Source organism: Crotalus tigris, unplaced genomic scaffold, assembly GCF_016545835.1.
Source record: "Crotalus tigris isolate CLP2741 ecotype Arizona unplaced genomic scaffold, ASM1654583v1 scf7180000021159.508159, whole genome shotgun sequence".
Lineage (NCBI taxonomy): Eukaryota > Metazoa > Chordata > Lepidosauria > Squamata > Viperidae > Crotalus > Crotalus tigris.
The window spans coordinates 196,375-484,732 of record NW_024098372.1 but is presented as its reverse complement, the minus strand read 5'-3'; the positions used below and the strand labels follow the sequence as shown (position 1 = coordinate 484,732).

The window sequence follows — 288,358 nt, the reverse complement described above, 5'->3', positions numbered from 1 at the left end:
TTTCTTTGTTGATTTTGCATACCAGGTATTCAGTTATAACTGCAACTGTGCTGTACATTAGTTGGTTTGTTTCTTGCAGTGAATTGGTGCTTATGGTTGATATTGCAGTATTTGCATCTTTTAATGCTTATGCTAGCTATTTCTTTGAAACAAGCTTCAATGCAGGCAGCCTTATTCTGTTGTTTTTGTGCTGTTCTAGATGCTCAGTTATTCTTTGTTTCAATTCTTTTATTTCTTTAGTTAGAGGTTTTGTTCTTCCTGAGGAAGAGGTGCCTGGTTTCCAAATGAAAACAGTTGTATATCTCTGCTGGATTCCTTCACTGCCAACTCCCCTGATTTGCCTCTACATTCTGAATTACTTCTGGAAAGGCTTTGATTTCTTTGCCCTGGGTAAACCTTTGCAGTTCATTCAATTCTGTTTCTGTGAATACTTTATTTCGTATTATAAATCTGCGTTGATCTGCTAATCTCTGTTCTGTTATTTCTGATTCTGGATGTTGTTCTTTCCAGAACTGGTGCATTCGTTTTAGATATCCTCTTCTTTTTGGACTTGATCTGTAGTAACAGATCATTATTTCTTTGTGGAATAATAATCTGGGGGATTATTATGGATCATCGCACAGTCAGCCAGATGTTCAGACTGGATTTGGCATTAGATATCGTCTTTTTGTTGGACTTGATTTGTAGTAACAGATCATTATTTCTTTGTTTTCAATCACTGTGTATCTGCAATGGGTAAACACCTTTTCTTCCAGTAGTTCTGCAGCTGCTGGCCCTGGTTGCTCAGCCAACAGTCCTGAGTCCTGTAACCCATTTTTCACCAGATATCCAGGAACTCCAATATCTAGCACGGACCTTGTTAACCCGGGCGACATCCGAGCCGGTATGGCATTCTGAAATTTACGTCTCACCATATTTTTTATGGGGGAGACACTCTTTGTCCGACTCCTCTGATGAGACCTGTCCAGTATGGTTGAACCTCTGGCATAGCTCTCATCTTCCTCAGAGTACACAAGCCCTATTATTATTATTATCAATCATCGCACAGTCAGCCAGATGTTCATTATTATTATTATTATTATTATTATTATTATTATTATTATTATTATTATGAATCATCGCACAGTCAGCCAGATGTTCAGACTGGATTTGGCATTTTGTCTACCTATCGAGTCCTTACCCAGGACCTGGGATAGGCAGATGTGGATGTTTGATGGTATTACAGATATCGTCGCAGGATGGAAGCAATTCCTAATAAGGCCGCCTTTTGCAATTGACTAATAGCGAATTTGTCAATGCCAATGGTGTTCAAGTGGTGCTCCAGTTGTTTTGGGATTGCACCCAAGGAGCCTATGACTATTGGTACTACCCTTGCTTGCTTTTGCCACAGTCTTTCTATTTCTATTTGTAGGTCTTTGTATTTTGTTATCTTCTCCAGTTCTTTCTCTTCTATTCTGCTATCTCCAGGCACTGCCACGTCCACTATCCAGACTTTTTTGTCTTTCTTATCGACAATTGTTAAGTCTGGGGTGTTATGTTGCAGGTGCTTGTCTGTTTGAATTCTGAAGTCCCAGAGCAGTTTAATTTTATCATTTTCTATGACTTTCTCTATTTTATGATCCCACCAGTTTTTGCTTACAGGCAAATGATATTTTTTGCAGATCTTCCAATGCACCATTGTTGCTACTTTGTCATGCCGCTGCTTGTAATCAGTCTGTGCAATCTTCTTGCAACAGCTTACCAGGTGGTCCACTGTTTCTTCAGCTTCTTTGCATAGGCGGCACTTACTGTCTGTTGCTGTCTTCTCAATTTTGACTTTATATGCATTTGTCCTTAAGGCTTGGTCTTGTGCAGCCAGAATTAGTCCCTCGGTCTCTTTCTTCAATTTTCCTGCTCTTAGCCATTGCCAGGTTTTATTATTATCTGCTTTCCCAGCTATTTTTTTCATGTATTGGCCATGTAATGCTTTGTCTTCCCATGCCTCTATTCTGTTCTTCATTTGGTCTTTCTTGTAGGCCAGTTTGGTCTCTCCAGTAGTTAGTAAGCCTTCCTGATATACTAATTTCAGTGCATCTTCATCATTGTTCTTCAGATATTCTTCCAAAGCCATTTTTTCTTCTTCAACCATCTGATGTACTTGTAGCATTCCACGCCCACCTATTTGCCTTGGTAGATAAAGTCTATCAATGTCACTGCGTGGATGAAGGACATGATTCATTGTCATTATTTTTCTGGTCTGCCTATCCATTGCTTTTAGTTCTGCTTGAGTCCAGTCCACTATTCCAGCTGTGTACCTAATGACTGGGATTGCCCAGGTGTTGATTGCCTTTATGGTATTTCCTCCATTGAGTTTGGACTTTAAGATCTTCTTCACTCTCTTGATGTATTCACCTCTAATCTTTTTCTTGACTTCAGTGTGCTTGATGTTGTCAGCTTGAAGGATACCCAAGTATTTGTAGTACTCTTCCTCATCCAGACTCTTAATGTTATTTTCGTGGGGCATCTTGATTCCTTCAGTTTTCACTATTTTTCCTTGTCTGATAGTAAGTGTGGCACATTTGTCCAAGCCAAACTCCATTACAATATCTTGGCTATATATACGGACAGTGTTGAGCAGCGATTCTATTTCAGATGATGTTTTTCCATACAGCTTCAGATCATCCATGTAGAGGAGGTGGGATAGTCTAGCAGATGTTTTTGATGTTTGATAGCCATGTCCTGAGTTATTCAGTATTGTTGACAGAGGAAACAGTGCAATAACAAATAGTAATGGTGATAATGAATCTCCTTGAAATATTCCTCTCTTGATATTAACCTCTCCCAGCTTCTCACCATTGATCTGCAACTGTGTCTTCCATTGTGCCATCGATCTTTGCACAAATTTTCTGATGTTTCTACTGACTCCTGTTATTTCTAGGCACTTGATTATCCAATCATGTGGCAGAGAGTCAAATGCCTTTTTGTAGTCAATCCATGCCACATTCAGGTTGGTCTTCCTTCTCTTGCAGTTTTCCAAGATCATTTTGTCTATTAGGAGTTGATCTTTTGTTCCTCTGCTATTGGGGCGGTTTCCTTTCTGCTCAGGTGGAAAGAGATTGTTTTCGACTAGATGTTGTTGTACTGCATCAGCTACCACACCAGTTAGTAATTTGAAAGTTGTTGGTAAGCAGGTAATTGGCCTGTACTTACCTGGTGTTGCCCCTTTTGCTGGATTTTTCATTATTAGGTAGGTTTTCCCAGTTGTTAGCCACTTTTCAATTTCTCCTCCTTGTAGTATATTGTTGAACTGTTTGGCAATGAGTGGGTGTATAACAGTTAGATGTTTCAACCAAAACCCATGCAGTTCATCTTCACCTGGTGCTGACCAATTTTTGATTTTCTTTGCTCTTTTTTCTACCATTTTTGTTTATTATCAGAAAATTTGTGCAAAGATCGATGGCACAATGGAAGACACAGTTGCAGATCAATGGTGAGAAGCTGGGAGAGGTTAATATCAAGAGAGGGATTCATTTCAACTTCTGTTTTATTTGCATCCACCTCTTTTAACCAAGCCGCATCCTTGTTGTATTTCTTTGGGTTATCCCATATCTGCTTCCAGAACTGCACTGTTTCTTCCTTGTCAGGTACTGACTGATTCCTTGCAGTTTCTCCATTGATGGATTGGTAGAAACGTTTCTGATTGGATTGAAATTGGAGGTTCTGCCTATAGTTTGCAATTCGAGCTTCATATCTACTGATTTTCCTGGCTATAGCTGTTATTTGTTGCTTTATTATTTCCAGTGCTTCCTTGATCTTCCTTGTTTCTAAGTGGTATTTCTTGATTAGGTATTCTTTGGTCTTCTTGTTCTTCAGCTTCTTTTCTTTCATCTGTTCTAGCTTGCTTGCATGTGATCTTAACTTGCTGATCTTATTTTCTAGTCTAACCTTCCATTTTTCTGGTGCACTGTTTGTTTGTTTTTCTTCTTTGTTGATTTTGCATCCCAGGTATTCTGTTATAACTGCAGCTGTGCTGTACATTAGTTGGTTTGTTTCTTGCAGTGAATTGGTGCTTATACTTGCTATTGCAGTATTTGCATCTTTTAATGCTTGTGCTAGCTGTTTCTTTGGAACAAGCTTCAATGCAGGCAGCCTTATTCTGTTGTTTTTGTGCTGTTCTAGATGCTCAGTTATTCTTTGTTTCAATTCTTTTATTTCTTTAGTTAGAGGGTTTTGTTCTTCCTGAGGAAGAGGTGCCTGGTTTCCAAATGAGAACAGTTGTATATCTCTGCTGGATTCCTTCACTGCCAACTCCCCCTGGTTTGCCTCTACATTCTGAATTACTTCTGGTAAGGCTTTGATTTCTTTGCCCTGGGTAAACCTTTGCAGTTCGTCCAATTCTGTTTCTGTGAATACTTTATTTCGTGTTATAAATCGGCGTTGATCTGCTAGTCTCTGTTCTGTTATTTCTGATTCTGGATGTTGTTCTTTCCAGAACTGGTGCATTCGTTTTAGATATCCTCTTCTTGTTGGACTTGATCTGTAGTAACAGATCATTATTTCTTTGTTTTCCATCACTGTGTATCTGCGACGGGTAAACACCTTTTCTTCCAGTAGTTCTGCAGCTGCTGGCCCTGGTTGCTCAGCCAACAGTCCTGAGTCCTGTAACCCATTTTTCACCAGATATCCAGGAACTCCAATATCTAGCGCGGACCTTGTTAACCCGGGCGACATCCGAGCCGGTATGGCATTCTGAAATTTACGTCTCACCATATTTTGTATGGGAGAGACACTCTTTGTCTGACTCCTCTGATGAGACCTGTCCAGTATGGTTGAACCTCTGGCATAGCTCTCATCTTCCTCAGAGTACACAAGCCCCACAACCACGTCAAGGTAGTGCCTCACTGGGGGTTATTATTATTATTATTATTGATCATCGCACAGTCAGCCAGATGTTCAGACTGGATTTGGCATTTTGTCTACCTATCGAGTCCTTACCCAGGACCTGGGATAGGCAGATGTGGATATTTGATGGTATTACAGATATCGTCGCAGGATGGAAGCAGTTCCTAATAAGGCCGCCTTTTGCAATTGACTAATAGTGAATTTGTCAATGCCAATGGTGTTCAAGTGGTGCTCCAGTTGTTTTGGGATTGCACCAAGGAGCCTTACTATTGGTACTACCCTTGCTTGCTTTTGCCACAGTCTTTCTATTTCTATTTGTAGGTCTTTGTATTTTGTTATCTTCTCCAGTTCTTTCTCTTCTATTCTGCTATCTCCAGGCACTGCCACGTCCACTATCCAGACTTTTTTGTCTTTCTTATCGACAATTGTTAAGTCTGGGGTGTTATGTTGCAGGTGCTTGTCTGTTTGAATTCTGAAGTCCCAGAGCAGTTTAATTTTATCATTTTCTATGACTTTCTCTATTTTATGATCCCACCAGTTTTTGCTTACAGGCAAATGATATTTTTTGCAGATCTTCCAATGCACCATTGTTGCTACTTTGTCATGCCGCTGCTTGTAGTCAGTCTGTGCAATCTTCTTGCAACAGCTTACCAAGTGGTCCACTGTTTCTTCAGCTTCTTTGCATAGGCGGCACTTACTGTGTGTTGCTGTCTTCTCAATTTTGACTTTGTATGCATTTGTCCTTAAGGCTTGGTCTTGTGCAGCCAGAATTAGTCCCTCGGTCTCTTTCTTCAATTTTCCTGCTCTTAGCCATTGCCAGGTCTTATTATTATCTGCTTTCCCAGCTATTTTTTTCATGTATTGGCCATGTAGTGCTTTATCTTCCCATGCCTCTATTCTGTTCTTCATTTGGTCTTTCTTGTAGGCCAGTTTGGTCTCTCCAGTAGTCAGTAAGCCTTCCTGATATACTAATTTCAGTGCATCTTCATCATTGTTCTTCAGATATTCTTCCAAAGCCATTTTTTCTTCTTCAACCATCTGATGTACTTGTAGCATTCCACGCCCACCTATTTGTCTTGGTAGATAAAGTCTATCAATGTCACTGCGTGGATGAAGGGTATGATTCATTGTCATTATTTTTCTGATCTGTCTATCCATTGTTTTTAGTTCTGCTTGAGTCCAGTCCACTATTCCAGCTGTGTACCTAATGACTGGGATTGCCCAGGTGTTGATTGCCTTTATGGTATTTCCTCCATTGAGTTTGGACTTTAATATCTTCTTCACTCTCTTGATGTATTCACCTCTAATCTTTTTCTTGACTTCAGTGTGCTTGATGTTGTCAGCTTGAAGGATACCCAAGTATTTGTAGTTATTATTATGGATCATCGCACAGTCAGCCAGATGTTCAGACTGGATTTGGCATTTTGTCTACCTATCGAGTCCTTACCCAGGACCTGGGATAGGCAGATGTGGATGTTTGATGGTATTACAGATATCGTCGCAGGATGGAAGCAGTTCCTAGTAAGGCCGCCTTTTGCAATTGACTAATAGCGAATTTGTCAATGCCAATGGTGTTCAAGTGGTGCTCCAGTTGTTTTGGGATTGCACCCAAGGAGCCTATTACTATTGGTACTACCCTTGCTTGCTTTTGCCACAGTCTTTCTATTTCTATTTGTAGGTCTTTGTATTTTGTTATCTTCTCCAGTTCTTTCTCTTCTATTCTGCTATCTCCAGGCACTGCCACGTCCACTATCCAGACTTTTTTGTCTTTCTTATCGACAATTGTTAAGTCTGGGGTGTTATGTTGCAGGTGCTTGTCTGTTTGAATTCTGAAGTCCCAGAGCAGTTTAATTTTATCATTTTCTATGACTTTCTCTATTTTATGATCCCACCAGTTTTTGCTTACAGGCAAATGATATTTTTTGCAGATCTTCCAATGCACCATTGTTGCTACTTTGTCATGCCGCTGCTTGTAATCAGTCTGTGCAATCTTCTTGCAACAGCTTACCAAGTGGTCCACTGTTTCTTCAGCTTCTTTCCATAGGCGGCACTTACTGTCTGTTGCTGTCTTCTCAATTTTGACTTTGTATGCATTTGTCCTTAAGGCTTGGTCTTCCACGCCCACCTATTTGCCTTGGTAGATAAAGTCTATCAATGTCACTGCGTGGATGAAGGGCATGATTCATTGTCATTTAGTTATTATTATGGATCATCGCACAGTCAGCCAGATTTTCAGACTGGATTTGGCATTTTGTCTACCTATCAAGTCCTTACCAAGGACCTTGGATAAGCAGATGTGGATGTTGTTGTTGTTGTTTTTATTATACAGGAATCTCCTCATATTGCTTACATTCCTTTGAGAACAGATAGATAAGGTTCCATGAAGCTGGGGAATGAGGAGGAATCAGTTCTGAATCTTTTATGACTGTGCAATGATTCAAGGCTAATTGCTCATTTGATTCCTCTTCCTTGCCAGGCAGGGCAATTCCAACAATCACTTATTCCCAATTGCTGTTGTAACCCGAGGACAACCTGTGTACTTTATTTTGATCTATATGCAACTAAAACTCTCATGTCATGATCTTTAACTGAACAAAATGCTACATCATAGCCATTTTTAAACAAAGATATCTTAAACAGGTTGACTTTCAAAATCTGTCCAAAATCCAGGATGCATGAGTCCTGAAGGAATAAAATCTGTGGAAGTTGCGGCTGCTTTAATACTACTGGCTGCTGCTGTGCTACTGCTATGTCATGTGAGCTTCATTTTCAAGATTCCATGACAATTTCCCAGCCAATCTTGCAGTCCTTTGTTCCTCCCTTCACCCAGCATTAACCACTTACATGCCAGCTGGAAACCCACACCAATCTTGTGTGCCTTCCCTGCCCCACTTGGCCTCTTGCATACCCCCATGCACTCTTCCTGACCCATGCCATCCACCCACACAGAGACCCACACAATGTATCTGACCTGCACAGCATCACTCACATACTCTCAAGCACTGGCCAGGCATCATATAACCCCAGGTAACCTCACTGACCAACACAGCACCTCTCACACAGCCTGAAGCCTCCTGAAGTTACTTCTTGACCCATGCCACCCATGCTATCCATCTATTCTTCACACCCTGTCTTCCCTACAGGGTATCTCTTGCACACAACCAAGCACTCTTCCCAACCTGCATAGCATTGCTTGTGCATCCCCCTGTGCATCTTCTGATGCACACCCCAATGTTAGGGCAAGCAAGGAAAGGAAAGCCAAGAGGGTTTCTCTTTCCTTTCCCCAGTATTAGCATTTAAGGGTATGGTTGCTAATGGTGGGGGAAGGAAGGCTAGCATTTACACAGGGAAGGAAAACTATGAGGATTTCTCCTTGCTAGTGGTAGCCTTTCCTCCCCAGTGTTAGCTGTGATATGCTGCTAATGCTGGGGGAGGGAAGGTTAGTAACTAGTAAAGAAAGGAAAACCAAAAGCTTCATCAGCATCTCAGAAAAAGATGGCCACTCGTAGAATTCTGCCACCTGACCCACAAATGAAGCAGCCTGTACTCCTTCTATATCATAACCTTCTGGGCTCTGGAGATCTTCAAAAGGTAAATGAGGGATTGGTGATGGGGAGTGGGAGATGGGGAGAGGCCTAAGAGGCTGTAGGGACCCCCCAAGTGGTAGGAAACAGAGTGTGGGGTATTTCAGAGAGTGGAGCAGAGACCTTGGAAGGCTGGAGGCAGGTGGGCTTGTGCCTGCACTAGGGTCTGCCCCACCCTGAAGCACCCTATATTATACTTAACTATATGTGCATTCATTTAACAGTGCATTGGGGAGAGCAGGGATGGGGGCTTATTAAGTGAGGTGGTTCACAAAATGTTTTCCTGACTTTTGGTTATAATGGCAGGCTCCATTATGGTCATAACTCGAGAATTACCTGTACTCTAATGAATCAGGCAGTCACTTACAAATGCCCCCTTGTTTGACAGGATTTTCAAAAACATGGAGCCTCTTTTGTTTAGGTAACAGTTTTTCCATCTCTGTGTCAAGGTCACTTTCATAGTCTCTTCACTGCTAGTAGGCCCATGTTATGATTTTAAAATGTTTTGTTATACCCAGTCCTGTTCTCTGTCAGTACCCACTTCAACTAATCACCCAAGAAAGCAGAACACTTGAAACAGGCATGGTTTCAAAAGGAAACTTTTATTAGGGACTAGTGATAGCAGGGAATTCAAGGCAAGATCTGAAGAAAAGCCCATGTGAATAATATAATTAAGCAAGCAATATGCCCCCTCCCACCAAAGTCATAATGTTCATTTGAAATCCAGCCAATCCACAGGTGGCTTGGTATGTGGTTAACTGGCATGGTAGGTGTGCATCTCAAGGTCTTCTCCAGCTTTCGTTTCCTTATAACTGTCTCCCAGATAAGGAGATACATTCCATTCTCAAAAGGAGGAGGCCAGACAAAGAAGGAGAAAGTGAAAGCTAATACTATGAATCCCCCATGCACCCCCTCTCCCAACAATAATATCAGACCCCCAAAAAGATAGAAGAAAGGGGAGCACAGATGAGGAGTTTTGGGGTCTGAAACCCTATGTTGAAAGAAAAATCTTCATCAGGGTCCAGTCCAAGCCGGGAATAAACAACATGGAGACTGCTTTAGAAAGAAGGTTGTAGTTTATTGAAGAGGAGAGCCAGACAGAAAGATGGCTCTGAGTCTGAGTGTGCCTTTGTGGTATTCTGATGGTGGGTTAATCCTATTATATTACAAAGATCATATCATGCTTCTCCGGGGGTGTGGCTGATGAGTGTTGGATTTTTTTTTTTTTTGATGTGAGGGATTGATGATTCTAGGGATCTTTATCTTTCTAATCCTAGTTTCCTGACTCCAATCTTTCTGCCAAGAGTATCACATCTGCATTTCTGCGGACCTGATTTCTATTTGGGGCAGAGAGACTGGGGGGAAGAGTCTACCTTTAAGATCATTTGGGGAAATATAATATTCTGCCTTTTAATATTCCCCAAAATATTTCTTTCTCTGAGGGGAGGCAGACTTCCCACAATCCCCCCTTTGTGCTATAATAGTGTGGATGACACACTTTTACTGGCACAAGATTAAAAATTGGTCTAGTCAAGTAGACTTGATAAACAAGCCTTTAAACTGTTAAACCCCCCACAAAAAAGAGGGAAGATGCTAATAGAGGCAGCAGAAAAAGATCCTTGTAGTGGCTTCCAAAAGGGGAGCCTTTCAACTATGAAGTTCTAAAAAGTTAGGGCAAAAGTTTTGTTAGGTGGGAAAGAAATTTATAGTGTCCAATATTCTGTGCCAATTATTTTCAAATGTTGAATGTCACTGAGCTTATAGCCACACTGTACACTCCCAAAATTCTTCACAGCCATGCTTTTCCTTAGTATATAACCACTGGCTGCCCATTTCCAAGAGTTAACTCTTAGTTCAGTGCATCCAGGTTTGTAATGTCCAATTAAGGTTAGCCAATGTGCAAGCCAGCTTCATAAATTGCACACAGTGAGCCCTAGGACTCCCACTCTGAGTCTACCAGTGCAACATATTCAGGGCTTGGGTTTTGGAGATCTCTTTTCTGCTACTTCCTCAATGAAAACATATGAATTGCAAATCACCTGAAGGGACCTGGTTCCCTCCCCCTTGGAATTTGCAGGAAGTTGTGCAAACAAAGCTTTAATGCCACAGGGCAAGAATCAGGCTGGAGCTTTACTGAAGGTAGGTGAAGGGATGGACTCAGTATGATTCTGAATGGTATGTGTGCATGTAGCTACTCATACAAAACAGGCAATACAAGCATCCTGGACAAATTTTCCCTTCCATCAGATAGAAATCCAAGGTGTTCAGTACTTGCTACGCCAACCATTCCCAAATGCCATCCTTCCATGAATCTATTCAACTGCTTAATTACAATACAAATGAGGCAAGAAAGAAAACCTTACAATGAGTTTCCACCCTTCCCCATAGTCTTTCTCTGTTGTCTTCTGAGGCTTCACATGGGGGTCAATGATGCAAGACTTCTTTCTTCCTCTGCAGCTTTCACAGGCATCTGGGTGACGTAGCACTGGGAAGATCTGTTCCACTTTGGCTGCATAGTGACTTTCTAGCTGATGATTGGATTCAAACCCAATTTGGAGGCAATGTCTGGGTTAGTGTGCTCTGTTTCCAAAGGTCGTGGGGGGTCATCTGTGCATGGCTGAAAAATATGTGAACAAAGTCCCTTCTGCCATTTCTGGGTGGACTCTTCCAGGAGAGGCATTGCTGATCAGACTTAGGCATGGAGAACAGAGGATAAGAAATGAAGAAGTGGAATGGGCGGTGGGGGGGTAGCTTGCAGGCAGAGTTTGAAAAGATATTACTGCAGTTGTTAAAGAAACAGATAAGCAGATAAAATGGGAACACCACAGAGGAGGACAAAAGAGAGGTTGGATTCTGGTAAGAGAACAAAAAATGAAAGGTCTCACTTCTGAAATTGAACATTTGCAACATGTTAAAGAGGACTTAAGGACTTACAACTTGAAAATGCTGGGCAGCTTGAGAATGCTGAAAGCTCCAAATAATTTTGAAAGCCTAATATTTTAAGATGTGCAATTTACCAGGAGCAAGAGAGTCTATCTTTTATATCTGTTTTCAAAATAGTTAAACATCATGACAGAATTTTGCCCAGCATTACCAATGCACAATTTAGATAAAAATACCATATTAGAGATTGAAAATAAATGCTTATATGTTCCAGGATTAGTTCCATAGTAGTTTCACTGATTAATGATAGGATAAGACAAGAAACTTAATAAGAAGGTTATTTCCCTACACAAGCAAACTTGAGCTCATGAGGCACATCTCATGTTTCAGGAAAAGGATAGACAGATAAAACACATTTACAACACATACAGAAAAGGAAGAACAAAACTTTTCCTGTAGATGAAGTTAAAACATTCTCTCCTGACAACTTTGGGCTGTTCTTAAAAGGAGAGAGAGAGAGAGAGAGAGAGAGAGAGAGAGAGAGAGAGAGAGAGAGAGAGAGAGAGAGAGAGAGAGAGAGAGAGAGAGAGAGAGAGAGAGAAGAACATATTTCTCTTCACCCTGTTTGCTGGCCAAACAAACAGAATGAGGGTATTATCCTTTAGGTGGCTTATTTTAAGCAGAATTTTAAAATTCTTGTTTCTAGGGATTAGAGACCATGAACACTTACATTTACCTCACACACAAAGACTTTGACACACAGCAGAAAAAGAGAACAGGAAAGGAAACAGAACTCTTAGTTATACACATCCTGGTCATTCCCACCATAAATCTCAGTTAACTCAAATTAGGGAAGGCATAAATCTTAAACACAACACGTATGTCGTGGTTCCGATAGATGAAACCATTAAAAGAACTTAGAGGCAAGAATTCTTCCTTAAAGAACATTTTATTAGGAAACAAAGTATCGGCACTTACATAGTTGAACCCAAAACTGAGATTCCCTCCCCCCAGATACAAAGTAACAGGTTGCAATTCCTACCCCACAAACATTGTCATAAATCACATTCCCCAATTAACACAAGATGAAGGCTTTTTTCACTGGCTCCTCAGCCCGTCAAAAACTTATCAGACCATGTCTTGACTTCCCACACTACTACATTGTTATGGCTAGCTAAACCCTCAAGCATTTGCCCCATCTAAAAGAATAGAAAAGGCATGTTAGAAGCAAAAGTAAAAATGGCTGCTGATTCTCAGTTGTCAGAGCGACGACATCTATTTACACAGCGTTGATAACGTGGTTGCATAGAAAGAGAGAGAGGGAGGGAGAGGGAGAGGGAGAGAATCACTGTTCCTATATTTTATTTTTCTTTTCCTTTTAAGTACCTTTATTTAGCCAAATTGGTTTCCCAACAAAGCCCTGAGCAAAGACCACTCTTTACATAATTTATGTGCACACTTCTTTTTCATTCCCATCTGGATGGGTAACTTCTTTTGATTCCAGACTTTTAACAGTCTCCCTAAAGGAGACATCGGCAGGACCTTGGAATCAGAGCTTCCCATATTTTCAGGCATGACTCTGACCCTTGTTCCTGTTATATGCAGTGAGATTCCCTCCTTGACTCTCCTACCTTTGCAGAGTGATTTTTTCTTGGAGTTCTCTGTCCTTGGTAAGGCAAATCTTATGGCCCTTGCCCCTGGTAAGGCATTCTTTCAGCCTTTGCACCTGTACCCCAGTTTTAGGCCACAAAGGGATCTGGGAGGACTCTGTCTTTCTTTTCAGAGAATGAGGGTCCCTCCTAGAAGAGTGGAACTTTGCCCAGTGGTTTCAGCCAGTTGCCAGGTTCAACTCTCTCATTCACTCATTCTATTCCATTTTCACACAGCCTCTCCCTTTTCCCTAACAAAAGGTCCTGTGCTCTGACCAACCTCCCATGCTTTCCAGGGTCTGCCACTTGAACAGATCCTTTCTGCAGTTAGGAAAGGCCAGAGGGAGCAAAATCCAACTGTGATTGGGAAAAGGGTCTTCTCACTCTCACACACAAACATAAACATATTTCCTTCACTCCCCTGGGCTTTAAAGTTAAAATTTAGAGGTACTCACCTTCTTTCCAAAACAGCCCTTGAGCTCAAACACAAAACTCCCTTTACTATCCTTGCTCCACATGGGAAGATCCTAGGAAACCCAAACAAAGACATAAGGAGTCTGCTGCCGGCAAGATGGGGCTTACCAGCAGTGCCTTTTTTCTTAAAAAAAAAAAAAAGGTGCCGGAACTCACACATGTCATACAACCTGCCTTGCCTACCCAACAAGGTTCCATCCAAAAAAGGTGCTGGAACTCCGTTCTGGGTGTTCTATGAGAAAAAAAGCCCTGCTTACCAGTCTCAGTCCATTGGACAAGTTAGGTTGGAGCCCCATCCTGGGTGCCAAATTGTTGAAAGAACAATCTTCATCAGGGTCCAGTCTAAGCTGGGAATAATCAACATGGAGACTGCTTTAGAAAGAAGATTGCAGTTTAGTGTAGAGGAGAGCCAGACAGAAAGATGGCTCTGGAAAAAACTGATCACATGTAGTAGGGAGTGGTGGGTTTTTATACCTTCTTGAGCTTCTTGAGCTGTTTGGAGTTATTCCTGTGGCATGAACTTTGACCTGAGTCTGAGTGTGCCTTTCTGGTATTCTGATGGTGGTGGGTTAATTCTATTATGTCCCAAAGCTCATATCCTGCTTCCCTGGGGTTGTGGCTGATGAGTGTTGGATTTCTTCTTGGTATGAGGGATTGTTAATTCTAGGGATCTTTATCTTTCTAATCCTAGCTTCCTGACTCCAATCTTTCTGACAAGATTATCACATCTGCATTTCTGCGGACCTGATTTCTATTTGGGGCAGATAGACTTGGGGGGGGGGAGGGTTCTACCTTTAAGATCCTTTGGGAAGTGGTGGGATTCAAATATGTGAACAATCAGTTCTCTGTGTGGATGCTGCTTCTGGAAGTCCATTCTAGGCCTGGGCAACAAAAAATTAGCTACCAGTTCTGCTGAAGTGGTGCAAACCAGCTGAATCCCACCACTGCCTTTGGGGAAATATAATATCCTGCCTTTTGATATTTCCCAAAATATTTCTTTCTTGGGTGCGGGGCTGACTTCCCACACCTGAATGTAGCAAATTGCACACCAGAAGAATCACAATCAGTTGGTTAGTTAATTAAAAACATCCATAAACTGCTCCCCCTGCTGGTTTACTAGGGCCAGCATTCAAAACTAGGTCCTAGCCTTGTATCCCCATTAAGAATTATGTTTCCATGTGGAAAACATGTAGGCTGGTGACCTTTCACTCTTACTCTCCTTTTTTTTTTAGAAAGGAACTCCTCCTGCCCCAGTGAATAAAGTTATTCAGCAAGACATTTGTTTTGGTGGGTCATCATCTAGCTGGGGTAACTCCAGAATTCTGCTGAACATAGAGAAGGAGCACAGCACAACCCCTCTTTGTTTGTAATTTGTTTGTAATTTAATTTTTAACTTGCATCAATGTTTATTCTTGGCTGTCTTTTATAATGAACCAATATGTGCTTTTCTTCTTCAACAATCTGTTTGACTTAAATTAAACCATTTCTGTAGGGCAAGTGTAATCTATCAGTATAACTACAGGGATGTAATGCCTAGTGAATAGTCCCTAGCTTTCTTTCTTTTTCTTTTGGTCCAAAATGTCCAGTTCAGCTTGTGTCCAGGTAATAATTCCAGCAGTAAACCATATCACAGGTATGACAAAGATATTAATGTCTTTGGTGCTGTTTCCACTGTTGGATCTTGTCTTCAGCACTTTTCTTATTCGTTGATTATATTCTTTACTAATTACATGTTTAACTTGTCTATGCTTGATGTTATCTAACTATAAATGTCCATATACTGTACCTGTAAGCTTGTAGGCTTCATCTTGATGGCTCCTAATGATTTGGCCTTTCAGTGTTTATGAATACTGTTTGAATGTTATGACTGTTTCTTATTTTATCCTGATTTACTGTTACTGTAGCACATTTCCCTAGGTCAAATCCCATTTGCTATATCTGTGCTAAAAATTCTGAAAATATTTGTCAATGCCTGGATTTGGATTTCTGATTTCCCATTAAACTTCAGATCATCCATATAATGTGAAATTTTATTAGAATTTTTGCTGTTTGGCAATCAAGATTTATTTTCTTCAGAATCACTATAATTAGCATTATAGCAATGACAAATAATAAGGGTGATAATGAATTATGCAGGAAAATATCTCTGCTAATGTTGACAAGCCATTTTTTTTTTCATTTGCAGCAACCCATTCTGTCTTCCACTGCTTATTTCAAGTATATCTCTAGTTATAGGAAAGAAGTGAGAGATTCCTTTGGTCTGGTTTGGAGGCATATTTGTTTGAAGAAATCCACTATTATGTCCAGAAATGGAGAGCCTTTTTTTTCTCAAAACATATTTTCTCAGAAGTAATCTGTTATGAGACCAAGATTATTTTAAATGTATGCAAAGTTTGTTTGTTAACCATCATAGAGCTTTGTGAAACTCAGAAATATTCAAACATTCTGAATCATATTGGGACATTATGGAAGTACTCATTGCTACCTCTACCATTTCAAATGTTACTAATCCATTGGAAAAGCTAATTATAGAAAAATGATTATGTCATCAGTAAAGTGTGAATCATGTATTTTAAGTGTGAATGGAATCCTTTTACAAGACAGTTTTATAAGTTCATTTAACAATGTAGTGTTAACGAATGATTATATGTTTTTGAACGCAATACATTCCTACGTTTGCTCCCAGGTACTTTTTCTTGAATAGAATTTTAGATTGAAATCATTATCATCCTCCCTCCTCTTCCTCTTCCTCTTCCTCCTTCCCACTAGCTTTTTCTCATAGATGTAGCATCTGCTTTTTGGATCAACAAACACAATTTCATACAATCAAATGCAGCAACTGGATGATTTTCATGCATCCTTCAGTTGGGACCTGTCATCTTTGCTTTGGTGTTAGCTTCAGATATTTGCCATTGATGTTAAACTGTTAAGTGATGCAGGCAATGATGGGAGATGCTGCTCATAGAATGTGTCCATATCACACAATGATATGGCAATGTTACTTCAGGAAACAAAGAAAATGACAACAGCAGCAGACAGACACTTGTTTAAAATGAACAAGGAGCAAATTGAATTAGTTCAAGAATTTCTCTTACTCGGATCCAAAATTGTTCACCATGGCAGTTCTACACCTGAAATCAACTGTGGGATATCCTTAAGCTGCACTGCAATAGTTGACATGAATAAATCTTGAAAAGCAGAGATATTGATATAAATATAAAAAACAAACTAGTTAGAGCAATAGCTTCACTATAATAATGTATGAGTGTGAGAGTTTGTTAGAGAATTTTAATTTCTCTGTTGGTGAAAATAAATCAGAAGCTCTCACAGTTGACTGCATTTAGCTGATTCAAATAAATTTCTTTATATTCATATTAAAATATTTACAATACCATACATTCTTCTTTACAGCAACATAGCTCAATGAAGACTTCTTATAGAGAGATACAGAGACAAACCTGAGACTGAAAATTCAGCTTCTAACTCAATACCTTTTGCACAGACTCAATAACACTTTCTTCACATTGGCTGACTGAGTTACCACATGACTCTTCCTGCTCATGAATATTCCAACACTCCTCCCTTCATGACAGGAAGAGACATCAGACCTATTGACTTAATACATTCTCCATAGTGAACACCACCCAATGGTTTAGTCATCATGTCTGCCAAATTATCCTCAGAAGAACAATAATGCAAACTAATCAATTTTCCTTTTACAGCTTCCCTGACATTACAATACTTAATGTCTACATGTTTACTTCTGTTCTTCACCCTGTCACCAGTTGCCATTTTTATACAGGCAGCATTGTCTTCAAATACCTTTATAGATTCTTTTACATTAATATTTAAATCTTGCAACAACTGTACATACAATGTTACTTCAGAACACAATTCAGATAAAGCAATAAACTCTGATTCTGCTGTTGAAATAGCAACAGTTGTTTGTTTTCTGTACTTCCATTCAATCAGAGTCCCTCCAAACAATATTATAATCCCAGAATTTGATTTCCTTGTGTTTATGTCATTTGCATAGTCATTATCAACATAACACTTTAATTTCAATTCCTCAGTAATCTGCATTTGAAGACCCAAATTTATAGTTCCCTTTATAGATCTGAGAACCCTTTTTACACCCATCCAATGTAACTTTGTAGGTGCAGCAGTAAAATGACTCAAAATGCTTACTGCACAAGCTATGTCTGGTCTGGACCACTGTGATAGATATAACAAACTCCCTATTGCTGAGTGATATATCTCTTGATCACAGATTTCACCTTTGTCCGCCACTTAAACTATTATAAAAATCCATACTCATGGGTGTGGGAGCAGTATTGCAATCTTTCATATTATATTTCTCCAATAACTGCTCAATTTTTCTCCTTTGACTGAGAATATAACCACCTTTTTCATTTTTCTGTATCTCTATACCGAGATAAATTTTTATTTCTCCCAAATTCTTTAATTCGAATTTCTTTCCTAATTTATCAGCAAATTCCTTGACTTGTGATGCATCCTTTGTGATGAAGCAAAGATCATCCACAAATGATAACAGTAGACAATTTCCTCCTTGTAACTGTCCAGTATATATACAATTATCAGCTTTGCAACTTTTAAATCCAAGACCCTTTAAAGCAGTATGTAAACAGATATTCCAGTTTCTGCTGACTGCTTCAGCCCATAAATAGCCTTGTTTAATTTATACTCCATGTTAGGTTTTGCAATTTCATATCCTGGTACTTGAATCATATAAATTTCTTTCTCTAACTCAGCATTGAGTTGTGATATCAAAGTGCCAGATTTTATGTTTATATGCCGCTGCCAACGCCAGTGCTAATCTTATACTCTCACTTTTCACAGTTGGCGAAAATACTTCATTGTAGTGCACATTCTTTAATTGTGAAAAACCTTGTGCCACTAACCTGGCCTTATACTGTATATCATTATTTGGCAATGCCTTTTTCTTATATACCCACTTACAACCCACAGCTTTGGTTCCCTGTGGCAAAGTCACTGATTTAAATACTTCATGGTCTCCCATGGATTTCATCTCTTTATCCATGGTCTCCTTCCATCTTTCTTGTTCAGCTTTTGCTAATGCCAACACCTCTTTATAACTTCTTGGCTCATACCACACAAACCTTTACCTTGTTGGCAGAATACCTGTCAGGCGGAATTCCTTTGTTATATCACTCTGACCTACGTGGTATTAACTGCTCCTGTGTCTCAAGTCTATCTGGCTTCATGTCTTGTTCAGCCTCTCCTCCCTGAACATTGACATCTTCAATAATCATTTTTCCATCATTAGATGAGTTATTGTCATTAAATAGATCACTGTCATTAAGTGAGACATACCCAGAATTTGCATTAATTCTGTCCCAATTTTGTTTTGCAAAATTAGCAGACCTTGAAATTACAATTCTTTTACTTCCATCGCTAAAGCGATATCCTTTTGACCCTGGCTCATAGCCCACAAACCTGAGCTTTCTTGCCTTTTGCTGTCCCTTTCTTCTGGTTGCTTTTGGAATATGTACCTATGCAGAACTTCCAAAAATTCTCAAATGTGCCAGTGATGGCTTTCTCCCATATAGAATGGCATATGGAGTATTATTAATGGAGGAACTCTACAGCCTGTTAACTATGTAATTGGCAGCCAATATGGCTTCTCCCCAATATGACCTGCTCATACCAGAATCCTCTAATAATGAATCTTTCATTGTTTGCAAAACACCATTCCTTCTTTCAGCTACACTGTTCTCTGCTGCTGTGTAAGGATTTGTACATCTGTGTCTTATCCCCAACTGCCCCAACCATTGTTGGAATTTAGTTGACATAAATTCAGTACCTCTGTCAGTTTGCAACTGACACACTTGTTGTCTGTACCTTCTCTCTACAAAACTTACCCACTGTTTGAATTGTTGTAGCACCTCTGTCTTACTTCTAAGCAAGTAGCAAAATGAATACCTGCTATAATCATCAACAATTACCAGTGCATATTTTGCTCCTCCCAAACTGGCTTGCATAGGTCCCACCAGATCTGCATGGACCAGCTCTAGAGCTCTTTTTGTTTGTCTTGTGCTATATTTACTAACTGGGAATGCCTTTGACTTTGATGCTTTGCATACTGCACAGTCCAAATATGTTTTGCATCCCTTCAAATTTAGCCCTTCTGCAAACTCTTGCATTTGCTGCAAAACTTTAAAGCTTGCATGGCCAAGTCTTCTATGTAGAAGGTGAACACATTAATCATGCTCTCAACATTCTTAAATATATGGGAACATTGAACCTTTTGTCCCTGCAATACATATAGATTATCTTCCTTTATGCCTTCTGCACAAATATTCCCATTCCTTTTGATGAGACACTTCCCATTTACAAAAATGATCTCAAAACCTTGTTTGTCTAAATTAGACAGACTTAACAAATTATGTTCCATCTCAGGTACACAAAGCACATTGGTAAACTTTGATTCCAAATATGGAATTTTTACATCGCCTCTTCCGATGACTTTTGCTTTCTGGCCATTTGCCAAAGACGCAGCTTCTTGTGCTACTGGAACAAACCTGCAAAATAATTCAGAGACATTAACAATTGTTTGACTTGTCCCACTATCTATTAGCCACTTGTATCTGTTGTTGCTATAACAAACTTTTGCAACAGCAAAATGTTCCTTTTGCAAATCAGTCCTTTTTGCTTGCACAAATGTCCTTTGCTGCAAATTGTTCCTCTGCAAACAGTTCCTTTTCAGATGCGTGTTTGCTCCACAAATATAGCAATTATTTTCTTGCTGAGCTCTCTGCTTGCAAAATCTCTCTTTTGATACAACTTGGTCCCATCTGCTCCTTGTTTCTTCTCCGGAGACTTGCAGTCTGGACCCCCTCCTCAGGAATTTCACCTCCTTGTGGCTGTTCCTAAAATGGCACTTTTCTTCTTCATTAAGCAAACATGCCTTTAAAGCAGTGGTTCTCAACCTGTGGGTCGGGACATTAAGAATGGTTTATCAAAGAAAAATTGATGCCTCTGAATTTGATACTGGTGTAAATTGTTGTATATATTATGGACAGCCAGGGCAGTCAATAGAGAAGTGCTGAATTAAATAAAACCAGACACACCATTAGAAGCCAGAATCACAAGACTATACCTAATTTTACTTTAGCCATGGCATGGATACAAATTTAATGGAGAAGTCAGTGGTGCTAGGAATAGTTAGTGGATCAGGAAGAAAGGGCAACAACAACAACAAAAAAGAACTCCCTGAACCGATACCATCAGAGTTGATTCAAAGATAAATATCCCACAAATGAAAGAAGCTGTGCTTGACAGGGAAGCCCGGAGAGCACTTTGCCTATGAAGTTGCTATTCAAAATTTTTCATTTTATGTGACAGGAGATGGGTTGGTGAGAGTTTGAGGCTGAGATCCTTTACACAATTTCCTAGGACTGAATATCACAGACATTAACAAACTTTACATCTGAGTAAACATGCACAGAATAACTCTGACTCTTTAAATCAGTGGTTCTCAACCTGTGGGTCGGGACCCCATTTGGGGTCGAACGACCATTTCACGGGGGTCGCCAAACAATGCAGTCCGCCATTTTTCCCCCTTTTCCTTAGCTGTGCTACTCCCTTTTATTCTATTGGCTTTTGAAAGCCAATAGAATAGACTCTCTTGAATAGAGTCTAATTCTATTGGCTTTCAAAAGCCAATAGGAATTGTCCAGGCTGTCTCTGCCCTGCTGAGCCCGCCAAAAGTCCCATTCTGCAAACGGTGCTGCACCAGTTGAGTAGTCCTTGACTTACGACCAGTTGACTAGTCCTCGACTTACAACCGGTTGTGGGTCACGGCATTAAAAAGGTTTAAATCAAGCTTTAAATCAAGGTTCTTTAAGCAAAAGGTGGATCAGACTGCCAGCTCTTAAGCAGACAATCAGAACTATAAACTTCCCTAAGATTCAAAAGGAAAAAAAGGAATTATAGAAAGAAAAAAAAGAAATTGTAGCTGCCAACATAGAAGAAGATATTCCACTGAAGTTTATATTCTAGGCTCTATACAATTTTAACAGTGATCCACTGGATCTTTAACAGTGACACACTCTTCTAGTGGAATCTGAAAACTACAGAATCATAAATGACTTTGGGATGGCCATATAAAATTATACATTAGTTAGGCAAAAAAAATTAAGAATTCTATAACATCTTCCTTATCTCTGGATATCTTTAGAGGAAAATATGCTTGGGAAGATCCACAATGAGTTTCCTAGATGCAGAAACTTTTACATATTGAACTGGACTTTTCTGTTTAAAGTTTTGAAAGATAAGAATTTTGGAGATAATTTATTAAATGAGTAAGATTGATTTATACTTCACATAAAGCACAAATAATTGTCAATGGAGATATCAAGAAACTCTGTGATATATAAAAGAAACAAGAAAGAAATGTCCATTGTCTTCTCTTCTGTTTATTTTAAATCTTGAAATTAAATTTAATAAAAATATAAAATTAAACGTAACAAATGTAGATTAACTGAATTACTGGAAGAAAAAGTAAAGGGACTAGAAGCAACTTTACCCACTCTGAGATTCAACTTACAAAACAAGAAACTCCAACCTAAGCAAGAAACCAATATTGAAATCAAACACAATAATGAACAAACAAACAAACCAAACCCAATAATGAACAAACCACTACTAGGAGAAATGAAGCTGTACATGAACTTTTAGAGATAGATCGATGGAAACATATCACTCAAAGAAGAAAACAAAAAGCATGAGCAATGCCCCTGCTATCTAGTTCAACCCATTTTCCTGTAGGGCTAAGTAATCAATTTCATAGTCTGTCCCTTGGAAGAAAGCATGCAAACACCTGGAAAAGGAACATCATCAAGGAAGAAAAGTAGCCCAGATTTCCCCAGGAAAATAGGTGAGTGTTGGTGACAGGAGAGTCAATTCTCAGAGGAACAGAATCAGCCATCTATAGATAGGACATTCAATCTAGGGATGTATGTTGCCTCTATGGAGCTAAAGTCAAAGATGTAACTGAGAACCTTACTAAAATAATCAAGCCCACAGATTACTATTCATTTCTTTTCCTTCATGCAGGGACAAACAATACAACAATGAACCTGAAAACAATATCAAAAGATTATGAGCAGCTCAGCATCACCACCAGATAGATTTGTTGATTGGCAAACTGTACTCAATGTGTAGTCCTTAATGGAACTACCGTATGTCTACATGGAGGTAAGTAAGCAGTGGGGTACCCCAAGGTTCTGTTTTGGGCCCAGCACTCTTCAATATCTTTATCAATGATTTGGATGAGAGGATAGATGGGGAACTCACTAATTTTGCAGACACTAAACTGGCAGGAATAGCCAGCACACCAGAAGATAGGCTCAAGATCCAGATGGATCTTGACAGACTTGGTACTGGGCCCTATCTAAATAAAATGAAAACAAAAGTAAGGTTTTACAAGTGTTCAGGTACAGATTAGGTGAAACTTGGCTCAAAAGCTGTAATTGTGAGAGAATTCTTGGAGTCCCAGTAAGACAATCACTTAAACATGAGCCAGCAGTGTGCAGCAGCAACCAAAAAAGCAAATGCAATCCTAGGTTGCATTAACAGAGAGATAGAATTAAGATCAAGTGAAGTATTAGTACCACTTTATAAAGCCTTAGTAAGACCATATTTAGAATATTGCATCCAGTTTTGGTCACCGTGTTATAAAAAAGATGTTGGGACTCTGGAACGAGTGCAGAAAAGAGCAACAATGATGATCAGGGGACTGGAGGCTAAAACATACGAGGAATGGTTGCAGCAATTGGGTAGGTCTAGTCTAGTGAAAAAAAGGACTAGGAGATTTATTTATTTAGCATATGGCATTTCATACATGGAATAGCAATATAAATTATCATTTCAACTAGATTAGTAGAACCCAATAAAATATAAATGTCAAAAAGATCTATGTTCAAATACCAATGTCTAGGCATTGCTGGCTGTGGAATTCTGGGAGTTGAAGTCCACATGCCTTAAAATTGTCAAGGTTGAGAAACACTGGTCTAGGCCATCTAACCATTGAAGTGCAGCATCACTTATATTTAAAAAAATCAGAATTGTCCATTGCTGACCTGATAGTTCAAAAGCCTGGCACATTTTTTGTCATTCAAATATCTTCCTATGTCTGTGCATTCATTGAACCATTTGGCTTTCCATTGGGAATCTATATTAAAGTGGTTGGGCAGATACTGTGCAAGTGCCGGGGGGGGGGGGGCTTCCTGGATTTGAGGTCTTCTAGCTGATAAATGAGGAAGACTGGCATGCACTGGTAGGAGTGAGTTGTTCATAATTTTTCTGTATTCTCTCACTAGTGCATCTTGCCTTCCTAAAGCTATATTGCTCAGAACAGGAAGCCAGCAAGTTGGAGTGGTTTTAGTTCATCCACTTATCATCCTCATGGTGTGGTTGAGTCTGGCATCTTAACTTCCTAGTATGGCAGCTGTTAGGCCATACAGGGGCACAGAATTCTGCTGCAGAGTAGACTCTAGCGCTGATAACCTGAGGGTGGCAGCTAAAACTCCTTGTTTAGTTCCACATAATTTCTGCAGTATGTTTTGCCTAATTTTTGATTTTTGCCACCATATTATCTAGGAATTTTTTGTAGGAGAGAGTCTGATCCAATGTTACTCCAAAGTACTTTATATGGGGATCATAAGGGAGTAAGTTGTTTAAGTAGGCCTTCGGGGCTTCATATGCTAGTTCGTTATTAAGGTGGAAGCACATAGCTGGTGCTAGGAGTGAGCCTCCAGTCAGTGAAGAATTTTTCCAAAATTTTAAGATTGTTGCATTTTTCTTGTATTGTTATTGCCAAATCACTGTATCCAAATTTGCATCCTCTTGTTGCCAGCATATCTGATATGTATAAGTTGAATAGTGTAGGTGACATTACAGAGCCTTGTGGGAGGCCATTGTTTAACCTTACCTTGCTTATGTTGCTCCCCATTATTATCTGAAAGGACCTACCACTCAGCATGTTATTAACTACTTGACAGAGCTTTTTGCAGGGGATGATATGGCACATTTTGTATAGCAACATGTCCTTCCAAACTGTGTCGTATGAGCAGTTAGGTCTATGAACACAGCCATGGTTTTGTGGCCTTGTTGGCATTCTGCTTCAATATAGCCTGGTAGGATTAGCACCTGGTCTACACAGCTCTGGTCTTGCCAAAAGTCAGTTTGTTCCACTGGCAGAGGTTTATCTATTATGGGACCTATCCTGTTTATAATTAATCTTTCCAAGAGTTTGTAGCAGGAGCTGAAAAGGAAGATTGAGTGATGGCTTTCAATTCTGTCTTGTGGTTTGTCAGGTTTTAGGAGTGATATTATTTTAGCTTTTTTGAATTCCGGTGGGAGGCAGCCTTTGGAAACTAAGTCTGAGAGGAATTTATCAATCCAATTCCATATGTGCCTCCCAGAGTTTATCAGGAATTCTGGGTGAATGCTACTAGAGTCTGGTGCTTTACCACATTTTAGACTACCAATAACAATGTCAATTTCCTTTATAGAAAAGGGATAAGAGTGTCAGAAAATATTCAGTCTGATGGCCAAAACATTGAAAGTGCTTTCTTGATGAGAGTAAAGTGTCCTTTCACCCTTGGAGCTTTGGAGAGAGACACAACTCAAGAAGCTATTTGGTCAGGAGTTACTTTGGGTGTTTGTCATGCAAGTTGTCTAGCTTCACCCAGTTTCCTTAATAGGATCCAAGCTTTCCTGCTGGACTTGCTGAAATTCTCTGTATTGTTCCTGATTCTTATGTTGATCTGGATCCATGCTGTGTAAGAGATCATTGGCAATCTATGCTCTGTAGGAAGGTTTGGTAGAGTCCTTTAGTCTCTTCATTCCAACATGAGACGTACTGTCTTCTAAATCCTTGAAATCTATGTCTTTTCATTGAGGTGATTATTGCCTTCACGAATCTATGATAATGCTGACTACTTGGTGGAATTCACTACATAGATTTATCAAGATTTTCAGCAAATTTAGGCCAGCTGGCTTTTTGAAAGTTCCATCTTGGTCTAGAGGTAGAGCAGATTAGGGAAATTTAGATTCCAACTTCCAGCAAAATAGGACAGTATTGGTTGTGTGGGAATATATTCCTTCCTTCCTGTTCATGGGGACTGGCTGTGAGTTTGGGCCTTCTGTAACCGTATATTCCGGCTATGTTATTTCCGACGTATAAGACGATCAACGCCGAGTCGCATGCCTAGAAAGTCGTCTTATATGCCAGAAACTACCTTATTTCCGGCGTATAAGACGACTCGGCATATAAGATGACCCCCGGGTTCGGAGGCTGTTTTGACGCTCTCAAAAGTCGTCTTATACACCGGAATATACGGTAAGTCTGCACTGGTTCCGCAGTTCCATGCCACCACTTTGAACATGCTCTTATCTTTAGCATTGAAAATCAGTTGGACTTTGTTTGCTGTGGCCCAGTTGTACAATTGTTCGCTGTTGTCATCATTGGAATAGTATTTCCAATTAAGGTGATGGCTATTGAAGTCACCTGCATAGATTATTGGGTGCAACTTGATGTTCAGGAAATCTGTGGCCATGTTGTCAGAGGTGATTTATAGATGTTCACTATTGTTAGATCACCTAGTTTGGAAACTACTTTGTGTATATTGTTGTTTGTAGAGGCTGACAATGAGGCATTTTCTATATTCCTTCTAACATATGTACCACGCCATAGCTGTGGTGATAGGTGGCTCCCAACAGGTCATAGTCATGAATCTTGCCTCTTCTGAGTTTCTGTTCTTCTGTTCTTCATTTTCTATGTGCGTTTCTTGGAGGGTAACCATGTCTATGTTACTGTCCAATAAAAGTTTGGAAACATATTGGCTCTTGGATCTGCAGAGCCTTTAGACATTGATTTGGCAAATTTGAATGATATTCCCAATCTCTCTTGTCATTTGGATCTGAAAAAATCCATTTTTGGTTTTCATTTTTGTTGCCATGTATTTTGAAAACCAGGAAAGTCTACAGAATAATCTGGCTGCCAGCAGGTTGCTAGTTCATTTACCGTAGTTCACGTTTTTGCACTATCCAGGGAGCACAAGGAAGTGAAGTAGCTTCACATCCCTAGGTGTTCCAATATTTGAAGGGCTGCACAAAGAAGAGAGGTCAGTCTATTTTCCAAAGCACCAGGAGGCAAGACTAGAAACAATAGATGGAAATTAATCAAGGAGAGAAGCAACCTAGAACTAAGGAGAAATTTCCTAACAGTGAGAACAATAATCAGTGGAAGGGCTTGCCTTTAGTAGTTATGGGTGCTTCGTCACTGGAGGCTTTTGAGAAGAGACTGGACAGCCACTAGTCTGGAATAGCATAAGATTTCCTCATTGAGCAGGGGATTGGACTAGAAGACCTCCAACGATCCTGCCAACTATGTTATTCTGTTATTCTGAAATATCTGAAAGTAATTTGCTTCAGTGTGCTTTGTGCAATTCCTTTTGCTGAACACTAGAGGCCAGACTTGTGCAACATGGTCCCTTTTTACCTTAAATTCTTTTTACTTTAAATTTACCTTAAAAATTTACCTTAAATTTCTTTTTATCTTTTCCACTACTGGGAAACTTACCTTGGAATATTAGCACACAGATCACAGCTGGAAAAAGTAAAGCCAGCACAAATGTTTTTTGTAGATCTCCAATATAAACAACATGTATTGTATCTTTTTTCTGGCTTGGTGCAGGTCACAAATAAAGTTAGTTTTTAGTTTTCACAGAAATCTTCAGCCAAAAGGTTCAATATAAACCACAGAAATAAACACAGTGAAAGAACCAACATGCTATTTTGTAGCAGGCAGAACAGAATCTCTATTTGCAAAATGTTAGAGTTGTAATATGGAAATCACAAGTCTTTAATACAGTTGAAATTTCTTTAACACTTTAGCACAAATGAAATGAAAAGGTGTCATGCAAACTTAATTGGATTAGATCTTGTTTTTTTGATATGTCTAATAAAGAAATAAAAACATCAACTTTGATTAACACCTCTCAGTTTCATATCAAGACTATTAAAAGCATCCTGTCATAATCCAGCTGTCCACTTTTTCCACCATTTGTTGCCCTCTTTTTCACTCTTAAGAACAGATCTGTTTTGCTCACAAGGCTTTGTGATATTTTTATTGGCCTCTGCTGCTATGGCCGCTTTTAGATGTAGCTTTAAGTTTGAATTCAGAATAACAGAATATGTAATTGTTATGTATGACAGGGCTATCAATATACACAATAATGCAATAATAATAAGCTGAATGACTTTCTGCCAAACATTGTTTTTCAGACCACTGACCTCACAGGGTTGTTGCTATGGGGAAAATAGAAGGAAAAAGGAGTACTGTGTGTGTTCACCACTTTATCACTTATAAAGTAATAAAGGCAGGAGATAAAACCAGCAAACAGTAGTGAAACCTTTATTCCAAGAAATTTTTAGATTCTTTCTATAGTCAAGGGTGCTGCTGCTCTTGTTTAGCACTGTGCTCCTGTGTTTCCACAGTATTGTGGGGTTTGGAATTCTTTCCAATTTGAAAAATTAATTTTTGGATCCAAAAGAAGGCACTGCTAAAGACAGTTTATGCACCATCTCTGTCAGACCTACCCCAGTCTGATCTCCTAGGAAAGTCCTCTCTACTCCATTTGGTTGAAGTGAAAAGGCACTTTTGCTAAGAGATGCTGATTGCAGTAAAGTCAAGTGGAATCTAAAATTTCTGTGCACTAATACAGAACTAAATCCCTGGTTTTCCATAGCCCTCCCTCAGTGGTCCGTCTATGTATAGCCATTCCAGCACCGCTGAGATGTTATGGGAAATGCTGAGGTGTTTGGGCTAGTGAAATTCCATTCTCAGATTCCAAACCTCTCTGTTCTTCAACTGTCATTTCCCAATTTCCCATCATAAAGATATACATCTTTATTGCCCAATTATCCTCCCTCCTTTCCCTGATTGATGGCAGAATGCTGGTAAGGTGCCAAGCCAAAGCTGTGGATCTGACATGCTGCCCCATTGACGTGTCCTGCAAAACAAATGGAAGGATACAACAAAGAGAGAGAAACAAGGTAGATATATGGTCAGAATAGGCTATTTTGGTTTATCAGGATATTGGTTATGAAAATTTTTGAGAAGTTTGGACACTTTAGTGTGCTTAAGGTCTACCCATTCAGTCTCTGAAAGAGGAAAGTCTTTCCAAGCCACTAGATACTGGAGTTTTCCTTGGCATTTACAGAATGCCAAGTCTAATCTAAAATGTCCTTAATTTTGAAATATTGTTCCTCTTCAATCATTAGTGGCTCGAGTGGTGGCGGTGACATTGGGTTAGAGGGGACTGAGTTTCTGGTTTCAGTAGATTACAATGGAAAATTGGGTCACTGCGCCTAAGCTCAACTGTGACCAGGTTGATGATTCTCTTGATGGGGAAAGAGTTGATATACTTTGGTGCCAGTTTTTTTGAAGGCTGTCTGGATTACAGGTATTTAGTGGAGAGGTAGACCGATATCCTATTTTAAAGTCTTTGGGTTTGGTCCATTTTTTGTCTGTGTATTTTTTATAAGTTTTTTTTTGCTTCCCCCAATGATTTTCTTACAACCGGCCAGGAGTTCTGTAGCTGGGCAACCCCATCTTTTAAAGATGAAACAGAGTGGGAAATATACCACCAAGCATCGAGCCTAACTTGGCTAAAAGAATGGATGGAATTGAAAAATATCAGTTTTAACAATAGAAGGACATGACTTGCAAGCGGGGTGGCATGCATTCCTATGGGGCGAAAAATATAAAATACATAGATACTTTCAAAGACACATAGTTAGGAATGCATTGCTACAGACTTTGGAAAAAATAAAACAAAAACATTATATAAGAATTCCAATGTGGTTATCCCCAACAGAAGCTTTGAAACACCCAAACCTACTGGATATAAATAAGATAATTAGATACAAGGAATTAATAAACGAACAGGGAAATCTGAAAACAAAACAAGAATTGGAACAAGATATAGGCAGAGAGATAGACTGGTGGACATTTACACAATTCAATCTAAATATACAGAGGACAAAAAATTATATGAAATACAAAAAGAGCAGCAAGAATTGGATAAAATTATACATGGAACAGAAATAAAATTAATTAGCAGTTTATACAAACACCTATTGAGATATAAAATGGAAGACGAGGTTGTCAAAGACACAATGATTAAATGGGCAAAAAAATTCAGATATAATATAAAATTGGAGAAATAGGAAAAATATGGGAAATAAACATAAAATTGACTATGTCAGCGGCATTCAAGGAAAACCAGTTGAAGATGTTTTACAGATGGCATCTTCTACCAGCAAAGCTTGCCAAGATGTTCCAAAACAATTCGCCAACATGTTGGAAATGTAAAAGAGTACATGGAACATATTATCATTTATGGTGGACATGCCCAGTTGCGAAAAAATACTGGATTAAGATAAGAAGATGGATGGAAGAAATAATAGACCAACCCATAGACTGGAAACCAGAGATCTTTTTGCTGGGTATTTTAAACAGAAAATATAGTAAAGAAACATGGTTTTGAATTCTACATATAATAACAGTAGCAAGAATAGTATATGCACAGTTCTGGAAAAATGAGAATATACCATTAGAGGAAGAAGTGATAAGAAAAATTCTGGACTGGGCTGAGATGGACAAATTAACAAAAGAGATAAAAGAAAAGGAAAACACAGAGTACTATCAAATATGGAACAAGTGGTATGACTGGTTGGAGACTAGAAATAATAAAGGAGAATAAATGTGGAAAGATCAAAAGTGGAAAATGTGTGTATAATAATGTATAATAATAATATGTATTATTTTTAATATGAAGTATAGTATGAAGGAAGAAAAATGTAAACAAGAAGCAACTGGGCAACAAGGACAAATATATCTAAAGAAGAATAAGGGGGGGAAATGTAAATAATAGAAGATTACCGTTACGAAATTGCTGTTTAAAAAAGGAGTAGTATACACTGTGTGTGTATGTGTGTTATGTTTTGTTGTTTAAAAAAATTTTTTTAAAAAAAAGATGAAACAGGATAGATAGCCAGGGGCAGCTCAGGCAATTCCTGTCCAGTAGCCACTTTGAAAGGGGTAAATCCAGTATTGCTATGCATAGGAGGTCTGGCCAATTGTCCTGTTGGTAATTTAATCTTAGGTATTGTTGTAGAACTCCATTCATATATTCACACACCCGATTCATTTCAGAATGATAACTGGAACTAAGCCCTTGGGACTCCCAAGAAGTTTTAGGAACTCCTGCCAGAATTTTGAAGTGAATTGCACTCTGCGGTTGGAAATTATTCATTGCAGAGCATCGGGATTCTATAGACTTGGTGGAGAACAACTTAGCCAAAGTACAGGTGGAATGGATCTTTTGGCAGAGCACAAATGCACTAGTTTAGAGAACAAATCAGTAATCATCCAGATTATGGTGTTTCCTGAGCTTCTGGTAGCTCTACTATGAAGTCCATAGAAATTTCCTTCCGGGGAACATTAGGCTCTACCACTGGTTGGAGGAGTCCTGCTGTTTTCCCCTGCCGACACTTGGTTGAAGTGGAAACTGGACAGCTAGCCATATAACTTTGAATGTTTTTTTTTTTTATGTGACAGCCATCAGAATTGGTGCTTAATCAGGTGCAATGTTTTTACAAAGCCAAAATGTCCTGCAGCCTTTGAATCATGCCTTTTCTCCAGGACTAGTAATCTTTGGGTTTCTGGAACATTAAACTTTGGCCCCAACCAGGCCAAGCCTCTTTGCATTGTGCATTCATTTTTGTGGGCTTGGAATCACTTGTCTCCCTCTATTGCTGCTTTTGGAGTGTCAGCTATGCCTTCCCCAATTTTCAGTTTTGCTGTCGCGGGCACTCAGGTGATGACTGGTGCTGCAACCTGGCAAGATGAAATAACCAGTTTGATTATTTCCTACTTGGAGCTGTTGTAATGGGGCATCCTAGATAGTGCATCAGCTAAAAATCACCCCCTTCCCCGGGAAGTACCAGAGAGTGAAGTTAAATTGACTAAAGTGCTGAGCCCACTAAACTTGCTTGGGTGATTGCCTCTGGGATGTTTTTAGGGCTTCTAGATTGTTATGTTCAGGAAGGAAGTGCCTTCACATTAAGAGGGTCCAGTGCACTGCATAATCCTCCTTCTCTCAAACAGTACCAGTTAGTTTCCAGAAAGTATAAGCACATGGCTGTAGGGCACCGTGGCTTTCCTTTGTAAGACAACTGCCCCCATTGCTACATCACTGGTGTCCATCTGAATAATAAATAGGGTGGTAGATCTGGGTGTTTTAGCACTGGTTCAGAAGCAAACAACTTTGAGTTTTTCGAATGTTGCCTGGCATTACATTGTCTATTTCAGTGGCTGGCTTGTTTGGGTTTCCCCTCCCCTTATATCTTTAGCAGGTTGGTGATGGGGAGGGTGGTCTGTGTGAATGAGGGGATAAATTGGCAGTAGATGTTCGCAACCCCCCAAAAGCTTTGCAGTTGCTGGACGGGGCCTATGCCAGCACTACCTAGCCTTCCCAGGGTCCATCTCTATCCCCTCATAAGAAATGCAATAGCCTAAGTAGTTGATTTTACTTTGATAAAACTCGCATTTTGAAAGTTTAGCCTGAAACCCCCACCCGCATGTCCCCGGGTGGCAGATTGGGGGGCCCTACCCATTATGGCTTTTATACTGTAATGGCAGGTTGGAGGGAATCAAATACCTCCCGTGGACCAAAGGCCTGGTGAGTGGCAGCTGGCTCTCCAGTATTGACTGAAGGCGGAGACCACATTAGTTGGAACAGATTCAGAAGAACAGCACACGGTATGGTGGCAGCCACTTGAACAGCATGTGCACAGCAGTGTAGAAAGCAAAGGGAAGATTACTACACTATATATTTCCCAGAAAAATCATGTTAATGGCAGCAAAACCTAACAATGGCCCCGAGTACGGGCGCCCCTTAAATGGGCAGGGATGCTAAGAATCTCCTAGTCTGCTAGAAGCATGATAAAACCCCAAACTACAAATTGGTACATGGAATCTGAGAAGCCTATACGAAGCTGGGAAAACACACAACACTATCCAAGAAATGTCCAAATACAATATCTCTATATTGGGAGTGAGTGAAATGTGCTGGCCTGAAAATGGAATGTGTAGAATAGGAAATTATACTGTCTACTACTCTGGTGAGAATAGTAAACACCATCGAAATGGAGTAGCTATAATTGTAAACAATCGTGTAAATAAATGCATCAAATCCTTTATTTCTGTATCCGATAGAGTGATAATGATCCAAATAAATAGTGCTCCAGTAAATATGAATGTTATACAAGTTTACGCTCCCACAGCTGACAGCGATGAGGAGGATTTAGAGAAGTTCTACGAAGATATAAGCAGTGTACTGAAAACCCTAAAAAGTAATGATATCACAATACTCATGGGGGACTTCAGTGCAAAAGGGGGAGAAGGAAGTGATGCTCTTGTAGTTGAAAACTTTGGCTTAGGAACCAGAAATGGTAGAGGTGACCGATTTGTAGACTTCTGCAAGGAACATAGGCAATGTGTGATGAATACTTTTTTCAAGTTGCCAAAAAGATGCCTCTATACTTGGAGATCACCAGCAGATACACGAAATAATGTAGTAAGGAACCAAATTGACTATTTTACAATAAAAAAAGATTTAGAAATCAGTAAAGACATACCCAGGTGCAGATGTACTATCCGATCATAATCTACTACTTGCTGAAGTCCAGCTGAAACTAAAAAGGATGAAAAACTCGAACCCTGCTAAACCAAGAATCGACAGAGACTTGATCATTAAACATGGAGGTAAGATTAAAGAAGAACTAGAAAATCATTTAAGGAAAACCAACAACCTGAATGATGATGATGTAGAAGCGAACTGGAATAAATTTTAAAATGCAATAGTAGAGGTAACAAATTCAAAACAGAGAGAGGGGTACCACAAGAAAGAACAGTGGATGACAGAGGAAATTCTTCATCTCATGGATGAAAGAAGATCTTATAAAAATAAAAACAAAGAAAAATACAATGAATTGTAGAAAACAATTAGAAGAAAAATTCGACTGGCAAAAGAAAAGTGGTTTGTAAAGAGATGCAAGGAAATAAAAGAGACAAAATGTATACATGATAATTTCAATTTACATAAAAAAGTGAAAGAAGCAGCAGGCCTCTACAAAAAGAAAACCAACAACTTAGTTGACAAAGAGGGGAAAATTATCTTAGATGAGGATGAAAAACTAAAAAGATGGAAGGAATATATTGAAGAACTTTTTGAGGACACTAGGGATGGTATAGATATGGGAAGTATAACAACTGGATCAAATATCACTATGGAAGAGGTTGAACATGCAATAAAAATAGCAAAAACAAGAAAACCCACAGGACCTGATGATATCCCAGTAGAAATTTTAAACTTGCTGGAAGACAATGGGAAGAATTTTTTACTGTAACTCTTCAATCAGATATATGAAACAGGAAAGTACCAAATGATTGGCTAAAATCAATCTTTGTGACAATCCCCAAAAAAATAAACGCAAAGAAGTGTACCGAATACAGAACAATACGCTTAATGAGTCATGCCCTGAAAATATTCCTGAGAAAAATTCACACAAGAATATACAACAAAATTGAAGAGCATCTAGGTAAACACAATTTGGTTTCAGAAACAATCTTGGTACACAAGATGTGCTGTTCAGCATTCAGGTTCTTGTACAGTGTTCTAGAGATGTCAATCACAGTGTTTACATGTGCTTCATTGAAAAAGCTTTTGATAAAATAAGACACAGCAAACTATTAGAAATCCTGAAACAAGGGGGACTAGATGACAAAGAGATCCAAATAATAAAGAATCTGTATTGGCATCAGGTAGCAAATGTGAGACTAGGCCCAAAATACTCAGCTGATGCAGAAATAAGAGGAGGGGGTCAGACGGGGATGTATTCTGTCTCCAGTATTGTTCAATATCTACTCTGATTCAATCTTCAACGAGGCACTGGAGAACATCGATGCTGGCATCAAAGTAAATGGTGTTTGGATCAACAACTTAAGATATGCTGACAATACTGTTCTGCTTGCCAGTAAGCATGAAGACCTTCAGCTCCTCATCAAAAGAGTCACAAAAATATCTGAAAAATATGGCTTGAAGTTTAACACCTCAAAAACCAAGATCATGGTCATCAGCAAACAACCCGTTAATTTACCACTAATAAATTCAGAAGGAATACCACTAGAAAAAGTTGAAAGGATCACACACCTCAGTTCCAATTTACATGAAAGCTGGGACATGACCATTGAAGTAAAGACAAGGATAGAAAAAGCTTGAACAGCATTCTTCAAAATGAAAAAGGTCTTCTGTAGTAACAAAATAAGCCTAAGACTGAAAATCAGGCTTTTCAGATGCTACATTTTTCCTATCCTGCTCTATGGAGTAGAGAGTTGGTCTCTGACAGAAGGCTACCTGAAGAGACTAGAAACATTTGAAATGTGGATTTACAGGCGGCTGTTACATATAAGCTGGGTTGACAAAATCAGAAATGAGGGATACGCTGCCTGGGAAAGCCAAGGCAAATGATCAAAACAATTTAAAAACAAAAATTAGAATATTTTGGACATGTGATGCGATACCCAGAAAAATACGGCATACTTCATTTAATTCTCCAGGGAAAGATTGAAGGCAAACGAGGTCCAGGCAGAAGAAGAACATCATAGCTTCAAAATTTAAGGGACTGGTTTGGACAAAACTCAACAGCACTTTTTCGTGCAGCTGCTAATAAAAACAGGATCACCAACATGATCGCCAACGTCTGATAACAGATATGGCACAAGAAGAAGAAGAAGCATATAACTGAGTGGTCCTAAGTTTTTTAAGCACTGCTCTAACCAGCTTCATATGCTCCATCATAGTCTTAGTATAAATCAGTATGTCAGCCAGGTAGACCAACACACCTTTGTACAGGTGCTCATGCAGCATCTCGTTTAGCAGTGAATGAAGACTGTGGGGCCCCCTTGTAATCAAAAGGGGAGGACCTTGAACTGAAAACACCCTAAGGTGCAGTTGAAAGCCATTTTCCATTCGTCTCCCTCTTTGATCTGAACTTGGTAATAGGCTTCTCGCAAGTCCAGCTTAGAAAAATTCTTCCCCTTGGCCAAATGGGCTACCATGTCTTTCATTAGTTGCAGTGGATAGACATTTTCCACACATACAGTGTATAGCCCTCTATAGTCCATGCATGGGCTCAGAGACCCATCTCTTTTTCTCCTAAAATAGTACTAGGTTGGCCACCCAGGTCGAGCCACAGCTAATTTCGCCCTGCCAGGGGGACCCTAGATGGGTCTGAAATTGCCCCGTAGGTGACCGCAAAGGAGGGGTGCCCTGTTGATCACAAAGCGACAGCAATCACTTCATTTGATCTGGGGAAAGCCCTCTGAACCTGACAGGAGAAAGGCTAGCCACATGCCAGCATCTAGCCTGCTACTGTAGCCGAAGTCCAAGAGCACTACCTAGAACAATGGTGTACAGCATGCTTGGAACTGGTGAGAGTATTTGATCTTCTCTCCCTTATTTTACAACTAGTCCCTTAGAAAGATCCCCAAAACAAACAACCTCTGAAAGTGAGGGGAGGGGACTACATTCCCATTCCCCCATAGATAGAAGCTGCGAATTAACCTTTAAGGAGGAAAGAATCTTATTGAAATTAAATTCAAAATACTACAATCTGATCAAATTTAGAAATTAAAACAAACTGCTAAGATTATATTCTAAAGGATTTTGATTGAATTACATTAAAAAAGAAAAATAATAAGAACTTTTTGTCTGAAAGAGGCTGGAAAATAAATATTTGCTGACATCTAGTGGACAATTAGAATATAGCACATTAAAGATAATGCCCAGAAACAAAGAAAAAAATCTGTTCCTATGAACTCTAATAACCTTTAAGAAGATAGTTGCTAAGGAACAGAGAAGAGATTGCATACTGGGCCAGCTATAAGATTGGAAAGTGTTTGAAGAAAAAGAAATACTTTGTATTTAAATTTATGAACTGTTTAAAAACTTTGTTCTATGACAAATTATTGAGAAGGGAAGTTACAGGAAGGATTTAAGCTGACTAAATATATTGAATTGACAATTGACTCCTGAAAGAAAGAATTCTTATAAAACATTGATTTTACTGAAACCTTGACAACTAAAAATTACAGTGTATTACAATATATATAAATAAAAACAAGAACTATACAAAATTGGGCTGTATGGATTTTGAGTTTTGATTAGCTTGTCAAAGCTAATTACAGAGACTATGGCATTTGTAATGGACTACTTGAAAGGGGGAGACAACATGGATATGACATACTCATCAAAAAATGATAGAAAACCACACTTAATATCTACTCCTGAAAGATCAAAGACATTTAGAAACACTTTAAGACAAGACAAATACTTTCCAAGACAATGCTATGACAGATACAAACTACAATAGATCTAAACCATAAGGAGATTAAACATACCTTTGATACTATAAGTGAATATACTTCTAACTTAAATCTACAATCAAAAAACATCCAAAGATGAAGAAAGGAGAGGAGAGAGAAAAGAGTAAAGGAGGGGAGAAGGAAGTAGGAAGGTTGGAGGAAGAGGAAAGGGGAGGAGAGTGGTGAAGGAGAAGAGAGGAAGAAGAGGGAAGTAGGGAAGAGAAGAAAGGGAGAAAGAAGGTAAAGAAGAAGGAGTGTGGATACGGTGAAAGGGGAAATGGGCGAGCAACACCAAAGTTATGTCTATGTATTTATTTCATTTTGTTAAAAGTATCTGTATGTGAGTGTGGAGGGAATGTATGTTAATATCTGATAAGTATTACGGTATATGTATGGGGGAGAGTTTGGAAAAATAAAAAATTATTTAAAAAAAAAACATCCAAAGAATGAGGGTAATGAATGAACAAAGAATCCAGACAACAGAATGTGAACTAGAAAAAAATGACTTAACCAGTGAAATTACAAATGAAGGGAATTATAACTTAATATAAACAAGAAAAAACTTATTTGGATACAACAATAAATATGGAAAAGATACCTTATGCATTAGAACATCAAAATAAACTTGACATACTGCTAGGAGAATTATTGTTTGGGAGACAAAAAGCACACATCCTATCTACTATGTATCCTCTACTCCTGTTGTAATTCCGTGCCAGCCTGTGATCTCGGCAGCTGAGTCCAGGGAATCAGAGGAGGAGGAGGAGGAGCCATCAGAGTTGGAGGAAGGCTCTATGAATTACAAGACTCACAATTGGATGATGTACCTGGCCCCTCCAATCGTGGTCAGGATGAGACACAACTGTGTGGGGGAGATGAGTCAGACTTTGAGGACTCACAGCTGGATGTCATTATAGACGCTTGTAAATGAAGGCAGTTATCTAGAGCAAATCAGAGGGAGTCAATACGACAACTCCAAGGGAGGAGGAGAAGGCATTGAGAAGCCACGCCTTGGGGCTGCTTTATAAAAAGGGAAGGTGTGGACAGTGCTGGTTGCTGAAGGCAATGGTTTGCAAAGAACTTCAAGGGATCATGGTCTGTTTGTTTTACCGGTGAATTTCTTGTTTAACTCCTGCTCTGTTTGCTTTTTTAATCAATTAACTGTTGGAAAAGTATTTTGTTGTTTTTGTTTTGAAGAAAACTTATCAGGACTGTTTATGAAAAAAAGGGTTCTTTTTACCAGCCTACTGATAAGAAAGGGGTTGTTTTTGTGACGCAACAAGGATGGATGTAGGCTGGGACAGAACAACTTCTAACAATAACTACAAAAATACAAGAACTGGACAAGTTGAAAATATTAATTTGGAAAACAATTTGGCAAAGGAAGAAGATTAGAGATGGACTGAAGAGACTGGATTTGCTTTACCAGATGGAATATTATATGAGTGAAAACTTGTTTGAATGTGGCTAAATAAACAAATAACTTTGGCCATAAAGGGACTTTAGAATAAGTGGGATAAGAGATATAAGTAATATAATATTTTTTTATAAGATACAAAATGTAAAAATATTAGGATGTTGTAAGTGAAGGAAAAGTTTGAATTTTAAAGACAAATTAAGTTTGAAAAGATTTAGGATTAAGGAATGATTGAAATATTGAGGGGAAATTAGGCTTAATAAGAACTCTGAAAAAAGGATATATAGTAATTTAACTATTTTTTTATAAATAGAAGTGAAATATAAACTGATTAGTAAGATGTTATGGATAGATGTTATGATAGATAAGAAGTATTGTATCTCTATAATATATAAATATGAAAATACTGGGATAATATATTTAAATGGAAAATTTGGATAGTTAGATGTTCAATACTGGGAAAAATATGATTGACAAGAATTGTTTGAATATTATGGAGAAATTGAGCCTAAACAAGATTTATTAAAATAAAATATATGGTGAATCAATAAGATAACTCTTACAAAAATAACATAAGCTGATAAGAAAAAATACTATATATGGGCGCTACTATTGTTGGTATAAATATAGAAGAAAATGTTTTTATTTAATCATTTAAATATGGAAAATATCAAATATTAGAAATTATATTTGTTTAATGTTGTAGAAAGAGAATACTACTGGGTGAAGAGAAAATCAAGGAAATATATTATTAACTGATATACTAATTATGTAAATAAAAAAATTAATTAGTATTGTTTATTAACTATTATTAATTGTATATTCTTTTCTAAAAAAATTATGAACCAAGACAACATGCTGTACACCAGGCACTAAGATTGTTATTGTAAAAAACCAATAAAACTTTTTTTTAAAGAACAAGATGGAGGAATACACACAAGAGCACAACTCTTACCTGGAGCACAACCCCATCTAATACAAGGGGGTGATCAGCCCCCAGGAATGTCAGCTCCCTGAGGGGTCCCGGCCACAGGCTAATTCTTCTTCTAGGAGCACCCCAACCATTTTGCCTAAGGACATGACAACCTGCACACTACCTACTTTAACCCCCAAAGCATGTCTGGTTGTGACCCTTCCCATGCTGCCAAAACAGGGGATGAACAACCAGGGGTCCCCAAAAGGGTGGGAACCCAGTTACCTCTGATCCAAAGCGGAGATGAGTGTACGGAGAAAGAAAGAGCTGAACTACTCATCTCTCCCCCCCCCTCACTGGAGTTCTAGCCCGACCATAGGAGCCTGTGCTGCTTCCCCCATTCCCCAGCCAGCTGTGATTTCAAGCCTTGTATACCAGCCAAGCCTGTTGCTGCGGCCTCGGAATGCCAGTCCCAGTTTCCAGCCAAGAGAAGTCCGGAGAGTGGTTTGGCCATGTCCCCAGGACCAGCAAGCCGCCCAAGCCCAGCAGCAGGTGCAGGCAGCTCCATCGAGGTTTGAGCCACTTCCCATTAAGCCCACCTCTGATGGGTACCCCAAGAAGCTACCTTCTTCCTAAACCAGGAGAGGGCTCATTTAGATCACTACGCTTATGCCTACTTGGATGGGACTATAATGGTGAATGCTGTGGCAGTAAATTTAGAGGGGGAAGCGGCCAACTGGGTGACCAACCTCCGTGATGAAGAGGCTCCTGAATTGCATGATATTAATCTATTCATGGACCAACTGAGGGGTCATTTTGAAGACGAATCCCAAGCCCTGCTGGCTGAGAAGGAGATCCACCCACCTGAAGCAAAGAGTTCACCTCACTAAGGAATACATTCATTAATTCAGGAGAGTTGCTAGTCACTAGGGCAGTGGCCAGAACAGTCACTGATCAACAACTTCAAGCAGGAGCTAGATAACAACTTGCTTCAAGCTTGCATCATTCAAGGTTTTCCTAACCTATTGGTGAGTGGTACCACATGGTGGTGGTGCTGGACCTCAAGTTGGACCGTCCCAGAAAGTCAAGCACCACCGAACCTAAACCATCACGTGTCCATGAGAAATGCCTTTATGGCCGACATTCTCAAGCCACTACAGCCACCAGCGTCTCCCAAGCACCAGCCAGAGCTCCAATCAAGTGCTATCGGTGTGATCAAATGGGTCACCATGCTATGGAGTAGCCAGCTCCTAACCCTCAATCCAGGAGCATGCCAGTCGCTGCCACAAAGCTGCAAAGAGCGAAGAGGACCCCATGGTGAGTCAGCCTATTCCCTCTTTTGCTATTCCTGCTAGGCTAGTAGTGCCCAAAATAGGGGCCCACATTAATTTGAACATTCTAATAGACTCAGGATGCACTTGGTGCTTAATTAACTTACCATACTCAAACTGGGTATCCGAGCCAAACTACTGCCCATGCCCATGAGGTTTGAGCAAGCCAACAGTTCCCTCATGAGAGGTACCCTGCCACGCACCTAACTGAACCTGTGCATTTGGAAATGGGTCGGCATTGGGAAATTATCTGTTTTGTGGTGGTTCCGAAGATGACTGAAGCAGTAATTTTGGGACTAGATCAGCTTGATAAATGGTGTCCCAACATCTGGTAGGGAATGCAGAAATTAAGATTGGGGAGAGGACCCCTCCCACTTGACGCTAACGATAAAATAAAAACACTGGCCATCAGCGAGATTCAAGGGGATCCTGTGAAATCTAAAGACTGTAGCCAAAAAGCTGCTGGGGATTCAACTTGTCCCTACAGAGTACCATGATTTGGCAGAAGCATTTAGTGAAAAGGAATGTGACATCCTTTCCCCACACTGAGCTATGGACTGTATTGAAATTCTGCCTAGTGCCAAGCTCCCAAAACCAAAGATATACTCTATGACACCTAGAGAGATGAAAGAACTGAGAAAGTACATTGATAAAAACTTAGCTCAGGGTTTCATTCAGCCAGCCAAATCATGCATGGCTGCTCCTGTGCTATTCAAGGAAAAGAAAAATGGATTTCTTATTATGCATGGATTTTAAAAGTCTGAATGCGATCAGTATAGAGCCGTGGTGGCGAACCTATGGCACGCGTGCCACAGGTGGCACGCAGAGCTCTCTCTGTGGGCATGCGCACTGTCACCCCAGTCCTAGGCTTTCAACTGGGTTTTATAAAACCTTTTCACTTTAGGCCTCCGCCACCATGTGCAAAAAAAAAAGCTTCAATCAATCAATTTCAACTTCTCGCGGCAAAAAAAGATCTCGCAAAATTGGAATTGATTGATTGAACTTTTTAGTCCCACCCAGTCTGCCATTACAAGTGCAGCCATGCCCACCCAATTGGCCACACCCACCCCAATGGCCACACCCACCTGGCACACGACGATACATAAGTGGGTTTTGGGTTGGAGTGTCACGTCGTCCGTCATCGTCCAGATGAAATAAATGCAGGAACGAGGTGCAAGTCAGGTCTTTAATCCCTAACAAACAAAGTCAGCACTGGGAGTGGTTTGCTCCCAATGCTTCATATAACAGTGCCACACCCAAAACCCCACCCTCCAACCACTAACCACCATCCACCCAACTGTCTTCAAAAGTCCGTTTGTCTGGCCCTGCCCCTCCCCCAGCTGAACCCCACCCCGCTGCCCTGCTTCCTGTTTGTTCAAGACGGAGCTTTCTGCCGACGCATCGCTACCAGGCTCCTCCGGGCCCTTGTGGTCTATTGCTGGCATTTCCCCTGGTGACAGTAAGTTCGTTTGTGCCTCGCAGTGTTCTGTGCTGCGCAGCCCCTGGTCCCGCTTCCCAGCTGTTTCATCCCCCCCTTCGTTCAGTTATTGCTCAGGGTGTCTGCGGTGGTGGAAGGGCCCCCTCATTGCCCGGTTTTGACTTTTTGCTGGCCTCCGCATGTCGGCTGGGCTTCGCAATGCCCCGCCGTCATCCAATGGTCAGCTGGGCAGCAGGGCAGCGAGGCTTGGAGTTTCCAGGTGCTGACCGGCCGGGTTCAGCGATGCCTCACCAGTTTCCGACACCCAGCTGGTTGACTTGGTTTTCTCTGGTGCCAGCTGAAGTGAGAGGCCGTGCAGCATCGCAGCTGTGTATGGCGGTGGTGGGCTGTTCTCCAGATTCCCCCCACCAGTGATTGGCAAGCCCCGTAGGGCTTGACATGCGGCCCCCTCTACCACATTTTCACCTGGAAGGTAAGGAGAGATGGGTGAGTCCATTTTTCCACAGCTGTTACTACTCAGCTTCCCTGGACATCGACGGTGGAATGCCCATAGGAGCCGAGGAGCATCCGCCACCCCAACCCAGGAAGCCTCGGAGAGGGGGTACCCCCTCCACCGAATAAGATATTGCAATTTACTGTGGTGGACCCATGAGTCAATAATTTCCTGTATCTCATATTGTGACCCATTTATTGGTCCTGGTGCCATACAGCCCACTGGGGCCCCGTGAACCAGCTTTAACAACTGCCATGAAAAACGGGATGTACTTTCCCAATAATGGAGGTAACCGTAATCGCAATGAGTTTGGGCACTTGGTCTCTAAAAGGTTTGCCATCACTGGTATAGAGAATATGTATCTCCTCCCTCTGATGAAGGAAATTTTAGCCCATCTGGCTAAAGGAAAAGTTTTTACCAAGCTGGATTTAAGAGAGGCTTATTACCAGATCCGGATTAAGGAGGGGGACAAGTGGAAAACCACCTTCAATTGCCCTTTGGGAAGCTTCCAATTTAAAGTGATGCCTTTTGGACTGCAGGGGCCCCTCGCTGTGTTTATGCAATTGATAAATCAAGTGTTCCATGATCATTTATACAAGGGAGTTTTGGTTTATCTTGATGATATCCTTATTTACACCAATGTAAATTGGTCCATGAGGTGTTAAAGAGACTGTTAAAAGTAGTTATACAATGGGCGACTTCCGGTGGATAGCGTCAATGATGGCGGCTACCTTGTAGCCATCCACCTGGGAGAGCGTGAGAACCGCGGAGCGCAACAGATATCAGCTGTCCCGCAGCTCGAAATCCCCCTCCCGGGCGAAGGGGGGGGAAGAGAATCACCCGAATAGAGGTAGAGCCTCTCAACCCCCCCAGGAATTTTTTTCTTGGGGGGGGGAAGAGAGCTCCCTCGGAGTTTGGGTTGCCTCCGCCTCCCAGCTGTCTTTGTTCCTTTGGGAACAAAGCAAAACGCTGCTATCACCTCCGTGCTTAAAGAAACTTGGTGAGTTATTTTTAAAACGGACAGAGCTGGGTAAAGGATTGAATTTATTGGTTTTTATTTGATTTTTAGTTTAGGTTGATTTTCTTTTTCTCTTTTTTTTTGTTTGGGTGGAGAGTGAAAGTAAAATGGTGATTTGAAAGTTTTTTTTTTTTCCCGGAAGAAAGTGAGTCAAACGGAACGTCATGGATTATATAGCTTTTTTTAAAAGTTTTTTCCTTTTTTAAGTTGGATTTGAGATTCTTTAAACTCTCCTTTGTTTTTTTATTCTTTTTGAGGATATTTTTTACTGCTTTTCTTTTTTTTTAAGAAGGAAGAAAGAAGAAACAAGATCTTTTGTTTTTTTTAAAAAAAAATGGCTTCAAAGAGACAAACAGCTTCTACAGTTCCAAAGGTGGCTTCTTCTCCTGCGATTCTACCGGCACAACAACCTAAAGCTACACCACCACCTTCTCCTCCTTTGCCAACAATAACGGTACAAGATATGAAAGATATAATGGGAAATGCTGTATCTCAAATTAGAGGGGAAATGAAGGAACTTTTAGAGCAGAATAAAATCCAAATCAGAGGGGAAATGAAGGAGCTTTTGGAGCAGAATAATACTATTCTGAGGCAAGACATAGTTATGGCATTAACAGGACTTGCTTCTGTGGTTGAGAAGCTAGACTCTAGAGTGGAAGAGGTTGCAGACAAGGTTGACATTCTGGATTCATGGTTTCAGTACAGACAAATTGTGGATAGATGGAAGGTAGATTGTAATGTGGGTTTGCTTAGAGAAGTTGAGAATTTTTTTAAACAAGTAAAAGATCAAAGACGAACTCACATTAAGAGAATTTATGGGGGGTTAGTAGAATTGGATTCAGAAGTAGAATTAGTTAAAGAATGTATGATTAAATGGGCACAAAATTTTGGTGAACCAGTTTTATTAGATACTTGGGAAACTATTTGGGTGAGAAATGTTAAATTTACACAAGCCCAGAATTTAAGAGAGAATTTTTATAAAATGTTTTATAGATGGCACCTTGACCCACAAAAAATGTCTCGTATGTATCCTGACTTACAGCCTAAATGTTGGAGATGTGGATGTTTGGATGCTACTTATCTGGTGGTCATGTAAAAATATAAAAGCTTTTTGGATTAAGATATGGTGGAATATTCAAAGAATTTTTAGAAGGAGGGTAAAATTTACCCCACAATTATTTTTGTTAGGTATCATTATTGATTGTGATACTAAGGAGACTACACTGATGTTAAATTTAATTACAGTTGCAAGGTTGTTAGTAGGGCAATGTTGGAAGAAGGAATCTTTGCCTACTTTGCAAGAGTGGTTTCTTAAAGTTTCTTATTTGGCGGAAATGGCAAAGATTTCGGCTTTCTTGAAGGATCAATTGCAAGAGAAGTATGTTGCGGTATGGAAAAAAATGGATAGATTTTATACAACATAAGTTAGATATAAAAATATTATTTAGTTTTTTAACAATTTATATTTAAAATGGAATATTTTGGTTTTCTTTCTTTCTTTCTTTGTTCTTCTTTTTTCCTTTTTTTCATTTTTCTCTTTTCTAAACATTTATTTTTTGTATTCATGTTTTCTTTATATATATACTATTGTTAATTATTTTATAATTTTTCTAATTAATGTATTTAGATTTTTAACTAATGTTAGATTTATTTATGGTTTATATCTTTTTTTAAGATTTTTTGATGAAATTTTAATTAAGCCTATATCCAGCTCTGGGAAGGTCGGGGGAGGGAATGGGAGGGTTGGGGAGGTTGGGGGGAAGATTGTTTTGTTTTTGTTTTTGTAAAATTTTAAAAATTTAATAAAAATTATCTTTAAAAAAAAAGTAGTTATACAATGCCAATTCCTGCACTGGACAGGCAAAGCAGAAAAAGACAGGCAATGGCTATAATCATTCTCCCAGGAAGTGGCAGAATATTTGTATTCATAAATAATGCTTTTATGAGTTGAGAGCAATTTTAAGAAGGTAGTGCAGAATAGTAGAATAGCATTCCCTGAAGAAAAATATTTAGCCATTAAGATTTTTCTATTATGCACAAATACTCTGTTAGGTGGCAGGACTGAGCCAACTTTAACTGATCACCAAAGATGAAGTCAGCTCAAAGTTGATTTGCATTTGTATGGGAGAGGCTCATGAAAGCCTTGGGAGGCCATCAAAGCTTCCTTTGAAAAGACATCAGGAAACCAGCTTCTACTGTTGTACAGAAATCTATATCATTGACCATGAAATCATCAGAGATCAGTTTTATTGAGAAACTTCACTGCTGTTGCGTAGAGTCAACCAACCTTTAACAGACAAAGAACATCATGTCTTTGGACTCCAAAGGTTCTACAAACATTTAGCAATGATTTCATCAATTCTCTATGTTAAGGATCCAATCTGGGTCAGTTACCGTAATTCTATGTAAAGCCCTTCTCAGGCTGTGTTCATTTGTGCCAAAATTAATATACCTTAGAGCCAAGAATAGGGACCAACATAATGTTTCAACTTTGTGTAAATGTAGTGAATACATATGTGAAGCTGTCAAAGTGTGAATTTCACTAGACACACCTTGATTATCTGGGGTATCAGATTTCAAATGAGAGATAGAGATGGACCCTGCCATGGTAAAAGTGGTGCTAAAATGGCAACCTCCATGCACTCACAAGCAGCTTCAAAGCTTTCTGGGTTTTGCCAACTTTTATCATCAATTTATTCCCTCTTTCGCAAAGATAGCCATGCCAATCACCGATTTACTCAAAATAAGAAAAGGAGGGGAAAACTCCAACCTTGTCAGCCATTGCAATGGTCATTAGAGTTCCAGGTTGCATTCAAAAAGTAAGAGACTCTTTGCAACTGAACCAGTCTTTAAGCACCCTGACCCCGAACAACAATTCATCATTCAAGCCAACGCGAGTGATGTGGCCGTGGGTGCCATTCTCTTACAAAAAAAAAAAAAAAACACAGAGGGAAGTTACAGTCTGTGCTTACACTTCCCAAAAATTAACTGACACTGAGAGGAGGTAGGCTGTTTGGAAGAAAGAGGCTTTTGCAGTTTGTTGGGTATTGCTGACATAGTGTCACTTCTTGGAAGGGGGAAAATACCTTTTGAGGTATGAACTGATCACAAAAATTTGGAGGCTCTGAAAACCCCCGTAAATTATCCCCAAAACAAGTTTGGTGGGCTCAATACTTCAACTGTTTTAATTTCACTTTAAAATATTGGGGGTAAGAACTTTTTGGCTGATACCTTATCTAGAATGCCCCAGTTCAAGAGCCACTGAGAGGAAGTAATTAATTCCATTATTCCTCTACCGCAATCCACTTCTCAAATAACAACCAGATCAGAAACACAGAGACCCCCTGCTGGTCCTGATGATCACTCAATAAAAGAATTGAAGGAGAAGTTAGAGACTGGTGTCTGGTTCAAAGACAAAAAATCTATTTTAACCTTAAGTGGGAGACTAGCTTCCCAGATGGCCTCAAACTCCAAGCATTGCAATGGAGTCATGATGCTAAGTAGGCAGGTCACTTTGGATTTTTGAAGACATTGCATCTCGTGCGGAGGCAATTTTGGTGGCCTGGAATGAAAAAGACATTGAGAGTTATATTAAGAGTTGTGCCACCTGTGCTACCATGAAAAACACCAAGGATTGTTGCAACAAGTTGCTGAATCTTCCCAGCCTTGGGAGGAGATACCCATGGATTTTATAGTGCCTGAGAGCAAGGGAAACAGCATTATATGGACTGTGATTGATCTATTTTCCAAACAGGTGCATTTCATCGCTTGCTCAGGACTTCCCTCTGCCCAGAAGCTAACCAAGCTGTTTTTGAAACACATACATCGACTCCATAGTGCCCTAAAGTGGATTATTTCTGACAGAGGGGTCCAGTTTACTACTAGGTTCTGGAGGGAGTTTCTTAAACTGATTGGGTCCACCCAGGGGCTTTCATCCAAATACTAATGGAGCTGCTGAGAAAGCTAATGCAATAGTGGAACAGTACCTCAGATGTAAATTACCAGCAGACTAATTGGGCTGATCTCCTGTCTTTCGCAGAGGTGGCCTAAACAATACTGTGCACAGTAGCACTGGACTCACCCCATTTAAAATAGTAATGGGTCGTGATTTTGTGCCCATGCCTGAGTACCCCCAGGAGCCTTCTACTTCCCAGACTTTGGATCAATGGTGACATCCTTCCAGGGGGGGTTGGGTGAATATGAAGAAGGCATTGACCAAGGCCACCAAGGTTTACAAAGTGCAAGCAAATAAATGACACTTTCCTCAGAAACCCTTTCATGTTGGGCAATTTGTTTATCTTTCAACAAAATATTTAAGGTTAAAGTTACCAGTAGAAAATTGGGTTCAAAATTCTTCAGCCCTTTTCCCATCACTAGATCATAAACCCTGTCACAGTGGAATTGAAACTTCCATGATTGCTGGGAAAAGTTCACCCTGTTTCATTGCTGCCTATTAAAACTTGTGTCAGAATCCTCTTTGAGACCTGTCCCAAAGAAGCTACTACTAGTAGTAGAGGGGGAGACACACTATGAAATAAAATGAATTCTTGACTCTAGGTTGTAAAAGGAAAAGTTACTGTACCTCATTCAGTGGAAAGGCTATCCCCTTTCAGAAGCTACATGGGTGAAATGTACTAATGTGAAAGCAGATAGATTAATAAAAAAGTTTTATGATAAATATCCTCATATGCCTCCAGGGAATACTTAACCAGCTTTTTGTTTCCCCTACAGGAAACTCTTTCTTTTTGAGAAGGTCTGATTGTCAACTTTACAAATGAGCATGGCTGCAGCCATTTTCTTTCTCATTTTTTGGTTGCCACATAGAACGCAGGGAGGAGGGTTGACCAGGTGCTTCATTAGTCAAAATAATCTTTTGTCCCGTGGGAACCAAAGTCATCAGCTATTCCTGGGACTAGAGACTGGGCATTTCATAAAAGGCCCACCAAATAATCATATTGGAGAATGTAGTTGCTTGCATAGCTTTTGTGGGTGGGACATTTAACTTTGTATTGGGGAATTAATGCTTGTGTATCCAGACTTGGCTTCACTTTTGACGTGCCAATACTTTGTAACTAATAAACATGTTCTTCGAGGAAATCTGCCTTATTCATCTCTGTCTGTCGGAACCATGACAGCAGGTTCTTCAGTGGAAGATTTTCATTATAGGATCCCTAACAGATGGCTATCCACGATTACTATTTCTGTGCAACTCATGGCATTAAGCCAGCATTGAAGCAATTCTGGTATGACTTATTATCACTCTTAAGGTAAAAACTGAGCATTGTTAAAGCTTGATTTTTCCATTTGGGTCTTAGAGGAACTACAAATTGCAAAGTGATAGCTACTCTGTACATGGAAGTGTGTAGGTTTCCAATCCTAAAGCTATCATAGTATATTTACATTTTTCCAGTAGGCTCAATAGAGTACTGTAAAGCATTTTTTAATTTCATTTATTATTTTTGTTTTTAATCAATATTTCTAGGAGCTCAAAGTTATGTCCAAACTTCCTATAGTACTGTAATTCCAACGACTATATAAAATAGCTTGTGACAATATTATTGGCCTAATAAATTTATGTCCAGGCCATCCTAATCTAAATCCAGAGTCCTGTCTATTACTTATCCTAATTCCATTCTTCAAATAGCAAGATCTTTGGTGAACGAAAGAAGGACTTCTCACAGTATCATAATACACAAGAAAGGCAGTTACATGTGACTGAATAACTCTCATATGGCTATTTTCTTTTATGTTGCTCAATGAGGAACAGGGTTGCATAAAATAGGATTACACCTGGTGATAATCCCCAAGCCTTTGATTTTCCCAAGAGCACAAGAAAAGTATGTGAGAGAAGCTCTACAGCTTCTTGTTTCCCTACCCAGGAGAAACTGGATCCAAACCCCTGTGGGTTTTCAAACATTTCAGACTTAACACTTGCCTAGCAGGGTAACTATTAATACTGAGAGGCCTGTTTATCCTGGGTCTTCATATTTTCGTATGTGTTAGGAAGGAACTGTCCACAGTTGCTGCAGAGGAAGATTTGGAGCAGAGGCAAACACAGTTTGTAACGAAACAATACATTGGTAGCTTCTACATAATTTACAATATTCTCCAAATTTCACTTTTGCAGTTGTAGGTTATTAACACTTTTTCATAGCCAAAAGATTCATAATTGTTCAGTTGCCTAATCTCCAAGGTCCTCTGCTATTACTAAGTAAACAATGATGTCATGGAAATTAGAACTTCCTGCCATTATCATGGCCTTTAAGCCACCACAAAATATTAATCCAGTTGATTATGGATATATCAGAAACCCTGCAGCTGGGAAAGATTTCAGCTTCATACATTCCTTTTACATCATTGTATTTTCCTTTATTCCCAAAGCACCTATTTATTGCAGAAAATCCTTCTGTGTATTAATGACCACAGATTTCATAACTAGAATATATGTGTGATTTTGGTAAACAGGATATCCAGGCTGTGTTTTACTTTTAATAATAAGACCCATTTTATTTCAAAACACATTTGAAACTAGGAGAACAGCTGCTGATATATTTTTTATTAGTTTTCTTCCACTAATGGCAAAAAAGGGTCATAGGGGGTTGCAAAAAACCTTGATGGCCATTAAGAAAAACTCTTTGCTGCCTCTAGTGGCTTCCTGGTTTTTTGCTGATATGGTAGAGTTCAGATCAAGCACATTTACTCAGGCTCTGTTCTTAAAGAATGTCAGCCCTAATCAAATTGGAAACTGCAAGCACATGATAGGGATAGATAAATTAAAAGTACTCCTCAAATTATGCCTGGTTGCTTATTCAAAGTTATGATGAACTCAAAATAAGATATTTGCAACCTGGATTCAAAGTTCTGAGGGCACCTCTCCCACCTCCATGGTCATGTGATCATATTTTGGGTGCAAGCAACTGACTTGCATTTATGGCCATTTGAGCATTTTGCAGTCGAATGTCCACAACTGATGACTTTTTTTTTATAGAAACTAGTGTTTAGTTAAGGTTTTCAGCAAAAATGCCCATTAGAATGTGTTCATTTAACAACTTCAGTGTTCGTTCTACACTGCTGCACTGCAAAAAGGTCATAAAATTGGTCATAGTGATATAATGACCTACTTAACAATCAGCATGATTTAATTCTATTTCTATTTAGTGGTCTTGCATTTTGTAATTTTCTTGAGTTCTTTTTTTCCTGTTTTGCTTTTGCCAGGTATTGCCACATCTACTATCCAGACTTTTTTGTCTTTCTTACCAACAATTATTAAGTCTTGCTATGTGGCAAGTGCCTGTCTGTTTGAATTTTAAAGTCACAAATAACTTTTTACTCTTTTATATTATTTTATACAGATAGTTCTCAACTTACAATCATAATTGAGCCCAATATTTCTGTTGCTAAGTGAGACATTTGTTAAATGAATTTTGCTCCATTTTATGATCTTTCTTACCACAGTTGTTAAGTGAATCATTACAGTTGTTAAGTTAGTAATGTGATTGTTAAGTGAATCTGGTTTCCCCATTGACTGTTTGTCAGAAGGTCACAAAAGGTGATCACATGACCCCAGGACACTGCAACCATTGTAAACATAAGTCAGTTGCCAAGGGTCTGAATTTTGATCACATGACCAGGGGGATACTGCTGCAATGGTTGTAATGGTGATACGTCACTTATTTCAGTGCTATTATAACTTTGAACAATAACTAAATGAACTGTTGTAAGACAAGGAATACCTATAATTTGTTGCAGTCAGCCAGATGTTCAGACTGGATTTGGCATTGTTGTCTACCCACCAAGTCCTTCCTGGGACAGACATATCTGGATGTTTGATGGTGTTACAGATAGCACTACATGTTAGATTTCCTGGACATCTGGTGAAAAAATATTATAAAGTCTCCTGCTTGAGCAAGGATTGGATTTGAGGGCCTCCAAGGTCCCTTTCCAACTCTGTTATTCTGCTCTGCTCTGCTCTGCTCTGCTCTGAATGGGCTATAGACTCAGGACTGTTGGGAACCAGGGTCAGCAGCTATAGAACTACTGTAAGAAAAGATGTTTATCCATCATAAATACACAGTTTGGAAAAAAATGATCTGTTATTATAGATCAAGTCCAACAAGAAGAGAATATTTGAAACAAATGCACCAGTTCTAGAAAAAAACAACATCCAGAATCAGAAATAACAGAACAGAGGTGTCAATTTATAATACAAAATAAAGTATTCAGAGAAGCAGAACTGAAAGAACTGCAAAGGTCTACCCAGGACAGAGAAATCAGAGCTTTGCCAGAAGTAACTCAGAGACAAACCAGGATGAGTTGGCAGTAGAGAAATCCAGCAGAAATATAGAATTGTTTTCATTTGAAAACCAGACATCCTCTTCTCTGACTCAGAAACAATAAAGTCCTCTAACTAAAGAAATAGAAGAATTAAAACAAAGAGTAACTGAGAATCTAGAACAGCACAAAAACATCTGAATAAGGATGCCTGCATTGAAGTTTCTTCTAAAGAAACAGCTAGCACAAGCATTAAAAGATGCCAACACTGCAATATCAAATTTAAGCATCAGCTCACTGCAAGAAACAAACCAACTAATGCAAGAAATAACAAACTAATTTGCTTGCAAACAGATCAGACGGGAAAATAAAATCAGCAAGCTGAGATAAGATGCAAATAAACTAGAACAGATGAAAGAAAAGCTAAAGAACAAAAAAAAAACACCCAAAGAATACCTAATCAAGAAATACACTTGAAAACAAGGAAGATCAAGAAAGCTCCAGAAATAATAAAGCAGCAAATAGCAGCAAAGATCAGCAGATACAAAACTTAAATTGCAAATAATAGACAGAATCTCCAATTTCAATCCAATCAGAAACATTTCTATTAACTCATCAATAGAGAGACTGCAGTGAATCAGCAGTATGTGACAAGGAAGAAATGTCTGCTGAGACTCTCTGTATAAATGAAGCATAGTATCCTCCCCTCAATGTGATTGTGGAGTCCCACGTTAAACTGTAGATCACATTGTGATTGGCTGTAAGCTGAGGGCACAGACTGGACCAGTATCTGATTTTTTTAAAATAAACTGCAGAAAGAATTTTAAGACAACGCCCCCCCCCCCATTCCATAATCCCAGGAAAATAAGAAGGAAAAAGAACCATTCGCAAAGGCTAAGAAAAGCCCTGTCTCCCAGCCAAGTGGAATACATTGTATCCATCCATTGACTGGAAACAAAACTGCAAGAATGTAACGCGAAGCAGCTTCCATGCTTAAGACTGAGGCAGGCTGAATTGATAGGATTAAACCAAATAGACACAAAAAAACATACTACATTTGCATTCTCCTCCTTTCCCCAAGGCTAGACTTGAACCTGTCTACCACCCAGAAAACCAGATAGGGGCAATCAGAATTCCAAAAGACACATTATTAAACTAATCAAATTCCCCACCACGGATCTCAATCACAAAAGTTCAGAAGAGTATAAAAATTATTCTACTCACCCTTTTGATCAGCCAGCTGGCCCGGAAGCCAACGCTTTTCTCACTGCAGTTTTCTGGCTTCTGAAATTAAAACCTCCTTTCCAGCAACTTGCTTCCTGGCTTCTCATTTTGTTCATCAGCGCCGATCATATCATCTCTGCTGGAAGGAATAAATTGGAGATTTTCTTTCTTTCTACAAAACAATGCTGCACTTCAATGGTTAGATGGCCTAGACTTTGATATTTGAACATAGATTTTTTTAACATTTATATTCTATTGTGTTCTACTAATCTAGATGAAATATTAGTATATATTGCTATTATATTATACATTGCTATATATTGTTAATATATAAATGCTAATATATTGGTTGATATGCCTTACAAGTCAGGAAAAGAAAGGATCAGAATAAACAAAAACTAGTAACAGAAGTCCAGGACAATAATAAAAAGTTTCTTTCAACATATTAATAACAAGAAAAAAGTCAAGGAAAAAGTAGGTCCACTAAAGATAAGAGAAGATGGCAATGACGTAACAGGCAGTAGGGAGAAAGCAGAGTTGCTACTTTTTTGCATCAGTCTTCACACAAAAAGAAATTAAAGCGCAAAGTACCAAAAAAACTACTGTAAAAGACAATCTGTAAATAAAAAATAAAATAAGCAAGAAAATGGTAAGAGAACACTTATCTGACTTGATAAATATAAATCACCGGGACAACCTAGCCAACGACTTTGTCATCAAAAAAGATAAATGAGGGAACTAGAAGTAAAGCTATACTGGACCTAATTCTTACTAATAGAGAAAAAGTGATAGAGGGAGTTGAAGTTGCTGGAACATTGGGTGAAAGTGACCACATCATACTAGAATTTAATATAATGAAAACACTAGCAATAGAAAACAACCCAACCAGTGTCTTAAACTTCAAAAGAGCTGACTCAGAAAGAACCTAGGAAAGATCCCATGGATGAAAATCCCAAAGGGGAAAACAACCCAAGAAGCATGGGAAACTCTGAAAAATGTGATCATAAAAGCCCAGATCTGAAAGACAAAAAAGACAAATAGAAAAAAATGGAAAAAGGGACACATAACTAAGGCCGATTATCAGCAGACAGCCAGAATATGCAAAGATGAAGTCAGGAAAGCAAAGGCTCAGAATGAACAAAGACTTGCAACAGAAATCAAGGATGATTAAAAAAAAGTTTCTTCCAACAAATTAACAACAAGAAAAAAGTCAAGGAGACTGTAGGCCCACTAAAAAGAGAAGATGGCAAGGAAATAACAGGCAACAGGGAGAAAGCAGAGCTGCTTAACTCATACTTTGCATCAGTCTTCACACAAAAAGAAACTATAGCTCAACATACCAAAAAAAAAAAAAAAACACTGCAAAAGACTAAGTAGAAACAAAAATTAAAATAAACAAGACAATGGTAAGAGAATAGTTATCCAACCTTGACAAACATAAATCACTGGGACTGACAGATTACATCCCAGAGTTCTGATGGAGCTGGCAGATGTTATCTCAGAACTATTGCATCACATCTTTCATAAATCCTGGAACACCTGGGAAGTACCTGAGGATTGGAAAAGGGCTGATGTGGTTCCCATCTTCAAGAAAGGGAAAAATACGGACCCAGGAAATTACAGATCAATCAGTTTAACATTAATATCTGGGAAGATCCTAGAAAAGATAATAAAAAAAAACAGATCTGCGAACAATTAGAAGCAAACAAAGTTATAACTAATAGCCAGCATGGGTTTGTTAAAAGCAGATCATGCCAAACCAATCTTATTTCATTCTTTGATAAAGTAACTAAATTAGTAGACAGCGAAATGCTATGGACATAAATTTCAGTAAGGCATGTGACAAAATAGACATAACTTACTTTTTGGTAAGCTAGAAAAATATGGAATAGACAACATTACCACCAGATGAATTTATAGCTGGCTGACAAACCATGCTCAATGAGCAGTTTCAATGGTACTACACCCACATGGAGAGAAGTAAGCAGTGGGGTACATGGAGAGACGTAAGCAGTGGGGTACATGGAGAGACGTAAGCAGTGGGGTACCACAAGGCTCTGTCTTAGACCCAGTACTCTACAATATTTTCATAAATGACTTAAATGAGGGGATTGAAGGGGAACTCATCAAATTTATAGATGAAACCAAACTGGCAGGAATAGCCAATACCCCAGAAGATAAGCTTAGGATCCAAAAAGATCTTGATAAACTTGAACAATAGACCCTATTCAACAAAATGAATTTTAATGGGAAAAAAGCAAAATTTTATATTTAGGCAGGAAAAATCAAAGATATAAGCATAGATTAGGTGAGACTGCCTCAAAAACAATAATTATGAGAGGGACCTTTGAATCTAGTGGACGATCACTTGAATATAAGCCAGCAGTGTGCAGGAACAGTCAAAAAACATAATACAATCCTGGGTTGTATAAACAGAGGCATAGAATCAAGATCACATGAAGTATTAGTACCACTTTATAAAACCCTAGTAAGACCACACCTGGAATTCTGCAACCAATTTTGGTCACTATACTACAAAAAATATGTTGACACTTTGGAAAAAGTTCAGAGAAGAGCATCTAAGATGATCAAAGGCCTGGAGACTAAAACATATGAAGAACGGCTGCAGGACTTGGGTTTGGCTAGTCTAAAGAAAAGAAGAAATAGGGGTGTCATGATAGCATTATTCTAGTATTTGAGGGGCTGCCACAAAGAAAAGAGGTTCAAATTATTCTCTAAAGCACCAGAGAGCAGGACAAGAAACAATGATTGGAAATTAATCAAAGAGAGAAGAATTTGGAATTAATGAGAAACTTCCTGACAGTGAGGACAATTAACCAGTGGAACAGCTTGCCTCCAGAAATTGTGGGCATTCCATCACTGGAAGTTTTGAAGAAGAGGCTAGACAGTTATTTATCTGAAATGGTATAGTTTCTCCTACTTGAGCAGGCGACTGGATTAGAAGGCCTCCAAGGTCCCTTCCAGGTCTATTCTATTCCAAATGGTAGAGAAAATAGCAAGGAAGATAAAAAACTGATCAGTTCCAGGTGAAGATAAATTACATGGTTTTGGTTGAAATATCTAACTGGTCTATAACAACTTGTTGCTAAGCATTTAACAACATACTACAAGGAGATAAAATTGAAGAATGACTAACATCTGGGGAAACCTGTCTGATAATAAAAGTTCCAGCAAAAGGGGCAGCATCAGACATCTACAGGCCAGTTTATCAATGACTTTCAAATTGCTAACTGGTGTGGTAGCTGTCAAAAAACAATTACTTTCCACCTGAGCAAAAAAGAAATTGCCTGAACAGCAGAGGAACAAAGGATCAACTCCTAACAGACAAGATGATTTTGGAAAACTGCAGGAGAAGGAAGGCTTCTTCTGTAGAGTAGATTAAGTACAAAAGGACATTCAACTCTCTGCCTCATTATTGGATAATCAAGGGCCTAGAGGTAACAGGTGTCAAAGGAAAAATCTTCAAGTCCAGTCCAAGCGGGGAGTAAACAAAATGGAGACTAAGATGCTGGAAATAAAATGGAGACTACTTGGGGAAGAAGGTTCTTGTTTATTTAATTGCCAGAAACTTCAGTGACACAACACGTTTCTGGAGTGGCTAACAAAATGGAGTTGGGAGTGAGTGGGTTTTACACCTGCTTTGGGCTTTTTATTTGAGGTTGTTCCTGTGCAACATACTTAGACCTGACCTTGAGTGTGCCCTTTTGGTATTAGGGTTAATCCTATTATGTCCTAAAGGTCATGTTCCTGTCCTTGGAGTTTTTCTTTTTCTAATTCCCTCAGTTCCAGCCTTCCTGCCCTAGTTCCCCTGCCTGGGTTAGAAAACCTGAATTTCTAAAAGGCTGGCCTCCCTGAGTTTCTGCTTGGGGGAAATTGGGTCCAGGTTTCTGCCTAAGATTTTTCTCAATTATTCCTTTGGGGAAATATAATATTTTGCCTTTTTTTAATATCCCCCAAAATATTTCCTTCCCTAGGAGGTGGGTGCTGACTTCCAATGCAGGCATCAGTAGAAACATCAAAAGCTTTGTGCAGAGACCTGTGGGAAGAAAATACCCCTGTGGTTCGCTTTTTCTAGTTGGAGAGCACGATCACATTAATGAAATGAAGAGCCAGGAGACGAGCATATTGGAAAGAAGATTGGTTTATTTCAGAAGCCAATGGATCAGCTGGCAAATTGGTTTATTGAGTTTTTATACAGTTTTTTACAGCGTTTTGAAGACCGGAGGCTTACTTTTGTTATTTACTATTTGATTTTGGCTAGCTTGTTTCGTAAAGGCTAGTAACGGGCGTAAACCTGGCTTACGCCGGTTAAACAGATGTAATTAATTTTTATCTTTTATCTCTAGCCCATCTAGAGCCTCTGGAAAGCTATTTCTGTAAATTAACAGGGTGCATTCATTGTTTTTGTTTCACAACAAACAGCTAGAGCTACGCAGACCTCTGATTGCAACATTGTTGCTTTTTCTTTAAGTTAAAGCCTGTGCCAGTCTGCAAAAGGCTATTTATCTGACAGCTTTGAGTAGAGGAAAAAAAATGGAGAAGGTGTTACTTTTTTACCTTTCGCGGTTTGTGCAATTTTCTTTGGCTTTTCTGTGTCTTAAAACAGAGGTCACTAACCTTTTTGTTTTGGCAGCCTGGAAAGGTACCATTATGCATGTGCATGCACACACAAATGGGCCACGCACGAGCGTACATGCACACACAAATGGGTCATGCCTTCACATGCGCAAATGGGCCATGCAAGCATGAGTGCCGCAAATGGGGTGGTGCTAGCGCCAGTGGGATGCTTTGGGAGGCACTAGCACTGGCAGGACACTCAGGGTGGTGTTAGTGCTAGTAGGACATTCAGGGCAGGGCGGCACTAGTGCCGGTGGGATGCTCGGGGGCAGGGCAGCACTAACGCCAGTGGGATGCTCAGAACAGCGCTAATGTCGGTAGGATGCTCAGGGGTGGGACAGCAGTAGCACTGGCAGGATGCTCGGAGCAGCGCTAGTGTGAGTGTGGGGAGTGCACACACACACACATGTACTGGCCATCCCTTCACATGGCCCATTGGCTAAGAGGCCACAGCCCAGTTGGGGACCTCTGTCTTAAAATACCTTTGTTATAAACTGGACCTTTTTTGGGAAGGGGCCGCATTTTCATCCTACAAATTCCCATTTTGTGCCAAAAATAGGGTGGGGTGGGTCACACATTTTTATTGGCACAAGATCAAGGAATGATATTAAATTTCTTGTCAATTTGGCACATCATAAGGGAAACCTTTCAGTTTTTCTTTTTTGAAGTCTGTGAGGGAATACAGTCAAAAATGGGGGTAGACATTGGCAAAAACAACAGAGGAGAGCTCCTATAAAGTTCATTGTATCTGCTCCCAGAAGGAGGGATTTTAACCAGTGAAAGTCTGGAAGCCATGAGAAGAGCCCTAAGAGATCAAAGGGAGATTTTTCATAGCCAATGTTTTTTGTTAGCTCCTAGAGATTTTTTATATTGCTCTCTATAAGTTCTTAATTTTAAATTGAAGCAACAGAGGCTGTGGAACTCTTCACAGTCATGGTTATGCCTCAGCAGGAGGTAATCAATAGCTGCCTGATTCTCTACTGTTGCTTCTCACACTTGGCTTAGTTCCCTATTGATAGCATCCAGAGTTTGAGAGGTTGAATTAAGACTTTTTGCCAATATGCAGGCTAGGCTGTTAATGTTTCTGGAATTCTGCACTGCAAGGCCTGGCTCACCCCCCAATGATACTGTCAGGGCTACATACACTGATGTGGTTAATAGAATTGTTTTAGAATCACAGTCTGGTGTTAAGAGTTGCAGCTCCCTTTTCTGTCGTCTTTGCAATGAGGGCATGAAGACTGTTAACTGCCCCAAAGTGCAGGTTGGTTCCTATAAATCCCTCCGTTACATGTTTCATAGGATAAATTAAACAAAACATCAAGACAATTTTCCATTCCCCCCTCCCATCATTTCCATTGCAAAATAGAGTCTTTACTGCCCACTTGTCATTTTCTGGATCTTTTTGTAGTCACAGGGGTGGGACCTTCTGGACTGAGTATTGTGATCAAAAATTGCTGGTTTGATGTGTGTGCACTGTATCCAGGCATTTTTTTCAGCTACCTTTATGGCTGTGTGAGTGATGAGAAGGATCTGGTACGGTCCAGTGGTGAGGTTCTGGTAAATGACTTTATCCACACCCAATCTCCTGGTTCGAACAAATGAAGGGCTTCTTCCAAAGGCAGTGTTTGGATCAGGCGCTTTGTCTCCACAGAGTCCAAAGTCTTTGGTGCAGGGATGTGAGATAAGAAGAGAGAACCATATCCCCCCTCTCTAAGCTTAGGGAGTGGGGATCCAGACCCTTTAGAGTGTCAGGAGGGTGGCCAAAGAGTAACTTGAAGGGAGATATGCCCATATCCTGATGGAGCCTTGTTCTAAGGTAGAATATGGCAATGAGTAGGACCTGGGGCCATGCTAGCCATGAATTTTCCCAGTAGGGTCTTGACCTCTTTGTTTGCCTTCTTAGTTCTGCCAGAAGAGGTTGGAGAATATGATACATGAAGGTTCTGTGAGATGCTAGGAAATTGGAGTACATAGGTGATCACCTGTGACACAAAGTGTCTCCCTCGGTCGATGTCTAGACACTGGGTACTCCAAACTTAGGCACAATATCTTTAAGGAGGTGTCTAGCTGTTTCTAATGCTATGGCATAGCGGCAAGGAAAGGCTTCCACCTGGTGTGTCAGCTGGTCTCTACATACCAGAGCATATTGCTACCCATTTGCTCTAGGCCAGGCTTTTCAACATTTCACCGATTGTACCAATTTTAGGATATGGCAATATTCAAGTACCACCTAGCAAGGTGTCAAAAACTTGACAAAAAAAATCTGTTCAAAGTTGCAATTGCACTGAAATGACTTATGACCATTTTTCACAATTATGACCATTGCAGCATGCCCAAGCTCATGTGATTTATATTTGGATGCTTGGCAACTGATTCATATTTATGATGGTCACAATATCCCAGGGTCATGTGATCCCCTTTTGCCACCTTTTGATAAGCAAAGTCAATGGCAGGGTGTTGGTGGCCAAATGCTAAGGTGGGACTTCCCTCCCTTCCTCCTTCCCTGCCTCCCTCTTTCTCATGCCCACCTCCTTCTGCAGGAAGAATTTGAACCCCCCCATATTTTCTCTCTTCCATATATTCATCAAACAAGGAAAAGCATCCAGAGACAGAAAAGACAAACTGCTGAGTGAACTAGCTTAAAAAGGCACATTCCCCTTTAAGAATTAGCTACTGGCAAGAAAGGAAAGTTAAGGAGCGCAGCCGGCACTTAAGGAAGAAAAAAATGTAGTAAGTGTAGTGGGGCTGTTGCTGTTGCAGTTCGTCAGGTGAAGGTAAAGGGACTGGAAGTTTTATTTGTTTTTCTTCGTAACGAGGATATTTTAAACAGAGGCTAGAGGGAGGGAGAGAGTGGAGTTTTATTGCTTCCTTCATAAGGAGGATATCTCAAATGGAGGCAAAAGAGAGAGTGTGTAGAAAGGAGTTGGCTAAGGCTCCTAGCCTCAGATTTTAACAATAAAGATAAAGGGGGGGGGAGGATATCATCATAGCATTGACTATCATGACTGGTTATTTTCGTTCTTAGAAGCCCCTCCTTGACGACAAGAGCCTGTTACCTACTAATTGTGCATGGGCTCCGGCTGGAAGAGACATCTTATCAACCCCTAGAGAACATTACTGCAGGGCTTGACAAAGGGAGACGGGGCTGGGAGGGCCTGGTTTTTGGTGGCCTCTGAGGAGGTAACACTACACGTGGGGTGCTTGTCAAGGATTTCCTGCCTGGCCCCTCCCCTTAGTAAGGAAGTATTAGTCTTGTGTAGGGATATGAGCTAGGAGAACAATATGGACTCTAATGTGGCCACCAGGTGGTGTGAGGAGTAGAATAGTGAAGTGAGGACAAGCGTAGTAATTAAGGTCCCTGGTGATGTTTGGTCAGAGGAGCAAATTTTAGAGACATTAAGGGGCATTGTTCCAGATCAGAGGGTATATGTGATAGATATGAGGGTGGATAAGGATTCCCCCCGTTTTTATGTACTGCTGAAATGGAAAAAAAGTGTCCCAGAGTGCTTTCGGGTTCAAAGTCTGCAACTGACAGAAGATGCCAGGGTGGGGGTGATTTTCCCTACTGTATGGGGCATACCTTTGACCAAACCACTAGGCCAGAAGAAAGAGAAGTGTGTTTCCCTATCTACAGAGGTAGCGGAAGTAGGAGCTGCCCAAGTGGGGGGAAATTTGGTTTTTGTCCAAAATCTGACTGGGGGTTACTGTATAGGGGGCGGATATAGGAAATTACGTACTTTTTCGGGGATGCAACCGATACCAGAAGGAGAAGAGGAATATGAAGCCTGGATGGAGCAGGCAATACAAGCAGTTGAGGAGTGGGATATACCAGACACCCAGAAAAGACAACGGGTTAGAGAGAGTTTAAAGAGCCTTGCTGCAGAGGCCATTAGAAGTTTAACATTGGGTCAGGGAACCCAGTGCATTCGGGAAACTGTCAAGGGCCCCAGTGAAGGAGCTAGCTGGGTGCCCAGTGATATCAGTCAGCCCCGACAAGAGAGGGTTCTCTTGGGAATCCTCAGCAGAAATGAGAGTAATAGGGATATCCTCTCCGATAAGAAACCCCCATCCCCTTGAATTGATAAAGGCTAAAGCCATGGTTCCTCAGCAGTTGATGGGCCCTTCCCCAGTGGTGTCGGTGCAGGTGGAAGGTATTTATACTAAGGCTCTTTTGGATTCAGGTGCGCAGGTGACGTTATTATATAGAGATTTTTATGATAAGTATTTAGTGTATATGCCCATACAGGAGTTGGGTGAAGATCTGTGGTATTGGTACTGAAAAATTCCCCTATGATGGATGTTTGCCTATACAGCTGATGTTTGGGCCCTCTGTTGCTGGGCATACGGAGACCTTGGATACCTTGGCTATCGTATGTGCTCACCCCCCCAGGAGTTAGCCAGGGTTCATTGATTGTGGGGACTAACACCAGTTTAGTTAGGTGGTTACTTACGTCAGTCATTCCATTAGGGAAGGACCCGATAGTGGGGAACGTTCATCCTGCGCTGCAGATAGTATGTCAGGGTTTGGTGCGGGAGCAGCAGGCCCCTGCAGAGGGAGTGGGGCAGTTATGGAAATTGGATAAGAGAAAGAGGGTAATACAACCTGGGGAAGTGATGTGCCTGAGGGCTTCTGTTAAGTTAGATTGAGAGCAGCCTGGGCCGTATCTCATTCTTGAGCCTGGCCTGAGGGGACAGAATGGTGGAGTGGAATTGATTCCAGAGGTAATCTCCATGCAGGTATTAAAGCAGGAAAAGGGGCGGATCTTGGGTGGAGTTCAGAATATCACAGGCCTCGCAGTGCGGCTGAAGGATCGGATGTTGTTGGGGCAGGTGAGCCCAGCTACTCCAATTGAGTCTCTGGATGGTAAGGGAGAGATGGAGGGAGAGGTCTCGATGGATCAGTTTTATCCTAGGAATACCCAACTTCCTCTTGAGTGGTGAAAGAGAGCGAGGGACCAGCTTTGGAGGTGGAGGCATTTATTCTCGAGAGACGATTTTGATGTAGGCTGTGCTAGGAGTGCCAAACATGAAATCTGACTGAGGGAGGATAAACCCTTTAGGGAAAGGTCCCGGCGGATCCCTTTCAGCGACTTAGATGATCTTCAGGAGCACCTGGCAGAGTTAAAAAGGACTGGGGTCATTAGGGAGTCTTGAAGTCCTTATGCTTCCCCTATAGTGGTGGTCCGAAAGAAGAACAGGACCCTAAGGATGTGTATAGATTATCATACCCTTAACCGGAGGACCATCCCTGACCAGTATACAACTCATTGGATAGAGGATGCTTTGCAGTGTTTGTCAGGGAAAAAGTGGTTCAGTGTGTTAGATTTAAGGAGTGGTTACCATCAGATCCCCATGCACCCAGAGGATAGGGAGAAAACTGCGTTCATCTGCCCATTGGGATTTTATGAATTCATTTGAATGCCACAAGGGTTGTCAGGGCCCCCAGCAACCTTTCAAAGGCTTATGGAATGGACAGTGAGGGACATGAACCTGATAGAGGTGTTGGTCTATTTAGATGACATCATTATCTTTGGGGAGACACTTGAGCAGCATGAGGAGCATTTAGAGAAAGTATTGACAAGGCTCCAGGAGGAGGGGCTGAAATTGTCGTTAGAAAAATGCCAATTTTATCAGCCATCTGTCACCTGTTTAGGGCATGTCGTCTCGGCCGAGGGAGTGGCAACGGACGCCACCAAGCTTGAGCCGTGGTTTCTCGGCCTAGACCCCAGAGTGTCACTGAACTGCGGTTGTTTCTGGGGTTTTGTTCATACTATTGGAGATTTGTGGAAGGGTTTGCTAAGATAGCTCGCCCACTTAATGAGTTGTTAAAAATGAGGAGGTAAAGAACATAGTGGGTCATTCGAATCCAATCCATAGCACTAGGGGGCCCAGGAAGTCATGAGAATCTATTCAGGCAGAATGGACTGAGCATTGTGAACAGGCTTTTGATCAGCTGAAGCGAAGGCTTACAAACACTCCAGTCTTAGCTTATGCCGACCCCAATCAGCCATATGAATTACATGTAGATGCCAGTCGGGATGGTCTTGGGGGGTGTTATATCAGGAGCATGATCAACGTTTAAAGCCCATTGCATATATCAGTAGGGGTTTAACCTCTGGGGAAAAGAATTATCCCACCTATAAGCTGGAATTTTTGGCACTCAAGTTGGCAGTTGTGGATAAATTGAGGGATTATTTGTATGGGGCAGAGTTTGAAGTTAAAACGGACAATAATCCACTTACATATTTGCTCACCACTGCTAAACTTGATGCCATGAGGCATCGGTGGCTAGCTGCCCTATCTGGGTTTAGGTTTGGTTTAAGATATCATCCAGGTGTGGGGAACATTGATGCAGACGCTTTGTCAAAGAGGCCCCAGGGTCCAGGGGCAGGCACTAGGAAGTGGATATAATTGCCCCCTGATGGTATCCAAGCACTGTATTGAGGGGTTGAGCATTGAGCTAGGGGAGCAATTGGGGCTGAATCAGTGGGTGTTACCATCGCAGGTGTCCCCAAATTATACTGCAATCCTATTCAGATCAGGGGGGAGAGTAGGTTTGCCCTGACTAAGAAAGATCTGTGGAGGGACTAGGTGGAAGATCCCCTCTGTGGTTTGGTTGGAAAAGCTCTAAGAAGTGGCCAGTGGGAGGTTCTACTCACTGATGCACCCAGAGGAGCACGAGTGTTGTACAAGAAGTGGGACCGCCTTATGTTTCTTGTATCCCAACTATCTTCCTGTAAAGCCTTCTGAAATTTCTTCCCCACTTTTAACATAGCGGCATCTGCCTATCTTGGGAAAATAAAGCTTTGAAAAGAAAAGAAAAGAAAAGAACAACTAATCTAAACAACTAAATAACTGGACTTGTACTTTTTGGATATTTGGGGTCCCAAAAAGTTCCTATTGTTACAGGGACCTATTACCTTATCTATTTGTTAAGTTGGGAAAAAAATTTTTAAATTGGATAAAAGCCTAACTTGTATCTGGAAAAAGATTTTATATGCTATCGGGACATCTTGTGGCGAAGCCTGGTACAGCAAATGAATTTCTTTGACTGTGAGGCCTGCTTATTCCCTAGATTTGTCCTTCGTACTATCTAAAAAAGATAAGAATTTGAAACAGCTGGGTGGTGAAAACAACTTTTAAGAATAGTGGAGTGGACATCTGCTGTTTTTATTAAACATAGCCTCCACTTATGGACTATCTCTAATCACCACAGAAATGGAGGAATTCTACCCACAACTTAACTATAAACTCATACTTGAAAAAATCCTTGAAGCCACTGAGCTAATGAATTCCAGAGTGAAAAACAAAGATGTCACCTTAAAATTACAAATTGAAGCCCAGATTTCAACTGATGAACTTACAATCCAACAAACAAAAGAAGAGGAACAAATTAATATCAAAGAGGGTTCTACACAACAAGTACAAGTAATAGAGAACTTTGACAGCCAAACCTTGATTTCAATTAAAGAATCTGCAACTCAAAAAGCGACAGAAACTGAAGAAAGCAAAACTAAGATAGAGGGTGCTAAAGAACAACAAATACAACATACTGAGAACCTAGATAACCTAGACAATCAAACAACAATCCGAAGCAGAACATCCAGATTCAGCCAGAGTTTCATTCCATACAGCATTAACCTTGCAAACTCTCAAGCTTCCTCCTTCCATTATATATTCAAGATCAGTGGTTCTCAACCTTTTTAATGCCGCGACCCCCAACCGGTCATAAGTTGAGGACTACTCAACCGGTTGTAAGTCAAGGACTACTCAACTGGTGCAGCACCGTTTGCAGAATGGGACTTTTGGCAGGCTCAGCAGGGCAGAGACAGCCTGGACAATTCCTATTAGCTTTTGAAAGCCAATAGAATTATACTCTATTCAAGAGAGTCTATTCTATTGGCTTTCAAAAGCCAATAGAATAAAAGGGAGTAGCACAGCTAAGGAAAAGGGGGGAAAATGGCAGACTGCATTGTTTGGTGACCCCCGTGAAATGGTCGTTCGACCCCAAATGGGGTCCCGACCCATAGGTTGAGAACCACTGTTCAAGATGGACAATATTTAATATTTATTGATACGTATTTGTAGGAATGTGGGTCTATACATATGTTGTTCATAGTATGTTTAGGTGTATGCCATGTATGTGTTTCACTTTGAGAGCGGGCAATTAAATTTCATTTTTTATGTGCGCCATTGTGCCCACAGTATAAAAATGACAATAAAGATTATCTTATCTTTTCTTATCTTATCTTATCTTATCTTATCTTATCTTAACAAGTACAACACTGGACATGTCCTCTTATTTTAGCCAGATGAAACTGGAAGAAGGACCAAGCTGATGATAAATATTTTAAACCAGACATGGAGATTTGAACTATTAGGGCAACAATCTAATGATCAAAAAGGGGCCAGTTCCTTTGAAAAATTGATAACTGGATGCTCTCCCTTGATTCAAATAGCATGTGTAGGAATGAAGGGAGAGCCATCTGAGGATTTAAAGACACTGGTATGGAAGCCTGCTTGGCACAAAAAGAAAGCTAGAGTTAGACTTAAAAAATGGGATTTTCTTTCTCTTCCTTTTTTTCTCCTTTTTGTTGACTGATAATGGGAGAGCAGTGTTTGCAGAGTGACTGTCTCTTCGAGTCCTCTGCCCTTGGTAAGGCAAATCTTATGGCCCTTGCCCCTGGTAAAGCAACTCTTTGGAATCGCCCTTGCCCCTTGCCTTGGTAAGGCAGTCTTTCAGCCTTTGCCCCTCTGCCCCAGTTTCAGACCACAAAGAGATCTAAGAGGACTCTATCTTCCTTTTTTGCGGAGTATGTGTGTCCCTCCTGGAAGAGTGGAATTTTGCTCAAAGATTTTGCTCAGTTGCCTGAATGTGAAACCCCTAACACACCTTGTCTCTCTTTCGCATGAATTGCCTTTCTCCTGGCAAAAAGTCCCACACTGTGGTCAAGCCCCCTTGCTTTCCAGAATTTTGCCAGTCTTAGTCTGGTGGGACTTGCAGCAAACCTGGATGCAACTTGGAAAAAGCACAGAGGAGGTGGGATCCAGCTGCAATGGATGAGGATCATCTCTTTCATGCTTACACACTTCTTACATTCACTCCCCTTAGGCTCCCTTAACAATTTTTAATTTATTGGTACTCACTTCCTTTCCGATCAGCTGTCAAGCGCACAACTTCAAGAATTCCCTTTACTAGCCTTTATGCCACCCAGCAGGGTCTGTGGAGGTTACCCACAGACAAAGTTTGTTGCCGGCTGGGTGACGATCCTCCGGACCCGGTCCAGTGACTGGGTTAGCTGGATTTTCCTGCCTAGCTAGCCAGAATTGTGGAAAGTAAATACCCCTGCAGTTCGCTTTTTCCAGCTGGGAAAGCACTATCAGGCCAATGAAATGAAGAGCCGGGAGACGAGTGTATTAAAGTGGTACCTGGAAAAATACTGATGGTCCGACAAAGGATGTGTATAAAAAGCAGATGGCCCAACAAAAATGTGGGTAAAAGAGAGGTTTGTTTTGCTTACAAGACAACTCTTAAATTTAGGATGGCCAGACATCCTGTTCCCAGCTCTGCACATGATATATTACTAACTGCCTGTCACATGGTATATCTAAATTGCTTAACACTTGATATATTGCTGATTGCTAAAAACATTCCAATGTAAACGAGGAGCTATCGATTATAGATCTGTCTAGTAGTTTTTCTATGTTAGAATAAGGACCTATAGAATGTAATGTGACCTGAAAATAACCCCCGCCAGAAAGGGTTATAAAAATGGTCATCAATGTACAATCTGAGTTCAGATTCCTTCAGCCAGGATGGCTCTCTGAACCTGCGCAATAAACTTCCCTTTCCTGAAAGAGCTGATTCAAGTTTTTTTTTAAAATTCTATAACATTTTCTGGTGCATTGGCCGGGAAAAGCTTGAGTGAGGCGATATTTCGCTGAGGACGGCTGGACCCTTCGGACCTGCTGGTAAGCCATCTCTGAACAATTCTCCAGGCGCCATGGGGGTGTGTTTCCTCCAGGAGACAGCTGTGGCTTCTCAGCAGAGCCGACAGTACTGAAGGCCAGTCCAAGAACCCTTTGGGAAAGGAAAGGAAGTCTGGCCAGGATGGCAGGCGAGTATGTGTTTAAAGTAATGGTACCTATCTCACTTGAAGATAGAAGAGGGGGCCTGATCACTCCCCTGGACTCGGGACGGAGATCCTAATGAAGTCCGTGTTAGGTTGTGTGGGTGGTTAAGCCAGTGCATTCCCTACTAATGACCGCCGGCGCTGTAGGTCATTGGCAGTGTGTTAGGATGGGGGGGTGTAGTATGGGTGTGGGGTGGCCCCCAGAGGGGACTTTTAAGAAAACTATCCTAACCAATTTTAGTATATAGATCAGTGGGGGGATGCAGTAGCAGGACGAGCTGATGAGTTATTGCAATGTCAAGCTGAAATGGTTCGTTTGTGTGTGGCTAGACCCAAAGGAAAAAAAAAGCTTGTTCGTTTGTGTGTGGCTAGACCCAAAGGAAAAAAAAAAGCTTCAAGTACAAACTAAAAGAGTGAAAGATGTGAAGATTTCAGAAACTAAGGTGTCAGATGCTAAGAAGGAGATAAGGATGGAGGTAGAGGAGTTGATTCTCAGACCTCCTCCCTATGTTCCACCTTTCTCCCCCTCCCCCCCCCAGTGCCGGCTGTGGCAGAGCCAGCAGCCGCTCTGACGGAGGAAGGGCTGATTGCCCCTGCTGTGTCCGAAGAAAGGCAGCCAGCTGTGAGACGAAAACAGAAAGGGGGAGGCTGTCAGCCCCCAAGAAGGAAGGGGATTTGGAAGGTCTCTCTGTAAATGTGAGGGGAGAAGTAAGTAAAGAGGAGCAATTGTTGAATATTTTGTTGACTCCCGAGGAAAGGGAGAAGTGGAAGGCTGCTGTTAGGCAGTGTTTGAAGATAGGTTGCCGTCTGTGTGGCATATACAGCCAGAGATGGAAGCCAGGGCACCAGAAAAGGACCCTGAATGGAATACACAAAATCCAGCACACATGACTTTGTTAAAGGAATATCAGAATTTAGTAGTAGAGGCTCTTTGCAAGGCTGGAAAGCCTTCAGTGAATGTGTTAAAGCCGTCTTTTGTGATGCAGGAGGCAGATGAAAGTCCGGAAAGTTTTTTTGCAAAGGCTGATTGAGGCTTATGAGCTTTATACACAGGTGGATCCAAGGAGTGCAGACAATGTGCGAATGTTGAATGAGAGGTTCATAGCACAGAGTTATGAAGATATAAGAAAGAAGTTGCAGAGGTTAGAAAGAGCATTAGGAAAGAACACTACAGAATTGTTGGAGGTGGCTAGGAAAGTGTTTGTTAATAGGGATAAGGTGGAAAAACAGGAAAGAGATGCTATAATGCATAAGAAAATTGAGTTGTTGGCGGTGGCATTGCAAGGAGGGATCATGCTGGGACCCAACCAGTGTGCTAATTGCAAGGAGGAAGGTCATTGGCAAAGAGAATGTCCAAGAAGGCAGATGCGAGGTAGAGGTTGGAGAGGAAGAGAAGGCAGAGGATGTGGAGGTGTTGGCAGTGGGCCCCCCATGCACTCCCCCTTCATGGGTAGAGGGCAGAGAGGGGCTCCAAGGAATGTGAGAGATGGTCCAGGGAATGTAAGAGATGGTCTGAGGAATGGGACATTGGAATAGAGACAGGGAGATTGAGGGAATTGGCTTGGCAGGAACTAACGGGTCAGATTGACGAGGACCTGGCTTGGAGGTAGCCCCCCCTGAGCCATTGGTTACTTTAAATATAGGGGGCAAACAGACAACGTTTTTGGTGGATACTGGAGCAAGAAGATCAGTTGTGGATTTGAAAGCAGAGTCTTTGTGTGTGAAGTAAATATGACTGTTACTAACCTCAAGAGAAAAGAAGATACAAAAAAAAAAAAATAACCTCACTCTGTTTGTCTGGCCAACAAACAAAGTGAAGAAAGATGTGTTTGTTTATTTATTTATTTTTTTCTCCCTCTTAAGAACAGCCCAAAGTTACCTGCTCAGGCAGGAAATCCTATACCATTTTCTTGCCTATTCTGCTCTCTCCCTTTGGCAAATGTTAGTGTGTTAATGCCTTTTCAAACTCTATCTGCAGACACAACCCCCTTTCCCCCCCTGCTTTTTTTTCTGGCTGTGTTGCTTTGAGAGAGATAGAGAGAGATAGAGAGGAGAAAAGGGGGGGGGGTTGATCTTTTTAACTTTTTCCCTGCTTAGAATTCAGGTTTGAGAAAGGTTGGGTGGCTGTGAAAATTTAATGCCCACTTTTGCAATTTTTTCTATTCAAAAGAGGAGTCAGTAATTGTTGGACAACTTTTTTTTGGAAATTTTTGAGTTTAAATTGTTTAATATCAACCAAAAGAGTTTGCTTAGATTTGTAAATGTTCTCCCTATTTAATGGAAATTTAATGGAAATCTGTTTCCATCTGAATGGAATTTGATTAAATTGGGATTTGACTAAATTTATATTAAAAGCAATACTAGAGTTTAGAAAAAAAAAACTTTCAGTAACTCAGAATATCTTATTAAACTTGTTTATTTTTTTGTGTGAAGTTAGAACGAAGTTGAGAAAAATTTTGGGATTATAAATAGCTATGCTGTTTTGAGTAAAGATTTGTATGCAAAACTGTTAGAAAAAGAGCTTGTGTTAATAAATGCAAACAGGGTTTGGTGAGCTCTCCTTTGTTGGTTCTTTGCTAGGTAATTTATTTATAAACAAGGACAAAGGTTGGAGGAGGTTTTGGCCCAGAAGTGTGTGCGTGGGGGGGGGGGAAAGGCAGCCAGTGGCATTTTTATCTAAAATTGACATTTGGGGACATCTTGGTGGTTAGCATTTCTTATCAAGTGTGGACAATTTTAATCAGGAAGCCTAAAGGAGGTATACACTTGTTCATAGCAAAGTGGTTTTCAGTTGTGGATTTGAAAGATGCTTTTTTCACGATTCCTATTCACAAGGCTAGCCAGCCGTTGTTTGCTTTTGAATGGGAGGGAGAACAAAAGAATGCCTTTAGGGAAAGAATGTTGCCTTGGGGGTGTTAACTCAACAATTAGGACAGTGGCAACGCCTGGTGGCTTACTTATCTAAGCAATTAGATGGGGTTGCCCAAGGCTGGCCACATTGCCTGAAGGTTCTTGCTGCTATAGCAGTCCTTTTACAGGACTGTAATAAATTGACCTTCTCATGTCCCATAAGTGTCCACACCCCTCATGCAGTTCATTCTATCTTGGATAATAAAGGGCATTTGTGGATCAGCAGTCAAAGGCTTTTTAAGTATCAGGCGATGATGATTGAAAATCCTCAAGTGAAATTAGTGGTGTCTAACCGGCTAAACCCTGCCACCCTATTGCCCACAGAAGTGGATTCAGAACACAACTGCTTGCTGCCCTGAATTGGTATACAGATAGCTCGAGTTACATGAAAGATGGGAGGAGGGTTTCTGGATATGCGATTGTGAATGATGAGGAAGTGGTGGAAAGTAGTCCGCTAGGAGCAAACTGCAGTGCTCAACTGGCAGAATTGTGGGCATTAATTAGAGCATTGGAAAGAGCTGAAGGGGAAACTTTAAATGTCTGGACAGATAGTAAATATGCTTTTCTAACTCTGCATGCTCATGGTGCTGTGTATAAGGAGAGGGGATTCAGGGATTCAGCTGGCAAACATGGGTTACATGGACACTTGATAAAGCATCTTCTCGATGCAGTACAAAAGCCAGCAAAGGTTTCAGTTATGCATTGTAAAGGGCCATCAGGGGGGAGTATGGGGGAACTGAATAAGCAAGTGGAAAAACTTAGGGACTATGTTGTTGAACAAACACCTTCTAAACTAATAACAAGATGTCATCCCTTTAAACCAGGGGATAAGGTGTGGGTAAAACATTGGAAACATGAACAACTGGAGGGGAGATGGGAAGGACCTTATGGAGTAATAATGGCCTCTCCTTTAGCAATAAAGATTGCAGAATCTAAATCTTGGATTCACTGGACCAGAGTTAAAGCAGCTGCAGAACCTCTGTGGACAGTGAACAGGGACCCCAAGGTTCCCACCAAACTCACTCTTAAACGTGTTTAGTATGTTTAATGAATATTTTATTGTTTGTAAACCAGATATTGTATTAGCACAAGTGTATCCTGCACATATATCTACGGCTGTCTGGCTGAAATTCAACCCCCTGCTAAGCCACACCCGGAAGCTGGCTTTCTACGCACGGGAGAAGAAAGGATGAAAGGTTTCCTTCTGCTTTTATATAGTACTATTGTTGCATGTAATAATGTTTGTCTTTCTAATTTAGGCCAATGGAGCAAGCCAGAAGAAGCTCCACGCCTTATCCAATCTTATGCTATAGGCACGGGCACTTGTAAAGGTCACCCCCTATTGGATTTTCCCCAGAATGCTGGAATGGTAGCTGGCCTCATCCTTGTCAATTTCCCCAAGCATTTGACAGAATAGTTAAAGAAGCCTGTATTACAAGACCACCTGTCAATCCCGAAGCCTGTCAGTATGTTGGGTATATTCTTAGGAAAGGCATATGTGTAAAGGCCCCATATAAGAAGCCTCCTCCTCCTGTTACTCTGGAGTGTGGGCCTCCCTTATTCTGGGGATGGGAGCGGGTCACCCTAGTCTCGCAGTTGAAGACGGGATGGAAGGGGACTTGCATCGTACATGTTATCCCGGTGGAATTTGGAGTAACTATCCAAAGACCCCCGAGGAAGCGCCCAGAGAGAAAGCGAAGTAGAAGGTCCCATCAGAATAAGGATATGCCCCATCCATTGGAGTCAAGGATGCAATACAATTTGTGGGTCCAATTGGCTAAACTAGCCAACACAACTGATTTTTGCCTTTCTGAAGCATATGACATGGAAAATTTGCTGTCCACATGTTTAATACCCGTATGTGTTCCTGTCACAGCAGCCAAGGAGTTCAGTCATCACGAGTTTAAAGAACATACAGGCTATGAAACAATGTACAGCTGGGGTCACATTTCCAAGTTTCTACCCACTGATGCTTTAGCTTTACATACTCCTAATGTAGCCATTCCAGAAGACTTACAATGTGCACATATCACGGGGTGTGAGCAGAATACACCTTCACCTCATTGCCTGAAAGTGAGCCAAGAAAGGCTAAATTGCACATCTTTCCAAACAGTGTCTTTTGGGTATGCAAACATATGGTTACCTAAAGGGTGGTTCTTCACATGTGGGAATTCCAGAGACAAGAGTATAACAACATACATACATCAGACCCAAGTGTTATGGAATGAAACTTATCTGCATAGATGAGATAAGTCTCATCAGGGGGGAATAAAGTGGTACCTGGAAAAATACTGATGGTCCGACAAAGGATGTGTATAAAAAGCAGATGGCCCAACAAAAATGTGGGTAAAAGAGAGGTTTGTTTTGCTTACAAGACAACTCTTAAATTTAGGATGGCCAGACATCCTGTTCCCAGCTCTGCACATGATATATTACTAACTGCCTGTCACATGGTATATCTAAATTGCTTAACACTTGATATATTGCTGATTGCTAAAAACATTCCAATGTAAACGAGGAGCTATCGATTATAGATCTGTCTAGTAGTTTTTCTATGTTAGAATAAGGACCTATAGAATGTAATGTGACCTGAAAATAACCCCCGCCAGAAAGGGTTATAAAAATGGTCATCAATGTACAATCTGAGTTCAGATTCCTTCAGCCAGGATGGCTCTCTGAACCTGCGCAATAAACTTCCCTTTCCTGAAAGAGCTGATTCAAGTTTTTTTTTTAAATTCTATAACAGTATCGGAAAGGAGGTTGGTTTATTTCAGAAGCCAATAACATTGGTAACAGCAGCAATGGATTCCGGGTCAGCTAGCAAACTGGTTTATTGAGCACATGAGTTTTTATACATTTTTTTACAGCGTTTTGAAGACTAGAGGCTTACTTTTGTTTGTGTATTTGCTATTTGATTTTGGCTAGCTTGTTTCGTAAGGGATAGTAAAGGATGTAAAGTGTCAACTTCCTTGGGTTAAGCTAGTTAAACAGATGTAATTAATTTTTATCCTTTATCTCTAGCCATCTAGAAGAGCCTCTGGAAAGCTATTTCTGTAAATTAACAGGCTGCATTCATTGGGTTTTTTTTTTGTTGTTGTTTTTTTGCAACAGCCAGAGCTACTCAGACCTCTGATTGCAACATTGTTGCTTTTTCTTTAAGTTAAAGCCTGTGCCAGTCTGTACAAGGCTATTTATCTGACAGCTTTGAGTGGAGGAAAAAAAATGGGAATGGTGTTACTTTTTTTTTACCTTTCACAGCTTGTGCAGTTTTCTTTGGTTTTTCTGTGTCTTAAAAGACTTTTGTTATAAATGGGGCCTTTTTCGTGTGTGTGTGTGTGTGTGTGTGTGTGTGTGTGTGTGTGTGTGTGTGTTTGTCCTTGGCTTAATGCAAGACACAGTTGCAGGTTGCTTATACTATCTGGGACTTCCCCAAGGTTAAGATTCAAAACATGATTCTATATAGTTGACCATAGTCAAAAATGAGCAGATTCTCTCTCCCTCCATTTAGTTAATTTGGAAAACCTCAAGGAATTGCTGTCTCCTGATCTGGAAACAGAACACTCAGCACCACTTATCCCACTACCACTAGACAATTTCAGACCATCTTATTTGCAGAGGTGATGCAATTCTATCATCAGATACAAACTGTAAGGTGAAACAGATGAGATCAATGTTTGTGTTCTGACCATCTTGTTTCAGGGGGAAAAAAACAGAAAAGGAAGTTAAAAAAAATCAATCAATAGGCTGATCAAGTAGCTGAGGTAATCTGCTAAACTGGTGAATCTAGGTTACAGTATATTCCCTGAGTGCCTTTTCTGTGATCCTCCAACAGCTGCTACCTATCCAGAATCAACATCACCTTTCCCAACACATTTGGGTTGACACAATTTTAATTTTGTGCCTGTAGTACCACTGCTCAAGAGCATGGGACAGAGAGCTCAAAAGACATATCTGTGTTGAACTACGTCTGACTGCTGAAAAGACAATATTTTCCTTTATTGTGTTCTCAAAACACTGCACCAGAATATGGAAACTCATTAGCTTTGCCAGCTTCTAAAGTTCTGTGGGAAAGAAGGAAAATTTTGGAAATGACTGAGCAGAAAAATAAAGTAAAGCTCAGCACCATACCATATCTGTTCCCTGTTTTTTTTTAATCCTCTTAATGTTTTCTGAAATCATTCAGTTCTGCTCTCTCAATCAGCCTTCCCAGCTCCACCTATTTTACACACAGAGATTAGGCAATGGGGACCTTTGGTTTCCTTGGCTGTGTTTCTCGAGGCCTCTGACTGGCTAAAACCCTCCACAGTTCCCTCCTAGTCTGTAGAACTGGAAAGGAAATCCCAGTGCCTTATTGAAGATTGTCAGTTTTGGCTACAAAATTAAAGGTAAGGCTTTATTTCTAATTCTCAGTGTAAGTAACATGGGCTTCCAAAAACTTTGGGCCTGTGTATTGCAATTCTTAGTCAAATCTTCAGGCTTCTTTCTTGATTTGAGACCAGAAAATAATAATTCTCCCCTCCCATCCCCCTTTCAGAAAACAAAGAGGAAAAATCAGCTGTCAGGGTTTATATCTTTAGTACATGAACTCTGTGGTACAATTTAATGTGGGCCTATTTGAAATTATTTTTGCTGCAATTTCTTTAGAGTAGCTTGTAGTGAATGGGGCTATCACCTTGGTCTGCTGCTCTGTAATGGAAGAGTGGGATTTGTGGCAATCCTCAGGCAACATGTTAAGGCAAACTCCAGCCAAAGTTAACATTTTATGGCTTGTCTGGTGCATGAATCTCATTATTGTGGTTTGTAAAACTGTATTTTTTGAATTAAATTTGGAATCCAGTCAGCTGTGAGGTGTTTAAAATAGAGGTTAGGGAATCCAGCCTCTAAAAGATATAGAGGAGAGTCTTCTTGGCATGAATGTGCAACTCTACTTCCTGATTTACTTAAGTAAATGATTTACTATTTATTTACTTAAATAGGTTTACACATTGTTTTGAATGTTTAAATTATGATTTATGGAATAAGACTCACCAATCTGAGTTAAAAACCAAAGAACATATAATGGTCTAATCTAGGTTGTCATATAAAACAAAGAATACTGAAGTACATGTTCAGCTTGATTTTATTTGTGGAAGAATAGTGGTCAACTTCAAAAAATTCTTCTTTTCAATAAAGTGTAATTTATTTTTATTTATTAAACAAATATATTCAGTCTGTAAAGTTTTCTGCTTCAAAGATCTTGCATGAATTGCTAATTTTGAGGTTACACTGCTGTTTTTGAAAACATGGCCATCAGAGTATGTTAAAAAGATGATGGAAAAATCATAGGCTAAACTATGATTGGCTGATTTGTGGTTCATGATAATGAGTGAGCAAAGCCAATGTAAATCCTTCCACTTGCACAGGACAATTTCCTGAAATTTCTTGACAAAGTTTTCAGAGGTTGCCAATGTCTGCTTCCTAGGGCTGAGAGACAGTGACTGGTTTAACATCACCCAGCTGGTTTCATGCCTAAGGCAGAACTAGTGTTCATGATGTTGAAAGAAAAATCTTCATCAGAATCTAGTCCAAGCTGGGAATAATCAAAATGGAGACTGCTTTAGAAAGAAAGTTGCAGTTTATTGAAAAGAAAAGCCAGACTGAAAGATGGCTCTGGGAAAAACTGACCACAGGTAGTAGGGAATGGTGGGTTTTTATACCTTCCTGGACTTTTGTTTGGAGTTGTTCCTGTGGCATGAACTTTTACCTGAGTCTGAATTTGCCTTTCTGGTATTCTGAATGGTGGTGGATTAATCCTATTATATCTCAAATGTCATATCCTGCTTCCTTGGGGCTGTGACTGATGACTCTTGGATTTTTGGTATGAGGGATTGTTGATTCTAGGGATCTTTAGCTTTTTAATCCAAGCTTCCTGGCTCCAATCTTTTTGACAAGATTATCACATCTGCATTTCTGAAGACCTTGTTTCTGTTTGGGGTAGAGAAACTTGGGGGGTGGTTGATTTCTGCCTAAGATCCTTTGGGGAAATATAATATTTTGCCTTTCTCTGGGGAGGCTGACTTTCCACAATGGTCTCCCACTTTCTAGCCTAATATCTTAATCATGATATCAAACTATAGATATCTCTAGTATTTAAATACACTTCCTTAAACCAGAATGTCAAAACATATTTTGATTATTATAATTATAGAGGATGACCCTGAAAGACAGAAGAAAGATCCATTATCAAAGCAACAATTAGATAAATGAGGCTTGAGCCCAGACTAAGAAAGTGTTTTAGGAAAACACCTCAGATAGCCCCATCCAATTCACATGAAGTGAAAAGAGGAAGGAAGGGAAGCACATTCAGACTTGCAAGATTCTTTTACTGTAGCTGTTCTAATAAAAGTATCTTTAGGTCTATATGGTACAACCTAGTATACAAATTTATCAGCCCAAATGGCACTGTTCCTATTCTTTCAGCTGTAAAATCTACAGAAGAGTTTTCATCTAATCTATTTCAATATTACATGAACTCATCTTTGTTAACTTGTCATGTTTCTATATAGTCATTTTATTAGAAAATCACATTTATTTTCATACACAATCTGTTCATAAAGTTTTTAATTCAATAAGGTAGTATTTGACTTGTATAAAACATTGGTCAAAGGAAGGAAATAATTAAGCTGACTCTCCTGCTTCTAAAGATGTTGGATCCAATGTATTATACATACACTGATTTGATAGCTCAGAATTCTAGGCAGCCAGTCACCTTTTTTATCACTTGTGACATTACAAGTTTATGTAATCGAGATTTAGGATTTTTTTGCTGGTTTCTGGCATTTTTCACCAATTCAAATACCATTTGAATGAATAGATTTGGTTAATATCACTGCATTGCTTGATGACCATGATGAAAAATGTCAGAAAAACACTTCCAGTTGTGTGGACACCTTGATTTAATGACCATAATGACTTATGACTAGGTCTCCAGTCCCAGATGCAACTGTCCAGCATTATATCTGACTTTATACACTTCAATATTTGCTTGTCACCCTTGCTCTTTAAGCAATGTGCAGGATCCTTCTCTAACTTCAATAAGTCAATTTTCCTCTATCTGGTTTTTTCAACTCTATATTGCTATGGGAAACATGCATTTAATTGCAAATGTCTTTGCTTTTCTGTCCTTAGTTCATGTTCATCAATGCTGTGCAGCCCAGTATGTTTAATACTTTATCTCTGGACTGCTTTTAGTGCTTTGATCAATCTGTGCTCCTACAAAAGTGAATTCTAGCACACATTTGATCTCTTCATTCTCAATTGTTATTTTAACATTTCTATTCCTCACAGTGGTCATGAGCTTGGTGTTTTTGATATTCAGAAAGATGCGAAATTCTCATTAAAGAATTCTCATTCTTTAATTCCTTTGATCATATATTTCAGGATTTTTTTGGTTTCTGAGAGGAAAATTATGTCATCAGCATACTGAAGACTGTTGATGTTCTTTCCTCCAATATTTACTTAATTTTTGATTCTTCAAGTTCCAGCTTCCTCACAATCATTTTGGCATTGTCTAAGAAAAGTGAAAGAATGCAACCTTTCTCTATCTTGAACAATCAGTGTCTCCCTATGGCATTTATACAGTGACTTCCTGAGATTCAGCATATGCATAACTTTATCACATGGTTTATACCTTCAGGTCCATTAGGATTCTTCACCCATACCTGGAACATAGTGCTAGAAGGATTTGTTCAAAAGAAACAGACCTAATAAAAGGGGAGATGGTGTGGCATTTTATGTAAGAAATAACTACACCTCTACAGAAAACCAAACCTCTTTGAATGCATTTGAATTAATATAAAATGAAAATAAATGACATTGCCATTGATATACACTACAGGCTTGCTCAAGCAAGCAAAGGAAATAGATGAACTTTTTTGCTAAATAATTAAAGGTGTGCAGGAACCACACCACAAAGTAATGGGGGACTTTAACTACCCTGGCATTAACTGGGAGACAAAATCTGCACTGAGTGGGAGATCAAACAGGTTTCTGATGAACCTAGCTGACAACTTTGTCATCCAAACAATAGAGGAAAGAACTAGAGGCCAGTATGCTGGATTTAACTCTTACTAATAGGGATGGAATGATAGAAGGGGGAGAGTGACTATGTCATACTAGAATTCAACATAATGCAGACATAAGCAATAGAAGAACTACTTTAAGAGAGCTGACTGCAACAAACCTAGATAGAACTTAGGAAGGATTCCATGGATAGAAATCCTAAAGAGAAAACAAATCAAGAGACTTGGGAAACTCTGAAAAATGAGATTATAAAGACCCAGTTTAACATAATACCAGAAAGAGAAAAAGTGACCTCCCAGATGAAACTAGAATTTCACAAAGAAAACTCTGATAAGCTGAGAAAAGATAAGTATAAAAAAATAGAAAGATGGATACATAACTAAAACGGAATACTAGCAAATAGTCCAAATCTGTAAGAACAAAATCAGGAAAGCTAATGCTCAGAATGAACTACTGTGCTGGACCTGATTGTAGCCAGCTAGAACTGTGTTAGAGTATTTAGCATTTACAGGGTTAATGTTGTAGTATTAAGATAACTGTATGTAAGAACATGTACCATTTAAAGGGTTAAACACCATTTCCTTAAGAGATGGCTTCTGTGTAATGTAGTTCAGTTTTTAGTTAATCCTATAGCTTATCTAGACAATGGGAGGAGTTAAAAAGTTATTGCAGGACATCCTGTTATGTGTCGGGGTTGTAAAATCCCTTTGTGAAACCAAGCATGTGCACGCATGGATGGCATCTGTAACTATGCTCAGCTGATATGGAGAATTACCGCTTTTTTACCTACGAAAATATGGACAAATATGCAAAAGACCGGACGCATCTACAGCATAGTAAGTCTCTGCCTAGAATTCCTGGACAATAAATATTTGTGTAAAACCATTTTTGTTGAGTTTACCTACAAGGCATCTTAGTTCAGGTTCAGAATAATTACAACAAATGCCAAAAATAACAAAAAAAATTCTTTCAGTCAAAGAAACAATCAGGAATATTGCATCCAATTCTGGACACCATGATACAAAAAAATACATTGAGGTGCTAGAAAAAGTGCAGAGAATAGCAACAAAGATGATAAAAGGTCTGGAGTCTAAAGCATTATGAACAGCTAAGGGAATTAGTTATTTTCTAGCCTACCCAAAAAGATTTTTAGGATTGACATGATAACTGTCATCAGATACTTGAGGGATTGTCAAGAGAAGAATGGGTTGACATATTCTCCAATGCATCTGAGGGCAAGAACAGAAGTAACGAATAGAAGAAGGTCATTAAAAAAAGATCCAACCTAGAACTCGGAGAAAATTCCTTAGAAACTTCATTGTCTTTCCTTACTGCTGGTTTTATCTGAGAATCGTGCACTTTTTCCTCTGGGTTCTGTATGACATGTCTTCAGGGGCTGTTTCAATGATGGTCAGTTGAATTTCTTGCTACAGTTCATCAGGCATCTTCTCAGCAGTGCCCAGCAGATCAGACCTATTTTTCATCTCAGTGGCATGGAACGGATTTTGGGGGCGTCAAGCTTCTTTGATGGTATTATTTTTTTGACATTGCATAACTGACTCTGATCTTAGCTGCCAACAATTCATCATTTGAACTTCAAATCATACCCAGATATTTTGACATCAAGGATTGAACTGGATCATAGATGGAAATATTGGACATAGTGGATTTGATTATGGTGCAGTTTATTTGGTGAAATTGTAGTTTATAAGAGGCACCTGTGCTCTTTGAACCAGGCATTCATGATTTAAAACAATTTTCATGTCAGAATTGAACCAAAAGATTGCCTGAATCATTCTTCTCCCTATGTCCAAAGTTACTAGTTTTTATTTGGCTATCAATGTTTATACTGAAATCACCTAGAATATATACAATATATTTTGGGGGCTCTTGCTTCAAAGTATTTTTGATGCTGGGATAGAAACTATTTCAATTTTCTATTTCTATTTTAAGCTCCGTTGCATAAATCGTTAGGGCAGAGACTTGAATAACTGTGATTTTGAGTGCGTGGCACAGATTTGAATGGTTAGAATGTGATCATTAACCATCATGAAACTTTCAACTGCTGGGACAAGTTTTTTTATAAATGTTACTCCAGTTGTTTTCTTGGTGTCATGTCCTGAATAATAAATAATGAATTTCTCAGATTGAAAATAGCTGTAGTCTATCTAGTGTAACTGGTAAGCACCAAAGAGGTTCATTTTCAATCTGGCCATCTCCTGTTCAATGGGTTACAATTTACTCTGACTTGTTCCTCATTGCTTTGTATTTATTAGTTTATCAAAATACAAAGTACAGAGATACAAAGAAAAATGAAAATAATGGAAAAAAGGGAGGAAAGGGGAAAGAGGAAAAAGGTTTAAACAGAATTAAAAAAAAGAAAAGCCTCAACTTCCAATTTTTGGGGGGCAATAGAATAAGGTAATACAGGTAGCCCTCAAGTTACGAATGGAATGGAGCCTGCCCATTCCATTCGTAACTCAAGGATTTGTAGGAGTGAATCGCATATCTTGAACACGATTCACTCCCAGTTTTCGCCCACGCATTTGCTAATTTAATGTGTGGGCGAATGCACAGCTCATTAAGTGAGCATGAGGTATCTCAGGGTGGGGAAGGCCAGGGAGGTCTAGTTATGGTAAAGGCCATCTTCAGACTACCCAAGGCCTCCCCTGACCTATTGAAATACTTTCTGCTCCCTCCCTTGGGGACCCATAATTGTTCCCCCCCATCCTGCCATGCCAGATCACTTACCTTTTGAAGATCTGTCTCCTCTCCAACTTCTGTTTCTTTCTCTGCTCCTGGCAAGAGCAGAGGGAGGTTTCTAAGGCCCAGAATGGATCTCCAGAAACATGTGGCCACAGCTCACAGCCTCTGTTTTGGGCCTCCAGAAGCCCTCTGAAATGTCCCCTGGCATCCTTTCTGGGATACAATACCATGGAAAAGGCCCCTGATGCATGGATCGGCCCTCCAGAGCCCTGCTGAAGACTCCCCCAGTATCATTTCCAGGTATCAGGGGCCTTTTCTGGGATGCTGCCACCTGGAAATGACACCAGGGGACACTTCAGTGGGGCTCCGAAGGCCTGATCTGGGCATCGAAGGCCTCTTCTGGGCTGCTACCACCCAGAAATGATGCTAGGGGATGCTTCAACAGGGCTCTGGAGGCACGATCTGGGTGTCAGAGGCCTTTTCCAGGCCGCTGTCACCCGGAAAGGACACCGGTGGATGCTTCAGTGGACCTCCGGAGGCCTGTTCTGGCTGTGGGAGGCTTTTGCCTACCTCCGGAGGTCTGTTCTCCCCCAGCCTCCATTCTGTTCTCTTTTGCAGAGAACAGAGGCCTAAACTACCATGAGATCACGTGAGATCAGAAGTGTGAGATCTCTTACCACTGATCTCGCGTGATATTGTGTTACTTTAAGCTTCCATTCTTTGTGAATGCACTGAAGGAAGCAGCAAAACAGCCATGAAAGCGAAGGTGAGTATCCACTGACCTAGTGCCTAGGGAGACTCGGGTGGGGGAGGGGGGAATAGCCAGGGTGAATGTTGCAGTGCCACTGCGGTTGATCGTAAGGGTGAACAACTGCCGTGGTGCAGCAACATTAGTAATTTTGGGACTTTTTCGTAAACACTGGGGGGTGCTTATTGCATAACTTTGAACGTTCATTAAGGGAATACTCGTAACTCAGGGATTACCTGTAACATACAACTTTTTTCTTTTACATAATAATACATACTAGCCATTTCTATAACAATCACCTATCTAATCAGCAAAACCCAATATCAAAGTTTCATTTTTTCCCACCTCAACCAAGTCATTTCACATCACTGTCTATTGGATCTATGCAGTGTAGATCCTTGCTTTCACTAATGGCTGCATTAGTGAGCTGGGATTTCTGCTGGATTTGTTCCTGGCACATCATTAATGACTAGACTGCTCATTGCAGGTTCCCATTTTTCTCTAGAAGGTTGTTGGATATCTTCTGGTGGACATACAGTAATTCAAATGTTAAAAGCATGTCATAGGTGGTCTCACAGAATGATACCTCATAAGCATTTGTTCCATGAGGGCAACCACCAAGCACAAACATTTATCAGAAGTCAAACTCATGAACCCACTCCAAGTGTAATTTATACTATCCCAACCATAATTTTTATTTTCTAAGAATGCCAGTAAGATTTATATGCCAAGCTTGATACTATTTAATTTTTCACTCAATTGTTTTTAAATTGAAAGAATCTTTAAATAAAGAAGTCAGACAGGATATTGCAAGAGAAAGTATCTTTGAATGTGTTGGCAACATCTCTTTTGGACATTAAAGAAATATATTCAGCATAATATAGTACAAGGTGTGCTTCTAATTATACAGTTACTGTCCAGAGCTAAACAATATTGCTGGTAATTTTTTAAACAAATGTGGAATAGAATAGAAAACATATTTTTAAAAGCCCTAAAATTAAATATTAGTAGGACGACACCCTTAAAATATCTAGTCAGAAAGGTAAAATATAAAATTAGTCCTTTATTTGGCATGATGGTGTAAGTTTAAATTGATTAAACTAGGCTTCCCAGCTTATTTAGCAAAATGTTTGATAAGGAATGGATATTCTTGCACATGTTCCATTTATTTTTTCTGATTATATTGCTTGACGTTATTCCAGAGATGGCTACCGAAGATTATCTTCGTCAGGACTGCCAGATGGTCCATGGTATTCCTATGGTCTATGCATTCTCCTTTGACTGGGATAGAATTGAAAATTTCCAGAGTAGGCCAGATGATATTGTGATAGCCACATATCCCAAATCTGGTGAGTTTTCAGTATTAGAAAAGGGGAACCTGGTGGCTTGTCACTTTTTCATGAAGCCTTCATTTTATGAAGGTTTTTTTCTTGGAATGCAGATTTCAATACAACTTCTGGCAAACTTAATGGGCTGTTTGTTTCTAGGCACAACGTGGCTAAGTGAAATTGTGGATATGATTCTGAATAATGGTGATCCTGATAAATGCAAAAGAGATGCTATTTTCAATAAAGTGCCTATGTTAGAATTTGTTGTCCCAGGGAAGATGCCAGCAGGTAAGCTTTGATCCCACTTATTAATATAGAGACACAGGGTAGAAAAGATCAAGAGGTGCATCTGGCAAGTCAAATTCTGCCTTCCTTTATTTTAATTTCTTGGAATGAATAAAAAGATTTATGTTGTGAGGAGTGGAAATATGTATTTTTGGAGGAGGGTCTACTTTGTCCATTTACAGACTGAACTAGGAGAAAAACAACATGGAAAAATTAGCCAGAAATTTGTCCATAGTCTGTTAATATAAGTAAGAGAAGGAGAAAGTTGCATCATATGGAATAAGTGTGACATAGCTATCCAAATAGATGTGTTGTGGAGCATCATATGGCATAAAAAAATCCAAAGAAAAATAAGAAAAGATCAAAAAGCCATTCAATAAATGGTGAACTCACTATGCTAATTAATTAATATGCTAACCCATATTAAAACAGAATACTATGTTCCTCATATTAATATCAAATTTTTAAAAACTAACTAAATAAAAAAATGAATCCAGTTTTCTAGCATTGCTATTGGACCCAGCTCTTTCAAGGGCTTATTTGATGCCTATGGGGAATCAATCCATAATAATAGCTGCATTGATCAGCATTTTAGTAAAGGATATTTTGTTAGTTAAATGTTATAGATCTCTTTTTTTCCTCTCCTCTGGTCTGAGCTGTGACTAAAAGCACATAGGAAAAATCACTATCAAGTGGTGTTATACACACACACATACACACACAAGTACACACACATTAGTACAAAAAAAAACCATTACAGTACACAAAACAAAATATAGTATTTCTGGAAGCCATTTTGCAAAAGACGTTTCTGAGTCCAGTGGATGGATAGTGGAAGTAAAAAAGAAATAAAAGGAAAACAAATACTCTGCAGACAAGTCTCAAAGTTCAGAGGAGGAGTAAGGGAGGACAAAGCAGTGGTGGGATTCAAATATGTGAACAATCAGTTGTCTGTGTGGAGGCCGCTTCCGGAAGTCCATTCTGGGCCTGGGCAACAAAAAATTAGCTACTAGTTCTGCCGAACTGGTGCAAATTGGCTGAATCCACGACTGGGACAAAGAATACATGAAATGTAAGCTTGTGCATGCATCATAATGTCACACAGACATGAAAGGGGCAGAAGTTCACTATAGTGGTGAGATGCTACTTTTGTTATTTTAACAAAAGCATTGGATAAGGCAAACATTTGGTTAACATTCTCTCTCTTTTTTTAACTATTTAGGCTACATCCAAATTTGTCATTTGCCCACGATCATTCCTAAAATGGGTTACCAATGGGCTGCTGGTTCCAGATTAGGCATGCTATGTGCAACATCAGAGAATTGAAAAACCTGATAATTTATTTTATTTATTTATCAAATTTCTACCCTGCCCATTGGTTTACAGATAACGTAGAGCAGCACTGCACACTTAGAGGAGAAAAGTCCACATTGATAAATTTAAAAACCTCACAGACCACTAAGAAATTCCTGGCACAAAGGTCAACTAAGCTGGCAGCAGTGGACCTGAAAGATGTTGAAGATGTTTGGCAGTGCATCTTTTGATACGGCAGCAGCAATGAATTTATTAATTTTTTCAGAAATGCTTGGGGAAAGTAACACAAGCTGCATGACAGGCCACATATTTGTGCCTGCCTGAAGTAGATACTCATTTTCTTTGACAAACACAAAAGAATGAATACTCTGCAAGTAGTTTGGCGTTTATATCCTCTACTGCTCACAAGACTTCTCCAGAACTTATTAACTTGTTTGGAGGGGAGTTTAGCAGTATATACCTATAGACAGGCCAAGTTTCTCACAAACTCTCCAATAGTTGGGAAACATCAGGCAACACTGAATACAATGTATTAGAAATATCTGTTGATCAATTTGGAGAAGGTTCCTAAAGCTGGGTAGGAACCAGTCTTAAATATTGCTTTTATCAAAGGCTATCCAACAGTAAACATGAAACCGATGTTCAAAGACGACTCCCTAGGTGGATTGTAGAGTTCAGTTATTAGTTTTGTAAAAATCAGTAACAGTGGATATCAAATGGGAAGATGCCAAAGTTGCTGCCGCAGATGTGGTTCATTGGAAGAAGCTTGCTGCCCTATGCACTTCATGTGAAAGGAATCACATGATGATGATGATGAAAAAATCAATAATCATTCACTTTTTAATTATCCTTTTAGTCACATTACATTTTTCAAAGTTTATCAGTGATTTTTTAGTCTCTTTTTTAAAATACTTAAATTAGTACTAAATAGTGTCAAGACTCAGCACTGACTTGAAGACCCCTACCAAACATAGTCAGTTTAACGGGTGCCCCCTGCATTTCCAATTATTTTCTATATCGGCAGTGTCTATATGATATTCCTTACCATCTCTCATTGTTTTACTTGCAAGGCACAGAACAGTTAACTCATATGTCTTCTCCTCGCGTGGTGAAGACCCACCTTCCAGTAAGCTTACTTCCCAAATCTTTCTGGGACAAAGGCTGCAAGGTAAATATATTTGTCAGCATGATACATTGTGAAAGGGTCTGGAGGGCATCTAATCCAAAACAATCCAAACCCTTTAGAAGTAATTTTTCCTCAAATACTGTCATCAGAGATGCTCCTTACTTATATTTTTTTCTGGGATGTGGTGGTGTAGCTCTCCAAGAATAAATGTTATTTGGGGGATGTCAAATGTCAATCCATACACTAGCACATTTGACTTATTTAACACCAGAACTCTTCATATCATTTTGTCCTTTAGGTGGGAAGTCTTGCTAAAATGACAGATTTCTCCACCTCTTCCTTACACCTCATTAGTCTACCAAACTTTATTATGGTCCAGACCAACAAATAATAGCATTAAAATAATAATAGTAAAATATAAAAATGAAAGACAGAATAAAATATTGCAATTGATGATGGATTAACAGTAGACAACTAAAGTTTGCCTAATTTTATACATACCATAGCAAAATTTGGCCATATTCAGAGAAATTGCTTCATAATGATCTGATAAAAGTAATTGTACATAAAAAAGATCAGTATTTCCTAGATATTTTATTAAGTAAGGTGTTATAAATTGAGTCTGTAAGTCTCAGAAAATGTTTGTAAGTCTTACAGAAAATGCAGTATACCAGATTTGAGCTATAGTTTTAATGGGGGCACAGTCTCATCTTTTTTGATTCACTCCTCCAAAACTGCTGTGGGAAGTGCGTTGCAGTGCACTGCACACTCCATATACCCCACCTACAAAGTTTTGCTAATTCTTTAGTAGTACTGCTATAAAACATATTGGGTTTGGTGGTACTGCCATATAGAACAGAAATGTTTTTTTAAAATTATTGGTCAGAATTCTAACAGAGTCTGCTTAGAAAACCTATCTAAAAAGATTGAACAGATTAAATCAGTGGTATTTTTTATGAATTGAAGTAGATAAAGGATAACATTTTTTAAAGCAAAAGTAATCAACTGATTAAGTACTAATCGCTTTGATTAGAATTTGAATCCTTTACCTGTTAATCCAGATTATACGTATGTGTGTGCGCATGCAATGGTCAATTACAAATCAGGAGAAAATGGTTTTACAATCTGAAATTTATTATTATACCTTCCTCAGAAGACTTGAGAAAAGAAAATTGTAAAGTGTTTTGCAGATATAATTATGATTACTGTGACAATCCAACCCTGATGGATAGGCATTTCAGAAATATTTCCTTAACTACCCAAGGAACAAGAATGACCAGGAGCAGGCAAAAAGCAGTGGGAGTGGGAGCAACTTAAAACTTACTGCCAGCTTCCCCATTAAGTTTCTTTGCTACAGACATAAGAGTTTTAGTAGCACAGTAATCCTCAAATTACACACAGCTGCTTTCCAAGTTAGTTTTCTATTTGAGCCCATTCTAGATGTAGAGATATAGAGACAAGATCACTATATTTTTTTTATTTGCAGTCTCATTTAAGTAATTACTAATTACACTAGAAATTGTGAAGAATCTGGTAACACTTTTTTTAGATTAACAAGTTTCTTAAAACATTTCTTTTTTTAAAAAAAATAAAGGTTTAGTGATTTTGGGCAACCCTAAGTACTCCATGCATCCAAATAGAATTTGGTGGGGTTACCTGGTTGAGCACCACTGTTTTATAAGATGCAATGATCACAGGTGGTTTTTCATTATTCTAGTCTCTTCAGTAGTGAAAACTATCAGTAGCTTATGCATTCTATGTGTTTTTTATTTGCTCCAATGAAGATGATCTATATGGCTCGTAATGCAAAGGATGTTGCTGTCTCCTTTTATCACTTTGACTTGATGAATAAGCTACATCCAGATCCTGGCTCTTGGGGTGACTACCTGGAGAAATTCATGACAGGAAGAAGTAAGTTTTCAGGAAACAAAGTGATGAGACTGAGTCTGTTTGCTGCTCACTCACTGAAGAAAAAACCCAAATCAGATTATGGACAGAATTTTTTTTAGTTAAAAAAAAGAAAATGTCTCCTTTTCAGGTAGGGATATGAGTTATGTTTGTATATCTTATAACATTATATGTCTAATAGTGGTTGAAAATACACAAGAATAGTAAAAAAGATTAAAGTACTCATTATATTCATTCATTATATCCTTTGTAATCAAAGCTGCATTCTGGAAAAAAAATATGTGATTTCATGCACATCTGTCTATGCTAATATCTGTCCTACTTGCCACATTGGAGTGGATAAAGTTTCCTCACCTATTCAGACAACAAAGACAAGTCTTAAGTAATATTGGGGCAGTCAATCATTACTCTGAACAGTTGTTAAGTGACTGATTAAAAATTGAGAAGTAGCTATATTATAATAAAATGTTGCTTGAATGTTTACCTGGGAAATTATTTGGGTGAGGAATGTCAAATTTACACAAGCCCAGAACTTAAGGGAGAATTTTTATAAAATGTTTTATAGATGGCACCTTGATCCACAAAAAATGTCTCGTATGTATCCTGACTTACAGCCTAAATGTTGGAGATGTGGTTGTTTGGATGCTACTTACTATCATATTTGGTGGTCGTGTAAAAATATAAAAGCCTTTTGGATTAAGATATGGTGGAATATTCAAAGAATTTTTAGAAGGAGGGTAAAATTTACCCCACAATTGTTTTTGTTAGGTATTGTTATTGATTGTGATATTAAAGAGACCACATTGATGTTAAATTTAATTACAGCCGCAAGGTTGTTAGTAGGGCAATGTTGGAAGAAGGAATCTTTGCCTACTTTGCAAGAGTGGTTTTTTAAAGTTTCTTATTTGGCGGAAATGGCAAAGATTTCAGCTTTTTTAAAGGATCAATCGCAAGAGAAGTATTTTGCGGTATGGAAAAAATGGATAGATTTTATACAATATAAGTTGGATATTAAAAAATATTATTTAGTTTATCAATAACTTATATTTAAAATTTAAAACATTTTATAGATTTTATTCTTTTTTTATTTTTATCTTTTATTTTTATTATACTTTCTTTTATCTTTTTCTTTTTTCCTTTTCTTTATTCCTTTTCCTTTCAAGTATTTTTTTTTGGTATTTATGTTTTTTTATATATATATTATTGTTAATTATTTTATAATTTGTTCAATTAATGTATTTAGATTTATTCATGGTTTATATCTTTTTAAAGATTTTTTGAAGAAATTTTAATTAAGCCTATGTTCAGCTCTGGGAAGGTCGGGGGAGGGAATGGGAGGGTTGGGGAGGTTTGGGGAAGGGTTGTTTTGTTTTTGTAAAATTTCAAAAAAATTCAATAAAAAAAATGTTGCTTGAATGTTGACATTGAATGGTAGCCTTTATTATGGAAAAGACAAGCCTGATATTTGAACCAATATTTAATTGTTCTTTGCACTTCTCTTTTTAACTGTACAGTTGGGAGAAAACAATGTTAGTGCCAAAATTTAAGAATTTATTCTGTCTACATGTCCAATTTGACCATAATCATATGCTGTTGTTTAAAAGAGTGGAAGTTGTGCTTACAAGTCAGTCTTGACTCCTAGGGTCAATTTTTGGGAAAGATTTAGCCTTGCTTTTCAGGGCTAAGAGAGAATGTCTAGCCAGCTAATTTCATGCTTAAGGCAAGACATAGTCTTCTGGTTTCTAGCCTGATGATTGTAATCGGCACACCAAACTGTCAGATATAGTAATTAGATTCAGCCTATTGTTATCTTTATAGATAAAGCTAAAAGGGGCGTTGATCATTGCACCACACTGGCCAAGATGGCCATGGTTTGCCGATCTCGTAAACCTCCTCAACCAGGAGTCCCTGTTACATCCAGACACACAGTGGCTCCAATTGACTGCCTGGCACTTAAGTGGAGTCTCCTAGAGAGAGACAACTTCTCACAAAGAGTCATTAGGACTCTCCAGGCCTCTAGAAGGCCTACAACTAACAGGATCTATGATTCCATTTGGAAAAATTATTGCGGTTGGTGCTACAGGCAACAACTAGACCTATGCAACATCTCTATCCCAGATATCTTAGACTACCTAGAGCAGTGGTAGTCAACCTGGTCCCTACCACCCACTAGTGGGCGTTCCAGCTTTTTTGGTGGGCGGTAGGGGTTCAATCGAGCCGTTTAAATTTTTGGATCCATTGAGCCCTCCAATCGGCTCACAGAGCTTTCCACCAGGCGCGGGGTGTTAGCCTCAGCTGTGTGACCCCCCACGGAGCTCTCGGAGGCCAGAGAGCCTCGCTAAAGTGCGGCATCATCGCGAGGCTCCCGTCAACTTTCTCGACGATCCGGATCACAGCAGAGGCTGCGCAACGAGATAAAACTGCAAGTGCCTCATTTTCGGCTTCAGGGGGTGGAAATTAAAGGCACAATGAACAACAAGCTTCCTCTTAGAGTCCCTCATGGCTGGGAAGGCCCAACCGAAATACAAGCGGCCACTAATTTTGGTGCGGCCACCATTTTGAGAGCCACACAGAGCCCTCAGTCATAGAGGTTTCAGGCATCTCTGACAAAAACCAGGCTCTCTCTTCATCTTGCTGTGACAGGCACGGATCGGGGGCAAACCAAACTCCACTGGGCATTCCCTCAATACAAAGGTAGAGGCCATAAAGGCTTTCTCTTCATTCCTGCTTGCCCAGGACAGAAAGTCGGTGGCGCGGCCACCATTTTGAGAGCCACACAGAGCCCTCAGTCATAGAGGTTTCAGGCATCTCTGACAAGAACCAGGCTCTCTCTTCATCCTGCTGTGACAGGCACGGATCGGGGGCAAACCAGACTCCACTGGGCATTCCCTCAAGACCAAGGTAGAGGCCATGTCTCAAAAAAAGAAATACGCTCGTGGCTATTTGCCAGAGTATCTGAAGATGGGTTTCATAGAATCTGTTGTAAATAAACAACACCCAATGTGTTTATTGTGTCATAAAACATTATCCAATGAGGCAATGAAGCCAAGTCGATTGCGAGAACATCTTTCTACAAAGCATCCAAATGATAAGGACAAGCCCATTGAATATTTTCAGGAAATATATAAAAAAATTTCAAAATCGTTCAACAATCGTTGCATCATTTAAGAAACAACATGCAGCGAACGAAGATGGATTAATTTGCGCTTATCGCATTTCACAATTAATTGCAAAAAGTGGTAAAAGCTATAATATTGGAGAAACAGTAATAATACCCTCTATAAAAGAATTTATTTCAACAGTAATGCATCAGGATATACCTGAAAATTTAAAAACGTTGCCCCTAAGCGATAGCACAGTAAAGCGACGAATTGATGAAATGGCAGTTAATGTTGAAAAAAAACTGATAAGTATTCTCCAAAACACTTCATTTTCTATGCAACTGGACGAGTCTACCACTGCAGATAATAATGCTTTATTGATGGCATATGTACGTTATTTTGATGAAAACAATACATTACAAGAAGAAATGCTATTCGCAATAAATCTCATTACAGATACAAGAGGATTATCTATATTTAATACTGTGAAATCATACTTTACAAAAAATAATATTCCTTTGAATAATATTGTTGCATGTGCTACTGATGGAGCACCATCAATGGTAGGTTGCTATCGTGGATTTGTTGCTTATTTGAAGGAAGAAGTGCCAAATGTTTTATGTATTCATTGTGTGGTGCACAGACAACATCTTGTAGGAAAACATCTAAGTACAACTCTCCATTCATCATTAAATATAATAATTCGAGCCATAAACAAGATCAAATCCAAACCAAAAAATGATAGAATGTTTCGACAGCTTTGCCAGGACAATAATGAAGATTTTATTACGTTACTTTTGCACACAGAAGTTCGGTGGCTGTCAAAGGGTACATCTTTGGCTCGTTTTGTAGCATTATATGATAGTGTCATATATTTTTTTGAAAGTAATAATGAGACCAATTTGTGTCAACAGTTAAAAACAGTAAAGAATGATGCCTTTTATTTGGCAGATATTTTCAAGAGATTTCATGATGTCAATTTGCAGCTTCAGGGAGCTAATAAGACTCTTATAGGTTGCCAAACTATTGTGTCATTATTTATTGACAAACTTGAACTACTTCGTTATAATCTATTGAAGAGAGAATTTCATCAGTTTCCTGAATTATCATCTATAAAAGATGATGTAACTCCAGAGGATATTGACAGATTTAGTAGCCACCTCAACGAACTTAAATTGGACATGGAAAAACGATTTGAAGATATTTTGAAATTGAAGGTGTATGACTGGATGAAAAATCCTTTTACCGCAAATATTGAAGAGGCTGATATAACTTGCCAAGAAGAACTGTTAGAAATTAGATATGATGAAGAAAGTAAACATAAATTTGAAAGTGGTGGATATGAAAACCTATGGCAAAGTAAAAAAATGCCTGCCTTATATCCAAATATGTGGAAAATGATATTCAGTTTATTGATACCTTTCCCTACCTCATATCTTGTGGAATCAGGCTTTAGTGCTGTTAATCATATTATGACCAAAGAAAGAAACCGCCTGAATATTTCCGAAAGAGGAGACCTTCGTTTGTTCCTTACAAAAATTGAGCCAGATATCCAGTATTTAGTTTCGCAGCATCAGCCTCAGGGATCTCATTAATAATTTAATTAATTAAATGTAATTTCATCAGACTTCCTGTTTCTACAGTGGGGCAAAAAAGTATTTAGTCAGCTACCAATTGTGCAAGTTCTCCCACTTAAAAAGATGAGAGAGGCCTGTAATTGTCATCATAGGTAGACCTCAACTATGAGAGACAAAACGAGAAAACAAATCCAGACAATCACATTGTCTGATTTGGAAAGAATTTATTTGCAAATTATGGTGGAAAATAAGTATGTGGTCACCTGCAAACAAGCAAGATTTCTGGTTCTCACAGACCTGTAACTTCTTTAAGAGGCTCCTCTGTCCTCCACTCATTACCTGTATTAATGGCACCTGTTTGAACTTGTTATCAGTATAAAAGACACCTGTCCACAACCTCAGTCACACTCCAAACTCCACTATGGTGAAGACCAAAGAGCTGTCAAAGGACACCAGAAACAAAATTGTAGACCTGCACCAGGCTGGGAAGACTGAATCTGCAATAGGCAAGCAGCTTGGTGTGAAGAAATCAACTGTGGGAGCAATAATTAGAAAATGGAAGACATACAAGACCACTGATAATCTCCCTCGATCTGAGGCTCCATGCAAGATCTCACCCCGTGGGGTCAACATGATCACAAGAACGGTGAGCAAAAATCCCAGAATCACACAGGGGACCTAGTGAATGACCTGCAGAGAGCTGGGACCAACGTAACAAAGGCAACCATCAGTAACACACTACGCTGCCAGGGACTCAGATCCTGCAGTGCCAGAAGTGTCCCCCTGCTTAAGCCAGTACACGTCCGGGCCCATCTGAAGTTTGCTAGAGAGCATTTGGATGATCCAGAAGAGGATTGGGAGAATGTCATATGGTCAGATGAAACCAAAGTAAAACTGTTTGGTAGAAACACAACTCGTCGTGTTTGGTAAGTAATTATTATTATATGCTTTAACTTGCTATAACTCTGCTTTATAAATTTTATAAAGTAAAGTTATTTCCCTACTTTATAAATCACCATTACTGTGGAACCGGTGGGCGGTTAGAAAATTTTACTACTAACAGAGATACAAAAGTGGGCGGTAGGTATAAAAAGGTTGACTACCCCTGACCTAGAGGAATCGGTAGAAAGAGATCAGTGCTAATATCGAGTGAAGGGTTTGCATTTTGAATTTTTGTACTCCAGGTGTCTGTTCAAACTCTTTAGGTCTAGTAGTGCTCTCCACCCCCCAAATTCTTTCAGACTATGAATAGGATGGAATAAAATCCTTGTCCCCACTGATCTCTTTCTACCGATTCTATAGCCTGAATGTCCAGGAGGTGTTGGATGGCCTCCTTGGTGAGGTTCTTCTTGATCAGATCTTTTGGAGATGGGCAAGGAATGAGCCGGTTCGGGGGTGTTGAGAGGAATTCTAGAGATAGACTGAATCTGATGGTATTTAGGACCCAGAGGTCCATGGTGGTGGCTTGCTATTTGTGAGCAAAAAGGGCTAGCCGGCCACCAATGGGGGAGCCCCCCGGGCCATCACTTGGATCTGCGGTAGGGACGCCCCCCAGCTCCTCGAAAGGGCCGCCTTGCTTGGGCCTGTTGTCTGAACCTGTCCCTGTTATTGTTTCTCTCACCTTGACTGTCCGATCTGGGCTGATAGGGATGGGAAAAGGCTCCCTGATCCATGCCTGCATCAGGTCGGAAGGACGGTCTGCAGGAATAGGAGGGAGCTCTCCTCTCCGTCCTCTTTGTCAAGTGGGCCAAAATCTTGCGTTTGTCCTTATTTTCAATTAGATAAGGGTCAAGCGCCTCGCCAAAGAGCCGGCCGCCCTTATAGGGTGCCGCCACTAAACGCCACTTAGGCTTCATGTCCGCTTTCCGATGTTTGAGCCACAGCAATCTGCATGCACCATTGTTGTACACTATTGCTCAGGCAGAAAAATTGGTTGTCTGTAAGGAGGAATCCGACATGAGCTCCGCTGCTGCCACTAACCTTCTTAAATTCTGGTGAGTTTTCTCCTCCACTGGAAGAATACTCAACTGGAGTTGGTGCAGCCAAAGAAGAGATGTCCTGGCGAAAAAGGACGTAGTGATGCCTGCCTTGATTGCCCACGCCAAGGCCTGGTATGCCCTGTGGAAGATGAGGTCCATCTTCTTGTCTTCTGATTTCAGGGCATCCGCTGCATCCCCAACTATCCATGATGGAGAAAAGAGGGTTGCAATGTGTTCATCTACTGTCGGCACTTCTATTATTTCTGATAGCGCCGGGTCCATGTTGAACATTTTCTTGTCTGCCCCCCCCATTGGGAGGAAGGAACCCGGTGCCCCCATATTGTTCTAAACAGAAACAAAAAAGAGAGGTGGGCAGGGGACAAAATGTTGGGTGTAAGTGGGCTGTGAGAACACCTCGTTGTTTGTGACCTAGCCGTTCGTTTTCTAGCGATTTCCCCCCCCCCCCTCAAATTAGTCAGAATATCAAGAAAATCAAGAGATACGATCTTATCTTCAGGAGTCAATGAAATTCAGTCTAATCGGGTTCAAGCATATAGTGAGCTTAAGTATAATTTTACTTTATTTTCACAATCAGACCCTTGGTAGCCAGAGTTTTTATTAAATTTTGATGTAGCCACAGACTGTTAGTCAACCACATATTAATAGAAAGCCTAACCTAGCCAAATTGTATTAGCCTCTTTCTCCTGAAAGCTGACATAATTCCAAGCATGCATAGAGGTGTGTGGCTACAATACTATTAGAAGTCAGTGTAAGCTATAATTGCAGGCTGAAATAACTGTGAGATTACTATAAAATTTACAATTTAGAAAATTTTAAAGTATTCATTATGCACATTCTTTCATATAGACTAGATTATTCTTGGCAAATTCCAGATGGAATTGAGGTTAAGAAGTATGAGAGTTGTCTAAATATTTCTAGTGCTAAGGGGTGATTTAAAACACTGATTTCATAGCTCCTACAAAGGTACTTAAATTTATAACTGCTTGTCTCTTTTTTTAAATAAGCAATGATCTTTGGCTCCTGGTATGATCATGTGAAAAACTGGTGGAATAAGAGAAATGATCACTCCATATTATACTTGTTTTATGAAGACATGAAAGAGGTAATAGAATAAGAATACCTTTCAAGTATTTTATCGATATTTATTTATTTATTTATATACAGAGTCACTATAGAGTGACTCTGGGGAGTTATGATAGAAATATTTATTTAATCAGTGTTCTAAGGCAGGGGTAAGCAACCTTGGCTCTTTTATGACTCGTGGACTTCAACTCCCAGAATTCCTGAGCCAGCCATGCTGAGGGGAAAGGGAGAGGTTTCCAAACTGAGCCATGCTGGCTCAGGGATTCTGGGAGTTGAAGTTCATGAGTCATAAAAGAGCCAAGGTTGCCTACCCCTGTTCTAAGGTATCCAACTAGTTAATAACTCTGGGCAGCTTACAGAGAATTAAACCAATTAGAAAACCTATTAAAGAGTAATTATGTGGGAGGAATCATATTACTGAGCCACTGCTATTGCTTACCAGAACCATACATAAAACCTAGAGCCAACTCCTAATGCTTCCTGAAGCCCAGTAGGATCAGGGCCATATGGATCTCACAGAGGATATTAGGGCAGAAATAGCATAGAAGAAACTTCCTTTTACAGATAAAAGTTTAAATTTTATGTGTAATATTTTAAGAATCTCTTTCTTGAATCAGATATTGGGACCACTTAGTTCCAAGAAGAGCGAGGAGTGGAAGCAAGGGACCCATTGGCTGTGGAGAATGGTTGGGGGAGAGCCAGCGGAGGTGGAAAGCTGGCTGTAAATGGATTGAGGTAGATGGCTGGAGATGAAAGTGGCGCAGCCAAAGGTCCATGCCTAAATGTCCCATTTTACCACCATAGTCATGTAATTGCAATCTGGGTGCTCATGGACCTGTTTGCATTTAAGACCGGTTGCCAAGTACACTGCAATTTCCAATATTTTCTGCTGATTCCTGCAACAAGTCACTGGGGAAGCTGGCCAGAAAAGTTGTCATCTGCTTCCAGCTTCCAGAAAGACTGCCTCTTGTCTTGAGGCTGGCTGAAAGAATTGCCTGCTGAAGGATCCTGCTTAGATTTTGGCAATCCAAGCAATCACATAGCTGAAATACTTCAATAGGAAGCTCTTTTGCTTTTGGAACTGATTGAAAGAGCTGCATGTTTAAGGATTTCAGTTTTGTGACTCCAAGCAAGCACAGAAGTGAAATCATTCAGCAGGCTCTCTTTTCTCCAGCCCCCAGAGATGAGAGGAAGCCAAGCACCTGAGTTAACAATAGATTTCTGTCCTGTTTATTTTATCCCCTCCTAAGAACTTTTACGTGTGCAGCAAAATTTTATGAAAGGAAATGTGCATCAACAAGTATATGATTTAAATATGATTTTCCATAGGATCCAAAGCATGAGATTAAGAAACTCATACATTTCTTGGGAAAGAATTTTGATGAATCAGTTGTAGATAAGATTGTTTATCATACATCTTTTGATATGATGAAGGACAATCCTATGACAAACTACAGGATGGCTCCAGCTGCTGTAATGGATCATAGTATCTCTCCATTCATGCGCAAGGGTAAGAGGCTATATGACCTTTCTGATCATAATTCTTCAATTTAGACAATTGTTATTCCTTTATCACTCATTTTCAGCTGATAGTGTTGGATTAGAGGCAATATTTCAGTATATATATACTTCATTCTCTATATGTGTTTGATTTGTATTATTGTGCATTTTAGGAATTGCTGGAGACTGGAAGAATCATTTTACAGTAGCTCAGAATGAGGCATTTGATGAGAACTATAAGAAGACAATGGCAGATACAACACTGCAATTCCGAACTGAGATCTGAGGCTCCCATGAGCTGTAACAAAGCTGCTGCTTTTATGCAGTTCCATATACTGTAGAATATGTCATTCAATATGTTTTAAATTCTTGCAAGTCCTTGGTTTTAAAGAAGAAGCAGATTCTAATTTGACAGGTTGCAGATAATATGCACGTAGATTTGGCAAACACTTCCAGACAAAAGGGGCGAGAGGTTTTTGTGACTTTCCTGGGTTTTGGTTCTTTTTCGCAGTAACTTAGGCCATAGTCCTGTTTTAATATATCTCCATAGACGAATATCATTCTTTTTGCTCTTTTAAAAAGAACATTAAAAAAATAATAATTTGGGTAAAAACTGCAGGGAGTCAAAGGATCCATTAGCCTCTACTGTTATATTTCCAAATTATAGTGCTGGTCTCATTGGCTGTTATTAATTGAAAGAAAGGACAAAAATACCCCTACAACTAAGCATGAGTTGTGGATTAAACATTAATACTTTTGAAATACAAACAAGTCATTCCATACAAAATTAGGCACAAGTATAATGTATAAAAGATATTCCTTCAGGAATTTTAAGGAAAAACAATCAAACTTAGACAATGTTCTTTGCATTTTAACCTTCAAATTATATTTGGTCTTACTTCCCCTCAAATAACATTTTATTAAGAATTTTGAACACAATAGTAACAACTTATCCAAACTAAACTTAGAGAAAAATAGAATAAAAAGAAAGAATAAAAAGTACAAGAAAAAAGAAAGCAAAGAACACAATAGAGAATAAATAAAAATATATAAATAAGTGATTTCCAATTTTCATCACAACAGATGTAAATAAATTTAATAACTCTTCACCCGTTTCAAGATATCTCTTCATTCACTATCCCATCCCTTTTCTATGAGATGGATGGATGGATGGATGGATGGATAGATAGATAGATAGATAGATAGATAGACAGACAGACAGACAGACAGACAGACAGACAGACAGACAGACAGACCTAGAAAACATCAATTTTTCAGTCTTGGTTGCAGCAAAAAAATCCATAAAGGGTTGCCAGAACATTGTGTCAGAATATTTTTTTTTGATCATAAATTTATATTCCTTATTGTTACTTCTAACACTGTTGATGGTGATGTGATCATCTACCACCCGAGCTACAAATATTTTCTATCATTTCTGCTTCTAATATTATTGAGCTTTAATTCAATGAAATATTGTTATAGGGCTGATTTCTCTTTAATTCTTCTTTATCCAATCACACAGATTTCTTCAAGGCTTTAACAAGCTTTGTTTGTAAATGAGTAAGAAAACATTTTTCCAGGTCATTCTGTTGGTTTATAATTTGTATTTCCCTTTTTAATATTTAAAATTTCACCCACGTTATTTTGTATATCTAGTAAAACTTTCTTTTCCAAACCACTTTCTTGTCTTATCATTTGTAGTTCCATATTCATCTTACCAGATAAAATTTGTTCCAGATCTGTTAATCTTTCATTAACATTTTTAGACATAATATATCGATAGAAGCAGAAATCATTACTAATAGTTTTGATCTTATAATTGCTAACTTCTGGCTCCATTCTTCAGAGTTCTCCTTTAATATTTCTGATGTTATAATGTATCATGTCATTCTGTAAATTCCATTATTAACTAACATCAGACTTGTATTTTTTCCTTCTGCTGAAAATCTTTAGTCCCCTCTAAATCTTCATTTATCTTTTGTTATGACTTACAGTTGCTAGGATAACCAAAAGAACTCTATTTCCCATGAAAATGTGTTAATCCCAAATTTTTATCATAAAAGTCAGTATTCCAATTTGCAATCCATTTATAACTTTCTCAGATCAAAATCTTATTTAGCTTTTTGTTATTTATTTCGAGTTTTTAAGCTTGCAATTAAATTTTCTTTAAACTCATCTGCTAAAGACTTCAAACCTGTCATCCTAAAGGTCTCTAATAGTTTTAGAATAATAGGGAATTTCTGAAAGTGATTAGAAAGTGAGGTTTGGAAACTTTGTGTCCTTTAAAAGTGTCCAACGCAGTTGCAACAAGATGGCTGATTCTGTCATTTCCTAGTACTCAAACCAAGAGAAAACCATTGTCCTGCAGTCTCCTTATGAAAAGCAGACATCTGATTTCCTGTCCTCTCCTTATTCAAAGACATTCAAGAGAGCTAGTCTATGTGTTCTTTGATCTTTGCCACAATTGCCAGCACCACTTTTGCAGAGCCATCTACAGTTTACAATATTCCACCCCCCCCCAGTCTTACCATTCTCCAAGAACACAAGAAATAAAAAATGAATTTATTTAGCTTCTCAGTTGTGTTGCCTCATCTTGCTCTTTTTGTTTTGTATTTAAACATAAATACTAATAAATCATTATTTGGTGTAGTAAGGTAAACAAAAGTGAGCTGATTTTTCAAAGAGGAAGATTCTTTCCAATCCATTTCACAGGCTTGTTGTTGTAGAGAAGACTAGAGGCAGGACTACTAAGCAGAGGTAATTCTTGTTTACTGACTGAAATTGGTTCCAGTGAAATGGTTGCTAAGTGAACCACTTGCAAGAGGCGGGGGAAACCATGGTTACTGCCTTCTCATGACACATCACCCTCCTCCTTTTCCGCCTTGCAGGGTGAAGAATTTATTTAAATAATCAATTTCTTCCAGAGTTGCCTTTTTCCTTAAGATAGAAAACATTTTTTCCTACCAAAATGCTTTTTTCCTATTTGTATATTCTCCATGTTACGTTGGCCAACTATATATATAGTTGGCCAAATATATATTTAAAAGGAAGTATAAAAAATAGTAATAATAATAATAATAACACAGTAGCAAAAATATCAGAGAAAGGATTTTATAATCCATTTTTTCAGGATTTTATCTAAGCAATTTTGATTGTTGTGATATTATGGGACAATTAAGTTGTATTTATTTCTATTTGTTTATGACAATTCAAATTAAATGTCAAATTAGCATTCAGTCTGGCCTTATGTTATATTACAGTGTGAACAATGTCACAATGAAATACTTAACCAAGACTAGTGTCTAAATAGAGAGGGCCAGTCCACAGACAAAAATATACGCATGGGCTTCCATTTAGCCTGAAGCTGGAAAATGGTAGCAGATGGCTCCAGAAGGCATCTTTAGCCTATAGGAAAAAAGTCTGTTCTTTCTTTTTAAAAACCTTTTTCATTCAATAATTTTAAACTATCTTGAGTGCACTGGCAAAAAAGTAAAATCATAATGTATGAAATATGTAATAAATTCTGTGATTGCCGCTCTCAGCTGTTACTATTCTGGTTCATCATGATTGGGTATAAGTGTTCCTGGGACAGATAACTGAATACCCTAGAAGTGTACACTCATAATTCCAGTAAGATCAGCTACGATCATCCAAGAAGTCTAGCTAAAGCAAGCAATGATACAAAAAGATATTGGAGGTGGCTGATCACTAGAGTGACAGTAGCAAAGGAATTATTTCATACTGTGTAGGAGAGGGCAATGGTAAGCCATTCCTACATTTACCAGGAAAACCACGTGATAATCAATAGTCATTGATGAAGTAGTGATTTATAATGGGTCTCTCAGGCTGAATGGCACTCAACACACTGCTGAGGATTTTTCAGCATACTAATGGTGTTTATGGGAAGGCTAGACTAAAACCTTTGGGACATCTTATTGCTGATGCTATGCAGGAAAAAGAACATCTGAAGCTTGAAAGACAATTACAGTGGAAACATGGATCATAAGCACAAACTTGGGAAAAGTTGACACAGCAGAAAATGAAATAAATGGGCTATGTATACATTGGCATCTTTGACATCAAAGAATAGAAAATAGGATAGGATAGGATAGAATAGAATAGGATAGAATAAGATAGAATAGGATACTGGAAGCTCTACTTTGGGGAGCCACAGCAATAGCCATCATAGGAGTGCTCCTCTGTTGCCCCACCAGTGTATCTCCCCTTGCCTCACTAACTTGCAAAATCACCTCCCATCTCAACAACATGTAAGGATGCCAGCCAAATATCCCTTAAAAGACAAAATGACAACAAATACCAAATCTATTCAGACAGGACCTAACATTGTGCAAAATATAAATATTTCAGAAAAATATTTAAATTAGCACAAAATAGGGAACTTTTAGGAAATCAGCACACTCTCCCCCCGAGAATGAAATATTTTGGGGAATATTAAAAGAGGCAGGATAGAATATTCCCCCTAAAGGAGAAATGGAAAAAAATCTTAACAAAGGCAGAAACAGCCCCAGTCTTCCTGCCTCAAGCAGAAACCTGATGAGGCCAATCTTTAAAAATGGAGATTTTGTAATCCATTCAGAAAGACTAGACCACACTATTTATAAGCAAAATGTTTTCAGCCACAGTTATTTTCTGTTTGATCGATAGAACAAGAATTGTGTTGGTCTGAATATGAGACAGTATATATTAAGGGGGAAAGAGAGGGAATTAGTGGTCGTAATACTTTGAGATTTGTATTGATGATATTTAAATGTAATGGAATTATTGTACTCGGCTGCCACATTGCTTTTCAAATATGCAAATGTAATATTAGAAAATTAATTTAAAAATTTAAAAAAATGTTTTCAGCCACAGCTGCCACAGAAGGCTGGATCTGATAGGATTAGAAAAACAAAGACTCCTAAAATCTACATTCCCCATCCAGCTCCAAGGACAGGACGTGACCTCCCCGCTACAATGGGAGTCAGGCAAACAATAATTATAATACCAAAAGGGCACACTCAAGCACAGGTCAAAGTACATTTCACAAGGAACAGGCATCTCAAACATAAAGTTCCAAAGATGTATAAAAACCCACCTACTCTCAACTCCATTTTGTCAGCTATTCCAGAACTGCATGCTGTTGTTGGTTCTGCTCATCAATAAACCTTCTTACTTAAACAACCTCCATTTTATTCTTGGCTTGGAACTGGATTTGATTTTTCTTCCAACAGAAGGAAATAACAAGGAATTTAAGATGGCTTTTAGAAGAGACAAGAAGCAGTATTGCACTGATATCTGTAAAGACATTGACAATGAAAATAGAAAAGAATGGGTATGCTTCAGATCCCACCTATTAAACTTAATCTTAACTTAATCCAAGGATGCGTGCCTTATTTGTAGTCATAGTTGTCTGGTATTAACAAATGGAAACGTTACGGGGATTGATGGAATGCTTACAGAAATATAGCAAGCAACAATAGAAGGAGGTTCTAGCCAAACTATGCTAGCAAATTCAGAGAACAATACATGTGCCTACACACTAATAGAAAGAAAAGAAAATAAACCATACAAAATATTGTGCAATATTCTTAATTTCATAGGCTAGCAAAAATAAAGCTCAGGATCATCCAATGAAGATCAGATGTGGAAAGGGATATTACATTGAATGGGAGAGATTAAATGGGAGAGGTTATTTTTAAAAAGCTGAGGTACAAGAGATATTACTGCTGATGCATGCTGGATACTAAGAAAAAAACCCCAACATATGCTTCATTGATTATAAAAAAGTTTTCATGTCAAACTTTAAAATGTTTTTAGAATAATGGAAATCCCAGATTATTGTTCTCACGTGGAATTTGAACATAGTTCAGGAAATCACAGCTGGATGGAACATGGTGACAAAGAGTGGCTTCATGTTGGTAATGGAGTAGGAAAACATACACTCTCTTTATTTATTTAACTTATATGCTGAATACATATTGATGGGGATGGGTTGGAAGATTAGCAGAGTTTTAAAACTAGAAGAAGAAATATCAACCTGCATTATGCTAATAGTGCCACTATTCTGACTGGTGAAAACGCAAATGATCTGGAAAACTAGTATTCAGAATAAAAAATATCTGTGAAAAAATGTAAATACAAAGGATAAGTTATTGAGAACAAATACAGCAAACAGTTTTAGAATCAACAATGACTATCAACAATGAAGAGGTGGCTGGCTTCCACCTTTATGAATCAGTTATCAACAGTAAGGGTACCAGTAGTCAAGAAAAATGCTAGACTTGGATTTTTTTGCATTTTTTTTTAAATCTATGGTTTTGATGATTAGATAGGATAGATTTTAAAAAGAAGTGAGTTACAATGTAATTTTAGAGAGAGGTAAATCTAAAATTGTATTTATAACTACTGCAAAGGAGATCAGACTCTATCTATGGAGCTTCTTAGTCATCCAGGTCATAGTTATCCCAAAGATGCTTTTTCACGAGGCAACTGGACTTTCTTGTTTTTCTTTGAAGACATTTCGCTTCTCATCCAAAAAGCTTCTTCAGCTGACTGGATGGTGGGGAATGGAAAGATTTATATTCCTTGCAGACAGCTGTTAATTTGCATTTTTTTAGTGAGTAATTATAGTACTGGGAAGCTTATCTGTGTCTTTAGGATCACCTGAGTAATGCAAATGGGTGTGGAGCCTTCTTGGAACTGTTGAAAGGACTGTGTTATAGACTGGAGATAGAGACTAAATTTTGCTAGCAATTGTAGATCTCTTCACAGTCACAGAGTCAGCCATCAGGAACAATAAACTGGCAGAACTAGAGGCAGAACAATTAAGAATGAAGGTATCTGCAGCCCTCGCCAGTGCCAAAACATCCCCTTCCAACCTCACAATTCAAGAAAGGAGAGCAGTGACACCCTTAGGAAGAGGACCAAACATCACCATCTTGCCAGCTGATAAAGGAAGATGCACAGTCATCCTGAGCACAGATGACTACATAGCCAAGGTAAGCAGTCTTCTGAAGGACACTGCCACATATGAGACTCTAAAGAGAGATCCCACCAGCAATTACAAGAAAAAGGTCATTGATTTCTTGCAATACTTAGTAAAGGACAATGCCATTGACAAGCCATAATACTACTGACTTTACTCTGGAGAAGCCACGCCATGCATATATGGACTCCCCAAAATCCACAAAGAAGAAATACCACTCAGACCTATAGTTAGCAACATCAACTTGATCACCTACAATATTACAAAATATCTAACTACCATACTGGCTCCTCCAGTTGGTAATACCACTCAACATATCAATAATTCACACAATTCACAATCTTGCCAGCAAGATTTGGAAAATAAAACTGGATGTGGATGAGACCATGGTTTCCTAAGATGTGACTTCACTCTTTACTTGCATCCCAATAACTGAAGTGGTCACGGTAGTGAAAAAACATCTGCTACAAGACAGAACATCTGCTAGGTGACAGAACCAACCTCAGCCCAGACCACATATATGCCCTGCTGGACCTCTGCCTGACCACTGCCTATTTTCAATACAGTGAAGGTTTCTACAGACCAAAACATGGCTGTACCTTGGGCTCACCTATGTCCCCCATTGTGGCCAATCTCTACATGGAAGAGATAGAAACCAAAGCCCTAAACATCTTCATAGGAATTCCACCCACTCACTGGTATAGGTATGTGGATGATACTTAGGTCAAGATCAAAACACAGGAATTGGAAGCATTCATCAAACATATCAACTCGGTGGACAGATACATCAAATTCACATGTGAAGCTGTTAAGGAAAATAGTCTAGCCTTCCTGGACTGTGCTGTATACATTAAGGAAGACAGAAGCCTTAATATTGAAATTTACAGAAAACTCACACGGATCAATATTTACATTTTGATTCATACCACCCACTGGTGCACAAAATGGGAGTTATCAGAAACCTCCACCACAGAGCTGAAGATTTGCCTACCAACAAAGAAGGAAAAGAAAAAGACATAAAACACATCAAGGAAGCCCTCAGAACATGTGGCTATCCCAAGTGGGCCTTCATCAAATCTCAAAAAAGACCTAGCAGGAGCTCCTCTGTAACAGATGAAGAAAACAATAAACAAAGCAATGTAGTCATTCCATACGTTACAGGAATATCGGAAAAACTCAGGAGGATTTTCAACCAACACAACATACGTGCACACTTTAAACCTAAGAATACATTAAAGCAGAAGTTTGTCCACCTCAAGGATAAAACACCCAGACACAAATTGAGCAACGTGATATATGCAGTACAATGCAGCGAGCCATGTGCAGATCTGTACATTGGGGAAATGAAACAACAACTTCATAAATGTATGGCACAACATAGGGGAACAAACCCATCAGGACAAGAGTTAGCAGTCCATCTGCATTTAAAAGACAAAGGCCACTCTTTTGAAGACAGCAAAGTCCACATTTTGGACAGAGAGGACCACTGGTTTGAAAGAGGGGTAAAAGAGGCCATCTATATCAAAATTGAACAGCCCTCTCTCAACAGAGGGGGAGGGATCCGACATCAACTATCTCCAGTCTACAACACAGTCTTTTTATTAGTTCTAAGAAACCCCATTTGCACTACTTAGGTGACCCTGAAGACACCGATAAGTCTTCAGGTAACTTTAAAGACTTGCTAAAAAAATGCAAATGAACAGCTATCTGCAAGAATATAAATCTTTCCATTCCCCAGCATCCACTCAGAGCTGAAGAAGCTTCTTGGATGAGAAGCAAAACATCTTCAAAGAAAAACAAAGTCCAATTGTCTTGTGAAAAAGCATCTTTGGGATAAGATCAGACTTTAAATATCACATGGGACAAATGCTACAACTAAGAGTTTGAAATCGGTTTTAAAGGGCTATGTTCTGACCCAAAGTTAAGTTGCTTTGTAAATCCAGGTCAGACAGATAAACTCAATAAAAATGATTCTAAAACAGATAATTTATTCAGAGATACTTGCATTTGTGGTTGCTTCTGGATATTTCATCTGTTCATTTTCATAGGTGAGAAAATAATACTTCCTCCATACCAGCTTGTAACTTGGAGTGGAGTCAAATGAGATGTCCAAATGGCTCCATGCTTCTCTCAGACAAAGAATATTCCAACCTGGCTCATGGCCAAGATATCCTCTGATGAACTTTAGAAACTCCTCCCATAGATCTGATAACATGAGATTGCAGACTAGCTAAACTATATTACCCACAAGCCATCTCTTAAGGAGACAGCACTTAACCCAATAAATGCCAAACATGATCCAGAACAAGCTATGAGCAACCAGGCAGAAAAGCAAAGGATTTGAATTCTTAGATTCTATTCTCGCCTGTACTCCCAATGCAAAGTCAACCCCCAATGAAGGAATGGAAGGTTTTAGTAGTTTTAGTAGTAACCATTGATTCAAGAGATGGTGCTATTGCAAGAACTTTGGATTTCTAGACCATGGTTTTACATTATCTTCAGGAAGGGGTTCAAGCAATGAAATAGCTTTCCTCCCAGAGTTATGGATGCATCATTGCTGGACATTTTCAATAAAGAATTGGACAACTATTTTTCTGGAGGGATCTCCTATCATGGGTGAGGATTAGATTGGAAGAACTCAAATGTCTCTTCCAGCCTATGATTCTAAGAATGTATTTGGAAAATAACTGTCTCAATTCATTCAAAGGGCTTTAAACTAAAATAGGGAGGGAAGGAGACCAAATTTTAGGACTAAACCCAAAGCATAGAGCCCAACACAACAAACTGGCCAATGAGAAAAGATATGGTGAGAGAGAAGGGCCATGCAAGTACAAATCAGAAGACATAGGAAGAAAATCCAGGGTCAACCATAAAGGACTCAGATGCCTATATACCAATATTCATAGTATGGGGAACAGAGATTTGAAATCCTAGTATATGAGGGCAAGTATGGTATTGTTGCTATCCCACTGAAACTTAGTGGGATGGAACCTATGATTGGAACACACAAAAGGATATAAATTCTTCAAAAGAAACAGGCCCAACAAAAGGGGGAGGTTGCATTTTATGTAAGGAATTATTACAACTCTACAGAAATGCACAACATTAAGGATAAAAACCTTCTTGAAAGTGTTTGGGTAAATATTAGGGGGGAAATGACTTTGCTATAGATGTGTATTATAAGCCATCCAACCAAGCAAAGGAAATAGAAGACATTTTTGCTAATCAGTTAGGTGAGATATGCAGGAAAAACACCACTGTAGTAATGGGGGACTTTATTCTCACATCAACTAAGAAACAAAGTCTGCAGGAAGTGGGAGATTGAATAGGTTCCAAATATGCCTAGCTGACAACTTTATCATACAAAAGGTAGAGAAGGGAACTAGAGGGACAATTGTAATGGGCTTAATTCTTACCAATGAAGGTAAGGGAGAAACAATAGGAACTTTGTGGGACAGCGACTATGTCATATATTCATCATAATGCAGATGAAGAGAGACAGAACAAAGTCAGACTAATGGTTTAGACTTAGAAAGAGGAAATTTTGAAAATTATAGTTCCATTCCAAATTAGAGACATTTTTACTGAACTTCACCAAACCACAAATTTTTTCAAAATATATTCAATTGGCGTTGTATAGAAAAGCTGCAAAAATATTATGTTTTTATTGGAAAAAAATCTCTGACCACCTATATGCAAGGTTAAATAGGCATATGCTTCAATGTCTAGAATAACTTCATATTTCAAAAATCTGATGTGCAATTTAATCTTATCTGGAAGCCATTTCTGAACTTTCATTCTAAACACTGAAATTGTGCTACATCATAAATGTGAATTTTAGAGTCTATATTTTAATCTAATATATAGTCTAGAATAGAATAGAGCTGGAAGGGACCTTCTAGTCCAGCCCCCTGCTCAAGCAGGAGAATCTATACCATCTCAGGCTAGTGACTGTTTCATCTCTCCTTAAAAATCTCCAGTGATGGAGCTCCCACAATTTCTGGGGGCAAGCTATTCCAGTGGTTAATTGTTCTACTGTCAGGAAGTTTCTCCTTAATTCCAGGTTGCTTCTCTCTTTGATCATTTTCCAGCCATTATTTCTTGTCCTGCCCTCTGGTGCTTTGGAGAATAACATGACCCCCTCTTCTTTGTGGCAGCCCCTCAAATACTGGAATACTGCTATCATCTCTTCCCTATTTCTTCTTTTCTTTAGATTAGCCAAACTAAGTCCTACATATTTTAGTCTCCAGGCCTTTGATCATTTTAGTTACTCTTCTCTGAATATTTTCCAAACTCTCAACATCTTTTTTGTGATATGGTGACCAAATTGGCTGCAGTTTTCCAGGCGTGGTCTTACTAGGGTTTTATAAACCGGTACTAATACTTTGTGTGATCTTGATTCTAGTACTCTGTTTATACAGCCCAGGATTGTATTAGCTTTTTTGGCTGCTGCTGCACATTGCTGGCTCATAGTCAAGTGATTGTCCATTAGGACAGGGCTTTTCAACCTTTTCACCGATTGTACCACTTTTAGAATACAGCAATATTCGAGTACCACCAGTTGCCTAGCAAGGTGTCAAAAACTTTATGACAAAAAAAAACAGAAAAAAGTGATAAAGTACAGTAGTCCTCTCTCACCCCCTTTAATATCTTCTCTTCCCTCACCCCCTTTAATATAATATCTTTCCCCACCCCCTTTAATATCATCTCTTCTGTCCCCTTCAGCAGGACCCAGGCAATGCCTCATGCAACTTCAGCGAATCTCTGCCTGAAAACTGCACGAAGCTGCCTGCCACCCCCAACCAGCTGCAGCTGGGTGCACTGATCCTGGGCTCTCAGCAGAACCCAGGCAATGCCTCTTGCAGCTCCAGCTGAATCTCCACCCAAAAACTGCATCAGGCTGCCTGCCACCCCCAAAGCTGCTGCCAATCAGCTGGAGTGCATGCTTTGATCCTGGGCTCTCAGTAGGACCCAGGCAATGTGCAGTTCCAGCTGACTTTCCCACAAGCCTGTGCGGTACTGCTGCCACTTCACCTCATCCACTTTTACACTTTTTTTACATTTCTTTTACAGTGCTGTTCAATCCGTTGTATGCGTACCATCTGCCAGGTGCCAATGTACCACTAGTGGTACGCGTACTACCGGTTGAAAAGCCCTGCACTAGGACTCCAAGGTCCCTCTCACAGTTACTGTTTTTAAGCCAAGTATTACCCAATCTGTACTTGTACCTTTGTTTTTTTCCTGCCTAAATGTAAAACTTTGCTTTTCTCCACATTGAAACTCATTTTGTTGGACAGGCCAATTGTTCAAGTTTGTCAAGATCTTTTTGGATCCTGAGTTTGTTTTCTGGGGTGTTGGCTACTCCTGTCAGTTTGCTGTCATCTGCAAATTTGATGAGTTCCTCTTCAATTCCCTCATCTAAGTCATTGATGAAGATATTGAAAAGTACTGGGCCTAAGACGGAGTCTTGTAGTACCCCATTGCTTACTTCTCTCCATGTGGATGTAATGCCCTTGAGGATTACTCATTGAGTATGGTTTGTTAGCCAGCTTCAGATTGATCTGGTGGCGATGTTGTCTATTGCACCTTTTTTCTAGCTTACTAAGGAGTAGGTTATGGTCTATTTTACTGAAGTATAAGTATACTATGCCCACAGTATTTCCCTGGTCTATTAGTTTAGTCACTTTGCCGAAGAATGAAATAAGATTGGTTTGGCATGATCTGTTTTCAACAAACCCGTGCTGGCTACTGGTTATAACTTTGTTTGCTTCTCGTTGTTTGCAGATCTGTTTTTTGTTTATCTTTTCTAGGATCTTTCCAGGTATTGATGTTAAACTGATTGGTTTGTAGTTTCCTGGGTCCATTTCCCCCCCCCCCTTTCTTAAAGATGGGAACCACATCAGTCCTTTTCCAATCCTCATGTACTTCCCCGGTGCTCCAAGATTTTTGAAAGATGTGGTGCAATGGTTCTGAGATAACATCTGCCAGCTCCTTCAGAATGCTGGGATGTAATCTGTCAGGCCCCAATGATTTATATTCATCAAGGTCAGATAGGTGTTCTCTTACAATTTTCTTGCTTATTTTAATTTTTGTTTCGAATTTGTCTTTTGCAGTGTTTTTTTGGTATGTTGGGCTATAGATTCTTTTTGTGTGGCGACTGATGCAAAGTATAAGTTAAGCAACTCTGCTTTCTCCCAGTTGCCTGTTATTTTCTTGCTATTGTCTCTCTTTAGTGGACCTACAGTTTCCTTGACTTTTTTCTTGTTGTTAATATGTTGGAAGAAACTTTTTTTATTAGCCATGATTTGTGTTGCAAGTTTTTGTTCGTTCTGAGCCTTTGCTTTTCTGACTTCATCTTTGCATGTTCTGGCTGTCTGCTGATAATCGGCCTTAGTTATGTGCCCCTCTTTCCATTTTTTGTATTTGTCCTTTTTGTCTTTCAGTTTGTCAGAGAGTTATTTATGTAGCCATGCTGATTTCTTCTTGAATTTCTTGTTTTTCTTTTTCAGTGATATTGTGCTTGTCTGGGCTTTTATGATCGCATTTTTCAGAGTTTCCCACACTACTTGGGTTGTTTTCCCCTTTAGTATTTTCATCCATGGAATCTTTCCTAAGTGCCCTCTGAGTTTGTTAGTCATCTCTTTTGAAGTTCAAGACACTGGTTGGATTGTTTTCTGTTGCTAGTGTTTGCATTATATTAAATTTCAGTATGATGTGGTCACTTTCGCCTAAGGTACCGGTAACTCCATCACTTCTTCTCTATTAGTTAGAATTAAGTCCAGTATGGCTTTATGTCTAGTTCCCTCCTCCACCTTTTGATGACAAAATTGTCAGCTAGGTTGGTCAGGAATCTATTTGATCTCCCCTCCCAGTTTATATCTGGAGAGTTGAAGTCTTCCATTACTGCTGTGATATGCTTCCTACATACATTTGTTAACTGGTTGGCAAAGAGTTCATCTATTCTGATTGGTTGGGTGGCCTGTAATATACACCTATGGTAATGTCACTTTTTTTCTCTTTTATATTGACCCATATACATTCTGGAGGAATTTTATCTTGGTTCATGTGCATTTCTGTAGATATGTAGTGTTCTCTTATATATAGTGCAACTCCCCCTCCTCTTTTTGTAGACCTGTTACTTTTGATTTATGATTGGTTTTGGGTTCTAGAGATTCTAAAGATTGGTCATCCTTCCCCCTCAATTTTAGTTTGAAGCCCTCCTGATGAGTTGGGCCAGTTTTTTTCTGAGTACATTTCCCCCCTGTTTTAGTGAGGGCACCCCATCCCTTGCCAAAAATCCTTCGCGTAGGAAATGCAGTCCATGATCCAGGAAACCAAAGTTTTCTTGGCAATACCAACCCTTTAGCTAATGGTTTATTTCTAGAATTCTTTTTTCCTTCAATGGGTGTTGGCCTTTCGTTGGGAGTACGGATGAGAACATTATTTGTCTACATGTGATTTACAGTTATTTTAAGTGTTGTTTATTATTTATAGTTTTTCTTATTCTTTTTGTCAATTCTAATTGTTAATCACATATTAGCCATATCATACTTAAAGTCTGTTAATTATTCAGAAGTTATTATTTATCCTTTAATCTTTTACTGCTTATACTATCTTTTCTTTTTTCCTTCCTTACAATATTTCTTATATTCTTTTAAAATTGAATTTGTGTTCAATATTTTTTTGTTCAATATTTTTCATATGAAATTATATTTCTTTTTACAAAAATAAGACCAAGAGTAAGTATGGTCTATTCATTTTGATGGGGAGCGGGTGGAGCCTGAGGTGATTCCCAGAAACAGGCATTCAACCAAGAGGACTGCTGACCTGCATTTGAAAATGAACCTAATCCTGTCCTCAAGATCAGAAGATCATTCCTTTAACACTCCCCGGAATCTGAGGGCCAAAGGTTCATCTGAGTCCTCCAGGGTATCCTACCTTCAGTATAATTTTTTTGCCCATCAATGTCTGTAGCCTTAGCATTCTTTTGTACATCACAAGTGTTGCTACCTTGAATGAAAAATATTGATCCATTGAACCGCTGCAAACGCATGAGGCGTTACTCTCAGCCTCCCACCCCTCAAAAAGTTTAAGGCTAAGTTACTGAAGACGTCCAAGAGCGCCGTCCCCTGCCTTCGAACAAGGCCTGGGTGTGGTGTGGTGTGGGTGTGCGTATGCGTGAGTATCTGGCTGAATGCTAGCGCGATGGCAGCTTCTGCCCTGCTTCGCGCCCAGTTAAGTCAACCCGCCTTCCGGCTTTTCCGTCCGCCCTGCCCAACAGCTAGTCCTCTAGAGGCGCTGGGAAGGAGTTTAACGAAGGGAAGTATGCTTCGGCGAAGTGCACATTCTCTCAGGAGTTATATGACATATGAGCAGACTTTGGAGGGGCTCGCCGAGAAGCTACGGTCGTCCGGATGTCCACCGGGAGGAGGACGGCGGCGGCTGTAAGGCCTTGGGAGAGAATCCCGGACTCGTGATGTAAAAAAGCCTCCCGTGACGTCGGAGCTGCTGTCGTGAAGCGCCGTGTCTTGGTGAGCCAGGCGCTATGCTTGGGACGCTCAGTGCCGGGCCCGGAGAAAGCCAGCAATCCGCACCTTTCTGCTGCTGCCGTGTTACCAACTACATGCGGGAATACAGCGAGTGTTGAAAGCATGGGGAAGAATAAAGGTGAGCGACGCACGTGGGAAGCCCGCTGGAAGAATTGGACTGCTAATGTGCGAGCAAGAGAGGTCCAAGTACCAGTTTATTACCACTGAAAGCGACATCTGTGTTTTAGAGAGGGATGCCCACGAAACTCAGAGGCGACTTGGTGTACTGGCGAAGTGTTCGAATATGAATCCGAAGACAACTTGAAAGCCAATTTCAGTCAACCCAGAAGTTCTCTGAGTCATTCATTAACCAGGTTCACATATTGCATACTAAAATAAGAGCAAACAAACTTCATTATGACTGAACCAAGATGAGCAAGCTTGTTTCCAGCTTCCAGGATAGTGATTGTGAAGATAAAAGGGGGGGGGGGAATGAGGAAAAGCTGGCATATTCTGACCCCTGATCTTCTTAAAATAGCCTTCCATAATTAACAAAAATGAAGCAGCTGCAGAAAAAGTGTAAAGTTCTCTGTGCTTTTGATCAGTCATGAGTCCACTTACATTAGAAGGCTATTGCCAGAGGTAAATAATAGTGCAGATAGTGCTTTTCTGAGATCTTGGAAGAAAGCTGTGATGTAAATTGAACAGATAAATATAAACAAAATCATTCTGAAGATAAAATAATTATGAGGCTAATGGAGACATCACAAATATAAACAAGTTTTGAGATCTCCAGATCTTTTTATTGGGAAAATGTTAGAAAAGGTTGATTGGTTGACATCCAGTACTTTGGAATGAGGGATAAAGACTGGCAATGCTGACACTATGAAATTAGCAGATGAACTGTGGGGAACAGTGTAAATATTTAAAAGAAAATCCTTTTGTGATATAAGCAACTTCTTTTTGGCCATAAATGTTCTTCATCTCATCTCTACACCATTTCTGAGACAGTCTTAAATAGTTATTTGCTGTTATGATTTTAAAATATAATAAAACTTTGATTTATTGGACTTTGATATAACAGATACAGGAGCTGGGCTCTCATTGTGTTCACATAATTTTATGTCATTTGCATAACAATGTCATTGTGAATGACATACCTTCTGATTTAATAGTCAGTTTCAGGCACAATGGGGATAACATTTTAAATGAGCCCATAGTCTTTCTTCCAACATAGCCAAATCTTTATAAATTTCATTTTAATGTATGCTGATTAGTGTACATTTAAAGTGACAATAATAATTTATATTCTGTTCTGTTTTACTCCACTCCACTCTGCTCTACTCTATTCAACATAGCCAAATCTGCTTCTTATAGTTTTTTGTCTGAAAGCTTTTCTTAGCATGGGTTTTAGAAATATTCTCTTATGATTCATTTGTAAGGAAATCAACATGCATCTGCAAGAAGTGATAGTACCACTCTATACTGCATTAGTAAGGCCACATTTAGAATACTGCATCCAATTCTAGTCTTCATGATACATGCTACATCATGATGAGATCCTAGAAAGGGTGCCAAAAAGAGTAACAAAGATGATAAGAAGCTAAACCTTATAATGAATGCTTAGGGGAACTAGGTATGTCTAGGCCATGGGTGTCAAACTCGCTGCATAACATGACGTGTTGCAATGTATCACAACTTTTTTTGCATTGCTGGAGCTGGGGTGGGTGCGGCCTCCGCATGATGCAACTGACCTGCGGGTCAGCAGTTTGACACCCCTGGTCTAGGCTATCAAAGACATGATAACTGTCTTCAGGTACTTGAGGGGCTGTCAAGAGAAGAGGGGGTTGGCATATGCTCCAAAGCACAAGGACAAGAAGCAATGGGTAGAAGTTAGGTAAAAAAGATCTTACCTGGAACTAAGAAGAAATTTCCTGACAGTGAAAGCAATTAACTAACGGAACAACTTGCCTCCCAGAGTTGTGGATGCTCCATTGCTGGAGGCTTTCAAGAAGCTTGCACATTCATTTGCCACGGATAATATAAGAATTCCTGCCCTGGGCAGGGGATTAGAGTAGAAGACTTCCAATATCCCTTCTAGGCTGTTGAAAGAAAAATCATCAGGTCCAATCCAAGCTGGGAATAAGAAAATGGAGACTGCTTTAGGAAAGAAGGTCCAGTTTATTGAGTTGCAGAACCACAACAGCATATAGTTCTGGGGCAACTGACCAACTGATTTGATGAGTACAAGGATTTTTATACAGTTTTACAGCATTTTATAACTTGGAGGCTTGCTTTGTGTACTTTTTTTAAAAATATATTTTATTGGTTTTTTAATTTTAACAAAGAGTACTTAAGACACACTGTGTTGTTTGGGTAAACAAACATCCCAAAATAAAAACATACATAAACAGCTCAACTTAGTACATTCACTGTCATCTCTCTATTTCCCTCAAATAACATAATAGATTAAATATATTCCATTTCTATTACTACTAAACTTGTTTTAAAACTTTATCAATTTACAATTACCATAACCAAATATTGTTTTAGATCAACAAATTATCACTTCACGTATCTCTTCCAAATATATTCAAACTCTTAATCTCTCTCATCCCTCTTTTATCACCAATCTCATTTATTTCTTCTTCCAATACTAACTTAGTTTAAAAAAACAATGTTACACCTTAATTCATTTCAATTCATTACACAAACTTCAAATTCCATCCAATTAATTATCATAGCTTATCAAATCATATTATTATACACAAAAATCTCCTAGTTAATTAAACACTTCAAAGTTCCAGTCTAAAAACTCAACCTTTTTTTCAATTTCAATACATAATTTTCCTGAAAATCAATCTATTATTCCAAAGAATACATTCTTAATCTCTTTAAACACACACACACACACACACACACACACATATATATATATATATATATATATATATATATACACACACACACATACATATATATATACATATACATACACACACACACACATATATATTATATATTTTTATCCTTAGTACAATCCATAAAACCAAGTTTCTTTTTTCACTCCAAATTTAACTTTCATATTTCTGTACCAAATAAATTTTCATAAAGCAAAAAAAAATCATCTAACTAAATTAAACACAGATATATATATATAATTGTATTTTTCTTACTTCTAAATCAAAATCATTATCCTTAAAACAATCCATAAAACCAGCATTGCCTTTTAATCCATTAAACAATTTTAAATTTCTTTTTCAGTCTAATTCTGGTTTTTTTTCTATGCCACGCAGGCTTACATAGCAACGCTTCCCTTTCAGCCAGTAGATCCATTTTTGTTGCTTGTAGTAGTCTTTGAGGAAATATAAATTCCTTCCTCTGCAATAGACATCTTTTTCTCTTCTTCTTGCAGCATTGTTGCTTTATGATTTCTGATCTTAGTCTTTGCTTCTTCTGATTCTCTAAGTTGCAGAAGAAATGGTTGTCAGGTGAAATAAGTTCCTCTTCTATTTCTATGGATTCCTCTCCTGGTATATTTTGATTTATACCGTAGTCTGCTGTAGCCTGGACATCAATTTGAACAGGTGTAGTAGAATCTCTGGATCTTAATTCTAAAGTATAGTTTTTAATTGTAGCACATATTTCTGCAGTGGCCTCAAAGATCTTTTCCAATATGAGTACACAGTTCAATTGTAGCTGTGGTTTCTCCATTTTAATACTAATGCTTAAAAGAAGATCTTGTTTTCTTTTTTGTGGAGGCTATATTTAATGCAAACAACATCCACCCCCACAGCTTCCACAGCTGCACAGCTTATCTAATCCTCAAAAGTATTTTGAAGTTCAGTGTTCCATCTTTAAGAAAATAAACTGAAATTGCAGTATTAAACTTTTGCCACTAGATGTCCTCAGTAGGTTAAGAAAGGTCTTTTGCAAAAATCAATTCCTTTTTTCTGTCTTTTGAAATATAATATGTAAGAAAAAAATAATACAGTTCTTGCAAAGAGAGAAGAAAGAAAACCTTTTCCGTCTTTTTTCCTTTTTTGTATCAAAAAAAAGAGATATATACAGAAGTAAAATATAGTCTTTTTCTATATTTACAATACGCCTTTCTTCCCAAAAATTGTAGAAGCTGCCTTTCCAAGCCAGGGAAACTCTTAAAGGTATCAAAGAAAAAAATAGAAAAGAGAGAATTGTAAAGAAAGTTCTCACCCGGGCTCACCACAGGGGCACTCACAGCTTAGATGTTCTCTGACTTACGGTCTGAAGCGGCAGGGCAATCGGCCATTTTACTGGCCGATCTTCTTCTCCGTCGGTCCTCGGAGATTTGTCTGGACAGCTGGAGGAGCTGCCGCTCCTCTCAGCCGGACAGTAGACTCCTCAATGGAAGTCGCACCCTTCAGGGGAAATTTGGACCCCTTATAAGGGTCCACCGACAGAAGGAAATCTAGCTGGCGAGGAGAGAAGCCTCCCAGCACGACTAGCGACGCTGCAAACCAGAACTGGAAGCCCTTTGTTTACTTTTGTTATTAGCTTGTTTTACAAAGGTTAGTAATGGGACTAAAATACTTACTTCCTTAATCCTAATCCTGTCAGATGTAATTAATTTTACTCCCTACCTCCATTAAGCTCTCTTTGTGAATCATCAGGCCTGATTCAATGTTTCTCTAAGGATTCACTTGTAAGGAAATCAAATCTGATTTCTGCACATTAATAGTGGTTATATTATGCTAGGGAATTCTGAGAGTTAAAACCCCAACACATTAGGAGGAGCAAAAAGGAAGACATAGATTTATGTTTTCTATGAAGTAACACTATAGGGCAGGGGTTTCAAACTGCCGGCCCGTGGGCCGGTTTCATCATACCGGAGCCGCGCCCATCCCATTGCCAGCAATGGGGAAAAAAGTCCAATATGTCACGTGACATCACGTGACGTCGCAGGTTTGACATGCCTGCTATAAGGATAGGAAGGCAACCTTTGAGGGAATTTATAGGCGATAGTATGTTAGCTTATTTTTTCTTTGGTTTCAGAAACTACAATAAGCTAATGATATAATGACAAACTGAACAAGTCAGTCTACATTCCAATACCAGAAAATTAATATTGTGAATACTATTATACCATATGCTTAATTTTTCATGCTAACAAAATACCCAAATTAGAGCCTTTTGTGGAAAAACAGATGCCAAATATTCAAGCTAACTTTAAAAAAGGCCGAGAAACAAAATACATTATTGCTGATGCATGCTAGATAATTGAGACAAAGTATATCAAAAAGAAATCATGATGAAATCATCGATTATAGAAAAGCTATCAATTATGTTGATCATGTCAAGGTGTAGAAAGTGCTCAGCAAAATAGGAATCTTAGAACATCTCATAGTGCTCATGAGAAACTTACTGTAGATATAGAACACGGAGAAACAGAATGGCTCCAGATTAGCAAAGGTGTTTGATAAACCTTGATTCTCTCTCCTTTTTATTCAATTTATATGATGAATATTCATTAAGGGAAGCTGGATTGAAAGACAAATATGGTTTTAAAACTGAAGGAAGAAACATGAATAACCTGAACTATGTTTTTTTATTGAAAAGTTTTATAAAAATTACAGTATACACCCCAAAGCCCACCCACCCTAAACCCCCCTCCCTTCCCCACTTCCCAGAGCTGAGTGCAGAGTTACAAATATAATAATCAAACTCTAACTAACATTAACCAACTATATAAATAACCAAATCCATAATGCGCTTTAACTCTCCTTTAATATAGGTATAAACAAATTAACAATAAATATAATAATATAAAAAGTCAATATTATTAAACAATACAATATCCAAATTGTTAACAATACTAATACTAAAAATAATAATAAAACTAATAAAAATTGTACTATAATAAACTATTATTAATAATAATACTCTAAAATTTACTCATAAACTGAATGGAACTTTTTAGTCCCATATTTATTCTGAATATAATCTATCCATCTTCTCCAGACCGAAATGTATCTTTCTTATGAATGATCCTTCAAGTAAGCAGAAATTTTCGCCCTTTCTGCTAAATTTGACACTTTAAGCGTCCATTCTTCTATAGTAGGCAAACAATCCTTCTTCCAATATTGCCCTACTAATAACCTTGCAGCTGTTATCAAATTCAACATCAAGTTAATTTCTTTAACATCATAATCTACAATAACACCCAATAAAAATAATTGTGGAGCAAATTTTATCTTTCTCCTAAAAATCTTTTGAATGTTCCACCAAATCTTAATCCAAAAAGCTTTTATATTTCTACAAGTCCACCAGATATGAAAATAAGTAGCATCCAAGCTACCACATCTCCAACATTTGGGCTGTAAATTAGGATATATACAAGACAACTTTTTAGGATCCAGATGCCATCTATAAAACATTTTGTAAAAATTTTCTCTTAAATTTTGGGCCTGGGTAAATTTTACATTTCTAACCCAAATTACCTCCCATATATCCAATGGAATCGGTTCTTGAATATTTTGGGCCCATTTTACCATACAATCTTTAACTAAATCCATTTCCGAATCCAATTCTATTAAAGCATTATAAATTCTCCTTATATGCGCTCGATTTTGATCTTTAATCTGTATTACCAAATTCTCATCCATTAAGGTGATACCAACCTTTTGATCTAACTTCTACCTAGCCAACAATTGATTATACTGAAACCAAGACTGTACAATATTTTCTTGCTTTAACTCAACTAACGATTTTAATTGTCAATCATTCCCTACCAATCTAAGTAGTTCCTTATAAGAAATCCTATCCAAATTCACATCCATAGATACCCCCTCTATCACGTGTCCAGGAATCCCCCCAGATTGGTATTTTATAATTTAACTTATAATAATACTTCTTCCAGACACGCAATAAAGCACTTCTTAAAATATGAGATTTAAAAGCTTGGTCAACTTTTTTGTTATAAATTAAGTATGCATGCCACCCATATAATAAATTCCATCCCTCAAGATGAAGTATACTTTTGGTTGTGACATTATCCCACCCAACAGATTCGGTCAGAGACTTGGTTGAAATTTTAGTGCAGTATGGACAGGTCTCTGGTTTTAAGGTGAATAAGAACAAAACTAAAATATTATTGAAAAATATGTCTATGAAGGGAAAAGATATTATAGCTGAAGCAACAGGTTATGAAGTAGTTAATAAGGTTAAGTATTTAGGAGTATATATCACAACATCTAATGGAAAATTGTATAAGAATAATTATGAACACTTATGGGTAAAAGTACAAAAAGATTTAAATGATTGGCAAAAATTACAATTATTGTTGCTGGGGAGAATCTCAGTAGTAAAGATGAATGTTCTACCAAAGTTTCTTTTTTTGTTTCAGATGATACCTATTTTAAAAAAGGATGCTAATTTGGATGAGTGGCAGAAGGGTATCAATAAATTTATCTGGGGGGGGAAGAAATCAAGGGTAAAGTTTAAGATTTTGCAAGATACTCGAGAAAGAGGTGGACTTAAAGCACCTAATTTGAAATTATATTATGATGCGGCCACTTTAACTTTAGTAAGTGATTGGCTTAATTTAACAAATAAAAATATTCTTGCTCTTGAAGGTTGGGATTTATTATATGGTTGGCATGCATATTTAATTTTTGACAAGAAAGTAGATCTGGTTTTTAAGTCACACATTTTAAGAAATGCTTTACTTCGAGTTTGGAAGAAGTATTATTATAAGTTAAATTATAAAATACCTATTTGGGGGATTCCTGGACAAGCAATTCAGGCGGTTTCTAAGGGGGTGAATTTTGATACTATTTCGTATAAAGAATTACTTATTTGGTCGGGTACTGATTGACAACTAAAGTCTTCAGATGTGTTAAGGCAAGAAAATATTTTACAATCATGGTTTCAATATTTGCAAATAGTGGAGAGGTGGACCTTAGATAAGAAAGTGGGAATTACCTTAGGAGATGAAAATTTGGTAATTCAGATTAAAGATCAGAAATATGCTCCTATTAAAAGAATTTACAATGAGTTAATAAAATTGGATTCGGAAACAGAGTTAGTAAAAGATTGTATGATTAAATGGGCTCAGAATATTCAGGAACCGATTTTATTGGATTTATGGGAGTTAATTTGGATTAGAAATGTTAAATTTACACAGGCCCAAAATTTGAGGGAAAATTTTTATAAAATGTTTTATAGATGGCATCTGGATCCTAAAAAGTTGTCTTGTATGTAAGCCGAACCTGCAACCTAAATGTTGGAGATGTGGTAGCTTGGATGCAACTTATTTTCATGTTTGGTGGACCTGTAAAAATATTAAAGCCTTTTGGATTATGATTTGGTGGAACATTCAAAAGGTTTTTAAAAGGAAGATTAAGTTTACTCCCCAATTATTTCTTTTGGGTATTTTTGTGGATTTTGATGCTAAAGAAACTATTCTAATGTTGAATTTAATAACAGCAGCAAGATTATTGGTGGGTCAATACTGGAAGAAAGACTCTCTGCCTTCTTTAGAAGAATGGGTATTTAAGGTTTCTAATTTAGCAGAAATGGCTAAAATTTCTGCTTATTTAAAGGATCATTCACAAGAGAGATATGTTATTGTATGGAGAAGAGGGATAGAATATGTTCAGAAGAAATATGGAACTACAAAATTTCATTTATTTTATGAGTAATGGATTTGTTTATAAAATTATGATGTTAAAGTTTGAAGAGAGTTAAGGGTTAGTATGATTTTGGTTATTGTATAATTAGTAAACTTAAGTAGATTATGTTTAATATGTTTGTATAACCCTGTACTTGGCTCTGGGAAGTTGGGGGGGAGGGGGGAGGGGGAAGGGGAATGGGGGGAGGATGGGTTGGAGGTTAAATAGGTCAGATAAGTAGAAATAGTTTTTTTGTATGTAATATTGATGTTTTAATTTGGAGAGAGGAATTGCTCCGGCATTTCCCCTGGACTGCATCCGGAGTGAGAAGATAGAAGGAAGGGGAGAAGTAAGTAGAAAGGTTGAGGAGAAGGAGGAGAGGGGGAGAGTGAGGAAGAAGAGGGAAAGAGGGAAGTGAGAGAAGAGGTTAGAGGATGGATGCGATTTGGGGGGAAATGGGTGAGCAATACCGAAAGTTGTGTATATAAATTTACTTTATTCTTTATCTGAAGTACTCTTTATGAATGTATTGAAAAATTGAAAATAAAAAATCTTTTACAAAAAAAGATGTATACTTTTATTTGTTAAATTAAGCCAATCACTAACCAATGTTAAAACCACCACATCATAGTATAATTTCAAATTAGGCGCCTTAAGTCCTCCTCCTTCCCGTGCGTCTTGTAAGATCTTAAATTTAATTCTTGGTTTTTTCCCCGCCCAAATGAATTTATTAATGCCCTTCTGTCATTCATCCAAATTGGCATCTTTTTTCAAAATAGGTATCATTTGAAACAAGAAAAGAAACTTTGGTAGACCATTCATTTTAACAGCTGCAATTTTCCCCAACAAAGATAATTGTAATTTTTTCCAATTGTTTAAGTCCTTTTGTACCTTTGACCATAATATCTCATAATTATTTTTATACAATTTTACATTAGAGGCTGTAATATATACTCCCAGATATTTAACCTTTTCACTATTTCAAAATCTGTCAATTTAACTGACATTTCCTTTTCCTTCATAATCATATTTTTAGATAATATTTTAGTCTTATTATTATTTACTTTAAAACCAGAAACTTTCCCATACTGAGTTATAATTTCCATCAAATCTTATAACCGATTGAATCGGTTGAGATGATGCCACAACCAAGTCATCCACAAAGGCTCTCAACCTATAATCATTCTTTTTTTTTAATTCCCTTTATTATAGTTGATTCACGAATTTTAATCAGTAAAATCTCCATTGTTAAAACAAACAACAATGGTGACAATGGACATCCCTGTCTTGTACCTTTTCAATTTTAAATGCCTCTGTTAATCCCCCATTAATTATGATTTGTGCCAATTGTTGTTGGTATATAGCCCTAAGAGAATATAAAAATTTATCCCCAAAATTCATTTTATCAACAACTTTCAATAAAACTTGCCAATTCAACTGATCAAAAGCTTTTTCAGCATCCAAAAATATCAATGCTGCAGGGACTTGATTGTTCTTATCCAAATACTCAATTAAATTAACAATTTGAACTATGTTGATAGCACTACCCTGATAACTGAAATGCAAAGTGCCTGCAAGCCCTAGTGCTGAAAAATCAAAGAACGTAGTGAAAAAATGGGACCAAAACTGAACATTAAATAGATGAAACTAATGATAGCAAGTAGAACAATCAGCCTTAGAACTGACAATAAAGCTATTAATTAGTAGATAGCTTTTTAGGATCAACCTCAGCAGTAAAGGAACCAGGAGTCAAGAAATATGCTGTGTAGACAAGCTCTTGTAGATACAATCTTGGAAGCTATTTAAATGCCATACTGTGTCTATACAGAATTATACAAGCCATAGTATTCCCTGTGATCTGCTATGGGAGTGAAAGTTTAAAAAAAACAGAATAGGAAGACTATTGATGACTTGGAACTTTGGTATTAGAGAAGATTCCTGAGAATAATTATTTGCAATACAACAAAATTAAGTAAATTAATAAAAATCATTTTATTAGACATGCCACAGAATTGGGAATAAATTTGTAAAATTGTCTCCTAAAATCCCTTTATGCGAGGTCACAGTTAAACCTCCAAGTAGCCTCAACGACTCTCAGAAAGAATGCTAATGACTAGATGACTGCAAAGAATATAAATTTTTCCATTTTTCACTATTCAGTGAGAACTGAAGAAGCTTCCTGGATGAGAAGCGAAACGTCTTCCAGTAAAACAAGAAAAATACATTGGGTGATTTTTCTTCAGTCCTCAATGAAAGGAAGTTTCATGTCAATTTAAAAACTTAAAGAAAAACCTTTGCATGGAAATAAAGAGCAAAAAGATGAATAGAGCATTGATTTTGGAAAGTTTTTAAATGGATTAAGGAGCTAAATTGACTGGAAATAAGATTATGCAATAATTATAAAAATTATAATTCCTGTTGTTTGTTTAAAACCCTATTAAAATATATAAAGATTTTGAATTTAAGTGTAAGAAATCTTTCCCTAGGAAAACATAGTGGATTAGAGAAAAACATGATAAGAAGGATGGTTACTAAAGACAACCAGAAAAGAACCAAAGTTTGTAATTAAAGGAGAATACTCTCTAGTACAGAAGGGAGAAAGATATTCGGCAGAATTCAAGAATATTTAGCAACGATGTACTGAGAACTTTCTTTTATTCTATTCTATTATTATAAAACAGGTTCAAAAGAGGAGATAGAAGAGGATACAACTGTGAATCAGGCTGTTTTTGAATATGGATGTATAACTAACAGGGTACAAGAATGATAGTTGCAAAGATGTTACACAAGATTCATAAATGAAACTGGTTGATATTTTAATAGCGATAAAGGACACACAAATAATAATTCATAAGAGTGATTTGGATGTTTGGGCTTCAGTTCAGAAGAAAGACTTGGACATTTTTAAAAAAATTTTGGACTTGAAAAGGGAGTTCTTGACGAAACCTAGAAAATTAAAAGGAATAAACATCAAATCTTTTAAATGTGCAAAGTAAAAAAGTTGACTTATTTAACCATGGTTGAAATGTATATATTTTTCTTCTAGTAGTTTTTAATTGTTTTTTCTTGACTAGGAGTGGATGATGAGGCTTTAAAATTTCTTTATTGATATTATGGGGAGGAAATTCTTTTGTATTTTTAGAGAAAGTGGTAAATTATGATATTATTCTGAGAGGAGATAAATAGAAAATGAGAAGAAATTAATTTGTGAGATTCAATTTCAACATTTTGTTATTTTTGGTACATTTTAAAGATTTTTTTGAAACTTTGAAAAATGAGGCTTTAAAGATTTGTTTACAGCTATAAGAGATACAGAAAGAGGTTTTTGGGATTTTTATAAAAAAATCTAAGTTATTGGATGAAGTAAATAAAAAGAATATGAAACTGTTATTATTTAAAGTGTGTGTGTTTGTGTATTGTTGTTTTTGAAGCTTGTAATAGTCTTTTGCTAATTAAGATTAAATGATGATTGGTATTATTTACCAATAGATAAAAGAAAAACTATGTGATCAACATTTTATAAAAGGTGATATGATTGAAATTGTACTTGTCTTTATGAAGGTGGGAGTATAATACACACAGACACACAAACATAATCTTTTTTCTTTTAGTATTTTCCTTGTTTCTCACCTTTTCGTCTTTGTGTATTTGTCTTAGTTTGTGTTAGTTTCTTACATTATTATTAGTTATTTTTATTTTTAAATTTCAGTAAAAATTATTTCTAAACGAACCTGACTTAATGGCACAATAAGTAGTTTGTACGATATATGAATGATTTTTTTAAAAATCACATGATTTCACTGTCCTTCATTTTTCAACTCTACAAGTAGCATATTGCTTCTTCTCATGATTATTTGACTACGTCTTATTAAAAATTTCATTCACAAATAAACAACTGTAAAACTATTTACAGTTTTTTTGTGTTAGACCTGTCACCAGTTGGGATACTTCTTATGATGTGTGCCATGAAATTTGGCATTTTATTACTGTTTTTTAAAAAAATGCCTTTGGGACCAGGTGAATGCTCTTGGAATCTTCATGTTAAAGGCATTCTCATGCAATTTTTCCTTTTTACAGCCTGGGATGCTTTCTTAATGAAATGCAGATCAAAAAATGTTTTTCTAACATTGTTTTCCATCTGATTTATAGGCAGTTGGAGAAAATTTTTCTGTTGTGCTGTTCCACCAGAAACTCAGTCCTCAACATGGTATGATCCATCCCTCTTTAATAGTCAATGGCACCTTTAGAGGCTTGCCTTAAACATTAATATCGTTTCAATATAATACTGCACTACATAATAGCCCAGTAGATAAATTCACTGGATGTATAGATATACTTTCCCTTTGTTTGTGTACCTGTCAAAAATTGCTTGGGAGATAAATTTAATGTGAGAAATGTTAAAACAAAAAAGTAAAATTGATGAGTGCACACTGTATTATTATAGTGATTTGATAGAGAAACAATCTCTTAAATATAAATAGACTTTGCAGATGGTGTTATACGGTACTCCTCAAGTTAAGATAGTTCACTTAGCAATGGTTCAAAGTTACAACCCCCCCCCCCAAAAGTACTTATGATACAGTCCAGAAGTTATGAATGTTGCAGCACCATGGGCAGATGTTCACCCTTACAACCGACCTCAGAGACACTACAACATTCCTCCTGCCGATTTACCCCCTCTCCCTGGGATCTAACAGGAACTGGCCCTGCTGTACTAGCCCACTGGCTCTTCCCTATCCTGTTACCCTGAAAGGCTCACTTAACCTTTTGAAGATCCAGAATTCCAGAATAGGCTGACTGCTCCTCCTCTGTCCTCAAGCAAGTTGTTTCCTCTCCAGCCTCTCTGCTGAGGGAGTTGTGAGGCAACCCAGTTTCTTTGCCTGCTCATAGCGCTTCAAAAGCAGAGCAGTGAGAGCAGAGGCAGAGCAGGATGAGTGCCCTGCTCAGCTTGGCTGACTCAGCTAAGCTGCCTGCACAGGACCTCTGGTCCGCTTTCGGAGCACCGGTCAGCCTCCGTGAGTCTGAAGGAGTGCGAGATCAGGCTCCTTCAGACTTCTGTTCTCCACACCACAAGCTTTTGCAAAGGGATGGAAGGCTTTGGAGGAGCGATCTTGTGCTGCTTGAAGCCTTCTGTCCCTTTTTAAAAGCTTTTGGCATGGAGAAAAGAGGCCTGATGAAGTGCAAGATTGCACCCCCAAAGGCTTCTGTTCGCCATGCTAATAGCTTCTGCAAAGGGACAGAGGCCTGAAGCAGTACAAGATCACTCTCCTGAAGCCTTCCATCCCTTTGCAAAAGGTTTTTGCACAGAGGATGTAGTCTTGCACTCTTTCAGGCCTCTCTTTTCTGCACCAAAAGCTTTTGCAAAGGGACGGAAGCCCGAAGCAGCACAAGATCGCTCCCCGAAAGCTTTCCGTCCCTTTGGAAAACCTTTTGGTGCAGAGAATAGAAACCTTTGGGGGCGTGGTCTTGCTCTTCTTCAGATCTCTCTTCTCCATGCCAAAAGTTTTTACAAAAGGATGGAAGGCTTCAAGCAGCAGAAGATCACTCCCCCGCAGCCTTCCATCCCTTTCCAAAAACTTTTGGTACAGAGAACAGAAGCTGGAAGGAGCCTGATCTCGCGCTTCTTCAGACTCACAGAGGCTGACCGGTGCTCCAAGAACAGACTGGATGTCCTTCACAAGCAGTCTCGGTGAGTCATCCAAGCTGAGCAGGGTGCACTCGTCCCACTCTGCCTCTGCTGTCACTGTTCCGCTTTTGGAGTGCTGGGAGCAGGCAAAGAAACTGTGGCAAAGAAGCTGGAAAGGAGATAGCTTGCTTAATCATCGAGATCTTCAAAAGGTAAGTGAGTCTCCCCAGTCACTGGGCCTGTGGAGATCTGGTGGGTCAGGATGGAGGGGAGAAGCATGAGGTATTGCAGTGAGTCAGACGAGGCTGATTTATACCTCTGAAGTCTTCGGTATCTGTTAAAGATGAGGTTGCTTAGCCTGCTCTGAAAATTTTTGTGTCTTATATATTTCAGCATTAATATTATTGGGCCTGATCACTTCAAATCTTCAGAGTTGTCCGAACCGGACCTGGAGCTAGACCACAATGAGGTAATTCACTAAAGAAGCTAGCTTTTACAATGTTTTCCTCAAAATTGGAAATGAGCAAGTCATGAAGTCACTACAATTGGGGGAAATTGTGATAATGTCTGTTTGCTGCCATTTATACTTAAAACCTATAGCAATAGCTTATAGATGGCTGCTTTCTGCGTTTTATATTTTAAAACTACAACAATATCTATTTCAATAATATCTCTTTTTAAAGTCTGAAAGTTGATACTATTGATAAACAGATCCCCAAATGGTTCTGGCAACGTTACCTTTACCAATAAATCTTTTTTTTCCCTCCTTCCTTTCCTTAGCTAAGTAGTGGTTTCTACAGTATGAGAAAAGGAAATAGAAAAATAAATGTAAGACTTCCTTCAGAATAACTATTTCTTTATTATCTTCTATCCATTTCAAAATTTTATTTCCTTTATGGGGACAGAAACATGGTTCCCAAATTTGGGAGATGCACAAGGCTGAATGAATGTTTGCTAAACTCAAATAAATTTATTGAAGCTTTCTTTTGCTGGCAATGAATTTCTTAGGCATTGAAACAATCAAAACAATATATGTGGTGACATTTTGTGGAGACTTGGTACCTGGGGAACTATCTTCCTTTTCAAAGTTCATCACTGAATAATTGACTTATTTTCTTAAAAATCTGCATATGATTAATTTTTCTTTACCCAGACAAATTCAGTTTTGGGATAGTTCTTCATTAGATCATCATTAGATCCTGTGCAGAGCACTTTGGGCAGCAAATGTTTTCCAGGGGTTTCAATCATTCACAGCATCTTTGGCATCGTTCCAAGATCTTAAGATCTTCCTTAAGTGTTTGGCACCATATTTTGCGGTTAAGCTCACTAAAGAAACAGCAAGCAAACAGTGCATATGTGGGTTAGAAATGCAAGCTGGGCTTTCTTCAGTGCCCCAGCTCTTTCTGTCTTCTTTTAATTCTACCTTGCCTGATTAATCCTTGAAAACTGGAAAGTCTGCAACTATTTTATGAACTTTCAGTTAGTTTAATGAAGGTGTTAGCTTCATAGTGTATTTTCTGTCATGATCAGTATGACTAGTAGTCACTGACTACTATTGTTTTTATGGTTTTCTTGTACATATAAAAGAGGAAAATGAGCTTGATTACATTGTAATTTAAAGAAAGGGATATAGGAAGAATGCTTAGCTTTCTGCCCAACTTTTACAGTAATTCAGAATCACTAGGTTATAAGGAAATATTTATGAAGCTTCATTTAATTGCCAGAAAACTTTAAATATCAGGAGAGCCTTATTAATGAATCAAACTCATCTTTTCTAGCTATGGATAGTTTTTGAGTATCAGAATAATTAATACTGCTAATGTCTTTGTACTGTAATTTCCTCTACTTCCAATAGCCAGAATAAAATAAATAAATAAAATGCTGTTGGTTAACCAAAATAGTATTAAAAACGTATCAATAGAATTACGACCTTCATAATTGTTCGAGTAAAAAACATTTAGGAAAATAAAACAGAGACTAAAAAATAATCAAAGAATTGAAATCCTGAAGAGCATTCCATGTTGCAATATTTTGTCTGTGTTTATTGTTTGATCTATGTATAATATAAGTTTTTGAATAATTAGTGGTGTTTTATTTATGCATTGGTAGTCCTTGCAGTGACATCACTGATACAGGTTTATTAGTACTTTTGCCTTCATGAATAAACTTCTTACAAGTCCACATTCCTATGTTTCAACATCATTTTGATAACAAATTCCAATTTTTGTGTTGTTCAAAACTCTTTTTTATAAAATAGCAAAAATGCCATTGTTAATAAAGAGAGGAGCAAAAGAGAGATAACTTAAGTGTTTTATTCCATTCTGTGAAATGATATTTTATTTTGTCTAGTAAAGCAGTAACAACTAATAGTTTTTCCACCATGAGAAAAGGATTTTTACTTGTAAAGGAACATACTGTTTTTAAAAGTTGAACTCAGTTCCTGGATATTACCATTTCTGTACTATACTGATATGATGCATTATATCAATTACTTCTTTCCAACTTTTTACTGCACTTTCTAGGGAAATGAATTGCAAGAGAATATTCTGATTTTTTCAAATGAGTAAAATACATAATAGTATTTTAGTAAAATACTATTATTTTATTTAAATTAAATATGAATATTGTCATTTTTTCATTTCAAAAAGAGAGTAATTGCTCCATTTTAAATTGGCATCAAAAATTAAAGTCACCAATTAAAGTTGTAACTGAAAATTTGAGCAACAGTATGAATATGTGGGGGTCTACTGCTTTACTGATAACATTTTAAATATTTAAAATATGTTTAAAAATATTTTAAATGTTTCATGTGTATGGAGCTTTCTAGAGATGATTCAACTTGCCTTTAAGAATCTTAACACTGTGTTATGAAGCAGCAGATTCCAATTCTAGATAGGCTAGAATTTCTTGCAGCAAAAATAAAGTATTTTGTGATAGGATCTAAATTTGGTGGTTGAGAGCCAGATTCAACTGTTCATTAAGATTTATATCACAGATTTATACCAATAATTTTAAGCTAGCATTAGACTTTCTTTTTAAAAAATAGAATGCCACATATTTGTTTGCTCTTATAATGTTCTGTAAACTATAACACTGAATGCATTTTAAATTAATGACCTGGCAGAAGGAGTGTGTTCTGCATCCCATCCGCCAAGAATGTCAGCTGGCAGGGCCCAAGAGGAGAGCCTTTTCTGTAGTGGCATCCACTTCTGGAATATCATCCCTCTAAAGATTAAATTGGCCCCATACCTGCTATAAAACCCTGAAGGTGTGTTTCGGCGCTTGAGGTTAGGGCGTTTGAACCTTTGAGGGACTCATCTTCTGGTTTATGTGACTGCTGTTCTGATCTAAATCATGCTGGCAAGGCAGGGGTTAATGGGGATCTGTTTATTGCTCACTTATAGTGTTAAATGACCCACCAATGGTGCCTGTGAAGCTCTGCCTCAGCCCTCAATTTTTCCTCAATCTGGATTCACAAATTAAGTCCTAAGTCCTAGCTGACCCATGAGGCAAGCGAGAAGAAACATACCCAAAAGTTTAGAGTTCCAATCATCCAAGAGTCCAAAGTCCAAGAGTCAAATCCAAAGTCCGCAAGAGTTTGAGGTTCAGAGCTCAAAAACACAGTCCAAAATTCAAGAAACAGGATCCAGCAAAGCCAGGAAGGTGCACATCAAAATGAGCAGCTGTTTAAGCACACCTTCTCCCAGTGTCTGGTTAAATCACCATTCTCCGCTGTTCCTTGTGAAGAGGGGCAGGACTGCTTCCTCACAAGCAGACTCACTGACATCCTTTACCTCGCTTCACTCTGTTTTCCTCGCCCATGGATCGGGTGGGGGAGGGAGCTGTTCCTTGTCAGAGGTGGTCTGAAGCCTGTCATCTCTGCTGGCTCTCTACAAGTGCTCCACTTCTGCAGGCAGCTCCCTGTCCTGTCACCCCCTCCCAATTGCCAGACAGGCCTGAGACTGCCTTATCCTCAGCCCCTGGACTTTTCACTCATTTGGAGAGGACCATATCTTCCCTGTTGTATAGTCTCAGTTCCAACACTGCCTCCTCCTCCTCCAAATCAGGATCTGATGAAGCCATGACAATTGCAGTTGTTGTTAATGATTCTTTGCTCATATAAATTTTAGATTTTTAAATGTGTTTCTTATTTTAATGTTGCAGGTTGTCCAGAATCATTTATTTGAGATGGGCTCTTTTTATAAATTTATGAAATATAAGCATACATGCATGCATATGCACACAGATACATATATAATACCTTGTTGTTGTTGTTGTTAATTGCGAAGTCGTGTCCGACCCATCGCGACCCCATGGACAATGTTACTCCAGGTCTTCCTGTCCTCTACCATCTTCTGGAGTCCATTTAAGTTCACATCTACTGCTTCAGTGACTCCATCCAGCCATCTCATTCTTTGTCGTCCCCTTCTTCTATTGCCCTCAATCTTTCCCAGCATTAGGCCCTTCTCCGTGAGTCCTTCCTCCTCATTAGGTGGCCAAAGTATTTGAGTTTCAACTTTAGGATCTGGCCTTCTAAAGAGCAATTGGAGTTGATCTCTTCTAGGACTGACCGGTTTGAACACCTTGCAGTCCAAGGGACTCGCAGGAGTCTTCTCCAGCACCATAGTTCAAAGGCCTCAGTTCTTTGGCGCTCAGCCTTTCTTATGGTCCAACTTTCACAGCCATACATTGCAACTGGGAAAACCATGGCCTGGACTATACGTACTTTTGTTGGCAGGGTGATGTCTCTGCTTTTTAGAATGCTGTCTAGATTTGCCATAGCTTTCCTCCCCAGGAGCAAGCGTCTTTTAATTTCTTGGCTGCAGTCCCCATCTGAGGTGATGTTGGAGCCCAGAAAAATAAAATCTGTCACTACCTCCATTTCTTCCCCATCTATTTGCCAGGAATTGAGAGGGCCGGATGCCATGATTTTGGTTTTCTTAATGTTGAGTTTCAAGCCAACTTTTGCACTCTCCTTCTTCACCCGCATTAAGAGGCTCTTTAGTTCCTCTTCACTTTCTGCCATTAGAGTGGTATCATCTGCATATCTTAGGTTGTTGATATTTCTCCCGGAAATCTTAATTCCAACTTTTGATTCATCTAGCCCTGTCTTTCTCATGATGTGCTCTGCATATAAGTTAAATAGGCAGGCGACAGTATACAGCCTTGCCGGACTCCTTTTCCAATTTTGAACCAATCAGTGGTTCCGTGTCCAGTTCTCACTGTTGCTTCTTGACCCGCATATAGGTTTCTCAAGAGACAAATGAGATGGTCTGGTACTCCCATCTCTTTAAGAACTTGCCACAGTTTGTTGTGATCCACACAATCAAAGGCTTTTCATAGTCAATGAAGCAGAAGTAGATGTTTTTCTGGAACTCCCTAGCTTTCTCCATGATCCAGCGTATGTTGGCAATTTGATCTCTAGTTCCTCTGCCTCTTCGAAATCCTGCCTGTACTTCTGGTAGTTCTCGATCCACATACTGCTGGAGTCTAGCTTGTAGGATTTTAAGCATAATTTTACTAGCATGTGAAATGAGTGCAATGGTGCGATAGTTTGAACATTCTTTGGCATTTCCTTTCTTTGGAATTGGAATGTAAACTGACCTTTTCCAATCCTGTGGCCACTGTTGAGTTTTCCAAATTTGCTGGCAAATTGAGTGTAGCACTTTTACTGCATCGTCTTTTAAGATTTTGAATAGCTCAGCTGGAGTACTGTCACCTCCACTAGCTTTGTTGTTGCTCAGATTTTCTAAGGCCCATTTCACTTCACATTCTAGGATGTCTGGTTCGAGGTCAATGACAATCTCATTGTGGTTATCTGGGATGTTAAGCTCATTATTGTATAGTTCTTCTGTGTAGTTTTGCCATCTCTTCTTAATCTCTTTTGCCTCTGTTAGGTCTCTGCCATTTTGGTCCTTTATCATGCCCATCTTTGCATGAAATGTTCCCTTCATATCTCCAATTTTCTTGAAGAGATCTCTGGTCCTCCCTATTCTGTTGTTTTCTTCTATTTCTTTACACTGTTCATTTAAGAAGGCATTCTTATCTCTTCTAGCTACTCTCTGGAATTCTGCATTCAGTTGGGTGTATCTTTCTCTTTCTCCTTTGCCTTTCGCTTCCTTTCTTTCCTCAGCTATTTGCAAAGCTTCCTCAGACAGCCATTTTGCTTTCTTGCATTTCTTTTTCTTTGGGATGGTTTTAGTTGCTACCTCTTGTACAATGTTGCGAACTTCCATCAATAGTTCTTCAGGCACTCTGTCTATCAGATCTAATTCCTTAAATCTATTTGTCACCTCTACTGTATATTCATCAGGAATATGATTTAGTTCATACCTGAGTGGCCTAGTGCTTTTCCCTACTTTTTTCAATTTAAGCCTAAATTTTGCAACGAGAAGCTCATGATCTGAGCCACAGTCAGCTCCTGGTCTTGTTTTTACTGACTGGATAGAGCTTCTCCATCTTTGGCTGCAGAGCACATAGTCAATCTGATTTCTATGTTGACCGTCTGGTGATGTCCATGTGTAGAGCCGTCTCTTGGGTTGTTGGAAAAGAGTGTTTGTTATGACCATCGTATTCTCTTGACAAAATTCTATTAGCCTGTGCCCTGCTTCATTTTTTACTCCAAGGCCAAACTTGCCTGTTATTCCGGTTATCTTTTGGCTTCCTACCTTAGCATTCCAATCCCCCATGATTATAAGGACATCATTTTTTGGTGTTAATTCTATAAGGTGCTGTAGGGCTTCATAGAACCGGTCAATTTCATCCTCTTCAGCACCAGTGGTTGGGGCATAGATTTGGACTATTGTGATATTGAATGGTTTGCCTTGAATTCGAATTGAGATCATTCTGTCATTTTCGGGATTGTATCCCAGTATTGCTTTTCCTATTCTTTTATTGACTATGAAGGCTACTCCATTTCTTCTGAGGGATTCTTGCCCACAGTAGTATATCTGATGGTCATCTGAGTTAAATTCACCCATTCCTGTCCATTTTAGTTTGCTGATTCCTAAGATGTTGATGTTCAGTCTTGTCATCTCTTTTTTGACTACGTCTAGCTTGCCTTGATTCATGGATCTTACATTCCAGGTTCCAATGGAGAAAAAATCTTTACAGCATCGGACTTTCCTTTCACCACCAGATATATCCACAGCTGAGCGTCCTTTCGGCTTTGGCCCAGTCGCTTCATTCTTTCTGGCGCTACTAGTACTAGCCTCTGCTCTTCCCCAGTAGCATATTGGATACCTTCCGACCTGGGGGGCTCATCTTCCAGCGTCATATCTTTTTGCCTTTTAGTACTGTCCATGGGGTTTTCATGGCAAAGATACTGGAGTGGCTTGCCATTTCCTTCTCCAGTGGATCACATTTTGTCAGAACTCTCTGCTATGACCTGTCCGACTTGGGTGGCCTTACACGGCATAACTTATAGCTTCATTGAGTTACGCAAGCCCCTTCGCCCCGACAAGGCAGTAATCCATAAAGGGGTATAATACCTTGGTATCATCTAAAGAAGGCAGGAAATTGTAGTATGCAAGAGTATTATTTCCTAAGATAGTTTCCTAAGAAAAATTAGACAGTTTTAGTCAAACCCGACTAGATCTCTACTTATTAATGTGAATTAGCAATTCGGTGCAGCTAGAAGAAAACAATCCTATTTATTTAGTTTAATGTTCCTTTCATTTGGGCAGACCTCTAAAAGCTCAAGCAGTACATTATGTAGGAATCCAGATTTTTGGCTCTTGCAAGCAAAAAATCTTTCTCAACTGCCAAAGATTACTTTAACTTTCAGTACAAGATAATCATGTTTTCTCCAAATAGGAGGAAGATGATTTATATATTGAAGCTGAGGTACAGACATCTAAAGTAGAAATTCCAGAAGGAAATCGGTGGCGGTGGTCACGACTACATAAAGAAGTTGAGTTGCAAACTTCCATTATTTCAGTACCCATTGTAGAAGCAGAGTCACCCTCTGAGGCTGATGTTCAGATCCAGACTTCATTTTCAAGCTTACCTACAGAAGTTGATGCTCATGCACAAACGTCATGTGTCTCCCTGCGGAGCCCAACCCCAGTTGATACTGATGCCCAAATCCAAGCTTCATTTGCAGAATTAAGAAGACTCTGTGAGGTTGAAGCTCATTTGCAAAGATCGCTGCTGTCTTTATCAGAAGAAAAGAAAATCCAGGTGCAAACATCGCTGCTGTCATTATTTGGAGAAAAGGAGGCCCAGGTGCAAACATCGCTGCTATCTTTACCAGAAGAAAAGGAGGCCCAGGTGCAAACATCGCTGTTGTCGTTACCAGAAAGAATGGAGGCCCAGGTGCAAACATCATTATCATCACTACCTGAAGAAAAGGAAGTTGAGGTGCAAACCTCATTTATTTCTTTACCAGATAGGGAGCCTGCAGAATCTTTGAAAGAGTGTATCCAGACTCAACCTTTGTATCTAGAATTGTTAGAGAAGATTGCTTCTTTGCCAATATTAGTTGAGACTAAAGTGCAGACTTCACCTACTGATTTGCACATTCCTTCACAGACAGACATGCAAGTACAGACTTCATTTTCAGACATGTCAGAAAAGGAGGATGTGTCCTCTATTGAGAATGAGTTCCAGAGTAAGCTGTCATTTTCCCAGTCATCACTGGCGGAACCGAGCAACTTATACCCTACATATGTTAATGCTGAAGTGCAGACTTTACCTGTGGAAGCACCTTCTGGGAATGATTGGCGTGCTGCTCGATTGAATGCTGAGGCCCAGGTTCAGACCTCATTTACTTCAGTAATAGAGTCATCGGAAATCCAGGTACAGCCATCAGAGCCTGAATTAGAAAAAGAAGAGTTGGGGGCTCCTCTGCTCATAGAAAAGAAATCTCTCCCATTTCAACTGACTGAAGCTTCTGCACAAACATCTGACTCTTTGATCCAGCAGTGGGACAAGTGGCATTTATTACATCCACAAGCTAGTGCAGAGGTCCAAACATCAACTGTTGAATTGTTAAAGAAGCTTCCTTTGCTATCACAGATTGAGGCCATGGAACCACTTTCTCATGCTGAATTTCTAAAGAAAATTTCTTCACTGTTGGTGGCTGAACCCCAGTTGCAACAGTCAAGTCATGAATTAATGCGGAAGGCTTCTTCTTGGTCAGATATTGAGACCCAAGACATGACTTTCAGTGATGAGCACTTTGAGCAGCATCCCTTTTCAGCACAAAAGTTACCAACTTCAGAATATGAATCTGCAAGATCATTTTCTTCCACATCATTCAAAAAAGAAGCTCAAGTGCAAACATCTGATTTAGAACTAATGAAAAAACTCTGTTCTTTGTCACAGTCCAAACTCCAGGAGCAGTGCTCCTCTTTGTCCTTAATTGAGGCTGAAAATGAAAACCAAGAGATTACAGAAGGAAAGGAGTACCTTATTACACCACAAGTAATAGAAGCTCAGATCCGCAAGTGGTATCATGAGCTTCCAGAAGTTCAAACATCAGCTTCTCAGACTCCTTTCCAAAGAGACCATCTTTGGTCTCCAGCTGTTGATTGTGAGGTACAAACATCATATGTTGAAATACCATTTGGAAATAAATGGCGGGCATCACACCTGCAAGCTGAAACTGAAACTCAGACTGCAGAACTTGAATTGACTACAGAGGAAATAGAATCTCCTTCTCCAAAGCAATCTGAACCTCGGAGACAAGCCTCCTTGCTTGAAATATGGAAAGCAAGAGACTTAGCTGATGCCCAAGAACATGCTTCAGTATCAGATTCATCAAAGACAGTGGAATCGCCTCCTCCATTAGTAGTTGATAGTGAAGCTCAAACATCACTGTTTGACATCTGGAAAGTAAAAGAACAAATGGATGTTCAGGTGCAAACTTCTGCAAGTGAATTCTCAAAGCAAGGAATTACATCTCCTGCTGCAGACAAATTAGCTCAGACCTCTTTTATTGATATATGGAAAGCCAAAGAATTGGTTAACATGCAGCAGCAGACATCTGAAAATAAGTTAGAGGAGGCAAAAGTGGAGCATTCTCACAAGTTGAAAGCTGATTTTGAAATGCAGACATCTTTGACAGATATATGGAAGAAAAAAGAACAATTGGACACCCAGGCACAAACTTCCTTTGCTGATAAACTAGAGGAAAAGGAAGAACCTTCTCTTGTATCTCACACTGATGGTGTACAAGTGCAAACATCAGATGCTGACTTTCCTTCACATTTGTATACTGACTTTCAGCAGCAGACTTCACTTGAACTAGAAGAGTCAGCTCAACCATCACAAATGAATATCCTGCCACAAGCCTCTCTACTTGACTTATGGAAAGCAAAAGAAGAGTCTCATCTAGTGTCACAAGCAGATGCTCAGATGCAGACCTCAGATGCTGAGATGCCTCAGGAGGATCTGTGGCATCCACCTCATAAGTATGCTGATTTTCAGCAACAGACTTCACTTGAACTAGAAGAGGCAAAAATTGAAGCACCACAAATGGACACCCAAATACAAACCTCTCTCCTTGACATATGGAAAAGAAAGGAACTGAATCATGCCCAGCTACAAACATCTTGGATTGATTTGCCAGGATCCACAGAAAAAAACCCTTTCCCCTCTGAATCTGAGATCCCAGTTCACTCATCCCTGGTTGTAAAGGCAGAATCTCCTCCTGCAGGCCAAGTCATAACCCAGGTGCAAACCTCCTCCCTCGATATATGGAAGACAAAAAATCTAACAGACACTGAAATTCAAACTTCCCTATCCTATTTGCCACCAACTACTGAGATATTTCCTGTCTCACAACAGACTGAAAGCTCAAAGCTATCATCTGCTCCTGAAATATTGAGGGTGACAGAGTCAGTGGAAGATCAAATAAAACCCACTATGACTGAATTTCCAGGTATCAATGCTCAAGTCTTCCTGACTGATATGCATGTTCCAGAGGATCTTCCAAATGCCCAGAAACAATCTCCTGGGAGCCCTCTACTAAGTTCCCCATCATTCATAGATGTGTCATCCACCCGATCTCATATGGATGCATCTCGTGCTCTTTCACACAGAGAGGTGTCTTCTCCTCTATCGCACATGGTGTTGCCTCTTGCTCCATCATACATGGAGATATCTCCAGCTCCTTTGAGTACTAAAGTGTCTCCTGCACCTTTGAGCATTGAAGAGTTTCCTGCTGTGTCACACATAACTGAGTCTCCCTTTCTTCCATGCAAAACTGAGTCTCAGGTTCCATCACGAATTTCCAGTCCAAGGAGACCATCAACTCCTGCATCAGGATATACAAAAACTGAGACTTTCCGCCTAGAACACAGTAGGGCTCTGGTGCAAAAATCATTGCTCGAATTATGGACCATGAGAGAGGAAGCAGTGCTCCAAATGCAAAATACCAATTTTGGCCTGTCCTTTGAGGAAAATTTGAGATTATTTCCAAAACTAGTAGAGAGTCCAGTGGAATTTCCAGATGTTAAAATACAAGATGAGGAAACACTAGATCAAATTTCCAGAGTGGAAAGGAAATCAAAAACTCCTCTATTTACTGAAGCTCAAGTTCAGACTTCATATGTCGACATACCACGGGGAAAGAAATGGCGTTCGTCTCGCATATGTACAGAGGCACAGGTGCAAACCTCTTCACATGAAATCCGTGCGAAAGACAGGATTCCAGCTGTACGTGATCATATAGTAGCCAAAAGGTATGGAAAGAGAGACTGTTCTATTACAGCTTTATGCCACACGTTCCATAATTTTTACTTTTTCTAGGATTGACAGATAAATAGATGAACAGAAGCCATAGTATGGCTTGATTAAATGATTTGAGACTGCAAATCGAAGATTTAATGTTAAGGACTCCTCTGTATAAATTACTCTTGGTGTGTACCAAGCTAGAGAGAAAGATTTCAGATAGTTTTCTTCTGACATTTTTGTTTTGATATTTTGTTTTTATAAATGCTGTGGAACAGTGGTGGCGAACCTATGGCACATGTGCCAGAGGCAGCACTCAGAGCTCTCTCTGTGGGCACATGTGCCATGCCCCAGAGATGCAACCGTCTCTCTTCAACCAACCGCCTGCTAACTCGCTAAGGTCCCACATGGCCAGATGCATCCCAGCACAGCTGGTTTCCCTCCCCTCCATCCCATCTCTCCTGGTCCCGCATGCTCTCCTTTTCCTGAGCACAACCCACTGCATTGCCTCCTCAGCTGTGGTCCATCCATCCAGCTCAGAGGCGGCTTCTCTGAGCTGCTGGCAGTGGGGGCTGCGGAGTCCCAGAGTGTGCCAGTTGAGGGGTTAGCAGGCTGTGGCTGCTGATAGACACTGTCGCCCCCCCATGTGCTTGCTGGCCTCTGTCTGCGGGGGCCGATGGTGTCAGGCAACAGCCGCCCCGGTCCCTGCCTCACCTTGCCCTGTGACAATGGCACCCCTGCCCTGCCTCGCCTCGCCTCACCTCACCCTGCAGGACGAGCCTTCTGCTCACTGCCCCACCTGCCAGAGACCCCTGGATCTCCCCCAACCCTGCCCAGCCCTCACAGGTGTCCCTCCCCGTGAGCAACATCAAGGTGTCCATGCCCACCTTGGCCACACTCACCAAGCCTGCCATGACCATCACAGCCACACCCACCCAGTAGGCCATGCCCACCTGGCACCTGGTGATAAATAAGTGGGTTTTGGGTTGCAGTTTGGGCACTCGGTCTCTAAAAGGTTCACCATCACTGCTGTAGAAGAATATATAAGAAAGTAGGGGTCCTTACATTTTATATGGGTTTGGGTTTTTTTTCCCCATTCAATCAAATCCTATTCTTGGAGTCTGCCTGGGCAAGCCCCTGCAGTATTTTTGCCAAGCTTTTTCAGAAGTGGCTTGCCATTGCTTCCTTCCTAGGGCTGAGAGAGGGAGACCCAAGGTCATCCAGCTGGCTTTTTGTGCCTAAGCAGGACTAGAGACTACACAGTCTCCCAGTTTCTAGCCTGAACTAGAAACTACACCTGACTCTTTATGGATAGGAAAGAATTCTGGATCACTGAATGTGGGCCTTGACTGAGTGATGAGGTTTTCAAATATAGGTATAATACTCTAGTTTCCTACCCAGTTGCAAACTCATTTTCTCTGAAGTCAAAACACAATGAAGGAAAACACATACACTTTTATCTTCTGGAGAAAAACAATAGTCTTCCTGGTAGCTTTGTATTACTGTGTAGTTAGGATACCATTTATCTTTGTTATTGCTGACACTGATAACTGTTAAGTAGATTGTACGATCCATGATTCCCTTTTGTGCAGTCTTAAATTATGTAGCCTAGAATCATATTATTCAAGATCAATGCTACATGTTGATTTAACTAAAAAAAGTATTGTGAAAAATACCTGTGAGGTTGTTTTCTCCATTCATATGTTAAAGCTGATCCAACATTTCATGTTCACTAGATCAGAATTATGGATAATTTAGAATTTAATTCAGGTCTTCCTGACTTCAGCCTAGTATTTATTAACTTTGTGAGCTATTTAGTAAGTCTGCTGAATTACTTTTGAAAATGTCAGTTTGTTTTGTCCATCAAAATCTTTATAGGGTAAACAAAAGTAGATTTAAACTAAATGTAGATTTTTGATATCTACTGTGAAATTCAACTATCTCAATGTGAAGGATTGTAAAAAGTGCTAAGAAAGCATATTCTAGTTTTAATTACTGATGTGTTTTTTGAAGGTAAAGCAAAACACTAATATTTACACCCAACTAAATATGCAATATGGAAGCCATTCATGCAAGTGAGGAAACATAATAGATTGGATACACTTTTTTTAGGCCCATTAAGCTCAATGTACCCTATGCTTATTTTATTTTTATTTACTAAATTTACATACCACCCTTTCTTGCCTAAATGACTCTGAGCAATTTACAACATTAGTAAAACAAGTTAGTTATAACACAAATAACAAAATTAACATGTAACTGTCAAGTGCCAGGGAAATCAGGAGACTCAGGCAGTTCAAATGAGATTTATTGCAAGCTTAAGCTCTGTACAAGAATCTGACGACTAATGGTCAAGGTAAATGAGTGGGAGATAAGGTGGGCTGAACTTAGATCTCTTGTAGGCCCGCAGTGATTCGTCACTTATGGTCATCTCCTACAGCACAGGTTGGGAACCTGCAGCTCTGGAGCCGCATGTGGCTCTTTGAACCTTCCCATGCGGCTCCTAGCCTCCTCTGCCATTTGCAGAGACAGAGAGAAAGAGAGAGAGAGAGAGAGAGAGAAAGAGAGAGAGAGAGAGAGAGAGAGAGAGGCACTTGCCTCTCTCTCTGTCTCTCTCTCTCTCTCTCTCTCTCTCTCTCTCTCTCTCTGTGTGTGTGTGTAAAAAAAAGAGAGTGGACTCAGGTGTTCTCCGACCAGCCGAAAAGCTTTTTGGGTGGGGCTTCCCCCTTGGCTGCATCTCTGCAGGAAGCAGGAAACAGGAAGGGCAGGTGAGAGATAGCTAGCCCAGATATGCTGGCTCAGGAATTCTGGGAGTTGAAGTCCATGAGTCATAAAAGAGCTGAGGTTGCCTACCCCTTGTTGGAGAACAGCTTGAAGTCAGCTTTCCAGGTGTGCAGAAGATCAGAGAGAGGGGGGAAGAGAGAGAGAAAGAAAAAGAGAAGGGGGGAGAAATAGAGGAGAGAGAGAGAGAAAAAAAAATGGGTGAAGAGGACTGGCAGACTAAGGGCAGAAAGAAAGAGGGAGAGGGAGAGAGGGGGGAGAGAGACAGAGAGAGACACAGAGAGAAACCCCTTTGACATCTAAAATGAAGATAACTCTGCATATACCCTTTTTTACCTATATAAAATGATAAAAAAGGATATATGCAGTGTTTTCTTCATTTAGATATCAGAAAGGTTTTGCGGCTCCCAGTGTTTTGTTTTCAGTGGGAAACGGGTCGAAGTGGCTGTTTGAGTATTTTGAGTTGCCTACCCCTGTCCTACAATAACATTACAGCAGTGTTATTTGTGTTACTATATGATACTCATTTTAGAGAGAGACCCAAGAACAATAATGTAATCTGTACTGAGACTAATAATTTATTCTTAGAGTTCCAAGCTGTATGATAAGCTTATCTTATACATAGGGAAGTTTTGTTTTTCAGAAACAGGTTTGTTGAGTGTGAATATTGTTTCAAAACAAAAAAAAACCTTTTTGATTTTCTATAACATAGAAAGTAGATTCACTCTAATTTTAGATTTACTGAGAAGTGTTTTTTTTTTCATTCTAAGACATGAGAGGGACTAAACCATTTCTTTTTTTCCCCCATTTCTGAAACAGCAGAGTGCCTAAAGGACCAAGGCGAGCAGCACCACTGTCTGTGCACTTACACATAAAGATGGCGCCAAAGCATTGACCTAACAGTGAAAAAAAATAATGAATACTTGAATTTAAAGAAATAAAAGATTACAAAATACCACAAACATAAGCAGTGATTACATCTGTAGGCAATGTGCAAGTTTACATTTTTGAGATGCATGTGAAGAAACAAGGATGTTTGATTTTTTTAAATTTGATATTTGGTGATCGATATGAATCAGTGAAATAAAACTGTCAGTAGAAAAACGGAGTAGCATAGCAATCTCTGGTTTCCTGCTGACTGCTTTTATGGCCCACTTTATACAGGAGACAGTGCAGGGCTGTCATTTGATTGGTTCTCAATATGTTTTACAAACACCTCATTTAAGAATTTGATTGCTATGTTTCCTGAGGCAAAGTCAAACATAGAATGGTTTGCAGTTGGTAGATTTTGTCTGATAAAAAAGTCAATTACATTTTCATTCTTTAAATTTATCAAGTTATTCCCACCCTAATCCTACTTGGCCCCTTTAATTATGACCAACAGCTTCCAAAGTTGCTGGAGCCAGGCAATACATGCCAAATTATAGCTTTATTTTCTTTATTTATTTGTATATTTTATTATTTTCATAAACAATTCAAGATGGCAAACAACAATTCTGTGAGATAGGCTGAGAGAGTGGCTGGCCCACCCAGCTGGCATTCATGGCTAAGGCAGGACTTGAATTCATGGTCTCCCACTTTCTAGTCCAGTGGTTCTCAACCTGTGGGCCAGGACCCCATTTGGGGTCAAATGACCATTTCACGGGGGTCGCCAAACAATGCAGACTACCATTTTTTTCCCCTTTTCCTTAGCTGTGCTACTCCCTTTTATTCTATTGGCTTTTGAAAGCCAATAGAATAGACTCTCTTGAATAGAGTCTAATTCTATTGGCTTTCAAAAGCCAATAGAAATTGCCCAGGCTGTCTCTGCCCTGCTGAGCCCGCCAAAACTCCCATTCTGCAAATGGTGCTGCACCAGTTGAGTAGTCCTCGATTTACGACCGGTTGAGTAGTCCTCGACTTACGACCGGTTGGGGGTTGCGGCATTAAAAAGGTTGAGAACTACTGTTCTAGCCTGATGCCTTAACCTCTAAACCACAGGTGTCAAACTCAATCATGTCACATGACGTATTGTGACATATTGCAACATTTTTTACCTTTGTAGAGCTGGGGTGGGTGTGGCCTACTTGTGATGCATCTGGCCCGTGGGCTGCCAGTTTGACACCCCTGCTCTAGACCAAATTGGCTCTCGTATATCTCCTATATATGCCTGATATATCCCATAAAAGTTTATGACTTTTCATAGTCAGCCATCACCTTGATGGACTACATAGGTGCACTAACTGATCTGAAACAGTAGGTCATTGATTTAGAACTGCAAACAGACTTTTCACTCTATCCAGAAACACTTTCTTGAGCCACTGTGCACATCTTCTCCAACCAGCTAGATACCTGTTGCACCCCAAAATTCAGAAGGGCCTTATGTTTAGCCATGTTCAATGCCAACAGTTATTACTAAAGGAAGATGCCAACAAAATCCCCTTTGAACAGAGACTATGGTGGAGAATTAATCAAATCAATAGAACATATTATTCTGTATCACCATCTCTATGCAGAGTTTTCAAGGAAGAATTATTTTCATTCTTTACTAAATATCTTAGTCATTTTGATTTGTTTATCTCAAGATGTTGTTGTTACAAGATCAATCTGATTTTATCTCCTTGATCACTGTTATATAATATAGTATTAACAGTATATTAACAATAATATTAACTATTATCATTAATAGTAACACTAATTCTTTTTAGATGCGTTAGAATAATTATTTTTTTCCTTTCATCTTAATTGTGATTCTTGGGTTTTATATACTGGTCTATGATACCCATTTATCTTGACTGCTGTGCTAAAAGTATTCAGGGCAAAAATAGTCAGTGCTGACATACAGCGCAGAATTGTGGGGCCTTAAAAAATCTATCCTGCATTTGAACAAGTTCAGACCCATTTTTTAAGATGCATATTGGGAATGGATGAGAACACATCTGCCCCTGGAGTCAGAGTGGAAACAGGTATTCATTTCTTACAGAGCGATCTAATATTTAAAGTTTTCACATACTGACATAAGACCCATTTTGATAGACTTCAGAAAATATGCTTAAAAGAACTGATAAGTATGGTCCAGGCCAAATCCTGAGTCAACCAACTTTTTAAAGTTATTCTACATGTAGGTTTTCCATCCAGCATCTACTTTCAATGGCTTCCCTCCTCAAGAGCAAGATTTGAATGATTGGGTTCAATGGCTAAATATAGACCCTTTCACCACTTGTCATATTTTGAGAGAAGCTGCATATACAACTCAGTTCAGTTCAATTCATTCCATATTTTTTATCAATTATGGGTTGATCGAAACACTTATCCCTTTTAGAAGAAACAGCCCACTGGGATCTCAGCTAGAAATTGTCATATTTCCTCCTCGGCTGAAATGAATATATTTACATTGAATTGCTAAGTTTATTACTAAGAGAGTGATCCTACAAAGCTGATACCTAGAACAAGTTGAAGTACACTGTAAGGGAGATTCATTTACCCAATTACTGTCTCTTTGCATTAACATATTTGTATTTTATCAATTTATTTCATCCTATATTATTCCAAAATTAGACTATGCATTGTATTGTATTTTAGTTTATTAACATTGCAACAGTAATCAATTACTTGTCTATTACCAAATAAATAATATAACAACAACAACAACAACAACAACAAGGGTAGTACCAATAGTAATAGGTTCCTTGGGTGCAGTCCCAAAACAACTGGAGCACCACTTGAACACCATTGGCATTGACAAATTCGCTATTAGTCAATTGCAAAAGGTGGCCTTACTAGGAACTGCTTCCATCCTGCAACGATATCTGTAATATCATCAAACATCCACATCTGCCTCTCCCAGGTCCTGGGTAAGGACTCGATAGGTAGACAAAATGCCAAATCCAGTCTGAACATCTGGCTGACTGTGCGATGATCCATAATAATAATAGTAATAGTAAAGTTGGAAGGGACTTGGAGGTCATCTAGTCCAACCCCCTGCTCAGGCAGGAAACCGTATACCATTTCGGACAAATGGCTGTCCAGTCTCTTCTTTAAAATGTCCAGTGTTGGAGCATTCACCACTTCTGGAGGCAGGTTGTTCCACTGGTTAATTGTTCTTACTGTCAGGAAGTTTCTCCTTAGTTCTAGGTTGCTTCTCTCCTTGATTAGTTTCCACCCGTTGGTTCTTGTCCTGCCTTCAGGCGTTTTGGAAAATAGCTTGACTCCCTCTTCTTTGTGGCAGCCCCTGAGATATTGGAACACTGCTATCATGTCCCCCCTCGTCCTTCTCTTCATTAAACTAGACATACCCAATTCCACCAGCCGTTCCTTATATGCTTTAGCCTCCAGTCCCCCAATCATCTTTGTTGCTCTTCTCTGTATTCTTTCTAGAGTCTCAACATCTTTTTTACATGGTGGTTAATTTCATTTGAATGCTGTAAATGCTTCAATTTGCTGGTTCATATTTTTCTTTTTTTATTTTGAGAAAAACTGTATAATTTCAATAGGTACAATCTTTCCTGATAATTCTACTAGTTAATATATGTTTCAAAATAGAGATGGAACATTGCATCAAAGACTCAACGCATCTTAATTAAATTGTAATATTTGCCATTTACATATAATTCAGCATGTATTGTGGCCAAAAATAAAAGTAATGAAAGAAATTGAAATATCTGGCATATTTACTTTAGATAAATATATCTAAAAAAAATTAGAATTTTCTGTCATTGAGTTTAAAAGAGATTAATCAAATCATGAATGAATCAAACCACAATACACAGTTTATACTTTTTTAGTGATTAATTTTTATTTTGAAGAAAAAATGCTGCTCTAGATTAGAGGTCCCCAATCTTTTGGGTACCAGGTTATGTGGAGAGAGTTTTTTTCTGGAGGGGGCATGGTTTTATGTGCTGCCTGGGTCCCACAGATGGGGCTTTGCTTGTTTGTGTGCCCGGTTGCTGGCATGCCACAGCCTGGTACCGGTCCATGGACTGGGGATTGGGAACCCCTGCTCTATATCCTGCAGTGTTGATCGATCTTTAGCCCAATGAAGGTTTTTGCCAAACTCCTCTACCCATTGCTGTTTGCTATTGCAGTCTATTTAATATACTTAAGCGAACATTTTCTCTAGACAACAGATATTGGGTTTCCTGGGTGTTTGCAGGTGAGGTGGGACAAATTACACTTTATATATTTAATTTTAAATTTGTTTGACACACACACACACACACACACACACACACACACACACATTTATATCAGATGTTATACAATTCTTTGGCAGAAACAGTGCTGTGCATACAGTATTATACAATGAGTATAAAATTCTATATATGGATACTTTTGGTATTTATTCCCATCTCTGGCCATCAGAAACATGTCACATTTATTTTGTTCATCCAATACAATTGAAAATCAAATCATGCTAATACAATCCACTTTAAGATTGTAATCTCAAGTCACTAAATCAATGAAGCATAGAATGCCCCAATGAATATTCTTTTGTCCAATTCTCACATTTCTCATTTTCCATTTAAGACCTCTATTCATAACAAATCTTACTTAAGTTTCTTTTTTCCTTTACACTGTGAAGAAAGACTGTCAGAGAGGAAAGAAGCAAAGAGGAATATGAGGTAAATTTAAAACTTATTTTTAAAAAGTTCTTATTGATTGTTAACATGGTTATATGGTTTCAATTAAAGTAAAAACTAGCTACTTTTTAAAAAATTGTACCAACATTTTAAAAGAAAGTTAATTCTGCCTCTAGCAGAATGATTTTATATATCTTGTGAATGTTTACTTAATAACAAATATTTATATCTGGGCTTTTTGTCTTTGTCTGCTGGATTTGTTAATTTGGATGGGAAAGGAACTTCAGTTGAGGGAATACAACTATAGATGGATGGATGCAGGTCATGGAGAATAGCTCTGAAACTTCTGCCTTTATAGAAGGTGATATTCCCTAATACCTTAGCTAGGTTAAGGTTAAGAATTACTTTATAACCCTCGTATGTATCCTGATCTACAGCCTAAATGTTGGAGATGTGGAAGTCTGGATGCTACATATTATCATATTTGGTGGACGTGTAAAAATATAAAAGCTTTTTGGATTAAGATATGGTGGAATATTCAAAGAATTTTTAGAAGGAGGGTAAAGTTTACCCCACAATTGTTTTTATTAGGTATTGTTACAGATTGTGATACTAAAGATATCACATTGATGTTAAATTTAATCACAGCTGCAAGGTTGTTAGTAGCACAATGTTGGAAGAAGGAATCTCTGCCTACCTTGCAAGAGTGGCTTTTTAAAGTTTCTTATCTGGCGGAAATGGCAAAGATTTCGGCTTTCCTGAAGGATCAATCTCACGAGAAGTATGTTGTGGTATGGAGGAAATGGATAGATTTTATACAACACAAGATGGATATTAAAAAATATTATTTAGCTTTTTAATAATTTATATTGAAAAGCCAATTTTCTTGAAAAGCCAAACTTTTTTTCCTTTTTTTTCTTTCTTTTTATTATTATTATTTTCTTCTTTCCTCTTTTCTATTTTTCTTTTTTTATATATATATATTATCTTTAATTATTTTATAACTTGTTTAAGTAATGTATTTAGATTTGTTTATAGTTTATTGTTGTTAATTATTTAGTAATTTGTTTAAGTAATGTATCTAGATTTATCTATATTTTACACTTTTCTTAAGATTCTTTGAAGAAACTCTAATTAAGCCTATATCCAGCTCTGGGATAGTCGGGGGAGGGAAGGGGAGGGTTGGGGAGGGATGGGGAAAATTGTTTTGTTTTTGTATTGTAAAATCTTATAAATTTTCAATTAAAAAAAAAGAATTACTTTATAACCTAAACTAACCTGAAACTTTTGTTGCCTATTAGAATGTCTAACTGTCTAATCCAAGCCATGTTTAGTGTCTAATCAAAGCCATCTCAAGGTTTAACATGGCAAATAAAATTTCAGGAATGAGGATTTTGATAGATGTTAAATATTTCATACAGGTGTGATATTTATATATCTATATTTATAGACTTCCTTATTTGTCTTAATAAAACCAAAGTCTCTTGTTCCTATAGCAAGAAGCAAATCTGTAGACAGAATTGAATTTATTCTAGTTTTTCTTATGGTGCAAATTTAACACATTCAGTTTATCACACTGGGTTGTTGTTGTTTTTTAACCAGTTATCATTTTATATACTTTGGTGTACATTTCTCCAAATGTGCATTTTTGCTTGCAATTTACATTTTCTCTAATATAATCCATAATTTTTATACTCCATTTTCAAAAATTTAAATATTTTTGTGTAGATTTTTCTCAGCTAGATAATCAGATTTTAATAAAATGCAAATGTTTGGTGAATTTTCAATGTGACTAATAATTAAATTTCTGTTTCCATTAAATAATTAGATAGATTTGGATCTCCAAATGTATTAAACACTTTTTTTCATCATCCTTAATTCTTTCTACAGTTTTTTTTAATAATAAGAGATCTTGATGAATCCACACCCCTTCCCCTGTTTTTATAATAAGCAAGTAACTCAAACAGTTAGCTGCTCTGTGCTTTCCCACATAAGTTTGCATTCATTATATGCACAAGAATGCTTTTTCACTAGCAATGCTTGAGGCAGGAATGTCAATGTCAACAATATCAACATTCCAACTGATGATCCCAACGAAGTAAGCACAGCTGAGACTTTCCAATCTCTAATGCAAAACTTTATTGAGCACACCATTTTGGCACAGATGAATAGAAAACCAGCTCTGGTTAATTGGCACCTAAATCAGTATATTAAAGTATAGAATCTCCCTCCTCCCTATTAGTGCAGATCACATTATCCAATAAAATGTCAGACAATTGTTATGAGAGAATGTCAGTTCTCAGTAAACAGTTGTTGGATGACCTTGGTTCTCACATTTGGCAGCCCGATGTCTGAAGCCTGTATTCCATTCTTCCCTTCCCTCCCACGTCTGTAGGCAAGCTAAGAAGTAGTAATGGATGGAGCAGTGTAAGCATTCTTTGCAGCTTGACAGGCCCCTAAAAGTCAGAAGGGATCTGGAAAACAATAAGTACATGTTAATTCCTATACTTTCTTCTATTGTTGTGGCCCCAGCTTTTGGGGGTATTTATTATGGAACTTATTTATTAATTGATCCGCCACCTACCTGCTTTTGTCCACTTACCCTCTGAGATTGGATAATCTTTCCATTGTACTAGATACAATGGAAAGTTTACCCTTGTGAATCCTAGAATCCAAAATCTTTTTGACTTCATAATGTGGTTCCCCCCCCCACACACCATAATTTGGCCAGGGCTTCCTTTTCAACTGGTCTCATTTTAGACCCCTAAAGCATTTTAGCAGGTTGCAATGGAACACTAGGTGCACTTTCCCAAGTATTCTGGGCAGCTTTAATTGTACCATGACTGGATTGATGATTTTTACAATAGAAAAGGGCCCTATGTACTTTGGACCTAACTTTTTGCAAGATTGTCTCAATTTTAAATACTTTGTAGACAGATACAGTTTATCTCCTACAAGGGGCACTCACTTCTTGTATGCCTGTTTCTTTTGGCTCTCCTTCGCTTTGTTTAGGGCATAGGTTGGCAATCCGCAGCTCCAGAGCTGCATGCAGCTCTTTGAGCCTTCTTCTGCAGCTCCCAGTCTCCTCCACCATTTGGAAGCTGCTCCCTCCCCGGCCCGCTTACCTTTCCCTCGCCCGGGTCCTGTTTCTTTGGAAGCGCCTCCACTCAGCAGGGCTCCTCCATCTCCCACAGTCAGGATGCCACTGCCTCATCCGCAGGAGGCGAGCAAGAGAGCATACGAGGCTGTCCCGGGAAGGGAATCAGCAGAGGAGAAATGGGGGTGGCCTTTTTGGCAGCAGCTCAACCGTAGCGTGCAGTCAGATTCGCTCGCCAGGCTGCCAGCTCTGAGTGCTTAGCTAGCAGGCAGTCTGTTAGTCTAAAGGAGCTGCCCCGGATCCCAGGCTAGACGTTGGGAGTGAGCCCTGCCTGCTCTGTCCACTGCCTCTGCTTGCCTTCAATGCCAGCATAACGCTGCTTTATCTGCTTATTCTAATCGCAGCTATTTTGGCTACAGCCTGGGGACCTCGGTGAGATACAAAGCAGTTGGTTGGAACCTGCAAGAAGAGGGAGATCCAGAAAGTCCGCATCCCCCTCCCGTGCATGTCCACCCCTGTCTCTTCCTTCCCTGACACGGCTGACAAAGTGAGAAAGAGCCTGTGGCCTAGAAGTTAACACAGCTGCCTAAAGTGCAAGCAGCCCAGGTTCGAATCTCAGAAGGGTATGTTTGGCTGATGAGAGCTAATTAGTTCGAAATAGCTATTCCATTCTTCCTTAATTCTTTGTTAGCAATCCAAATTCCGGGCATATTTGTTCAATAACACAGCCTTCGATCTCCGGGAGATGTATTGCTAAAAAGATATTTAAAAACAATAAAAACAACTATTTACAATGTTAAAAGAAACAACTTAGCTTTCACTGGTCCCCTGCCAACATCCTCAGAGTAAAGCTTAGGGAGTGGGGAGATTCTTTTTGTACACCTTGCTGGCTTAACTGCTTACTCATTGCCCATGTGATAGGACCATCCTTCCTGGCTAACCGTAATTGCCTTGGTTGTCTTCTCTTTTTTGCACTCCAATTCCACATCTTTCCCCTCTCTCATCCTTGTCAATCTTCTCCCTCTCAGCACCATTGCTGCTGGTGTGCTCTCCAACCGCTCTCTCCTGCTCATTCCAGGCTACGCACTCAGATCCAGTGTTCCAAAAGGCTTGCCATCAGCGCTCCCTTCCTTTCTAGCCCGTTGGTCTACATGCTGTTCCTGCCTTCCGTCATCCATTCCTGTCAGTCTTTTTTTCTCCGATTTCCCTCCACCCCGGGGTGTGTGTATGCTCCATTGTGCCTCATCCTTCTGCTCCGTCTGCCCACGACTGGTGGGCAGATGGAGACCGATAGGCATCCCCACCGGTTGTGGGCAGATGGAGCAGAAGGATGAGGCACGATATATATATATATAGGTCTTTGGTTATTCGGGTTTTCTCCCGCGTCAAATTGGAAGTGTCTTGGCGACGTTTCGATGAAGTCTCATTCGTCATCTTCAGGCTGGTGTTTTCGGCTTCGTGCTTCTAGGAGCAATGTGTGATCGTTGCTGTTTCTTCCTTTTAACTGCCAGTGGGGATATGAGCTGATTGGATGAGAGCTTGGCTGTGTTCTGATTGGATGGAAGTGTGTTCTGATTGGTTAGGAGCTTGGCTGTGCTCTGATTGGATGGGGGGTTGGCTGTGCTCTGATTGGATGGGGGGTTGGCTGTGCTCTGATTGGTTGGGCGAGTGTTCTTGGGTGGGGGCTTTGTTCTGCTCAGGTGAGTCTGAGTTGCATGAGGATGTGAGATGGTGAGCTGCATTGATATTGTTTGGCTTTGCGTTCGTGGTCGTGCCTCATTTTCATGGTGAGTGTCAGTTTGCTTCATGTATGGATTGGAGGGGTTTAAAGTGGCTAATGATGCAGCTGTAGTCTGGCTTCTGGTCCGTGGTCATGCCTCATCATTGGTGTGGGTTTGGGTTTGCTTTTTGCGTGGACGTGTGGTGGTGACATCCTGTGTGGCTTTTGTGAGTGTGGGTCTGGTGTCATTCTTTGTGTTAGGGACTCGTCTGTCAATAAGGGCGGGTTTCCAAATGGCTGGTAGACGGGAGGTATCATCTCGTTTGTTCATGCTGTGTGGGCGTTTCTCTATCTCGATGGCTTCTCTGATTATTCTGTTATTAAAGTGTTCAGTTTTGGCGATAGTTCTGGTCTTTTTAAAGTCAATTTCATGTCCTGTGATTTTAAGGTGTTGGACCAGGGAAGAAGTTGGTTCCTCTTTTTTGACTGAGTTCAATGCATGCACTTATTCTTCTGTTGGTTTGTCCGTTGTATATGGTGGGACAAGTGGTATACTCCTTGATTTTCTAATTCAATTTTATCTTTAGGGTTTCTTAGGATGGTGGATATTTTTCTGTTTGTGCAGAATGCTGTCTTAATGTTGTGTTTGTGGAGGATCTTACTGATTCTGTCTGTGGTGTCTTTTATGTAAGGGAGGAGGGCTTTGCCATTTTCTTGTTCTCTGTCTTGGGTTTTAGTGGGGGTTTCTTTTTGGATTAGTTTGGTAATCTTATTTCTTTGGAATCCATTGGATGTAAGTACATTAGTGAGAGTGTGTAGTTCGGTTTTTAGGTGTTGTTCATCAGCTAAGTGTTTTGTTCTAGATATGAGTGTCTTGGCTACAGAGTTGATCTGTGCTGGGTGGTGGTGTGAGAGAGCGTGCAGAGAGCAGTTTGTGTGTGTTTTCTTCTGGTAGATGGTGTGTCCTAGGGAGCCATTGGATTTCTTGTAGACTAAGACATCCAGGAAGGGAAGTTGGTTATTAGCTTCTGTTTCCATGGTGAACTATATTTTGGGGTGTAGGCTGTTGAGGTGTGTGAGGAAGTTGTCCAGTTTTTCTTTCCCATGTGGCCAGATTATGAAGGTGTCGTCTATGTATCTGAGGCAGAGTTTGGGTTTGTGATCCAATCTTTCTAGAGCTTGGGTTTCAAAGTGTTCCATGTAGAGATTTGCAATGACAGGTGAGAGGGGTGATCCCATGGGTGCTCCTTCTATTTGTTTGTATTTTTGTCCATTATAGATGAAGTATGTGTTGGATAGACAATGGTTGGTCAGATCTAGGATGTGTTTTGGGGGGTTATATTTGTTTTGGATAGCTGTCAAGGCTTCTTTGATTGGCACTTGGGTGAACAGGGATATGACATCGAAGCTCACGAGTAGGTTGCTGGGCTGTAAGTTTTGTTTCTTTATGATCTCTAAGAAATGGAATGAATTTTTTACGTGTGAGGTGATGGATTCTGCATAGGGCTGTAGTTGTTTGGTGAGAAATTTGGATAGGTTTTGTAGAGGTGAGCCTATGGAGCTGACTATGGGTCTAAGTGGGGTTCCTTCCTTGTGTATCTTGGGGAGACCATAGAGCTTAGGGCATCTGGATGATTTCTCTCTGGGAATGATTCTTTGCTGGATCTCTTCGCTAATGGGGGAGGCTTTTATTTTGGATCTGGTGGTTTTTTCCAGGTAGGTGGTGGGATCTGTATTTAGGGGTTTGTATGTGGAGTCTTGGAGTAGGTTGGTTAATTTGGTTGGGTAGTCAGATGTGTTCATAACCACCGTGGCGTTGCCCTTGTCTGCTGGTAGGATTATTATGCTGGTGTCTTCTTTCAGGTTACGTAGTGCTGTCTGTTCCTATTTGGGTAAGTTGCTTTTGGGTGGCTTGCTGGTGCAGAGGATGTTGGTGATTTCGAGTCTGATTCTGTTCGCATCGTTGGGGTTGATTTTGGTCAGGCTGGTTTCAACTTCCAATTTTACGCGGGAGAAACCCCGAATAACCAAAGACCTATATACTGCAGATAGCCCAGGTTCGAATCTCAGAAGAGTAAGTTTGGCTGAAGAGAGTTAAAGGAACTAGAAATAGCTATACCATTCTCTCTTTATTCTTTGTTAGCAACCTAAAAATGTAAAATGATGTCGCAGTTGGCGACTGCTGCTTGTGGATGGCTCTAGATTGAGCTGATACAGGCAAAAGAAAAGAAAAGAAAGAAGATTTCTTTCTCCCATATTTGGGCTGACAGGGTGATCATTCAAGGTAATATATATATATATTACCTAATCCAAACCTAATCCAAAAAGAAACCCCCACCAAAATCCAAGACAAAGAACAAGAAAACGGCAAAGCCCTCCTCCCATACATAAAAGGCACCACAGACAGAATCAGTAAGATCCTTCATAAACACAACATCAAAACAGCACTCTGCACAAACAGAAAAATATCCACCATCCTTAGAAACCCCAAAGATAAAATTGAATTAGAAAATCAAGGAGTATACGAAATCCCATGCACCACTTGTCCCACCACATAAATCGGACAAACCAACAGAAGAATAAGTGCACGCATTGAAGAACATAAGAACTCAGTCAAAAAAGAGGAACCAACATCTTCCCTGGTCCAAAACCTTAAAGCCACAGGACACGAAATTGACTTTAAAAATACCAGAACCATTGCCAAAAGTGAACATTTTAATAACAGAATAATCAGAGAAGCCATCGAGATAGAAAAACGCCCACACAGCATGAACAAGCGAGATGATACCTCCCGCCTACCAGCCATTTGGAAACCTGCCCTTATTGACAAACGACTCCCTAACCCCAAATCTTAAACCCCTCTGCAACTCAGACTAACCTGAGCACAACCAAACAGAACACTCCCCCAGACAATCAGAGCACAGCCAAGCCCCTAACCATTCAGAACACACCTCCACCCAATCAGAACACAGCCAAGCTCCCATCCAATCAGTTCATACCCTCACTGGCAGTTTAAAGGAAGAAACAGCTAAAACCACACATTGCTGCTCAAAGCAAGAAGCTAAAAACACCAGCCTGAAGATGACGAATGTGACTTCGTCGAAACGTTGCCAAGACACTTCCAATTTTACGCGGGAGAAAACCCGAACAACCAAAGACCTATATACAAATACCCGCGAAAACCTCAGAAAACAAATATGTATATATATGTATATATGTATATAATGAGAGACTGTTATCTCCAGGATAAAATCTTTTATTTTACACTGAGCTTTAGTCAGCAACTGCTGATGTAATCAAAGTACGAGCCAGCATCTGTAGGTGCCTGTCTCTATGGCTCTCCAGATTTAATAATCTGGCTGTTGGGCGCGTGATAGATCTGGACTCGCTGTCCAGTGATAGAATGTGTCAATCTTGATCCGGCTTTGCTGGTCGGTGTCTGCTTTAGTTCCACTGCTCTATGTATTTGCTCAGTCTGCTGATCTTCTCTGTCTCACAAGGTGCAGCTGTCATGCAAACCATGGCTGTTAAGTGTTATTGCAGGACTTCTCTTTTCATTGTTATATCTGGATATGCTGTCAGTATGTGGTGTGGTTGCATCTGTTGATGGTTTATCTGTTATATTTGTTACTGCTTTCCCTGCTTGCTCCACCTGCCGATCTTCTTTATTTTACAAAGCTTGGCTGTCATGAGAAGTATGGTTGTTAAGAGTTGTTACAGGATCTCTCCCTCTATTGCTATATCTGGCTGTGTCTTCAGCATGTGGTGTGGTTGTATCAGTTGATGATTTATCTTGTATATTTGCAGCTGCTCTTCCCGCTTGCTCTGCCTGCCAATCTTCTCCATTTTGCGAAGCCCAGCTGTCATGTAAGGCATGGTTGTTAAGAGTTGTTGCAGGATCACCCCTTCCATTGTCATATTTGGATACGTTATCAGTGTGTGGTGTGATTGCATTCATTGATGATTTATCTGTCATATTTACCGCATTGATCCCGTTGAGTTGTCGTCTCCCCTTTGATCCTGTGGCAGGCTCAATTTGTACTTCCGTGTTTTCATTTTTTGTAGTATGATATATATCATAAAGGTAAAAAAGGATATATGCAGTGTTATCTTCATTTTAGATTTCAAAAGGGTTTTGTGACTCCCAGTGTTTTCTTTTCTGTGGGAAACGGGTCCAAATGGCTCTTTGAGTGTTTAAGGTTGTCGACCCCTGGTCTAGGGCTTTCTTTACATTGCTCCAGACACTCTGAAAGGATTCCATCCAGTTGGCTAAAGTTCCTGAAGAGGGGAATCCCTGAGGGCATTCTGGCATGGGCATGAACCCCAATCCTGTGGCTATTTTAAAAGAGGTGAAACTATAAACAGTGTTGTTATATGCCACCTCAGCGAACAGCAGAAGTCCTACCCAGTTAGACTCCTGGTAGTTAACATAGCAATGCACTGTTCCACCATTATGTTAATCTGTTCTGCAGCCCATTCAAACTCGAATGAAAAGCTGAAATGAGACACTGGGGAGGACCCAATCATCTTTATAAAATCGCCAAAACCTAGCTGTGAACTGGGCCCCTTAATCTGAGATGATGTACTTGAGCACCCCGTGCAGTCTGTAAATGTGTTACAGAAACATTTTTGCTAGTCTTTGAGCTGAGGGGAGACCAGGGCATGCAATGAAGTGGGCTTGTTTGGAAAATTTCACTACAGTTCAGATTATGGTGTTCCCCCCACTCTTGGGCAATTCAAGTATAAAGTCCATGGTTATTTCTTCCCAGGTTCGGGACAGGTCAGCAACATATAGTAATTCTGGGCTCTTCCCTGGCATCCTTTTACTGGCTGGGCACACTGCCCAACTCCTTACACAGTTTTCGATGTCCTTCTTCATCTTTGGCCACAGAATTGGCAGTTAGCCAGGTTTAGAATCTTTAGAAAGCTAAAGTGGCTGGACTGCTTTTCATTGTGGCTATGCTGCAAGACTTGTAGCTGTAAGCTGTCTGGGACATACAATTTGTCCCCCTTTCACACTAGCCCCTCCCTCAAGGTTAGTTCTCCTTTGTGAGCTCCAAACCAAGCAATGGTTAGTAGCTCTTGCTTTAACTGTTGGGCAAAAGCATCATCGAGAAGTGAGCCTCTCCTTCTCTCCTGCTGCCGGGTGGTGGCTTGCACCACTCGTTGTTTCATGGGGATAATAGAGTTTACCACCTCCTCCCGATTACTCTTGGGGCATCTTCCTGGAAATCCCGCCCCCCAGATGTACTTTAGCTCAAACTCAAACTGGTTGAAGTACTGAGCCCTCCGAACTTGTTTGGGGGAATGTTTATGGGGGAGGTGTCCTCAAGGCCATCCTGACTCCAGCATTGGCTGGTTGTTCCTCCTTCCACTCCGATTGGGACATCTTCTCCTGGGTCTTTATGACCCCTCTGGAATTAACCGGATAGGGTGTAGGAGCCCAGAACCCGTTTACTGAATTAGATTTTTGGGGAGTTGGTTTAGTGTCAATGTTCCAACTGATAATCCCAACAAAATAAGCACAGCTGAGACTTTCCAATCTCTAATGCAAAACATTATTGAACACGCCATCTCGGCATAGATGAATAGAAAACTAACTCTGCTTAATTGGTGCCTAAATTGCTATATAAAGGTATAGAATCTCCCTCCCTCCCCATTAGTTCAGGCCACATTATCAAATAAAGGGTCAGACAATCTAGTTCTTAGATGACTCTCGTTGTCAGGGCTTGGTAGTCCGATGTCTGAAGCCTGCATTCCATTCTTCCCTTCCCTCCCTTTGTGTCTATAGGCAAGCTAAGAAGCAGTAATGGATGCAGCAGCATAATAGAAAAATTAGTAAAAAAGAAAGACAAAAACAAACCAAGAGGAAAAAAGAGAAAGGAAGAAAGATATATTATTACAAAGAATATATTTTTACTATATTTCAATACTAAGTTCTAAATCTTATCCTAATAACACCTCTTAAAAATCCAAATCTTTCCGCATCTCTATGAAACCTTTGCAACCCATAACTGTAATCTTAAATTTTCATATTTATATCTTATTCTAGTTTTCTTTCTATTCCAGATAGGTTTCCATAATAAAGCCTCTAGATTCCCAAATAAGTCTCCCTTCATCTCTGGCCAGAGTACATAAACCAAAGGAAATTCTCCCATTGTCCATTTTAATAGGCTAGTAACAAAATTGTGGCGATTCTCGATAGCTCGCAATTGGACCTCAATCCCCATCCTTTTTGAGGTTACGTGTAGTTTAGTTGCAATCACTTTTGAATCCTCCAACATCTGAATAAATTGTATATAAAATGATACATAATCCTCTTTAGTGTTGTTTCGTTCTTCTTCTGTAATTTTTTATCTGTCAAAAAGTCAATTGAATTCTGCACATCAGTTTATCCTTCTGGGATAACATCCTTAATTTCTGTGCTAAAAATCATTTGTTCATTAGCATCCAAGGTTTTTTCTAATGTAGATTGATAATCCAGATGTGAATTTAGTTCTTCCATCTCAGTAAGTTGTAAGCAAAGTTGAGAATAGGTCTCTTGGGTGTATATTCCCTTCTACTGTTTCTTGGCCTGCAAAGTGTTCACTTAGGCCTTGTGCTTTAATTTGTCGTTGAGCAATAATCTCTCTTGTATAGGCAACTATTAGCTCAATATTTTCAAGAATTTTGTCCAATATATATTCATAATTAAAGTCTAGGCAGGGCTCCTCCATTTCAATAGTGTTTAGAGCCATTATTCTTTTGGTGGAGACTGTATTTAATAACAATTCAACAATATCCACCTCCACCCAGCTGTACAGCTTCTTTATCTCTTCCTTTTTGTGATAATTTGAAGGTCAGAGTCAGACTCAAAGTCCAAGAAGAGAAAATAACAATTGCAGTTGGTAATTTCACCACAAGATGTCCCCAAAGGGTTATCCAAAGTTATTCAGTCTTTCCAAACCCTCTGTAAAAGTAATTTCTTTTCTTTCCTTCTTTCCTCTTTCTAATTACAAAAATAGTAAAAAATAGAAAAAAAACAATATTCTCCAAATAGCTGGCATATTAAGTCTCTATATCAGGAAATTTTGGGACCCCCAAATGTCCAAAAATAATATCAGCCATTAAAAATGTAGAACTTAATTTTTCTTTTGTTCCAAGGCTTTTTTCCCCTCATCAATAAAGTAGGGAAATAATTAAAAAAAAAAGGTTTTCACAGGAATAAATACGAAAAGTAGAAGCAAAAAAAGGTCTCACCGAATCTTCCACGGTGGTTCTGTTTCGCTTAGATGTTCTTGTGCCTTGCGGTTGGTGCAGTTGAGTGATCGACCGATCTTTACTCCATCGGCCCAAAGGAGCTTACCTGGACTGCAGAAGATGCCGCCGCCCTTCTGCAGTCAAACGGGGGGCCTCCTCAGTGGTAGTCGCCCCTCCAGGGTGACTTTTCGACCTGATCAAGGGTCTACCGGCGGAGGAAACTTGGCCGGCGAAGAGAGCAGTCTCTTCACATGACCGTGGCACTGCGACCCAGAACTGGAAGCCAGTGGCAAGTTTTTGTTTTTTTTTTAAAGCAGGGGTGTCAAACTGCCAGCCAACGGGCTAGATGCATCATGGCAAAACTGCACCCACCTCATTGCCGGCAATGGGAAAAAAACATGATACATTGCAACACATCACGTGACATTGCGAGTTTGACACCCCTGTTTTAAAGCAATGCCTGCCTGCCCCCCTGCGCGCCCCCCAGAAAGCTAGCTGAAGAGGCTTGAGCTGGATAGCAGCAGTTGTTTCTTTAAAAAAATAATGCAATGACTGCAAGCCTTGCTTGGAGGCAATTTAGTTCCTGAATGCTGGGCAGCTGGTGGGAAGTGCTCCCAGTTCAATTAATGTGGCAGATATCAGAGGAAATAGTAAATCAGATCTTCTTCATTCATTTAACAACCTATTTTATTTAATTAATGAATTTGATTTTAAAAATGTGTAAAATTGAGTCTGATTCATTTGTTGAGTTTTTTTACTTATGAGCCTAATGGCCAGGCTCCATTAGGTTCGTATCTCGAGGACTACCTGTATTCATTATAATGATACAGGTAGTCCTTGACTTATGACAATTGAGCCCAAAAATTTCTGTTGCTAAGTGAGATGGTTGTTAAGTGAAATTTTACCCCACTTTACGACTTTCTTGCCATAGTTGTTAAATGAATCACTGCAGTTGTTAGGTTAGTAACACAGTTGTTAAGTGAATCTGGCTTCCTTCCCCATTGACTTTGCTTGTCAAAAGGTTGCAAAAGGGGAACACATGACCCTGGGACACTGTGACCATCATAAATATGAATTGGTTGCCAAGCATCCGAATGTAAATCACATGACCCTGGGGATGCTTCAGTGGTCATAAGTGTGAAGTCACTTGTCAGTGCCATTGTAATTTCAAATGATCATGAAATAAATGGTTGTAAGTTGAGGACTATCTGTATTTTCCTACCATCCTAGTTGTATGCTGAAAATGGAGTGAGACAAGCAAGAAACCATAGGTGGAAGAAAACAAAGCTATATAGAAACTATAGCAAGGCATAGTAAGAAATGACTAATCTCCCCACAAACCCAATCTTATTTAGCAAAAGACACCTGTCTGAATTTGCCTAGGAACAATCTTTGTATAAAACTTACTGAGATGAAGAAAAGGACTGATTTACTTAAGTGTCCAAACCACGACTCTCATGTTGCTCTAGGCCAGGGCTTCTCAACCTTTTCATTGACTGTACCACTTTTAGGATATGGCAATATTTGAATATCACTAGTTGCCTAGAAAGGTGTCAAAAACTTGATGACCAAAAAGACCCAAAAGGAAAAAAGTGATATAGTACAGGTAGTCCTCGACTTAACAACAGTTCACTTAGTGGCTGTTCAGAGTTACAATGGCACTGAAAAAAGTGAATTGTGACCATTTTTCACACTTATGACCGTTGCAGCATCCCCAGGGTCATCTGATTTAATTTGGATGCTTGGCAACCGATTCTATTTATGATGGTCACAGTGTCCCAGGGTCATGTGATTCCCTTTTGCAATCTTTTGACAAGTAGTCAGTAGGGAAACCAGATTCACTTAACGACTGTGTTACTAATTTAACAATTGCAGTGATTCACTTAACGTGGCAAGAAAAGTCGTAAAATGGTCCACCGGAGGAGCCTTATTGCCCCTCTTGGGCCATGTAGGTGATTCCCAGACAGTGGTCCGGCCTGTCCAGAGCCCTGGGCAGCAGAGGGCAAGCACCCAGCCCAGCCCTTGAGCTCTTGGGGCACCAGGACTCCACAGCCCAAACCCAGTCCAGCCCCACTTCCCTGAAGGGGCATCCGATTGCGCTTATTTCCTCCTCGAGGCTGCTGCTGCTGTGTTCACTCTCCTTGGCCATGTTGCTCATGGTGGGTGCAGGAGGGCAAAGTGCATGGGTCAGAGGGAGGCCACTCCCTCTCCATGCAAGGAGACCCAGCTTTGTAACCAAATCATCCTTAGCGGTAGGATGGGAGACCATCAGGATAGGCCAGGAGGATAGGGGTAAGGGGATGGTGAAAGGGCAGAAGGACTGCTGTGATCCAAGTGCTAAGGCAGGACTTCCCTCAGACCCTCCCTCCCTCTCATTCCAATCTCCTTCCTTCCTTCCTTCCTCCCTCCCTCCCTCCATCTATCCCTACCCTGCCTCATTCCCATCTCCTTCATTTCCTTCCTTCCTGTTTCCTTCCCTCCCTGCCTCCCTCATTCCCATCTCCTTCATTCCTTCCTGTTTCCCTTCCTCCTTCCGTGCCTCCCTCTTTCTCATTTCCATCTCCTTCTCTTCTCTTCTCTTCTCTTCTCCCTTTCTCCTCACTGCTTCTCTCACAAAAAGCCTTTTCTCTATCTTTCTCACACACACATCCCTCCAAATCCTTCCCATTCTCATGCACATGTCCCTCCAAAAGCCTCTCTCTCTCTCTCTCACTACTTGTCTGAGACCTTTCTCTTCTGACTCTTCCTCCAGCATCTTTTTTTTCCTTTTACTTCCTGCCCCATTGCTTCCAAACGTCACATACTTGCTCGCTCACTTACTTAGTGCTCCGTCACTTCCAAATGCCGCTTGCTCGCTAACTTCCTGCCCCATCACTTCCAAACACCACATGCTCACTACTCTAGTGAACTCTGCTGGGGCGACAGCATGCGTGCCCACAGGAAGGTTCTGAGTGCTGCCTCTGGCATGCATGTCATAGGTTCACCATCAGTGTTCTATAAGAATTTAGAATCTTTAACAGGTTTTTGTACTGTTAACTACAGTGGAAGATAACTTGGGAAATTCTTACAATGATTTAATTATTTTTGACCAATCATTAACTAGTCCTTGTTAATAAGTTTCTAGTAGTAGTTCTAAAGAGGAATCATTATTTTCTTTGAGTTACAAAGCTTTTGTTGCCATGGTTGATTGCTCCTCCTTATTGGAGCTTTCTGAAGATAATCACTATCACTTATTTTCTTAAAAGGTAAGATCTGATAGTCTTTTCTTTGCCAGTTTTGTCTCTCCCTCCCCCCCAAAAAAACTTTTATCAGGAGAGAGAAATAAATCAGGAGCAGGAAAGTCAAAATACCATATCTATTAGTGAGGCCAACCAACCCTTTGTACTGGTATTCAGAGAACATTATTCATTTTTATTGGATGAGGGTAAATGTCTTTTTGATTTTGTAATGTAGTTATAAATTTTTACTGAAATTGCGATGTAGTGAAAAAGTTTTGTTTTTTTATTCCAGAAATTGTCCTTGAATAACAGAATTTGACTAGAGGTTTAAAAAAACTGAACTCATCCACCTGGTTAAGGACAGGAAGTTTTCTGCAGAAATTATTGATTGAGGAAGAATCTGTGAAGAAAAGATGGCTACCCAAGAAAAGCTTATAATGACTTCAGAATCAGTAAGATCAGCTACAATAAAACTTTTCACCCCTTCATTGATTATTCAAGTAATGCTGATAGGAAATGTTTTATGTGGGCATGTGCTTATTTGGCCAACAGATGCTAGCCATTGGTTAAATATTAAAATAATCATTCAGGAACTGATAAACAGAGATCATCATGTCAGCATCCTTATTCCGACAACATCTCTCTTCATCACATCTGGAGATATTCCAGCTGCCAACTTTGAAGTGTATTCTGTTCCCTTTACAATGGAAGAAGTTAATTCTTTGACCATGGATATGATGAAGTTGTGGTGGAATAACAAACCATCTATTACAACCTTTCATAGGTTTTATCAGGAGCTACAGAAATTGATGAAGAAAATAAATAAATTCAATAGACAAATGTGTGAAGCAGTTCTATCTAATCAAGAACTCATGTCTAAGCTAAAGAATGCTAAATATGATGTGCTTCTTTCTGATCCTGTGACACAGTGTGGCGATTTGATTGCTTTGAAGCTGAACATCCCATTCTTATACACATTGAAGTTCTCTCCAGCCTCAACAGTGGAGAGACACTGTGGAAAAATGCCTGCCCCTCCTTCTTATGTTCCAGCTGTTTTATCTGGGTTCACAGACAGATTGTCATTTGGAGAAAGGATTAAAAATATTATCTCTTATTGCATTCAAGACTATGTTCTCCAAAAATATTTGGGGGAATGGGATTCCTATTACAGTCAAGTTTTGGGTAAGTCAGTTTATTCATTCATTTACTTCCCAAGTATAATTAGTGTAGCTTTCAATACTAAAGGAAAACAGTTGGATTAAAAGAATTTTCGCAAACCAGAATTAGAAAAACCTCATTCTGAAGCTATAAGTTAAACACATTGCTGCAGATTAGAATAGATATGCCTCTGTCAATTATACTTGTATTATATTGGCTAGAGTTGATGGAATTATGATAAAAGATCTGGGAGAAAAAACTAAGGTAAATAATTTTACTTCCTGACTATAATTTCATTTGAGCAGGTTTGGTATTTTTTGGATTGAGAAAGTAGATGAGATACTCTTCTACTTTCAGAGGTGTTTATGAATGAAGTCCAAACAGCAGCTGTACTGATATGATCAAAGCTTCATTGTGTTATGTGTATAACACACATAAAAACCATGCGGATCTTTCATTGACTCATTGTGGCTGCCATTTTAATTTTAAACAGTAAACATCCAGTCTCCTTTTGTTTCTTTTGGTCCCTTTGTTTGTTTTTTATTCTTCTGAGTATCTAGTTTCTATTTCTTGCCATCATGGCAGTGAGGCTGTCATGTTTGTTTGCTGTCACTGAGACTTAGAGATATGATTCTTATAAATTATTATTATTATCAATCATCGCACAGTCAGCCAGATGTTCAGACTGGATTTGGCATTTTGTCTACCTATCGAGTCCTTACGCAGGACCTGGGATAGGCAGATGTGGATGTTTGATGGTATTACAGGTATCATCGCTGGATGGAAGCAGTTCCTAGTAAGGCCGCCTTTTGCAATTGGCTAATAGCGAATTTGTCAATGCCATTGGTGTTCAAGTGGTGCTCCAGTTGTTTTGGGATTGCACCCAAGGAGCCTATTACTATTAGCACTACCCTTGCTTGCTTTTGCCAAGTCTTTCTATTTCTATTTGTAGGTCTTTGTATTTTGTTATCTTCTCCAATTCTTTCTCGTCTATTCTGCTGTCTCCAGGCACTGCCATGTCCATTATCCAGACTTTTTTGTCTTTCTTATCAACAATTGTTAAGTCCGGGGTGTTATGTTGCAGGTGCTTGTCTGATGTTGTTGTTGTAGTAGTAGTTGTTGTTGTTGTTATTATTATTATAAATAAACAAGTCCTATAAATTAGATGTACCATCGCACTTTAAGTTTGGGATCTGTGTATTTATTGTATAGTTTAGTAAAGAAAGAAAAAAACATAAAAGAGGGGGCCAGCTGAATGTAATGCATTTAACAACTATAATTCTGCCCTCTTCCAATGTAAGAGGATAGTACCTTGTTAGCACTACTTGTTCTATACTAAAGTTTTCGGCAAAATTGATAAGATATGGATAATCTCATGTGTTGTTCGTCCACCGATTTCGATGAGGACCTTGACATCTTGTAGATTATGGGCCATCAACGATGTGTCCGTAAGTGGCTGATAAGACTGATGTTAGCACAGAATGTTCTACCACATGCTGAACAAAGAAATGTAGACACTGTTACTTCAGCATTTACAGCTCTGGCTTTGCGGATTGCTCGCTTCTCTTGTGCCAAGATTGTCCTTCTGTGTTCATATATCTGGCAACCCTGGTACACCAAGGTGCGCCATGTCGATCAATCATGCGCCAGAAGTTCCCAAGAGATGGTGTTAATATCCAGGGACTTGAGAGAGGCTTTCAGCGTGTCTTTGTATCGCTTCTTTTGTCCCCTGTGCGATCGTTTTCCTTAAGACAGCTCACCATAGAAGAGCTGTTTAGGGATGCGATGATCTGGCATCCTTACAACATGGCCTGCCCAGCACATCTGGGCTTTCAACATAGTGTAAATTGATGATAAATCTGCTCTGGAGAGGACATCTGTGTCTGGTATCTTATCCTGCCACCGGATCCTCAGAATTCTACAAAGGCAAGTCATGTGGAAGTAGTTCAGTTGCCTAACGTGCCTCCTGTACACTGTCCAGGTCTCACTAGCATACAGATATATAAAAACAAGGTGTCCTAAGTTTCCTCAATATTAGTTGTATTTATGTTAATAGTAGAGGGCTTGCAACATAAGATGGGCCTCTAAATCTCTATATATGGTAGGGTTAGATAACTCTGTCTTGCCTTTGCCTATCTATATTTCAGATTGTCTCAGATTCATTTTGAATTTTGCCCTCTATTTCACTTAAAGCTGAGGTCAACTTCTAGGAAAAAGAAGGCAATTTTAGTATTTGGCCATACAGTTGATCAAAAAGTAGCACAGAGTACTAAAAAGTATCCTAAGATGGAGGGGGGATGCGTCTATCAAACTTCAAAGACCAGTTGGATCAAAATTGCATAAATTATTAGCAGAGTAATTGGGGCAGATAAGAATTGGAGTCCAAGAACAACTAAAGGACTAGAGATTATCTGCCTTTACCTGTGGAGTTCGCTTATGCTTCTGTCTCTAGGACATTTTTCCATGGCAACGTTGGAAATGAATTTACTGAATCTTCTTAGGAAGAAAAGGGGCATTTGAAGCTTCAGATAACTAAATTTTATCCAAATATTAAGATAGTTAATTGGACTTAAAAAACACATGATGCTGCTGTATCAAGAACAAATATACTTGTAAATTGCAGGGATGAGAAACTTTCCCAAAGAAACTGTCAGCCCCTACCCTTTTTGAACTATGGGGGAAAATGTTGCTGTCACATCATATACAGTATGCCTTAGCTCTTCAAACTGGTTGTACTTTGAGCCAAACAGATAAAAGAAAGATAAACGATGAGCACATCTTGTTTTTTGTGACACTAGGAATATCTAAACTTGCTATTTAAAATGACAGCATTTTTAATTAAGGGAGTAAAGGTTTCTCATCTGTTAAAAAGTAACTACATGATATGCAACTTGCTTTTGTTGTTCTCCCTTCCCACTAACGATTATTGACATTCTTGACCTCCATTTTGGTTAAGAAAGAAACAGGATAGTGTGTTAAAGAGAATAGTCAGCTTTGCTTTTGCAAGCATCCAGGTTACCAGGATCCAGGTTTTTCTATCCATTTCCCATCCTAGTGAGAAACTTAAGTTCTTTTTGCACAATTTGGTTGGAAGAAAGATCCTGGTCCAGAAGCAACAAAGATCTGACTTCCGTTGTCATTAATACACTTACTGGGTTTTTTCATAAATAAATAAAAATTTAAAAACCACATTTTTACTTCTAACTGAATACTTGTGTTGGGAGGAACTCACCCGTTCGGTTCTTCCAGCCGGGATTCTCCTTGACGGCACAGTGCAGAAGAAATAGATCGTGAAGCCAGCTACCAGAAAGAGGTTTTATTTCGAGGATCAGCGTTGAGTGACAATTCAGCTCGAGTCCCCGGCTAGCTAGACAGAGTGATCTTTAAACAGGGGTTTTTATACCCTTTTGTGGTTTCCAAACTTGTCATTTCTGATTGGTAACAAACTTACCATTTCTAATTGGTGAGTTAAAATTTGTCTTTCTTGATTTGCTGGTTTGTGACTATTGTTAGTTCCTTTTTCTTGCCTAAAAGGTGTTAATTACTTTTATTGTTGTGTGTTAATCCTGATTGCTGCTAGCTGGTTCCTCATTGTGTGTGTCAAGTGTTTGCTGTTTTAGCCTCAGGCTGCTGTTGACCCAGTTTAGTTGGGGTGTTCCTAGATTATTTCTTAGTTGGGCTGGGGAGGGGGTGTCCAACTCTCATCAATTCCCCCATTTTGGGCTATTACTGATGTATCAGTGATTAGCCCAACTGGTTCATATATACGGTAGTGGTGATCAATTTGGCACATCATGAGAGATGTTTTCTTGCTCTGTCCCTTGCTTCTGATGGGAGTTGTGCAGACCTTTAGGCATTTTAACCCTAAAGGTGCTAATTGGCATAGGCAACAAAGGAGGGCTCCACCTATTGCGACTGTGATTATACTAACAATGAGAATTTTCAACCAATGGAAGTCTGGTAACCATGAAAAGAGCCAGGAAAGGTTCCAGGATGACTGGTTGTGCCCAATGTTTTGTGCTAGTTCTCTTAAATGTTGGATGTCACCTTTAGCTTCCAGTCAGGTTTGCATACCCCCCAAAATTCTTCACAGCCATGGTTCTCCTTAGTACATGACCACTGGCTGCCCAGTTTCAAGGGTTGTTTCCTGCCTTAGCTCTTAATTCAGTGCATCCAGGTTTGTAATGCCCAACTGCCAGGCTATTAAATTTTCTTTAAATTGCACATAATGAGTTCTAGGAATCCCAATCTGAGCTCAACAGTGCAAAATATTCAGGGCATAAGTTTGGGATTTTTCCTATTGCTTCCTTAGTCATGGCATATGAATTGCAAATCACCTGAGGGGGCCTAGTTCCCTCTCCCTTGTTATCTGTTGGAAGTTGATCCCTCAAAGCTTTGGTGCAACAGAGCAAAAATCAGCCTGAGGAACTTTACTAAAGGTAGGTGGAGGGGATAGACTCTGAATGGGGTGAATGGTGTATGTATGCATATGCAGCTATTTTTACAAAATAGTCAATACAAACATTCTGGATAAATTTTCCCTCCCACCAGATAGAAGTCCAAGGTGTTCAGTACTTGTTCTGCCACATATTCCTAAATGCCATCTCTCCATTAATACATTCAACTGGCTTGTTACAATACAGATGGGGCAAGAAAGAAAAGTTTACAATGAGTTTCCACCCTCCCCCCACAGTCTAATTTTCTCTTCTGAGGCTTCACATGGCATCAGGAATCTTCCTTCTGCAGCTCTCACAGGCATCTGGGTAAATGGTAGGACTTGGGAAGATGTTCCACTCAGATTGCATGGTGGCTTTTTAGTGGATGGCTGGATTCAATTCAATTCCATAGCTGGATTCAATTCAATTCCATGGCTCAAATGGATGGAGGCAGCATCTGGGTCTGTGTGTTCTGCTTCCAAAGGGTTGGGAGAGGATTGCAGGGCTGAAAGATACAAGAACAAGGTCTCCCCCCCTTTCTGGGTGGACTCTACCAGGAGAGGAAGACAAAAGGTATGGAGAACAAAGGACAGGAAAAGAATTGGAAGGGGGGTAGCTTGCAGGCAGTTTGAAAAGGGCATTAATACTGCAGTTATTAAACATAGACAAATGGGGAACAACAAAATGAAATGTTTCACCTTTGAACTTGACCATTTGCAACATATTAAGGACAAGAACTTGCAACTTGGAAGGAAAAAAAAATGCTAGGCAGCTTGAGAATGCTAAAAATTCCAAATAATTTTAAAAGCCTAATATTTTAAGATGTGCAACTTGCCAAAGGTAGGAAGATCTGCCTTTAACATTTATTCTAAAATAGATAACATTATTTTAGAGATTGGAAAATGCTTATGTTTCAGGAAGCTTCATAGTAGTTTCACCAGTAAGTGATAGGATAAGAAAAGTAACTTTAAAAAATTATTTCCCCACACAAGCAGACTTGAGTTTCAAAAGGCTATTGTAGATAGACACACATTTTTCAGGAAAAGGATAGATAAAACACATACAGTAAATGCAAGTGAAACTTTTCCAACAGATAAACTTAAAACAATCCCTCCAAGTAACTTAAGGCTGTTCTTGAGCGTACACAGAGACAGAGAAAAACAAACAAACAAACAAAAACAAACACATTTTTTTTTCTTCATTCTGTTTGTTGGCCAGACAAACAGAGTGAGGTATTTCCTTTTTGTGGCTTATTTTTAAGCATAATTTCTAGCAGAATTTAAAATTCTTTTTCCTTTGGATTTGAAACAGTTAACAGTCACATTTACCTCTCATGCACAGACTTTGACAAACATATATACACAAAGACAAGAGAACAGAAGTCTTAGTTTTACACATCCTAGTCATTCCCACCATAAATTTCAGATAACTCAAGTTAGGGAAGGCACATATTTTAAACATACCACGTGGTTGCATAGAGAAGAGAGAGAGAGAGAGAGAGAATCACTATTTCTTATTTTCTCTTTTAAGTACCTTTATTTAGCCAAATTGGTTTCCCAGCAAGGCCCTAAGCAAAGTCTATTTTTCTTTCATACACTACACAGTCGAAGTCTCCTTGTGAGACTTCTTTCCTAACTTTGCATTGCTTACAGGGCCTTACCAGCTAGTTGCCCAAACCCAATTATTTCATTCACTCATTCCATTTCATTTTCACACATTCTCTCCGTTTTCCCTAACAAAAGGTTCTGTGCTCTGGCCAACCCCCATGCTTTCCAGGTTCTGCCAATTAAACAGATCCTTTCTGCGTCTAGGAAAGACCAGAAGCAGCAAAATCCAATTGTGAGTGTCTACAATAGACTTTATGGTCTCTATAACGGTTTGAGGATCCGCACGAAAGGTGGCAGTATCCTTTTTCCAAACAACCAAATCGGACGGGGAGAAAGGGGTGTGGGTTAAAATGTGTCCTGTCTGGCCCCTCGGTCGCCCGGGTATGGGCCTGTTCAACAAGGGGGCCATGAAGGTCGGTTCAGGGTTATCTAAGGGAGGCTGGGGGTCCAAGTTGACTTGGGTCGGGTTCCTCTGTCTGGACAGTTCAGCCCAGCAATACCAGTACAGTAGTTGGATTGGCTCTATCCTTGACCTAAGTTCTTTTAGTGTTCTGATTTCTAGGGTGCCACCTTCGGGCCAAATTTGTCTCCCGCGGTCATCTTTAAGCAAAGCCCATTTCCTACAAAATTCCTCTAATCGCTTCTTCTTCATTCCAGCCTGGACAGGAAGCTGATTCCTGTCCCAGGCTTCGAGCAAGCTCTCAACTGGGAAACCCACTTCGGCCCTTGAATTGGAACTCCCCAACCTTTTATAACGGGGTTTTAAACCCACTTCAGCCCTTGAATTGGAACTCCCCATTCTTTTATAACAGGGATTTTCCTTTCAATGTTAAAGGGCACTAACAGTCGAAGTCTCCTTGCGAGACTTCTTTCTCCTAATACAGTCGAAGTCTCCTTGCGAGACTTCTTTCCCAATACACAGTCGAAGTCTCCTTGCGAGACTTCTTTCCCAATACACAGTCGAAGTCTCCTTGCGAGACTTCTTTCCCAATACACAGTCGAAGTCTCCTTGCGAGACTTCTTTCCCAATACACAGTCGAAGTCTCCTTGCGAGACTTCTTTCCCAATACACAGTCGAAGTCTCCTTGCGAGACTTCTTTCCCAATACACAGTCAAAGTCTCCTTGCGAGACTTCTTTCCCAATACAGATTCTCGGAGGTGAGCGGCCACCTCTGCTCGGGGCTACTGCTTTAATATTTACTGGCAGAAGGGGTCCTGGCTTGCCCAGAATAGAGTTTTCTCTCTCTTTCTCTGCCCGCTCGGTCCTCCTCTCTCACCAGAAGGTCTCACGCTCCGGTGCCCCCCCTTGCTTTCCCGAATTCCGCCGGTCACGGCTCCACTAGAGCTAGCAGCAGGTCGGGGTGCGGCTAGAGGGCACACGGAGGGAGCGAGCTCCAGCTGATTCTAAGAGGAGGATGCCTCACACACACACTCATGCATTCTTCCTTTCGTTCCCCCAGACCCTTTAACCTAATAGATTTAAATTTTGGTGGCACTTACCCTCTTTCCTGGTAGCTGTTCGAGCGTAAGACTCAAAAACTCCCTTTACTACCCGATGCCGACTGGGCAGGGTCCGAGGAGGCTTCCCCACGGATCAAAGTGTCCGCTGCCGGCTGGGTGATGACTCTTCCGGGCCCGGTCCGGTGGCTGGGTGAGCTGGAAGTCCCTTCGTAGGTCGCCAGATTGTTGGGAGGAACTCCCCCGTTCGGTTCTTCCAGCCGGGATTCTCCTTGACGGCGCAGTGCAGAAGAAATAGATCGTGAAGCCAGCTACCAGAAAGAGGTTTTATTTCGAGGATCAGCGTTGAGTGACAATTCAGCTCGAGTCCCCGGCTAGCTAGACAGAGTGATCTTTAAACAGGGGTTTTTATACCCTTTTGTGGTTTCCAAACTTGTCATTTCTGATTGGTAACAAACTTACCATTTCTAATTGGTGAGTTAAAATTTGTCTTTCTTGATTTGCTGGTTTGTGACTATTGTTAGTTCCTTTTTCTTGCCTAAAAGGTGTTAATTACTTTTATTGTTGTGTCCTGATTGCTGCTAGCTGGTTCCTCATTGTGTGTGTCAAGTGTTTGCTGTTTTAGCCTCAGGCTGCTGTTGACCCAGTTTAGTTGAAGTGTTCCTAGATTATTTCTTAGTTGGGCTGGGGAGGGGGTGTCCAACTCTCATCACTTGGTATAAGAAATTCTTTGTTAGAAATTGAAGGTTTGGCTCCATTTTTATTTTTCACCCAGACAATTCTGGAAGAACTGAATGAAATAGTTTTTCTTTATGCACATTTTTCCTATCAGCTTAGATTTATGAACCCATATGGAACAACAAGAAACTGGCTTATAATTTCAGTTATTTCAGTTTTTGTACTAGCCAAGTTATCTAAATAAGTAAATAAACAAAGATCACACACATATATAGGTGTGTATAATTATTTGTATCTGTGAATTTCTGGGAATAGATGTACTTAAAGAAATCAAAGTGTAGGACTGGCATATCTTCTGTTCCATCTTGTATTGGTCAAATGTTTTCATTTTCTCTTAATTCCCAGATAACTGGGCAAGAACCTGACCTGGGCAACTCCACAGGACCTGCATTTTACACTATACATTCAATTCCATCGTAGCTTTATAGTTTGTATTCTGTGTGACTCAGATGACAGAAGCTTAATTTTGGGAACAAATACAAGTTTCTAATTCAGTGAATTAAGTTTTTTTAAAAAGGAAATGAATTTTTCTTTGCATGCCATCTGTTTCAGTTGCTGTTTCCTTTTTAGGCTTATCCATATTGTCAGTTGCCCCATCACTAGAAGAGAGCAGAAACGGAGGGCATTACCTTCTAGTAATCCCTCACATATTATGAAAGTGACTTCAGGGCATGTTTTTACTTATCCCTTCTGAAGAATACTTTCCATTTTGGGTACCTCAAATGCTCATGTTCACAGAGAGAGACAGAATACCAATTATCTCTTTAAACAAACCAGTGCTTAGCATGGTCTTTGATAGTTTTCATACTTTCCTATAGCATTTAGCATTAGTAGATAGCAAGAAATCTTTGCAAAGCACAGAGAAAATTGTTGGTTTGAAACTCAGCAGGTTTTTTTGTTATATTTTTCTTGAGTTGTTATTTCCCCCCCTCCCCAAGCTTTTTTTAGTCTATTTTTATTAATCTCCTGAAATTCCACCCCCAGCACCCAGATAGCCCAAAACAAACCTATAATTTTTTTTGAGCTGCTCATTGTGCCCGCATATACTGTATCTAAATTAAAGTTGCGCTTTACGATTGCATCACTTAGCAATGGAAATTCCAATTCCAATTGCCGTTATAATCTAAGGACCACCTGTAAACTAGTTCTGTCACAATTATGGTTTTCCCGTTCATCTTGTTGACTGGATCATTAAGTTGTTTCCAATACTCTGTTTTTTGCCTTTTGTGAATAAGATTTCAGAAATTCCTAGTTTTGTAATACTCCCATTTATACGTAAAAAGAAGGAAATTAAGGAAGTATAAGAGATTTATAGGAGATCTGTGTATAAAATGTCTTCTTCTCTGTAGAATGAATGGGGATTGTTCTTTCCATGTTTGACCACCTGTTTTAACTATTACACTCCACAATAGTTGTTCTATCTTGTATAAAATTAAAAGATAGTTCAGCATAACTTTTTTCTATTGAAACATATACATCATTCAACAGTGCATCTCTTTAGAAATAGACTCTAACCAGCTCCTAGTATGTGAATTAAGTACGCACTTCATAGCTAAACGTTGCTTTTCAAAAATTACCCAATGCCAGTGGAAGATATCCCATCAAGAAGGTTGACCTATTTTGGTCCCTTAGTGAACAAATGCATATTTTTGGGAAAGTTTTGCTCACCACTGATGACATGTATTTTAAAACTGTGAGTAATGTTCAGTTGAAAACATAATGTATTGATTTTGAATATTTCTGAAATCAGCATCACTAAACCTATTAAGGACCAGTGCAGGAGAAACAAGCAGTACATAACTTCAGTATTTTATATCTGTAGGGAGACCCATAACATTGTGTGAAACAATGGGTAAAGCAGAAATGTGGTTAGTCCAAACCTACTGGGATTTTGAATTTCCACGACCTTTTCTCCCAAACTTTGAATTTGTTGGAGGTCTGCACTGCCAGCCAGCCAAGCCTTTATCTGAGGTAATTATATCCTTTGCCATTGATCTAGAAATAACAAAACTTTTTTTAAAGAAAGTACAACAGGAAAAAATGCCTTAGAAATAGCATTTTTTTCTTTAAAGTAAATGATAGATTTTCTTCTTTGTCTAAGATAATTTATGGCAACTGAAAATACATAGTGCCATAGAATGAAGATTATCTAAAATTACATTAAGATTGGGGGATAGACAGATGCAATATATTCTTGAACTGCAGGTTACATCGTAATGATTGAAAAACAGAAATGGATTTGTCTTCACCCTACCACTCAGCTACAAATGGTGAGATGGAGAAGACTAATAAAATGATCCAACATTTGAGAAGTATTGCATACGCAGCCAAGACAATTGGCCCTTACTCTTACCATTGACAGAATTTTCATACAAAAACGGTCTCCATACATCAATTGCTATGACCCCTTTCAAGCTTTGTGTGGCACATATCTGAGTTTTACCAGGGAGCCTGAATGAGAAGGGCTCTGACCCATTAGCTGTAGATTTTTTGCAAGAGCAGCTTCTTGCCCAAACACTGATGAAACAGCAGCTAGAACAGGCAAAGCAGTTATACAAGAAGGTTGCAAATGCCCATTGACAGGAAGGCCTCCTTTAACTGCAGGAGACAAAGTTTTGCAATTATCAAGTTCCTAGTCACTTCAATACTGTTTAAGAAGCTAGAGGCAAAGTTTGTGGGTCCCTTCAAGGTCATCTAGTACAGTGGTTCTCAACCTTCCTAATGGTGTGACCCCATAAATGGTCGTAAGTCGAGGACTACCTGTATTTCCCTGCCCGGGAGCGCTGCGCTTGCGTGGTGCCGCCCCCTGTGCCGGCCGAGGTGTAGCTGGCAAGCGGCAGAAACGGCGCAGGCCAACCACCAGCTGGGCCACCAGCTGGCCCAGTCCAAGGCAGGTAAGGCACCCGCTGGGCCCCACATGCACCAGCAACCCTCCCTGCGCCCGCCGCTGTCCCGCTAGCCATTTGGGGCGGTGGCACAGGCCCAGGCGCTCCTGGGCGGCCATGGCAAGCGGCAGCAATGGCGCAGGCCGACCACCGGCTGGGCCACCAGCTGGCCCAGCCCAAGGCAGGTAAGGCACCCGCCGGGTCCCACGTGCCAGCAACCCTCCCTGCGCCCGCCACTGCCCCGCTAGCCTTACCTTGGCCACCACCCATTTGGGGTGGCGGCAGGCAGGCCCAGGCGCTCCTGGGCAGCCACGGCAAGCGGCAGCGACTGCGCAGGCTGACCACCGGCTGGGCCACCAACTGGCCCAGCCCAAGGAAGGTAAGGTACCTGCCGGGCCCTACACGTGCCAGCAATCCTCCCTGCGCCCACCACTGCCCCGCAGCCTTACCTTGGCCGCCCGTTCAGGGTGGCGGCAGGCAGGCCCAGGCACTCCTGGGCGGCCATGGCAAGCGGCAGCGATGATGCAGGCTGACCACCAGCTGGGCCACCAGCTGGCCCAGCCCAAGGCAGGTAAGGCACCCACGTGCGCCAGCAACCCTCCCTGCGCGTGCCAGCCTCCCACCTCCCACCCCTGGCCCTCTTTTACTTACTTGTAGTAGTTGCTCAGCAGGGAGGGAAGGTTTCCAGAAAGTTCACCTTGCAGCACTGTTTGCAGACTGGGGCTTTTGGCGGGCTCACCAGGGCAGACAGCCTGGACAATTCCTATTGACTTTTGAAAGCCAATAAAATTAGACTCTATTCAAGAGAGTCTATTCTATTGGCTTTCGAAAGCCAATAGATTCTGTTGGCTTTCAAACACCAATAGAATAGAGTCTCTTGAATAGAGTCTATTCTTTTGGCTTTCAACAGCCAATAGAATAAGAGGTAGTAGCACAGTTAAAGAAAAGGGGGAAAAATGGTGGACAGCCTTGTTTGGCGACTCCCGTGAAATGGTCGTTCGACCCCAAATGGGGTCACGACCCACAGGTTGAGAACCACTGATCTAGTAGATCAATCATGTAGCATCTCATTTACAATTGTCCTCTCAATGAAAATGTGTTTAATCTTTTACTATTCAACATACTCAAAGAAAAGCCCCTAGCACCTTGTGCTTCCAGCACCTGCCCCCACTGCTAGTGATTGTGGAAGGAGAAAAGGAATGCAAAGTGGTAGAGATTCTAGACTCCAGAATAAAGGGCAGAGGAACACAGTACTTGATGCATACTCAGAATCTGAACTCTCTTGGGAGAATGTCAGATGTCCACGCCCCTGAATTAATCCAGTAGTTTCATCAACATTTCCTTGGTTAATCTTCATCGACTAAGCTCTTGGCCCTCTGCCCTGCTCAAAGAATCAGTAGCTGAAGGGATTAATCAGTCTCCGAGGACCTATCCAGGGGAGGCCAGATGGTTGAATATGCCTCCACTTCTGGCCTTCACATCCCAAGGGGTGGGTGGGAGACTAATATTTTTTTTCAGCCAGCACCATTGGATCAAAGATTGATCTGGACATGGGAGAGAAAGATTCCTTTGGATCCTTTACTGCCTCCACTGCCAAGTTCACATGAGAACTAAGATTCTGAAGAAACCATGCAAGAAGGGAAGGACAGCTACAGAGATAACTATGTGGAAAGGGAAGAAATGCAAGAGTGGAAGTATAAGAGGGATCAGACATGCTACTTAGCCATAAATGCACTAAGTACAACCCACTGTGAATTCTATTGACCTTTATCGCAGCAGGGTTTAACCGTTGAAAATATTCTTGTGCGTAGGCATTAGCAATAATTAGCAATAATCTGTTTAATTGGAGCATCACATATCCTAGTCTTTCATGCCTGACACTGGGTCATGAATTACACCTGTTGCAGGAATTATATTGTTTATGGATTCCTAATTTTCTTCAATAAATGTTATTATAAGTTCTTTGATTTTTTTTGTGTACTTGCTTGCCTTGAATCATAATATGAATCAACTGATATTGTATAATGGTTAAAACTGTAAGATGAAAGCCACCATGTTTCCAGTTCAAATCTTACTTTAAACTATCTAATTCAAGGTAAATAAATATAAATATATACTGGGATATCTATGGAGAGTCTCAGTCATCCAGGTCATGGTTGTCCCAAAGGTGCTTTTTCAAGAGGCAACTGGACTTTCTTGTTTTTTTTTTTGAAGATGTTTTGCATCTCATCCATTTTTTTAAAATGCAGATGAACTGCTGAATCTTGTCCTGATGGGTTTATTCTGTGTTGTGCCATGCGTTTATGAAGTGGTTCTTTTGTTTCTCAATGTACAGATCTGCATGCCTCACTGCACTGTATTGCATATACCACATTGTTCAGTTTTGTATCTGGGTGTTTTATCCTTGGAGTAGACAAGCTTCACTAAGGCAGACATCCATTTGTCTGAAATAGTACAGAATCTCTTGCTTGAGCAGGGGGTTGGATTAGAAGATTTCCAAGGTTCTTCCAACTTATTATGTTATTCTATTTCTTCTGCTTCCTTCAAATGCAAATTACTACATGCATTTTTCCCTGGTCCATCATCTGCTTGCATATGATCAAAAAGTGTGTGGTTTGAGCACCCTAATCATGGCCAACCAAAGAAAAATTAACATTTCATGTAATGATAAAAAGGTCTGATTCTTTCTTTCCTTTGCTTTTAACAGGAAATGGAAAATTTTGTACAGAGTTCAGGTGAACATGGTATTGTGATATTTGGTTCATTGGTTCAAAATATAACAGATGAAAAAAATAATATAATTGCGTCAGCACTCAGCCAGCTTCCACAGAAGGTCAGTCTCCTAGCTGTAAGTCACACACACAGATTTCTGTGAAGGAGAATACTTTGTTCCAGAAATCTGTCCATTTTACCTTCCAATAAACAACTGATTTACTGATTTATTGAACTGTTTACTGATTTACAAAAGATGCTTATATTTCATTATTTTCATTTAATTGAACTGTGTCTAAAATTTTCTTATCCCAATAACTTTTAATATTTGGAGCTTGAAAATTTAAAACATGTGCATTTTCAATTGATTTTATGTAACTTCTTCCTTTCTGAAAATTCCCACACTACTGAGGAAGGGATTGCAAATACTTTTTGTTATGGTAGAAGACAGAAGAAATACAGTAAGCATCTATTAAATTTTGGTTATGCAGCATAAATGTTTTAAATGGCAAGTGCAATTCAAAACAAAAATTATTAGTAAAATGAGTTCACTTATTTTATTGTCATAAAAAAGAATGGCATGCAATTTTATTTGTTTATTGCATTTAAATTATCTTGTAATCCCTTGGAGTTTCAGCAATTTCACAAGGATGAAAAAAGTAAAAGATCAACGACACAATTCAATCCCCAAACCCAAACAAACTAGAAAATCTGAAATTCATGGGCCAAGAAAAATTATAACATGGTTTGTAATTTGGACTACATAGAATAGCATTCCAATTATTTTTACCCTAGGTTATTTGGCGGTATAAAGGGAAAAAGCTAGAAATGCTTGGAGCCAATACCAGGATCTATGATTGGATACCACAAAATGATCTTCTTGGTGAGACACCTTATGTTCCTTTAGACAGAATTAAACAATCAGTATGTTCATATCCAAAAAGATTTTGTCAAAACATTTTCATCTTTCTATTCCAGGCCACCCAAAGACCAAAGCTTTTATAACACATGGTGGAACAAATGGAATTTATGAAGCCATTTACCATGCGATTCCCATAGTAGGGATTCCCTTATTTGGAGATCAGACTGATAATATTATCCATATGAAGGCAAAGGGAATGGCTGTGGAACTGGACATTCACACAATGAAAACTGAAGATTTAGTAAATGCTGTGAATACTGTCATTCATAATGCTCTGTGAGTTGTTTGTAAACTCTTCTGAAACTGAGATACAGATTATATCTAAGATATTCATAGTAAATGGATTTTTTTCTTTGATGTCATGATCATTTTTGCAAAAATAGTAATTCTGGTTACTTTACCATTTATGATATTTTATCTCAATTAGGCCTAATTTTTGTATATCTATAAAGAGATAACAGTAGAATGTGTACTTTGGGCATTTTATTGGATTGGATTCTCTTCCAATTGTCTGTGCTACCTAGGACTATATGGAATTTGGAGCATCATACTTTCTCTAATATAGGAACATTTGTGCTTTCTTCAGTATACCTAATTTCATTGTTCAGAAAAGGATCTTGAAATTCTAGCCAACTTTTTGATATTTTTTATAAATGAAAATAAATAGAAAGCAATGCAAGTGTCATTGAAGATAACAAAATAGTATTTTAATGGAGTATAAACTAGCTAGCTGTTGGTTATAATAGTAATAGAACTGATTTTGGGTAAGAAACTACAACAGGCACTAAGCTACTTTGAGTTTCGATAAATAGGTAAATTGTTCTATGTAAAGTCCATAAGTATTTGAAGACTGCAGTTCTTAAATACAATAGAAAGCTGATTTCTGGGTCTTTCCTAATTTGTTCTTATTCTTTTTTTCTTGTTCTTTCATCTTCCAGTTTTAAGAAAAATGCGCTAAGAATATCAGAGATCCATCATCATCAACCAATAAAACCACTAGACCGGGCTATCTTTTGGATTGAATTTGTTATGCGTCACAAAGGTGCCAAGCATTTGCAAGTAGCTGCCTGTCACTTGACTTGGTATCAGTATCACTCTCTGGATGTCATTGCCTTCTTGATTGGCTACTCAGTAGTTTTTGGATTCATTGCTTTTAAATGCTGCTCTTATTGCTTTTGGAAATGTGGCAACATTTTACAAAAATCAAAAACAGATTAATTCTTCTGGGACTCAGTCTCCTAAACCTGATTAACATAGTTTATGTTCATTATTAATATACTAAGATTTATTTTAATTGTTTTCATATAATTAGATTCCATTCATAACATTAAATTTTATTTCTATGTCTAAATGGTTAACAAATTTAGTTTTGATTTAGTTAAGAAATTTTTGAAGTAGAAATTGAGCTATAATGAAAGATGTCTATGGAGATTCTCAGTCATCCAGGTCATAGTTGTCCCAAAGGTGCTTTTTCACGAGACAAATGGATTTTCTTATTTTTCTTTGAAGATGTTGTTTATTAATGAATGAAGCAACGTTGACAAAGGCCACTCTTTCAAAGACAGCAGTCCACATTTCGGACAGAGAGAACCACTGGTTTGAAAGAGGGGTCAAAGAGGCTATCTATGCAAAATTGAACAGCCCTCTCTCAACTGAGGGGGATACGACATTATCTATCTCTAGTCTACAACACAGTCCTTTCAGCAGTTCCAAAAAGGGTCTACACCCATTTGCTCTACTCAGGTGACTCTGAGGACCCAGATGGCCTCAACGACTCTCTAAAACAGTGTTTCCCAAACTTGACAATTTTAAGGCATGTGGACTTCAACTCCCAGAATTCCACAGCCAGCGTTGCTGGCTGTGGAAATCTGGGAGTTGAAGTCCTCATGCCTTAAAATTGTCAAGTTTGGGAAACACTGCTCTAAAAGAATGCAAATGAACAGCTATTTGCAAGGAGCATAAATCCTTCCATTTCCTACCATCCATTCAGAGCTGAAGAAGCAAAATGTCTTCAAGAAAAACAAGAAAGTTCAGTTGCCTCATAAAAAAGCGCCTTTGGGACAGCTATAAGGAGAAATGATTTTTTTTTTTTGCAAATAGTAGCTTCTCTATAATTCTCCAAATCAAATTGTTACTTTATGTAGAAATGCATATGTAGTATTTTTTCCCTACAGAATGCCAATCACTTGTTTAAAAAATATTCATGGAAGTATCTAATATATAAGAGAGAGAGAATTAGATAAGATTAAGTGATATACTTATCTTCAGCTGTCACCCATAACAAGCATGAGGAAAAGTCAAATTAAAACACTAATTTATCTAAAACTTTTAGTTCTGTATTGTATTGTAGCTTTTCAGATGGATATATCTTTGCTACTGTATTAAGAGTAACAAATAAGAGTTAACAAGTATTCAAATGTTGCTGCTTTCACAATATAATTTTTATAACTTCTATCAGAAAATACTTGATCTTAGGCAAAGCCTCTAAATGTCTCTGAGAGTCTTCACTGCAATTCACTGCCTGTCTTGTGCAATATGGCTTTACCAGCTGTAAAACAGTTAGAGGGAAAATTCCAAGAGATTTCTGTTTTCTCAAGATTAAAAATACAAAAAAATGGATTATGTATCTATCATGGTTGCTGTCCCCCAAGCCAAGTTTTGCAAAGCCTACAGCCTGACATTAGCAACTGGAGAGGGAAGAGGGTTGGAATACAAGAAGATTGTGGGGAGGGGAAGGGAAACTAAGCATTCTGGTCAAGGAATGAGAAGCAGGCACCTGCTAGCCAAGGTTACCCATCAATATATCAGCCCTTAATTGGATGTTTGGTGGTAACAGGAGATAGCCAGGGAAAAGGGAATGTTAATTGCTTTGACTGCACACAAAAATACCAGAACCAGGTTTGCTAAACTTCTGTAACCATTTAAGTTCCAGTGAAGTATACTCTTGATAAAACAATGGTTCAGAAGTCTTTGTTTGCTGGATGAATGAATGGTATGGTTGACAGCAATTGTTTTCTTACAATTGTGAATAAAATGTTTAAGATAAGATACTCATATACAAAATCTTTTGTCTCCTGCAACCAACTGGCTTGTTTGACTGTAATAAATTTACAATAACTCTCATAAAATTATCTTTCTTTTCTATGCAGAGGAAAACTAGTGCTTCCCAGGATATACTGTCGTTGACAGAGCACAATTCATTTCTATCCGATGGGATATCCTGTTGTCCTGTTAGCGTGACCAGGTTTTAAAGGATGGCAAGTACAGAGGAGAGAAAAACAAGTCTATTTTCCTAGAATATTTCCTTTCTGAAAGAGGATCATTTTAAATTAAGGAGTCTTTTTGAGCACATGTTGTATTAAGATGAGTTAACCAATTGCTTTACTTGTTCTAGGCCTGCAGTATCAAACTCAATTTCATTGAGGCCGCATTGGCATTATGGTTGCCCTAAAAGGGCCAGATGGGCGTGGCCGGGTCACCCCAACTAGGTAGGCATGACTGGATGGACATGGCCAGCTTGATGGGCCGGTTTGTGGGCACCACTCCGAGGTGGCTGCTTTGCCCAGCAGGCTGTGACAGAGGCTTCTCCTCTGGGCTTGTGAGCTTCCCAGGCTGGAGGAGAGCAGAGGGGCGCTGGGGCTACTGCTGGATGGGGCTGCTGCTGCAGCAAAGTGAGGCAGGTGATGGGGCAAGAATGGCCTAGCTGCGATGCTGCTGTAGAGGGGTAAGGCGAGGCATGTGGTGGGATGGGAGTGGCCTGGCTGCAAGGCCCAGAGGTGGGCAAATGCAGTGCAGTTTGGATGGGGTTGAGCACGGCTTATTAGAAGCCCTGGCTCACATCTGGCTGGTAGTCGCTGTTGGCTAATGAGCAGCAGAGAGGCCAACCAGCCAGGCACCACTAGACCCTGTGTGTGCACCTAGGGGGAGCACCTGGCTGAACTGGGCTGGGCCAGGGATAGGGCGGCAGGGGCCGTCTCCTTGCCGTCACCAGGGAAGCCCCGCAGGCCAGATCTAAGCACATCACAGACTGGATCTGGCCTGCGGGCCTTGAGTTTGACTTTCTGTTCTAAGCATTGTAAATCTAGAAGCTTAGGAAGAAAATCCTCTTTCTAGCCTTTTAATGCTTTTACTCCATACAAAAAGAAAACACCACAAAAAAGTTAAAAGAAAACACTATTTTAATAGAAATACAAGGGGTTTAAAGTCAGAATATTAAACCTTCATTGACCACATCAATGCATTTTCTAATCTCATAGTTTGTTTCAAAAATACCCAAATACCCAACCACACTTGATTGGTTAATCAATATTAATGTTATATTAAAATGATTTTATGAGCAATTATACATAAACTGCATTATATTCCTATGGTGACAAAATAACAAGATTGGTAAAGAATACCAGGTATTGCTATTTTTTGTTTTATTTTAGAAAAGGAAAAAAGGAGAGATGTTATTTGTGGAATCAAGATGTCCAGAAACTTTATACCTCTAGCTTTTTCATTAGAGAACTACTATAATTTACTGTAATATCAGACTATTCTTACTATAATATCAAATAGACAATTTGCATTCTTACTGGCAGTAAATTGCAATAAATAGCATGGGGCTTGGTTAAATAAACTACCATGGAACTGTTCACTGGCCACCATTTTCCAAGTTTCATATTTCTATAACAAAACCATGCACTTTCCTGAGTCTGAGATTCCCACACTTTATATTTTTATGGGGTTGTTAATTTATATGCCCATAAATTTAAATATATTGGATAGGAATGGAAATTTATTTGGGTTATCATCACTACCTAGGACAACTCTGATGATGTCTCTTTTTCTCTCTCATGCTGAGGCCTGAAAGCCTGAAATGACATTGACAAATTAATAATTAATCTTTCCTTAAGATTTAAAGCCAGAAAGCATCAAAGTCCTTGGAATTTGACTATTAGTAATTTATTATAAAAAAAGAAATGATAGCAATGTAGAATACAACAGTATTTGTGCTCACACATGTATGCACACATACATACAGTGGACATTCTAAACAGTATGGTTAATTTGGAGAAAAAAGAGTGCAAGTGAGGTGATTAGATGAGCATTAAACAAAATACAATCAGAGCACAGGTTCAATATCATATTACTATTGCTTTCATTATTGAACAAGCTTTGCCTTTACAGAAATTAAAACAGAAACAGAAAACAAAAGGCGACCACTTCAATACTGCCATACAACCATCACACCCAGTATTTTTGCATACTTGATAGCAGCATTCCACCCTACCCCACTCAGGAAATATTAAAAGCTACATATCAAAAAAACAGAGCAAAAATTATGGCAGCTAATAACTTGTATTCAAAGGAACATATAATTAAATTACTGTAAAGATAAACATGTTGGGAAAATTCATCTACATTCTTTAAATATTTGTCTTCTAAACTGCTTAAATGAAAATCTCAATTGAAGAATCAAGCTTCACACGTTTTTGGCCGAAAGAAGTTTTTCAATTCACAGCTTACGGCATGCTTGGAATAGGGGCAATTATAAATTCATCTACACAATCAAGTATGATGACTTAGGAAAATAAAAGTTTACTACCTGTAAACACGCAAATATACATGCCTTTGCTTCCTTAAGTAATTGTAGTTTTACAATACATTATCTTCTGTATCTTCCTCTTTCTCCTCTGTCTCTGTCGCGATCACATATTCTTTCTCTCTCTCTTTCCCTCCCTCGTTCCCGATCTCTGTCTCTTCGGTTATCTCGGGGTCGATCTCGTTCACGATCCCGCTCTCTCTCTCTCGGCCTGCTTCTTCGACCACTGACAACTGCTTGCGTCCGACGTAGAAAGTCATCCACCCTCATGTCATAATCATGCTATGGAAGGCACAATAAGTTTAAATATCACTAAGTTTAAAATCGCAAGTTCTTCTATCTGCTCGGGAGTTATTAAAAACACTTGGATCTAAAGGGTTACCAATTATCCAGCAACAGTTCACTGTTGTAATGTTAACATATTTAATAACTATTAGTATATACTAGACCACTTTGATTTATTTATTTATTTATGAGACTTATATACCGCTTTAAGTGCAAGCACTCTCTAAGTCAGCGGTTCTCAACGTTTGTGTGACGGCGACCCCGTCACACAAATGTTATGCGCATGCGCGGCGCCGCCCCCTGGAGGCGCGGCGCCGCCCCCATGCACGGCGCACATGCACGGCGCCGCCCCCGGAGGGGAGAAAATGGCGGATCGCCGCCTTTGGCGACCCCCGAAAAATGGTCGATCGACCCCAAATGGGGTCGCGACCCATAGGTTGAGAACCGCTGCTCTAAGTGGTGTACACCAGTAAGCAATGTATATATATATTTTCATTGCCCCCAACAATCTGGGTCCAATCTGATTTAGATAGTAATAATCTCACAAGTCTGACTGTGCTGCCTCTCCTCTCTTAAAACCCTTAGAAAGGTGTTTGTCAAGGTTATTTCCACATACTTTCTACACGTCCTAGGCTTAATCTATGTTTTATCCTTCATTCTTTGGTAACTCTCACTCTCTCCCTCAGGCCATCCTCTTTACATTCTGCAGTTTCCACATGCTGATCTTTATTTTTTTAACTGAAAAATTTGAAATATGTTGCCTGCAAACCTTATCACACTGAGTTTTACAAATATGTAAATACCTTCCCCCCCCCTTCTTTTCAACTGTGTCCGATTATAGAAGACTAGACAAGTCCTTGCAGTATTTTTGGCAAAGTTTTTGGAAGCAGTTCGACACTGACTCCCAACTAGAGCGGATAGTGACTCACCTGGCTTTCTATCTAAAATGGGAATAGAACTCATGACTTCCCGCTTTCTAGCCTGATGTCTTAACCACTACATCAAATTGGCACTTCTGTAACTATCTAGTCCTAGATATTTAGCCATTTCATAATGAACATAGTGATTTTCAACCAAATCTGAATCAACCAAATTCTCCTAACTTGGAAGACAGTGACCCAGGCTGCACTTACCACTCGCTTATCCCTGTACCGTGCATCATGTGGCATGGGATGGTGTCCTGAGTAAGGAGGGTGAGCCTGTGGAGGTGGAGCATGGTGCTGGTAGTATGGATGATGGGGAGGCTGTTCTATCCCTGGATAAGGAGGCTAAAAAGAAAAATTTCCTTGTTACTCTAGTAATTTGCTACCTGAGAACATAGCAGCATCAACAGGAAAAATATAATTCAATATTTGAGCAGTACCGCAATATATATTTAACATGGTATTTGAATTCTCATGTGTTTAAACCTTTTTGCAACAAGTTCATTTTCTGCCCCAGGAAAGCTGAAGATATTTAATGCATTTTCTTACAGCTACTACTAATAAAAAATACTCTTAAAATATTTTTTGTAACAAGTTAGAATAGGATTCTATAAATAAGAAAGATCAATTGTTAAATCAAAGTTTCAACTGAAATCACTGTAATCATTATTACTGCATCAGAACTGTGCATTGATTACAAATCTGATTTCAGACCAATTTGGTAATTCCAATCAATCAATTTTTATTACAGTCTCAGATCAGCATTACAAACAAAAGCATTAAGAATAATAATTTAATACAAATAAAAAAGCGAACAAAACAATATATTACTATTAGTGATGGATTATCAGTGGTCAGTTAGAATCTGCCTAATTTTGCACACAGTATAATAAAATTTGGCTACATTTAAATAAACTACTTTGTGCTGATCTGATAGCAGCAGTGTATATAAAAGAGATGTATTTCCCAGGCATTTTATTAAGTGAGGTGTTATAAACTGAGGTGTAATTCCTTGCAGAAGATGCACAATAGCAGGCAGGAGTTATCGTTTCCTTGTCTACCGGGGCAAAATCTCAGTTTATATGGTATTTTTTTGTATCAGCCCTCCAAAATTGCTGTGAGAAGTGCATTGCTGCATGCTAAGATTAACACCCTTCGGATTTTGGAACAGTTATTCAATATAAGTATCTCGCTGCTTTAAAAGGGGGGATCTGGCTGCTCAAAAATGACTAATTTCATCATTTAAAAAGAAATTTTGTTTTGAGGTGATTCAAAGCATTTTCCTCTACCTGGATCTTGTTTAGAAAATTCATTCCCCCCCAATATCTCATTATCACTGAGAAATAATAATTAACTTTCTTTAGTTTGATACTATTCATAATTCATTTCTGGAGAATCTCTTATGTACCAAATTATACTGGACATTAATAGGCTTGCTGGAATTCAATTTTTTAAAAGATGGAACCTGTTGGCAAATTAATTTCTTTGCAGAATAAATAAATTCTGGTTGACTATTATGAGATTGATCTGTCAGTTTTCTACGAATTTGCTTAGGAAAGCTGTGAAAAGTAGACTTTTTGTGGCTCAGTTTATTAAAACAGTAAAAATTAAACTACTTCAAAACATTCCATACATAAAGTAAGTTATTTCAGGTCAATGGTGCTCCAATTGGATAGTGCCCAAAATAGTCCTCTGAATCTGCAAGCATGGAGACAGGAAAGCTAATGCTCAAGAATGAACTAAGACTTGGAATGGACAGAGTGACACATAACTAAAACAAAATATCAACAAATTGCCCGAACTTGCAAGGATGGAATCAGAAAGCTAAGGCTCAGAATGAACTAAATTTACAAATGCCAAAAATATTTTTTAAAAATTTCTTTTAATATGTAAAAAATAAGAAAAATATCAAGGAAATGATAGGTCCACTAATAGAGGAGGTGGCAACATAGTGACAAGCATCAAGGAGAAATGGAACTGCTTAATTCCTTTTTGCATTTGTCCTTATGCAAAAGGAAGAAATAATCCAATAATCCAACACTGAGAGACAAAACAGGAAAGGGCAAAATAGGAAAAAAAAATAGTAAAGAAAACACCTTTCCAATTTAGATGAGTTCAAATTGCAGGGCCAGAAGCATTACATCTCAGGATTCTAGAGAAACCGGCAGGTGTGACTCAAAACAACTGAACAAGATATTACAAAGCTCCTGAAAAAGAGAAAGAATTGGAAAGAGGAGGATTGGAAAAAGAGTAGATGTGGTTGCTGATGGAGATTCTAAACCATCCAGGTAAATGGTCTTTCTTGGAATTGTTCCTTGAAAACTTCTCATCCAAGAAGCTTCTTCAACTGATGTGGTTCCAATTTTTGAAAAAGAAAAAAGGGAAAAAAGTAGAACCATAAAACTACAGATCAGTCAGCTTAACAGCAATACCAGGAAAGAAAATATAATCAAGCAGCAGATCTGTGAGCTCCTAGAAATGAACAAGACGATTAATAAATGCCAGCTTGGGTTTGTTAAAAACAGACTGTGCCAAACAAACCTTACTGCCTTCTTTGATAAAGTGATTAAATAGTGGATCAGGAAAATGCTATTGATATAGTATACTTGGATTTCAGTAAAGCATTTGATAAAGTAGATCACAGTTTATCCTCAATGTAGAATAGACAGTATCACCACCAGATGGATTCACAATTGACTGACCAATCACACTCAGCATGTAACCCTCAGTGGAGCCACATCTACATGGGAAGAAGCATATAGTGTGATTCTGTCAAGGTTCAAGATTCTATCTTGTACTCTTCAATAACTTCATAAACAATCTAAACAAGGGAACAGAAATATCTCATCAAAGCTGCAGATGATACCAAACGGGGGAATTGCTAACACTTTCGAAGATAGAGATTCAGAAGGAATTTGGCAGATTAGAGAAATTTATTTATTTATTTATTTATTAGTAAAATTTATATGCCGCCCAATCCCTAGGGACTCAGGGCAGTGTACAAAATTAAAACAACGTGTATAACAATTAAAAATGATTAAAAATGAAATGAGCCTATTCATCAAGATGCAGTTCAGCAGTGAGAAAAATAAGGTTCTGCACTTAGGCAAGAAAAATCAAATGCACAGGTATAGAATAGCAGTACTTGAGTCAACAACAGTTATTGTGAGAAAGATCTAGGCATCCTAATAGATGGGCCAGTAGCATGCTGCAGTTGTCAAAAAAAGCCAATGCATTTCTAGGCTGCATCAACAGAAGGATAGCATCAAGATCATGAAAGTGATTGTACTGCTAAATACTACATTAGTAAGGGCACATTTGGAATCCAATTCTCGTCACCATGATACCAAAAAAAAAAAAAAAAAAAAAAAGATGCTGAAACCCTTGAAAGAGTGCAGAGAAGAGCACTCTCAGATAAGTGGTCTGGAGGCTAAATCATATGATCAGCAACTGAGGGAGCTGTCTAGCCAAACAAAGAGAAGGATTAGGGGTGACATGACAGATGTCTTCTAATACTTGAGTGATAATCACAGATGAGGGAGTTTATTTATTTTCTAAAGCACTTGAGGACAGTATAAGAAGCAATGGGTAGAAGCTTGTTAAAGAGAGATCCTACTATTAAGGAGAGATTTCCTGACAGTGACATCAATTAACCAAAAGAACAGCTTTTAAAGAAAAGATTGGACATTCAGTTGTCTGGGATGGTATAAGGATTCCTGCCTTGGGCATGGGATTGGACTAGAAGATCTCCAAGATCCCTTCCAACCCTATGATTCAATTATCAAATAAAACATGCATTTTAAATAAATATAAATAAAGATAAGTAGGTAGGTAGGTAGATAGATGGATGGATAGATGTAAGGGGAGATAGAGAAAGAAAGGAACTAGGAAGATAAAAAAAAAAGTTGAGCAGGTAGAGCAGTTCGATATGTTCCACTTAAAACTATACAACACTGAGAATCTGAAAAATTCCCACTAACACCTGCAAGGGCTAGGAATGAAAAATTGTGAATGAAAGAATATACCTGCGCATGTGTTTACATTAAAAATTTTAAAAAATGCATCAGAAGAGAATGGATAACAGATGTGAAACACAACAGAAAATTTATCTGGCAGGTATTTTGGAATAACTGGAGTAACAAAATGGAGATGGTGACATAAGTTCTTAGCTGGTTTTAAAAGGTTTTCCTTTTTAGAAATGCATCACAAAACCTAAAATACTGAAACTGTATAAGCAGTTGTGTTAGAACTGAATGACCTGGAATATTCCATTTCTTTTTCAAACATTTTTGTGGCATAGTATGGTAATCTTTTTTTAAAAAAAATCCTTGTAAAAAACCAAAATCTGTGTTGAATACTATAAGTCATTTTTAATTGGGAGGATTAGCTTTCCCAAGAAAACAGCTGGAGAATTCCAGAACTAAAGAAATGGAATGTTCTAGAAATGTTCTGGAACAACATAACTTATGTCAGCCTTCTGATATAGTGCAGATGAACTAATTCTACTTTATTGTAAAGTTAGAGTTAACAAAATTTTAAGAATCTGAAAGTACATTTCTCTCCTGGTGCTTTTATAAACCAAGAAACCAAGGGAAGCAACTCTTCTAAAGATATTCCCCACACCCACATTCCTGCTAAGCTGCCTCTTATCCACCTGTTCCCTGGTTGCATCCCTCCAAGGTCATTTCCACATATCACTGCATCTATAGCCTCTTATTGACTAATAAAGATCATTTTTCTTTCTCCTCATACTCATTTGAAGTGTTACTACTTCTATCATAACATTTCTTTGGAGAAGATTTAGACCTGTTTTTCAAGTATGAGTTTTATTATGGCTAGTCTTTATAGCTGGGTTGCTTAACAATCATCTGCATTTATGATGGAACAGGAGCTTTAAAGTCCACAAAGCATCCCAGGTCATTGTAAAAATTTTGTGCTGCAATCTGGTCACTTGACCACATATTGGGCACTTGGCAAATGGTCGAATCTATGAACACTCATGGTGTTCCATGGTCATGTGACTATGATTTGTGACCTTTTTTGTTGGTTTCCAACAAAAAAGCCCAATGGATTCACATTTACAACTGCCGTTTGTCTAATCACTTCTGGTCATGTGAGTACATCAACTTATGACCAAACTGACATGATCAGATTTCCAGTCCCAACTGTAGTCATAAGTCAAGGATTATCTATATTGCTTTTCTTCATTTATTTGTTAATCATGGTACAACTCTTCCACATTGACAGTGTAAGCTTGTTTAGTTAAGTTTTTCTTTTCATTTCTATTCCATGGTTATACAGCAGAATCTTTTCTGAAATGTTTTGTAGGTTGAGTGTGTAACTCCAGATTTTCAGGGTCATTGGCTTTGTCTATAGTGTGGCAGCATCAACAAATCAGTTCAGTATTGGGAGCTTTAATTTCCCAATTACTTCTCAATCATTGTTTACTGCTTAGTTCAAGGGTACAAAAACACGGCCTACCTTCCCAAAGCCCAAGGGACAGAACAGAGGGGTGTTTCTTTTGCTCTGGGGTGTCTGTATATCTGTGTTAAGGAGTAAGCATTCCACAATAACTTATGATGATGCTTAAAACACTCGTTTTAATTCCTGAAGTCTTGTCATCAAGTCCTCTGTTACAGTCCTCGAGGCAACAGATATTCTGTAAGCCTGATGTAGTTCTTTCCCATTAAGGTCATGTATAATTTTCAAATAAACTATGACATGAAGAATATTATGTGAAACTTAGAGTTACTACTTTAACTTGAATCCTACTGATTTCATTGAAGGAAACTGCAATGCCAAGATTGCATTTTCACAGGTACTACTTCTTGATCAGGCTTGTCTAACTCATTTGACTAAAATTAGTAATTAAAATTAGGAAGTTATGTCATAAAGATCTACCAAAAGTCAGGCTTAAAATCACAGCAAAATGCTGTTTTCCACAAAAAGGAGGAACAGCTGTGTTTAGCAATATTCCCTTATAATACTATGGGTATACTAAAGTCAAAGAATACAAAATTACAAACCATTCCTTGCCAAGGTGGTGGTGGTCCCATGTTATGAAATTCTCTCACATAATCATTGTAAGACTACAAAAAACACATATACAAGAATGTCAAAATCAAGCAATATTAAAATCATCTACCTGTTACTACCAATGAAAGACCATAAACTTACCCCATTTAAGAAGACATCTCTCCGAACTCCTGAAAATCGCCTGTTGGAAGTAAGATTTATTAAATTAGACACAAATACTCAGATACCTTAGATTAGGAAACAGCAATTAGACATCTCTTACCTGTCTATATCTTGGTATCTGGGGTCTTTTAAATATCCTGTTTAAAATCAAGCAGCATTACGTATCATATTTATTATATTTGACAACATAAATAGCCATTACCATCTTTACTTTAAGCATGCTACTGCCTTGCTACTCATAGATCCTTCTCTTCCCAACTGGCCCATGTATTTCAACTTTAAAATAACTATGTAACACTTTATGGCAAAATATAGTAAAAATGTTGCTTTACAGGCTGAATCTCAACTAACACCATCTTATATCTTTAGGCAGACTGTCTGGGGCTCCTGGAATCTATTCAGACATATAGTATATGAAAGACCACTGTTCCTATGCTCCCTCCACACCACACACTAAGACACTGTGTGTGAAATTAAGTGAACAGTCTGTGATGCTTGGATTATTCAGAACACAAGGCAGTTTATATAAACTCAGTCCTTTGTTTAACTTTTGGTTTTACTTAAAGATTGACAAGAACTAGTACATTCTTTTGAATGCCTCCATATTACTGTTACAATGCCTATTTGTTCCAAAGAGGTCCTGTTATGGCATAACTATTTTAGAATCTTATTAGTGTGATAGTTATTCCGAGAAAGTCCCCTTATTTTTATTGTTATATTCTCATATTTCTATTCTTAATCAGAGCTTTTATGACTTTAAATTTAAATAATTTATTTAATATTCACATTCCCACATGATGACTATTGTAATACACAAATCTGTAAATTTGTGTATATACATTTAAACAGTAAGATATTAACCTGGTCTTTGGTGAAACTCAGTGGGATAATCAATCCTTGGTTTCTTTCTGCTGTTATGAATATCATAATCCTCTGGTCGACGCCTACATAAATTAGACAATAATTAAGAATTGTTTGGAACAACCTATATCAATACAACATTTTTAGAAGGACTCACTGGAAAAGCCCACAACTTTTGGGAGCTTTTTTTGGTATCTTTTCTGTAATTCGCTATATGAGTTTCCCAGAATTTGTTACAAAAAATTGTATTTGTGGTAGCAACAAAATGTATATTCTTAACTAGAATATTATGATGTGAAGATTTTAGATGCTTAGCAGGGACCTTTATCCAACCATACCTACAAGAAATCCAATCTTAATACAAATTCCTTTAACAGTTCCACTGACTTTTTGGGGTCTGTGTTCTCTTTTGCAGCATGAAATCTACTTGATGCTTACACAATTTCTACATTGAAGTTCACCCTGGAAGCATAAGCTGCATAATTTGTGAATACCATTTTATACACTTGATCTGATTAACTGTCTTACTTGGTTTGTCAAAACTTGATCAATTTCCAACATGCAAATCCCATTCCTGCATAGACACAATTACTTGTTACTGTACAGAAAAAAAAACATTTAAGGCATGAATATTTTAACAAAATCAAATGTTGGAATCAAAAGCCCATTATTTTAGGTTGCTATACATTTTAGTAAAATGAATTTTAAATTGTTTGTTTTTTAAATGATTTTTAAGATTTCTTGTTCTAGTTTGCTTTTCATTCATTAGCATGTTACCTGGTGTTCCCTTCCAATGCACCTCCACAATTTCTATAACAGGGAAACATGAATAGACCATAAAATAATTCCTCCCGCCTCCCCACTTATTATTTAAATTATCATTCTTAAGAATAAGTATCACATTCTGAGAAAATAAAGCAACTGTACGTACAGCAAAAAAGAGATTTAGAAAATAGCTGGTGTAAAAAATAAACATACCGCTTTCTTGTAGTTTGAGTGTGCACTTACGACCGGTATAATATATGATAGTAACAGTTCATATAGTAGTCCAACTACTGACTTTAAGCTGAAAGCCACATACATAAATGGAGGCCCTGGCAGGCTTGAGAAGGTGTGATGGTGTTATAATGTATAGTTTGCAGTCCATTGCAAAACCTTCACTTGTAAATACTTTATTGCACTGGAAATCTCTTAGGGCTTAACTTCAAAAGCCATCTTGGTGCTCAGTCCTTTTATGCCCAAAGAAAGGGGGGTTGCTGCCAGGATTCCTCCTACCTACAGGTTACATTGTCCTTTAAGAGCAAGGATAGGGGGACTCGTTGGATAGCTGTACCTACCAGAGGACATTTCCACAAACTGGAAAGTCTAACCGAAAAGGTTTCAGCCCAAACCACACAGTCTTTAGCAGAAAAGCTTTAGATTTATCAGAAAACAAAGTGGCTACACAGGGATCAGGGAAACGTGTTGGATAGAAGGGATTATTATCAGTCCTTTGCAAAGACTCCTCCAATTCTGTAACAAGATATACCCTTCTTTCTGGGGAATGTTGGTAAGTTCATAGAGTAGTGAGCAATAACCATGGCGATCCTCTAAAACCACTTTTAAGTCCACGGGTGCTGCCAGCATCTGGAAAGGTTGTATACATTGACACAGCAACAGCCATTCTTTTTGGTTTGTTGCCGGGTCTCCAAGGGCTACTTCCTTTGGAGAGAACCTACGGCTTCCAGAAGCTCAGCAAGATGTAAGAGAATATTTGGCAATGGGCATAACCACAGCACGGTGATACAATTTGAAACAGTCCCAAACACGCTCTTCTTGAACAGCAAAATATTATAAATATTTTATCCTCAAAATGAGGCGACCATCTTCTGCAAAATTATAAGTGATCCTGATAAAAGTCCCATATTTGACAAGGCTTATCCAGAGATATACCTGAAAGAAAAGGCTTTTACAAGATATTAACACATTTTGGAACACACAGACTTGATTTTCCTCCACCTAACCTGGTCTTGAAAAAAAATGGCTTACCTACAATTGACTAAAAATCTAGTCAAAGCTAGATTGACACAAACTTTTCTGTGTAAGCAAAATGTCCCCATTTTCCTCTTGAAAGTGACAAACTGGGGGAGAGGGACAATGTGAAATCCTCAATGAAGCCACAAACCCGTCCATGCAGCTTGATGTGAGGATTTTTTCTCTTCTTGATTGCAGGGAAAGCTTTTTGATGAATCATATTCCTCCATCACGTTATTCTGACACATGTGCCTATTATCAGTCCAAAGAATGTTTCTAACCTTCCCACATCTCGGAGTGGCTCTCGACGGGATGGACGTCCTCTTGACCGGGGCTGAGAGTGCATTCTTCTCTTATGACGCATTTTATGAATGACTTGATACAGATCAATACTTTCATCAGGAGGGAATAGGAGACAAAGTTGGGTTCCACATTCAAGCTCAATTTCCTATAATAATTAAATGTTGATGTTATAAGTTCATGTCAGAGTCCACACAAAGGAATCAATGTTTAATTATATGGTTTCATTCTAAGAACAAATGAATACATTTTATGAATGCTAATGCCTAATTTAAGAAACACGTGAAAGCTTAAACAGGTCTGATTAAGCCACTTAAGTTGCATATGTGTAGTGATTTTAATGAAATTAACAAGAGATGGATCAAGGTAGATGTATAGTTACAGGTAGTCCCTGACCTATGACCACTCAGTCAGTGACCATTGTAAATCATGATAGTGCTGAACAAATGATGGTTACAACAATCCTCGGAGTTCTGGCTATCCCAGCATCCTTGAAGACAAGTGATGGCAATCTGAGTGCTTGGCAACTCATTTACATTTCTATTTGCCAAGCCCCCTGCAATCATGTGACTACCATTTGCACCCCTCTTGCCCAGCTTCTCCAGAAAGTGAATGGGAAAACTGGGAAAGAAGGTCACAAGTTGCTCAGATAAGTCTCCTCCTTTAACTCCTCCGTGCTCACAGTATGCTAGCCTCTTGCACACCTCTAGATAGTCCTTGACCTACACTCTCTCCTTAATCCATATGGAACCTCTTGCACACCCTCCAACCTGCATAGTGCCTCTCCAATACTCTTGTGCATGCTCTCCACCTGCACCTCCCCCTCTCCCACCAACCCTCACCAGCATGCCCTTGTCCTTTTTCTCACCTAGCTGCTGCCGCTTACCTGTTTGTGCACCTCAGACTTGCAACTTCTTGCCAGCTTTCCCAATGACTTTGGTTGAGGGAAGTTGGCAGGAATTTGCCTCATCTAACAACTAGGATTCAGTTAAAGATGGCAACTGGAACTACAGGGATTTCTATCACTAATTTGTGTGGTCACGCTTTATGAGTGCATCACTTAGTGATGGAAATTCCAGTTCCAATTGTAGTTCAAGATCTGCCTGTCTTTATTTAATTTAATGCACACCCCAACTTAAATATACATGCTTAGTAAATAGGCAATTTTCATACAAGTTCTTATCTCACAATTTGTGAGAATAGGGAATGTCAATCTATGAGATGCTGTGGCTGTGATATATTTACCCATGTTGGTTTATCATCTTTCTTCCCATCAGTTCAACTGCCATTTTCCATCATTACGAGTGCTTTGATTAAAAAGTTGAATGACAGTTCTTCTGGTTTCATGCAACCTTGTTATAGAAATCTGCTTACAATGGCATATTTTATTTTAAAAGAACTTGATGTACATCCTCAAATGCTTTAATAAAATATTTGGCAATCTTTTTACCAAAATGTGACAATATTATATAGATAATTGTGATAAAACAAAAACAGAATTAACTGTCAAAGATGAACAACTATATCACAAAAAACCTATTAAGAATATTTTAAAATACTGGAATTAATATTTTAAAGAGCAGTCAAAGGCAGTTGACAAACCTGTCCATCACGTCCAATCTTTACTGGCTTATGTTCATTCCAAGGATTCGTCAGGTGAGCAGATTTTGTGAATGGTAATTCACGCCTAAAAATATGATATGATACACTTTTTCATATATGAAGTGTAACTTAAAATATGAGAACCCAACTATCAACGGATCTAACGAATGAAGCAGAGCTTAGAGGCTAAATCCTATGAGATCATAATATTCATCTCACAAAGCAAATATTACAATCTCCAAAATTTGTCTTCAGTTCTGATTAAGCAACTCTAAGGCAGGTAAATTTAATCTTTCTTTTATTTTTTCTTACTGTCTAATGTTCACAAATCCCCTTATCCATACCCTTGGTTTTGCAACAAAGGAAGCAGATTGATAAAAATGTAATTTTTCCTATATGAATTACATAATAATGGTGCTGGAAAACTTTTTGACCCAGTGCTCCTCATATCTGCCATCCCACAAAGTTAAACAAGGCAGGAAAAGAAGGGGGAAAAGAGTCTCGAATAGAAAAACAAATTTTGGATGCTATGGGAGAAGCCAGGAAATGATTAGTTTTGTTCTCCTTGAAATCTAATAGATTAATAGACTGATTATGTGCCATAACTTTTAGTGACTATTAGTGAATTTTCTCCATAATAATCAATCACAGATAGGTTAATCATCTAAATAGGATCATTTTTTTATTTTCAGAGAACTAAACCTACTTGATTTGGGGAAAGACTATGAGGGATTATTTTTAGAATCAAATTCCAAGCTTACCTTTGGCAAACTTATTTGTTATTACTAATAAAATCCTCTAAACAATTTTTGAAATTAGGTTTCACTATTTTCATTTATATTTCTAATGAAACAAACTGGAAGGGATTCCAGGCTCTGGAACAAAATGGAAGGGATTCTAGTCTTTACTAAACCGAAACGGATAAAACAGACAATACTTAGTTTTTTAAATAATGTTTCTTAAAAGCTTAAGTCACATTTCTAGCACAACTTCCCACTGGGGAAGAAAAAAGGAACTTTTTGCTTCTCTACCAATTTTACACTTAATGTGATTTCAAAATCCAAGGAAGGAAGCTATCATCAATAGAAGACACATAAGACTGTAAGAATGATAAGAAGGCAGCAATTCAGAATCAGTAAATATCTTAAAACAAAAACCACAGCAGAAGAATTATGAGAAAGAAAAATGGGGTAGCAGAATCCCTGACTTTGATGCGTCAAAATATGGACCTCCAGGCTACTGAAATAATTTTATATTTCAATATTACACTCAAAGTCAAGTCTCTCTTGAGATAAGCTCAACTCTTGGCACCTATATAATCATATCCATATTGTTTTCTTGGTATCAATACAGATATTATTCACACTGCTGTCTTCCAAGATGTTTCTCAACTTCCCATTTGATCCTACAATCCAGGTGTAGGCAATTTTCCCAAGGGGCCACATGAGAAACTGGGACTGTTGTGGAGGGCTCTCGGCACCACCCCAAACCTGATGCTGCCATTGCCCCCGCCAATGCTATGGGCTGGACAGGGACAGCTCATGGGCTGATATGGCCCGTGGGCCATAAAAAGCCCAGGTCTATTATGGCCCTACATATTCTGGTGATCTCTCATCAAAGTATTAACTAGAGGTGACATTATTGGGGGTTTTCTTCTTTTTTCTTTAGTTAAGACAAGTCAAATTTGGATAGGGGCTCTGGCATGCAAATATTACTTGCTACATAAACATTATATATCTATTCTACAATAAATAGCCTATCCAACCACATTTTTATTTTCTAATTTCCACCCATTTTACCTGCATATCCAATCTATCTTAAATACTCCTCCCAGCATTTTTGCACTCATTCCTGCAGGTAGCACCCAATGTATGGGAGATCCTCCATGGTGAGATTCAGAAGCAAGCCTTGCAAATCCTGTAAGAATTTAAAAAGTGTGATGAGGCCCCTTATCCAAATAATTTTTGATTTATGAATGCAAGTATTCCTTTTACAAGTAGTCCTCGACTTAGAACCACTCATTTAGTGATTGTTGGAAGTTACAATAGAAGTGGAAAAAATGACTTATCACCATTTTCACACTTACGAGTTGCAGCATCCCCATGGTCACATGATCAAAATTGGCAAGTGGCTCATATTTATGATAGTTGCAGTGTCCTGGGGTAATGTGATCACCATTAATGACCTTCTGACAAGCAAAGTCATTAGAGAAGAAAGATTCATTTAACAACTGTCTTACTAATTTAACAACTGTAATGATTTACTTAGCAAGAGTGGCAAAAAAAGTCATAAAATGGGGCAAAACTCATTTTAACAACTGTCTAGCTTAACAACAGAAATTTTGAGTTCAATTCTTGTTGTAAGTCGAGGACAACCTATACCTACCTTGGAATTTTCCACTCTCTCTTACAGAAAATATCAAGATCACACTTCTTGCTGATCTGAAGGCAGCATTGAGCTTTTTCTCATTGACTGGAAGGGTTGACCAAACACCCTATGGAGAGATGAGCAAATAATTTACAAAACAAAAACTATCTGATGGGTTCAAGTTCAGTACGATTTTGGAATATATTCAGCAACAGCATATATTTTCTATGAAGAAGACCTCAGTTTCTATCCCTGCAATTCCCAGATCCAGAGAATAGATCCAAGACAGATATCTGTCTGAGTCATAAAAAAAAACTATTATCAGAAGGTGGAGACAATCGTATAATATTTAACTAAGAAACCTTTATATATTAATACATACAAAAAAATTTGGGAAACAATCAGAAATATTCACATTCTTAGTAATCTACAGATAACATTTGTAAGTTTAAATTCATTTTAACCAATATGTGATATTCCTTCTACACTAGGGGTCCCCAACTCCTGGGCCATGGAATGGTATCGGTCTGTGGTCTTTTAGGTGTGAGGCTGCAAAGCTGGAGGTGACCAGGGGGCAAGTGAGTGAAACTGAAACCATCCCCCTCCCCATCAGTCCATGGAAAAATTGTCTTCCATGAAACCAGTGCCAAAAAGGTTGGGTGCAACTGTTCTACACAAAGCAAAAATAAGAGAAAAAAATACAATAGGTAAGAAACTAGTTCATCATTTCTAATAGTTTGTCTGTAAAACGTGCAAACTTCTACAGATCTATTTGGCATTCCCCAAAGAAACATACATATGTTTAGAATTTGAATTCTAAGATCAAAATTGCAATTTTTCAGCAGTACATTTGTAAAATGTAAGCTCTTAAATATATGTCTTATGACTCCCAAAGGGTTAAAGCATTAATTTTGCACAAAATCTGGGGGGCAATATGGGGGGGGGGGCAAACAGGAACAAAATTTTTGTTACTACCCATTCCAGTGACATTACCACCAACTTTCCATGACTTCTGGTGGTTGAATATAGTTAATTTGGAACATGTGGCTGGGGGAAAATGTTGCCCATTTTAGATGAGGCAATGAATCAAGAAAAAATATATTTTATTTGCATTTATGTTTTAGTAATTATATTTATATTTAATAAAAGAAAAAGAAAATTAAATAATTAAAAAGAAAAGCAATTAATCTGATTCCATATTTTGCATAAGATTTCACAGGAATTCAACATACCTTAGCTTTGGCAAGAGAGACATTTTCATGGTTGTTACTTTTTATAAGAAAAAATCGCGCCTCTTGGAGAATATATTTAAGTTTGCTAGTTTGGTCTGGAAGGAAAAAACAAAATAGGTAAACTTTACTTGCCAAGGAAACTTAAATATAGGTAGTCTTCAACTTACAACCATTTGTTTAGTGACTGTTTGAAATTTCAAATTGACTTATGACCATTTTTCACACTTATAACCATTGTATCATCCCCATGTCATGTGACCAAAATTTAGATGCTTGCCCAAGGACATGTGTTTATCACTGTTTACAGTATCCTGGGATCATGTGATCACCTTTCATGACTTTCTGACAAGCAAAGTCAATGGGAAAACCAGATTTAATGAAAAACTCTGTTCTAACTTAACAATTAAGTTAGAATAACAACAGTCATTCCTTTAACAACTGTAGCAAGAAACATAGAAAAAGAGGTAAAACTCATTTAACAACTATCTTGCTTAGCAATGGAAATTTTTGGCTCAATTGTGATCATAACTCAAGGACTCTTATACTTATAGGATTTGGAGTACAAAATCTAGCTGTTGCAATGGCAAAATTGGCCTCTAGCAGGGCATACGTCAATCATGTCAAACACAAGGCCCTCGGGCCAGATCTAGCCTGTGATGGGCTTAGACCTGGGCTGCAGGGTGACCCTGGAGATGGCGAGGGGCTGGCCCCCGTCTCGGTCCTAGTTCACCCCTGCCCAGCCAGGCGCTCTGGGCATGCGCACAGGAGGCTGCGAGTGTGCGGAGGCTGGCAGTGTCTGGCTGCAACTGCAGCTCATTGGCCCCTTGGCCGCACATTGGCCGGCAGCAACGTCCAGCTGGATGTGAGCTGGGGCATCCAATAAGTCACGCTCAGCCCCACCCTGCATGCAACACAACTGCATACTGCGAGGCCCTGCAGCCAGACTACCCCCCTTCCCGCCACCTGTCTGCCCTCACCCCATGGCAACAGAAGCAGCCCCGTCCAGCAGGAGCCCCGCTGCCCCTCCGCTCTCCTCCAGCCCAGGAAGCCCAGCCTGGTCAAGGACAGCAAGCACAGCAGCAGCATCCTAAAGGAAGAGGTAAGTATGGCCAGGCATCCCTCAGGAAAGCAGAGCTGGGCTGGACTGTGAGGCACTGGGACTCCACAGGCCAGGCCAGCCCAGCCCAGCCCAGCTTCCCTGAAGGGGAGCCTAGCTGTGCTTAGCTCCTCCTTGAGGCTGCTGCTGCTGTGCTCACTCTCCTTGGAGGACGGCAAGGCTCCCCTGGTGAATGATGCTCTGGCACTCGCCCTGGTCTCGCCTTCTTCTGCTGGAGACTTCTGGATCCCACTTCCAAGCCTTGCATGGTACTCAATGTGAGCTGGCCACGTTGAGCTGGCCACACCCAGCCAGCTATGCCTACCTGGCCCTTTGAGGGCAACTATAATGCTGATGTGGCCCTCAATGAAATTGAGTTTGACACCCCTGGTCTATGCAGTTTAATCCCATGAATTCCTTCTCAATAAAAGAAAGGTCTATAATTCAAATATATAATTGTGCTTTTCAAATGAGTGAATAATATAATACCACCAAATTCAGATTTCCATACCATGCAATGTTAAACTTTAAAAGCAAAGTAAGTTATTCAAGGTAGAAGCCAATGCAACATTAATAATGTTCTGATATTTTTATCTATAATAACCAACATAGCCTTAAGCAGAGAAATTATTTTTATGAAGTTTATCTGTAAAAGGATGTTAGATTACTTATTTGCCTACTAATTCAGTGATGAAATGTTGTTTTTTCCATTAAAAACCACATGCAAATAATTTGAATTATTCAGTAGTATGCATTTTACTCTACATCGGAACATTATTTTATTTGCTATATAAGTCAATACAATAGCTTGCAATAGATGCATGCATTAAAAAGTTCAAATTTAAATTATACCTTTTTGGACAGCACGAACGGAAGATGATAATTTCTCATGCTTCTTTTCTGAACCTGTATTTAGCCAAAGTACATTTGTTCAGATTGAGCCTTAATAGAGATACGATACAAATTCTACAATCTTTTCACATGCTATTTTCATTCATGACAAATTATTCCTCCTATGCGCACCCCCACACACAAAAAGAATGCTTCTCAATGTGCATGAGGATTTGAATTTGATTTTTTAGTTGTCTGTTTTTGAGTTCGATTTGTTAGACCAGTTTTCTATAGAGAAAACTAGTTAATGAATCATCATCTTCCAAGTTTAAAAAAGTGAAATTTCCATTTAAGCAACGTAATAGAATTAACATAAGAAAGCCCACTTTATCAAATTATTCACACAGAACATGCCAAAAAAACTAACTATATTGGTTCAGCTGTATGTCCAAAGCCTATTATGGCCTATAGTTTATTTTTACCAATGCATTTCAAGGGTTTTCTACAGATCATATTAATGAAGATAAGCAATCACAAAATACCTGCATATGACTCTGATGCAGAGCTTCCACTTCTATCAAAAACAATTGGAGAGATGCCTCTAGCTCTTTTCCTGGCCTTCTTTTTCTCATCTAAGATCATCAAAATAAGCAATAGCAGTTTTTTAAAGGTTCAAACAAAAAATCAATATTTGTAAAAAAATATATGATTTAAAATAGTATATAGTTGACTCTCAAAAGGTTTAAAATCTATTTCAATGATATTTTCTCATTGGGCCAGAATTCAGAGAACTGTGATAATAGTGATAAAAGTATCAGAAATTTAGTTAGACAACTTGATCTGAACAGAAACAATGCCTGTCAAAGCTATATTTGAAGCTCAGGGAAACTTCTGGAGGGTCTATATGAGGAATGCTTCTCAAAGTTAAAAAAAAGAGAGCATTAACCTCCATTTGGATTATCAACAATATTTCAGTTATAGGTGTAATGCATTTAAGTATATTCTTATTTATAAACAGTTGCAAACCTAAATTAGGTCCCAATCTATACATACTAATTCATTGTAGTTGTCTCATTTACATGACTAAAATCCCCATCATTAGTAACAGTAATACCGGAGCAACAGAATCACATAGGAAAATCCTTTATCATTGCTGCAGATTCTTCATCAGAAATATTGAAAATTCAAAACAAAAACCAGCATGGCAGATGTCAATGTTATCTTTCCACTGTAAACATTTAGATCTTTTCTCTCCAAAGTGAAATTAAAGATTAATACATTCCAACAACACTCAACTAGTTGAAACTAAATCCCGAAAAAAATTATCATGTCCGATTATACCAATCATAGCTTATATAAATAGGAAGGGGTAAATGCATTACAGAAGAAAGTATCTAGTAGTGCTCGCTTAATGATTGTAACTATTTCAAAAATGTATTTGCTTTACAGATGGTTAACAATTTAAAATAGCTAGATCTTTGCTATTTGCTGTATCTTTACTAGTCTGTTTACCAGTCTTTTTACTGGTGGAAAATGTAGTTTAAGTTCCATTACTAGCAATGCAGTGGTAAAGTGCAATGTCATTTGACTGCACTGATTTTTACCAGGAATCCTGGTATAGTCCCCCTGCTATCATTAAGTGAGGATCACTGGTTGTTAAGCAAGGACTTCCTCATAACTTCCTGCCAGCTTCCAAGATGCAAAATCAGTGCAGAATCTGGTAGGGAATTGCAAGTTCCAGATGGCTTGCAAGCAGGCTGGTGGATAAGTACGTAGCTGCTGCTGGATGGGGCGGGGTTCATGGATTGCCAGCAAGATATGGTATGAGCACAGAGTTGGCTGCTGGTGGGTTGGGAAGATATGCAGATTGCCAGAGCAGCTGAAATGGGCAGAACTTTGGGGACCAGTCATACTCTTATTCAGCACTGTAATAACTTCAAATACAATTTGCTGAATTAGTGATTGTTAGAGTGATCAAATCTAACTGATTCGGGATTAGATGTCCAGGATAATACTTAATGCTCTGTTCTCCTTGGGACCATGCTAATCCCCCACCCCCCAAATGTACCAATCCAGTGGCTTCTGGAAGTAAATCTTCCAAACTGAAAGTAGTTCTGATAATCTCAATAAAGTGTTCCAAGACTATACAGATCTGATTTTAGGGCCAGAGCCACCTTGAACTATTTGCTTTATCTTTATTCTCACTGAAATCTATACTAATCTGTTTACTGGTGGAAAATGTAGATTTAAGTCTTAGTTCATTTTGTCTGTTACAGTATTCAAAATATGGACTACATTCTGATTTGAAGAATTTTCCTTGCTAATAGAAATTCTTAAAAAGGTAGAATTGTGGGCAAAATAAGTAATTGCACCAGCAGAACCTTGTGTTTTACGCTTCACTTCTTCACAGATTCTGGCCTCTAGGATGGAAACTGATGGTCTGCCATTCTGTTATTCATGTTTTTTTGTCCCTACTATTCATAATAAAGCTAGTATTTTTAGCTCAAACTATTGAATACTGACATAGGACAGAAAGAGATCACAGCATTTCTTACCTGATATCTCAGAGCCTGAACCAGTTCTCACTGACCCATCAGTAAAGGATGCAGATTCAGAATCAGAGTCACTAGCTTCACTTCGCGTATCATAATCATTTCCCTCCTTCTGATCTCTTTCATCTTGATCGTACTCTTCCTCCTCCTCATCTCCATCTTCTTCTACTTCCTCCTCTTCCTCTCCATCATCTTCTTCCTCTTCTTCCTCTTCTTCTTCCTCTTCCTCCTCCATTCCTTCCTCCTCCTCCTCCTCTTCTTCATTTTCAGTGTTTCCTGCATCAGAGGAACCACTACTACCTGTTTCACGGTCTGAACCATATTCTTCAGAATTTACTTCTTCTTTTGAAGAATGGCTTGACCTGCTTGGTCGTCTCTCCACATCATGCCTTAGTCTCTGTTTATAGAAAACAATCAGTAATCAAGACCAATTATTTTGAGATAAAACTCTAAATGCTTGCTTTAAACACTCATTTTATATGACTGCAATGTATTGTTCATTCAGGTTAAAAAAATAAATCTCTATTTAAGCCTAGGATAGAATAAATTAAAAATTAAAAGCCAAATACTGACACTGCTTAAAACTAAGCTAGGAAATAAAATGCTGAAACTAATAATATAAAGCAACAACCTATTGCAGAAAAGATCCTATCTAAGTACAGAGAGATTAACAATCCATTACTTACTGCAGAAGCATCTGGAGTAGAGGACTTAGCTCTTCTGTCAATTTCCCTTTTCCTCATACATGCCTTTTCAGGTTGTCCCTTATATGGATCTCTGGAGGTGCTGCTTGTCATTCGTAACTTTCTATCACTTTCTGGATGCTTACTTCTGTCAGACCTTCGATAGTCCTCACTCTTGTATTCTAATACTGGCTTTCCTTTTGTGCTCACAATTCTTTTGTTATTGCTAACAGAAGAGTTTGGAGGCTTGGGTAAGATCTGCCTTGAGGAATGTACAGATGGTTTTTGTTTTTTAATTTCAGCTACTTCCATCCGTTCACTTTTCCTTTTGGATCCTTAAAAAAATAAAAGTTATTAGTTACTTAAATGCTAAAAAACGTGTTGCAAACATTTTCAAAACACAACATTTTCTTATTTAGCATAGGTCAAAGCATAAAGAGACATTTAATCTAAATTTCTGATATCAGTAATTCTGCAACTATTAAGTTTTAGCCAGTTGATTAGAAATTCTAGGATTAAAGCTTGGGGAGCTAAGGTATTAATTTGAAAATTACTGAATAAAGATGAAAAATACAGGAAATCATCTAAAATAAAATTTTGTTTTTTTTTCCATTTTATTAACAGGCGAACATTTCCTATATACCTGCCTTCAAAGACATCAAATTATTAGCTATATTTGTTTACAAAGCAATAGTAATTAGTTTATGTACTATTTTTGCATAAGAAGTCTGAATAACTGTTTCACTTTATCTACTATTTTGCATAAGAAGTCTGAATAACTGTTTTACCTGTTAAAGATATGAAGAAAGAAGACTGGAAAATTGAGATAACATACACTAAATACCATAGATCAAGCAATGTTTGAAAAGCCAGGAGTGATGGGGAGAAAAAATACTTCACAGGGAATTTGCTACACAAATTTCTTCATTAGGAAATGAAGAAAAGAAAAGCATAATGTTCAGCAAGAATAAGCAAGACTTCCTGCATATTGAGAAAAGTTTTCAAGCTTGCCGAGAGGCCACTTGTAAGGCCTGTAAATTTTTCAATAGGTGTCATATCTAATCTGGCTCCAAAATCCAGTTACTCAGATCTCTGGGAGATACAACCAGGTTGTAAAGTAGCATACCTTTTTTGTCATTTTTATCTTGTTCACTATCAGGATTATACAATTCATCATCATGATCTGGTGCATCAGTCAAGATATCATCAAGAACATTTAATTCACCATCTATGAAGAAACAACAAATGTTATTTAGAAATGACACATTTTTTTAAAAAAAAAACTGAATGAAAAGGTACTGCAAGCCAAAATCCCAGAGATTTCTATTAGTATCATTCCTTCTCTATTCCATTCGAGGTTATCTAGAATTAAAGTGGAAACTGAGTACTAAGTTCTTTCTTTAAATAAATATGTTGAATAAACAGGAGGTAATATGATATAAGAAAATAAAAGTTTGTGTCATTATCCTTCAAGGATAGAGTATATTACCCTGTACTTGCTGATCTCACTGGCAATATTTAGCTGTCAGGTATGGCAATGAATAACTTCCTACTGTGCCAAGGAAAGAAATAACTTCCTACTGTGCCAAGGACCTCCTTCGGCCACAAGATTATATGATCTGATGAATGCTCTTAAAGAGTAATTGTGAAATAATTTTAACTATTCTAGAAAGAAATTCCTAGTCCGTTCATCATTACTATCAATTGCTTCTTTGTATTACGTATGCTTTAGGTCAGCGGTTCTCAACCTATGGGTCGCGACCCCATTTGGGGTCGATCAACCATTTCACGGGGGTCGCCAAGCAAGGCTGTCCGCCATTTTTTCCCCTGTTCTGGCGGGTGCCTTACCTCCCTTGGGCTGGGCCAGCTGGTGGCCAGGTGGTCAGCCTGCTCTGTCTCTGCCGCTTGCCAGCTATGCCTCGGTTGGCGCAGGGGGCAGCACCACGCATGCGTGGCGCTCCCAGGCAGGGAAAGTCCTCGACTTACGACCGGTTGGGTAGTCAACTTACGACCGGTTTAGTCCTCGACTTACGACCGGTTGGGGGGGGTCGCGGCATTAAAAAGGTTGAGAACCACTGCTTTAGGTAGTCTTTCCTTAATGACTGTCGCTTAGCAACTATTCAAAATTATGACAAGCCTCCTTACAACCCTATTTCAAAATTCTGACAGCTGTATACCCTACCCCATTCCACATGATCGTATTCTGGCCACTCGACAACTGCCTCACTTTTATGGCCATTTGCACCATCCTGTGATCAACTGATTATGATTTTTGAATGTTTTTTGTCACTTTCCAGTGTTTACTTCTGATTTCCAACAAAAACTACACACTGGATGAAATGGATTTGTTTAATGACTGCAGCAAAAAAACTTATAAAAACGGACAGAGTCACGTGATCTCTTAACTGCAATAACATATGACCATAATTTCATGTTCAGTTATGGTTGTAAGTCAAGACTAACTGCATATATAGTCAGGTTCGTTCATATCAGTTGATTGCTTTCTTTATCGTGGACTAATGAAGGAGGCCACCCCTGGATATGAACTGCTTGTCAGCCATTTGTCCCGTCACATATAGATATGGGTATATTAATTCCTGTAATTCCTCATTGGTGAATGCCACACTTTTGTCAAAGCCCTTGAACTACAGTTGACAGTTTTCACTTTACTCACTTATATGTTTCATTTCAAATTCAGTGTGTGTGGAATATAGAGACCAAATGCCAAAACACTTATTATTGTCCCAATATGAATATAAAAATGGGAATAATTTTCAGCATTCTTTTTAAGCTATTTAGTTTTAATTTATGGTCAGTCTGTCATCAGGACAAAGATAAATAAGAGCATCATAGAGTAACAATTTTTGAACTAGTCTAGAGGTAATCAGTAGCAGCCACAATTTCCCCAAATTTAATAACCTCAGGAATCATAATCCTGAATTTTGGACACACCATAAGTTAACCCATCTGAGGTACCTTAGTTCAAAAACTGTTGCTCTATGAGGCACCATTTTACCCAGTGAAAAGTTATGACAACGGAAGTGTCATGGTTCCGACAGATGAAACTCTTCAAAGAACTTCGAGGTATTGTTTACCTTAAAGAATCTTTATTCAAGAAGCATAACATCAGCACTAACATAATTGAAGCCAAAAACTGAATCCCCCCCCTGAGCACAGAGTATCAAAGCACAATTCCCTCCTCCAATTAACAATCATAAATCACATTCCCCAAGCAGTTTAAAGCGGGGCTTTCTCTCCAGTTCTCCAGACCGCCAATTCTTATCATTTATTTCAACAACCTTGATTCTCACGGCTAGGTCCAGTATTATGTCTAGCTGAACTCTCATACACATCCCCCCCTCCCCAGCATAATCTAACTCTAAAAGCTACATTTCCATCTGTTGTCAAAACAAAAACATCCGTTGTTAGTAGCATTGACATCCGCCCCCCCCCCTTATAAAAAGGACAGATCCTATAACGTAAACAAAAGCACATCTCAGGGATTACCTTTTGGTTTATTAGGGTGTTTCCTATAGAACCTGTTAATGAGTCTGTCAGCTTTCACATTGCTAGACTTCACCCAAGTGGCTTCAGACAGCGAATATCCCTTCCATTGTACCAAGCACTGCAATTTCCCTTTAAAAATTCTAGAATCAAGAATACGCTTTACTTCATAGTGGCTCTGTCCAACTACTACGAGGGGTCCGGGTGCCTTCTTAGGGGGAGGTCTTAAAGTGGAACCCCAAAAAGGTTTCAACAGGCTACAATGGAAAACAGGGTGAACTTTTCCTAAGAGCTTAGGGAGTTTTAATTCCACTGTGACCGGGTTAATGATCTTTACAATGGGGAAAGGCCCCAAGAATTTCAGTCCTAATTTCTTACTGAGTAATTTGAGCCATAAATACTTGATCGACAGATAAACCTTTTCCCCAACTTGGAATGTTCTTTGAGGACATGTTCTTTTTTTATCTGCCTGCTTTTTATAGGTCTCGGAAACCTTTTTAAAAGCAGTCTTTGTGGGTTTCCAAACTTCTTCCCACCCCCTCACTCATTGATCAAGTGTCTGAGATGCGGAGGGCGCCTGGGGTGTTCGGGTATTGGGCTGAATTCTTTTCCTATGGCTACTCTAAAAGGCATGAAGCTGGTGCTGCTGTGAACAGAGTTATTGTAAGCCACCTCTGCAAAAGGGAGGAGGTCAGTTCAGTCTGTCTGTTCTTAGCTGACATAGCATCTGAGATATTGCTCCACCATTGAGTTAGTGGATTCAGCAGCCCCATTAGAAGGATGAAAAGCAGATGATGATTATCCAATTAATTTAAGAAAGCTTCTCCAAAACTTAGCCGTGAACTTCAACCCCCCCCCGTCCAAAATTATTTGTTTAGGTGCGCCATGCAGCCAGTAGATATGTTTCAAGAACAATTTAGTCAGTTGTTGGATGGACGGGAGCTATTTCCTCTACTTTCAGTTAGATCTACTATAAAATCCATAGCAATTTCTTCCCATGGTTGAGAAGGGTCTGCCACTGGCTGCAATAACCCATGGGGTATCCCTGGAATTCTTTTCATAGAGGCACATACAGCACAACTCCTGATATAATTTTCTAAGTCCCGTTTTAATCCCGGCCACCAGAATTGCCGGCAGATGAGATATAGAGTTTTTAAATATCCAAAGTGTCCAACCTGTTTTACATCATGGCCATGTTGGAGAGCGTTAAGGCGGAGGATTTCTGGCAAGTATAACTTTCCCGCCTTGTAAGCTAAACCATCCCTGCAAGTTAGGGAGGTTTGATTGTCCTTGAACCATTGATCAATGAAGAGCTCTTGTTTTATTTTATTTTTTTTGCCCCAGGGTCATCAGGGATAGGGGCTCTGCAAGGTGTGAGTTGAACAGCAGTTTGTGGATTGGAGATAATTGCCTTGTTAACCTCCTCATGCTGGCTTTTGTACTGCGACAGTCTGGATAGAGCATCAGCTAGGAAGTTTGTCCCTCCCGGTATGTACTTTAGAATGAAGTTAAAACGGTTAAAGTACTGTGACCATCGCACTTTTTTCGGGGACAATTTGGGGAGTTTTCAGTGCTTCTAGATTTCTGTGATCAGTCCATACTTCAAAAGGCACTTTGCTCCCTTCTAGGTAGTGCCTCCAGTTTAATAGAGCCCATCAGATTGAGAAAGCCTCCTTTTCCCATATTGCCCACCTCCTCTTGCTCTCAATGAATTTTTTCGTGATGTAGGCGTAGGGTTGTAGGATCCCACTTTGGTTCTTTTGCAGTAGTACAGGTCCGATGGCCACATTGCTGGCGTCAGCTTGAATTACAAAGGGCTTCCCTGTGCAGGGTGCTTTAAGACTGGTTCAATTGCAAATAGTCTTTTTAAGTTCTCAAAAGTGGTTTGACAGCTCATAGTCCATGTTAGTGGTTGACCCGGTCACGGCTTCCCTCCCCCTTTTCCTGTTTTTAGTAATTCTGTAAGGGGTAGAGCAATTTCGGAAAAGAAGGGGATGAATTGATGGTAGAAACTGGCGAATCCTAGGAGCTGCTTGCAAGTCCTTGGGGGCTGCCATTCAATTATGGCTTTCACTTTGGTTGAGTCCATTTCAATGCCCTCGTTGGAAATTCTGTAGTCCAGATAATCTAGTACAGGGGTAGGCAACCCAAAACACTCAAAGAGCCACTTGGACCCGTTTCCCACTGAAAACAAAACACCGGGAGCCACAAAACCCTTTTGATATCTAAAATGAAGATAACACTGCATATATCCTTTTTTACCTTTATTATAGGGGTGTGTATGTGTGTGTGTATGTGTATATACATACATACATACATACATACATACACACACAGGTAAAAAAGGATATATGCAGTGTTATCTTCATTTTAGATGTCAAAAGGGTCTCTCTCTCTCTCTCTGTCTCTCTCTCTATCTGCCCTTGGGTCTGCCAGTCCTCTTCCCCCACTCTCTTTCTTTCTCTCTCTCCCTCCCCCCCTCTCTCTTTCTCTCCCTCCTCTCTCCTATCTGCTGCTCATCTGGCAAGCTGGCTTCAAGTTGTTCTCCAACAAGTTCAGGGGTAGGCAACCTCGGCTTTTTTATGAATCATGCACCTCCTAGAATTCCTGAGTCAGCATAGCTGGGCTATCTACCTCTCTCCTGCCCTTCCTGCTTCCTGCAGAGACACAGCAAAGGGAGGAGCCCTGCCCAATAAGCTTTTCAGCTCCTCGGAGAACACTGTGAATGCATTCTCTTTCTCACACACACACACACACACACACACACACAAACACACACACACACACACACACACAGAGAGAGAGAGAGAGAGAGAGAGAGAGAGAGAGAGAGAGAGAGAGAGAGAGAGAGAGAGAAGCAGGGAAGCACAATTGGATCTTTCTGTCTCTGTCTCTCTCTGCAAATGGCAGAGGAGGCTGGGAGCCGCAGGTTGCTGACCTGTGGTCTAGTGAAACTCACACTTTGATAGTTTGACATAAAGTTTGGCATTCAACAGTTTCTTTAGCACTTCTCTCACTAGTGTTACGTGGTCAGTCATATTCATGTTATATATTAGGATGTCATCAAGATACACCAGAACCTCTTTGTATAAATGGTCATGTAGAATTTGATTAATCAGCTGCATGAAGACAGCTGGGGCCCCCTGTAGTCCAAACAGCATGACTTTAAATTGATAGCTCTCCATGGGACAGTTGTCCACATATTGCTGCATCTCCTACATTTCAAGGAGGAACATAGCGTACATTCTCAGTCGTGGGAGTTTGGCTCCCTGTAACAGTTCGATGGAGCAATCATTGGGTCGGTGGGGAGGCAGGGTGTCGTATTCTTTCTCACTAAATGTCTCCGCTAGGTTCCGGTACTAGCTCGGGATGAGTGGCTCACCTGGTTGTGATGAGGCAGCCATGTGCACTCTCTCAGTGGGTGGGCTAAAGTTTCCTGTAACGTCCGTTGAATTAAGGGGGGCTTGGGCCCTATAGGCAACCTCACAATTCTCATTCCCTTCTCCCACCAGATAAATGGCTTCCATTTGTCCAACCAGGCTAATCCTAGGATCACAGCCTCAGTCATTTTCGGAGCCACCAGGAAACGAATGAACTCCCCAGTGTTCACCTATTTCTAAGTGTAGGGGTTCAATTAATTGCATGACTAAAATTTGTCCCTTTAGGGAGCCATCAGCTTGCTCAAACCTCACAGGTTTGGAGAGCAGCTTTGCTCGTATGCCCATTTTCATGGCAAATGGTAAGCTAATAACGCACCAGAAGCATCTGGAGTCAACTAGCACTTTTAAATCTACCTGTGCCCCCATCTTAGGGATTATGAGTTTGGCAAGTAGTGAGAAAGGTGGGATGTGTCGACTCACCATTTTCTCCTTCGTTGTCGCTGTCATAAGAGGGCAGAATGGCGACGGGTCCAGCTTGGGTCTCGGCACTCTCCTGCTTGGGGGACATGACTTAGGCAACAAGTTCCTGTGTGATCCAGTTGGCTGCTGGGCCGGTTTCTTTCTTGCTGCTGGTCGAGGTCTACTCTACTGCTGAGGGTAGGGGACTGGGCAATTCGCTGCTGAATGTCCCTGTTGTCCGCACTGGAAACACTTGATTGGTGGGCCTGCAGGTGGCCTGGGACTTTCAGTAGCCACAGCAGTTGGAGGTTTTCGGGGGTGGCGGCTGCCATTTGGGTTGCTCTGGCCTCAACTCGGCTTCAGGTGGGATTGGCTTCTTATAGCAGGCAAGCTGAACATTTAGTCTTATTGCTGCCTGGTACCATTCTAGCAGCTGATCAGGTACTGCTCAATAGATACAGGTTTGGGAGAGGTAATCATCTAGCCCCTCTTTGAAATGCTTGAGACGCCTCTCTATCCGACCAGCTATGTTGCAAAACTCTCGTACATATTCCAATGTAGGCCTGCCGGCTTGTTTTATCTTGTGGATTTGTTCTTCCGCTTTGAGAGCAATGGATGGTCCTCGAACCTTGCTCTCAGTCCTAAGAGGAAGAGATGGGAGTCCTCCAGATGCTTGCTCATTATATAAATTGTTCAGCCACTTGGATGCTTCTCCTTCTAAACTGGACACAATCACGTCAACCATAGGGGCTGGGTTTGGATAGAGATAGGCACAGCGGTTCAAGTGAGAGCACACTTGGTTAAGGAAAAAAATCAGCTTCTCTGAGTCCCCATCAAAAGTTGCTCTGAGGGATGGTGCCATCAATGGCTGTTGGCCTCCTCAGTGTGGCTGTTGCACTCCCAGCTATTGCTGCCCCCCCACGGCAGCTGTCACATCCCCAGTTGCTATAAACCTCCCAACGGTTGCTGCATGTTTGGGGGTTGTTGCCAACCCCGTTGGCTGTTGCTCCACTGCCGGCGGCTGTGGAATCCCTAGTTGTCGTAGGTCTCCTAATGGTTGCTACCTGGGCAGGGACTGCTGTGATCCCCACTGCTGCTAGCCTGCGGGGGCTATGGCATCCCCAGTTGCTCTAGGCCCCCCTATGGTCCTGGAGGGGGTTGTTGCTGGATCCCCATTGGTTGCCGACTTCCTGGTGGCTGCATCACCCCAAGTTATTGCACATATGGGGGATGCAACCACCCCCAGCTCGGCTGTTGCACTGGCAGATGCTGCTGGCTCCTGCCTGTGGGGGCTGCAGCATTCCCCATTGCTGTAGGGGCCTCGGCTGGGTGGTCAATAAGCACGTTGATCCGGGGATTGGCTGTCCTGACGATGGCTCGGGCTCTTATCTCGCCGGCAGCAATCTGGGCTTTTGGAGGGGTGATGCAAAAAGGCCTCTCCCATCTGGAACGGCTCTAGGGGGAACGCAAAAAGGCCTCTACTACCCAGAATGGCTGTCAGGGGGGAATGGCCTCTGCCGCCCAGAACGGCTGTGGGAAGAGTGCAGAAAGGCCTCTGCCGCCCGGAACGGATGGGAGGAGCGCAAAAAAGCCTCTGCTGCCCGGAACAGCCGTGGGGGGCTGTGAAAAGGCCTCTGCTGCCTGGAATGGCCGTGGGGGGCACAAAAAGGCCTCTGCTGCCTGGAACAGCCGTGGGGACGCTGCGAAAAGGCCTCTGCTGCCCAGAAAGGCTGTGGGGGGCGCAAAAAGGCCTCTGCTGCCCGGAACGGGCCATTGGGATGCCGCAAAAAGGCCTCTGCCACCCGGAACGGCTGGGGGAGCGTGAAATCACCCTGCGGGCACAGATCTGGGTGGCAGAGCATTCTCCAGGCCTCCGGAGCCCGGATCAGGCCACTGAGATGCCACAAAATTGCTCTGGAGGCATACCTGGACTCGTGCTGACAGCTGCCTCCACCAGTCTTGATCCGCCCAGCTCTTGCAGCTGCTCCCTGACTCCCAGTGCAGAGAAAGAGAGCGAGAACACAGGCGCACGTGGAAAGGTGGAAGGGAGCAGCTTGGCCGCGCCTCCCTTTGGGGCGATGGCACGCATGCCCACAGGGATAGCTCTGCATGCCGCCTGTGGCACACATGCCATAGGTTTGCCACCACTGGCTTATATGTTAGTTCTTAAAATATCTCCATTAAAAATCTATCAACAAAATATTTTTCAATTGCTATACACACTTTGTCAAGAAATTGAAGAAATGAGTATTTGTTCTCCAGATTCCAAAAAATTATTTGCAAAATAACTACTAACTTCATTATGATAATTAAGATTTATCTTAGTCATGACAGACTGACCATACAGTATATGACACCAAATAGCCTGAAAAGAATGCAAAAAATTGCCATAAAACACCTTTGTGCATCTCAGATCAAGAAGCATATTATAGAAGAGAAATGGCAAATAAAGACAAATAGTTGACATACCAGGAACTACTGTAAAATTATCAAGGGGAAGTTGAAATCAAAACGAGAGAACAATTAATAGCAATAGGATATAGTTGTCAATGGTTCGCCCATTTAGTTATCTCAGATATTTAAAAGAAATAAATTTATATATTTATGGTATGAAGCAAAATAAGTCAGAATTTGAAATACAACATGAACATGTATTTACTAACATATGTAAACTTTTGTTGAAATTTGAAACAGAGGAAAAACAGATTAAATAATATATGAAAGTGGGGCAAGAATTTTGGTTGTAATACTAGGCGGATCAATGTGGTTAAAAATGCTGAAATTTATACTGGGTTATGATCTCAAACAAATTTTTTATAAAATTGATGCACTGTTTGCACATGGCAGCAGATAAATTATTTGGAATGTATAAAGCCACTTAATATTGGAAATGTGAATAACAACATGAAGGGATGATTTTTTTTCATGCTGGTGGATATGTATAAAAACTTTAAAAATGGATCCAAATAGTATATTTTAATACAGAAGATTTTAAAGATCAATATTCTAAGGAAGCTAAAACTTCTCTGTTTAGGATTAATTTGATAAACAAGGAAGATATTTCAGTATATGATTGCAACAATGAGACTGCTGCAGGTAGAAATTGAAAAATTCAATACTGCCCACTTTGGAGGAATGCTTGGTGAAGTAGATAAAATTATCTATATTTGCTGCTGACTGGAAGCCTCTTATGGAATTTTTGTGTACAAATGAGAAAAATGAACTTGCCATTTATGATTTTGATGATTAGACAGGATAGATTATAGAAAGAACAATTTGTTGTAAGTCAAAATATTTTATAATTGCTATAAAGAATATAAGGAGCTACTTATTTAAATTTTACTTTAACTTTTTTCCTTCTCTTGCATTTTTCCTTCTTTCCATTATTTTTGCTTTCTTCATTCTTACTTTAGTTTGTGTCAGCATTTTGTTTAAAAATTTAAAGTATAAGGTGTGTGTGTGTGTGTGTGTGTGTGTGTGTGTGTGTGTGAATTTAGTCACCAGGGTCTCATTTAGTCACCAGTATCTCATTTAGTGATAAAAAAAATCTGATTTGCAAGAAACTGAATTTTTTAAAGTGGGAAAATTCTGCCATTTTCATCACTGAACTGATTTAATAGGTTTCTGTATTGATAGCTGACACTTATTTATGGCAAACCAGGACCGCAATCTTGCAAAGAAAACTACAGGAACTTATCCAGGTAATTGTCACTGATTTGAATGTTTAAAAAAACAAAACAAAAACCATAATCCATGCCCACCCAGAACATGGCGAAAGGTAAAATTGTAGGGCGAAGTTAAGGTAACTAATCAATATGATTATTTAAATAAATTCAAATATAAATTAATGTTTTTCTCGACCCTTTCTGTTTTGGGGTGCATCGCTCTAAAAATAAAGGGTGGTCCTTAGTTTGGAAAAAATATTACCTTTTAGGTAATTTACGTGTATCTAATAGCGATAATCCTATTATTATTATTATTATAATATACAAAAATGTGAAATTACAACTGTCAGTTCTTTAGCTCAGAGATCCCCAACTTTTGGGCACCAGGAACCGGTTATGTGGAGAGGTTTTTCTGCAGACCAGAGGGGGCATGGTTTTATGTGCTGCCTGCATCTTGTGAATGGGGCTTTCCTTGTTTGTGCGGACCAGTTGCTGGTATGCCATGGCCCAGTACTGGTCCAGACTGGGGGTTGGGGACCCCTGCTTTAGCTGGTATTGGCTTCATATGAATCAAGCTTTTCCCAAGAAGCTAGGACATCATAATGTACCAGTATAGTATATGTGAGGATCCAAGTAATGTGGACTATTATTATGTAAAATATTTTGATCATGAAACTCTCTGATCTGAATTATTTTCAATGAAACCAAATACCTGTGGTTCAATAATTTGTACATGTCTGGTAAGTTATTACTGCTAGGTTTTTTTTTTTAAAAAAGAACTATCAGTTCATCAAGTAGACTAACTAATACCTTATCCTATACTTTATTTTGCAGGTAGGTAATATTAAAGGTATGCCTCATATGCAAGTCTTGCTGAAGCTGTTAAGGCTGTATAAATATGAAGATTACTACTACTGTGTTGTTTTGGATGGCTTGTTAAGGTCTAGATGTGTTGAACTTAAAAAATACTGAAAAAAATCTAAGTATGTTGTTGAAGAGGATTGATTTGTTGAGCTTTGGCATACTAATCTTGTCTTTGTTTCTCTAATGCTAATGTTACTTGCAAATTCGTAATATCAGTAATCAGCAATCACTCAAATATGTAAACAGAAAATGATCTCCAATGAACAACAGTATTGCTTCTCCTAAACTTACATCTGGCACAGATGGCAAAAATAAAGGCTGCATAGAAATTAAAACTGGAACTTAAATAACCTGGATTTTACTGAATAAATCCTTTACCTTAATTTGATCACCGACAAGATTTGGAGGTTTAATATATATACAATATTACAATATTTTTAGTTTGATGAATCACTATCTTTCTATGTTAAGAGTAGGCAAATAGAAACTTCTATTGGCTTTTGTTTACTTACACCAGATAAAGCTTCCCCCTCCCCCCCAGCACATAAAGTTAAATGCAAGAGAGATGACTATTACCACAACCTGTTAATTTAGAATTCATGAAGCTAATGTCCTACAAGGGGCAGAGATAGCAGAGACAGAAGATCCACTAGAAAGATAAGTATCATTCCTTCTACCTTTACAGTCAGCATTATTCCAGGAAATTAAAAAAAAAATTGCTGACTGGCCTTCACTGAATCATTTAATAACTTAAAGAAGGAAGGGCACTGAGATTATATCTAGAATTTAAATCACCTGGAGAAAAGGTTGGCCATCTACCATAATATTTAAGTATCGGATGAAACTTACCTAATAAACTCTGTTTTCTACCAGGCTGTACGGTTAATATTTCATTAATTGATAAAGTGGTTAAAGACAGCTTGTCTGCTGGAAAGCTGACAGCCTAAGTTTGAGACCAGAGTGCCACGCAATGGATTGAGTTCCTGCTGCTTGCCCCAGCTCCTGCCCACCTAGCAGTTCGAAAGCATGCCAATATTAGTAGATAAATAAATACCACTTCGATTGGAAAGTAACAGCATTCAGTATATAGTCATGCTGGCCACATGATCATAGAAATGTCTTTCAACAACACAGGCTTCTTCTGCTAAGAAACAGCTCCCTGAGTCGGACATGACTGGATGGAGAAATCTTTCCATTTTTATATCAATTCTAGATAACTTCTTAACAAAGAAGTCTTTTGAGCATACAACTATCTGTGATAGAGCACCATAAAATTGTCTGGGCAAAGAGAATTAATTTCTATTCCTAAATATAATTTGCAATAATGATATTCTTTTGCTTAGAGATTTCATTATCAGAGGTAATTGTATTGCAAAGTTTTAATTCTGTCTTCCCTCATTAAAGACCAGGTGATAAATGAGGAGGCATTAGTATTTCAATCTGCAGGTTTCTTGTGTACAACATGTGATTCATTTTTACCTGCAATCATTATAAATATAGACAGGAACACACACTAAATTATAATATTTTTCTCCTGCTAAGAAGTTGATGTTCTATCCCACCCTATAGCTGTCCTTGTTAAAGGCACAAGGACCAAAGCCCTGTTGATAAAATAGGCTGGAGATTTTAAAACAAAACAAACCCCTTTTAATATGAGTGACAAACCTGCCAAATAGTCCAAAACACAAACAGCAAAACTCAATCCAAATGAAGGAAATAGTCCACAGGAAACACAATGAAAACAGAAGAGTAGTCACAATTAAGATGAACAGACCAGGATTCAAAGAAGTACTTTGCAAACGGTTGCCTTCAGCAACCAGCACCGCCCATACTTCCTCTTTTTATACAGCAGTCCCAAGGCGTTGCCTCAGTGCCTTCTCCTTTTACCCTGGAGTTGCTGTATTGACTGCTACTGATTTACTCTTGCTAATTGACAAAGTGTGCGTGCATCAATTAGCATGTCCATCAGGTGTGAGTCCTCTGAGTCTGACTCATTCTCCTCACACAGCTGAGCTTCATCAGGAACACGACTGGAGGGCCCAGGCTATGCATCAAACCGTGAGTCCTGTAATTCATCAGAGCCTCTCTCTGCCCCTGATGGCCCTTCAAATGCCTCCTCCTCAGATTCCTCAGACTCAGCTGTTGGGAGCACAGGCTGGCACGGAATCACAACAGTTGATAGGTCAAACTGATGTGCCATTCAATGCCTGGGATGGATTAAAGCATGGGGATCCAGCATCATTACTTATGCTATCGTTTCATATGATTTTTTAAAATTAGTTTCATCTTTTAATATTGTTCTGTAGTTAATACTGAAAATTCTCCATTAACAATTCATTTAGGTATCAAGAGAAAGCCATACAGTTAACAGAAAATAACCTGCATAAAGAAAAACAAAAACTCCAGAATGAAATGATCAGCAAAAGCAGAGAAATTAATCAAACCTATTTAACTTCCAAGAAGGATCTAGTGTTGCATAACATCTTAATTTGAGACAAAATCTAAACATGTTAAATGGACACTGGCAGGCAATCCTATAAGATTATACCTAATCAGGCACAAAATAAAAACAACTTCCATTTCATGATGAAACCCTGGTTTGACCGTGGGTGCATACATTCAAGGCTAACTTACTGGAAACCTTTAAAACAAAATCAATTTAAAAAATATTTATTCTATGGCAAAATTTTGAATTTAAAAGTACAAGCAGGCTTTGACTTATAACCATTTGTTTAGTGATAGTTTGAAGTTACAATGGCACTTACGAACACTTTTCACACTTATAGCCACTGTAGTATCCCAATGGTCACGTGATCAAAACTTGGGTGTTTGGCAATAAAAATATATTATGGTTTGGAGAAGATGGATTGATTACATTCAAAAGAGATATGAAACTGAAAAGTATTATCTTGCATATGAGTAGATTTTAGATAATTATTAATAGTTTTAATTATATCATAATTTAGGTTATAATTTGTTAACACTTGTTTTGAAAAGGAGTTAAAGTGTGTTAGGGTTTTGATTGATAGTATAGTTGGTTAATGTTAGTTAGATTATGTTTGTTTATTTGTTACCCTGTAATCAGCTCTGGGAAGTGGGGGAGGGGGGAAGGGGTGGGAGGGGTTTATATTGTATTAAATTTGTAAAACTTTTAATAAATAAAAAAAAAACTTGGGTGCTTGGCAACTGGCATGTATTTATGATGGTCACAATATCCCAGAATGAATGTGATCATTTGTAGCCAGTCAACTTCCAGCAAGTGAAGTCAATGGGAAAAGTCAAATTTGCTTTAATGACCGCATGGTTAACAACTGCAGGGATTTGCTTAATAACTGTGGCAAAAAAAGATCAAAAATGGGGCAAAACTCACTTAACTACTGCCTTGCTTAGCAATGGAAATTTTAATCTCAGTTGTGGTCATAAATCAAGGACTACCTATATGTATAAAACTCTAATCAAGTGGCTCTCAACCTTTTTAATCCGCGACCCCCAACCGGTCGTAAGTCGAGGACTACCCAACCAGTCGTAAGTCGAGGACTACCCAACCAGTCGTAAGTCGAGGACTTTCCCTGCCCGGGAGCGCCACACATGTGTGGTGCCGCCCCCTGTGCCGGCCGAGGCGTAGCTGGCAAGCTGCAGAGACGGCATAGGCCGACCACCGGCTGGGCCACCAGCTGGCCCAGCCCAAGGGAGGTAAGGCACCCGCCGGGCCCCATGCGCACCAGCAACCCTCCCTGCACCCGCCGGCCTTCCACCTCCCACCCCTGGCCCTCTTTTACTTACATTTTTAGTAGTTGCTCAACAGGGAGGGGTGGAAACTTCCAGGCAGCTCACCTTCGCTGCAGACAACTTGCAGCACCGTTTGCAGAATGGGACTTTTGGCGGGCTCAGCAGGGCAGAGACAGCCTGGATAATTCCTATTGGCTTTTGAAAGCCAATAGAATTAGACTCTATTCAAGAGAGTCTATTCTATTGGCTTTCAAAAGCCAATAGAATAAAAGGGAGTAGCACAGCTAAGGAAAAGGGGAAAAAAACGGCAGACAGCGTTGTTTGGCGACCCCCGTGAAATGGTCATTCGACCCCAAATGGGGTCCCGACCCACAGGTTGAGAACCACTGCTCTAATCAAAAGAAACAAAATGGATGCCACTTATCTGAAAGTATGTAATTTGATTTTTTTTTTTAAAAAGTAGTGGCTTCTACAAGATTATTGTAGTTTTTATAGAGCAAGGAGTACTTACATAGTTGGTAAAGTGACAGTCAAAACAAGGGAGAAATTTGTGGTAAGTTATTTTGTGGTTCTTCCCTAAATCTTTATTTCCCACTATTGCAGCTCAACAGTATTCTAAGGTGACCTGCTCCTCACTTGCCAATATCATAGTAGTTCTCTCTCACATTCCCAAACTGAACTGACAACTTAAAAGTGAGAAGCCTCCTGTATGATCTAATTTCCCCTTTTCTATGAAAAAGAATATGGATTGCAGGCCTCAGTTCTGGCATCTACATTTCTAAGAATTGGAGCTACATTGTATGATTCTCATGTAGAACACAGGAAAGAAAGACAATCGGGCTGATCCAGCCTTTATCGTCTAAATACTTTTGGTCACTGTAAATAAATATATAAACTTTTTTTGAGGGGGGGGGGACTTCTGGATTGCCTTCAGTGAGATAAAGTCCTGGAAGATGAATAAACAGAGTTTTAAAAGTTCTGTTTTATACCTTGATTTTACACCTAGCAATATGTTCTAGTAGAAACTGTCTCACTCCTGCTATGAGCCAAGATGGTTACACTCAATTAAAAAGCTACATGAAAATGCTCCCAGGCTACATAAATCAGTAAAAGTCATTTACCTGTTGAAATTCCAGAGAAACATGTGAACCAAGACTGTATTCTCATTTTTAACATTTTAATTCTATAGTTTTACCTCTAACTAAGGTAAGTTTCATTCTCCCTTATTAGATAGCAGTCAGGTAAGTATCTGTTATATTATGCTGGTGACATCACTACTCCATTTTACTGACTGGATTCATAAGTTTTCAAGCCTTTACAACCCCTTGTGATGAGGAAAAGCTAACTACTACCTACCTCAAAAAGTTATGATTCATGAAAGAGAGCCTCCCATCATTAGTATTGCAAGCAAATAAATAGAAGTTAAGCTAAGTCTTTGAATATCTTGCAATGATTTTTTTCATTTATCCAGGATCCTAGAGAGAACTAATTAGGTTACTGAAAAGACAACAGGAATGCAAAGACTATATGGAAGCTACTGTAGATGTTAGCAATTTTTAAGACTTTAAAGCAAAAACAAGTATCCCAGATATTAAAAGGCTTCCAGGTATATGTTTATAAAAGGTTTTATCTAATGGAAACAAGCCAATCCAAACTTTTATGAGTCTAAATTCAAGACATTGCCTCATTTTTAATTTATACAACTCAATCAATGAGTGCCTTTCAGTGAGTGCCCCTATTTACTAATTGAAACATAGGCTTAAAGTAAAGCTTCAACTGCTCAGTGAGTTTCAACTGAATTTAAGAGATCTGTATAATCTGAAAGAAAAGGGGAAGAAAAGAAAAAAAAAGCTTTTAAAAGAAAACATTCTATAGATATTCCTACTAGATGAGAACAAAGCCATGTTACTGCTTTTTTCTCTGAGAAATAATTCAATGCTTGAAAAATGTTTTTTTAAAAGAATCTCCTTAGCCAATTTTTTTTGCAATTTGGGGGGTTAGTAACTTTCAGCCTGCACTATGTTCAGTTTTGTACCCATGGTACAAGAGAGCATAAGAGAAGGCCTGAAGAATTAGGCAGTCCCAGAGACATTTAATTTTTTTCCTTTGAAAAGCAGCAACTTCCTTCAGTTACGTTTGCAGAGTCAGCAGATTTTAGGATTGTGTTAAGTGTCTAATAGATACACATACATATGAGTATCCTAGTAGCCAGCACTGATTAAAAATTTGGCACTTCTCTTATTTACTATCTGTACAATTAATGGAAGTTCTCTCTGTAAAAGAGATTCATTCAGATCCTGCATATATTAGAACAGAAGATGGCACTGGAATTACAATAATCCCCCCTACAAAGTATAACATTAAACAATTTTAAATAATTTCTCTGAGAATGCATACCTTTAAGTCAATATTTACTGGTATGCCACTTACATAAAAAACTTTAATTAGAAAAACAACATTCACTAATTTGAAAATGCACAATATATAAGATATAGGTTGGGCAAAGCCTGAAGGAAAGATTTTATATAATCAAGGACATTTTTGCCATCCATATAAGAGCCTGCAAATTATGAAAAACATTCCAAGAAAAATATTTGAAATTCCTAAGGGCCAGATCAATTTTTGATAGAATGACAAAGACTTCTTCATGTTGTCTATGTCTTCTGCCCTCAGTTTAAGAAACTAAAGTTACATTAAATCAAAATGTTTCTGTATTTGCATAATGCTAAGTCACGTTTATGAAATGGACGGCCATATATTTAAATAAAATTCATAATGTATGAGGGACCAGAGCAGGTGCCAGGACCTGATCTAACAGAGGAGCCTCGCTGACCCACTCGAGCTGTGCGGAGGCCCCGTATGGCAGCACGCAGGCTGCCCGGGGTCCTGGGAGGCAGACGCCTGGCCCAGCCCTTGAACTTCCAGGGTGCTGCAACCCTACAGACTGGCCCCTGAAAGGCTCTTTTTGTCTGCTGCTGCTAATGGGATGGGGCAGGCAGCCGCACAGCACATCCGGCAGGCCAGATCACATGCCTCCCCCCCCCCCAGTTTCTCTACCTCCATCTGTTGCTGGCCCATGCCAAGAGGGCTGGACTCACACATACACTCAGCTTCTTATAAAAATCATATCTATCCTCAGCTGATCAGGAGGAAAATGAGTTTGCTCTGGATTTTAAGGCAGAAAAGTGAAGGGGGGGGGGATTTCAAAGGCCCTGGAGAAAAAGAGCAAAGCTCTTCTGTTTGCCGTCCAAAGTGCATGTTGAAGCAAAAACCCTGTGGGAAATGGATCTGCTCCTCCACGCAAAACCTCAAGGGCTTTACAAAACCATTGGGGAAAGGGAGCCTGGTCTTCCTTGTCCAGCTCCAGGTGGCATACTTTTCCCAGCACTTAGCATCCTTCCATACGAAAGAGGAACACAATGCTGGGAGAAGAGGCAGAAAACGGGGCTGCATTTCCAGAATGGAGAAGGGAGACATGGGGTGATGCAGGGCAGTGAGAAAGTGGGGATCAGCGATTGCTGTGGGAAGGAAGGAAGGAAGGAAGGAAGGAAGGAAGGAAGGAAGGAAGGAAGGAAGGAAGGAAGGAAGGAAGGAAGGAAGGAAGGAAGGAAGGAAGGAGCAAAGTTTCCAACAAACCTGCAGGAAGGAACAATCCATGGCTGCGGAAACCAAGCGACAGCCTAGTGGTGGCGAACCTATGGCACGGGTGCCAGAGGTGGCACTCAGAGCCCTCTCTGTGGGCACGTGCGCCGTCACTGAGTTTTATAAAACCTTTTCACTTTAGGGCTCTGCTGCCATGTACAAAAAAAAAAAGGCTCAATCAATCAGTCAATTTCAACTTCTCGCGGGGAAAAAAAAGATCTTGCAAAGTTGGAATTGATTGAACTTTTAGTCCCACCCAGTCTGCCTTTACCACCACAGCCACGCCCACCCAATGGGCCACACCCACCCGGCACCCAACGATGCATAAGTGGGTTTTGGATTGCAGTTTGGGCACTCGGTCTCTAAAAGGTTCACCATCACTGTGATAGCCTGTTGTTGGTGCCGCTGCCATGAGGCAATGTACTACAGGTGGCGGGGGAGGCCTGGCTGTGGGGCGCTGAGTTATGTGGGTGCAGGGCATGTGAGAGAGCTCCACCAGCCCCCACCCTGCCTTCCCTCACCTCATGGCAGCAACACTGGCCTGCCAGACGCACTATGCCTTTGCCTGCCCTGTTGTGGCCGTGGGCAGGCAATGAGATGGAGAGGGCCAGCCCAGCGGTAGCAGCAATTCCACTAATCTGTGCCGTATGGATTTTGCAGCCCCAAAGTGGCTACTGCCAGACATTGTCGGCCCCCGTGTGCTCGCCACCTCCTGTATATGAAAAAATAAGACATCACCCAGAATTAAGCCCTAATGGGTCTTTTAGAACAGGGGTGTCAAACTCGCAATGTCACGTGATGTGTCGCAGCATATCGCAACTTTTTTTCCATTGCCGGCAATTGGGTGGGCGCAGTTTCAGTATAATGCATCTGACCCGTGGGCTGGCAGTTTGACACCCCTGTTTTAGAACAAAAATAAATATAAGACCCGGGTTTATTTTCCAGGATCCAGTAATCCAGATCTTCAAACACAGGTAAATAAGGGACTTAAGTTTATGCAGAAGCATATTTATTTTATTTTTATTATTTGGTTTGCTTTTTCTCTTATGTTTTCTGCAGTAATTCAGTGCAATTTTGTCCCTTTATCCTCACAATAACCTTGTGAAAGAGGCCGAGTTGAGAGAGCAATTCTCCAAAAATCACCTCATGAACTTCAGTGGGCAGAGCTGGTCTTCAAACCAGGTCTCCCCAGTATACAGATGTCTTTTCCTATGTTTCAGGAAGTTCTTTCCTACCATGTAGTTATTGAACATTAATAGGTGGGATGAACATTAGAAATTTCACCAAAAACTCTACATGAAATCAAAAAGCTAATATATCATAGCAGCTGCACGTGCAAAGTATAAACTCAGATTCTTGTATTCCAAATGAACCTCAAATAACAGCTTTATCATTTCAGCTTCAGTTCCATACATGGATAATAGGACTCATCTTGTGGGTGAACTGCGATTATCAAAATACAGATAGGTAATAAAAAACAGTAAATAATGCGGTAGTAAAAGTAGTTCACGAAAATTACTTCCTACATATTTTTAAGGGAAAAGTTTAACTCCGAATCCATTAGTGCTCGGCCCCGGCTGGATCCCATACAATGAAGTCAAACTCCTTTCAGTCTTCGACCTGGTTTCCTGACCTGAGCTTTATCACTGTTAATGCTTGATCCTTCCAGGAGACGGAAAGTAGTAATGAGCGTGAACTATTAAACCCTGGATCGACACTTGAGAGAAAGGCGTGGTTTACCTCAGGGCAGGGCAGGGCAGGACGACTGCCTGTCGTGGGCCGACTGCGCGTCTCTCCCACCGCGCTTCCCACGTACCTCTGAGCAGCTCTGCTGCCGTGACCGCATGAGGTTCAAGAGGAAAAGGAGGATAAGGAGGAGGAAAGAGATACATTCCATACCTTTTTCTTCCCGGCTCTCGGCCGCCATCCTTTTCCCACAGCCGCTCCGGATATAAGCACAGCGCTTGCCACACAGAGTGAGACAACCTCACTTGGTGACGAGGAACGTGGAAGCAAGTGACAGAAAAGATCCAACAACGATCCAGCAAGAAAAAAAATATTCTCAGTGGCTATCCAGCCAAAATGGAGTCTCCCTTCAGAATCCACTTCTTCCTCCCCCTCCTCCTTCCTCTTCTCCGTCCTGACTTCCTACGCGACAATTCTCTCGCTCCCACAATGCTCTACGCGACGGGCGCAATAAGTCACAAGTCTTGGCGTCAGCGGAAGTGGCGGTTCGCATCATAGTGGGGGAGGCGGCAGAGCTGTACGCAGGGATGTCAGTTCTTTTCACGATGGAGACCCTGAAAGCCTGCAAATTCCTCTTGATGTGAAGTGAAAGCCGCCTAGTGAGATCACGCCAAGCACTTTAGGATAGGGTGGGTCTAATTTCCTCTGGTGATTGTAGTAATATGTTATAAAACTTTGCCTTCTTTATTAGATGTCCTTGTTTGGTTATTGATGCATATTTCAATAAGTTTTTGTACAATATCTAGAAATCTTGGATAAAGGGTATTAATGTCCGTAAATAAATATTATTATCGTTATAATATACTAAAATAAAACATTTCTTAATTTTTTTTGCAGTAGCCCTTAAAAGGATGAAAAGACAACAGTTTGACTGATTTTTTTCAATAAGAAACCAAAATCGGAATCAGTTGTATCAGAATTGGCCTTGGGTGGTACAGTCACAAGCACAACTGCACCAACTTGAAAGCTGCATGTCAATTATTGAAATAAAAACCGATAAAGACTCCAAAATTGAAAATAGTCTTAATGTTGGGCAGCGGGACAATATAACAATTTTAAAGAAAAATATGACAGACTGGTAATGTGTAACAAAAAGGTTGCGAGTGACTTCACAAAAGGGAAAAGTGTTCATGTGTCAAAAGAATGGTAATGTTTTCGGATTGAGGCATCGGAAAAATAAAGAGGTACAACAAGCTTCTCTAAGGGAAAAAAATGAAAACATTTTTCATCAAAAGTTCCTATTACATTTGTAAAGAGACAATGAAACGTGAGCAGGATTCAATAACAAAAATAATAGATACGATGAATGAGAAATATTTACATTATTACTTGTAGAGTATTTAATTCAGTTTTCAGACTGGCAAAAAGATGTAAACATAGAAGATGTAGACATAAAAGATGATAGAAGTGCAAATTTAAAATGGATTAGTTATGGGAATAGCATTACATTCAGATAAAACTGCTTGAAAGTAGTTGATTTCATTGCAGAGGAAATTAAAAAAGAAATATTTACTAAAATTATTGAAAATAATCTGAAAAGATGTTTGATTATTGATGAAGCTTCAACGATATCTTGCAAACCAGTTATACTTTTCTTAAAAGTTGAGGATTTAGTTACATCACCAACAATTTTTGTTGAGCTAGTTGAATTGGAAAAACAAGATGCAGAGACAATATGTTCTTCAGTTATAGAAAGTTTAAATAATGTTGGGTTTACTAAGAACTACATAGAGAAAAATGTATTAGGATTGTGCTCCAATGGTGCCAGTGTTATGTTTGGGAGAAAATCTGGAGTGAGCACTAGGATAGCAAAAGAGTTTCCAAACATAATAAAATGTCACTGTTTAACACATCGCCTCTATCTTGTTTTAGATGATTCGATAAAGGAAATAAAGCAAGTAAATCATTTTAAAATATTTATTGATATGTACTATTTTTCATCAATAAGAATCAAATTGAACTTACCAAAATATCCGAATAACTTGGAATTGAAATTATAAAGATTGGTAGAGTTTGAGGACCAAGATGGGCTGCCTGTAGTTTAAGGTCAACCCCAGCTGTAGGGCATGCTTATCCAGCGCTATATTATTATTTTTATTCAAATGAAAAGTACTTAGGTATGGCTGCCCATCTTGAAAATATAACTGATTTGGCATTGATGATTAATATTTTACATGAAATTTCTTTCAAATGCACTGCATAGATATAATAAAGGCTGAAAACTTGTGATGATCTATTAAAGCATTTCAAATGTTTGGAAAGGAAAAGGGTCCATATGAAAAGAAAGTTGATGAATTAATTACTTTAGAAACCTTCAAAAATATAAAATTTGCAGAAAATCATCAAGTTATTGGGCTTCCTTGGGAAAGACTTTAGAAAATATAATGAATTTGAAAAAAAGACTAATGGATTGTGAACATTTAAAGGCAGATTGTAGCCAATTTCACGATAGGAATAAATTACAATTTCTCAATTTTTGGAGCCAGACTACTGGAATATTGAAGAAGTATTAATTCCATGGAAAGCAGTTGAAGAACAATTGCTCATATTTAATGACATTGTTAATTACCAAATTGATATTAATGATTATCAAGATTTCATGGAAAACATTTTAAAAAATTCCCAGAACTATTCAATTCCTGAAAGTGTTCAAAGAGTTAAAATATTGTCAGAACAATTGCTGTAAGTTCAGCAGAAGTGGAAAGGTGTTTTTCAAAGATAAACATATGTTCAGAGAAGTCACCTGTTTCTAATACATCAAACTCAATGACTATTAGCCTAATTGGCCTACCTCTAAAGGAATGGGATCCTATTCCTACAGTCAAAAGATAGTTAAGGATAAATCACACAGCCAATAATGCTCAGATAAAATCAAAGACAATTGCAAGTAAGGACGCCAATCAAAAAGCAATATTGAAATATTTTTAACAGTTTTATTGTTTTTGTCAGGTATTAATATTTTTTCATTAATATTTTAAAATTATTATAACAATTGTGTATCTCTTTTATTCTTATTTAAGTATTAAATGCAAGAAATAATAAACTACCTTTTGGTATATCATTTTTTTATACTTAAAACAGTCATTAGGGCAGAGAAGTGGTTGTTAAATTATTTGAATCTCACCACTGGTTGGGTGTGATTGAGGTTTGGGGAATAAGGAGATAATCAATTACTCCCACCTTCTCCTATCCCAAAGCAGCACGAGCAGTTTCTGATGCTCCTGCTTTTTCTACCCAAAATTGTCGCACAGTTAAAAGCCATTTTCAAAGGCAGTGGATTGTGTTTGCCTTTCAAGACCTAGCAAATTAGTGGGAGCAGAGGCCCGAAGAAAGGAAAGATGTTAGATAAATGTGCAATTTATTGTTGCAATAGATAAGTAGAGGCTGAATCTTTGAATCCAACACCTCTCCCTTCATTGCTTTTTTAGCAGAATGTCTGTTTAATGACAAGTATATTCAGATGTTGTTCTCTGGCATGGGGGCATGGGGGCAAAAGTTGGTTTCAGAGTGTGTTTTATTCTCACAGTTTACATGTTATTGGCTCTAAAGGAAGCGAGTTAAGAACTGGGTTTTGCAGACTCTTGAGGATGCTCCTGGGGTTTCAGACATGGCTGGGAGGGCCATTGCGGAAGCCTACTGTAGTCGTCCTCCTGGGCGTTGCTATCAGTTTTCAGTATGCCAGGTGGTCTAGACAACGAAAAACAAAAGTAAAAGAAGAAGCTTCTAAAAACAATGTCGTGTGATAGGAATGAGGGGCCGAAGGCAGCAGAATGGGGCCCTTTCTGAGGTTGTGGGGAAAATCACAGCCCTAAAAAATTCTGATGAGACCAATACTCACACCTTTGCCTTCTTCATTATTCAGTTTTTTTCCCCTCCTTTTGGGGGGTAGCAGAACGCAGAAATTTGATATTTTGTAGCAATCAGATACATCTTAGGATTATAACGAAAAGTTAGGCTAATCACCAAGATAAACTCTGACCACTGATCCTAAAGGATTAAATAGGAAAAGTAGATCTCTCTGCCTAATTGTCTCATTTCCCCATTTTAACAATTGTTAAAATAGTTTGTTAACATGTATAACGCTATTTAGTGTTTGGTTTTCCTTTTTGATGCATATTTTGGAAAGTTTGTAGATTATTCTGAGAAATTTAAATGTTCATTTTCTACTTACAGAACTGTAATGTTCTAAGACAGTGGTTCTCAACCTTTTTAATGCCGCAACCCCCAACCAGTCATAAGTCGAGGACTACTCAACCGGTCGTAAGTCGAGGACTATTCAACTGGTGCAGCACCGTTTGCAGAATGGGACTTTTGGCAGGCTCAGCAGGGCAGAGACAGCCTGGACAATTCCTATTGTCTTTTGAAAGCCAATAGAATTAGACTCTATTCAAGAGAGTCTATTCTATTGGCTTTCAAAAGCCAATAGAATAAAAGGGAGTAGCACAGCTAAGGAAAAGGGGGAAAAAATGGCGGACTGCGTTGTTTGGCGACCCTCGTGAAATGGTCGTTCGACCCCAAATGGGGTCCCGACCACAGGTTGGGAACCACTGTTCTAGGATCTTGATAGATGACATTGTTAATGTGATTTTCTGTTCACCAGAGGGAAATTGTCATCAGGCTCAAGAAATCAGGAAACAAGGCTGTTCAAATGAGTATAGGTTTATTCGCTTGCTAATACTCTACAAGAATTTGAAGTAATGGTTAAAACAAATTGGCGGTAGATAAGAATCAACTGAATTCAAAGTGGGCTGAAATTAAATCTCTTGTGAATGTGAAGGGACTTGAGACTGATGACATTCTTGACCCCTTCCTCCCTTGGGATCTGCCTAGTCATCTCCTACAATTGTGTTTTTAATTAGAGATTGCAGCAGCAGTAGCAGCATATCACTAGCATATACTATATTTTAAGGAATAGCTTATGTTTTCATTTGGGGGTATCCTTGGATCATTCTATTTTGTTTTTTAGTAACTATTGTTTGATGTAGTAGCATGAGGGTATGGTCAAATTAAAATAGCTTTCAGCCTCCAGAAGAAGCTGGAAGGAAAGATTTTTTCAGAGCAATCCTACAATTTTTTTTCTTATTTTATTATTAAGATGGGGGAGTTTGAATGATGGAATTAGCCAAAACAAATTAGTGTGTTGCTAATACAAATTTCTGCTGTTCTGGAAGCAGGAATATGGTAGATTTGTGCAAGTTTCAGGCTTGAAAGTTTTCAATTTCAAAACACCTCATTTTGAGTTTGAAATAACTCAACAGTTCTGATACGTCGCACAATCTCACATGACATCATGAGTCTGACATGTGTGCACTATAGTCACGATTATATTTTAGGCTCTTGGCAAATGGCCTTCATTTACAGCCTTGCAGTACTGTTGTCAGGTCATTGCAGTTTATGACATTTCTTGCTGGAAATTGGCACTTACTTCCAGTTTCCAGAAAAAAATACCCTACCCAATGTGGCAACGGACTTGCTTTTTGTGACTGTTTAACTACCATAAAAAAGGTAAAATCAGGTTGATCACACGATGATGCATGTAATAACCACCATGGCTTAGAATCATAATTCTAGGCTCAATTACAGTCATAAATTGAAGATTACCTGTATAAAATTGTAAGATGAATGGGGCTTTTGAGAAAAGATAAAAAAAATTACCTGATTTTGAGTTTGTAGCTGGCAAGTATATGGATTTAAGGTATTCCATAAGATTAAAAGAAAAATAAATTCCAAAATGAATTCACAAGCACCTGTGTTCAGTGATCTGCAGAATATTAATGAGATTAGCCGTTCATAGTTATTGTGGTTTTATTCAACTCAGTGCCTTCCAGACACATTTAACTTTCCCATTAATGTCCCACCAGGACAACCTTTGGCCTTCTACTCCAGAACTCAAAAGTTGCTAAACAATATGGAACCCAAATTATATTCAGATGCTTTCCCAAAGTTGGGCAGTGGGAATTCTGCCACCACCTACAATTGTAAACCCATCCATGGACCCTGGTAGAATGGAATTCAGAGGGTCACAATAATGCGGTTACAGGCTCACTATCCCTTTTATGTTCATAAATATATTCACTTGTGTATTTAAAACATATAAAACATTGAGTAATAAATACCTCCCAAGTAGACAGAAAACAGAAAATACAATCAAGCATCAAAACACAATGTCCTAATACTTAAGTACTTATTAGAAATTATAACATAATTGTATAAAATATATTTCATTATGTAATTACATAAAATATATTGTGAATTATACATTATTATAAATTAAGTTAATTTCTTAGCTTAAGTATTCAACTTACTAAGTCTAAATTGAGGATAAGGTTTACAGAGGTTGTGTGTGTGTGTGTGTGTGTGATGTTTTTTTTTAAGAAAATGAGATGCTTAATGCTTTTGTGCTACTTTTTCCACTTAAATGATTTACTTCCAGGAGGTGGAGGATGGTACTTCCAGGAGCCTTCAACTGCTTAGACCCACCTATGAAAAGTTTCAGTTCAATCTCCATATGAAGTCACTTTGCTGAAAAACTACAATTTCTTGTCCTGCTTCAGGAAAAACTGCAAAGTGGAAACCTTCCTACGGGTGATTAAAATGCCATTTTAATCTTCATTTTAGTCTTCATTTTAGAGAAATCAGTTGTGTCCCCTAAAAACAGAAAAAACTAACCTCTCCATTCCACTTTTCCGGCCCAGTTTTCTAGAATCTGGAAAAGTGAACGTACAATTACTGTCCAACTGCCTACATGCCCGAGTTAAGAGCAAATCTACCACATTATTTCCCAAAGTCTATCAGACTCCATCTTGGCTATATAGCTGGCTTTTTTCAGCCTTGTAAATGTATTTTAACAATGGAAAAGTGTTGGCCCAATCTTAGTTCGTAATGGAGGCAATTTTCCTCCCACTTATGTCAATTTCAACTTAAGGCAACAAAATTATTTTAGTGAGACTCAGCAGAATCTAACATTTTTTTCCAGCTTCATTTTTTTCTCATCAAAGTTTGTTTACTACTACTACTTTATGGCTTATTTTGTAAATATTTTTGTTCACTTAAAGACCATTGTGGCCAAGTGAAACTTCTAAATTCAGAAATAATGTAAGAGGACAAGTAACAGGCTGGTAATCATACACAAGATATTTGCTTGCAATTAGGTCAGGTAGAGAGTATTAGATCTAACATTCCCTCTCCCCCCCCCAAAAAAAAACCTAATTTCTAGGATAAGGGAGATATGGCAGATAAAAGGGATTCATCTGCTGCATATCTTTATTAATAATGAATCAGGCATAAGCATTACTTGTAAAAGATACTAAATCTGATGAAGCTTTCATCAATAAACTGCTTTAATTTCTGACTTTCATAATGAATACATATTGTAACACTTCTTTCCTTGGTGATTTTGATTACCTTGATCCTCTTCTGCAGAGTACCTTCCCTTCTTCCTTCTGGCCAGAATGGTGTTAATAATTTATTAAATTATTATGCCACCAGAAACTCTAGGCAATTTACAAAAACACTTAAAAATGCATAGCATTAAAAAAAAACAAAGAGGATAAAAAGATGGCAAGAAAAAAAATCTGGATGAGAAAAAGAGAGTAACACTTATTTTCAACAAAGACCTGGGCAAAGACTCATGTCTTCCAGGCACTTCAAAACACCAGTAACATAGGTTCCATTTGAATATCTTATGGACAAGGTCAAATTTTATTTCATGTGACCCTCATACTGAAAAATATTCCCCAGAACACATTTTATGTGATAAAAAATGATCAGGTCCAATTTATATCTGTAATTGTAAACTCAGATGAATATTCATATTTATCCCACCTTTATTATTTTTATAAATGACTCAAGGAAATACCCAGCATATCTCTTTCCTCCTATTTTTCCTACAACAACCTTGAGGGTGAATTGGGCTGAGACAAAGTGACTGGTCCAAAGTCACCCAAGTTAGCTTTCAGGGCTAAGGGAGAACTTGAACTCACTGTCTCCTGGTTTTTAGCCAGGTGTCTTAACTACTAGACCAAACTGGCTCTATTTGAAAAAAACAAAACAAAATTGAAACATTTAACGCAAAATTAAATTAAAACATTTGAATTAAATTAAAACATTTAAAATAAAGATTCCCTAAGATGTAGTGGCATCAATGAGGCAAAACTATATTTATACAAGAAAAGTCACTTTAGCCACACTACCTATTCTGTCAAATGTAAATTTCATTTCTTGAATAAATCACAACTAGGTAGCTTTAGACTGCATGTTGGGTGAACTCAGTCCTGTCATTTGTAATCCACAGAACTAAGGAACCCAGACAATGGTAGCTTTTTCCATAAACAGCTAACCATAGTTCAGCATACTGTGTAAGCTCAGAAGACACATAAAAGTCCTCTGGTCTTTTAATTAAGTTAATGAGTTGCCCTAAACTATATTAGTGAACAAATTAATACTGGTCTGAGTAAAAGATCTCCGATTTATAACCGAAATGATTGATTCAACCAACAGATGGCATGGCAATCCGTAGCTGAGCATTTTGAAAACATTTTAGAGCTAATGCATAGTACACAGATAGTCCTTGCCTTACTACCATTTGTTTAGTGAGTGTTCGAAGTTACAAGGGGACCGAAAAAAGTGACTTATGAACGTTTTTCACATTTATGACCACTGAAGCAGCCCCAATCACGTAACCAAAATCCACATGTTTGGCAACTGATTCATATTTATGACTGTTGCAGTCTGCCGGGATCATGTAATCATCTTTTGCAAAGTTCGGACAAGCAAAATCAAGAGGGAGACTAGATTCACTTAACAGGTATGCTATTAATTTAATAACAGCAGTGATTCACTTGACTGTGGCAAGGAAGGTCAAAAAACGAGGCAAAACTCAATAACTGTCTCCCTCCGCAACAGACATTTTGGGCTCAATTGTGATCCTAAGTCGAGGATTACCTGACAGAAAGAGAAATGAAGCCAAATAAGTGAAGAACAGAATTCAAGAAGAAAAACGGATTGCCTTTCTTACGCAAATAAAGCAAGCCCAGGGATTTCGTAGAGTTTGCACATGCGTTCCCGATTTCAATTCTGGGGGGGGGGGAACGAGGGCTTTAGGAAATATCATCCTTCACGTGGGAATCCTTTTCCTCCCTCATCCTTACTTTGCTTTCCTTCGCTCCGCTTCCAAATTATTCAAGAAAACGTTAAAACCGAGTCCACGCCCTCTGACACTAAAGGCTCGCTGCTTTTAATAGGGCTTCTCTTCTTGCATCACGTGGGTTCCTGTTCTCCCACCAATCTCCGAGTGGAATCCAGACGCGCTGCAGTAGTAACTGATACTGAAGTGCTGACATCCATTCGCCTCCTCGAGCCGCCCAGAGGTTGGGGGTCGCCAACCTACTAGCAGGAAGAGCAGGCGGGTCTTCCGTTCTCTGAATTCACCCCTTTCCCCTGACGCTCGTGCCCGGCATGGCTGAGATTGTGGAGTTCTGCGTCCCCTCCGGGAATGATCGGACTCTTCTTGTCTTGGGGCTGGAGTCGGATGCATCGGAGGCAAGTAACGAAGAAGCAGGGTTGGGTTTTCCTCCAACCATCCACCCCCACTTCCGTGTGTGGACATCTTTTCAGAGCTTCCGGGCTCTTTTTCAATGAATCTGTGTCAGCCAGCAAAAGCAGCTATTGCTACAGCTCCGTCCGCTGCTTCACGTTAGAATATTTATTGACAAGGAAGTTCTTTGAGCCTGTGGGAACTGTGTTTGAAAATCGCCTTCTTCCCACCTTAAGCGTTGGGGGCCGTTAGAGCAATCCTGCCTTATCAACATGGGGATCACTGGGTATAGTGGCATTTTGCTGCGTTGCCCCATTGCCGATGGCGAGAGTGAAGGCGAGTTTGAATGCGGTCTAGTAAAACAACAGTACGCTTTGTGCAAGGAGTTGGTCTTTTTTTCAGGCTTCAATTCATTGAACTTATGATACTCTTATAAAATATTTAGGTGCCTAAAATTTGCCGAAGCCAGTTTTCAAATGGTGCATCGGCAAGTAACAATTTTGGAGCATCCATCACTTGCTTTCTAAAAAGCAGTATAGGCCTGGCAGTTCAATCGATAGCTGTTCTTTCTGATACAAGACCGCATCTTAGCATACGGCTGACCCACATATTGTGACAAAAGTTTCCATATCATATTCTATTTAAAGATGAAAAATAAATTCATAAAATGAAATTCAACAGAAGTTAGCTGTTGTCTGAAAACATGGACTTTCATTTACAAGGCTTGATTTTTGTTGCCTCAGACTAAATGGCTATTTTTTGTTCTCTTATTTAACAAAGTTTGTAATGAAACAGTCTTGTTATAAGCACATAATCAAAGCTCTTGGGAAAATGTATTAAGGAAGTAGATGGCTTGGAAACAATGCTCAACGTCTGTTTTATGGCAGGGACTTGCACATACAGTACACAAAACACACCCTAGTTCCATGAGCATTTGGTGGTACTGTATATAGCTAAGCAGGGATGCTGACAGTTGTATCTGTTTTATAAATGATATAGTTCAAAAAGTATTTTCCCATGGCAGCTTACAACAATTTTAAAACACATCTAAAAATTAAAACAGTGTCAACCAACAAGCAAACAATGTCTAATTACCCCACTTCAAAAAAAGAAGACTGAAAGTAATTAAGAGGTTCCACTAGCGTAACTGAGTTGTTGAAATGTTTATATATCAAGAAGTGAAAGAGAAAAAATTATTATATAGGCACTATACAATAGTGGGAAAGAATCCCTAAGCTAGGAAACCACCATTGAGAGAGAACATTATCTTGTGTTCATTGATTAGCAACTTCCATCCCGTTTTCTGGATTTAGGCTTAGTTTATCAATGCTATTGGTATCATACTCTTTTACTGTTTTTCTGCCCACCCAAAAAAATCTTACTTTTAATAAAGGTAGATGGGTTTACAAATAAAAACACTGAACTTTACTGATCTATAGAATTCCAAAGATTCAGGTAGTCTTTGATTTACAAAATCCTATTTAGTGACCATTCGAAGTTACAACAGCACTAAAAAAAAGTAACTTGTGACCATTTTTTACACTTACAATGTTGCAGCATCCCTATGGTGATTTAATCAAAATGTAGTCCTTGGCAGCTGGCTTCTATTTATGACAGTTGTGACAAGCAAAGTCAATGGGGAAGCCAGATTTACTTAACAACCATGTTACTAACTTAATAATTACAGTGAATTGCTTAAGAACTGTAGTAAGAAAGGTTGTAAAATGGGGCATAACTCATTTAACAACTGTCTCACTTAGCAACAAAAGTATTGGACTCAATTGTGGTTGTGAGTTGAGAACTACCTGTACTCCAAAGACTACAGGTATACATAATGCATGTCATCAGCCAGCATGAAAGTGAATCACTATTCAAGGTTTGCCCAATAATGCAAGAATGAGTAGTTTTTAGTTTGCCTTCTGTCCAAGCCTAATCAACTTTCAGGAAAATTGTGACTCTTAGTTGCTCACAACCTACCATCTGAGACCTTTAGCTTTTCACAGATACTGTCTTTTCTAGTAGATTCCTTTATGTGTTTGCCTTTTTTTCCCCTCCAGCATGCTCTATACCTTACCTTCTCTGCCTTTGGACTGCTCCATTCTGTAAGACTCCACAGAAATGTTCCAGTAGCTGGGCCTGGCTATTATGCTTTTGTTAAGTTCTACTCTGCCCGAGATGCCAGCAGGGCACAACAGGCTTGCAATGGGAGGTCACTGTTTCAGAAAACTGCTCTGAAGGTATGTCATTGCATAATCTAAGATCATGGAGTTCACAGCTCATACTAGACCATGATTTGCTTAATGGTGTTTTACACAATAAAACATAACTGAACTTTACAGACCTCTGTGGGTATGTTCATACAACACCTAAGAAACTACACTAATACAATATGTGAACCAGATGCTATAGCTGAAGGTCTTTTAAAGTAATGAATTCCTGCCATTGGATAGCTTTCAGTGATTTGAAGCCTGATTTTATCAAGATCCTGAATTGGACTCAGAAGCAGAGCTAGTTAAAGATTGTATGGTTGGGCACAAAATTTTGATGAACCAATTTTATTAGATACTTGGGAGATTATTTGGGTGAGGAATGTTAAATTCACGCAAGCTCAAAACTTACGGGAAAATTTTTATAAAATGTTTTATAGATGGCACCTTGATCCACAAAAAATGTCTCATATGTATCCAAACCTGCAGCCTAAATGTTGGAGATGTGGCTGTTTGGATGTACTTATTATCATATTTGGTGGTCATGTAAAAGTATTAAAGCTTTTTGGATTAAGATATGGTGGAATATTCAAAGATTTTTTAAAAGAAGGATAAAATTTACTCCACAATTGTTTTTGTTGGGTATTGTTTCTGATTGTGATGAAAAAGAGATTATTTTAACGTTAAACTTAATTACTGCGTCTAGGTTGTTAATAGGGCAATATTGGAAGAAGGAATTTTTGCCTACTTTGCAAGAATGGTTTTTTAAAGTTTCTTACTTAGCGGAAATGGCAAAAATTTTGGTTTTCTTGAAAGATCAATCGCAAGAGAAGTATCTTTCGGTGTGGAAAAGATGGATAAATTTTATACAATATAACTATGATATAAGAAAATATTATCTAGCTTTTAAATAATTTATATAAGTTTAAGATATTATTTAGAAGTGTAATTGTTATTATTCTTTAATTTTTTTATTTTTTTTTCTTTTTTATTTTCTCTTTTGTTTTTCCTCTTTTTGTTTCTTACATATTATGGAGTTAAAGTATTTTACAATTTGTTTATTGAGCGTAATTATATTTGCTTAAGGTTTATTTGGGTTTAAAACTTTTTTTCTTTTAAGATCTAGTTAAGCCTGTATTCAGCTCTGGGAAGAACCGGGGAGGGTTTTGGGGTGGGTTGGGAGGGATTGGGGAAGGGGTTTTTATTGTAAAATTTTAAAAACTTTTAATAAAAAAAAAAGATCCTGAATACTTCTTAGCAGATAATCTAAAACGGGGTGTTGACTTTTTCCTTGGCAGGCAAGTTGCTTGACCCTGCCAAGGGATGGAGTGAACTTTATTTGGAGTAAGTGAATGTCAAGCTTACTAAAGATACCCTGTTCTCTGATCCAATGTGCAAAAGAGTATTCCCCCTGGTATTCCACATATAAAGCAGTCCCATTAATAGTCAGGGCTCATTTCAGTATTGTTGATAATGTTGCATCGCTAGCCTTACATAATTATCTGGAAGACTTTGATCCTGTTGGCCCTGAAGAAGTGACAGAATCTTTGAAGCTTAAAGCATGCCACCTGTATCTTACATCCATCCTTCTCACAGTTGATTAAGGCCTCCCAGAAGATGGTATGTGACTAAGTCCAAGCAGAAGTAAATGCTTCCTTGAGGAAGGAGTGGTTCTGGTTGCATTTAATAATGATGATGTTGGAAGGGACCTTGGAGGTCTTCTAGTCCAACCCCCTGCTCAGGCAGGAAATCCTATATCATTTTAGACAAATGGTTATCCAGTCTCTTCTTAAAAACTTCCAGTGTTGGAGCATTCAAAACTTCTGGAGGCAGGAAATTTCTTCTTAGTTCTAGGTTGCTTCTCTCTTTAGTTAGTTTCCATCCATTGCTTCTTGTCCTGCCTTCAGGTGCTTTGGAGAATAGTTTGACTCCATCTTCTTATTGGAACACTGCTATCATATCACCTTTAGTCCTTCTCTTCATTAAACTAGACATACCCAATTCCAGCAACTGTTCCTTATATGTTTTAGCCTGCAGTCTCCTGATCATCTCAACATCTTTTTTAGATAGTGGTGACCAAAACTGGATGCAATATTCCAAGTGTGGCCTTACCAAAGCATTGTAAAGTGTATTAACGCTTCACATGTTAAGGAGGCAGTGTCCCACTCCTTCCTCAAAAACTGATTTTACTGGGTAATTTTCAGCCTATCTCTAACTTTCCCATTTTAGATACAGTTGTTGAGAAGCTGTTGTGTTATGGCTCCAAAGAGCCCACATTTTAGCAAATTATCTCAGTCTCCTTCAGTCAGGTTTCAGATTGAATGCCAGCACGAAGAAGGCATTGGTTGCACTCCTTAATGACTTCTGATAGATCCTGGATGCAGATGGTATATAATATGTGCATGCTGACCTTCCTTGCTTTTTTGGTAGCCTTCAATACTTCTGTTTTTAAAATTTCTGAAGTATCACAGGATGCTGAGTTGTGACCATAGTCTGTATACAAGCAGTCCAATTGCAGATTTTGGGGACACATACAGCCTTGGGATTGAAATGATCAGCTGTCTTAGAATATAAAATACTACAGTATCAAGATGCATTGGCTAAAAATAATATAGGTTGAAATTCAGCATATCTGAAGACAACCAATTCAGGTTAGGTTTTGTCATGGAATGGTGTTTTGTTTTATCAGTTTTTATATTGTTAACAGTTTTCCTTCCAATTCCTATATGTTTTATTGAAAAATATTAATAAATATTTATGAAAAGCAAAAAATAGCATAAAAATATGTCTATCTATTTTACCTATTTGTAAAAGACAGGAAAATACATGTATGGATTAGTATCTTTCCTGTTAAGTTCTTAGTAAGACTGAAATCCAGTTTTTGATGACTTTATTTCTTTTGGGAGAAAATGGGGAGTTCTGTACATCCCTCTAATGAGATATGGGATTCTTCTTTTTCAGATTTGCATTTGTACCAGACAGAGGGCTCTTACAAAGCAAACATTACCTTTGAACATTCACAAAAGCCAAGAATTAGCTAATTACTACCTTGGTTTCAATGGTTGGTCCAGTCGCATCATCACTGTAAGAATGACTTAGGCTTTCATTTTGTTTCTTATTTTTCTATTTTCATAAGGATGATAAGATTAAATATAGCAATAGCATATGCCACTTTGTGGTGTTTGATAGCACTCTCTGAGTAATTTACAATGTGAGCATATTGCCTCCAACAATCTGGGTCCTCATTTTACTTTTTGATACATAATTTAAATGTTCATTTTCTACTTACAGAACTGTAATGTTCTAAGAAGTGTTTGGAGAAAAATATTAATTCAGGCAAATCTATATTGGTAGTTGTACTTCTTCATCTCTGGATGTTTATTTATTTTCTTATTATGGCCGGCTTATTTATTTATCCATTTAGATATTTATTCATTTAGATTTGCTTGCTGCCCATCTTATCACAGAGTAACTTTTGGCGGCTTGCAATGTTAAAAAGGATAAAACATGCCTATAATATAAATACAATACTATAAAAGTACAAATGATCAACTAACTAAAAGATAGAGAGAGAGCAGGATGAGCAGGGAGATTGGTTATTAAGAATCACCAGCATGACATTCCCCTATTGGAGCCCCAAGCTAACTGGCAGAGCCAGCTTTTGGACTTTTACAGAACCTCAGGAGGGTGGGAACCGACCTCGCTCTAAGGGGCAAGATGTTCCAAAAAGCAACGGTGATGGCAGAGAAGGCTCTTCTGGACCCCAACAGCCAGCATACCCTGGATAAAGGGGCCCACAGCATGCCTTCTCTGCTACCACGGGTGGGGCAGACCAATCCTGTTGCAATAGACCAGAGGTAGGCAACCTTGGCCTACCTCTGGCTCAGGAATTCTGGGAGTTGAAGTCCACGAGTCATAAAAGAGCCAAGGTTGCCTACCCCTGCAATAGACAATTCCTCAAGTATCCTGGACCCATGCCTTGAAGGGCTTTAAAGGTGATTATTGCCATCTTGAATTGCAGTCAGAAGCAAACTAGCAGTAATGCAGTTCACAAAGCAGTGGTGTAACAAGGACCACTCTAAGCCCAAAAGGCTTATCCTTCCTTATAAACATTCATTTTTTTCTTCAATTTTGTTCATTGTTTGGATCTGGTGTGGGCCCTGTAGTCCTTTTCTCTCCTGAGGAAAGGGATAAGAACTACTCAGAAGGTGTTTGGGTTTTTTTTAAACACCTGCCTGCCTTGAATTCCAGAGGTCAGGGGAACAGTCTTCCTTTTGTTGTAGCTGTTTCTGACTTGTCCTAGACTGTATCTCTATGTGAGAGACTAGGTGCTTCTTGTTCCATGAGTATAGGGAGCTGCCAGGATGCAAGCAAAACCAAAACTAAACTCCTGGTTTAGAACACTAATCTACAGAATGCAAATATTCTGCAATGGAATTACGGGAAGGGGAAGGGAGAAGAACCATTGTAGGATGGATAAAGGCATAGGCTCTTGTTTTCCCTTCTATATATTCCCTGCATAATGGAACAGCTGCAGAATATACCTGGCTTTGAAGATAATGAGAAAAAAGAAAGAGGAACTTTACCCAGGCACCATCATTCAAAGTATCTTTGTGTGCAAGAATTAAACATCCCTCATTATGGGATTTATACCAGAGGGATTGGAGTGGCTGAACTTCAGGTGAACCCCAATCAAGGTAACACGGGAATGGAGAGGGTAGTGGAGGCTGGAGTGATGTACCCAAAGCAAAATAAAAGTAATACTATCACTTACAGTGCAGTCATAAATAGGTTTCCTACTTGGATGGGGTTTTGTTCTCCATCAAAAATCACATTTGAGGATGATTCTTGATGGAGGGCTACTAGGGACTTAAATGACATTTCCATTCCAATAAAAAGCACAACTGTCTTTAGTATATATTAAGTTGTTATGCAATGTTAAATGTGGATTGAGCCTGTGGGTTGGAGGAATAGCTCCTAAGAATGGTGAGAATCTGCAGCAAGTTAAAAAAGGGCTAAATAGTCTACTAGATGTAGTTTTCTAGAGTAGTCTCCCTTAGCCAGGTATCTTCCAGCTATTTTGGGGGACAATTACCTGAGGTCCCATCTAGCTTGGAAAGTCTATGAGCTTGTAGAACATTGGAATCACTGGGGCAGTGAGGTTAGTGCTAACCTGATTGAAGAAAGCTTGATTGTAGATAGACGGAAATGTGCTCCATTATATTCATGCCACATTTCCTTTGAGAAATCCCACAATTAAAAAAAACATAAGATTGTGAGTTCTGGTCTTTCCTTAGGCATACATCTGGCTCAGTAACTTTCAGCTGGTCACTCTTTCAGCCCAACTCACTTCACAAAACCATTGTAAGGAAATGTTACATACACCACCTTGATGGGATATAGTCACCATCCTCATTATCCTTGAAGTTTCATAGCCACATACTGCTCGAGTGCACTATGCTCCAGACTTAAATCTACTACAGTGGTAAAAGGCTATTAAATCAGTGTTTGCCGCATAAAATGACTAGTTAAATAAAATATAAAGAGACCAATTTTTATTAACTTCATTTATTTTCTTATGTCAAATAAAGTTTTTTATATATTGAATCTGAATTAAATTTGAAGTAGCTATTGTGTCAGAACTACCTTTTTTGCAAGGCTGACATTGATTCAAAAATGTTCAGCAGTACTTGAATAGTGATGAATATATTATTGCTAAGATTTATAAAATGTTATTGAATTGGGAAAGTGATCATGTAAAACATGATTCAGTGGGCAAGGAACTTTGGGAATAATGTGATACTTGGACAGTGGGAGAATATGTGAATGAAAGGTTTAAAATTCACATTAAACTATAATTTAAAAGAAAATTTCTATAAGATGATGTATTGCTGGTATTTAACACCAGACAAGCTATCTAACTATATAAAGATATTTTAAGTGAATATTGGAAATGTAAATGTAAATAAGGGACCTTTTACCATTTATGGTGGACATGCGATAAAGCAAAGAAATATTGGAGTAGGATTCATATTCTAATATAGAAAATTCTTAAAGTGAATATAAAGATAAAACCAGAAACTTTTTGGGGGGGCTTAATGGAAAAAGACTTGGGGAAAAAAATGGAATTCCGATCTTATATATGTTGATAGTAGCAAGACTGCTCTATGCACAAAAATAGAAGAACATTTCGATACCCACCATGGACGAATGGCTACCAAAATTGATGGAGTTAGCAGAGATGGCTAAATTGACCACTTTGATCAAAGTAAAGAATATAAGTACTTTTGCTTCTGCTTGGAAACCACTTCTGGACTTTGTACTTGAGGTGGAAAAAAGTGAAATTTTGATTTTGGGTTTTACTGATTAGATTGATTTGCTGTTATAGAAATGGCTAGTTTATTTTATTATGGAAAAATAAAAAGTTGAGGTCCGGTATTAATGTCTTATGCTACCGCAATAGAGGGAGTTGCTTTTTTTTTCTTTTCCCCTTCTTCCACACTTTTTTCTTCCCCTTCCCCCCCCCCATTTGTTTCCTACTACTTGCTTTTGTATTTTTGTATTTTATACTATAAGCTACTAAAAAATAAAAATTAAAAAAAATGTTCAGCAGAGCTTGAGCTACAAAAAAAATTGAATCAATTTGTTATTTTGGATTTATGTCTTTCAGAGTTTCTGATGGCCACCCGCAATGCTCAGAAGTTTGCAGTGCAACAGGCACTCTCGGATGCATTTCGGAAAATACTCTTCATAATCCTAGGCAAGACCATCAACTTTCCTTATAATTTCTTCTTCCATACTTTTCTCCATCTCCCAGCCAAGAAAATGGTTGAATATCTGTATAATTAAATATACATAAGCTATTTATTGGCTCTAAGGCTCCTGGCTTAATGTAATTTGCTATCCTTTTGTCAGTTTGAATAATAAATTGCAAATGAAAACGGAAGTATTTTCCCATGAAGTGTTCTTGAAAGCCTTCCTGTAATAAAGAGAAGCAAGAATGCAAAGCCAAGGCTCATTGTATTCTTATTCATTATACTAAATTGTAGTGAAGCAATGTTTTACTTATTTTGTACACACTTTCTCTAAAATCTCTTTCATCTGGCTTCAATTGTTCATGTCGCCTAATGTAGCACTTTCAACATCCAGATGAGTTGCATAAAAGCTTCCGTTGTTCCAGTTAGCTACTGGCAAATTGGAGGGTGCAATGACTTAACATATTCTCATTGTTGTGAACACATTTATCTGCTTTGTACTTTGACTTTTTTCTGCTCAATGTATTCAGTTTCATGCTTCCATATATCCTTTCTCTGCCTTGTTGTTTTTCTATTTGCCCTCACAGAAACTTTGTTTTTATTCACGTCAATAATCATAAAATAACTCTATCCCCTGGTTTTTCATTTCTGTCATGTTTCCTGCATCACTGGAAATCCTGATTCATTTTGTTGGTACATTTACATTGCTGATATTCATGCTCACACCAATATTTTCCAGTTGACCTTTCTTTTCACTAAATATCCCATTTCTGGAACACCTTACTGTTGATTGTTATTGAGAACCAACTTTAGCCAAAGCTCAGGAGATTCTGCCCACAAATCTCTCATATCCCATCCAAATTAATCTTAAATCTTACTTTCAATCAGATTATAAATGGATTATAGTTATTGATTATAAGCACTAGCACTTTAGAAATAATAAAAAAATATTATAAATTTTAGTTCAAAAATCCTTAATTGAGAATCTATAAAATCCTAAATAAATTTCAGTCATGTTTCAAAATCTGTATTCATTTGTTTACGGTTGATTTGTTGGCCTTATTTTTGATTGCTTGTTTCAGAAAATGGGAAGTTGGCAGTGGAGTACAACTATCCTGAGAAAGACCTCATTGACTGTGTATCAGAAGACGAACTCAGGGGTCTCATTCAGGTAAACAAGCCTTTTTCCTAATGCATTTGCATGCCCTCAAATTGCTTCTTTTTTATTAATTTATTTCTTTTATGAACAAGAATAAAATACAAAACAGAAAAATGAACATCCAACACTAATGAGAAAAAAAAATTGTGTAGAACCTTCCCTCCCCATGTTAAATAGCTCTAACCTTGAACATAAAAAAATCTACCTGGCTGAATGCTGAAAAGTAAAGTTAAAAAAAACCCGTTAAGTTCTCCCCTTACATAACAGATTTCCCATCCTTATTTAACAAAAAATGCTACGGTATATTAAATAAACAAATATTCCAGATGAGTTGATCTCTGTCTAATAATCAAATCAATCCAACATATAATCATAATATATATGTAAAAAAGGCCAAACATTATACTAATCTTCAAATCTTTCTGATAATCTTCTTTTATTGTATTTAACACATAAAAAGTCCACCAACGGCTTCCAGTCCCTTGGAAAGTTGTCTAGTCAATTGTCCATCCAGTTAATTTTGCCATCTCTGCTAATTCAGTCAATTTTAAAATCCATTCTTTAACAATCAATATCTCTTTTCCTTTCTAGTGTTTAGCAAGTCCAATCCTTGCAACAGTCACCATGTAAAGAAATAACATCCCAAAATGTTTTGTAACTGATTTATGCATAATAGCTACAAGAAAAGTTTCATGTTTCATTAGTATTTGTATCTTAAATATTTTCAGCATTATCATTATTATGTTAATCCAGTATGATCTAACATGTTTACAAGACCAACACATATGATAAAATGTGCCTGTATTTTGTTGACGTTTCCAACACTTGTTAGAGATTCCTCTATACTTTTTCACTATTCTGTCTAGGGTCAAATACCAATGATACATCATTTTTATAAAAAATTCCTTTCAAATTGTAACTCAAAATAATTTTAAACAATTAGTCCATACATTATCTCCTTTATCCAGTATTAGGTTATAACCCAATTTTTTTGCCCACTTTCCCATACAATCTTTGACAAATTCATCTTCCAGATTCATCTTAAGTAATCATTTTATATACTTTAGCAATCAGCTAGTCATCTCCATAATATAAATTGATATCTAATTCAACTACAACAAAAAACAACTCAATGTATCAAGTTTAAATCTTTCAAAAAAATCTATAATAATTAAACCAATCACAAACAAATCCTTCACTTACTAATTCTTCTCTTGTTTTTATCTTAAGTTCTTCTTCTTCAAATGTCAATAAATCCTGATATGTCATCCATTTGCATTCCAATAACATCTCTTTTCTATGTAGAACTTCATGGGATGATAGCCAATCTTTTATATTTCCACCATACAGGCCCAATTGATTACCTAATGATATGATTCTTAAAACCAAGGTTAACTTTTACTTTGTCATAACCACAAATAAGCATACCAGCCAAATTTTAAATCACCTTCAAGGTCCAACAATCTTAGGTTGTTCAAATTTATGCAGTCTTTTAACCATTCCAAACAACAAACAACATAATCCTTCAACTTGCTTTCAATTAACAACCTCATCTCTTGGCATCATAAGCGTGTGGAGGCTGAAAGGAATGAATATAAGTAGTTATGCCTCAAGCATTTTAGAATGCAGAATGCAATTGTTACTGGGGCATTTATATCAGTTTATCAGACTTGGACCAAGGGGACAAGTGGTCTGGAAACTAGAGGTGCTACAGTGTATAACAGGTCACTCATCAGCTCTTCTTAACAATTTAAGCTGGAACTTCAGGACTGCTGATGTCCCAGGCTTGAAGGATTGTGAGTGGTGAATTCTTGAGAAGAATTGTTTCTAATTTAATTAGCATCCCTAGAAGCACAGAGTGCAAGCATCTCATCTATAAGCTTCTCTGTACAATCCCTATTACCATGTACAAGACAGAATAGAAAGAAGTGCTGTTGAAAGGACTAACCTTTGCAAATCATTTTCCAAGAATGCCAAGTAATGTATAAATGTGTCCAATCTTTAAAATGTTCTTTGGCTATCTTTCTTGCCCATAGGCTCTATATTCATTTCAAATAGAGTATGAAAAAACTCTGGAATTTATGCATATTTGACAAGCTGTGATCACTCTGTTGGCAGTCCTCTTAGAAAACATACAAAGGTATAGATTGGAAATTCTGGAAACTGCAGCCTAACTTATCTGAAAGCAATCTAGTTGGCAAGAGCCATTTTAAGCAAAATTATGAAGCCATGATAGCTAAGTATGGACTTTATGTATTTAGAAGAAAAATATCACTAAGCAACATATGCTGGGGACTAATGAATAAATGGGAATAGTTGTCACCCTTAACATTTCTCAACCTGAAGTCCTCCAGATATGTAAGATACAATTCTGATAATCCTGGTAAAATAAGAATGGAAGCTTAACAAAAGCAGAGAAGATTGATCCTTATCAAATTTTCTGAGTTTCTTAGAAAACATCTGTCCAACCTCTCGTGAAACTCCCTATAATTAGCTGCACTTTGATCTAAAGCATAAAGCTATTCTTCCTTTTCAAAGATGGAATTGTCTTCGTATCTGAGCTAGATTTTTTTCAATTGATTGGAATAGGGCAGTGGTCCCAACCCCCGGGCCACAGCCCACTACCAGGCCTTAACCCGTTTGGAACCGGGCTGTGGAAGTGACAGGTATATACATTCGCACTTGTCCGAGCAATGGATGAGTGCATTTGCAAATGGAGTTGCATGTGCACGCTTGCCAGCTGCTTGCACAGAACCACCTCTTTTCTCCCCCTCCCTACCAATCCGCAATTTGGAAAGGTTGGGAAACTCTGGAATTTTGTTGTTAGTTGCGAAGTCATCTCCAACCCATCGCGACCCCATGGACAATGTTCCTCCAGGCCTTCCGGTCTTCTACCATCTTCTGGAGTCCATTTAAGCTCACGCCTACTGCTTCAGTGACTCCATCCAGCCACCTCATTCTCCATCGTCCCATTCTTCTATTGCCCTCAATCTTTCCCAGCATTAGGCTCTTCTCCAGTGAGTCCTTCCTTCTCATTAGGTGGCCAAAGTACTTGAGTTTCAACTTCAGGATCTGGCCTTCTAAAGAGCAATCAGGGTTGATCTCTAGGACTGACTGGTTTGATCACCTTGCAGTCCAGGGGACTCGCAGGAGTCTTCTCCAGCACCATAGTTCAGAGGCCTCAATTCTTTGGCGCTCAGCCTTTCTTATGGTCCAATTTTCACAGCCATACATTGCAACTGGAAAAACCATGGTCTTGACTATACGTACTGTTGTTGGCAGGGTGATGTCTCTGCTTTTAGTATGCTGTCTAGATTTGCCATAGCTTTCCTCCCCAGGAGCAAGCGTCTTTTAATTTCTTGGCTGCAGTCCCCATCTGCGATGATCTTGGAGCCCAGGAAGACAAAATTTGTCACTACTTCCATTTCTTTCCCATCTATTTGCCAGGAATTGAGAAGGCCGGATGCCATGATCTAGGTTTTCTTAATTTTGAGTTTCAAACCAACTTTTGCACTCTCCTTCTTCACCCCATCAAGAAGCTCTTTAGTTCCTCTTCATTTTCTGCCATTAGAGTGGTATCATCTGCATATCTTAGGTTGTTGATATTTCTCCCGGCAATCTTAATTCCAACTTTTGATTCATCTAGCCCTGCCTTTCTCATGATGTGCTCTGCATATAAGTTAAATAGGCAGGGCAACAGAATACAGCCTTACCGGATTCCTTTCCCAATTTTGAACCAATCAGTGGTTCCGTGTCCAGTTCTCACTGTTGCTTCTTGACCCGCATATAGGTTTCTTAAGAGACAAATAAGATGGTTTGGTACTCCCATCTTTTTAAGAACTTGCCACAATTTGTTGTGATCCACACAATCAAAGGCTTTAGCATAGTCAATGAAGCAGAAGTAGATGTTTTTCTGGAACTCCCTAGCTTTCTCCATGATCCAGCATATGTTGGCAATTTGATCTCTAGTTCCTCTGGCTCTTCGAAATCCTGCCTGTACTTCTGGAAGTTCTTGATCCACATACTGCTGGAGTCTAGCTTGTAGGATTTTAAGCATAACTTTACTTGCATGTGAAATGAGTGCAATGTTGCAATAGTTTGAACATTCTTTGGCATTGCCTTTCTTTGGAATTGGAATGTAAACTGATCTTTTCCAAACCTGTGGCCACTGTTGAGTTTTAACTAGCAAAAAGAGCAAAAGAAATAGTGAATGCATGCATGCATACACAAAAATATTTCAAATGTCCTAGTTGCTTAGCCAGCATGTAAGCATGACTAAAAGTGACCAATACAGAGCAGGACAAAGCATATGATCCAGAGGATCAGCTTAGGTATACTATTTCCCAAAGATAAGAAAAATAAGACTACCTTCATCATGTACTATTATCCAGATATTATGGGATTTGTTGGAGCTAAATCTGCAGAGCTATAATAGAACATTTGAGTAAGCAGTTGGTCTTTTAGAATGTGTTTGCACTGTTAAATCATGATTTTTAAGTAGTATTTGCAGAGTAGACTAAGTCATGGTTTGTTTAGTTGTAATTGTTGACTACTGTACAGTTGGCTGGGTACAGTAATTGCATCTGCTACAATTGTTAAAGTAGATGGCTTGATTCACATACTAAAACAATTACAAAAGGCTTTATATGATATCTTAAGCAGATTTTATCCGAAAGATGGAGAATTTTGGGTTAACATAAGTAACATCCTATGTCAATCCTAGAGATCCTTGTGAAAATTTAGAGGAAAAGACAGTTGCTTGGAAATGATATGAAATTGTATGTAAAAGGAGCCCATTCTCATGGTTTAGGGCAGGGGTAGGCAACCTTGGCTCTGTTATTACTCGTGGACTTCAACTCCGCTGGCTCAGGAATTCTGGGAGTTGAAGTCCACAAGTCATAAAAGAGCCACGGTTGCCTACCCCTGGTTTAGGACTTCTGTTAAACTATGCAGAAAGCATCTAAGATATTGGAATTGTTCAAAATGTACTGTATTAAAAATCTGTGAGAATTAAAGAATTCAGCCTGTGCCAATTATCCTTGTAAATTATTAAGGTATTTCCTTCCCTCTCTTCCCAGGTAACTGAATTGTCATTTTTACAGCTGGACCCTCTGGGAGAAGAAGAGGTCTTGTGCAATTTTAACATGGATGGAGAATAGCAGATTATGGACACCGATTCTGTTTTTTTCTTACTGATCTGGAAGGGTGTCCTGTCCTGTCCATTATCCATCCTGGAAATTGGTTACCCTTGTTTTTAGAGCATTTGGGTGATGAAGCTACGAAATGCAAGCTATCGATCAGAAGATAATACTCTTCCAAGAAAAAAACTGATTACCTATTTATAATCAGTGATGGTTGGAAAGGCAGTATTATTTTTCTGGTTTTTATATTTTTCTAATAAATGGCTTACTGATAGAAAATATGACTTGACTATATATCTTGTTTCATATGCAGTAAATGTTTTCAACAAATTGGATAGCAGTTTTCTATTATAAATATCCAATTATTGTCTTCCACCCCCAAATCACTGGAAGTGAGGGAATGGGCCAGTAAAAATAGAACCATTGAAAAGAAAGAAAGAAGCAAGAGACAACTTTTTCCCTTTCTTTTCCAGTTACTATTTCCTTTTCTCTCTCAAGTTTTTACCTCAGCTTTCTCTCTAGTGCAGCTCCTACTCATCCTCATCTCATTCCACCCTATTGTATTCTTGTCAGAAGTAAGGAAAAATGTCTGGGGGTGCTATGGTCAGTATGCTTGTAAGAGAGAGAGAGAGAGAGAGGTTTCTATATGTAAGAATAGTCAGTGGATATTGATTGAGATCAGAATGTTATAAATGGGACCATACTATTTTACAGACAAGAAATTTAAATTGGTTATTAAATAAAATAATTATTTTTGTGCTGCATCCTCCCTTTTCTTCAAAAGTAGATTTTGGAGGGCTGTGTGTATCAATAGCCATAGCAAATCACTCGCAAAATGATGTGATAATTTAATCACCCCAAAGCCTCCAGCAATCATTTACTGCTTTTCAGTTTAACTCTTCTTTGAAAAAGTCTTTTTATAGAAATCAGGCTTATGTCTCTGATTAAAATCAAGTTGTTCTGGACAGCAATTTAACTTATTTGGGATGATTTTTTGTTGTTTGTCACTTTTAACATTCTCAAGGTTTGTTTTTAGATTTACTATGGGTATTGTAAATTATCCCACTGATAGTACTCATCTAAGCCTCCAAGAATTGGGCTGCTATGATACAAATGCAATAAATAAATTAGGTGCAAAAGAAGAAAGCTACATGTTGCACATGAAGTTTCTGTTTATAATTTATCTTCCCTTCTGAGAATGATTATGTAGTATTGCAGGCTAACTTTGTGCATAGTCTGGAGTTCAGTCCTGATGGGCTCAAGGTTGACTCAGCCTTCCATCCTTCTGAGGTTGGTAAAATGAGGACTAGATGATTGGGGGCAATATGCTGACATTGTAAAGTCAGAATGCTGTATAGTACTGTGGGGCAGTATATAGGTCTAAGTGCTAGTACCCTCCTTCCTCCACTAATCCCCTTTATTTCGAGCTTTAGATAATTTGCAGTGATGTCTTTTATTAGCTGTAGAATGCTAGCCAGGTCTTACAATCTGATTTTCCACTTGAAATATACGGTATTCTCCACTGTGGCTCCGACCCCAAAAAATTAATCACAAATATCTGAGTGATATCATGAAATCAACTCATTATCTATAAAAGAGACCCCTACCTATATTGCCATGGTTCTGGCAATTCTATGATGTCAGGAATCATGATAAAATGATGTCACAACAAATGGAGCCCTTGGAATGCAGTAGCCTTTACCACCAGCAGCCTCATTGTGCAGCCTCCATTTGGAATGATGTGGATGTGGTTGCTTGGTAACTACATAGAGTCACTTCCAAGGCTGGATGCCATTTTCCAAGGCATCCTTTACTGGGGCACATGAGAAAGATGGGACAGGTTGCGGCCTCCGCTACCCTCCTTTTCTTCCTTGGAACTCTATTGATGCCTATTAAACAGTTGGATGCAGCGATACAGCCGTGCCCAGCCTCATGCCATTGTACGTTAAAAATCCTCAACTGCAGCAGGACTACCAATTTTCCTAATCTCGACCATGTGCCTGTTCCGGAGCCATTCAGTCATCCCTATGTTTTTGTCATGCTGTGAGTATTTAAAACTTGGGGGAAGGCCACTTTAAGAGAAGGAAATTTTTGTTACAAGTGAGAGGAAAATGGGGCACAATATTCTCAGGTACAATAAGCATAAAGGTGGAAAGTTGTATATCCTGAAATGTATAGGGGTTATTCATAATGTTTGTTTTGGTAGGTGGTTTGGTAAAGTTAGCCATTAGTTTGTAAACTATATTTTAGGATTTGATTGTCGCAAAATCAGTTAAGCATTTTTGTTTCATGTTTTGACTTGGGTTTTGTGCAATATGTGGACTAAATCATAGATATGCTTTAAATATTGCATAATGGGGATTGTATTTTATTTGGCCCTTCATGTTATGTGAAGTCAATCAGAGAAGCTGGTAACTATATATCTGGTTTATATACCATGTATTAGATGTGAACTGTCTGGTTTAATATGTATGGAAATTTTTAGATACAATGTCATGGCTGTCCCAAACGTGTATTTTTCAAAAGGCAGCTGGACTTTCTTTTTTGGGGGGGGGGGATGTTGGGTTTTTCCTTTGTTTTTTTCTGGTTTAATAATTGTTTTGCTATCCCCTTCCCTTAGCCAAAAGTAATATCCAGAGGCCAGGATATATATATTTTTTAGTTTATATATCTTAAAGGTTACCTTACTCTAAATGGTGGTGTGACTTTGGGCCAGCCATTCTCTTTCAGCCCTAGGAAGAAAGTTATGGCAAACCACTTCCTAAATCCTGCCAAGAAAATTGCAGGTACTAGTACAGGCAGTCATTAATGACTTGAAGACATACAAAAACAAGGGGTAGCAACCAGTTTGATGTTTGTTTGTTTGTTACAAAGGGCAGTGGCAGTATTACAATTTGTTACATTACAGCCTCAATCATCCCCATTTAACATGGGTTTTCTAATTGCAGATATAGGAAATGTGATCAATAGCTCTGGAAGCCTAATAACTCTTTAGTTCAAAATATCTGGAGAGGACCTAGCTCAAAAGTTAATCTGAAACTGAAGTAGATATTTATTCTGAACACTGCACCCAGATGGGCATAAAATAGACCTTTGGATTCATTATTAACATACTCAAAGATTATATTTCAGATTAGGCAAAGAAGTTTATTAGAAAAGCCAAAGGCACTTTTTTTAAAAAAAAAATTACAGCTTATCAAATAATAAAAAATAATAATCAAATTTCAGGAAATGTGTTCATCTATATTACTTAGAAACATCTGCCTATATATTTATATAAAAATCATCAATGTAGACTCAGAAAGGAGTATCAATACATATTAGAAGGAGGTGACAAAATAATAAAACAACTTCATCTATTTTTATTATATAAAAGCCAGTTTAATACAATGGCTATAGGTCTGGCCTAGAAATCATTAAATTCTGATTTCTAGCCACCCTTAGGCACGAAAGGCAACTTCCAATTCTATTGAATTCTATTCTATTCTATTGTATCTAGAAATTTGGAAATTCATGCGATGATAAAGAAGATGAAGCCATAGTTCCAACATATTTTGACCAAGCCTGCTGTATTTTCATAAGAATATAGCAAAACAACAAGCATAACTGTATAATATGGGTCTCAGAAAAATTATTATGTTCCCAATTTTCAGTTTAGTTTAATGTTTGGTTTGTTTTTTAGCAGAAAGGTCAAGGCAGCTCTTTGCCCCAATGTAGAGCCAGGTCAAGAAATAGCATAAGATCAGTTTCTTCCTAATGTTTCATTTTAAGGTCTACTTATAGGTAACTTGTGACTTTCCAGAGGTGACTGAACTGCAACTGTCAGCATCATCCCTGTTGTTTGTAAGGGTTAGAGCTGCCAGATCACAAATTCACCACAACAAGATGAGAATGTGTCTAAGGAGAAACACATCTGAAGCCCCTTTTCTGCTTTTCTTTAAATACCTGTGGCTGTCCCTGAGAAGGTTCTGTAGTGGTTTGAGTTGTACCATTTCCTTTTCAGATGTATCTCCATTTAGTGTGTAAGACTAATGTGGTATAAAAGAACACAAAGCTTATTTCAAGACATTCTTGCCTGGGAGTATCCATTTGAACTGTATTCTCCTATATTCATTTTTCCCTCCAGGGATTTTACTGGAAACAATTTTTTCCATGAATAAACGGGTGTGGTGGGCCTATCCTTGGACTGAATACTTGTGAGTATACTCTCATATTCATCCTATGTAACTAACATGGAAGAAATATCCATTTCTATCCCCTTTATTGTGACCTGGGCTTACGTCATCCTTAAGGTAGCTGGATGCAAAGGGGGAATGCTCCTTGTCCACTTTGATGATTACTATGCATCACAAGTGCCTCACCACTGCAAATAAACTAGTGAAATAGACAGTATGGTGTCCACCTTCCACCACAATGAAAGGCTGCAATTTTGTCTATATGTTTTTCTAAATTTTCTTCCATCTCTCTAGGATTCTCAAGAACAATCATTTGCATAGACTGGATAATACGTCTCTAGATGGCTTGCTTTCACTCACACATCTGTAAGTTTCTAACCTTAGCAGTGTCTTACTTGCTATCTTCCAAAGGACTGTCCCACTTTTAAATTTAGTCAAACTCCTAATCAAGTTTCTAATAAGTAGGGCATACAATTTTAAAACTTTCTCTTTATTCCTATGATTTCTCTGGGGTTGGGTCTTCCCTTTTGCAGAAGTGATTTCCTTCCTTGCATTTGAAGCTGCATTCCTGGCTCTCACTGGAAATGATTGCCTCGTCTGCTTTCCTGATACTGAAATTGCTCAGTAGTGATAGGCTGGCATTCCTGGGTGAAGAAGCCAAAAGGCAGAAGTGTCCAGATGTCCTCCCCAATGAGCACAGAGACAGGGAGGGAAATTAGATGTATTAAAATTATTATTTTTGTGCAGAGGGTGAATCAGTGTGAATGTAGGCATTGACCAAAGAAGACAGGATGAGAAAAGACACTGAATTGACCAGTGAATGGATGGTGGTTGGCTGAGAGTTCTGTGTTCAGTTCAATTACTAATCAAACCAGGCCAACATTCATTAGCTCTTCTTTACAATTTCTATAATCTTACATGCCTATAATTATATTATCTTGGTATTGAAAATAGTCAAAACAGTCCAAATCAGCCTTAGGTTAACAGAATCAGGAAGGCTGACAGTTAAAAGGTTTGGTGTTCTAGAATTATCTTCATCCTTCTAGCAAAGTTAATTTGAACTGAATCAGCATCTGCCAGCACTGGACATACTTTTAAGTGCTGATTATTCAGTCAAGCTCTATTCTAGGAGATGTAACATTGTGAGAATGTTTTGCAATAGCTACACTCCTTGCTGCAAAAACCACAAGAATTTGTGGGAAATAACACTCCATTAGCATTAGCTTTTGGGGTTTGCGCCTTTCATAAGTACATTTTTTCCCCCAGAAATGGAGTATGGGTGGGGGCCTTGAGGACTATACTCTGGTGAGAGCTTAAAATAAAATAAGATAACCTTTATTGTCATTTTTTACTGTGGGCACAATGGCCCACATTAAAAATGAAATTCTGTTGCCTGTTCTCAAAAATGTACATATACATAACACACATATCAACATACTATATACACCATATGTATATACCTACATCCTTACATATAAATACATAAAAATATTAATCATTGTCCATCTTGAATACATAGCGAAAAGAGGAAGCTTGAGAGTTCATAAAGTTAATACTGTTTGGACAAAACTATGACTTATTCTGGATGTTCTGCTTCGGATACAACAAAGTCTCCTCCCAGAAGGAAACAAGGAAAACGGGTCGTGAAGAGGATGTGTAGTGTCCCAGACAATCTTACGGACCCTGCTCAAGCAACACTTATATGCTGTGTCCTGAATAGAAGGGAGGGAACTGCCAATAATCTTTTCTGCCGTCCTCACCACTCTTCACTGCCTTCCTGTCTGAAGCAGTGATACTTCCAAACCAGACTGCAAGGCAAAATGACAGGATACTCTCGACCGTCCCTCTATAGAAAGTTGTAAGGATAGGGGAAGATTTTTCTCATGCAACACAGAAAATTCAGGTGCTACCGTGCCCGCTTCACCAGTGTCTCACTGTTGAGCAACCAAGCCAGCCTATTCGTTAGCTACACACCCAGAAATGTAATGCTGGTAACCATCTCTACAGGTAAATCATTAATATACAGAAGAGTATGGCTGTGCCTGCCTTTTCTGAAATCTATAACGATCTCTTTAGTTTTTCCAGCATTTAAACTAGGCTGTTTTTTTATACCAGTTCACCTGACTCTACTTCCTTGCAGTAAGCTGTCTCATTGTCATCTTGAATAAGGCCCACTACTGTTGTATCATCTTCATATTTCACAATACGGTTGGTGGCAAACCTGACACAACAGTCAGGGGTCCACATGCTGAACAGCAGCAGAGTTAGGACGCAGCCCTAAGGAGAACCTGTTCTCAAGAAAATGTTGTTAGAAATATTAGTCCCAACTCGCACATACTGGGGCCTGTAAATAAGAAAATCAAGAATCCAGTTGCACAAAGGAATATTAAAGCCTAAAAGGCCCAGTTTGTCTACTAGATGCTGAGGAATGATTTCATTAAATGCTGAACTGAAGTCGACAAACAGCATTCACACATGAGTATTTATTTTAAGTGCTCCAAGCTCAGATAGAGAAGAGAAGAAATAACATCCTCTGTAGAGCAATTTGGTCAGTAAGCAAACTGAAGCAAGTCAAATGGTGGCAGGAGACTAGATACAATAATGTCCTTTATCAGCCTCTCAAAACATTTCATAATGATGGTTGTAAATGCAACTAGATAGTTGAGATCTGTAACTGTAGACTTTTTTGGCACTGGCAAAATATAATGGAGCCACTGCTGCAATGAGAGATTGAAAATATCTGTAAGAAAGCAAGCCAGCTCATCTGCACATTCCCTAAGAACACATCCAGGGATATTATCTGGGCCTGCTGCCTTCCAGATGTTAACTTTCTGCAATGTTCTCTGGACAGAGGTAACATCAAAGCTAAGCACTTGCTCGTCAGGATGAGGCACAACTTGCACGGGTGCTATTTGATGCCTCAAATCTTCCAAAAACTCTGTTTAGTTCATTTAAGAAGTCTGTTACTCTTGCGTCTTCATGGAGCTACCTTATAATCTCTGATGGTTTGTATTCCTTGCTACATGCTGTCATGGTTCCGATAGATGAAACCCATCAAAAGAACTCCAAGGCAAAATTCTTCCTCAAAGAACATTTTATTTGGGGAAACAAAGTATCGGCACTACATAGTTGAACCCAAAAACTAAATTCCCTTCCTCCAGATACAAAGTAACAAAGTGTAATTCCCACCCCCCAATAAGCTGTCATAAATCACATTTTCCAATTAGCCTAAAATGTGGGCTTTCTCACCAGCTCCTCAGCCCACAAAAACATTATCAGCTTGTCTTGGGTTCCCACAAAGCAGAGTTATTATGCTAGCTGAATTGAGTTTTCATCCCAACCCCCCCTTACTAAACCTAATTTCTAAATATCAGAAAAAGCATGTTAAAGAAGAAGAGAAAATGACTGCATTTCATCAGTTGTCAAAGCAGGAACATCCAATGTTAGCAGCATTGACACATGCGCCTGGTGTTTGTAGAATCCTGAAAAAAGTTCTGAATTTTCTGATAATGGGCTTGCTTTGCTCCTTTTATGGCACTTTTCAAATTAACTCTGGCTGTTCTAAGTGGCAGCATATCACCGGATTTAAAAGCCACATTCAGTGCTTTCAAGCATCTTATGGATCTCATAAATCAGCCATGGTTTTTCATTAGCTTAAAAGGATAGTAGCTATCTTACCTTGTTTGTGACACAGTGCCTGGAAGGGGAAGGCAGCCATTTCATCTACTTCACATCATGAAGGGATCTAAGGATATTAGAGAAGCCAAAATAGACTTGCGTCCAAAGATCTCATGGTCTTCTTAAGATTTTGCTACTCTGCTCCCTGGGACTTCATCAAAGGCTAAAGGAACCTTTAGTTAGAAAATCTTGGATATAGATATGTTGCTTGAATTTAACAGTGGTTTAAGGATAACAAAAGCTTTGACTGCCTAATCCGTTGCATGTTGGGAGTTGGAGGGGACAGCAGTTTGCACTAGTTTTGGTGGGTGGCTGTTATTTTACCTTCAGTTCTTTATAAGAGCAGGGAACTTGGAAGTGCAGTGGGTGATTAGATGATTGGATGGAAAAGTCATGTGGTTTGTGTCCAAAGACACCCAATGCCTATCAAAAGCCTCCTAGTACCAATCACAAGGGGCAAGGGCCAGGAAGGGGGGGATCTTGGGGGCAGGTAGAAATGTGATGGGTAATGAGAGAGGATTGGAGGTAGAGAGTGGGCTGTTCACAGAGAATACTGTACTGTATTAGTTCTGCGTCCTGACTCCCTGTGCTCATCCCCAATTTCCTTAAGTGGTTTTGGACTCTGGCTGGTGCTTTTGAATAACAGGTTGGTTTCTTTCTTTTTTTTAAACAAGTTTTATTAATTTTCCAGTTTTACAAAAATCCAGGTATTAAGGAAACAGTATGGTGATTGGGTAATCAATAGTCCAATAACAATATATTTCGTACATATCTCAGGTTGCATCATTAAAAATTCCCTGTTTACTTAAATAGATTCTTACTTTATTTCACAAATATATTCTATTTCTCATCCTAGTACCTCATCACTTACTAATAAAGTATTGTAAATCTAAGTCCTAAATATTAAATCAATTAATATCTATTAAAATCTCCTTAGTCCATTAAGTAAGATTTTAGGCTCTTCCATTACAAGACAAAAAATCCCATTTTTTAAGTCTGACTCTAGCTTTCTTTTTGTGCCAAGCAGGCTTCCATACCAGTACCTTTAAATCCTCGGGTGAATCTCCTTTCATTCCCACACATGTTATTTGAATCAAGGGAGACCATCCTGTTTTCCTTGTTACCTTCTGGGAGGATGCTTCATGGTATCAGTAGCAGAATATCCAGATTCAGCCATAGTTTCATCCCATACAGCATTAACCTTGTGAACTCTCAAGCTTCCTCATTCCGTTATATATTCAAAATGGACAGTATTTAATATTTATTTGCAACGTATATGTAGGGATATGGGTCTGTACATATGTTGTTCATAATATGTTTAGGTGTGTGTCATGTATGTGTTTCACTTTGAGAGCGGGCAACTAAATTTCATTTTTGATGTGTGCCGTTGTGCCCACAGTAAAAAAATGACAATAAAGATTATCTTATCTTATTTTATCATTTTTTCAAAGGAACTGGCCCCTTTATAATCATTGGATTGTTGGCCTAATAGTTCAAATCTCCATGTTTGGTTTAGTATATTTGTCATCAGTTCAGTCTGGTCTTCTTCTTCCGGTTTCATCTGGCTTAAGTAAGAAGTCATGACCAATGTTATGATTGTTGTTTGGTTGTCTAGGTTGTCTAGGTTCTCAATATGCTGTACTTGTTATCTTCAGCATCCTCCATCTTAGTGTTGCTTTCTTCAGTTTCTGTTGCTTTTTGAATTGTAGATTTTTTAGTTGAAATCAAGATTTGATTATCAAAGTTCTCAGTAGATTGTAATTGGTGCTCTTCTGTTGCTTTTTGGATTGTAGATTCAACAGTTAAGATCTGGGCTTCATTTTGTAAATTTAGGGTGACACCTTTGTCTTTCAATCTGGAATTCATTAGCTCAGTAGCTTCAAGGATTTTTTCAAGTATAAATTTATAGTTAAGTTGTGGGTAGTGTTCCTCCATTTCTATAGTGTGTTTACAGATAGGTTGATTTCTAATAAAGCCCTAACCCTAATTTTAGATTTGATCCTCAGGCAGCCACCTTGCTCTGCATTATGGAGACCTGGCTGAGCATGAAGAAGAAATATGGCACCAAAGCTATGTTAGCAGAATTGTGATGTTTTGAGTTGAAAATGGGTCCTGTCTTTTGATAGCTGGGTACAAGACCTTACTTGTGAGATTAGGGATTAGATGCGATTGCTGGTACCAACCTCCCTCCATATAGGAATTTCTCCCTGCTACTTGATGTCATATGCAGATTGGCAGTGGAGTTCCCCAATCTTATAGTTCTGGGGGGACGTCATCCTATTTATTTGCTTAGGCAACAAAGTTGTATGCCATCACAATTATAACATTCTTGGTGACCGACAAGATACAAAAATACAATAAAGGTTTAAAAAAAACAGTAAATAAAATGAAAACAAATATATGCCATCAGTCCTCAAAAGCCCTCCAGAAATGTGCTTATTTTCAACCTTTCCTTAAAGGCAGCAATGTGGGAGACAGACAATCTGTAAAGTTTTAGGGCAGCCTTCTTCAAGCTGATGCCCTCCAGACAGGTTGTTTATACACCACCTTTATTACTTTTTATTAATAACTCAAGGCAGCAAATTCAAAATATACTCCTTCCTCCTTCTATTTTCTCTACTACAATAACCCTGTGAGGTGGGCTGAGAGAGAGAGACTTGTCCCAGCCAGCTTTCATGCCTAAGGTGGAACTATAACTCACAGTCTCCTGGCTTCTAGCATCGTGCCTTAACCGCTAGACCAAACTGGCTGTATGTAGGGCTATAATTCCATGTACTAAATATTCTACTTGCTGCCATGACTAATACTGCTGCAAACAAGAATTAAGCTATAAAGGAGTGGATGGAAAAACAATGATACAAGGAGGTTTGGTGTGTGTGAAGTACTATGCCTATCTCATCAATGCACCATATATTGGTTTGTTATACTTTATTAAAGCTACCGTGTTTCCCCAAAAATAAGACCCACCCAGAAAATAAGCCCTAGCCTGATTTTTTGGGGTGGGTCTAATATAAGCCCTACCCCAAATATAAGCACAGGGAATATGTCCAGCACAAGAGGCAACGAGCACATGAGGGCTGACGGTGTCTAGCAGCAGCCACATCCCACTGGCCGCATGGCACAATGCAAGTAAGTCTGAGGGCAGAGGCGGGAAGAGGCAGACAATCCGGACGCACTGCACACTTTTCGCTCAGAGGGAAACTGGAAGCTTCATCTGCCTGCAAATGGAGCGCTTGGAAATGGTATGATTTGCTCTGTTTCTAAGAGCCCCATTTGCAAGCAGGTGAAGCTTCCAGTCTCCATCATTTCTCCATCTGGGTAAAAAGTTTTTGGGTGCCTATGGAGCACTTGGAAACAGAGCGATTCATTTCATTTCCAGGTGCCCCAAGCAGATGAAGCTTCCAGTCTCCTTCTGGGCAAATAGTGTTTGGGCACCTATGGGGCACTTGGAAACAGAGTAGTTCACTGTTTCCAAGTGCCCCATAGGTGCCCAAACACTTTTCGCCTGGACGGAGAAATGATGGAGACAGAAAGCTTCACTTGCTTACAAAAGGAAAGAGTGTGGCAGGCAGAGGGAGGCAGCAGGGGAGGCTTGCCCCATCCGGTCATGGTACAAGCCATGGGAAAATTGGCAGAGAAGAAGGAGGAGGCAGCTGCTACTGGACAGATGATCTGCAGGGTGAAGCTGGGCCTGCCAGGACCAAAGAAAGCCCCTCTAGTAGTGGACATGGATGTTGCACAGCAGCAGTGGAGCCTTTTGCCATCATCCCCCCCTCCCCTCCGGTTCCAAAATGATGGAGGAAGACTGGGTAAGGTGACTGAGTTTCCCCTGCCTGTTCTCTATAGCATGGCAGGCTGGCTCAGGAGGGGAGTGAAAGGCAAGAGACATGAAGGCAGCTGGGTTAATGAATGGGCGGGGGGACATTGCCAAGCGGAGAGTGGCATGGCTACGGGGGCCATGAAGTAAGCAGGTGCGGGGCGCGTGAGGCAGCTCCACCGCCTTGCCTCACTTTGTGGCGGTGGCACCAGTATGACATGAGCTCTCCTACCCTGTTGCAGCCGCGAGCAACCAGATAGTGGGATGGAGTGGGTGGGCAGCTGCAAAGTCAGACATCCCCTGAAAATAAGTCCTAATGGGTCTTTTGGTCCAAAAAATAATATAAGACCCAGTCTTATTTTGGGGGAAACACACTACATATTACAGCCTAGCAAATATATGAAAAGCACATAAAGCAACTGTGAGAGGTGACGATGGAGCTGACATTTGTTCCAGGTGTAACATAATGTGTGTACTTTTTTAAACAGGAATGTCTCCAGACCATTGAGAAAAATGCATTTGAGCCTGTTCCACTCCTGCAATCTATGTAAGTCATTAAGCAAAAAAAAAAAAAAAAAAAAGTTTAAAACATGGTGAAAGAAGGGAAGGAGGCAAATTGAAATCGAATGGCTATTAATCTTCCCCTAAGTGTGCCAATGACTGATTACTGAAAGGTTGGCCTGTCTTCAACTATTTTTTAAATAGGAAAGGGGAGCTTGGACTGGAGGGTGAAGGAGGCAGCTTTCCCTCTAGAGGTTTGATCTATGATCCCAGGTAAGACAAGATGAATTTTCTATTTTCTAAGAAGTATTGTAATGAGTTCAGACTGAACTCTGAGTGGATCAAGATTCAGCCCTAAGTTGCCAGTGCCAGAGCTGAATCTTCATATGTGAGAAAAAAACCAAAGTGTTTTGGTGGAGCTACAGGGCTTACAATGAACTTAGAATCTCTACAGTCAAAACTATATTGCTTGCTGGGGATTTCTTTTGGCCTTTGAATCATGAGCTCTGCTGTCCTATTAAGTAATGACACCCCAATCCCAAATATGCATTGACTGAAGAACTAGCATGGTAATTGGAGGAAGCCTGGAGTGATTGTTCAAAAGGTTAGAGTGGTAATATCCAGCTAGTTCATTGGAAAAGAAAGAAATCACCCTCATCCTGCATGCAATTTTCACCTCCCCATTCAACGAGGAGGGAAAAAAAGTTACTTTGGGTCTGCATTATTTTATCTGTTCTTTATTTTATACAGTGGAAGGCACTCTCCATAGCTCTCTTGCTTTCCTTTCCTTTCCAGCAATCTCAGTGGCAACCATATTTTGCGGATAACGCAGGGGGCCTTTCAGGCTTGGCATGGGATGCAGTTTCTATCCAAGTTGTAAGTGAAAATGAAACTCTTTCAGATAGTGGGTGAGACATATGGTTTCCAGCAATGAGGCATAAGCTCTCCCTTAATGCTTTCAGGAGATTAGTAGGCTTGTATGGTGGATTTCAATCCCAAACACTTTTCTTTTGAAGGAGAAGATATGGCCTCTGAGTAAGGGCAGCCAACAGTCTCTAAGTTGGTCTCCAAGACAGATGTCTTGATCTCTAAATCCACCAGGGCATATTTAGGATATTTTCTTACATTGTTATGACTTTACATCCCACTTTTCCCATAACATTGGTTCTACCTATGATTATTCCACACTGCTTCCTTGGGGGTAAGAATAACTAGCATTTTGTGTTGAATTCTTATTGAACTATACAAATATATAACAAATAAGTGGAGATCCATGGCACTATTAGCATGGCAACTGTCTTTAAATTCATTGTTGCTACAATATTTCCTTAAGGCAAGTCACTCAAAATACAGTGGCAGAACTTTAAGATAATCCTTTGAGATACTAAGCATTTTCTCAGAAACTCTCTTTTTTCACGTTTAAACAACTTAGAGAGGAAAGGGAGGAAAGATCCCTCCATATCACTATTTTTTTAACCTTAGCTTTTAACAAAAAAGGTAAGCACTGTAGTAGAAATATTTGCAAATTTAAACAGGTGAGCTGGTAATATAAACCAACAGGAACCACATTCTCAAAACTCTGTGAGTAAAGGATCACTAAATTGGAAAGAGTTCCAGGAGAATATTAATGTCTCAAATTTAAATAGCATTATTATTCAGTGTGTAAAGTGTGAGGAAAAAGCCTTTGATGGAATAGGATCATTTTGGGAGAAATGATATCAAAGAATAAGAATTTAAGTACGAGTTCATATTTGCCTTATGAAGAAAAGGGGGCACGGGGTGGGAGGGCTAGGGTTGATGAATTTGGGGTGTTGAGCAAGTTCATTTGTTAACCTTATTGGATGAGGTAGTGTTGTTATTCTGGCCAACTGGGTTGTGTATTTGCTTGTTTGTGGACAGTGGTCTCCCAGATATTTGAATTTCATATTTGGCTAGTTTATCAAACAATTTTGAAACTCACTAGGAGGGAGAAAGTTGGTTTACTTTGGTTGTGCATGTATGACATTGAATTACAAATAAGCCAACTATGCTTTAGCCTGGTATGTTATACTTCAGAATTGACTATGAAGATGTTGAAGAGGTAAATAGCTTCTGTGTTTTAGGATTAATTATCAACAGTAAAGGAACTAGCCATCAAGACATATGCCATAGACTAGCACTTGGTAAGGAAGCAATGAAGAGCTGTTCAGATGCTGTGGGGTGTCTACATCTACAAAGATTAAGTGAAAGCTGGACTTTGATAGAAATAACATAGAAAGAATATTGATATTTTTGAACTTTGATGTTGGAGAACATCCCTGAGAATATTACAGATAACCAAGAAAATAAATGGATCATAAAACAAATCAATCCAGAATTCTCACTCAAGGCATGTCCAAGTCCATATTATCATATTTTGGATATAGTATGTGAAGACCCAGCTCCCTTGAATGCTAGGAAATGTGGAACGAAAGAGAAGGGGATAATCAGCAGAAATATGGATAGACTAGATTACAGCATGATTGATGTATTGTTGGAAAACCTGAGAAGCTATATGGGAACATCCTGGAGAAAGTCTGTCTATGTGGTTGGTAAGAATAGACACCAATGATAGCATATAATCTAGTCTGTGTAATTGCTTTATGAGTCACAGTGTCATTGAGCCCAGAAAATTGATTTAATTAAATGAACTCTGATTGAGTTTACTATGAAGAATGTACTGCGAACATAATTGCTAATTGGTAGCGCTAAGATTTTAACGTTTTCCAAGTCCCATCTGAAATTATCAAGGATTGAAATGATGGGTACTTTCCCCCCCTTTTCATCTGTCACTATAACACATATCGCAACTTCATCCTTTTTTCCTTACCAATTCTGAACATTACAAAAAAAGTTTTGTTTCTTGTAGAATATCTCCTTTCTGGCATGAAAATATCAGCCTACAGAGCATATACTTTAGCTACAGTAGGTGCAAAGGTTCTTTCTAGTTAAAAAGACCTTGAGAAGCAGGGCCGAAGACCTACTGCCAGTTAAAGTTAGACAGAACTGATGAGTTAAATGTACCAGAAGTGGAATATAAAGGTTTCCCCTGTTCAGTTGAGTCTGATTCTAGGGGAGGTGCTCATTTCCGTTTCCTAGCCGAGGGGCACATGGAACACTGTTGTTGTTGTTGTTGTTAATTGCGAAGTCGTGTCCGACCATCGCGACCCCATGGACAACGTTCCTCCAGGTCTTCCTGTCTTCTACCATCTTCTGGAGTCCATTTAAGTTCACACCTACTGCTTCAGTGACTCTATCCAGCCATCTCATTCTCTGTCGTCCCCTTCTTCTATTGCCCTCAATCTTTCCCAGCATTAGGCCTTTCTCCAGTGAATCCTTCCTTCTCATTAGGTGGACAAAGTATTTGAGTTTCAACTTCAGGATCTGGCCTTCTAAAGAGCAGTCGGGGTTGATCTCTTCTAGGACTGACCGGTTTGATCACCTTGCAGTCCAAGGGACTCGCAGGAGTCTTCTCCAGCATCATAGTTCAAAGGCCTCAATTCTTTTGCGCTCAGCCTTTCTTATGGTCCAACTTTCACAGCCATACATTGCAACTGGGAAAACCATGGCCTGGACTACACGCACTTTTGTTGGCAGGGTGATGTCTCTGCTTTTTAGAATGCTGTCTAGATTTGCCATAGCTTTCCTCCCCAGGAGCAAGTATCTTTTAATTTCTTGGCTGCAGTCCCCATCTGAGGTGATCTTTGAGCCCCCAAAAATAAAATCTGTCACTACCTCCATTTCTTCCCCATCTATTTGCCAGGAATTGAGAGGGCCGGATGCCATGATTTTGGTTTTCTTAATGTTGAGTTTCAAACCAACTTTTGCACTCTCCTTCTTCACCCGCATCAAGAGTCTCTTTAGTTCCTCTTCACTTTCTGCCATTAGAGTGGTATCATCTGCATATCTTAGGTTGTTGATATTTCTCCCGGCAATCTTAATTCCAACTTTTGATTCATCTAGCCCTTCCTTTCTCATGATGTGCTCTGCATATAAGTTAAACAGGCAGGGCGACAGTACACAGCCTTGCCTGACTCCTTTTCCAATTTTGAACCAATCAGTGGTTCTGTGTCCAATTCTCACTGTTGCTTCTTGACCCACATATAGGTTTCTCAAGAGACAAATGATCCAGCATATGTTGGCAATTTGATCTCTAGTTCCTCTGCCTCTTCGAAATCCTGCCTGTACTTCTGGTAGTTCTCGATCCACATACTGCTGGAGTCTAGCTTGTAGGATTTTAAGCATAACTTTACTAGCATGTGAAATGAGTGCAATAGTGCGATAGTTTGAACATTATTTGGCATTGCCTTTCTTTGGAATTGGAATGTAAACTGACCTTTTCCAATCCTGTGGTCACTGTTGAGTTTTCCAAATTTGCTGACAAATTGTGTGTAGCACTTTTACTGCATCGTCTTTTAAGATTTTGAATAGCTCAGCTGGAATACTGTCACCTCCACTAGCTTTGTTGTTGCTCAGATTTTCTAAGGCCCATTTCACTTCACATTCTAGGATGTCTGGTTCGAGGTCAGTGACCATCTCATTGTGGTTATCTGGGACGTTAAGCTCATTCTTGTATAGTTCTTCTGTGTAGTTTTGCCATCTCTTCTTAATCTCTTCTGCCTCTGTTAGGTCTCTGCCATTTTGGTCCTTTATCATGCCCATCTTTGCATGAAACGTTCCCTTCATATCTCCAATTTTCTTGAAGAGATCTCTGGTCCTCCCTATTCTGTTGTTTTCTTCTATTTCTTTGCACTGTTTATTTAAGAAGGCATTCTTATCTCTTCTAGCTACTCTCTGGAATTCTGCATTCAATTGGGTGTATCTTTCTCTTTCTCCTTTGCCTTTCGCTTCCCTTCTTTCCTCAGCTATTTGCAAAGCTTCCTCAGACAGCCATTTTGCTTTCTTGCATTTCTTTTTCTTTGGGATGGTTTTAGTTGCTACCTCTTGTACAATGTTGCGAACTTCCATCCATAGTTCTTCAGGCACTCTGTCTATCTGATCTAATTCCTTAAATCTATTTGTTACCTCTACTGTATATTCATCAGGAATATGATTGAGTTCATACCTGAGTGTCCTAGTGCTTTTCCCTACTTTTTTCAATTTAAGCCTAAATTTTGCAACGAGAAGCTCATGATCTGAGCCACAGTCAGCTCCTGGTCTTGTTTTTACTGACTGTATAGAGCTTCTCCATCTTTGGCTGCAGAGCATATAGTCAATCTGATTTCTATGTTGACCGTCTGGTGATGTCCATGTGTAGAGCCGTCTCTTGGATTGTTGGAAAAGAGTGTTTGTTATGACCATCGTATTCTCTTGACAAAATTCTATCAGCCTGTGCCCTGCTTCATTTTGTACTTCAAGGCCAAACTTGCCTGTTATTCTGGTTATCTTTTGGCTTCCTACCTTAGCATTCCAATCCCCCATGATGATAAGAACATCATTTTTTGGTGTTAATTCTATAAGGTGCTGTAGGGCTTCATAGAACCGGTCAATTTCATCCTCTTCAGCACCAGTGGTTGGGACATAGATTTGGACTATTGTGATATTGAATAGTTTGCCTTGGATTTGAATTGAGATCATTCTGTCATTTTGGGGATTGTATCCCAGTATTGCTTTTCCTATTCTTTTATTGACTATGAAGGCTACTCCATTTCTTCTGAGGGATTCTTGCCCACAGTAGTATATCTGATGGTCATCTGAGTTAAATTCACCCATTCCTGTCCATTTTAGTTCACTGATTCCTAAGATGTTCAGTCTTGTCATCTCTTTTTTGACTATGTCTAGCTTGCCTTTATTCATGGATCTTACATTCGAGGTTCCCATGGAGAAAAAATCTTTACACCATCGGACTTTCCTTTCACCACCAGATATATCCACAGCTGAGCGTCCTTTCGGCTTTGGCCCAGTCACTTCATTCTTTCTGGCGCTACTAGTACTAGCCCTCTGCTCTTCCCCAGTAGCATATTGGACACCTTCTGACCTGAGGGGCTCATCTTCCAGCGTCATATTTTTTTGCCTTTTAGTACTGTTCATGGGGTTTTCATGGCAAAGATACTGGAGTGGTTTGCCATTTCCTTCTCCAGTGGATCACATTTTGTCAGAACTCTCTGCTATGACCTGTCCGTCTCAGGTGGCCCTGCACGGCATAGCTTATAGCTTCATTGAGTTACACAAGCCCCTTCGCCACAACAAGGCAGTAATCCATAAACGGGACTGACAATCTCACATCTTTTAACTCCTGAGCAATTGTACCCTTTAAATATACAAGGATCTGATAAACCCAGATTCCAGCAAGATTCTACCACTGTACCTAAATTCTGAATTTAAGAGCAGTCTTAATACCAGCCTGCATAAATTTCTGTAGAATTCTAGATACACAAGGCCTAAGAAACTTCAATACTTGCTTTCCTGCCTGTACAACTTAACTCTAGTAATAAGGTCTTTTTCGTGATGGCTCTTTGCTTCATCCTCTTGACTAATGCTGCATTGAAATATAATATCTGACTAGTAGATAGATATTGTTATACTCCCATGATGGGGAGCAATTATTACCATTGTTTGCTATCTGTATCTTAACTCCTTATTAGTTCAACCCAGTTCTGAGCTACAAGGACAGAGAGATCTTTCCTTGTGCTTGTTCTAAACTGTGGCACCCGATTGAAAGGACTAGATTTAACTTGGAGTTTAAATATCATTGTAGCTTGTAGAACTAATAATAAAAATTTGTGAAGCCCTTGTCCTTTTTCATCCACAGTATTTTGCCTAGGAAAATGTCCTGCTGCCTTTGCAAAAATCAGGATACCATTGAAGCCTCATCTAATACCATCAAGCTGGATTGCACCAATAGATGTGTCTCAAACATTATTGATTATGGTAAGCAAAAGCATTTTTCCAAAATATTTTGCATCCATTCCAATCCTTTCACAGTCCTAACCTAGACAAAAATCCAGTGATAGAACAATACATGAGTTTGGGAGAACTAATTGATTGATTTACAAATTACTGATTGCATATTAAATGGATGCATAACCAAGCATTAACATGCACCATAAAATTGATTAAGCCAGACAGGTTTTTTTCCTTAAATTCTCTTATTATTTCTAGTGTCTCATTCAATATATTAATGCTTGTGGAAGTGATAGGTTTATTTTATTTTATTTTATTTTAATCTAATTTAGAAATGTCCATCTCCCTCAGAGAGAAACTTTGGCAGTGTACAAGTAAAATATAAAAACTGCTTATGAATATTGGGAGGCAAAATAATAAAAAGTCAAAGTGAAAAAGACAAGGGGGAGAGTCTTCAAACAAGCTTGAGCCCCAAGCAATATGGCAGAGCCTGGTCTTCAGAAAAATGGGGGCCCACCTCACCTCTGTGGGGAGAACATTCCAAACGGTGGATGTAGCAGCAGAGAAGGGTCTCTTCCTGGACCCCACCAGTCGAAATTCTTTTAACTGATAAGATCTGCAACATACCCTCCCTGCCTGCCTGAGCAGGATGGGCCGATGCAATGGGGCAAAGTCACCCTTGCAGGTAATCTGACCCCATGCCATGTACAGATTTAAAGATCATAACCAAAACCATGAATTGGACCTGAAAGCAAATTGGCTTCAATGCAACTCATGCAGCAGGGGTGTTACATGCATTTGGGGACACCCAAGATTACTTGCACAGCTGTTACCAGTTGATGCTTCCAGATATTTTTCAAGATAATCCCATGTAGATCATTGCAATAGTGCAAATAGGATATGACCAAGCAAAGAGCCTCCGGTATATACCCCAGGAAAGGGTATAACTAGTGTGCAACACAAAGTTAAGCAAAGGCCTTCCTAGGCAAAACTGGCCCCTGCTCTTCAAGGAGGAGCCATGAATCCAGGAGAACTCCCAGATTATGCACCAGATCTGCCTGGGGTAGTGCAACTCCATCCAAGACCAAAGATGATAAACTCCCAGATTAACAGAGCCCTTACTGCCAATAGCCACATGGGCTCCTCCCATCTCTACTGAAAAGATCTTACATTGTCTTTTTAAGACTTGCCTCCTTGGTCACCCAGTCTAGCATTCTAATTGCCCGGTCTAAGCAAAGTAGATTAAGAGGTGTCATTAACTATAAGGGAGCTAAAGGTCTGGAATTCAGGGTAGTTCTTCCTTCTCCATCTTGTGACTTGTGATAACTGAGATATTATCTCTTATTCTCAGATTTTTTTAAAACTTGAGTTAGCAGAAAATAGTAAAAACATTTATAATTTAAAGGATTTTTCATCTTAATCCAAAGATTATGTTAGGTGGTCTAGCCTTTCCCAATCTGATGCCTTCTAGATAGCCTTTAGCTGAGATTTCCATGATCTGTGCTTTTTATTTTGTATGGAAAGCACCATGTTGGGGAAGACTGGTACAGTCCATGGATCAAACCTGATCTATGTAATGACCACATGTTATCTATGGCAAACTATACTTTCCTTCTCAAAATTCTACCGTGAGTAACTATATGGTTCTAGTATTCAAACAGATTGTCACCACAAATTCCTGTCTTAGGCCAAGCAAGCCAGTTTTTAATATCACCTAAACATCCAAATGTCAAGATGATCTGCACTGGTTATCCACTGTGTAGTCTGAAACATGTCTGCTTAATAGTAATTGGAACTAATCCTGGGTTAAATGGGTACCAGATTGAACTCTAGGCCACATCTAATTCTAATTGGATAAACTGATATATAACTAACAAATTCAGTTATCTGTTCCACCCATAGTATTTGCTACCAGTGAAAGAAAAACCCTGTTTCCTTTTTTGACCTCCTCCTTTTTCTTCTTTCTGAGCAGAGAAAGAGGAACTTTGGGGAACCATGCAAGATGAAGTAAAGAAAGTACTGGAAACCAGAAAATTAAATTCTACCAACATATTAAATATTATCTCTGAAAAACCTGAACATTATAATGTCACTCTGTCACTCTTAATGACCCATGGGCGTATTCATTTAGGTATCCATTTTCATAAACACAGACCACATATTTTAAAATCAGCCATCAGATTAAGTAAACTCACCCCTGATGAATATGTGGATGTGATGTGGTCTGATAAAAATGAGCTGAAAAAGCTGTACAAGTTAACAGATTTGCTACTGGTAGCTCTCAAAGCAAAATTAGCAGAAAGTGAACAGGAGACTCAAGCGTTGGAGATCAAAAGGAATTGCCTACAGAAATTTCAGAAGATTATGGTAACATCATCCTGAGCACTAAAAGCCATCGGAAAAGATTTAAGGGACACCTGAAAAGGGTAAAGAGAGATCATTGGATTGGGAAAAATCCAGAAGAAAAAGAATTATTTCTAGAGGAAAAAGAATTATTTCTCAGGTTGCTCAGAGAAAACGTAGAATTTGCAAAAACTACTGGAAAACTTGCAGGAGAACAAAGAAATTTTGCTTTGTATACCATGGCAGAAAAATTGGGGACACTATCAAGGGAACTGGAGCTTCAGAAGGCTGCTTCCTTTAACAGGCTTCTTCAAGCAGCACTTCATTCCTTAAAGAACTGCTCCATTTTTCATCTTCTAACTAAGCTTCCTCCTTTGACTGCTTCTGTTGTGGTTGATGACAGTGCTGAGGAGTCAGAAACTTTGAATGAACTCTCGCCTGATATAACATTGTCTCATAAGACACATTGGAAACATCATGAACAAACCACCTCTGCTTCCCCTTTGCTTCATCTTTTGGGAGACACTGCTTATAATTTGATTCAGGGTGAACTCAATAAAATTGAATTGAACACAGGGTTGGCATCTTTCTTTCCAAGTAAGCCTATCAGGAAACTCATTTCCCTCATGATCCATATTATGAATGTGACCTGCAGAGAGTCCAATATCCAGATGGCTTGTGCTAAATTAAGCTCTAGAATAGATCTTCTCATGAAAGACTTCAGTGTGAAAAGTAGCCAGGAGACACCTGCTCTATGGATCTCCTACTTTTTGCCCCCTAAGAATGTAAATGATATGATTGCAGCAAGCTCCAGAAAAAGGGATAAACTTTCTGATGAAGTAAAGACAAACCTAGATAAGTAGTCCTAACAATTGCACTGTTAGGAGCTTTACCAACATCTGATGGCTTAGATGTGTCTCTTTTTTTTCCAGGAGACCAAATGGGTATAAATTAATTGCACATGCATTTCTGTAAAGGCAATTACTGTTTTTAAGTAAAAGTCTTGTTAGGTTGTTTAAAGTAATGTGCATGTGCGGAGATCACTTCTCGGCCTGATTTCCATGTCTGTACTCAAGAGAAAGTGACATGTGTATATAAGTAATGTTCTTCCAGATGGTGATCAGCATTTTGGGAGTGGCATATTGCACGAAGCTAAAATAACTGAAAAATGAAAATAAAGAAAAGCAGAATGAGGTTCATCAGAATTAAATCAGAGGTTGAGATAGGATGATATGGTTTTAAGAAATCTAAATTTGTATAACATTGCTTTTAAAATGAAGATGGATCCAAATGTACTTCTTTTCTAGGGAAGGGAGCTTTTATATAGATTAAAAGCACTGCAAGTGTTTGCAATATTTCTTTCATAAAGATACTGGTCATTAAAGAAAATGGATGTACTGAGCAATGGCATAGTCAAATGTTCCCTGTGCTAAAATGATAATGATGATAATAATGATGATGATGTATCATTGTCTTGGGCGTGATTTATCAACTGCTTTTGAAATTTGACATGCTATTTCAAAGGAACAGAATCAATATTGTCAGTAATAGCTGAAGATTTTTTTAGTGCTAAATTTTGCAAAAACTTTTGTAATAGTAGATGAAAATAAAACTTGGACAATATGCATATTATCTATATTCACATAATATTAAATAAGGTTTACTTTGTGATTTTCCCCAATAAATCATATACAGTATTACACATAATCATCACTTATTTTATCTATTTCCTGCCTACTTCTTAAAACTTTTTTAACCCTTACACATATGGTATCTCCCATGTCGTAGCAGCAATAATACTTTCCCCATCTATATTTATAGGTATATTTGGTCAGTGATTTATGAAGAGTTTTGTTAATGTTTTGTAAAGTTACCATTTATAAAATGTATCTCTTGATGTTCACTATAATTTAATAATTCCAAAGTGGGTTTATTATGAGCATGCATTTATAAGACTCTGCCCATGGGTTTTTTTCCTCAAAATAACTACATTTTTTTTAATGAAAGGGGTATTTTGTTAGTTTTTGTGGGGCTAATAGGTGATTTGACATACAAATTCCAGATTCTTCCATCTGTCTGGTATTCAAGATGGCAAAAAAGGTGCCAGGGAAAATTACAAGAGAGAGCAAGAGTTTTGAAACTTGCCTTTGTCTTGCCTTGAGTTTATCATGAATTGATAAGGGCCTTGGGTATGGCAAAGTATAAACCACTAATAAACCAGGATTCTAGGTTCAAGATAATAAGCCATAAATTTAAGTTGTGGGTTTATACTATAGTTATTCCTAAATTACACCGATGGGGTGATATGGCTAAGATATTCCAAATAACCAACTACTAGCTCAGCATTATCTGAGAACCCAACTGTTATAAGGCAGTCTGATACATACCAATGAGTACACATTGCTCTCTATATCATTAGTCAGGATGGAGAAAATGTTCAAATGTATGAAGGCCCATCTTCCATTTTCCTTCTCTTTGTTTAACTTTGCAAATACCAAGACAGGGAATTTCACAATCTGGATATTACAAAAAGTTGATGTTGGGTATTTCGATGGCAACAACGATGGTGGTTATTGTTGAAATAATTGTTTTGATTAAGGTAAGCTGTAATAGTTTTCTAGAGATCCTTATACTAATTTATTAACCTACAATATCTCAGTCCAGAGATGAAAAGATAAACTTCTCCAAATGTTCAATATATTGCTTTAGTGAAGAGCTAACATTTCCTTGAACACTGTAACTCGAGACGACCACATTGCTGCAGACAGGATTTAATATAATATGTTCAACCTCAAAGAGCCACAGCAGATGTGGCAGTTATATAGTAATATCACAAGGAAGAATGCAACTGATTTTTCTAAAAATTAATGGTGGTGGTGGGGACAAATAGGGGTAACTAAATGGGTGTATTGAGCTTGGATTCATTCCACCTCCAATTCTGATAAGGAACCTCTGGCTGGTGGACTTGATTTGGTCCTTATTAGTCTTACCAAGACCATGTTGGAACCTTTTTACAAACAGATGATGGAGAAAAACAGCTTATTGAGAAACAGAGAAAAAAAACATTGTTCTCTCTGCCAGTCATTGATTCTTTTTTCTCACTGTGAAAAATCTTTACATTAATCCCTCACAACCACACCTCTCTTTTCAGATTAAAACGTCAAATCCAGAGGGGCAAAAAGTCGAGGATGCCTCCATGTTCTAGCACTTACTAACCTGGTTGAAACTACAAGACAAAAAGCAATTTTCCAGACTGCCCTCCCCCAAATGAGAGTTGCTAACAGTGCAGGAAACCACCCAAAATAATTTGCTGCCCAAATCAGAGCAGCAGAGAGTGCTTCCTTTCCAGGGAGGTTTAATTTATTTTGACCCCTATGAAAAAAGATTATATGAAAGCCTCTCACTCTCTCTAGCTGGAACTGAATTCAGTTAATGATGCTACAAAATTTATTTGCTTAGTGACATAATAGGAATGGAGACGTGCCTTGCATAATGTTTTTAATGCTAGCCTCAAGCTGTTCTTCAAAGCACCTGAAGGCAGAACAAGAAGCAACGGATGGAAACTAACCAAAGAGAGAAACAACCTAGAACTAAGGAGAAACATCCTGACAGTTAGAACAATTAATCAGTGGAACAACCTACCTCCAGAAGCTGTGAATGCTCTAACGCTGGGAGTCTTTAAGAAGAAACTGGACAGCCATATGTCTGAAATGGTATAGGGTTTCCTTGCCTGAGCAGGTGGTTGGGCTAGATGACCTCCAAGATCCCTTCCAATTATTATTATTATTATTATTATTATTATTATTATTATTATTATTATTATTATTATTATTATGGATCATCGCACAGTCAGCCAGATGTTCAGACTGGATTTGGCATTTTGTCTACCTATCGAGTCCTTACCCAGGACCTGGGATAGGCAGATGTGGATGTTTGATGGTATTACAGATATCGTCGCAGGATGGAAGCAGTTCCTAGTAAGGCCGCCTTTTGCAATTGACTAATAGCGAATTTGTCAATGCCAATGGTGTTCAAGTGGTGCTCCAGTTGTTTTGGGATTGCACCCAAGGAGCCTATGACTATTGGTACTACCCTTGCTTGCTTTTGCCACAGTCTTTCTATTTCTATTTGTAGGTCTTTGTATTTTGTTATCTTCTCCAGTTCTTTCTCTTCTATTCTGCTGTCTCCAGGCACTGCCACATCCACTATCCAGACTTTTTTATTATTATTATTATTATATTATTATTATTATTATTATTACTAACTATATATGGATCATCGCACAGTCAGCCAGATGTTCAGACTGGATTTGGCATTTTGTCTACCTATCGAGTCCTTACCCAGGACCTGGGATAGGCAGATGTGGATGTTTGATGGTATTACAGGTATCGTCGCAGGATGGAAGCAGTTCCTAGTAAGGCCGCCTTTTGCAATTGACTAATAGCGAATTTGTCAATGCCAATGGTGTTCAAGTGGTGCTCCAGTTGTTTTGGGATTGCACCCAAGGAGCCTATCACTATTGGTACTACCCTTGCTTGCTTTTGCCACAGTCTTTCTATTTCTATTTGTAGGTCTTTGTATTTTGTTATCTTCTCCAGTTCTTTCTCGTCTATTCTGCTGTCTCCAGGCACTGCCACGTCCACTATCCAGACTTTTTGTCTTTCTTATCGACAATTGTTAAGTCTGGGGTGTTATGTTGCAGGTGCTTGTCTGTTTGAATTCTGAAGTCCCAGAGCAGTTTAATTTTATCATTTTCTATGACTTTCTCTATTTTATGATCCCACTAGTTTTTGCTTACAGGCAAATGATATTTTTTGCAGATCTTCCAATGCACCATTGTTGCTACTTTGTCATGCCGCTGCTTGTAGTCAGTCTGTGCAATCTTCTTGCAACAGCTTACCAAGTGGTCCACTGTTTCTTCAGCTTCTTTGCATAGGCGGCACTTACTGTCTGTTGCTGTCTTCTCAATTTTGACTTTGTATGCATTTGTCCTTAAGGCTTGGTCTTGTGCAGCCAGAATTAGTCCCTCGGTCTCTTTCTTCAATTTTCCTGCTCTTAGCCATTGCCAGGTTTTATTATTATCTGCTTTCCCAGCTATTTTTTTAATGTATTGGCCATGTAGTGCTTTGTCTTCCCATGCCTCTATTCTGTTCTTCATTTGGTCTTTCTTGTAGGCCAGTTTGGTCTCTTCAGTAGTCAGTAATCCTTCCTGATATACTAATTTCAGTGCATCTTCATCATTGTTCTTCAGATATTCTTCCAAAGCCATTTTTTCTTCTTCAACCATCTGATGTACTTGTAGCATTCCACGCCCACCTATTTGTCTTGGTAGATAAAGTCTATCAATGTCACTGCGTGGATGAAGGGCATGATTGATTGTCATTATTTTTCTGGTCTTCCTATCCATTGCTTTTAGTTCTGCTTGAGTCCAGTCCACTATTCCAGCTGTGTACCTAGTGACTGGAATTGCCCAGGTGTTGATTGCCTTTATGGTATTTCCTCCATTGAGTTTGGACTTTAAGATCTTCTTCACTCTCTTGATGTATTCACCTCTAATCTTTTTCTTTTCAGTGTGCTTGTTGTCAGCTTGAAGGATACCCAAGTATTTGTAGTAATCTTCCTCATCCAGACTCTTAATGTTATTTTCGTGGGGCATCTTGATTCCTTCAGTTTTCACTACTTTTCCTTGTTTGATAGTAAGTGTGGCACATTTGTCCAAGCCAAACTCCATAACAATATCTTGGCTATATATACGTGTTGTTGTTGTTGTTGTTGTTGTTGTTGTTGTTGTTGTTGTTATTATTATTATTATTATTATTATTATTATTATTATTATTATATTCATTTACCTAGAAAGTGTATTCCAACTTGACTGGGACTTGGATAAAAAAGTCTAAATATGAGGTTGACTTTTCTCCAATCCCAACAGAAGAAACCACAATGTGTGATGAAAGAGCATCTTCTGGTTAATGTCACATTCATAAAATCCTCATGACTGCAGTTGAAGGAAGAAAGAAAAATGAGAGAAAAAAATGATAGATCCAATGCATGTAGAAGCCATACAAGCGTCAACTGGTGCAGAGTGCAGAAATAGTTCTTGGCTTCTAGGGGGCCATGTTACACCACTGCTTTGAAAGCTGCACCAGTTGCTGGTTTGCCTCTGGGTACAATTCAAAGTGTTGGTTATTACCCTTAAAGCCCTGCGTGGCATTGCTCCAAATTACCTGAGGAACCATCTCACCCCAGTGGGATTAGTCCACCTCATTCATGCCAGCAGGGGAGATGTGCTGCAGGCCCCATCAGTCAGGGAATGTTGGCTGGCCAGGTCCAGGAGAAGGACCTTCTCTGCTGTAGCTCTTGCCCTTTGGAACATCTTATCTCCTAAGGTGAAATCCCACCCATCTGACCTTCCATAAGGGCCTGCCAGATGGTTTGGGGCCCCAATAGGGGAGCACCACACTGCACTAATTAATTGATTAATTAAGAGGCAGTCCACCTCCCCCTTAGTGCACAGCCTGCTCCTTCCCCCTTTAGTTATCTTTTATTTATTTTATCTTTGACTGTAAAAATTTTTATCATCTTTGAAATATTTATCTTTTATGATTTTAATACTTTAAAATAAACAAATAAATGACTAGGCAAGCTAAGCAGGTAATAATAAAATATTCAAACTGCTGCCAGAGTAATACTTAATTTTAATTTTTTTGCCAGTATGTCAGGAGCAGTAGAAGAAGAAACAAAGGCACTTCAAAGAAAGTGTAAGTAGCCTCAGCGTGCAAGTCAGGATTATTTATTTCTCATTAAGAATTTTTGAAGAGGTTCAGAATGCATGTGCAGATCCACATTTACAGGATGTCTACTGTGTAAAATGTCTCATAACTTGTTTATTTCGTTGTTCAACAGTAGAAAGAAGTTCTAGTAGGAAAAGGAAGGCGAAAAACTAGAAAAGAGCAAAAGCAATCCTTATATTAAAGGACCAGCTATTTCAGAAAGAGCAGAATATTTTTGACAAGATCAAATGGCGTTTTTAAAAAATCATGGCAGATATTAAGGAACTAAAACAATATTTCTGTTTTCTTGAAGTTAGACTTTAGCTCTTATTGTCCTCGGTTAAGGACCGGAACAATGGGAACTATAATCCAATGTATACAGAGGTTGTGGATTGGAGAAAGTTCTATATGTCCTTCATAATATCTGTATTCATCCTAGCTGGTAATTCTTTTTATGCTTCACCGCAACAGTTTTAATTCAAGAGATTTTCAGTTCTCCTATTTTTTTTTTTTTTTTTTTTTTTTTTTTATTGAAAATTTTTACATTTTACAAAAACAAATCCCCTTCCCATACCCCCCCCTACCTCACCCCCCCCCCCTTCCCAACCTCCCAAACCCTCCCCTGGACTTCCCAGAGCTGAGTACAGGCTTAATTAAAAAAAAAAAAAAACTTAAAACACTTTTAAAACCTAAACAAATTTAAATACAATCATCATTCTATATAAGCTCCCTCCAAAAACACAAATTTAAACATTACTTTCTTTGAATATCTATATCTATAATATAAAATCTAATTTCTCCCTCTTTCTTTATCCTAAAACGAAAAAATAAACATACAAATCTTTGTTATACCATTAAAGCTAAATACTCTTAAAGAACTTAAAGTAAGTACATATTTCCTTCAATCTTCATAATCTTCTCTCCTATCCAAAAAGAAAAAAAAAAAAAAAACAAAAAACAAAAAACAAAAACTTAAAAAACCTATAAGTCCTAAACAAATCTAAGCACATTTAATTAAACAAATTATTTTGTCTTAAAAATATTAATAATAATATTTAAAAACTAAAAACACTTTTAAATCCTAAACAAATCTAAATACAATCATCACTCTATATAAACTCCCTCCAAAACCACAAATTTTTAAAATTTAAAATATTAGAATCCACTCACTAAAATAAGCAAATTATAATCCCTTCAAAACACAAATTTAAACAATATTATCATTAAAGGTTCAAAACTTAAAACAACAAAGTTAATAAACACATTAAACATTTCAATCTTCACCAATAACTAATTCCATCCGTAAAAAACTACATCCTTATCAATCTCAATTATATTAATATTATTAATTATTCACATTCCAGTTTTTTCCATTCTCCATTCTTCCATTCTTCCATTTCCCTTCTCCATTCTTGTATCAAACTCGTAAGAAATGCTGCAAGTTCTGCCTTAGGAGACTGCTCCAAAATTCCTGAATCTCCCATCGACTCCGAAGCCAATAAGGGTTCCTTAAATTCCTCCTTGTATTGATCTTTACAATTGTAAGTTGTACAAGTTATCCTCTGCCCGTTCCTCTCTTGTTGATGCCCCTCAGACTGAGATTTCCCAGTTTCCATTTCAGGCAACAATTCCACCCTTAAAGATTGCTCCAAAGACTTTGTAGGTCTAACATCTCCCAGAGATTCAGAAACCACTAAATATGAAACTTCCTTAACCTTCTTCTGTTGCTGCTTTTCTTTGGGATTATATACTGCACAAGTTGTCTTCTGCTCCTCAACCTGGACTTGTTGAGGCCTCTCACACAAAGATTCTCCAGTTTTCATAAATATAGGCTCTTCAAACTGTGATTCTACATTCTTTTCTTCCAAAGCTTTAAACTTAATTGATGGCGATGCACATACCCCCAGGACCGAAGTATAAAAATCTTTTGCTTGAAAAACAGTATTAAGTCTATAACATGTCCCCAGGTAATTCACCACCATTCCAATCGGAACATCCCATCTGAATGAAATTTTTCTCTTTTTAAGTTCATTTGCTAAAAAAGCAAACTCCTTTCTTCTTCTTAAAATTTTAGATGGGATCTCTTTAAAAATTATAACATCTTGTGAAGCAATTTGAAATCTCTTCTTATAATAGGCTTGCACAATTTCATTGCGTAAAGATCTTTTACCAAATTAAATTACCACATCTCTTGGCAGATTCTTCTGTGCTGCCACCACAGAGTTAACCCTAAATAATTTTTCAATTTCATTAAGTATTCCCTCTTTTTCTTTATTCAAAATCAATGCAAAGTCCTTTGCAACCATCTCCTTCAGATCTCCTTGCAAAGACTCTCCCAGGCCTCTAATTCTTAAGGCATATTCCATTTGTCCATATTGAAGCATAAGAATCTCATTTTCCATTTCTTTTTCCATACTTTCAATTTTCCCCTCCATTATGTCCACTTTTTCAGCTACCTCTTCCACATGGGAGTTCACCTTTTCAAGAACAGAAGCAACACCTTCTAAAGCCAAAACAAAATCTTGTCTCAAGATCTTATTGTTTTCCTCTAAAATCTTTTTCATTTCTGCCCTAATTTGAATTATAACATCTCCCATCATGTCTTGCAAGTCCTTCATAGTTATTAGCTGACCCCCAGAAGAGGGTGAAACTGTTGATTTAGAAACTGTAGAAATCCCTGGACGCTTTGGAGCCATCTTAAAGAAAAACCTTTAGTCCTTCTTAAGCAATTATAAAAATTCCTTCAAAAATATAACTCCCTCCAAAGAAGGTCATTATAATAAAAAGAAAAAAGGGAAAAAAAGGAAGAGAAAAAGAATTAAAAAAAAAGTTTTACTCCTTCTTAAAAATTACAAAAAATTAAACAGAAAAAAAGTCCTTCAGAAAAGGGTCATTACAATAAAAAAAAAAAAGGGGAGTTCAAAGGAAAAAAAAAGGGAGAAGGGAAAAAAAAAATAATTAAATAAAAAAAGTCCGTTCCAAAAAAAATACTTAGAGATACCAAAAACAACCATTCCAATCATAAGGAAATAAAAAGATAAAGGGAAAGGAAAGAAAGAAAAACACCAAAAAGCCTGCCGGTCAGCATTCTAACTTCCAGAAAAAAAAACACCGAGGATTTTGCCGATCGCCATTTTACTTTCCCTTTCAACAAAGAAAAAAAATAAAAAGAGAGAATAAAAATAGAAACAAATCTTAAAACTTAAAATCCAAATAAGTCAAAGAAAGCAAAAACTAAATCCTCTACTCAGCTCTGTCCATTTAAAAAAAAAAACTCACCAGTTCTCTTTAATCACGGAGGTGTTTGCGGCGGCTCGTTTTGTCCCTGAGGACAAAAACAGCTGGGAAGCGGAGACAAGTCTGAACTCCGTGGGAGCACTCCTTTCACCCCCCCCAAAAAAAAAAACTTGGGGGGTGCGAAAGAGGCTCTACCACTATTCAGACACTCTCTACCCCCCCCCTTTGCCCGGGAGGGGGATTTTGAACCGCTGAACAGCTGATATCTGCTGTTCATAGCGGTTCTTACACTTACCCAGGAGGACGGCTACAAAGTAGCCGCCATCACGCACGCAAAATCCACCGGAAGTCCAGTTCTCCTATTTAAAGGCAGTTTTTACCTTTCCAGTTCTGGAGTGTCAAACACATATTACATAGTACATTCATTGTATAGTTTCTGTTGCATACATGTGGATGAAATTTTCTATAATTTTTCTGTCTATCCGATTCTAACAGATTGGAGGCTTTTTCAGTTTTGTTTTTGCATTTATGTTTAAATTGAATCCTATATTTGCTTTTTAAACAACAGTCAGAAAACTTGCAGTAACCTATGGACAAATTGCTCTTTTTAGAAATGGAAATGCTTGGTAAATTAATATTTCTGTTTGGATAAGCTGCATACGGTTCTTCTCTGGTCAAACTGATTTTGCAAAGTTGTGTGTTATATTTATTTGTAAAATCTGCATGACTACAAACCAAGAACAAATGAAGTGTATATAAATCATTAAAAATAATAAATTTTTTTCTCTGTATTAAATTTATAAAAAACTTGCTTTCTTCTCTAGTGCAAATGGGTAAAAATATTAAGAGGGAATGGAGGGGTTTTTTTCTGAGAAGACTCCTTTATGTCCTATATTCTTCAGTGGAATATAGGACATAAACAAAGCAAAGATACAGTAGTTGTGTACCATTAATAGATGTGAATATGTGAACAAATTAACTTCATGCTTCAATGATTTTTAGGTGATTTTTCTATGTTTGTCAGATTTAGATTTCCTCAGAAAAAATATAAGTCCTTTCTGAAAATATCTAGTCTAGGATCATTGCAGTTCAGGTGGGGGGGAATATAAGAATTTGTATATGTACACCAGACTTTCCAGATTTTCTTAATATATTCAATTTGGGGGGGGGGTCATATTTTCCAATGTATGCTAAAATATATAATGATTTTTTTTATATTAGCTTGGTTTAATAGTATCTGGAAAGGCAGATTTAGAAGTTAATCTTCTCTTTCTGGCAAAGAAAGTATCTTGCAACAGAATTAGCTATACTACTCAGGAGTGCAAGCTAAGGGATGAGGCTGAGTTGGCAAACTAGGGGAAAAGATTCCAGACTGTTGTAAAAGGAAGAATTGGAAGCAAACAGAAACTCAAAGGACTGGTTAAAATATCTGAATAGGCAAGATAGTATTATATTCTACCTATTACAAATCTGGGTTTTTGATACAAAAATATGCATCTTGATCTATATAACCAATTCACAGATCTACCCAGGGATTATAGTGTGTTTTATTCCTAAGTAAACTTACATTTGGATGCCACAGTAAGAATCCTTCCAAACACTGGTTTACTAAAAATAAACAGTATTTTATTTTAGTTGCATCCATTTTATTCCTCCTACCTATTGAAATAATTTTACTTAGTACATAAAATATTTACCGGGACAGAGAAAATGCATTTCATTTTTTAATTTATTAAACAAATGTATATAACCACCCAACTCACACATAGGTGACTCCAGGCAGTTTACAATATTTATTAATACTTTAATGCTTTCATTCAAGAATGTCAAGAAAGAGAAGCTTGAGCACAATAGATTTTCCCTCAGTCCTGTTGGAAGGCCAATAGGAAGCCTCTGTAGGCTTGTTTTACTGCTGACCTTAGGGCTTCACTTCTCTCTTTCCCTACCCTAGGGAGAAAGCGATGCCATTGTGAGAAGATTCTGTGGGTGGTTACTGAGCTCTCTTCTCTTAGAGTGTTGTTGAAATTGCTTCTCATCCAGTGTTCTGTATTAGCAACTTCTAGAACGGTTAATATTCTCAGGACTTGAATTGTCCTCTTAGCAACCATATTTAGGCTGGGTTTATATGAGATGCTAGGCCAAAATGTGGTTGGCTAATTTATGGCTCATGTGTTGTGACAGCACAGGAAACTGGACTTATTCAGTAAATGAGTTTACTTCCCACAAGGCAGTGTGTTGTATCAATAATGCAAGTTAGGCATCAATAGGAAAAGCTGATAGGAATGCAAATAGTGGGTACCTTGTTGATGCTGTGGTTCTTAGCAGCAACATGTCTATTGGAAATATGAATGAAAGCATCACTTGCATCATTTGAATTCTTGCCATCTTGCCTAGTTATTCATAATTCCTCAATATTCTCTTCAAGCAGTCATTGGCTGCTACATGAAACCAAAAAAGAGAAAAAGAAATGGTGATTTTCTATTGAGGGGGCATGATGGCTCAGCAGTTAAAGCCACTGGGGTTGTCAGCTGGAAACCTGACAGTCTGGGTTCGAGATTCGAGCAACCCCTGATATGATGAGCTCACATAGCTTGCCCCAGGTCCTGCCGCCCACCTAACAGTTTGAAAGCATGCAAACATGAGTAGATAAATAGGTGCCACTTCAGTGGGAATATAGGCATTCTGTATGCCTTTGGTGTATAGTCATGCTGGCTACCAGAACACATTGGATCCCTTGGTTAAGAAACAGAGATGAATGGACAAAGGAGTCAGACACAACTGGATGGGGAAAACCATTCTCTCTTTTTTTAAATTTTCTATTATCTTCCTACCTTTAGCTGCTTGAACAGTTAGAAAAGTCAAGCAGGAGTAATCAAGAAGTAGAATGAATTGTGACAGGCCTGTCTTAGGACTCCTTTGATCTTTGCTATGAGCAGTTGCTCTTTTCTGCATGGTATCTACTCAGCATGGCAGAAATTCAATAGCTTTGAAATACTAAAATTCTTTATTCTGAAAAATAATGCCCCCTCAATATATATATAATATATATAAATATATTATACATAGATATACAATATTATATAGATAATTACAAGGGCAATTCAGAAATAAACCTCCATTTGGTTATCAATGACAGATACTCACAGATACAGAACTCTTATTATACACATTAGAAAACTACAACATTACATTACTTTTTGACATAATTGCCATTCAAATTGAGGCACTTGTCATAATGTCTTACAAAGTTTGAAATTCCTTAGTAGTAGTCACTTGGCGCCAAATCTGGGCTGTTGGGGGGAAGGGTTTGATCAAAAACATCCCAACAGAACTGCTTTAAAAGTTCTTGGATGCGTCTAGTGGTGTGTGGACAAGCATGATCATGAACCAACACCACACCAGAAGTGGTACCATAAAAAATCCCGCCAAATGTGAAGATACCAAAGGAGTACCACTGTACAATTTTCTTTTGTGGTTTATATTGAATAGTAAATATATTATCTGATTTGTATTTTTTTATTGCTATCCTTATCCTAATACTTAAAAACATTTCAGAATAGCCATTATCCCATTGGGAACAACTGCAATTCTGTTGGGCTAAGGTTCTGAATTGCTCTTGTAATTATCTATATAATATTATATATATATGTATAATATATTATATATATTGAGGGGGCATTATTTTTCAGAATAAAGAAAAACCAAATGCACAAGTACAGCATAGGTGGCACCATGCTCAGTAGTAGTAACTGTGAGAGGGACCTCGGGGTCCTAGTAGACAATCACCTAAATATGAGCCAGCAGTGTGCTGCAGCTGCCAAAAAGGCCAACACAGTGCTAGGCTGCATTAACAGAGGGATATAATCAAGATCACGTGAAGTATTAATACCACTCTTCAATGCCTTGGTAAGGCCACACTTGGAATACTGCATCCAGTTTTGGTCACCACGATGTAAAAAAGATGTTGAGACTCTAGAAAGAGTACAGAGAAGAGCAACAAAGATGATTAGGGGACTGGAGGCTAAAACATATAAGGAACGGTTGCTAGAATTGGTATGTCTAGTTTAACGAAGAGAAGGACAAGGGGGGACATGATAGCAGTATTCCAATATCTCAGGGGCTGCCATAAAGAAGAGGGAATCAAGCTATTTTCCAAAGCACCTGAAGGCAGGACAAGAAGCAATGGGTGGAAACTAATCAAGAAGAGAAGCAACCTAGAACTACGGAGAAACTTCCTGACAGTGAGAACAATTTAATCAGTGGAACAACCTGCCCCCAGAAGCAGTAAACAACCTCCAACACTGGAGGTTTTTAAGAAGAGACTGGACAGCCATTTGTCTGAAATGGTGTAGGGTTTCCTGCCTGAGCAGGGGGTTGGACTAGATGACCTCCAAGGTCCCTTCCAACTTTACTATTACTACTACTACTACTACTATTATTATTATTATTATTATTATTATTATTATTATTATTACTCATGGCCATGGTGACTATCATTGATAAACTCTACAGTTTTCCTGGTGCCAGAAAAATGTTTTACAACTGTGTAGAGTCTTCACATGATGTTTGTATGGAGCCAAGATTACCTTCATCATTTTTTATTGCATCTTTATAAAATGTTCAATAATATTTACAGGTTCCCAAATCACAATACAATATCAGATCTGTGCATATCTGTAACTATAATCATGACTACAAATTATAACATAAAAAAGTAGCAGTGCAACTAAGAACCTACAATATTTAAAGTGCAAAATAAAAACGGGATATTAAAAAGGCTGGGGAATAAAACAATATTCACTTGAAGGCAAAATAACAATTAACTTTATAAGACTATTCTCCTTTTTTAGTGAGAATACTCTATTTTCCCTCCTTCATTTGTCAGGATCACCTGAAAACAACCTTTGGGAAGGCTTCCATGATTCAAACTGAGATGTGATATTTCTAAAATGTTGTTCTCAATTCAAAAGAACACTGGATGTTGAGCCCAAAAACATTCTGTGCAGCTAATAAATCAGTAAAATGGCAAATTGCTCAGTCTCCAAAAATCTTGTAGCATAATTTTGGCCAACTGAAATTTCAAGACCAAGGTTGAAGAATAGGCCAGTTGTCACTTGCAGGAAAAATGAGAACTAGCTTATCAGCCAGAGGTGATGAAGAATGTTTATTTCTTGTCACGGAGGCTGCTCAAGCTTTTAGGGGCAACATTGGATCAGGAAGCTCTGCGATAATCCCATTCAGAACTGAATGAATACTTTTAAGCCAGCAGTCCCCAACCTTTCAGGCTCTGCAGACTGGCGGGGGGGGGAGGGGAAGAAAGAGGGGGTGGTATTGTACATGCATGTGCCATTTGCGCGAAAGCACCTTTTTGCACTTGCGCACTTGCCAATCGCTTGGGCGGCCAATTTCCCAAAAGGGGTTGGTGAGCATATACACATACACACCATATTATAAATTCTTGAGAATATTCGTAGCTCCAGTTGTAGGTTTCAGCAGTGGTCTGTTCTCTAAGCTTGCTCCCAGACTAGGTAATATCTTCAATGGGGTTTCGGATAAAATGTGCACAAAATTCAACTGGGGAGGAGGTGGACAATTATGTCGCTGATTAGTGGTTTGGGTTTGGTCCATTTCCTTATTGGTTAATATGCCAGTTCAAAGTCGAAGTGTTGTTGATGGATCCATTAGTACAGTGCCAGACTTCAATTAATTTGTGTGCATGATGGGTTTTGGTGTGGCCAATGATTTCACCCCAGTTGAAAAAGAGTTGTTCACTGTCAGTGTGGTTGGAGATCAGGGATTTGGGTCGTGCTGCTTATCTGCCAGCTAAAGCTCATGAATTCTGGTTTTTAATTGTCATCCTGTTTGCCCGATATAGAACCGGTTACAATTTTTGCAGTTGACTGTGTATATTACGTTGTTGCTGTTTCCTTTCCGTGTTCTGCCTTTGAGCTTTGTTAGTTCTTGTCTGAGAGTGAAAGTGGGTTTGTGTACTATGGTTATTCTGCAGTAGTCTGGTGGTCACATCTGATGTTCCTTTCATGTATGGCAGGACTTGTTTCCACATTGTGTCTCGCAAAATGTTGAAAAAGTGTTTCTCCTCTGCTTCTCTTAGGCATTTCGTGCGATAGTGTG

The 288,358-nt window shown here is 38.9% G+C and overlaps 4 protein-coding genes, 3 long non-coding RNA genes and 1 pseudogene across 21 annotated transcripts; 5 read left to right on the top strand and 3 right to left on the bottom strand.

Annotated features, from left to right (window-relative positions):
- The first annotated feature begins 75,049 nt into the window (after positions 1-75,049).
- LOC120320064 (sulfotransferase family cytosolic 1B member 1-like) lies at positions 75,050-101,077 on the top strand. Of its 2 annotated transcripts, none has more exons than XM_039369495.1 (8): positions 75,050-75,184; positions 83,517-83,663; positions 83,802-83,930; positions 86,312-86,409; positions 88,152-88,278; positions 95,958-96,055; positions 97,366-97,546; positions 97,710-97,852. In XM_039369495.1, the coding sequence occupies exons 2-8, from the start codon at positions 83,519-83,521 to the stop codon at positions 97,820-97,822; spliced, it is 891 nt and encodes a 296-aa protein (XP_039225429.1). In that variant the 5' UTR covers positions 75,050-75,184; positions 83,517-83,518; the 3' UTR covers positions 97,823-97,852. The 2 variants fall into 2 exon arrangements, with proteins under 2 accessions (XP_039225429.1, XP_039225428.1); XM_039369494.1 differs by lacking the exon at positions 75,050-75,184 and adding an exon at positions 79,443-79,696 and having other exon boundaries at positions 97,710-101,077.
- LOC120320062 (UDP-glucuronosyltransferase 2A1-like) lies at positions 75,101-180,377 on the top strand. 8 transcript variants are annotated; one of them, XM_039369490.1, is made up of 10 exons: positions 112,288-113,052; positions 125,847-125,904; positions 127,717-127,792; positions 147,341-147,380; positions 162,905-163,794; positions 173,832-173,980; positions 177,602-177,727; positions 178,402-178,489; positions 178,585-178,804; positions 179,467-180,377. In XM_039369490.1, the coding sequence occupies exons 5-10, from the start codon at positions 163,026-163,028 to the stop codon at positions 179,744-179,746; spliced, it is 1,632 nt and encodes a 543-aa protein (XP_039225424.1). In that variant the 5' UTR covers positions 112,288-113,052; positions 125,847-125,904; positions 127,717-127,792; positions 147,341-147,380; positions 162,905-163,025; the 3' UTR covers positions 179,747-180,377. The 8 variants fall into 8 exon arrangements, with proteins under 8 accessions (XP_039225422.1, XP_039225417.1, XP_039225420.1 ...); XM_039369488.1 differs by lacking the exons at positions 112,288-113,052; positions 147,341-147,380 and adding an exon at positions 75,101-75,184; XM_039369487.1 differs by lacking the exon at positions 147,341-147,380.
- On the top strand, positions 103,726-106,155 carry LOC120320070 (annotated as a pseudogene).
- LOC120320069 lies at positions 149,458-162,291 on the bottom strand. Of its 2 annotated transcripts, none has more exons than XR_005559892.1 (2): positions 162,215-162,291; positions 149,458-149,812 (listed from the first exon to the last, which is right to left on the bottom strand). It is a non-coding gene; the product is annotated as an uncharacterized LOC120320069 (long non-coding RNA). The 2 variants fall into 2 exon arrangements; XR_005559891.1 differs by lacking the exon at positions 162,215-162,291 and adding an exon at positions 150,464-151,099.
- Positions 180,378-182,688: 2,311 nt separating the features above from the next.
- On the bottom strand, positions 182,689-213,072 carry YTHDC1 (YTH domain containing 1). 3 transcript variants are annotated; one of them, XM_039369491.1, is made up of 17 exons: positions 212,423-212,573; positions 206,185-206,286; positions 205,062-205,393; positions 204,379-204,772; positions 202,366-202,455; positions 201,845-201,898; positions 199,897-199,991; positions 198,683-198,791; positions 198,097-198,214; positions 196,298-196,382; positions 194,677-194,843; positions 192,383-192,465; positions 191,622-191,658; positions 191,501-191,540; positions 191,350-191,412; positions 185,534-185,668; positions 182,689-184,397 (listed from the first exon to the last, which is right to left on the bottom strand). In XM_039369491.1, exons 1-17 carry the CDS (start codon positions 212,508-212,510, stop codon positions 184,179-184,181), a joined length of 2,211 nt encoding a protein of 736 aa, XP_039225425.1. In that variant the 5' UTR covers positions 212,511-212,573; the 3' UTR covers positions 182,689-184,178. The 3 variants fall into 3 exon arrangements, with proteins under 3 accessions (XP_039225425.1, XP_039225427.1, XP_039225426.1); XM_039369493.1 differs by lacking the exon at positions 191,350-191,412 and having other exon boundaries at positions 212,423-213,072; XM_039369492.1 differs by lacking the exon at positions 201,845-201,898 and having other exon boundaries at positions 212,423-213,058.
- Positions 213,073-226,200: 13,128 nt separating this feature from the next.
- LOC120320067 lies at positions 226,201-227,895 on the top strand. The gene is made up of 2 exons (XR_005559889.1): positions 226,201-226,676; positions 226,885-227,895. It is a non-coding gene; the product is annotated as an uncharacterized LOC120320067 (long non-coding RNA).
- A 384-nt stretch (positions 227,896-228,279) lies between these two features.
- Positions 228,280-235,323, bottom strand: LOC120320068. The gene is made up of 3 exons (XR_005559890.1): positions 235,197-235,323; positions 231,703-231,808; positions 228,280-229,734 (listed from the first exon to the last, which is right to left on the bottom strand). It is a non-coding gene; the product is annotated as an uncharacterized LOC120320068 (long non-coding RNA).
- A 4-nt stretch (positions 235,324-235,327) lies between these two features.
- On the top strand, positions 235,328-272,965 carry RDM1 (RAD52 motif containing 1). 4 transcript variants are annotated; one of them, XR_005559886.1, is made up of 12 exons: positions 235,328-235,587; positions 237,640-237,819; positions 240,751-240,873; positions 242,321-242,486; positions 244,460-244,549; positions 245,627-245,715; positions 254,971-255,040; positions 255,314-255,385; positions 263,003-263,061; positions 263,811-263,891; positions 269,785-269,903; positions 271,849-272,965. XR_005559886.1 is itself a non-coding variant. In XM_039369496.1 (7 exons), exons 1-7 carry the CDS (start codon positions 235,504-235,506, stop codon positions 250,860-250,862), a joined length of 813 nt encoding a protein of 270 aa, XP_039225430.1. In that variant the 5' UTR covers positions 235,328-235,503; the 3' UTR covers positions 250,863-251,372. The 4 variants fall into 4 exon arrangements, 1 of the variants encoding a protein (XP_039225430.1); XR_005559887.1 differs by lacking the exon at positions 263,811-263,891; XM_039369496.1 differs by lacking the exons at positions 254,971-255,040; positions 255,314-255,385; positions 263,003-263,061; ... (1 more) ...; positions 269,785-269,903; positions 271,849-272,965 and adding an exon at positions 250,782-251,372.
- The last annotated feature ends 15,393 nt before the right edge of the window (positions 272,966-288,358 follow it).

Coding starts and splice junctions, on each gene's coding strand:
- RDM1 (XM_039369496.1), top strand. CDS start 235,504: ATGGCTGAGATTGTGGAGTTCTGCGTCCCCTCCGGGAATGATCGGACT. Junction 235,588..237,639: donor TGGAGTCGGATGCATCGGAG/GCAAGTAACGAA, acceptor TTTCCCCTCCAG/CATGCTCTATACCTTACCTT. Junction 245,716..250,781: donor AACTCAGGGGTCTCATTCAG/GTAAACAAGCCT, acceptor CTCTCTTCCCAG/GTAACTGAATTGTCATTTTT.
- LOC120320062 (XM_039369481.1), top strand. Junction 125,905..127,716: donor GAAACTCAGTCCTCAACATG/GTATGATCCATC, acceptor TATATATTTCAG/CATTAATATTATTGGGCCTG. Junction 139,011..142,599: donor GATCATATAGTAGCCAAAAG/GTATGGAAAGAG, acceptor TTTCTGAAACAG/CAGAGTGCCTAAAGGACCAA.
- YTHDC1 (XM_039369491.1), bottom strand. CDS start 212,510: ATGTCCCCCAAGCAGGAGAGTGCCGAGACCCAAGCTGGACCCGTCGCC. Junction 192,466..194,676: donor CCACTCCGAGATGTGGGAAG/GTTAGAAACATT, acceptor TAATTTATGTAG/GCGTCGACCAGAGGATTATG. Junction 191,659..192,382: donor TGAGTTTCACCAAAGACCAG/GTTAATATCTTA, acceptor GATTTTAAACAG/GATATTTAAAAGACCCCAGA.
- LOC120320064 (XM_039369494.1), top strand. CDS start 79,624: ATGGAGAATTACCGCTTTTTTACCTACGAAAATATGGACAAATATGCA. Junction 86,410..88,151: donor TCTGGGACAAAGGCTGCAAG/GTAAATATATTT, acceptor GCTCCAATGAAG/ATGATCTATATGGCTCGTAA. Junction 96,056..97,365: donor TTTATGAAGACATGAAAGAG/GTAATAGAATAA, acceptor GATTTTCCATAG/GATCCAAAGCATGAGATTAA.